Genomic DNA, 277,423 nt, shown 5'->3' with positions numbered 1-277,423 from the left:
GCCAGCCACGTGACAGCTGTCTCTCATGACAGTAGCTCATCAAGACCAGGGGATGCTCGGGTTTATTTTCATTATGAACTCTAATGTCACAAGATCTTAATCATTTCAGACGCAGGCACTACTAAACTTGTACTTAGATAGTTGGTGTATAACTGCAACTTCTCTTTCATTAATCCCATGACAGTACAGACTACTCATAACACTGCATATGGGTAAGCTTAATACAACATTTGAAGTGAAATTAAATGCTCATTGTTTGCTGTTATGTAGTGCTAATACCACAAGTAATGTGAATGCTGGTGAGTCTCATCAGTTACTGCCTCTCTACGTAAGCAAGTGTGATTGATCTGCTGTGCTGGATTAACTGTGAGGGCAGAGGTGAGATGATTTCTATATTTGAGATTTGACTCAGGTGCCGGTAGCTGGGGGAGTACGAAAAAGAGATAGAAAACTTCTGTATTTTTTCAGTAGATTTAATTGAAAAGTTTGCAATAAATTAAACAGAAAATGTACAGAAAAGATGCTACATGTGTTTGTTGAGCACAAACATAATAAAAGTACAGCTTATATAACTTAGAATATATCAATTTTAAGATGAGTCAATACATAATATATTTACATCACACAATATTATCATGGAGCTAACGCTTATTAACACTTCACAGATTTCAAAAAGCCATTGCAAAGTCTCATCTGAGCCTTGTCTTGTTACATACAAAGTTGTCAGTCATCCTTATTCTTCTTCTGAACCTTTATAATCTTTTCCCATCAGCAGTTCTTTGGGTTTCTAACCCTTGGTTCAGCATTCACAGTAGAGTTCAAGTAATAAATAGCATCCATATCCTGTCTCAATTCCATGTTGTAAGTAAGGAGAGGATTTTCACCACATGTTGCCTTCGTGCTTGTAACAGACTTGTTAGCTCTCGTCCTGCATCTTCTTGCCCACAGAGCTGTTTGCATCCCTCTCATACCACGTCCCAAGGCAGGCATTCTCTTTGCTGAGATCCAACCGCCCTGAAGAATGTGCTCACAGAATATTTGACACAGAGTCTACTTGACTCTTTCTTATCTCAAACACATTATTTTGAGTTGTTGGTCTGCAGCTGATTCAGAAGGTTCAGGTAGGTTTTGGATTTCAAGAATCTGGGATATGAATCCCTTTCCATGAGGATGTAGACAGTTCTCTGGGCTTCATCAAAACTTGTGTGAGTTGGGTCTTGAGCCCTTTTGGCTGTTGCTTCCCTCATCTGATGGTCAATATTGATCTGGAAGGGGAAAAACAATCATTGGTTGCACATTAGAAATGTATTCTTTATCTGTAGGTTGGTATTGACAGTAAATAAATTCCTAACTAAACAGTAGAGAAAGTAGTAAAACAACCTTTACTTAAACCTCGAGTTAAAACAATAGGAGAAATCTTGTGTAGGACGAATCTCCAGTTAGGTATGCAATTGATATACACAACTTTTAATTCTCTAGCATGCCTCCATAATTGAAAGAACTGTAACAATCCATAGTATTCCTATTCTCAAAGCTTACTTTCAGGTATCTGACTCTAAGCACCAGCAGTAATTCAAACTGGGCTGACTCAGCATCATGTGCTGAGCCACTGGCGCTGCTGCTGAGCTGTTGCCAGCACTGCCTGCATCGTGTGGCTGTGATTGTGAGGTCTTACAGTATCACAGCTGAAAAACATGTGGCTTGATCTTCTTCGTGTTTAACTGAATGAATGTATGCACATCTCAGAGAGAATGCTACCATCTTCTGATCTTTTCAATATCCCTGCAATGGAACTATACAGGTAACTTTGAACTTACTTGTTTAATAGCATCTGACTGAACAAACTCCTCATAAATCCTCTCTGCTTTGCCATGTAAGTGATCAGCCTTGGTTTTCTTGTAATCTTCACAGGCCAGCCAGAACTCAATGTTCTCCTCACTGAACTCTGACTTCAGGAACTCCCGAAAGACACCTTGACCACCTGCACAACGTAAATACATAGAGCATGATATTTGTGTCTGGCGATGGTGAAGTAAAGAGTTCATAGCAGGAGTTCTGTTGAAATCTTGAGTATAAAATGTTGATGGGAAGCTCTGTACTTTCCTTCTTCTACGTTTTGCAAATATTCCAGTTCCAAGGGTGATAGGAGTTATATAATGACGTCTAGGAGCTTGCAGATCTAGAACCGGGCTACCAAATTGCAGCCCTGGATTCTAGCCTTCCTTAAATGAACTCACTTAGGGTACAGCTAAAAACAAAATTCCAAATTGAATTGGTGTTGTATGCAGGCTGAAAACTGGTCAAAAAACCATTGTTCTGGGCCTGCAAGGGTTTATTTACTCTACTAGGAGTAGGAAATGGGGATGTAGGGGAACACAAAACCTTAGAAGGAAATTAGAACGTAGTAGCTGAGAGCTGAGAATAACTAAAAGGCAACAGTCCGTTCTCTGTCAGCGTTTGCACAACTCTACAGCTTTGCATATTTGGTGAACTTTAGATTAATAATAATAATAATGATTCTTCAGAACAAGAACAATTAATACTGAAGTAATATACTTACTTTGGCTGGCCAGGAGCTTTTCCAAAGACTGGGACCACTGTATTACTTCCTCTGCAGAAAGCCTGATTTGACAAATGAAGGAAAAGGTTTTAGGCAAGAAACCACATGTTTTCTTTTGTGTGTTTAAAGGAGATAGGTTTTATTATTCTATTCCAGAAATGTGTACCGTGTATTTATTAAACTTATGCTTTCTCAGCGCAGATGTGGGAGCCCACACTGAGAAAAATAACCAGAAAAATGGAAACACAGGGGTTTAATGGTTATCCTGATTTCTGTTCCCAGAGAGATGAGTTTTTACTGTGACTATTAGCAAATAATTTTTCTCCTTGCTACTTTTTCCATATCTTTGAAATGAGGCTTGTAATTCCTCTGTTATTTTCTTGTGCGTGGAGCATCCTTCCTTGTAAACTGTTACAGAAGAGTACAATATGTCTCTGAATAAAAGAGATTTAAGCAAGGTGTCCACTCACACACCATTTGATGAAAACATAAAAAAGAGCTCCTAATTCCATGAATAGTTTCTGCTTCCTAACATTCACCTCTTTTAGAAAGTCCGAGGCACTATTGGTATATTAGAAGTAATTTGCTGGTGTATAAGTAGGATAGAAATTATTTAATTAAAAAAAAAAAAAAGTTTGACTATTTAGTAATCTAACTGTAGATATATGTTTAAATTTTTCTTTTTTTTTTTTGTACTTACATGACATTCCTAGAGTTAGAAGACTTGGTTCCAGATTCGAGATGTGGTACCATGCACTTCAAATAGTTCTTGAGATCTGCACCACTGAAAACAATGAATAGACATTTGTAATCCATTGAAGTTGTAGATGCATTTCTATTCTAAGTGAATTTCTTAAAACTTAAAGGCAAACAGCTCCATCCTATGACTGATGTCTGGAAAGTCACATATCCATGTAGTTATTTTTGAAAGACTAAGAGACTCCGGGTGTCTCCAAAATCTCATCCTGCTTACCTAAATGAAAGAGCTGAGTATTAGCTCAAAGTGCTTGTAGCAATGCTATAGTCCTGGCCTTTGGGAGGGCTTTATGGTCCTTTAGCCCAAAAAAGGAGCAAATTCTTTATCTCAAGACTTAGTATTATTTTCATTTTTAATACATTGAGGTTTATACTAAGATATATATACTTACAAAGCCTTTTGCTTCTTTTTACGGATTTTGCCTTCTGCAAGCTTGCAGTCCTCCTTTCCATTTAATTCAGTCATGTTGTTATGTGAGAAAAATAATCCTGGCATTTTACTGAACTTTGAAGAGAAGTGCCTCTTGCAGCGATAATCCTCCAAGCACCAAATGTCAGTTTGCTGCCTGCTGCCACCTTTTATTGACGCAGGCAGCCCCGCTAGTTGGTGTGAACAGATCTGTTTATCATGTAGCCTCACCACAAACTGTGGAAGTTCCCTTTTTTCAGAGCGCGGTGACGTGAGTCTTTTGAGAAAGAAAACAGACAGCAGTGTCTCGTGGTTGGGGTTAAACCGGATGAGACTGATTTACTTTAGGTTTGTTTTGTGCGTCCGTGATACCATAAACCCCAAATATCCCCTCTAGAACTTTGAATTCTTGTATTTTCTTAGTGAATTCAAATCAGCATTTCTTCTTGAGCTCATCTAATGGGCCCCAAATATTGCAGTTTAATCTTGAAAACTCACCCCTTAAGTGTCTGATACACCACGTGTGTATTAGAATTGTTTGCTTTTTGTGAGTCAAACAAGAACTGTGTACTCCAAGATACACCAGTATCAATGTTCTATACGTAACAAAAGTGTGTTATTATCATATTATCACAGGATAGCTTGGGTTGAAAGGGACCTTGAAGATCATCTAGTTCCAATTCCCTTCTGTGGGCAGGGTAGTCAACTACTAGAACTGACTACTAAGGAGCCCATCAAGCTTGGCCTTAATGCTCCTAGGGATGGAGCACCCAAAATTTCTCTGGGCTGTGGTGCCAGCCCCTCATCACCCTCTGAGTGAAGAACTTAATCCTAACATCTAAACTAAACCTCCCCTCATTCAGTTTAAACCCATTCCCCTTTTCCTATCACTATCTACCTGCATAAGAAGTTGCTCTCCCTCCTGCTTGTAAATTCCCTCCAAGTACTGGAACGCTACCATGAACCTTCTCTTCTCCAAGCTAAACAAGCCCAACTCCCTCAGTCTTTCTTCATAGGAGAGATGCTCCAGCCCTCTGAGCATCTTTATGACCTCCTCTGGACCCACTCCAACAACTCTGTACCAGTTGCTCTCCAAAGATTGCTATGTTAAATAGAGGCATGTGATTTGTTTAGCCACACGTGCTGTGGGAATGTTAAACAATTTTGATAGTAAATAGTTTTAAAGGAGAGAAGAGAGAGATTATTTGTAAGCTCAATGATGTATTTCAAGAAAGCTTCTGTAATTTTCGGTGATTCATAATAGTATAAAGATGAATTTAAGGTACAGAACTGTTGTTTCAAAGGCAGACTGATCATTATAATGCATCTGAGGGAGGCATCCATTCTTTCTCCATATATATACTTGGATTCCCTTGTGAAGAACACACCATGAATACAAAGCAAGGTGAATTGTTACCTTGAAAAGAGAGAACTTGCCTTTGTTTATTTGTCTGGACTTTAGAGGTGTAAGTACTTCATCTCATCCCTGGACATCTCAATGTTTTGCTTTTCTGGACAGTTTCAAAGACTTTTTAAAAATAATGCTTATAACGTTGATTCTCCATAAATAGCTCATGGATTATTTGTGTCAGGCTACATATGGTCATGGCAACAGAGAAGTTGCTCACTTATTTACAGTTTCATAATGGACTGCGGTACAGAGGTCTCAGGAAGCCAACACACACACAGGACAGCCTGTCTGCATCAGGCTGGTTTGACCACAGGCAGCCGCTGATCCTCTGAATGCTATTAGTGACATAAATGCATCTGCATAGGCTGTACTGCAGGAAACATTTATCTTCATGCTATCAGGTAAACAGTGACCTTCACACACACAGACTTATTTGCTAACTGCTCTTCCTCTCTCTGAACGGGGCTGAAAAGATGGTATCAGTCTTGTGTTTGTTTTCATGCCTAGTATGAACAATGAGGCTGGGGGAACTGAGTGTCTTCAGGTAGCAGCTGTCTTCAGTGAATTACTGGGAGGGTTATAGGGATGCTAGATCTAGGCTGTACTCAGAAAGGTGACCACTGATTACTTCCTGGGAAAATTTCACAACGAGAATGAAACAGCGGAGCAGGTTTCTGGTAGTTGAACCTGGTTTCAGGTAGTCTGCATACCTGGAAATGCTCAAAGCAGGCAAAGCCATGAGCAACCTGATCCAACTATGAAGCTACTCCTGCTCTCAATAGTTGGACTAGGTAGTTGCTAGAGATCAAGATTCAAAGGAGAAGGGGATAAAGCTTGAACTTTCAGTTACGAGCAGCTATGAGTAAGTCAGCAGCCAGGTTCTGGGTCTAAGAAGAGGGACTACTTAGAGTAGGCTGGTTTGGTTGTTTTTATCTATTAGCAATGCAGGACTGTTGACACTTTATTTGCCAACAAGGAATGCCTACTGCCCATCTGAAATGAAGTTACTATCTTTACTTAGGGGACATGTTAAAAATATCAATGCATGTCACAGGTGTTGTTTCAGACCTCCTAGGAAGGGATGATCATGTGCTACTGCAAGGGCACTGTACATCTTTGTGCAACAAACATTCTCTTGGGCAAATAAGGAGTAATATTCTTTTCATTTGCATCCATCTAACAGTGGTGTTCTGCAGGGTTTGAATTATGTTTACCAGGTACTCTCTTCTTTTTTGGTAGAGAATATCCATCCGCCAGCTGAGCTTTAGCTTAGCAATGAAAACAAGTGATTTCTTTGAAACGTTACTGTCTATGACATGACCTATTGAGATGAAATACTGATAATCCATCTCTTAAGCAGAAGAGACACTTAAAGGAAATAGAAACTAGCTTCTATGTGAAGAGGAAATGGTGTTCATTTTACAAAAGGCGGAGAGTCCACTATTGAGTGGTAGGGGTAATATTGTGGGTTATTAAATTTATTGTCTCCTATAATTAACTGGTCCATAATGGAGTGATAGCATCCCTTATGAATTTTCTTCTAGGTATAATTGGCTACAAGTGAATGCTTTCAAGGATGTAGCCCTGAAGACACACATTAAAATCTTGCACATGCATTTAATGGTCTCAGTGTTGGTTTTGGATTGATGTGACAGAATTATTTGGATTTTTTTGAGATATATCTATTTGGCTTGAACTTCTATGGTATTCCTTGTTAATTTTTACTCCTAATTAATTGAATAGGAATTTTATTTTTGCAATCAGAAAGATGTAACCAGGACTGAAAATACAGGAAGACTTGAATATTTGAAAAACATTTGAAGCACAATACCAATTTGCAGCACGGAATGACACACATTCAAATTCAATTAAATATCTTCCACTAGAAAAAGTTCCATTACATTTATTCTGTGGACAACACAAAGCACATGCTTTGTTTCTGCTGAATTACCAGTGGAATGCTCTTGAGGATTTTTCCAGGGGTCCACTCAGCTTCTGCAGAGAATCTGTTAGATTCTCATCTTGATAGTGAGGGAGTGACCTGTCAGGAGCTCATGAAATCACTCTGGAGGTTAATCACTGTTCATCAGATGGAGGTTAAATACTGTTCATCCATCCACTGCATCCATTCCTGAATGCATTTACATGTGGTGTAAAGAGATTGAGATGCACAAGGGGAAAACCTGTCAACCCCTGAAAGTTCACAGTAGGCTCTGGGCTGCCAGCCTTTGTGACTCCAACAATGTTAGCAGTTTCTCTGGCTACCTCATGTGGCTGCTGTGAGTCACCAGTAATTATTGGAAGCCCTCAAAAAAAAATTTTTTTTAAATGGTGAATATGCATAGAATCATAGAATAGGCTGGGTTGAAAAGGACAACAATGATCATCTAGTTTCAACCCCCCAGCCGTGTGCAGGGTCACCGACCACAGACCAGGCTGCCCAGAGCCACATCCAGCCTGGCCTTGAATGCTCTCAGGATGATGGGGCATCCACAACCTCCTTGGGCACGTTGTTTTTACAAAGTTACTTTTTTTTTTTTCCATGCCATTTCCTCTCTACAGAGAAATATTAAAAATATTTTATGACAGATGTTGTTAGTGTTACCAATTCTGTTTATATAGTAGAGTCAGTGCAAGGGATTATATATGCGTTATTTCTGCATTCTACTGAAGCACATTTCTCATACCGTAGACTGTAATAAGCTCATACAATTTATCAGAAATCAGATCCTTTTCATTCTGGGGCTTTCCATCAGGAATAAATTAACTGTTTTATTTCTTTGAAGTCAGGGGACTTTTGGTTCTCAGCTGTGCTGACTGACACCTGGATTGAAGAAGAAAAAAAAATTGCACAGTGAGTTTTAGCTGCTGGTGGTGATGCTTCCTGTGTCTGCTGCTCAGCAGTGCAGGAAATGTGTTCAGCAAGCACTTATCTGGGAAACGCTCACATTTCTCATTGCCTACCTCGCATTTTTTATGTGCTTGCACATTGGTGTACTGAAGTGCAGTGCTGTGTTTCTTGTGTAAGCTACTAAGCAAAAAATGTGAGAAGAGGGCCTGAGGTGGGGAGGTGTGAGGCAGAATTTGCTGAGTGTTCTCTGGGAACGTGGAAAGGAGATGTGAACACAAGGCCCATTTAGCTTTTGAAATTAGTGGTCTTAAGTTTCACGTCAGTAGTAAGAGAGGAAAATCGGATGCTTTTTTTCTGTTCTAACCGGAGTTAAGGTTTTGGATCTTTCGTTTTTAAAATGGCAGATTTTTTGATTGGATAGAGTTAACAACATAAAACTCTGGCTTAGGTGTTTTGGAACAGGAATAATAACACCAAAGAATTAGGTGGAGTTATGCTGACAAAGAGTTTTTGTAAAATTACAAACACTTTCAGGGGTCTATTTTATAGTTAGTATTATCATTTTTCTAGTTGAACTGATGCATTAACACAAGCTCAACTTTCACACTCTTATAAAAAAAAAAATTCTCATGAGGATGGGTTCCTTCTAAGTTATAGAGCACAGAATGGTGGGCCTTTGTCATTCAAAACCACTATGCAGTTTTTCAAGGATCATCTGAGTGTCTGCTCCTAGAAGGTGTTGGCTGTTCTATCTACCAAATACAATCTTTGCTCAAAGAAGGGTAGTCACACCCTTAAGATGGATTTTCCTAACACGTGATCATTAAATCACAGAGGAGTTGCCATGTCCCACCAGTGGGGAAAACTCATTTCTTCAGCACAGTTTGTGTGATAGTCCATAGAAAGATTAAGAAAACCGTGCTCATTTCTGCATTATGGTCTGTATGTTGGCAGCCTGGAATTCCCCATTTACTGTATGATGTACTTATCAGTGGTGCTGTACTGTAAACCAGGTGAGTTTTAATATGTGTGGCCATTTCCTTTTAATTTTCAGTGAATTTGAAGACAAAAACAGAAGGAAATTCAGTGTGTGAGCAAAAGTAACCCAATGAGCAGGGATGGTTTCATAAGAGCAGCGGAAAATGAAACTCACCAAGTTTCATGACAGTAAAATAGCTTTGCTGCTAACTGCTGGGCATTTTTGTGCTGCTCTGAAAGCAATCGTGAAAGAATAATATGTGATCTCCTTACCTCAGCCTGAGATGTGGCACCTGGAAGCCACAGGATCACAGCTCCCATGTAAAGATGGCTTCCCTATTGGGTTGGCACTGCCTGGACTGTGTAAAAGGAAGGGAAAACCCCTGAATCTTTCTCTTTTCACTGTATTTTCTGCCTTACAAGCGTAAGACGTTTGGATAAATATGTGGATCTGCAAGTGTATATAACTTTATCTCAAATATTCTTTTCTATGTAAGAGTAGAATTGTTCTGTTCTTTACATACACAATATATACCAACATCACACTGTTTCTGACAGGTTTGATGAAAACATAGCTGTTAAGGATCATCTGTAGATCCTTCTATGTGTGTCACCAGGTGTAAATAAAAGCAGCTTTAAGCTTTCAGGTCTTCTCAAACACGGTTTATTCTTGTCTTTCATTTGTGAGTAGGTTGTCATCTTCAACACAAAGTGTTGGAACATGCTGTGCTCAGTGATAGTCAGAAGCACCAAACCCGGAGATGGTGTAGCAGCAAGATGAAAGAGCAATGTAATAGTTGGCATAGAGTGATGTGATTTATGTAGAACCATGTGAGTTGTGATTACATCCTGTAGTTTTCCCATAAACTCTGCTACTACAGGAATATCCCCAATAAGTGAAGGAAATAGAAGGTGATTGTCACCTATGACCTCCTACCTAACATTTCACATTCATTAATACATTTGAAATGCTAATGCATTTTGAAAACTGCAGGATAACCCTCAACCTATTTAATTCAAGAAGAAGTCAGGTCAGGTAATAGCATGCTTTGAATTAAAGTCAATGCAGCTATACAGGTTGCCTTAAAACCTCCGCCTCAATTATGAAGAGAGACTCCCATCAGTGCAGAGATTTTTATTTTCTTTTCTTGCTTTTCCCTTCCTTTCTCTTATTGCTGTTTTCCAGAAGGAGGAACGTAATATGAAATTTACTATGGGGACCTTTTTTTGCTGTTGTGTTTAAAGGCAAAAGCATGTAGAACAAAGGCACCATGGACTTCTTGTAATAAGGGTTGGGACCTAGGGCCAAAATAAGTAAAGGTGACAGTTTAGCACATAAGCAAGTTATTTGCTGAGCTAGTGATAGATAGCAGCTTCCATGTGCAGCAGAATAACATGGATAACTAGCCGAGAATTAGTGATGACATTTTCTCCTAACATAGAAAAAAGGCAGGAACTTTCCTGTGTTATGGTTATGGTCTACTAGTAAAGTGCCATGACATACCACTTATTCTTTCAGACAACTATTGTTGATAACTTTTTTCTTTCATGGATTCTTTCTCATTTGATAATTTTTAATTAACTTAAATAATTAGAATGATTTTGCTTGGTTACATTTTCCTTACGATTGTCAATCTGGCAGATAGTGTGATACTCGGGAAAAAGAGTTTAATTTGAAGCCCATGTCTGCAACAGGAGTGAGTTTCCTGCAGTGGCTGCCATCAGCAGTGGAGCTGTACTTGATGATCCTTATGGGTCCGTTCCAATGTGGAATATTCTATGACTCATCTTGCTATGACATCCCTATCTTTGACCATCGAGGATAGTTTAAGCAGAATATACTGAACAGAAAGCTATGGTGAGGATTGAAGAATGCTTAATACATCCTTACTGTACTCTCGTTTCCTTCAAATCAGCCTTTAACAGAATATCCCTTGCTTGCATCATTTGAAGTCCAGAATATCGTTTGTGTATTATTCTCTTTATTTTTTTAATTGCTTTTGCCTTCTACTGCAGCAACACCTGTGTTTTGTAAGCCAACCTTTTCCTTTTTGATACCTCTTGCACTCCTTGAATAACCAGCACCACTTTCACTTGTCATCTGGCTATCTGGCTTAATCTCAATGTATGTTGCTATGGAACATTCCAAATATTAGGGAGCTGCAGGATGACAGAGCCCAGGACTCCCTGTGGTTTCCAGTCAGAGCAAAACAATAGGAAAAATATGATCTCAGAACCCCGGGGGACTATCACAGACTTCAAAGCATTATGACACGTGGAACATGGAGTTTACAAAGTGTGCTATGACATTACTGAATGAGGATGCTATTTACCTGTCATACCTGTTAATGGGCTCAGTTCAGAAGCAGGCAAATTTTCAGTATATTTTGCTATTTCTGCAAATATCATTTCTGTGAATTTTACTTTCTCGCTTTCACTGGCGCAGACTCGCACCTGTTTCCTTTTTGCTTAACTTCTGTGCTTTATCTTGCATTCATAAAGGAGTGCACTCACAATCTGTAAGAATCTCAATAGGGATTTTTGTTTCCGAAGCCAAACCACAAGACTTTACTCAATGATGTAGTTGCTTCTTGCATTTTAAAGAAATCAAGTGAGAGCTAAGGCTAAGACAAGGAAGCAAATAACATAAATATATATATTTATGAGAGGGGAGAGAGGATCATGAAGGTTGGAAAAGACCTCTAAGATCATCTAGTCCAACTCAGCTCCGCTGTGCCCACTGACCACATCCCTCAGTGCCACATCTCCTCAGCTCTTGAGCACCTCCAGGGATGATGACTCTATCACCTCCTGAGCAGCCTGTGCCAATGTACCACCACTCTTTTGGAGAATAATTTTTACTTAATAGTAATCTGAACCTCCCCTGGTGCAATTTGAAGCCATAGTAAACCCTTGCTTCTCATTCTCTTCTTTCTGTGAAGCGCTTCTGACAGTAGTGCTAAAGAGATCTTTCAGATTAGCCTTTACCTCATGTCATCACTGCTTTAGAACCTCAAGAACATGACAGTGTGCTGAAGGTTTCTGGATGTTAGGTAGTGAGTAGCAGGTGACTGAAACAAGAAAAGGAGCTGGTAAGAAAGAAGAAGAAAAGATAGAATAGAGCGAGAGAACACATCTCTATGTGACTAGCAGCTGTGCTGTGAAATGAGGGTGCAAATCTTGTACTTCTTCAGGTCAGTAGACTTCAGTGAGAGGAAGAACAAAGTGTGTAAGTTCATTTTCTCTCTCAATGTGATCGTGGAGTTTAGACTGTAGAGCCTTCATCTTCGCAAAAAAAATCTCTCCTGTTCACATTCCAGTGAAAATAACAAAAGGTTCAGTACTGTCCTAAATGTAAGATGTGCCAAGAATTCTAAGGATATGTGCAGTGAGGTTTTATAACAAATGACTCATTGTTTTAGACCTCTCAGCAGATGAGGGTGCTGGTGAGATCTGCTTATTATCAAACGGCTCTAGGAGTGATGCAGAAAGCCCAACCTGCATAAACTTATTTGTTCCAGGATTAATCCTAAAACTGTAAGGCCTCTGTCTCTCTCCTTTTTGTTTTGTGGTCTGAGCCATGGTGTTCAACACTCAGAAACACCTGAAGCAGTTGTGGCCACCGGAGCATCTGCACCTGCTATCCCCAGGGGCTGGCAAAAGGAAACCACTTCAGAACAGGTGGTTTTCCGCTGTCTATGCGATGTTTTTCAGCTTTTTTCAAAAGATAAATGACTCCTTATCACCATTGTGCCAGACGACAAGATACGGTAGTGACGGCATTCTTGACTTCTGAGATTAACCTGAGGCCATGATTCTTCGGGATAAACTTGGAAAGCCATCATCTGCTCTGTAGAGAGAACACACATAGAGGTTTCTTGTTGACTCACGTTCTCCTTCTGTACTTCCTTCCTCATGAATGAACCCAATGACCTTTTTGGGATTTCTGATGAATTAGCAGCTTGTTATGAATATTTTGTCCAGGCAAATGAGAAACTCTTACGTAGCTTTTATGAGACTGTAGGATGATAAATACAAATTAACAACTGCGAAGAGCTCATTCCAACACTGATATGCTTAGTACACAAGCATACAAAAGGAAGTCATTGGGCCACAGACCCAGAGAAATCTGTGGCAGTGCTGGAGTAGCGTTAGGAAGCTTGTTCATCATTCTTAGCAGGCAGGTAAGGATTTTTTTTTTATTATAAAATTCTAATGATAACCAAAATATTTTATGGAAACTCATCCATATAAACTGGGACCATTTTTTTTTCATTGAATTTGAAGTTGAGACAAATTTTCTGGCTCGTAGCCTAGGATTCATCTCAGTCAATGGTCTCTCACTTCAAGCCTACCAAATACCTTTTGCAAGGTTTGTCCTCAGGTCCCTGCCCTGCTTGATGCTTTTGATTTCCTACTTGTGCTTCCTGTTTCTTATTCTGGGAAGATCCTCTTGTCGTTATTTAGTTCTACAAACAACTAGAATGTTCATGTTAAAAGCACACATTCCTCCTCCCAAGGGTGTGCTTCACCGATATGTACACACAGTTCCTCTTGGAGATGGGATGTCCCAGTTTTACAGATATCCCTGCCACACCCCCTAGCTGGTAATGCAAATGCTGGTGAGAAAGCTGGCACAGTCCTATGCACACACTTAAGTAAGAATTCTGGTTAGCTGCTGACAACGTTTTATATAGATGTCTGTTTTATAAAGGGAAAAGAGAAATATTTATTTTTTTCTCCCCTAATTCATCAATAGAAATCAAGTGAACCACTAAGGAAGCCATAGCAAAGAAGTTTGGAAATTAAGTTTTGGTGTATATTGATTTTAAGTCTCAAAATATGCCAGTCTACATTTGCAGTGCAAAAAAAAGTAGTTTGTGGATATCTGGAAGAAATGTTGATGTAACTATTTGGTACAGTCCCACCACGGCTGCTCCAGAGGAACTGCTAGATAATACTATTTTGATGGCTCCTTGGACCTGCAAAATGGAGACTTATTTTCTTTTTAGTTGAGTTTCTCCCTAAATTTGCTTCTCCCTAGTAACGTTTATGAAATTTAGCAAGTTTCTAAAGATAAAGATAGAGATTCTTGTGAGTTTTGTCATAGATTATACACCCAGAAGTAGCTTCAAATTAGGCTTTGAGAGGCCCATTGAAGTCCATGTGACTGCAACAGCTTCTCACATTGCATCCTGCTCTCAAACAGCCTGCCGAATGCTTTGCACAGTACAAAATTCTGTTGATTGTTTGGAAATTATTTTAAAATTACAAGCTAACATGAAATACAAAGAGCCTACTAATAGAGTCTACAGATAAGTGCTTGCCAGCCTTTGCAAGGTATCTCTGCATGATATCTACCTTTGCTTAGTTCTAGTTTTGAGTGGAAGTGCTGAATGGCATCACTTGTCTATTACAGAATCAGGTTTCGGTCCTAACTGGCACATTTTAGTATGGAATAGCCTCTATAATCTGGTAGTGTGCTCTCTAACACATAAATTTGATTCCTCTTTATGCTTCTGCTTTTGTTTTCGTTTTGTCACGAAGGGTTTTCTGCTTTTTTTTTTCTCCTTTGACCTGCAGAAGATACCATTAGTGTTCCAAAACCTGCTGAGCTCACTCTCATATCAGTTGACCAGATGCAACCATTCAGCTGACGGAACATCAATTGGCTGGAAATATGTCTTGTGGAGACCTGAAAGAGGAAAACAGATCAGCTGCCAGCTGAAAGCTTCTATGGATCTTATTCTGGATGTTGTTCATGCCTCAGCAACGTTTACTGCTACAGCAGTGAGATCAGTACAACACAGAGAACAAGAGAAGGAAGTAAATTAAATGTTAGAGTTAAAAATAGCTAAGAAGTCATGTTAGAATGATTGGAAGACAGAACACACAAGTTTTTGGTGTTGAAGAATGTATATTAAGAGGGCTGTTTTCCACCACCAAGAGGTTGTTACCTGTTTAAATATGTTTCAGTGCCAGAAATATTAGGGGTCTTGTGGTTATTGGATGACCCTTAAGTGAGTCTAGTCTGATTTCTGGGTCTGCTGTGGACTTCTTGTGTGAGTTAGAGCAAAACTTCACCTTTCTGGGTTCATTCTGATTGCCATCACAGGTATCTGTTCCCATCTGAGATGCAATAGGGCATCTGGAAAGTCTTGACAGTGCTGGCAAGTATGACACAGGACCTGTGGGAGACCTGTGATCTTCTGAGGTGATGGAAGAAGATCAGGTGGCATTTGAGTGGATAGCAAAAGGCATTGCACATCCAACCTTCCTTGCTATCAGTTGAACAAGGGAAGTACTTGTTTCTGCTCCATCCTATTTCTGTTCTCTTTAATGAGATTACAAATAAGGTTCCTATATGCCAAACAGAATACAAAGAGATTGTTACTTTAACATTCAAGCAGTCTTTTCTTGACCATTCACAAAAATAAATTACTTTCTTAAGTAATACAGCAGAGAAAAAATGTATCTTTTATTGAAGCCAACTTCACTATTGTTTTACGGAATAGCAAAGTTTTGTCCTGGAAAAAATTAAATTGTCAGTTGGAAGATGTGAATGTGTGTTGTCACTTTATTCACTTTTTTTTTTTTTTAAGTTCTTTAATAATTTTCAGTTTCAGCATTATCAGTACCATAAAAAGGCATTTTATTTGTTTTTGTTTTGTTTGGTTTGGTTTTTTTTTGCTAACTTAGAGTCTTTATGTGCCACTGACATCAGTGGTCTTGACCTGTTTCTGTTTGCTTTAGATACTGGAGTGCTCCAGTGCTGTGCTTTGCCTTTTGCAGGCATTGAATCTCTTCTACCAGCCATGGAGACACCCCCTTCAGTCAGGGCAAAATGATAAATCAGAGTCACATTCCTGGATCTTGTGCATTGTTGCAAGGAAGGGAGAACTCACCATGATTCTTATCAATGAATGAAAAAGTTGCAAGTTTTTACACCCGTTTTGGCTACTGGTGAGCTAAGTCGCAAGAACAGAAGTCGGTAATGTGGGTTTATCTGGGATTTAGCAAACACGCTATAGGTAGTAAAACAACTTAGGTCTAAGAATAAATGGAGAAAAAGTGAAAGGAGAAAACGTGGAAGGAACTGTGGTGTAGTTTCATATGAGCAAAGACTAATTTTGAGTTTTATTCTCAGACTTTTAGGATACCTGCATATTTGGCGTTTTCAGGGGACCAATGTTCAGTTTGGATATGTCTAGCCTGGGTGAGGAGAGCTGAACTCTGAAGGTTGTTTGTCCAACCTGATGCACAGTTGAAGTGAACTGATGAGTGCAATGAAGCTGTCAAAGGAGCTTGGCCTGGGTTTGACTAGATTTGTTGAAAGTGGTTTGTTCTGAGGATGAGTAATCAAAGCACAGACTTCTGGCAGCTTCAGACAGACTCTCTGCATCACCATTAACAATGGATAAATTCAAATGTTTACTCAAGGAGACCTTTTAAAATGTTTTCTTTTTTTGCTTTGTTGCTACTTAGTTAACTGGAAACAGAAAGCTATTTTTTCTCCCTCTACAGGCTTTAGGTGTATATAGAAGACTACATCTCCTGCCATCCGTACTTGTACTCTCCTGTTTCCTTCACAAGCTGAACACAGGGAGGCGATGCTTCTTTCATACTCTTACAGTGTCCCCTCATTACAACAGGATATCTCGCATGTCTTGAAGGTCTGCTGCCTACACAGCGTTTTCCTCGTCTCACCATGAGATTACAAATGGTGACTGAAATGAGTAACTCGACTCCCAACTGATTAGTCAGTCTTTTAAAACGGAAGCAGAAGACTTCCCCCCCCCCAGAACCACGTTGCACAGGAGACCAAACATGAAAAAGGAAATTGGGGACAAGCAGTCTGAAAAACTGCGTTTGAGACATACGTCCCACATAACCACACGCTTTTGCCAGACAGACTCAAATCTGGTCTTACGCACTGTCGCCTGGTATGAAAAAAAGGCAGCTTATTTAGTGAAGTTCATTACACATTTTGGAACTATATTTTTTCCAATCATCACACCCCATGTCATTTTCTAAAGAGAAAAAGAATATCCCCACACTATTCTTCTAGTGTGATCAGTTGTAGCTCGCGCTAGATCTTAAAGCAAATAGATTGTGCGTTTTCAGTAGATGCTATTCAGGTTTTTATGAAAATAGCACTCCCTGAACTACTTTAACAAATGTAGGTACACTTAAATTGGGGAAAAATATGCTCTACCTTATGTTAAAGATGTGACCAAATGGATTTTTAACTCGGTTACTCAAGCATTTGGATCTAAGGCTTTTATAGAGCTTATTACTGAAAGAAACATTTCCAAGGTATTTAAATGTCATTCTTTAAAATGCATTCGTTATGGTAATGAATTCATTATAAGCCCAAACCTAGCCATATAGTGGTGATTCATGAACTCAAAAGATAGTACATATAAGAATGTGTAAAACTTCTTGAATTGTAATTCAAACTTTTTAAAGTTCTAAAATGAAATTATTCACATGTGACAGTTGGACAGTGAGACATAATGTTTAGAGAATGGGGAGTAAGTATTTACTTATTTTGCCAGATTAAAAGTTGTTGTTGTTTAAAAAAAAAAAAAGAAGAAGAAGAAGAAAGAAAAACACTTCAGTGAAGCTAAAGGGTTTTGGATAAATGAAATGCTCAGATTAAAATATTTAATGGGAAAAAAAGGCAAAGTTTGAAAGCGAAGAGTAAGGGGGAAACAAGGAATAAGGGGGATTATATTCCAATCAGAAAATGAGGCAAACCTCCCATCTACTTTCCTCTGGGGAATACATTCAGGACTGTAAAAGGTGTGGTTTTATGGTGGTAGGTAAGTTCTGAGTCTCAATAAAAATCCAAATTTTCAAGGAAGAGAGAAGCACTTCAGTGTTAGTTCTTGGAGTCTGAAGCCAATGCCATCCTCAATGCCATTTCAAAGCCAATTTCTCAATGCCATTGAGAAATTTAGGAAATTTCTTCTCTCTCCTTTGTCATGAAGTCTTTGGATATTCTGTCTTTTCTCCCTTAGTGTGATGTTTGCCACAGGCAGAATCTGTACTACCTATGGAAGGGTGTAATTCATTGCCTACCTGAACAGTTGCATGTGTCAGTTTGGAGAAATACAATTTAGTGCTTATCTCTGACAACAAAAATGAATAAGAAAAAAAAGAATACTAAATTGGTGTGGGTTTTAATCCTATTCACGTCTATAAATTCCAGTTAAGTTTACCGGCTTTTGCTTTGGGCACAACTACATGCAATCCTAAAGAAAATTTCAAACAGTCATCATTGTCCTCTATTTGTACATAACCTTAAAATTATGTGTGTGCTTTCTCCTATATATTAAGCTAGCATGACATGTTCATCTTGACAGTTTTATATTAAATCCATAGTTCATTTTCTCACCTCAGATCATGAGATAAAGCCTGGGTAATGAAACTTAGCTGTAGCTGGTGAGCCCCCTGACTTCACTTCAATGGGATCTGGAAAAACATAACTCTGGGAGAGCTCCTTAATCAAGCACATTCATCATTGGTCTGATTTTCAAGTTCTTGCAAACGCTGTTGACAGTGAACCAATACAGCTGCCAGAAGCTTAAGACTGTTTCTGGCTGTTAATAGCAACCGGTGCGTGTCATAGAATAACTGTCCAACAACTGGGGTGTGCTGGGTTTTCTCTTTTAGAGAACATTATTTTATTAGTGTTAGTGCACTCAGCTTGCATTAAAAAGGATTTATTGGTGGAAAAAGAGATATCTGGCACAACCATACCATCTTGTGTGCATCACGAATAACAATAAAACGATGAAGGGTTCTGCTGTAGTCCACATGAGTAGTCATGAGATTGAAAAGGTTTACAATGGATCCTACCATAATTTTAGGCCTCAAATCACACATCTCAAACGATGAGATTATAGAGTGTTTGAAAAATAATTGCAATAGAAATTTTCATAATAGATTCAGAGAGTTTTAAAAGCAAAAGAGAGCTTAGTAACCTGGTTTGACCTGCTGCAAAAGAAAGGCTTTAGAATGACGAGCATATAAAACACTTCTGTTTGTTATCCAGTCTTGATTTGAACTCTCAGTATGTCTGACATGTCTCCAAGTGGAGCTGTTTTCACCAAGAAGTGTCTCATCATCATTTGAAGTTGTTTTGCTTTTGTTTTGTCTCCATTAGCAAATCTGTTCCTTGATGAATACATTAAAGGTTATTTTCCTTATTCTTTTCCTAGAAGACAGATTGCTGGAGCTCGGTCTCAGTTCTTTTACAAACCCATTAAATTTGGAAACAGTCTTTGTAAACACAGAAATCAAAATCAGGCATGGGATGGGATTTGTGGCCTTTCTATGTGAGGACAATAATACTTCCTGTGTGGACAATACAAACACAAAAAGAAGTCATATTTGGAAAGCAGAAAATACGCATATATATTTATATAGTGATACATGCATATATTTATATACACATACGTACAGTATAAAGAGATTTGGGGCTTACGGTCTGTGGGTTTGGTGTCCACTCTCCTTTAGTGGGGTATGAGCTGCTCCTTATTTAGAAAGAATGAACTTTTCTACGTAAAGAACTGAAAATTTTCTCCTTTTTTAATTAGACAAACTTCCTTAGAAAGAAGCTTTGGGTTAATTATATGCAGCACATGCATACCCTGGTAGTTGCATATTGTCCCATTTATTTTTCAGTATTTGGAGACTTTACATGGTAATTTACATCTTTTTAAATTGTCAGTAACCCAAAAATGCTTTTCAGATAGCACTAAGGCCATGTAACATCTCATTTCAGTATATATAATAGCACTAAATATGCATATTTAAAAATTCAAATCTCTCTCTGTTTAGTTTGGAAAGTGGAATTGGGTGATATCAGTTGTGTTTTTAATCCAAGATTGAGCCTTAGGATCTGTGCTCTGGGTCTTTGCCATTGTTATCCTGCAGTCCTGAGTGACTTGGAGCATTCAGAACTCCTTCATCTTGGAAGTCTTTGCCCAATGGTATCAGGAGACTGAACATTTTTTATCAGAGCAGGAAAAGCTCGCTGTATGTATAAAGCCTTGCTGTCCCCTGCTGGTAACTGAAGTAAATCTGAAACACCTCTTGGCTGAGCCTATCTTACTGCAAACTACTCTTTTTTTCTTTCCTTTATAACCACAAAGCCACCTTGCACAGTAACTCTTTATGATTTCAACCATTTGAGACCCTGGCAGAGGGGTATGGTCCTTCTGGCCTTATGGGGCTGGATGTCCAGATGCGAAGGCTGAGGTTGATACCCAGCTGATGAAGAGCTGGTGCTGTCTCTAAGCCGTGTGCAACTTCTGCTTTTTCTAGCCTTGCCAAAGGTCTAGAGACCGTGGGAGGGAGAAGGTGGAGATGCAAGGGCTGTGGGTGCAGGAAGCGGAAGCATTGCATAGGGTGTGAGGTAGAAGGTGACAGCAGGGTGCATAGGGTGTGAGGTAGGAGGTGACACCAGGGTGGGACTTGATGCTAATTTCCATGCTGAGAACAGGATTTGCTAATGCCGGTGTTCTCTCCACACCTTGCTAAGAAGATGCAGTTGTAGATGTTGTTGCTAGATTCCTCTTTCTCAGCCTAAAGAGGGGAGTTGCCTGAGTAGAGACAGGGTTACGTACCAGATCTGGCTAGGATAGGCAGTTCTGGAGTGGCATAGAGGAGAACACAGCTTATGACCCCAGTGTACATGAATGGGCATGTTGACAGTGTCCCTCCACGTCACTGCCTTCGGGTGGGCATGTTGGCAGAGTCCCTTCAAGTCCCCACCTTTCTGCTATTGACATAGGCCTTAAAAACATCAGTAGTGGAAATATCACACTTACATGCTAATACTTTTTTATATAGACATAGGGAGACAAATGTGGGCAGAGTGCTATCTCCCACTTCCTCCTATAAGTCAGACAAACCAAAAAAAGCATGTGAGGCCACAGATTCACCCCTGCGTGGGGTAGCATCAGGTCTTCTGTGGGCAGAAGAAGAAGCGAGGATGTTGTCAGGAGCTCAGAAACTGAAACGTACCAAATCAAGATGAAAAAGCAAGTGGAGAATGTGAAGCAGGGACAAAGAGTCTGGGTTAAAAAAGGACTCAGTAGCTCTGTGGTTTAACCTAGCAAGCAGATTAACACCACGCAGCCCTTTGCTCACTGCATCAAGGTAGGCACTATGAAGGAAAAAATAAATCCATTGCAGCTGAAACCAAGTCAAGGCGATGTATCATACTAGGAGATGATCAGAAAGTCAGAATTCTTCCTTAGGAAAAATGCAGTAGATGCAGTGTTTGCTCTTGCTCTTTACTCTGGAAGAACTGAAACTGCTGCTTTCACAGAGATACACCCCCAACAGCCAGCCAGCCAGTCAGCCATCACTTAGTCACAGGATACATGGATTCTGATGTGAGGGAGATCTGAGGCATGTGCTCCATGTGTGCCTCCCTGCACCCCAATTTAGCCTGTAAATCATGGGCTCTCTCAAAGAGAGAGAAAATGTACTCAGCTAGCTTTCTCTCATGGTTGACTTCCTGTGCTCCATTTTGTGTCTGGGCAGTGCATGGCAATGCGTAGCTTCCCTGTTCAGTGCCTCTGCTGGGGATTATTCAGCCTGTGTTGAGCTTAAAAAGCACATAATGAAATGTGCAAGGGCTGTAGCAGTCTGTTGACTCCCACTGAGCCCTCATGGTTTCAGCCTTTATAGAAGTTTCTGCACACAACTTTGCAATAGTATCATTCCACTGATCCTAGGGAGGGTGTGAATGAAGGAAAGACAATTTTCACCCATCTTCTTGCCAATATCAAAACTGATTTCTAAGATTGTTTCTGAAGAAATCTAGATCTCTGTTACACATTGTTCTCCTCATGTTTTTTGTCATGTTCCCTCTCTTCCACTCCTCTTTCTGCCCTCCAGCTGCTAGATGAGCATGTGTTTAAGGGCATTCTGCATTGGCTGACCTTCTTGAGGAGTTGGCATGTGACGCAGTATATCACAAGTATACAGCAGAAAATGATTAACAGGAGCGTAACGGGCTAAGGTTAAAGAAACTGTTTAAGAAACCTTCCTTTAATTAGCTCAATATATCTCCTCTTTCTGCTTCTCCTCTTGTCATGAGTTACAACTATTTAAAATAGCATCAAGGCACGGGCATTTAGTTACCATAAATGATAGATATTTGCGAAGATTATTTGACAGCTTGCAGTCAACATTGCCTTATAGAGTATGTGTGAGAAAGGCTGGAAAACAAACGTCTCAGGTACATAAGAGCCTCCTGAGTGGAAAATGTTTCACCTCAGTAACAGGCTGTGACACCCGCCAGTACCAAAACTGAATGGATATTTAAAGGCTGGCTCTCAAAACCAAAGGAGATGGTAAAATGTCCATCTGGCTATTTTGGCAAGAGTTTTTATTCCTCTAATCACACCATGGGTCATCTTTATTTCATTTTATTTTTTAAACCGAGTCGGAGGTAGAGAGGCAGTGCAGGGTTTTGGTTGGAGAGATCAGGAGGTGCAAAGGGAAGACTGCTAAACAAAGGGTGGTCTTGAGATGCTGTCAGAGCCTTTGTTTAATGTTTTAATCACCTTACATTTTACTATTCTGCCTTCAGCTTGAGCCAAACGCATCATCTATTGGAATCTTCCTATTTCATTGCCAGACTTAATAAATACAATCCCAGTGATTCTCCCTTTGTGATTCAGTTGGAGGCTAGAAAGTGGGATATTAGCAGAGGCGAAGATGTTGGAGAGCCCAAAGTTCTTGCTTTAAATTGGTTTATTTGTGCATAGTTTCTGTACCAGCTTTTAATGTTCTTTTTGCACCAAAATTGATGCTGTTGGTGAACAAAACAGGAGCAGGAGTGAGTTTGAACTGGAATGTGGCAAGCAGCTCCAAAGCCACATTAATGTGAAGACATCCAGAGCTTCCCTGCACACACACTAAGCAGCCTGTTAACTCCCATTTTCAAACAAGTTCTAGCTCCTGCTCTGTGTTTGCAAATCAGTCGAGGCTATAAGAGGGTTGTACCTAAATTTCAATGCCCTAAGATGGACCCACAACAAAGCCCAGAATTTAAACATAATCTTTATTTTCTGCAGTGATGTGGAGAAAAGGATGAAGGTAGCTGTGAGAGGAGTAGGCTAAATGGTGCTTGAAGCAGTGCTGATGTTTAAGTACCAGTCTCTGAAAGATCCAGAAGTGTACAGGAGGGCTCATTAGTAAGGACTAACCCAGCCAGGTCTCCTAAGCTGGATGCTCGAGTCTGATGTCTCCGCTCAGCTTAGCTAACCTTGTTTCAGTGTCTTGTTGCTCCCTAGGTTAGCTAATATTTGTGTACATGAGCAACTGCAGACCAAGAAAGTTCAACAGAGACTTAGTGTGTACATAAAGTGATTTTCTGAAGTGTTGGAATACTGGTGTTCAGCTTCCATGGAAACACACTTAACGTTTATCTCAAATGTTCTATGACTACAAGTCCATGAAGCACATTACTTTCTCTCCGTGTGCGGGTAGTTCAAGTCTCTCATCAAAACAAATGTCAGTTATTTCTGTTCCAGGAATACCCACAGTCTTAGTGCTGTCTGAAGAGCTGCCACTAGGTGGTACCATAGGATTTTGTAGATGTCGAAGAGACCATACCAAAAGCAAATTTGTCTTAATGTTAGTGTAATGTAAAATAGATGCGGATACACGAGCCAAGCCATTCTTTTAAGATAATGCCCTTATTTGAAGATAGCACTCTTCACAGAACGTTGATTTACCCCTACAAAGGCAGGAGCAGTTGGGAGGACAGTTGGTCCTGGTCCTTTTAAAGGCATTTACCTGAAAATTGTGGGATATTTAGGAGTTAATGGAGCAGGAAGCCAGCACAGTTCTGCAATATGAGATCTGAACGCCCACTCTGTGTGCAGTGACTGTTGTAGAGGTAGCAGCAGTGTCAGCTGGAGTGAATTGCAGACACTGAAAGAACTATTTAGTAGTGAGAACCAGACTGCCCAGAGCCACATCCAGCCTGGCCTTGAATGCATCCAGGGACAGGGCATCCACAACCTCCTTGGGCAACCTGTTCCTCTTGAAAAATATCCAGTTGAATAAACAAGCTCTTACACCAAGGTGCGAAATGTTCTCCAACAGTACTGATAGCTCACATCTGTCCAGTCAACTGTATTTTAAGCTCTTTTCCCTTCAATATGTTAATTCACATTTATGAAGCTGTCTTATTATAATTTTTGTCTTCATTCTGCTTTATGCAGTTTCCATGCAATTGCATTTTACTACCCACCTCCTTAAGGCCCCTGGATTACATTTGCATATGAATTTCCCTCACACTGTGAGATCAAAGAACTTAAACATCTTGAGTGAATTTTGTTTCGTTTTGTCATTTCTCTTTTTTCACGTGGGCTGACAGAGAAAGAATAATTTCCCAGGAAAATTTTAATGAATAATTATTACAAAAATAAATAGTAACACAAAAAGGATATCGGAAATTATTACTAAAATACTGTAGTGTGAGATACAGTGACTGTTTCTGTTTTTGTAATTATTAAATTCACAGATACCAAAAATTCCTACTGGAGTCCTCCTCCTATGTCCACCTTTACCATTCTTCCAACTCCCGTATATATACATTACCTTGCTATACATGGTTAGGTAATGTTTTAGTCCTAATAAAAAAAAAACAACTAGATATATTCCTGACAAAGAATTCAGCATCACTGCAGAATGTATTTCGTCAGTGCAGAGAGATCAACATAAGCTGTAGTATGAGAATGACAGAAAAAAGGCACAAATCAGAAAGCACGAAGTGTGACACAAGTACAGTTCATTCTCATAATTCCTGTGGCAGAATGTGGAACTTCTAGTACTTCCTGATAGTACTTCCAATAGTACTATTGATTAACTATCAACCATATGGAATAGTGAAAACCATTTGTGACTGTAAAAGGTGTCTGTCTAGACTAGAATACGCTGCACTTTTTGTTTGACATGAAAAGATAAATATATCATGTCACAGAACCTCTTCTATGCCATTTGGCAAGGTGAGTTTTTTCATTTTATTCTACTAAACGACAAAGCTCTAGAAAGAAATTCAATAGATACAAGGACCTTTCATAACTGCAATGTTAAGTCCGGTTGAAATGACTGAATTTAGGTCAAAATCCAGACCATTTGTTCTAGAATTGAATTCAAGGAATTTTAGGTGCTTAATTTTGCATGTTTGCTGATAGTGCTTCAAGACAAGTGCCAAAGAGTTTTTGTACTGATGAGCCAAGGCAGGAAGGCCAAATGTAGAACTCAGGAACAAGTGCCAGCAATGCAAGCACTGGTCTTAGAGCTTGCTAATGGCATTTTATCTGGCATCCTCCAACTTATGTACCATTGTTTCACTGCAGTGTGCATTTCAGCTCTTCTGGTGTCAGCCCATTCAGCCTGAATTTGCCTATGCACCTTCTCTAGTGAGAAGTGTTTCTGGTGTTTGAAATAAGAAGCCTGTCAAAGGAGCTCATCCTGCTAACTGCATGTATTTTTGAGACTGAGATTTTCTTTCACCATATACTTTTTTAGATTCTTTATCCTTTATCTGTTCAGAAGCAAATGTCAGTTGTGCTATTCATGCAGTCTATTTGCTTCAGATTATCACAGAAGTATCTATATCCAGGTTAGAAGAACTACTAAATAACATTATTTACATGTGCTGGTAGATTAGAGACTATTGCCTGTAGTTAATGTAGTCCAGTTCTGTATTTCAGAGGGAGAAAAAGATAACACATTTTATGTAATGCTTTAATTTTTTTCACACTAATTTGGTGCAAAATTGAAAGGTGTGTACAGGGCAACTCACCAAAGAAGCTTCAGCCTAGGGATTATTGACAAGTGTGGGAAACTGAGTTGGGCAGTTTCTCCTTTCTGTATCTCTGGACTGTGCAGGCATGGCAATGTTGGTGTCAAAACAAATGAAAACAGATGATACTTTATTCAGAATACTACATCATGCAGTTCATGATTTCTCTTCCTATGCTCTTCTCTGTGCTAAAATGTGACATTCTAAAGGCAATGTAATCACGTGAAGCTTTTCAAGAAATAGAAATTAAGAAGTTTTTTCTTTCTCCTTTGTGAGTCTTCAAGCTATAACCACTGTATTAGAAAGAAAAAAAAAAATTGTTTCCCTAGAGTTTTATTGAGTACAAGGTTTTGTTTGTCTTTCCAGGGTGGTTATGTGTAGATAGGAACATATACATAGACCAAAATATAGCTTCGCATGCAAACCTAAATGCAAACTGGTGTAAATGGGGAGACAAATCCAGCTGTAGTCACTTTATATGCAAATATAAATGCAGTACAAAAAACTAAACAAGGCAATGTCCCATCTAAGATAGAGAAATGTTATCATGGCAGTCGGAACCCATGGCAACAAAATAATAATATAAGAGAATTATTTACTCTATAATTGTCTCCTTTTTCTCAATAAAAGATCAGAGCATGCAGGGCTTCCTTTGAAACATCTAGGAATACATTGAGTCCAATTTCTGAGATCAAACTACAGAGGTTGAAGAACTGGAGAAAATGAAAAAAGAAACTTCTAGGAGGTATTTTCTTTCCAAATGAACAGCTTAGGAACATTTAAAGTAAAGCTTTTAGGGATATTTTTAGTGCCACGTTTCTGTCTGTCACTAAATGAATGTTTCAGATGGAGTGATTTTACTTCATAATTACAGTATCGAACAATTACGGTTCCTAAGTACCATAAGGACAGAACATCACGCTCTATTTGAAGGTAAATATGAATGAGGTTCTTATTTTTGTTAAGCAGGTAAGAAAACTGAGGCTCTCAAGCAAACTGAGATCTTTAACCAACGTGGGAAATTCTTCTTTTCATGGCTTTTCCACCCTTGGCTTTTAGTGCACCAAAAGGCAGAAAATGCATTCCATTCTTCAGGCCCATAACGTGCTTCTAAGTCCCACACATAACACAAAGGGCTCCTGTCATTCAGGAGTGAAGGTGTTACATGAGGTTAATGGTGCAAAACTGCTCTCAGGTCATCCTAATGTGATGCTCATCTCATTTAAGCAGCAGAGAATGCTGGAGAGATTCTCTCTTTTGAGCTTTTTGTTCAAACTTCATGTTTGGATCAAGACTGAAATGAGTCTGGGGAGGTTCTTGTGCCAGTCCTGTGATTCAGTGTATCAGTGTTCAAGTCATTTTGTGCACTGTAGCTCAAGCAAGGAATTTCCTGACAAAACAGAAAATGCTGAGTGTTCAGTTCCAACATTTGCAGAGGTGTCATTGAATTTCTCCATGCAGAAAAAATGGCACCCATTGGAATTCATCAACTCTTACTGAATGTTTGTAGGGACCAAAGAGTGGATGTGATCTCAGTGAGGGGTGGGTGGTGCATTTCAGCAGTGGTGACAGTGGGTCACCTCTACTGGTACAGATTGCTACAGATGTGGAGACATTGCTTTCAGAATAACCTCCATATTTTTTTTTAATATGTTTTTATTCATTTCTTTTACGTCTGTTATTACTGCGCCTCTAATTGTAATTCTGGGGCAGTCTAGCCGTGATGTGCACGTGATGGATCTGACAGAATCCAAGTTCCTATGTGCTGTGGGAGATTTAGAAGTGTCACTGTGTGTGGGAATTCAGTTTTTGTTGTGTTTGTTGATTTGGGTTGTTGGTTTTTTTTTCCAGTAACATGATGTTATTAAGAAATAAATTCCACTTGGAGTTTATTCCTACCATTTATATTTAGTAGCTTTTTTTTTTTTTTTTTTTTTTGGTAAATCCACTTGTGCTCTAAAAGAGATTGAGTCCTTTAAAGCACAACAATTCTCAGAACTGAGCTTTTTGCGTGATTGAAAAAAGGAACTATCACTATACTTCAGTGAAAGCAAGCAAGACACTTGCAGTGCAAATGTTCTTTCTAATAGAACTCTCTGCAAGTGCTTTCTATTTAGGTACAACAGTACTTTATGTCCTTATGGAAAAAGCATAAGAAAAAAAATGTCTTTGGCAATGAAGATGTTTCTCTGCCTGATAGTAAGAGGCTTTGGTCAAAAAGATCACCCAGAAGCCTGAACATCTGTAATGCCTTCCTGTAGTGCTGACACGCTCCTTAAATATTAATGGGCACCCCTGTCCTACATGTAGGTGGAAGATGGAGGTAACCTCTCCATTTCACACTTGTGCACAGCAGGTTATAGAAACAGGCCAAGATCACTCTTGGAAATTCTTGGTAAATCTGTGAGATTTGAGCAAAGTTCAGTCTTCGAAATTGTACTTCAGTAGCTGGCTTTTTCCTCTGTCAAATTACCGGGTTTGGGATGCTTGATTATGACTTCTTTAAATGTGAAAGTCATAGACGTAGGGAATGAACAAGAATAAAGATGACTGGGTCACATCTTTCACATCTAGACATTTTCAGATGCTTTGTGAAATGGATCTTTAATAATGCATATTTTGTACTGTGTAACTATTCAAAAATCCAACTGCTCAACTCCAAAACACTGCTGTATGTAGTAAGATGCTTTAATTATTCGAAAAATTGTGAATGCACATCAAATTATCATATACAAATTTCAAGTGATCATGTATATGTATTTAAAGCAATCATGCCAAGTGCTTTCTCAGATTTAAACAGGAGAAAAAAAAGATTAATTTATAAAGATTTGAAAGGTCTGCTCAACAATTTTTTTAATTTACTTTGTTGATGTAGTTTTAATTCGAAGATTATGGCAAACTTAGTATGCTCTATTATACTTGAGTTGTTGATAACCCCTAAAAGTGTAATTACTGTACATTTCTGTTTAAGCATCCTAAATTAACTGAAATAGCATTAAAATCCTCCATGATACTTTATTACAGAATTATTAAAATAATATGCTAAGAACGGTTTATTTTTTCTAATGATAATTAGACTGGTGATCAGAGAATTAGTCAGATACCCACCTCTCTGGATATAGTCTATGTTCGTCTGTGCAGACGTATGTGTTTCCACTGGGGGTTTCCCACTATTTCTTTATAGAGTTACCAGAAAAAGTATAAGGGATTATTTTTATGAAGATGGACTTTTTTTTATGTTTTCGGCCAGGAATTAGAGATCCCTGACAGCCTCCTGCTCTACTGCTCTCTGGTTTTCTTTGTGATAAAGTCAGGAATGTGGAATTCGAAAAAGAGCACTGTCAGGCATCTGTGATTTCATTATCACACATAGAATCATTGAATCATAGGATGGCTTGGGTTGGAAGGGACCTCAAGGATCATCAAGCTCCAAAACCCCTTCCTCAGGCGGGGCTGCCAACCTCCATATCTAACACTAGAACAGGCTATTTCAAGGCACTCTTTTCCTTAGATCACAACCATTGGTGCAGCAGATTTTTTGGGCTTCCTTCTTGGCCCACTGAGAAAGGCGACTTGACCTCACCTCTTCTGAAAACGAGACTTGGATTTGTAAGAGGGAAAAATGGCTTGCTATATATTTGAGTAAATTATGTAATTTCAGCAGTCCTGATTGCTGTCCTCACCGTGACTTCAATCAGCAGAAATTCCCCAGTGCTGAAAGGATTCCGAGACGGCGCCCAGGCGGAAGTTGCGATTTTCCACTGAAGTTTCATTGCAAAATGAATGGTAGCTGCGGGACTGCCGAACAAAACCACATCCTCCTTGTAGCTCAGCCTCGCCTCTCATGTTCATTTCTCTGCTAACCGCTAGTGCTGAGGAAGAAAGAAATGAAAAAGAAATGCAGAAAGCCAGAAGAAAAAGTAGGTGATAGAACAGGCTATGGGTATCGGAGAACAGCAAAAGGATCGAGTTCATATAAAATGAAAGTTACTAGGGTTTTTTTTTTGCTTGATTAATCTTATTGTTACCTCTTGTATTTAGAATTATTTTTGATTGTGACTATTCCTCCTTCTCCATGTGGGTTAGAATATATTTTTCTTCAGGAATATATTACAGCTCATTCTGCAGCTAAAAATACGCTATAAATCTTTGAGGAGCAATGAAGAAGATCACAGTGTGCAACTGGAGACACCCAAAAATCCTCTCATTTCTTGTGACACGATGACAAATTCTAATTAGTATGGTTACTCCACTAAAACTGTTCAGTGCTTTTTAGGCTGGGTACTAGCAGAAACTTCTCCAAAAGAGCAGTGAGGCATCAAAACAGGCTGCCCAGGGAGCTGATGGAGTCACTGTCCCTGGAGGTGTTCAAGAATCATGGAGATGTGGCACTAAGGGACGTGGTCAGTGGGCAGTGTTGGTGGTAGGTGGATGGTTGGACTGGATGATCTTAGAGGTCTTTTCTAACTGCAATGATTCTATGATTCTATGGTTCGGTATTTAATTAGGAAAAAAAAGGAGTCATTATTAACATTACTTCGTCATGAGTGTAAGCATACATTACAACTTGTGCATTTACAGAAGAAAACTAAATTAATCATTACTAGAAAATGTATGAAGAGAAGATTGCTCTGTTTTTTTTCTCCCAAATAGTCAGTTAACAAGTGAGATGTTTTAGTGAAAAGAACTAAGTGAGATAAATACAAAGGAAAATGAAGAGAGTTGTGTTAAAGAGCATGTATTATGAAACATCCCTTTGCTCTGAATGCTAGGAACATTTGTTAGAAAACAGCTTTTTATTAAGTGATGTCCTTAATTCATTGTCATTCACAGTATGGCATCTACCACGTTTCTTCTTCTATTTTAAGTGGTGTAGAACATGTTCAAAAGAGGTTTTTAATTTTTTTTTTCTTTACAAATAAGTAGATGAAAGGGAATAAGTGTATTCAAGTCCCATGAAAGGAATTTATTGAGTCCATACTTCTATCAAAAAACTGATGGTAGACCACAGAACATTTCACTTATAAAATGCAAAATCACTGCAACAAATGAAGAAACTACTGGAAAAAAATATTAATTGCAAGATTTTTACTAAAAAAACTCAACTGTCATAGTATATTCCATTCTGTTTCTAGAATACTTCTCCACCAACTTTAGCAGAAGCAACCACACATACATTAAAAACAAGCCAGTTAAGAGTTCTGTTTTGTACAATCACTTTAATAAAATATTACCTACCCTGAGTTGTAACAGGAGGCACCTACAAATTCATAACTACTCAGGCCTTTAGCTTTTACCTTCTCACAAAAATGGGAGCCACCTTTTGTCATTTCTGTTGTCTTGCTTCTTTGCTAGTTCCTTATACTCTTTTGACCTTAGAAACCTGGGAAAAGAGTCTTTTGCCATGAGACTATAGATTAACCTCTGGGCATCATCAAAACAACTGAGGGTGGGTTCTGAGATGTTCTGAGAGATGTGATTTCTTGTATGAAAGTCAATATTAATCTGTGGGAAGGAAGGAGGAACAAAATCAGTGTCAGTTTGATTGGAATGCTGAGGTCTGTTTGTGTACAGGACACAATCAGCTTCTGAATTTCCTCCCACATACCCAGGCTGATGCCAATTGGCAGGGAGGTCATCCCTTCTTTTTCTAGCATACCATTTTTTTAATACCATTTATTTGGTTCTTAGACAATTGGCATCGCTGGGGCTGTGGAACTAGATTGAGGTGGTGATAAGAACAAAACTGGGTTTTGATTATTTCATCTTTCTGCCAGACCAAATCCTATGAAGTACAGATCACCAAAGGGCAAATTAGGGATTAGAGCAAATCAGGCTGTTTCACACAAAGTTCTCCACCAGGTAAATCGCTGACATAACGGGGAAGGGCAGCCAAGTTGAAATGAGTTTTCCGTCATTGTAGGAGTTTTGGATTTGAACTTTCCACTTGATTCCCATCCTCAGTCGGTACCCAAAGTACATGCAAAAAAATCTTTACCTCCTTTGGAGCATCAGCTTCAATGAAGTCAGCGTAAATCTTTTGGGCTTTGGCTGCGATCTTGGTGGAAGACTTGGTTTTTTTGAAATCTTCACAAGCCAGCCAGAACTCTACATTCTCCTCGCTGAATTCTGACTTCAAAAACTTCCTGAAAGCTGCCAGGCCATCTGGAGAAAAATGCATGAGACTGAGGGGTAGAAGGAAGCTGAAAAATCAATATAGATTCTATAATGTGTGCATTTATTTGCAGGATATATATTGTCACTTATGTTTCTGAAATTGTTTTGCCCACCAGCCAGCAGCTAGCCCCAGGAGGCTGTTTTGGGGAAAATAAGGGCATGACACAACAGCAGTGGTAAGGTGATGAAGGGAGTTCTGCCAGTTATTCACAGAGGAAGGATCCCAAAACCTGCTTTGTGTGAGCCAGTCTCTCCAATGCTTCTTATTCAAAAAGAAATCAGGATCATGGTGGTCTATAAGAGGATTTGGAGCAACTAGACAATCAGGGATGTGAGGCTGACCCCACTCTAAGCAGCGTGCTGAGCATTAATTTGTGCTGTGGCAGTGTGCTGCTCTCAGGGTTGAGAGCCTGGCTAGATAGCTTCTATGCTGCTTTTCAGGTAATGAGTTTCAAGTCGAACAAGGCTTACATGCCACCAGCAGTACTGTGGCTCAGAGTACATGGTTAGGTGGGCAGACAGCAGTGTGCAAACCTGATGGCAATGTCTGTGAGTTGATTTGACATGGTTTTGTTATTTTTAACACTTTTCATCTACTCTTACCTTTATTAGCAAGTAGTGTATCCACAGAGTCAGACCAAGCCAGTGTTTCTTCTGTGTTTGACCTATGGAAACAACATCTATCCTTGAAAATAGCATCATGATCTTTTGCCTGTGCAGGCCATGGTAGCTACTCTATCATTTGGATATCCCACAGAAGGAGCACTTTTTGGGGTGGGGGCATAGAGGACCCAGTCTCATAAAACAGAATGTTATTTGACACTGGAAAATTCATCCATGAAACAACATTAATAATGTTTGCAATTGATTGAACTACAGTAAAAACATATGAGGGATATTAACGTTCTAGAGTACTGAATTCCTTCTCAAGTTCAAATGTATCAACCATCAATATGACACTTACTTCTTGGAATGAGTAGAATTATCTACACAGTTATCATGCTAACACTGGTAACGTTATGGGCTTTTTTCTGCAATTTCTCAACAATATAGAAGTTTGAATACATGTAAATAAGGGTCAAAGTAAAAGCTTTCAGTTCTATTAAACTTGGCTTTGATTGAAATTAACACTTTAAGAGCTTTTAATTTAAACCTCCAGCAGAGAAAAAAGCTCCCTTGACCAGTATTATTGTTACTGCTTACAGTTTTTGTTTGGAAGAAAACAGTTTCATAAAAATGAAGCACTGTGCAGAGATGTGCCTCTTAGCACACAACTTCTGATGGAATCACTGTGTGCCTACCTGCTTTCCTATGCTATTTTCCTATTTAGTTTTCTCAATATCAGGCATCTCCAAATGAACGTTAGTCTCGTAACCACCATTTAGCAATAAGGAAGAATAAATCTGACTTTGGTCATATTCTTGTCTCAGATTGGTGACATTGGTCATATCCTATTTGTTAAGGAGTACATTTCTTCACTAAACCTCAGTTCAATAGTATGCAACTGGAAATTTTTTTGAAATAATTTTTTGTTGAGGAAAAACTAAAAAAATACATAAAATCTGAAAGATATCCTCTAGCAAATCTTGCAGGCAGGTCATTTCAAGAGTCAATCAGTTTTTCATGTTACCTCTAGGCCCTGGAACGTGTTCAAAGGAGGGCAACAAAGCTGGTGAGGGGTCTGGAACACAGGCCATATGAGGGGAGGCTGAAGGAGCTGGGAATGTTCAGCCTGGAGAAGAGGAGGCTCAGGGGAGACCTCATTGCTCTCTATAACTTCCTGAAGGGAGGTTGTAGTGAGCTGGGGGTCAGCCTCTTCTCTCGTGTCATTAGTGATAGGACCAGGGGGAATGGCTTCAAGCTACGGCAGGGGAGATTCAGGCTGGACATGAGGAAGTCTTACTTTTCAGAAAGAGTGGTCAGGCAGTGGAATGGACTGCCCAGGGAGGTGGTGGAGTCACCGAGCCTGGGGGAGTTCAAGGAAAGGCTGGATGTTGTGTTGAGGGACATGGTTTGGTGGGAGCTATTGGGAATAGGTGAACAGTTGGACTGGATGATCTTTTAGGTCTTTTCCAACCTTGGTGATTCTATGATTCTAAGGACATGTAGTGAAAGATAAAGGATTTACTTAAGCCAATATCCTGTAATCTACTCCAAATAGACTGAGTAGGTTTTTTCAAACATCCTTTGAATTCTAGTGAAATTCATGCACATTTAAAATACAATTTTTTAAAAAGTTCAGTGGGAATGAAGAATAGGTTTTGCTGACATTTTGCACTGAACAAAGAACTCGAAATAAAACAAATAGTTCAAAGGGCAAGGCCAGAGCAGACTAAGTGAGTAAGTCATTGATTACTCCCTCCCCTCCAAATTTTAGATGCAGTTTTTCTATACAGTGAAAAGAGGATATGAACACTACAATACCTGGAAAGGTATCCAACAGATCCCTGCCTCATGTTGCTTGTATTGAAACTGTTATATTTTATACAAAGACCTTGACAGGAAACCATGTTTCCCACCCTGTGATTATTTATCTTACACAGTTTACGATGGCATGGGGATTTGAAACTGAATTTACATTCCAGGTGAATGTAATCATCACTTGACTTTCTGGCAGCTCTGGAAATATTTGTATGCCTTTTCCCTCTCATTTGGTAGTAAGGAGGAACTGAACAGTTTGGAAGTGTTTTGTTTCAGTGCAGTCAAAACAAATCATGGAATTTCTTACAGACACCTAAATCATATTTTCTGACTAGCCTCTGTTCCTCAAGAAACCTCACAAATTAATTGTTGTGGAGGCTGAGCATTCTGTGTGTAAGGGCAGGCAGGAAGAACCAGAGGTAATGGAGGGCATTGTTGGGCTGGCAGAGCATCACAAGCCATTGGCAGTGTCTGTGGTCATGATGGGTGAGAAGCTGGGATATGTGAACAACAGAGTGGAAAAGGATCCCATGTACCACTAGTGCTATTTTCTATGTATATTTGTCAAGAGCTTATGTGATTATAAGTAAGAAAAATGCTTTTTTACACTAAGGGCAGTGAGGCATGGCACAGGCTGCCCAGAGAGGTGTGGGTGCCCCATCCCTGCAGATAGCCAAGGTCAGGCTCTGAGCACTGATGGAGCTGTGGGTGTCCCTGCTCACTGCAGGGAGTGAGACCAGATGGACTTTAAGGGTCCTCTTCAACTCGAACTATTCTGTGATTGTATGATCCTATTATGGTGCTACCATGCACTGTAACTGCAGTTATATTTATAATTATTACAGTTGGTTTCTGCACTGACATTTTTAAAAGCAAGTGCTTTTGGAGCTGTTGGTTTACTTCTATCCAACCGCACAAAATGATATTTAAATAAGTAGAAGAAAATGATATATGTATTTATAAATATGTATGCATGCATACAGGAGGGAAACTGGAGAGCAAATACATTCAGTCTGGATTGAAAAACAGAAATGAAAGCTAAACATAGCATCATGCAGTGCTCTGTGAGTTGTTGTGTGCTAATGCAGTTAATCAGCAGAGAATTTCTTTCAGTGACAGTAATAAACTCTAATTAAATATAACAAATTTTGGGCGCTTCAGCAGAACAAAAAGCAAAGATAAGACAATATAAACATAATTCTGCTTCTTTTCCTCATCAGTAATACTATTTGATTTAACATTTATTAGTCAGAGAATGATTTCACTGATTTCATTGGATTTGGATGGGAATGGCAAGCAGAAGTGACAACAAGGAACCAAAATCATCATTGTAGAGTGTAAGGGGGAAGGAAAACAAAAAGTGTCCAGATCATTTAAAAGTTGACCATCTCATAAAGAGCCTAAGATTAAAATAGCCATAAAAAACAACTCACTTCACTGGCATTTTTTGTTCCACTGTCTGACTGTCACGGGTAGGGCAGAATTTCTTTTCCTGACTGATCTTCAAGCTGAAGGTGATATGATAGCAGGAACAATACAATTAGCACGTGCATCCCCACAAAGTACAGTGCAAGCTGACAGACTGCTTTTAACACCTCCTTTACAATTTTCTCTTTCAGAACTATGGCTTATTTTTCAGCAGTGGCCATGCTATCTTACAGTTATGCTCTGAACAACATCTTATTAGAGAAATCATCTTACTGACTGTGGAACAGCAGGATGCAAAATAGGTTCAGTGCACCTAGCTAGAAAAGTCTTCATTGTATTTCTTTGCTCTTACTATTGTATCTGCTCTAAGCGCACCTGCGACTTATCCATTACCTTATACATCTCGAAGGTCTAAGCCCTTGAAGTGTTTGTCTCTCATTTATTCAAACAAGTCTTCTTACACTGATGCTGCTACAAACAATGGGGTCGTGTGGTATCTGAAAACTGTAAAGCAGCAGTTTCTTCTGCTCTTACTGATACTTCATTCGGTGTGATCTCTTCGAAGAGCATCACTCCGTCCCAGAAACATCCTCATATAATTTTTCCTTTTGCTGTGATATCTTTCTTTATTCTTTTCTTCTCAACACTTTTCTTTCTCGGTATATTCCTTGCTCCCTTGCTCTCCTGAACCAGGAGGCTTTTACTTTCAGGCCTCTCTCCTTGTGGTGCAGCCTAATCCTTTACTGCCCTTACCCAGCTTACTTTATTCTCCTTTAATAGAGAAATATATGTGTATATATATATATATATATATATATATATAAGCTTAAGAATAAGATGAATGTTGGTAAAAGAACAAATGGATATAAACAGTAAAAAAGTTTCATTGGAAAAACAGAAGGCTTCAGAAAGTACCATTGATAATTTTCCCCAGTGGGGTTTTTGTCCTCTCTACGTCTCTGTACTTCAAATATAGAGTCTGATACATTCATGAAAGAGATTATTTTACATTGTCGCCTTTGATAATAGGAAACTAGGAACAACGACCCAAGGTACCCCTTCGAGCCCTAATTTCTTAATACTGAGCAAGATTTCTGGCAGCAAAATGAAGCTATTGGGTTTTTTTCCTGCAGATTTCTTATCTTTGAATCCACTTGCTTCTAAAAGTTATAATAGAATGACAGAAATAAGAACTACCATCTTTATTCTCTGCCATTAGTTATTTGGTCTAATTTCCACAGAATATATACCGTGAACTATAAAATAGTGCCAGACAAGACCAATATTTTACAGAAATTTCATAAGGAGAAAAACCGTCTCGGTATTACAACACATCCATCAGCTACTTGTGCAAATGTTTTGGTTATTCATAATACACTACATCAAACAAACAAGCTCTCTATTGACCTGCAATGGATTTACGAGTGCACTGCCTTTGGCGGATGGTAACAGAGCTAGAACTGTAGGAAAGGGAATGTGGAGCTGTTGGTTGCACATTTCATCCTTCACCCCTATTGCTTGATAAGGACCAACATCCTTTATGAAAAGGTATTGGCTGGTTGGAGCAATTAAGCTTATCATTTAGTGTTCTGCTTAACCACACCTGAGCTAGATACCAGTATTTAGCAACTCTTCAGCTTGCACTATTGATGTATTAACCTAAGAAATCACTTGCATTTTTTATATATTCCTAAAAGAGTTGCTTGTACTCACCTTAGTGCAATGTGAGAAAATGTCACACTCTCCCACAAAAGTTTTAGAGTGTTGCTGTCAGGTTCAATATCTTAATGCCCTTCAGCACTTGGCCTTCGTTGAATCCATTCCACAGCCAGGCTAGTTGGATATTACTCCATATAGCATAACCTCAGGAGGAAAATGAAGGTTCTCTTGATCCAAGCAATACAAGTAGATTTACCACCTTTCTTAAGTTGGAAGATGACCTAGGCACTGCTGGCATCCTAGTGAAATGGAACCACCTGTCATAGCAGATGCAAATCCATTTTAGTCACAGCACTATGTAAATCCGCATCTTCCACCTTCCAATAATACGGTGTGGACAGCTTACAAACGCATTTATTTATTTTTTTTCCATGTGAATAACTTTGTGTATCTTCAGTATGCCACAGAGCTATTTTGCATAAAGAAATTAGCTGTTATTTTCCACCCAAGCAATGTGTCCCTTCAGGTGAAAGATTTGATTTCCAGAACAATCTGTCAAAATGTTTTTCATCATGTTGTGCTCCTTATGTACATGATTTCTAAGTGCTAAACAAACACAAATGTTGACTAAAGGGGAATTGGAAGCAATTCTCAGAACAAAACTATGCAAACTTGAAGAGTTTAAGTTAGTACTACTCAGCAGATTGTTTGTCCCAGATCTTGTCCTGGATGAACAAACTACTATTTTTATAGCAGCAGGTTAACAAAAGTTCCTATTTGCACAAGAAGCCTGTATGGTGCAAACTTAAAGGGCAGTATCAGAATCTTGCACTTGGAGATGGATATAAATTGTACCAACACAATAATATATAAAAAATAGGCATGATGTCATAGAGAGCTCCTGAGCCATAATTCCCTGTATCAGTTGTCTTCTGTGTATTGCCTTGCTGGCGGTGTGTCCCAAACCAAGATGGGATGAGTAATGGATCAAAGGGAAAACCAATACACCAGTGTCCTTGATTGTGAAGAAGCAAGTTTCTAAAATACAAGAAAATAGCACACTGAAGAAACAGCTGCTTAGGAATTGTAGTTACGTTCGGTTTCAGCTTAACCTTCTGTTCCGCTTGAAAACAAGGTATTGACTTTCACAGGGTTGTTTTTCACGCTACTTAATTTTAACTAAGTTTTCTAATGAAGCCAAAGATAAAGTCTGATTCATAATAACTCCTCTTGTGAGTTGACATCTGAGATGTTTACGCCAACACATGTTGTTTAGGAAAGTAGGGATAAAAGCTTTAAAGTAAAAACAGGCAGCTTTCACGGCTCAGTTCTCACTGGCCAGTGTTAAAAAAAAAAAAGAAAAAGAAAAAGAAAAAAAGAAAAAGAAAAAGAAAAAGAAAAAGAAAAAGAAAAAGAAAAAGAAAAAAAGAAAGAAAAAGGAAGATGGCAACAAGACAGCAGGAGAAAAGAAGAAATGAAGGCAAGCTGGATGTTGGATAGAGGACTGATGTTTATATCTTTGGCATACAGCCACACAGGAGCTAAATGGTCATTTGATTGAGACTTTTGACTGTAATGCAAAAAAACAGAGGGGGGTCTAACACAGGTATCTGAGCAAGGTGTTCATGCATGAGCATATAAAGCACTGAAGAGAAGATGATTTTATGCTTTTTTTTTTTTTTTCAGTTGGAGCCTTTCAACGTTATGCATGGAAAATAATTTGGAAGGGAGAGGGAACTGTATTCAAAGTTAATTAAGGCAGCTGAGCAGCTGGGGACAAAAAGAAAGGAGAGAAAAAATAACCTGCCATTTGTGAGTCACTTACTTGCCTCTATACACCACAGCTTCTAAGAGCCACATTATCAATTGCCTCCAGTTGCGGTAGAAGGAAACCTTTCTTTTCCTTTGAGATTCATTATGTTAGAACTCAGTCCTCTTGTTTCTTGTCAGAACAAATATTAATTAAGTTGTCATTTGCACAATATCAAATCCCAAAAGCCAAAGAAAAGACGTGAAGATGTGTATTTTGATGTCCCTCAAGCTAACAACAGCAGATAATAATTCAGTTAATTCAATGCATCTAATCAGAGCTAGGTAAAAGAAAATAAAAAGGCAACAAACATCTGTGCTACAGAATTCTGTAGATTTTTTTCCATCATACATTGGAGCTGGAGACTTTACTTATGTAAGGAACAGAGTGAAGTGTTTATTTAGGGTAAAGTGTTGTTAAGAGGTATTTTGAGAGCTCTTACTGAATACTGAACAACACACACAAATCCAAAAAGCTGCTACATAATGTAATTCCCAATAAAAATATATACCCAGCAGGCTTCGTATGTATTATTCACATCAAGCCAGCAAAACAAGAGGATTTATTTAACTGTGGCTTTGATTCTGCCAAACCTAGAGAAGTCCAGCGATGGTTTCTGGCACTGTCCATGCTATAAATACATCCCTGCAGAGCTAGCCTTCAATCTGATCAATCCTGTCTCTCTGAAGCATGGAGAAGTGTCACGGACTTGTACTAAACCTGTTTAGTTCATCTTTCCAGCACTTGTTTTTCTGCCACAAAAAGGAATCTCCTCCAGAAAGCAGATAATTCTGTCCTTTTTGTTTATCTTTGTGTCCTTTGTCTTCCTTTCTCTGAATTTATCTCTACTTTCTTCTTATAGTAGTTCCCATGGCCTCAGTCTGCTGTAAATCATGGTTCATAATTATCTCTGAAAAACATACATGCATGAGTAGCTACCAAGAATAGCTTATTTGTTTGTTGTAATTACAAAACTCATGCAAGGGACTAGCACTGTCAGTACTACAGAATGATGGTTGTGAGGAAGGCCTCCCTGGCGATAAGCAACATTTTCCATGTTCCTGTGAAAGGAAACAAAGGCGCCTGCTGACTTCTATTTATCACTGCAGACAGTTTTGAGTAACTGCTTGGGTTTTTTGCTAAGAAGGAAATGTCTTACTCAAAGCACTGTATTTGTCATTTCTCTGGGTTTTGGAGCAGTAGTAAATGCATTCTTTTACATTTATTTTGTCCACGGCAAGAGCAAATATTAGATTCCGTGAAGGTATGAAGTAACATGATCACCAGTTGAGAATCTGGTGGCAAACATACAGGTTTTACGCCTGTGTTGTAACAGACCCACTGTTATCTCTCAAGTGAACTATCAAGTATGGCATTTGAGAGCTGATGTGACTCTGGGCAGCCTGGTCTAATGGCTGGTAACCCTGCACACAAGTGTGGGGGTTGAAACTAGATGATCATTGTGGTCCTTTTCAACCCAGGCCATTCTATGATTTCAGAGGATGCTATTTATGGAGGGGAGCACACAAGGGAGCATTTATGTGCAGTATTGGATAGTCAGCTTTAGGACACAGAACTGCATACTGAGAACAACAGTTGATTGTGTTGTTTAACTGGCCTCATACCTAGCTTAGCATGGGGGAAAAGCATGCTTCCTTCTAGACAGACATATGCATCCACATGACCAGATGTTGAATGACACATGTTGTGTTAAAAGGGCATTCTTGGCCCTTGACTGCTGCTCATTCAGTTGGAAAGAAAAAAGAAAAAAAGAGAGAGAATACAAAAATTTGATAGCAAAGCTATTTTATACAGCATAGTTTAAATATAAAGAAAAGATGTACAAGAAGACTATATAATATATCCCTATAAAAATTAAATAGGCATTCTTATCATCCTCTTGAAATATGCAATAGCTAAATTTTAATTATGCAGTAGCTGTAGTTAAAATCCATATAATTTTTACATTTCACCTAATGTTCCCATGTGTTCTGCAGTATGAGTAAGTACTACAAATATTCCATGCTTAGTGTAGGAAATACTACAAAAAAAAAAAAAAATCATGTGCAAAGGTTAGCTATACAGATTCAAACTGTGACAAAACTGTCTTATGATACAGGCTCAGAATTCATTATGGGTGTTATCAAATAGCGTTTTAGACAACATTTTTGTCAGAAACTCAGGTTCTTCTTTCTAATATGATAACAGCTCCTGCTTGAGTTACAAAAAAATAATGTACAAAAGCTTCACATGACATCTCTCAGCAATAAGTTGCCTGGTTGTCTACAGTAAATGGGATTACTCACTAGCAACAAAACTATGACCTGGTATGAATGCATGCAACTTTGCTTGCCACTTATTTACACCACCTAAGGATTTGTAATTTATAACACATGTACAATTTGCTTGCAGTGGCTAGAATTCATGAGGGCTGAGTTCCCTATTGCCAGATGGTATAGTCTGGTCGCACACCCTGGAAATCATTGACAGTGAAGGACCGTGATCGTCTCCTAAGAGTGGGACGACCAGGATTTCTCCCCTTAACCAAATTCGAATAAAGATCAGATCTTAGGAAGCGTGGATAGCTGTCTTGCTCCATCAGCCTGTAGACTGTGGTTTGTGCTGCATCAAAGGTGGTAATGACGGGCTGCTCAATATTCTGACTTGTAACTTCTTTGGTTTTAAAGTCCAAATTCACCTGGAGAATGAGGAAAAGTGTACTTATTTAACGTGCATTAACACAATTCTTTCATTGTCCGTAGCAAAGATATTGTACATTGGTGAAAGAGTTTTCTGATAAAAAGGACTTTCAATCCTGTATATTACTCAAGATTAATGCCATAGAATTAGAGTATTCCTTTTCAGTTATGGCTGCCAGAAAGTCTACATAAATGTGTCACTGGTACACTGAAGAACTGATAAAATATCAGTTAAGATACAACCAACACATTTTGATGTGGTAGTATCTGATTAAAAGTAACTCACTATCAGCAATCTTGGAATAGTTGCTGCTGCCGAGTTTTGCATCACCAACCTAAGGCTGAACTCCTTCCTTTTTCATTTAAGAGACACATAGAACTTTGTCTCCTTAGAATGCAGTAGTGTATATTAAAGATTTCTAGATGCTGTATGGGGTTTTGATGGCAGGAGGGTGAGAAAATTCTAAGCATTAAAATATTAAAATAATTTTAGTGAGTTTCTGGAGGCTTTAGAGATGTGGAAAGCACATCAAAATGATCATTTATTCCATGCACTGGTGCATTCTTCCTGGGAAGATCTCACACAGAAATCATAGAATCATAGAGTCATAGAATGGCTTGGGTTGGAAGAGACCTCAAGGATCACCAAGCTCCAACTCCTCTGCTGCAGGCAGGGCGGCCAGCCACCATATCCAATACTAGATCAGGCTGCCCAGGGCTCCATCATTAGGTTACTCTTGGTCAAAGTATGACTTCCATGCTCTGTCCCCTCCCCAGCTTTCTTCCTGCTCCCCCTTTTGTTTGTCATTCTCAGGGCATGACAATATCAGGGCTCAGTGTCCTACCATAATTGCTCACAGATTATTTAGCAATGATAAGTTCCGGCTCAAATAATTAGAGAATCTTAGAATGGCTTGGGTTGGAAGGGAGCTTAAAGATCATCCAGTTCCAACACCCTGCCATGAGCATGGCTGCCAACCACTAGACCAAATTATGGGTTTTTCTTTTTAAGTAAGGTCCACCCACTGAGATGCTGCAGGAGAAGGAGTAAAAAAGACTGTAAGTTTTGAAAGTGGCACTAGTAAGCCAGGCCCCTGTCAAAAGTGGATCTGAATGTTATATAAAGTCTGTGAGAATTATGGGTGGAGATTGCACCATTTTGTAATCCTTCTCTTAAAATAAGAATTACACTTATTTCACCTTTGTTACAGGGAAGTAGCTGTTGGAGTTTAACTTCTGCTCTTCTAGCAAGTTTAAAAAAAAATACAAGGGAAAGGGAGAATTGGCAAGTGCCATATTTCAGCTCAACCTTGACAGAATTAGAGGAAAATGTAAGTCCAGAATACCTACTGAGGAGGCTGAGCTTGATTTCAGTAAGAGCTCATCATCTCCTTCCCAAGTAGGCAAAAAGAAAAAAAAATATAAAGTGTTCTTTTTGCTCATTTACAGTATGATTCCTTCATAACACATTTCAGAAAAATGAAGAATTGCAAATATTAAGACTTTTTGCACTACTATAGTAATAAAAAAAGCCCTTCATGTTAATTAGTATTGACATAGCAACTTGTTTTTATCTGTGTGCTGTCAGTAACATAGCAAGAACGCTCAGCCAGAGCTTAGAGGATGGAGAACATTAATCACGAAAAATCTTTGCTTAGAACATTATCACTATCATTTAAGGAATATGTTTAATTTAGTAAATTCTTCTAGCCTCTTTCAGTCTTTTGGCTTATTTAAAACAAAAGCTTCTGGGTCTGTAATCATTTGACAAATAGTTTAAGAGAATGGGAGAATTATTCTGTTGTTCTGGAAGCAGCATTGACTACAGACAGATAATACTTCTTCAAAAATGCTAGCTGATATGTTTCATGGCAGCATTAACATTTATCATTGCTATTTTTCACTAAATTAACTGTGTGTATATATATATGTGCATATATATCCTGGCTTTGTAGACCAACAGGAATCTTTGATTCCCGTGATCTAATATTCAAACTCAGAGTTGTATACTTAGAAGAGCAATAAGCAGTGGGTTTTGTAAGGAGCCTGGAGATGAATAAACTAAGCAATTACTTCCAGGCTTCCTTCCAAAGCTTTGACATGTAAGACATGTACAGTCTCCTTAAGTCAGTCACAGCACAATTAATGGTTGTTACTGTTTCTGGACACACACTTCTTAAAAGCAGATTTCATCAGATGCAGTTGTGGAAAACACTGTGTACGCTGAAGAATGTTTTTACTGTACCTCTTTTGGAGCATCTTTCCGTATGAATGTTTCATAAATGGTCTTAGCTTTTGGGAAAAGTTCGTTTGTAGTTTTACTCTTCTTGTAATCCTCACAAGCTATCCAGAACTCAATGTTCTCCTCACTGAACTCCGTTTTCAGAAATCTTGTGAAGGCATCCAATCCATCTACAGAAGGGAATATTGAATTGTGTTAAATGAATATATATATATATATCTCCTTATCAGACAGTTAATATCTTCAGGCAGTCTAAGCAAAGTCACAGAACGGGTTGTGCTCCCTTTAAATTACATTGCATCACAGATCATTATTTTAAATTGCATAAAGGCTTTAAAATAAGTGCATGCTGTAACTCCCATGACAGAATTCTCATTATTGATTACCAAGACCTTAAGAATGTATAAATGGAAGCAATCAAATCATCTGTATGTATCTGGAAGTGATGGAATTTGCTAAATATCAGATTGAATTAGGTTAACCCAAATGCAATGAGAATGTCTGCCCACTGCAGCTGGATTATATGTGTGTCCCTCCAGAATGGAAGGACGATGACATATGTGCATTTGATACCTATGTAAGCAATGGGCCATTTCACATAATGGCCATCTTGGATCCTATTACTGTTTTTGGGCCCCTCACTGCAAGAAAGATATTGAGGCCATGGAACGTGTTCAAAGGAGGGCAACAAAGCTGGTGAGGGGTCTGGAACACAGGCCATATGAGGAGAGGCTGAAGGAGCTGGGAATGTTCAGCCTGGAGAAGAGGAGGCTCGGGGGAGACCTCATTGCTCTCTATAACTTCCTGAAGGGAGGTTGTAGTGAGCTGGGGGTCGGCCTCTTCTCTCGTGTCATTAGTGATAGGACCAGGGGGAATGGCTTCAAGCTACGGCAGGGGAGATTCAGGCTGGACATGAGGAAGTATTACTTTTCAGAAAGGGTGGTCAGGCACTGGAATGGATGCCCAGGGAGGTGGGGGAATCACCGAGCCTGGGGGTGTTCAAGGAAAGGCTGGATGTTGTGTTGAGGGACATGGTTTAGTAGGAGCTATTGGTAATAGGTGAACGGTTGGACTGGGTGATCTTTTAGGTCTTTTCCAACCTTGGTGATTCTATGATTCTATGATTCTATGATTTAGGAACAAACTGCACCAAAACTGACAAATTTCTTAGGTCCATTGAACATGTTTTCATTTTTAAGATTTTGGTCTTGCAGTCAGGAATATTTGAACAAAATTCAAATGAAAGTGATGTAAGAAAACTTAGTCATAGCCATCATGAAGAGTCAGTTCTTTGGCCAAATGTTGCCTCCTATAGCTCTTATTATTTGTAAAGCAAATGATTGTTGCCTTGGTACACTTTGTATATTCAGTGCTGACTCAATCATTGATTCTCAAGAGTTTAAAACCACTGAGATTGTGGCTCTGGATGGATTTATCTGTATGAAAGGGAGTACTAAGGATGTGGGCCAGAAATGCTGCTCCTAAGCTAGAGACTTGATATCCCCAAACTTTTTAGATCTTCTGTAGTCCATTTAAATATCTCTTATTTTCCCAGAGTTAACAGAAGACTAAAATAATCTGGCTCCAATGTAACAATCAACATTTAAACCAACATTTAAAGGATGACTTGGCTAAACTTTTTATATGAAAATCAATACATTCCACTAAGAGCAGTGTTTCCAAAATGATCAGTTCACTCAAGTTCTGGTCTTCAAGCAAAGTCCCAATGCCAGTAAGTTGTTGACTAAGTTCAGAATGAAACTTGCAGACAATATACAAAGATACAGTATTATTTTCACGCAAACTCAGACCTTTTTTTGCTATTTTTTTTCTTGGATAAAAAATTTGCTATTTTATCTTGGATTAGAACTGAGAAGCACTTTCTTTCAAGTTCTCCTCTACTATAAGCTTATTTCAATATTATCTCTATGTCACACATGGCTAGTTATCCCTAATAGAAAAATAATGGCTATAAAACGTTTAAGAACAAAGAGGCTGTCACTTCATGAAAGATGAACTAAGAATACTGATGATAATACAAAAAAAAATTAGCCTTTATTATACAAGCTGTATAATAAGACTGGACAGGAACAACGAGATACTGGGCAGAGGCCAAATGATGGATGAGACTGCCAGCAGATTTCTAACCATTTTTTAAGACTGCCATTTGGGATTTCTGTGGTAACACAGCAGTTAGCTCATCTGAACATAGCTCTTCTTTTTGACAATACTAAAAAATGTAGTCTAGAAAAGATAAGATTGCCTTCTGCTAATGTGAGTGAATGATGTTCTAAATAATTGAGATGAGCATGCCACTATTATAATGGATTTTTCCAAGAGTCTGATTAGAATTCATACAGCAGAAAAGCATTTTATTCATTACAGAACAACTTAATTACCTTTGGCTGCCTTTTACTAGTTACTGCAGAAACTCTTCACTTCCTATCACTTTGTCCAATAAAATACCAAGCTTAGAAGTTATTTTCAACTACTTTCAGTAGATGACAGCATGCTGTAGCCTAAGCACATGAGCAGAGCAGGAACACATGCTGCTATAAATGACCCAACGTACCTAATTTAGGTAACTGACAGATCTATTTAAGTGCACAACTGCGTTTTGTAATTTTCCATCAATTTTCCACCAGCACAGTCTTCAGGAAGAGAAGAAACGAGTACTAACCTTTTTGGGAAAGCAGTTTGTCAAAAGATTTGCCCCATTTCATTGCTTCTTCAGGAGACACACTGCTTAAGAAACAAAATATGGTTATGTGGAGCTGTGCATGCTGTGTATTCATCAAGTTATTTTGATATGCTATCAATTGCTATTATTGCTCTGGGCCATTTCACAAAGTGATAAGATTCTGTTGCCTTAGGAGCTCTATTACAGACTTCAGAAACGTAGAGTGTAACTTTTTTTGACTCTTTCTGAAGAGTTGCCTTTTTTTTTTTTTACCTTTAAAAAATAAAAGATCGGAGCAGAGATTTTTTCTTCTAATGTTTATGTTGTGCTTCTGTGAGGAATCTTTGAGGAAATAGAGGTGATGCAGTATGGCAAAACTCACAAGGGAAGCAGGTCAGTCACCTGGTTAGTTAGTAAAAATACTCTTGTAGAGATGTGGTTCTGAGGCTGCATTACCACAGCCTATTTGTGATGAAGTACGGGAAGTTCAATAGGCTGTAGACGAAGCTGCAGTGGTATGGTTTAGCTGATAGTTTTCTGGGGTATAAGCACTTACAGTCTGGTTTGTTCACCACAGACATGTTTAAATGTCACGTTATTCTGAGGTGCTGCACTCAATTCACAAAACTCCACATATTCTTCATCATCTGTGCCAAGTTAGATGTATTTCTCAATTATTTCCAATATTCTGTCTTAGAGAAATATACAGGTAGGAAAAAAATATTCATATTCTTCCAAATAAAAATTTCTTTGTTTTTGTGCTGTATCGGTTATCCCTATACATACACACACAGGAATTGGCACAAGGCTGGCATTAACTTTACCATGCTAGGACTATGCCTTAGTTCTAAGTCTGAAGAATGAGTATTAACGTTTAGAACCATTTTCATTTGGTGACATAGCATTGTACTCTGAGAGTGGGAATGTCCTCATTTAAGCAGCTTGTCCAGGGTTAGTTGATAGTGGAGCTGAGAACCAGAAGAACTTGTTCTGCATTGAACACTTTTGGAAAAGATGCCTCTTTCCTGCCCCAGGCTCACATTTTTCTGCTGCCTGATTTACATAGCTTGGGTTCCCTTGGCAAAATCTGTAGTCACATGAATTTTAGACGAAGGGAAATTCCAATGACTATGAGAGGGAATTTAAGCCAGTAATGCTCTCAGTTTTGTATAAAAAGTAAAAGGAGGATTTTTATTTTATACTTTTACAGGTGTCATGTGTCTCCTAGCTGAAGTCATTGCTTATAGGAATGAAATTCTTAGCTAGGGAGAGACAAACAGTTCTCAAGGCGTACAAATAATGGAGAACTGAAATGTGAAAAATGAATGTAGGCCAATAAAGCAGGGGAATTCTGGATTCAGGGAAAGCGAGACCTCACTCCCTCACAGAGTTTTTAATTATGGGAAGTACAAAGAGTGCAGTTCTCTGAACTGTGTGTGCTTGTACATCTGGGAATAATGGGTTACTGCAGCCACAGAAATGAATTTGGTAATGGTGAAAGATAAACCCTGGCAGCTTCAGAGCACATACACAGTCCAGTAGTGCACAGAATGCTGGAGAAGTTCTTTGCTGGAAGCTCCTAGTGTGATTTCTTCATTTTCTTTCAGAAAGAAGCAGCTTCACAGATCCCTAAGACATTGCCATTCCAGGGAGTGCTGCTGTAACAAAGAGAAACCAGAACCTGGGTGTGAAATACCCAGCAGTACTCAGCCACCTAAATAAGAATGAGCACTGAAAAGGTGTCGTCTGCCTACAGGTGGCATGGAGGCTGTGCTTTCTCCTTTTAGGTACAATCTTAGCACAGTTTTATGTGTCTGGAACTGAGGAACTGAAAAAGGTTGTTTGCAACACTCCTTTATCTTTGTTCATAGCTTCAAGATCTTTCAAGTGAACTGTAGAACCACTGAATTAAGCAGAGCAGCACAACAAGTTGGGGGGAGTAGGAGGGAAGAGAGGTTGAGGGAAGCAATGAAATCCTCCCCTGGGAGTATGGAGAGGAAAGTCTTTCAGATCATGAGTACTGCTATCATTTGGATAGCCACGATATTTATTTACACATATGAGACAGCATTCTGGTCAAAGCAGTAGATGTTGGCCCCTAAAGCAGTAATTGCTTGAACAACATTAACAAGACTTAAAAATGAGATAGGAATATCTGAAGTGTTCTGCAGTGGACAGAAAGGAGCTACTAATTTATTAGGCCTTCGAGTTGCAGTACTTCTGCAGTACTTTTCACTCAAGACCTGTCAGTGTAATTCTTTGTGTATCTCTGAGATTCTGGTGTCCTGGTGAGGTCAAGAACTAAGTCGTCACTGAATTTAACAAAAATAGTATTTCACTCTACATCTTTATGGGAAATAGTGTCATAGGGACAATATTACAGCAGTGTTTAAACATCAGTATTTGAATTTGGGAGACAAGACAGTGTTTTGTCAATACTGCAATTATCAAGGAACTATATATCCAGTATTTGAGATGCATCCAGAATTCTTTGGAAAATCTGTTTTCTCAGGAGCTATATGATTTCCTTCTAAACAGTAATTTTTAACCTCCATTTCTGAGTAAATGCTTGCTAGAGACAACAAGTGGACTAAGAAAAATACTGTTGGCATGAGTAAAGATTTTTATATATATGCACATGTGGGCTATAATCTGCTCTTAGTGGTGTGAAAACACTACTGGTGAGTTCTTTTGTTCTATGCCAGATAATTCTATACTATTTGTATGCTTGAGTTAGATAGCCAACTTTAAATGAAACAGATTTTGAAAGTATTACTCTCTGCCAAGTCTGAATGCACACACGCATACACAGGAAATGTTCTGGGTCACACTGAAACTTCCTAGAAGAAATCCCTATCATCTCTGCCTTTTATAATGCCTACCTTGATGCTTTTGTCAAGTCTGTCGGTTTACCAAGATGTTCAGCTTCGTGTAATTCCGATTTCTGCAGAAGAAGGCTCAGTCTGTTTCTCTTCTGCTTTGCTCTACAACAGAGTTCAAGTAGCTTTTAAATCAACTTTGTTAAAAGGTTTTTTCCAGGCATTTCTTTGACTAATGTCTCTGCCTCTGCACCACAGGTCCACAAAGGTTCACTTACACTAGTATTTCTAACACTTCTCCTGTTTATATTATTCACATTAATGAATTTCTTTTTCAGATATTAACATGAATTGCATATGAAGCACTAGCAAACAGAAGTGGGAATCTTTTCTTTTTCAATGCGTTTTCCATGAATTTTGAAGGAGAAGGGTGAAATTTCATATTAGGAACATGAGCACAGTTCAAGAGCACGTGAAACAGTTGGTTCAGCATCTTCTACTTTTAATGTTCTGCAAAGAAAAAAGGAAGCAGTGCTTCCTCACACTTGCAAAAATACAAAGAATATTTTCCAGATCATATTTAGGGTTTAAAAAGCATTTTTCAGAGCTTTGTGAAGCCTGCCTTTCTTATTTACTTAGTTTATTTATTTGTTTTTTGTACCTAAAAACTATTTCCTTGATGAATGAATATTTCATGTCTACAATTCCCAGGCTTGCAGTTCACCAATTTTCACACACACTGGTCAAAACGAGAAAGATCTGCGCCCTAAATTCACACCCACGAGCTATGTTGGAAGAATCCTCTGAGTAAACAACACTCAAACTGTCAGCATGACCTTAAAACTTACCCGGGCTTGCTTGCTTTATTTGGCTCTTCTTTAACTGTTGATTTCATGACTTTGTAATAGGATTTATCCTTCGAAGCAGAAATGTTCAGTTGAGGGAACAAAAGAAGTGGGTTCTCCATCTTCTAACAAAGTGTCCCAATTTTACAGAACGCTTCTCTAAGTTCCTTACAGCGGTTTCATCTCTATTCGCGGTGCATTCAGCAAGGCGTGTTCTCGGGCTGGGTTCCCCCAATTGGCTGTAGAACAGTTTCCAGAGCAGGTTGTGGGAAGGAGGAGGTTTGCCACCTTAGCTGTCAGTGCAGCTGCAGGCACGCAGGACTTTAAGTAGAGTTCTGCTTTTACAGTCGTCATTTAAGGAAGTGAGATTACAACTTTGCAAAATGGCCGTTGCTCTTACGGACAAACGCAGCTTTTAGCAGAGCGACTCCTGGTTCTGTGCTCGTGGCACTCCACGTCCTGGAATAATTAGGAGATGCCACCATCTTCTCCCAAAAGCGTGTAAAAAGTACGTATAGCTCCTCTAAAATGAACTTCAGTGAGAATCACTTTGTAGTACAAAATGGATAACGTTACCCCTAAGCTCCTAGAAGAACTTCCAGCTGACCTTAAATTGCCTTCTGCAATCTCAGATGCCATATGCTGAACACAGTTAGCTCTACCTACAACATGCTAACTGGAATCTCAGCATTTCTGAGGCTACAAGAGCCTGATGACGCAGTAGTTGATAAAATATTTTTGTAAGCAGAAATTTGGTATTTTGCACCATTTTTCAAAAGTATTGAACACCTACTTCTAGTTTCAACCTTGTCCACTTACAGCTTCTCATTTATCTTTTGTATCTATGGCTTTATTTTCACTTACAGTCCCCCAGCCTGGATAAAAACTCTTTCAATACACACACACACAAAGTGATTTCTTCTCATTTTGATACTGAATAACCAAAAATTTCTTACTCCAATTTGCATAACCTAAATGTGCTAATTTCTTAGGCTAATTGTCACAAATTAGCTCTTAATGTACAAGCTCGTTCTTGGTTAAATTTCTCATTCCAGTAGAATTTGTGTTGGAGATGCCACAGGAATAATAAATTTACCAAAGAAACCACTGTTAGTTGAACAAGAGGTTGGAAAAGAGCAACTGGCATGATGGTCCCAAAGAAAGTCTCCTTGCTATAGCTAAGTGATACCGCAGTTCATTGAGTCTTCCTCTTCTTAACACCAGTGACTCACTCTGATAATTCAGATAAGATACCTGGCCTTGAGGAGAAGGCATGACCTCAACCCCTTCCCACAGTGTTGGCTAGTTCTGTGCACTCACTGACATTCTGCTGAGTTCAGGTCCTACCATGGCCCCTTCCTTGTGGCTGCAGGGCTGAGGAGGAGGGGAAGTACTCAGAGTCCAAGGAATTTAAAAAAATTTTGCTGCTACTCCAAATTCCTGGAATAGAACGTCTCCCTCTCTATATGTATATACTGATTTTTTATTTTATTTTTTTATTTTTTTGAAAAAGGAACAGATAAAAAGTACTCCATATTACCTCTGTGACACACATTTTAAAATCAGACTGAATGGAAAATCTTCAGGGCAAAACTGCTTTTTGTAACCTGAGCACCTTTGAGAAGAAGGGCTATGGTTTTAAACATTTTCAGTTTCAGAGTAGGCTTATGTATCATATCCTGCCTATTGAGATTTCTTTAACCATAGCTTTCTTTAATAATATATTCTGCCTTTTACCAGTAAGTAAAAAATAAACAAAGAACGCATTATTTTATTTTACTGCTCCTTAACAGAGATGGTCATATGAAATCTTTGTTCTCAGCTTTTACAGCTCTGTAATGCTAAGTGCTGATCTGTCAGTGCATGCCTGAAAGCCTTGTCCAGTCCACTCTTACATGCCCCCAAAAGCAAACGATGTTTCTTGAAATAAGACTGTACCATAGTGTGAAAGTGGTATCAGTCCAAATGCAGCATCTCCTGAGAATTCAGTTGGACATTTTGAAAGAAAATACAGAATCACTACAATCAATCTTTCTCTTTTTTTAAAAATTTTTCCATTTAAAGAAAGCTAATATTAAACCCTGTCCCTGAAGTAGCCAAATGACATTAAAGTCAGCCTGCGTTTTGTCAGCGATGGTGCTGGTGCTAATAAGCATCTCTGTTTTGCACTGCAGGCTGCAGTTGTTATAGCAACGGTATTAATGACCCTGTAAATGCTTCTGGGATGGTTTATATACTGCCAGATGATGAGCTAGAAAAGCGAGTACGTTATTTTAAGCCAGAAAAAACAGACCCCGAATATGATGTTGATGACATGACTTCAGCCTAAAAAGCTCTGAAGAAATTCGGGCTGAGAACTGATGTCTTAATTAGCAACCATTTTTCTGACCTCTGAAATATATTTACAAAGCTTTCACAGATAATTGAATAGAATATGCATTTTCAGAAGTACCTTTACTTGACACAAACAGCAAAATAGACTAGATCACAAAGTGCAAGATGGGAAGCACTGATCTCTTTGGGCCTATTCCTCAGCTGATATGTCTCTGCACAGACTGCTGTCAGGGTTTGGTAGGGATCCAGCTCAGCTTGTGATTAAGTCACGCTTGAGTTAGGTAGAACTTAGAACTGCTCTCTGTGAGAGAAATATTGACTGATAGCATTAGCTATAGAGACTTTGTATTATACACTGGATATATAATTATTTTTTTTTTTTGTAAAGGTGAGCTCTGAATAATTCAGATTTTCATGTTAGCTGAAAACAAGTGAAGTCCTAACTGAGCTCAGCTGAGCGCTGGGAGCTAGAGCACAACCAGAAGTGCTTCTTTCTAAGCGACATCTTTCTTCAAACATATTTTATTGCTGGCCTGGCATGTGTAAACCTTGCCACCTTCACATCCACGCTTGTGTTCCAGTATTGCCCAGGCTTCTCCAAAACCAAGTTCTGCCATCATTCTTACTCAACCTTCTTCCACCAGCTGTATGCTCTCTGTGGGGTTAGGTTTATTTTCTGCTGAAGGGAAGTGATACCCATCTCTATGCCAAGAAAAAAAAAAACAACAATGTCCTTACAATCCTGTAAAGAGTAAGCACAACACAGATCTTCTCTGAAGGGCTGTGAAAACGTGCTTCCACATTTCTCCTTATTGCTATGGTATTTAAAGAATGGAAAATGAAAAGTACATGTTTTGGATGAATTACTATTTGAAAAATAATTCTGCGACTCCTCTGAAACACCTCAACTTTTACCACGCATCAATATTTATTGACTACCTGTTATTGGAAACTGTAATTGGAACTACAATTTAATAACATTCTGATCTGATATATTGTTATTTTGAACCAATACCAGAGGGAAAGAACTTCATTGTATGCCTCAAGTAGAGGAGCTTGCAGTTTGCTACTTCTGTGAATGTCTTCATTGGTGTGCCTAAAAGATTCATCACGATGTCGGAATTTGGCATGTGAGATACTTCCGAGTCAGTGGAAGAGAACCATTACATCTACGCATAGTTCACATTGCAAAACCTCTTGCTGCTGCTGTTTAAAAGGAAGGAAACACAATTGCATTGCTGTAGATATGCATCACAAACACAAACACAATGCTTTGCACGTGTGCGAAAGGAGTGTCCAAAGAATTTTGTAAGGCATCTGCGATGAAAAATCAAACTCGATGCTGGCTTGGGAACCTCTGTCATTTCAGCACAACTTCTGCTGTGAAAAATGTTCTCATCTGCACTGTGCTAAATTTATTATTTCGTCTCTTGAAAGGTCAAAATAAGAAAGTGAGTCTGCAAAGTTCTCAGCAGCATTCATTTCCTGCCTGCCCCGTGGCTCTACGGCCTGCATCTCTGATTAGGTCTATTTACATAGTGCATACATCACTGTCACAATTAATCTGCAGGAAGCTGGTTTCCCAGCCGAACCGCTCCGTGTTTACAACTGGCTTTCCACAAGTGTATTGCAGTGACATCAGTGCTCATCAGACAATCGTGTTTTAATTCTGGAAGCGCTCACCTTGGACGCTCTTACACATTTTAAAGTGTTTTCTTCCTGCTGTGTATCCACAGGAAATGTCGAAGGCGGGAATGTACTCTAAATCCTGCCCAAAGTATCTGACCGGAATTAGGTATTACTTACAGAAACCCAGATGGATTCTTGATGTGACAACCTTCTTGTTTTTTAGTGGCCTATACCAGTGGTGCAAGTGATGGCATGTACTGGGCTGAGCATTTTCTGCTCCTTCTGTGCAAGATGCAGGAAAACAGAATGAAGAAACTATGGTTTAGTAACCTTCTGCCACAAAGCAGTGAGCCCTGGTCCACAGAACATAAGTCATGAGATGAAATTCCCTACAGCAGACAAGGGAACAAAATCCTTTTTATCACACTTGAGCCCACTGTCAGTAAACTACTGTGTGGCTTAAGCACAGCCATCAGGTGTTAGAGGTTAGCGTGGAGTCATAGAATGGTTGGAGTTGGAAGGAACCCTTGAAGGCCATCTGGTCCAACCCCTCTGCACTGAGCAGGGACATTCACAGCTTCATCAGTGCTCAGAGACCATCCAGCCTGACCTTGGCTGTCTGCAGGGACGGGGCCCCCACACCTCTCTGAGCAACGTGTGCCAGTGATTTATTGGAAAAACCTTCTTCCTTATAATCAATTTAAATCTCACTGCTTTCCCACTCAGATGATTTGGGGATATCTCCAAGATACCTGCAGCACAGGTGGAACTACTAGGCCAGGCATTGTCCGTAACACAGAACTAATGAGGCTGTGAGGAGCATTTCATATTTAAACAACAGAGAAGAGAGCTGCCGCAGGGCTGGGAGAGCAGTCAAAATGGGTTCTGAAAATCATACCTTAAGTATTCAGAATGGAATGAGAAGGATGTCTAATTGCAAAGCCTCCCTTGATGGTTGCAGAGCTGCATTGTGTGCCCCATTTCTCAATATGAGTCCACACTGATACAGACACACAGACTTTTGCTTATTTAAAGCATGGCTAAGATTTTTGCAATACAAATTGTTTCTTCTTCCTAAAAGTGCGCTGTTCTGATGTCTGATTTAGCTGATGGTGCTAGGGTTTAAAAAGTAATATAGTGAATTGCTCACAGTATGTCGTAGTTATGAACAACCACTCTTCACCTTGTACTCTAGCAGCTGTATGTACTTAATGGATTCCCCATTTCCACCCTTGCTGTTGTGTCCATGGCAAATTACCTTACCACCTGGGCACTGCCTAGCTTCTAGCCCCTGTTATGGTGTGCTTCGTTATTATCATAACTTTTCTGAACGTTAATCACACCATCCCGTTAGTTCAAAATTAATTTCTAAGCCCAACCCCAATCTGGTCCTGCCTGATGGTCCTGTATTTCTGTTGTCTGAATTTCCCTGCCACATCTAGAAAAACTGTAATTGCAAAAGTAAGTTTTGCAAAGATTGCAAAGAATGCTTCCTCAAAATGGAGGACATGTGATACTTTCAGTATGCACAGCAGGAAGCAAGCTATTCCAGCCTCTCAGTTGAGGAAAAACAGGTGATCGTTTCTCAGTTTACCCTGTCAATTTGATAAACGTATTTAATAATTCTGCCATTTCTGGAGCCACCAAATCTAATAGAAATAATGTATCTGTTGCAAATTGGCCCAAATTGCCTGAGGATGAGAATTGTTAAGTCTAGAGCTCGTCTTTGTGGCATTTATGAAATAATTTCCATTCTAGTTCACAGTGGCTAAGCACTATTTTTGTAATTTGTAGCAAAGATCTGCAGACTGTTTTATTGCCTTTCCACGTGTGCCTTTCACATCCTAACTTTATACACTGTCACTGAGGCTAAGTAAGGCTTGAATTTTTAACAACTTTGCCTTCTGATGACCAGATTATCCCCAAAAGAAAGGTGAGAACAGCTGTATGGTCTCAGTGCCCACGATGCCACGCAGGGAAGGGGCAGGCAGTGTAACAGCCACAGCTGTCCCCGTGCTCCCTCTGTTGGAACAACTCTGCCATGTCCTTTCTCCTTCAGAAAATGGACACCAACAACCCTGTGTGGGTAACAGTGGTTTTGTTTGAGTCCAATTGCCCTGTGTGCAGTGTGAACCTCTGCGTGGCAGGCGCTTTCCTTCCTTTTATTTTGGTCTGGTGCTGGGCTTACCTTGTACATCCCATCAGAGGGTTTTTGTTGTGACAGCAGAAATACAGAGCAGTACACAAAAGACCTAAAATACTGCATTATTTAGTCTGGTGAATATTTTGCCAATGCACTCCAATGAGAGGAGCTGCTTTGTTTCCAGGAAAGGCTGTGGGAGAAGGGCAGCAGGCCCAGGGATGGAGAGACCCCAAAGCCACCACATTATTTGATGGGCAGGAGCATGGTGCTGTGCTGCATGCAGCCAAAGTCAAGCAGCCCCTTCTGCTGATTGAAAAGACCATGATAGCTCTGCTGGGCACTCCAGTTCCTAGTGTGCAGGCCCAACATGGCAGCCTGCATGGCTCTGCCCTAGGTGACAGCTCTCTCAAGACTCCATCTCTTGGTATTTCCTCGCTATGCAGTATTCCCATGTTTCCTGATGTTATTGCCATGCTCAGAGCTCAGGAAAAATCATTAGTATTACAGAAACCTTCTGTCCCTGCTGAGAATTGACAGAGTGCTCTTTCCTAACACCTGTCCAGCCTGCACATTTTGCTTCTGATAATGCACCTCATTTGTTTTTTGTTTCTGCTGCTTTCATGGCAGGACTGTGCAGACGTGGCAAAACACACAGATTGCTCCTGATGTTTGTACCTGGGGTCATTTTCTAGAAACTGAGTGCGTGCAGCAACCTGCATAATCTCAGCTGCAAAAAACAGATGGGCTTTGAGCTGGGGTCCTTTTATGGCTGCTGAAGAAACATGTGTCATTGCTTCATCTCTGTGATTGCTGTGCTGTGTTCATTTAGTGATGGTTATCTGAGCAGAGCTGAAAGCAAGGAGCCCTAACCCCATCCCTGGGGCAGAGCCAGGGCAGGCACTTCAAAGTAAAACACCAGGCTTGAGCCTGCAGCAAGTGGAGCAAAGTCTTTTGCACACAGTTGAGCCTCTCTATAGTCTCTCAAGCTCCTGCAAAACACACTTATTTTCAGGTAACTTCTTTGTCTGAACCTCCCGCTTATCATCACTTTGGGGCAGTTAAGATTACGCCAGGTCTTGCTTTTGCTAATCATGAGCTGCTCACATTTTAGCATTGAAGCTGTAAAATGATACAAAACAGTGCAATCAAGGGAAATCTCATGTCTTTGGGACTGGCTGTCCCGAGGTTGTGCTCAGGAAGCTGTAGTTTGCATTAACCACCATCTTCTTAGGTAGGATAGGATACTCCCCCCTTTGCTACAACACTGCATGCTTCAGCAGGCCAGCTGGCGCACTGTAAGACTGCATGTGCTAGATGTGAAATAGTCCTATGGTATGTTTATCTTGACACAGCCTGGCTCACACAGGCCTCTCTTCGATCAAGTTGCTGACAGACATGAGTCATACAAAACAAGTGGTCCTCCAGTGACCAAGGCTCGGAGCTCAGTGTTTAATTGCAGCTGGATGCCACAGAGATAGCAGGAGCGAAGGGACATGGTGTCATTTGATCTGATATTGAAAGAACAAGAAATAATGCTGTGGCTCTGCAAAGCTTTGTGTGGTCTAATTAGTCGGGGAAATGGCACTGCTAATTGGACAAAGCTGGGTGTGGTGCTGTTACAGCTGTCTTGCTGGTATCCATGGAAAGGAATCTTTCCTGACCAAAATTAACAACCTCTCAGGCCTTCCCTAGCATGCTTGGTTGAAATTTCCTTTCACTGGGACTTGACACCATCTGCTCCATAGAAAGGGTGTACAGCAAATGTTGAAGCTATCATTGCTTTGTGTTGGACTAGATGGGCCCTGGCTCCCTTACAGCCTTGGGGACTGTGACTCTGAACTCACTGCAGGGTTTGAGAAACTTCCCCAGCACAAACAAGTCATTGAGTTGTCTTCAGTGAGCCAGAAACTTGCAAAGCAATAAATGGCTCAAATCTCATTGATCTTTGTCTCAATCCAGCATAGCAACTTTGGGAATCATACCCTGGATTTCTCATCAGGCTGCACTGGGAGCTGCAGGTCCTTGGTAAGAGGACTTGGGGGGAAGTACCTGTCTTTGCCAGGGTCAGGTGCTACATCTGCTGCTGTATCTGAGCAATTGGCAGAGGTGCATGTTTCAGGGAGCAGCTACACAGAGACTGTGTTCTGTTCTTCTTGTCAAACAGAGATCGTGGAGAGTCATTTAGCTGAAGATGGGCAGAATCAAAATATGCAACGTTTACCAAAGCAGATGTTTTGAGGCATACCAGCAGTGGGCAGTCTACACCCGTTCTAGTGTCCTCCCAATTTCCAACCAGCAACTGCACCCAGAGAGGGAAAGCATGAGATTTGCCTTGTTCTCCTGATCTCAGGTAGCAGCACGGTGGCCCATTGGTCACCAGCAGCAGAGTGGAGCCTGCTGGCCAGAGAGGAGCTGGCTCTGTTGGAAGGGAAAAGGTGAAAGAGCTTTGATTTATTTCCTGAGGCAGTTGAGACCATTTCTTCCCACTAAGTCACAGTCCTGAGCCCTTGTATTTTTCATGTTTCATTACAAGTATCTGTAATTATATGAGTGGCTTTTGAGGCCAATTAAGCCTTCATTTGGAGGCTGCTCTGGATGCTGGAAGCTCTCCATTAGTCTGGGTTTCTGCCAGGGAAAAACACTACATTGTCTTTAACAACTGCACCAGCTCCTATCTGCTTAATGTTGATTTTCCTACTAAGTTCAGCTAATACCCTTCTAATTGTGTGAGCTGGGCCTGAAGCCAGGCTGGGTGAGTTTTGCAGGCTACTTCCTCGGCTGAATCAGAGATGAGCAAATCTCTCACAAACAGTTCAGTGTGCACATGTTCAGCCCCATCTAAACAGTGGCTGTTTTTCCAAAAACTGACTCAGGCTGCATTGTGCCTCCCGTGTTGACTTCCCAAGACAAGTCATGCACAGTCATGAGCAATGGATGCTGGAGAGCACACTCATTGGAGCACTAGAGGCCTGGCACTGCACACAGCTTACACCATGAGGTACCAGAAAGCATGCAGTGCAAATCAAAGGCCAGCTCACATCTCTGCTTACGGATGAGACGCAGGCCAGGAATTGCTCTGTGGGCCATTGGAAGCAGGTGATACAGCAAAAACTGCCCAGGAGGGGCAATTCCTTCCAGAGAAGGATTGCTAACAGATTCAGTGTGGGATGCCCCCTGCAAAGTGCGGGTCACAAGAGCCTGAAAGCCAAATGGGATTTTGTCTTTTAGGACCAAAGGTAAAGGCAACATCAAAACAAAATCTGTGTCACACTGTACCAGCAGAGGGAACTTTGTCATCAGCTGGTAGTCTTGCTGAGAAATAAGAGCCATTATCAGCAGATGACTGACAGCCATTGCTAAAGGAAACCAAGGTGTACGCATTTAGTGTACGCATTCTGTGTGCACCTCTCAAGCCTTTCCTCTCAGATTCTGGCTCAAAACCACATTTGATTAACCTTAATGAAATTTAAGCAAATGCGTAGATCCATTGCTGAGTAGAGATGAAGGTAAGCACACCCAATGTCCCTTCTGCTTAAAGTGTTTGATACACAGAAAGAAAAATTTTAACAGAAAACTAGACATCGAAACAAGTCATTATTGTAGATGGTTTCCTGGTAGCATGAAGAAACAAGAGAGAGCTAGGGCTCTTTCAGAGCCAAACTGGAAACACTAATTGACTTTTACTCCCTGAGAAAGAAGATGTAGCCATGACAAATAGCTTTGTGGTTTGAATCATTAGACACTGAAGAGAGAGCTGCTAGTTAATGGGACTCTACTGGGCAGAAATGGCTGTATTAGGATTGCTGTGAACAATTTGCAAGATGTGTTTGGAGAGCAGAGGAGAAATCAACAGGTCCCCAGCTGATACCGTGTGGCCAGGCAGAAAGCAAAGAGATAAAGCAATGAAACTGGGAAGGATCAGAGAGGAACTGGCAGCACCTGATGGCTGTCCTCCTCTCTGGGGCAGGCAGCACTGTACAGTTGCACCAGGCAGCCTCACCTGCCCACAGACCAGGAGCTGTGTTTAAACTCGGGCCATGGTCCTCACTCTTCTCCTGTGCTCCCTTGTACTTAGGTCTATCTCTAAGCCCATCTCTTGCTATTTCTAACAGGCCTTTCTGGATGTCCTCTGTCCTAAAGCTGCAGATAGACTGTCAGTAGCTCCCTGGGTTGCCTGCCCTGGGATGGTGCCTCTTAGTTGAGAGCACAACCTGGTCATCCTCATCTCCAGTCCTGCTCCCACACTCCCTGACACAGCATGTTGTGCAGCCGATTTCTCCAAAGAAGATGACTCTCAAAGAGGAAGGATATGTTCTTGTGTCTCATGGCCCCTCTTCTGGAGGAGAGCTGCCTTCCAGCTATAGCAGCTGAATGTGTTTATTTGCTGAAAAAACAAAGTATGGGTCTGATGCTCCTTATTTAACATCGTAAGCATCAGAATTTATTCTAGCTGCTGGAAGAAGTGAGCTCAGAAATAATTCAAGGGTCAGTTTTCTAACATTAGACTGGAATTGTCTTTATTTACTTTTACAAACCTGGCCAAGGCTCAAGGCATTCTAATGTTATGTATTCTTCAGTAAACACAATTAACTGGAAACTTAGAAACACTGATTTCATTCTTTCCCTTGGGATTGGTCACTATGAGCTGTTTTCTCCAGCCAGAGGATCGGACTCTTTTTCCCCATGGGTGCAGCATGCCTGGAAGTATATGCAGCTCTAAAAATAATAATAACAGTAATAAAAAGTGGGGTGGGGGAAAAAGATAGGAAGTAGTAGAGCCCGTGTCCTCTTCATGAATGGAACATCATATCTAGAGTTTCCCCAACATGTCTGGGCCAGCATGGCTTACAGAAAGAGGCTTTGGCACTGCAGAACTTTACAGAGCTATTGGGGAGTGACCTGGCTTTTGGTAGATTTGATGATGCAGGTAACAAGCTGCCTTACTGCAGTGGCAAAGCAGCAACAAAGCTTGGTACAAATGGAACAGCCTGGATTGCAGAGGGCAGCTGCACCTTCCAAGCTGAAGACAGTTTGCCCAGAGCCAGTGAGTTCCTGCTATCCAACAGCAGCCAAGTGTTTGTCTCCACAGCAGCCAGGCAGGATCATTAGGAGCAGGAGATCCTGTGCATACAATGTTTAACCAAAACCTAGATGTGAGTGCTAAAGCTGGACTTTAGACTTCTATTTTATCATCTCCTGATAACTCTTAACTGAGGAAATGCAGAGAGCTTCGTCACCCAGAGCCTCAGCAAGGTGGAAAGAAAGGAAGTGTGCCTGTAGTAGGAGTTTTTCTAGCTGGTTGTTACAAGCTCCAGTTGATACTCCATGAGCTTACAGCTAGAAAATCTTGTCTACTGTCTAATCCTTCCTTGTTCAGGACAAACATTTCTTGTCCTAGCCAGCATGAACATGGTGAACAGCTTATCGTCTTCATCTTTGCAACTGCAGCCTTTTATGGATGTGACATTTAGGTACTTAGTGTATCATTAACCTGTGTGCCTTTGGTTTGCTCACATCTAGATGGAACAAATTCTCATTCTTCCATCTTTCCTTGTAGATCTGTGATCTGGAGTCTCTCCAGTTAGTCTGCAGCCTTCTTGAAGAGCAGTACCCATCTTGCGACTTCCTGCTGAGTGTGTGAGTAAGGCAAAACATATTGATTATCCCACACAAAAATACACATGAGATTTGTGACAGAAATACTAAGGTTGAAGTGAAGTCTGAATGGAAATGTGTGTGTAAACACTGAGAGGAAGAAGCAAATGAATTTTGAAAAAATGGCCAATAGTGATAATGAGGAGCTCCCCTCCCAAGCCCCAGTTCCTGGGATGCCACTCCTGATAAAACTGGAGGATGTGTTTATGGCAGGCCCAAAAGGTCTGTGTCCTGCCTGATAAGATCACAGCTCATCAGCAGAAGATCCTACAATCTGCTGGAGAGGATGCCATTGCTTTTCCTGACAGGCTACCGAAAAAAGAGACAAGTACTAAGCAAAAAAAAAAAAAACCAAAAAAAAAAAAACAGATGGAGGGCTGCAGCCTGGAAGCAGGTTGGTGTGTTTCTGAGGCATAGAACCACTCCTTAACAACCAATGATTTCTGCTTTGCATGTGGCTGATCTCATCCAAGCCCCTTGGACTCTCACAACGTGGTGCTTGTGAGCTTGCAAGGGTCTGGGTGAAAGAAATCTGTAAGAGAGGGATTGTATGTGTGTATAAAAGCAGCTTCTTGTTCAGGGCTTAAAAAAAAAACAACAAACAACTATAAAGCCCCACTGTCATCTTCTCCTCCTAGAAGAACACTTACTGAAATATATTGTGCAAATATTTCCACACCTAGTGAGAAGTGTCTGGTGTTATTAGCAAACATCTGGTATTAACCAGCATGAAGAAACCCCCACTAACATGAATAATACTTCAGATAGAAAAGGAGAGTAAGGGCTCAGAGCAGTTTGGGAATGTTTCCAAATAACTAAGAATTTTTGACTGCAGTTGATTTGTAGGATGGCAATGGGGCTATCTACAGCACCTAGAGGTCTTCCACTCTGCATCTACTGCCCTTCTGGCTACAAATAACATGGGCTAAACACTTCAGATCTGAGAAGTATGCCATGTTATCTATAGCCAGAAGGATGTTACTACAGCTTCAAGATAAAAAGCCTTGGGTTTTGCAGCTCCAAAACCTTTTCCATTCCATTTCTCCAGCAACACTGTGCCACCAAAGTCCTTGCTGTTCTCCTTTCTGTACCTTCAGGTCTTTTTTTCCTTTGCTCTCTTCTGCTCCTCCCATGCAGTCCATTCCCTTTTTCTTGTTGCTCTTGCAAACTTTCACACTGCTGCAACCCAGCTGCCTCTGTTTTTCTCCCCAGTTGCCACTATCTCACAGCTACCTGCTGTCCTGTGGGCTGCTCCCCATTGTCACAGCTTAATGAGGCTTTGGCTCTATTGTCCTACTGAGCTTCTCAGTGCATGGACTGACAGCCTTTTTCCCAGTTTGAGACTGCAGCTTTTGCTGTAGGGCTCTGCTGATCTCAGGCTACGAGTAGTTTACCTTTCCCCTCCCATGAACAACTCCAGACCTATGCAAAAGGGAAACTGAAGAAAAAAAATTGTTCCCCTCTTAGAGCTGTTCCCATTCCCCTTACTTGTGTGACTCATACAGAACAAGGACAAACTGATTTTAGAGCTAAGGTCTTTAAAATTAGAGCTCACTTGGGTCTCTGCTGCTGACAGAATCTAACCTGCCTCTCCTACTGGACTGGTCATTTTTGGACCAGGTGTGCATGGATTAGAGAGTTTAAAGAACAGTCAAATGGCAAGGCAGCACTCAGCCTATATTATCCAAGAGCCATGTATAAAGGCAATAATCCTCAGCTGGATACAGGAAAAATGGAAATAAAACAGGAGAAAACCCTCTCCAGTCAACACCAGTGGAATAAAACAGCTAAGTTTAGTGCTGTCATATTGATGTACCCTGTCTATGAACGTACATGATGTGGGTGTCATCTGTCAGCAGTGCCTGCACCAAGTCCTTTTGACAGAACAACCCTGGGGATGTGTCACTGGCCAGAAGATACCAAATGGAATGTGGTGACCCTAGGGCAGTGAGTTCTTGAGCAAAAGCAGGCTGAGATTTCCTGGAAGATACCTTGCGTGTGCCATGCTTACAAGGGACGTGTCCCTGTTTGAGCAGGGGATGCCCGTGGTTGCAGTCCTTTCTCCATGACTTTTTTTTTTTTTTTTTTTTTTAACTTTTGTTTGATAAGTGTGTAGTTGCCTCTGCCTCCTGGTTAGGTTCACATCTAGTTGGTCAGAGGCAGCTTCAAGATTTGTTCATTAACGTTCAAGGAGAAAAATCCTGTTGGAAGACGTGTTTGCTTGATACAGAAAGCATCAGCAGACAGAAGAGCACTGCAGAGCAGTGAAAGCATGCCTGGGATGCTGCCTGGAGATGACAGCTGCGCTGAGTTTCTGAGCATTACAAGGGTGTGAGCACAGCATTGAGCAGAGAACCGGGCTTGGGGGGCTTGTTTTGATTTCTGCTTTGGCCTTCCAACCCAATACACTTAACGCACATCAGGGAACAGACAAGCAGACACTTTGTTCTCATATCTTGCAAAGTCAATCAGTTGCATAATAGGAATCACAGAGGCAGTGGGAACGTGATGAAGTGCAGGGGAGGGAAACATCAAACGCTTTATTGTGGCTATGGGTGGGTGAACCCTCTCACTACCCAAGTTATTTTTCCCAAACTGCCTGTGAGCCTGTTTTGCATCAGCTGCCTGTCACTCTGGATGCAGCTCACACTGTAAAGTAACTTCCCTGGAGCCCACACCTATTAGAATAGGAGAGATAAGCACCCCCAAAAGCCTCCAGAATTATTTAGAGAGTTTAAATTGGCCAGTTTCCTTTCCATTAGCCTCACAGAGGGTCAGGGATTGCTTAGTGCCTGTGCAGCACAGTGTGCTGAGCAGTACCAATGTGGGTACGAGATCAGTGGGAGCAGCACCAGATTCAGGTATTGCCCTGGTCTCTTGATTCAAAGGGATGACCTCCTAAGGGAAAGTGACCTTTTTGCTAAGCTCGGAACTCCTGCAGCTTGGAAGAGGTCTGTAGGCCACTGGTGTGGTGTGATGCAAGTCTGTTTCTGTGCCCCTCATCTGAAGCTGGGCTGCACCAGGTATCTGGCTAATTTGGTAGCCTGAGCTCTTGGCTGTTTCCTCTCCTGAAGTTCTGCTTTTCATTTATCAAAAAGTGCTTAAAAATATAGCATATTCATAGAGCTTATTTAAAGCTTGATCTGCTAATGAGTCCACAGCAGAGGCGACTAGCCCTCCACACCGGTCAGAAATTACAACTGAGGGTCAGCCTGAAGAGGCTGTGGGTGCTGCTGGCAGTGTCTGGCTCTGACGAGAAAGAAAAGCCTCTTTGTAGGTCGTTGTTGACTTAGAAAATGGCAGATTATTAGCCTGTTCTTTCCCAGTGCAAGGTCTGATGTGGTGCCTTACCAGATGTGCCTGCTGGCAGCTTTGGGAGAAAGGGGCTGAAGAAAGCAGGTTTGCAAGGTGGAGAGTACTGAGGTGTGTTAAAATGAGGAAGGCTAGAAATAAATCACTCCCATACGATGCCTTCCACTGTCTCAGGCAATTTTCTTCTTTCGCTAACAAACTGCAAGAGCATTTGCTGTTGACAAGCACAGCCAAGAGCTGTGGGAGAATATAATGACTGTGAGGGGCTTCTGGGCTTTCTTGCTCTACTTTGCAAACTTCTCTCTCATCCTGCGATATTAGCACTATTTTTAGCTTATCTTAGTCAGAGAGAATATAAGCGATTCTCCATTATGGATCTCAAGCTCAGAGTAATAGAGACAGTTAGGAATGTGCTAGAAGAAGGCTGGTGCTGGAAGCCCATGCACAACGCAGATCCTCCAGTGGTCCCACGTGCTGCCCCAAAACCCTGGGGTGCTGCCTTTAGTTCTAATCAGCCTCCCTTGCAGAGCAGCAAGGCTGCTCAGCACGTGCACAGGCTCCCTCCAGGGACAGCCACATCTCCCAGGGGATGCCTGGCTGTCACTGTTCCCAAGGAGTGGATTGACCAGATGCCATGGGATGCATCCTCCTCCTTCCCACGGCTCATCTCTGGGGGTTCTCCTCACATAACCTCCTGCCCCCTCTGTATGTCACTGACCACTTTTCTTCCTCTTGCTCTCCTCCTTTCCAGCTCTCATGACCCCAGTCTTTCCCCTTTCTGTCTGGCAAAGCTCCACCCTATTCCTCAGTTTGACTTTCCCTCCTTAGACACTCCAACATATTTGATGCTCACACAGCTGGCTTTATTGCTGGAAATTTGGTAGGACACATCTCACAGGGCAGATGTGAATGCAGAGTGTGTCATGACTGGGGTGTGAGACCTTTTCAGTGACAGAGGTGCTCTCTGTAACAAACCTGGGTCTGTATCTGACAATCCTTTCCACCTGGGACTAGCCCTTGGAATTGGACAGCAATCTCATGTGAGAGCTTTGTGGGTGGCCGGGCTGACTGGAACTGCAGTATTGTTTCTGCAAAAAAAATGAGAAACATAATTTCTCAGTGCTACCCTCACTAGAGACTTGCCATTTCCAAACGATGCACAAATAAACACTCGGCATTTAAGGCATATCAGGCACTCTGTAGATGATAGCAATTTATACCATGATAACACTGAACACTACAGCTCCCTACAGAGCCATGCTCGTCTCTACAGCGATCAGAAACAGTGCCTTGGATCTGAACATTCCTGATCTGAGAATGTGTAGATACAAAATGTACCTTCTCATGCCTATCTCAGAGAATAATCAAGGCAACATCTCCTTTGGCTCTTGCACTGCATCCTTGGGACCACAGGTCTTCTATGGTTGCCAGTTTAAGGACTCCTGCTATGTGTCTGTCACATTCCTGTTTTGTACTCCAGAGATGCTGATCCTTGACGGACCCAGCATGACTGGCCAGGCTGGATATGGCTCTGGGCAGCCTGTTCTAGTGGCTGGCAACTTTGCCCATGGCAGGGGGGTTGAAACTAGATGATCTTTGAGGTCCTTTTCAACCCAGGCCATTCTGTGATTCTGTGACCAGTTGCAGTGATCATTATTTTGTCTGCACTACACTTTGCTTTACAGGAAGAGCTTGTGGCATTCCCAGAAGACCTCCTTCCCTGGGCTGCTTCCAGCTTCCAGCAGCTTGAGCATCCCCCTGTGACATGGCAGTGTGACATCCTGCAGCAGGCCCTGTGGTTGGCACAGCATCACCAGGCTGTGCCATGGACTGCTCTTGACCACACATGCCAAGAGTGGAAACTGTGCTTCTGCCTGACATCTCTTCATGTATTTATATTACATTTTAATCGTTTCATTTAGAGGCCTTCCCCTGTGGAAGTTTCCAAGTTATCCTACTTTAGAAGAGCCAGTTATTGGTGCTAGGAGCTTGATACAAACCAGGTTCAAAGCCCCTCTTTTTCTTCCTGCATTGACTTATGCCTCTGTAGAGCAACAAAGCACAAAGATGCCGTGGGATGGCAGGCTGCAGAGCCACACAGATGAGCCTGACTGCAGCCACCAGCATCCAGCCTGCATCCCAGGTAAGCATGACTTCAGAGGAGACAGGAAAAATTCAGCCATAGCCATTCTGCTGAGGAGATCAGAAGGATGAAATACAACAATATGGAGCATTTATTTCTTTTTTCCTTTTCTTTCCTGAAAAAGCAGACGTTTCTAAATGAGAAAGCTTTAACTGCTGTTGCTCTCAGCATGGTGCTGTGAGCATCAGCTGCCTGGCACAGCTGAGCACCGTGTGCCATGAATTCTGCTCACAGCTTTTCCCCATATTTTTTCTGTGGCACAGTGGAGCTCAGATCTGCTGTAAAGTGCAGCTGTAACAAGCATTTTAAACAAGAGGCGCTGGAAAACAGCTCATCAAGCAGTGGCTGTTTTCTAGTAGTCATTGCATGTATGTGACAAACCATGTGCCCTTCTGTGCCACCAGCCTCAGTGCTGCATTTCCACATTTTTGCTACACTGAACGTTTACTATGTGCAGTTTCATCCTGCCTGATTCTCCTCCAAGACACAGGTTGAGGAGCTTCAGGCTGGGATCAGCTTTTGTTCATGCCCTCTCCTTTGACTGCTTGCTCTTTGTGATTCCTCAGCCAGCAGCCTATTGCCCCACTGACAGCTGACACCTTTTAGAGCTGCTCTCCTGGCATCACAGAATGCTTTTGAATAGATGCTTCTCTGGTTCAGGTGCTATCCTTGCTTCTGTGTTCCCTTAGACTGCAAACACTCTGCATCCCCACCCACAGACTTGCCAGGCATCACCTTTTAGATAGCCAGTGTACCCCTGAGGCAGGCACTGACAGATGCTTGCTGCTTTCAAACAGCGCTGTTTGAAAGCACGCTTAGAGAATTAAACATCCAACCTGTGACTGGAGCAGTGAGCAACAAGCTGTGGCTGCGCAGCTGTGACCTCACTACAAAGTATCCCTGGGGCTTTGCACTCCTGAACAAAGCTGTGTCCTCATTCCCTGGCGTGGGCCTCCAAGGTATGGCAGCTCTAATCCTGCTCTGCTGCTGCTGGAAAGATAACAGGAGAGGAAGGAAGGGAGGAAGGAAGATCAAGGCTGCAGATCTCGCCAGATATGCAGCCACAAAAGATGTAGGCTGTAACTTCACATCCTCCAGTGATCACCTCAGCAGAAGATAGCTCAGCCATGTTAAAAAGTCAAGCTTTTCAAAGCTGTAGACAAGAAGTCCCTGCACAGCTGGGTTGCCAAGGCGCAGGAAGAGCAGGGAGTGTTTCAGATGTATGTAAAGGAGCTGGTGCTCACAGTTCCTGATGCAGCCATGCTCTCCCTTCTCACTTTCTGCCTCCTCTGCATCCTCGGTTACGTTCACATGAAGCAGACAGCCCATGAGTGCGAGGTGCCCAAGGGAGCTGCACACAGACCAGTGTCCTCACTGGACATCAGCTTGGACAGGTGGTGGTGCCCAGTCCCTGCAGGCACCCAAAGTCAGGCTAGATGGGCTCTGAACACCTGATGGAGCTGTAGGTGCCCCTGTTCAGTGCAGAAATTGGACCAGATGGCCTTTAAAGGTCCCCTCCAAACCCAACAATCCTATGCTGCTATGATGGGGACAATCAGAGCTGTCCCACCTTCGCATCTCACTGCTGCTGCCTTGGTAGAGCATTTCCCAGTGAGCAGAGGAGCTATGTAGTCACCAAGCTATTAACCTTTTGATCAGTGCAGGAACACTGGTAGCACAGATGATAGCAGACCCGTCTGAAAAGGAGGTGATGTAATTGATACCAGCTGACATGATTTAATGGAAAAAACCAGACCTTTTCTAATGAACCTAATAGTGCTTTTTTTTCTGAGACAGATGTGGTGATAAAACAGATTTATAAATGAGTCTGACTTGCTATCAATATTTGGGTTAAAATACCATGAAATCCATATTAAATGGACTCAAACTGGCTGAGACATTTCAAAGTGTTTTTAGTATTTGGAAAGCATCAGTGAAGAGGCATATGGTAGCTTGGTTTGTGGTCCAGTGTTATTCAAAACTTTCTGAGTGATCAAGAGGAAATGTTTAATGGGCTGTTAATCACAATGGATGATGAGATGGAGATCTGGGAACTGGAAGGCAAATCACTCAAACTGCAGCTTTTTCTGCTGTTTGATGCCCAGAAACAAGAGCAATGGTCAGACAAAAAACTCTTCGTTTCATTGGCAAACCCAAACCAGGAGAAAAAAAGTCTGTTTGGGCAGAACAAAATACTTCATTTGCTACAAGTTTAAGTATTTTTTTCTGATTTTTCTCAGCCCTTTTGATAGCAACAGAAGTAGGCAACCCAGAAACTAAGGATTGAAGAAAAAGCAATACCCCAAAACAACCACCACCCTAAACGAGTAGTACGTAATAGGAAATACCTGGGAGTGTGGGAACATTGAATGAGTTGCTTCTTTGGTTGTATAAAGTCTATGAAGATGGAGCCTGCTTCGTGAATAAGCCAACATCTACAGAGCATCACTTCAGAGAGGTGCAGGCTCAACAGAACAACTCAAAGCTGCATCGCCTTTAAAAGTTCATTTTATCGTAGACAAGAAAAGCAAAGAGGTGACTGGGTCAGCCTGGAGATAAATCCACTCACAGAAATTCTGCGTGTGAGCAGCGAATGAAGCATGTGGCAGCAGGGTGAGTCATGGCTCTCGTCAGGCTAATTGGGGAATGGATGCTTTCCCTGCACAGGCTGCCTTGGGCTGCTTACCAGGGCTGTGACTGCAGTCATGCATGAAGTCAGGCACTGCACTGCAGAGACATGGGACAGTTCTGTTTCTTTGTGTTGTGGAATGCCACTTCTAGGAATCCCTGTGCTGGCTGGGGGACCTGATGGAGACAAATTAGGCTTTTCCATGCGTCTTTGAGAGAAGTCAGATGCCGGCAGAACCCCAGGACAGAAAACATGGCTGCTTGTAGTGTCAGATGTAGGCACACACAGAGTTGACTCAACCAAACTCACACCCAAACAGTCCTTCCAGGGCACCTTCTTCCCAGGTCATTAGTGGTAATTCAATCAAATCATGCATGTGAGTGGAGAAGATCTGGTCCTTGTCAGCAGAACAGTCTTACTCACTGACAACAATACTGGAGAAGGAATCTGTGGTGGGTAGGATTCCATGCAAGAGAGTGCTTGCAGGCAGGGAGCAGGCATACTGCCATGGGGATGCTCAGCACCCAGAGACATGCTAGGGCAGTCCTGAGGAGACTGGCAGACCAGCAGGAACAGCAGAAAGAGATATCCAGCCTGTACGAGCCTCAGCAAGGCACAGCAGGGAAAGAGCCTCGTGCTGCTGGGAGGGCAATGGCCTCTGGTAGCTTGAGTCTGGGCAATGACCACAGGAGCAGTACTGCTATGCTCCCAGCCTCCTCCCACGGCCTGTGCTGTGAGCTAAGGGACACATCCTGCACTGTGAGCTGAGGGATGCATCCCACACACACACTAGTGGGGGAGGTGGATGAGCACGTGCATGGATTGTTCCCTAGCAATAGTGGCAGGAGGGAAAGCTCTGCTCTATCTACCAGGCCACTGTGAGGAATTCCTTGGCATTTACTTAGTTTATTTGAGGCTCTTTTCGCTTCTGACAGCATCACGTTTCAAGGCTGTGGCAGTATTTGTTAGAGATGTTTTGGCAGGGAGCCCCTAGCCTCACACCCCCTGCCCATCCTCACTGCTGACCTCCCCACCCTTCTCTGTCCACAGGCAAGGCAAGCAAAGATTGCATGGCACACACAAGAGCTGCCATGCTTGCACCTGGCAGGGATGAGATCTTGGCATCAAGAACAGCCTTACCTGTGTGCTGGGAGAAAAGAGCTCATACAAGGGTAAGAGGAACAGATAGAAGGAAGTATTTCTCATTGGGGACCATCTGTAGCAGCTAAGATGATACTGAACTTCAACAGCTGAGGAACACAATGGGGAGGAGAAACACAACACAAACCCACGCTCCTGGCAGGAGGAACAGACTGAACAAGCATGTGTTAATGAGCTGGAAAGAGCAAAATTTTGAATGCTGCAAAATTCTGGGAGTCTGCATGCCCAGTCTGGAGAAGGTGGTCTTAATTGCAAATTGCCTAATTCTTAATTGCTGTCTGTTGTGCTGGCAGCGTTAGAAAATGCCTCTTGTTCTCACAGCCTGCTCAAACAGAAATTGTGGTATCCAGAAGGTAAGTGAATGTTGAGAACTGCACAGGAAATGTGCTTACTGTATAAAGAAAGTGTAAGATTCCTAAATTTCTGAATACACCCATTTGCAGAAAAACTGCAGAATTTCTGTGTCCTGGACACAGGTTCCCTCGCTTAGCAAGCATGAGTGTGCTACAGTCTGCTAGCAGCAGTAGAATCTCGCAAGTGTAAGATTAAAATTAATTACATCTTTAAATTGCTCAATTAAGTCAGATTTTTCTCCTTGGCCATATTCTGCTCTTTGACTTCTGAAACAGGATACATCAGAGAGCTTTGGCACCAGCTCTGCAGTGCTCTGTCACCCCCCACAGACCCACCCAAGTGCTGTTGGCTCACCAACACTCAGATGAAGTATGACAGTGCCTTGTGCTACAGTTAAATTTTAGTCCAAACAGTGTGGGAACTGCACAGCTCAGGTCTGGCAGTAGTCACATTAGAACAAAAGCATTTTAAGGTTTATTGGAGCACTTAACGCTTCACTTTGTGAACATCCAGTGCAGGTAACAAACGGAGAGGATGCAGTGTGCCAAGGCAGGTAAGCTAGTCCAGGAGTTGGGTCTTCTGCGCTGCAGGCTGGAGGCTGCAGAGATATGGGAGGGAAGAGTTTACCCTACACCTTTTCCAGGCTGTGGGCAAAGTATTTCAAATGTCCTGGGGAGAGGGAGCCCAGCAGTGGGTAACGTGGGCAGACAACCTGCTGCTGAACTGAAGCTGCTTTGTTTCACAGGAGCAGCATGTGTGCATGATGGTGCATGACACCCTCTTCTAAGATGGTAGACTGTGCTGAGCAGCAACTCAGTAAGTATCAGCCAGCTCTTGCTTCCAGAGGGGTGCTTTCAGCCTGCTTCTGCCTTCTGCACCCTCCTGGCGGTGAGGAGAAGTGGCACAGCTGGAGTCTTCAACTCGGCTTCAGAACTACACTAAAACCAAGCAGTGCAGCCAAGCATCCCCATGCCCAGGTGTGTGGTGCATCCATCCTTTAGCACAGAGCAGCCTCAATGCTGCCAGGAAGTCCCCTCCAAGGAGGCACTGCTATGCCCAGTGTGTTGATGAATCTTCTCCCCTTGGTGCTCAGATACACTGAGTAGCAAGGTCTGGCTTTTGAGTGGGGGCAAATGCAGGTGAAGAAGTGAGGTGTTAGTGATACCCGTATATTTAAGGCAGCCATGTTCTCAATGTCTCATCTTTTTTTTTCCTACACATATGCACGAGCTGTCCTTAAATATAAATGTGCTGGGACTAACTCATTTTGTATTCCAGTGGTGATGTGCTCCTCAGACCTCTTTTTTCAGCCTGATCAAAGGCATATATCCACACGCCTCCAGAACGAAAGTACCCAGTCTCATTTGCCTGGGTAGTTCCCTGGTGAATTCACATTCCTGTTTCCTTACAGCTCCAGCTTCTGCATTTGCTGAGGCTGTGGGAACCTATGGGGTTTTGAATTCTTGCCCCTTATTTTCACTAGGTTCCTCCAAAAAGAATGGGAAAATGAACCAAGGAACTGACAGAACAGATTCCCCTGACCCTTTGCCCCTCTGAAATCTTCCCCCAGCTTTTATCTGCACCATTTCATCTTTTGAGACAGGGGAAAGCCCCTGGAGCTTTTTCCATCCTTTGCAAAGAATCCATCTCTGCAGCCACCCAGCTTCATTTCTGGTAAGATTTTCAGTCCCACTCAGCCATTTGTCTCAGCTTATACGTCACCCTCTTCCTCTTGGGTGGGCAGAAGGGGGACGGTGCAGCTGCTATGCTGGCTGCTGACTGGGTCACTGAGCTCTGCTGGGCTGGCTGGGCTAGGCTATAAAACAGAGCCACGCCAAGCAGCTGGCTCACAGGCAGACCGAATTCTGCAGCCAGCAAAGGATCTGCGCAGCCCCTGCTGCTTCCTGCCTTGTGGTTATTCTTTTTCCTGGAATACAGACCTGACCTTGGGAGCAAGATGTGCAAGGGACTCGCTGCACTGCCAGCCACTTGCTTAAAAAGGTACTGTTTATTTCTGAGCATCTCTCGTGGTCTTGTTAGCCTGGAGATTACGCTGATGCACTTTGTGTCTGAGGCAGAAGTGGCAGATTTGGCTCTGATTCCTTTGTAAGATTAGATACAAATGATGGTTTACGGGCTTTTTACTGTTAGTCAGAAACAGAATTGCCTAAGGGATTTGTACTGAGCTGTGGGAATGCTACAACCGTCCTTCCCATCAGCAAAACAAACAGCTTGCAGCATTGCTCTGCCTTGATATTCCTGTCATCTGCTTCTGCCGCAAGCTTTTACCCCTTTTCTGCTTTCAGCGCTCTATCTCTGGTGAGTTTCCTTTTCTTGATTTCTTTGAGGGGGAAGCAAGGCAGACATGATTTCACAACAACTGGGGCTCATTCCCCAGAACACAGCCCAAGTTAGAAAACAAACTTTGCAGGAGCAGGAGACAGGTGCTGATGTGGGGTGGCTGTGCCCCATGTGTGGCACTGGCCAGGCCACCCCTGTGCTGGCTGAGCTGCCTGTGCACCCCCAGCACCATGACCTGCCCCACAGCCCAGTATGTACGCCTGCTGTCATCTGGGGAAAAAGGCTGCCTGCTCAACATGGCTTTGGAAACAAATAATACTGACATCCTCCTGTAGGAAGGCATTAGTAAGCATAGAATCAGACACTGGTAGCTGGGCAAGTCAGTTCAGGGAGAAGCAGCACATTTAGTGATATTTTTCTATCACAATATTTTAAGTGTAAACAATTAGTAGTAATACAACCGTTTCTCCCCCTTTGCCAGCCCTCCCTGCAGGCTGAGGAGCTCAGCAAGATGATGCTGCTGAGAGTGAGAAATGAACACTTTGACTTTGCTGTATTTTGTCTAGCAAATGAAACAAGGAGTGAAAAGTCAGCACTGGAGTCACTGGCTGTGACCTGCTTTGGTCTAACCAAACAGTGCTGAACAAGCTTACTGCAGTCAAGGTGGCTGCAGAGGGAGTCATAGTGCATTATTCTCATGTCATTCTTGAATTGTTTCTTTCAGTGCCAAGGATATGAAGCATCGTCTGGGTGTCTTGCTGCAGAAGTCAGACTCCTGTGACTATGGCTCTCCACAGGGCAAGAAGGAGAAAGTATCTCCAAGCCAGAGGTAAGAGCCGTGTTGCCATGCAGTTGAGCAAAGGTTGGCTGCAATGTGCTGTTTACTCCTGCAGTGAGATGGAGTCATTAGCATTTCTGCTGCTGCTGCTGCTTCATAGTGCCTCCTGAACTCCTGTGTGCTTGAATCCAGAATTGAATGCCCTCTCAATAAGTTTGCAGACGACACCAAGCTGGGAGGAAGTGTCAGTCTGCCTGAGGGTAGGAAGGCCCTACAGAGAGATCTGGATGGGCTGATCACTGGACTGAGGCCAATGGGACGAAGTTCAACAAGATGAAGTGCCAGGTGCCACACTTTGGTCACAACAGCCCCATGCAGTGGTGCAGGCTTGGGGCAGAGTGGCTGGCAAGCTGTGTGGAGGGAAAGGATCAGGGCTGTTGGTCAATGCTCAGCTGAACATATAAGCCAGCAGTATGCCCAGATGGCCAAGAAGGCCAACAGCATCCTGGCTTGTATCAAAAATAGTGCATCTGGCAGGAGCAGGAGGTGATCATCCCTCTCTATTCAGCTCTAGCGAGGCCACACCACAAGTGCTCTGTTCAGTGTTGGGCCCCTCACTACAAGAGAGACATTGAGACCCTGGAGAGTGTCCAGAGAAAGGCAAGAAAGCTATGAAGAATCTGGAATACAAATCTGATGAGAAGGGACTGAGGGAACTGGGAGTGTTTAGTCTGGAGGAGGCTCAGGGGTGACCTTATTGCTCTCTACACCAACCTGAAAGGAGGCACTGGCACAGGCTGCCCAGGGAAGTGGTGGAGTCACTGTCACTGGAGGTGCTCGAGAACCATGTAGATGAGGCACTGAGATGTGGTTAGTGGGCATGCTGTGAGTGGGCTGATGGTTGGACTAGATCTTCTTAGCGGTTTTTTTCAACTTTAATGATTCTATGATTCTCCCTTTTTCTCCTGACAGGGTTAGCCAAGAGGAAGTCAAAAAGTGGGCAGAGTCATTGGAAAATTTGATCCATCATGACAGTAAGTAAAGAGTTTCCTTCTGCTGATGCTGATGCTGAGGAGGAGATGCTGAGGGTCCTGCCAGCAGCCAACATGCCTAGCAGTCCTAAGAGGCATGGGGTGTTATCTTGTGTCTTTTAACAGCACGATGTAGCTCCTTTGGCCTCTGGGAGGGGTGGTGAAGGGTGCTGTATGTGAGATCCAAGGGGCATCAAGAGCGGCGCTTTGGCTGACTGCTAGGCTGTCCCTTTTGTGAGGGCAACTGTTCCACTCCTGTGCCAGATGATTTCAGGAGCAGCAAGACTGCAGCACGCAGTCTTTAACATTGGGTTAAACAAGAGGCAGAAAGCAGAGAAGCTATTTCCAGCTGAGTCTCCATGGGAGACTTTGTCTTCCTATCAGTTCCAGACCACACTGATGCCCTTGAGGTTTCCTTCACGCCATTCCCATGGCCTGAGACTCTGCAGCATATGCTAGCTGGCTCCTCAGGTCCTTCTGGGATCATACAAGTTGCTTGTGTTCTGGCTGAGCCACTGAGGGTCACAGTGTGGGGGCAGGCAGCTGAAGACCCATGTCTGACATCCCAGTGGGACCTGCCTGAATTCCAGCCTCCTTTGGCCTGCACGAGCTGCTGCTGTGGAGGCTGGAGCTATTGCCAGCGGAAAGGAATTGCTCAGTCAAGGGTAATCCAGAACTGCTGTTTGCTGAGGCATATGGTGTTCATATGTGTTGACCAAACCCAGAAATTAACGCTCTTACCTGCTCTGATTTTCCTCTATAAACCCTATATATTTTCCTCCATGATCTGTAGGAGGTCTGGCTGCTTTCCGTGCTTTTCTCAAATCTGAGTACAGTGAGGAAAACATCGAGTTCTGGGTCAGTTGTGAGGACTACAAGAAAACCAAGTCACCAGCCAAGCTCAGCCCCAAGGCCAGGAAGATATATGATGAATTCATCTCTGTGCAGGCAACAAAAGAGGTATGTGCACAGAATATTTTTGGGGCATAGATTGGCATATATATGAGCACCCTTCACACGACATTATACACGGCATAGACCCCAGGTCCTGAACCAGGCCAGAAATAGGGAAAAGAATTCTGGTAGTTTCACAAGAATTGAAAAGTGCCTCTTCTCTTGTGCTTAGCAAGGAAATAGTGTCATCTTTATTGTGTTAATATTTAACTTGGATAGAGAGAAAGTGGGTCTAGTTATGTGGCCATCCCACATGCACACTCAGGTGGGAAAAGCCCAGGAGGATGCTGATTCCCAGTGTTCCACCTCCTCATGAAGTTGCTTGAGGTTAGTGCCGGGCTGAATCCAAGAGGAGCATGTGTCAGTCTGCCCTGACAATTCATCTAGCAGAAGAGATGCATTGGTGTCCATCTGCATGGATTATTTGAAGGCTACAGGATGTCCAAGGGTCATTTCAGACCACTGCCCACACGGACAGATTAAGTTTACTTGGTGGAGTTAGGAGGCACTTGGATATGCTAACCATTCCTGGGACAGATGCTACTTATGCTGTCCCTTTGGCCCACAGGTCAACCTGGATTCATGCACACGGGAGAAGACGAGCCACAATATGCTGGAGCCTACGCTGTCCTGCTTTGATGAGGCTCAGAGAAAAATATTCACCCTCATGGAGAAGGATTCTTACCGCCGTTTCCTCAAGTCCCCCTACTACCTGGACTTGGTCAGCTCACCCACAGCTGGCTGTGGGCCCGAAAACTGCAAAAGAGCCCAGGCTCATGCCATAGACTGTAACTCTAATATCATCTCCCAGTGTGCCTGAACCTGCAGTGAGGTCAGGAGCAGGCTGGGCTCTCGTAGGAATATATGGCAGCAAAAGCATTCATTGGCATGAAGCAACAGAGCTGTCTTCAGTAGCTGTCTAATGTCCCCATTGTGTCCCGTGTCACGCAGCAGCCAGCATTTGTAACCCAAACCAGGCTCAGTTTGTGTAGCAAACCCTCCGACTCCGACTGTGTAGGAGCCCTGGGGTCTGTCTGATGTGAGAGCGCAGTGAGGTCACTGTGGGTCCATTTCTGACAAGCACTGAGCCCAGGAGGGTGGGAGCAGCAGGGAAGGGGCACACACACTCACACCTAGTGCTGGCCATAAAGGGAACAGTCTCATGGTGTCACGGTGTGACGCGTAGCAAGGAGCAGGGAGGCCACGCAAGGTGGTGAGGACTGATACCTCTCACCCCTTCTAATCAGCAAGAGCTTAGGTGGGAAGGAAGGACTTGGTCTGGTCCTTAGCTGTTTGTATAGCTCCCAGCTATCAGGCACAGGAAGAGCTCCACTCTTTCTTGAAGGGAGATCAACACTTTCAGGCTAGCACACAGTCTCCTATGGTCATTACACAAAATTGCATGAAAGCTCTCTCCAAGCTGCTTTTCCTGTCTGTAGCATCTAGATGAAGTTGGCTGAGGACCTTATCTTTTTTTAAGGCTGCACAGAGCTATTATTTGGGCGGAGGTTCAGTTTTTTGAACATAATTGTACCCTTCACACTCCCAAACTAAATCTATCGTTCTTATACTATAGCAGAGCAGAACTGAAACATGTTCCTTCTCTTCTAGACAGATATTAGTAACTCTTGAACGCAGGTTTGCCTGTCCTGACTTGAATGAAGCAATTTGTAATAGACTAAGACCATTATCACAACAGCTGAGGGAAGGCGCTGCTTGGGAATACTTGAAATATTACAGGCTTTTTTTTTTTTTTTGTTAGTTTGTTTGCTTTTTAAGTTATTAATGTAAGTTATTCATGTCATCCAGTAGTTGCATTACTCACTTTTGTCCTGAAGATGGTGGAAGGGGTGTGCTGGCCTCACTACTGCTCCTGGGCTCTGGTCGTACTCTCCCCAGCTCTCAGTCTTTCCCTAGCTAGAAATTGCTGCTCTGACAGCCATACATTCCTCACACTGCATCCCAGCTCAGACAACTGTCCTCACAGGGGTTCTGACATGGCAGAAGGCTGTGGCTCTCCAGTAGGTGCTTTGAGGCCCACGCAAAAGCGTCTCTTCTCACATTTGCTTTCTTTTGCATTTCTTTGTGTGCTGACACATACCACCCTGCATGTTCAGCTGCAAGATGGAGAGCTTCTAATACTCTGAGCATAGCTGAGCATGTGGCTATGTTTTATTTGCCTCTGGTACTGGGAACTCTTGACAACTCTTGCAAAAAAAAATGTATTGATATTTAAATAATAATGAATACATACTAAATAAAACATATTTGGATTAGTCCCTTCTAAAGTGCTGTTGTGTGAACCAAAGAATGCGCGGTGATGCAATTCACTGACTAAAGTTCCTCTGAAAAGTCATTTCACAAGTGGCTCTGCTGCCATTGTTTTAAATCGGGGAAGGGTGAAGCAGCCATTAAACCCCTACAGGTGTGCTCCCCCGCAGAGGCATCCATCATCTTGGGGCAGGGAGTAGGGGTGGGCTTTTTGGGGTCCATGCTGTTCCTAACAGGGAATGCCCACCCTCGTCACAGGGCTGGGGTGAGCGCAGGGCCACCCATGGATGGGGGAACCTCCTCATTGCAAATCCCTGGTGTCCCATGTGCCTCTGCAGCTGGGATTTCCCCTTCCCCACCTGCACATCAGAGCTCCAGAGGGGAGCACACTGCAGCTCAGGGCTCATCTGACCATGTGCCCAAGCACTGCAGAGGTAGAGCTGCTCACTGGGGGATGCCCAGGCTGTGCTGGCGCCAGGGATTTCCTCTGCTCTAGTCTCTTGGGGTGGTATTTTTATTCCCTTTTCCAGTTTCTTGGGAAACTGACACATCTGGCACAGCTGAAGCTCTCAGAAGACTTTGCTGCTTGCCAGGGCTTTAGGAGTGCCCTCTGGAAGGTAAGGATGCTGCCCCTTCGACACAGAGACAGAATAAATAGTCCATTGAGACAGTAGCAGAAATAAATGTTTATACGTGGATTACTGAGTGGTACAAGAATGTGGGTTAATGCAACCAGTTCCTCAGTGTACATCAACATCCCGCATCTTCAAGCATGGAAACCACATGGAGAACATCAAACTGAGAAGCAGCTCCTTGGACCTGTAAGGAGCCCATCCTGCTCCAACCTTGGATGTTGGCCATGGCCCTCTGCATTCCCACCCAGGGAGCCCAGACCAGTGGCCAGGGGCTGGGCTGAACCCTGGGACACCCACAGCCACCCATGGGCACCAATGGCCATCCCATGCTGGGATGGTGCTGGGGCCCAGGCTGCATCATGGGGTTGCCTTGCCCCATGGCAGAGGAGGGTCCCCAGGCACCCTATGGGCCTTGGGGTGCACAGTGCCAGAGCCATGGCACAGGGTGGCCTCTAAGGGTGTGAGGGAGGATGCATCTCTCTTTTCAGCAGGTGAGGGGCTGAGGTTTCCCTTGGTGGTGTTGGGAACCATGCTAAATCCATTTACTTATCCCTCAGACCCCAGGCACCATATCCTGCACTTTGATTCACAGGCTGACTTGGATCTGGATGCCAATATTAAGAGTATGTATATGTGTGTGTGTATACTTAAGTATGGACGCAACGTTATAGATGTATAATGTCATGTGAAGAGTGCTCATATATATGCCAAACTTGGTAAAAGCAAGAGTGACAAAATACATGAAGCATTTGCTACCAGAGATATGATGGTTGTTACTAACTTAGCAAACACTCCTGGGCCTGCAGAAAGCCTGGCCATGCGGTGCAAGCATCGCTATGTTTCCAGGTAAGCATGCCCAAACGAGCCTTCTACACAAACACAACTTCACAAGAGCTCCAAAACACTTTGGGGGCACAATTCATGGCCGCCCTGTTCCTTGCTGGAACTGTTACATCACCCCTAAAGCAAGTTTCCAACATTTTCAGTAGAGGTCGAGCTGGGGTGGGATTCCCAATGGGTCTGTTTCACCTCCATGGCCTTCAGCTTTCTTTTGGGCATTCACATACCCCAGCCCTGTTTTCCTGCCCCACACAGAGCTGCTGCAGCCAATGACATCCCAGGTTTTCTTTGCACATTCAGCTTCCAGTAGAATCCAAACTTCAAGAGCGTCAACATCAGTGTTCAACTGCGAAACACGTGAGGGTATCTAGAAATAGCTGCCAAAGCATTCGTGGGAATTAAAGGTCTGGGTCTTTCCATGGAGAAGCCTGGTTGGATTTGCATTTCTATGCTGTGAACAGGGAGGTTAAACATGCCAAACTTGGTAATGGTAGCACCTCTTCATGAAGACGTGCGGGTTGTGGTGGGGATATCCTGATGGTGGCACTTTCTGAGCCTCCTGCCCACTCCTGCCATGCACCCATGCTGAGGTTATCCCACACCTTTGGGCAGCTTGAGCCACTCCAGAGGATTTGCCAGCCTCACCTGCTGCTCCAGCTCCGACTTTCCCAGCCACTTGCTTGAGAGGAGAAAAAAAAAGCCACTGCCAACATCATGCTTATGGTCGCCTTCATCTTTCCCCTGTATCCCCTCCCTGCCTGGAAAATGCAGCCCACTTCCTGTGGTATTTTTATTCGTTGCCATAGTGACAGCATGTAAATATTTGGGTTTACTGAGGTTTGATCCGATTCTGTAAATGCTGAAGAGGCTGTGTGGAGCCTCATGGCCTAAAGTTTAGCAGTCTGAGTGCAGGTGGGTGCAGGCAGTGAGTCCCTGCCTGCTGCTCCTTGCACACAGATGCTGCAGGGATCCCCCAGGGATGGGGCTCAGCTCATTCTACATCCAGGGACTCTCTGGTTCGGGGCTGGATGAGGCCCCAGCTACTTTTTGCATGTGCCTTTGCCCCATCGTCAGATGCAATTTCTTCTGGTAGCAGACAGCAGGCTGGATTTGGATTGCTTGAAAAGATGTGGTCTTTTTAGGAGATGGCCTTGTAGAAACACGTGCCCTGGGCAGAGAGAGGGAGACAGAAGAGAGAGGCAGGCTACACAAACTCAACAGAGTTTGTTATCTGTTCAAGAAGATGGGGTTTTATTGTTCATATTTCCAATGACATCTTTGGCTTTGCTGTTTGCTTGCTTTATGTTCCCTGGAATTTGCTCTGACGGGCTTCACCCAGCAGCTCTTTTCTCCCCCAGCATGACAGTCCTCCTTCCTCTCACCTGTGCCCCTGGTTTGGGTTTGTGCAGAAGTATCGCTGTGGCATGCCTGCTGCAGAGAAGCAACCAGAGAGAGAAGCGATCACAGCAGCACCCCCAGAGATGCCACCAGGCTGCATGTGGACAGTAGGGATGCAGCTGCGGACTGGAAACTATGAGCTTGGTACATAGGGTTGCTAAACAATGCCAGTGTTTTGAACTAGTCAGGCCCTGGAGCATCACCTGGTGATCCTGTGAGCTGGTCCTCTATGGGAAAGAAAGGAGACACTGGGACATCTGAGAGTCCAAAGCACTGAGGCAGGTGTTTAGCAGCATTCCTAAGTGCTCTTGTAGGGTGGCATCATGAAAGCAAAGTGGCTATAGGAGTAGGTGCTGAGACAGAAGCAATAGGGCTGCCCGTGGTGAGCTGCCTCATGCAGCCTGGCCGCATTGCTACTTGATTAACTCCTGATAAAACTCCGACCGCACAAATCTGGGCAGGGAATCTTTCTCCATCAGAGCAAAGATCCTCTTCTGAGCCATATCAAAACTGCTCGGCGATGGCTCCACCAGGTTCTTCATGGTCACAGCCTTGGTGAAGTGGTCAATGTTCACCTGCGATGGGAGCGTGAGAAGGATGGAAGCTTCACATTTGTGAGGGGATGGTAGCATCTCCTCACCTGCTCTATCCCACTAAAAGGTCATGGGGACAGACCTGGCAGGTCAGCCAGGCAAGGGCTGAGGGTGGCTGCTAAGTCTGCAAACAAGGCACCAGAGCTGCTGCAAGCCCCGTGGCTGTGGCACAGCCTGCCCTGCAGCCATCAGCTAGAGGAACCCCCACCTCTCCCAGCACCATCCCCACCCTGCAGTCACCAACCTCTTTGGGTGCTTCGGTCTGGATGAACTCCTCATAGATCCTCTTGGCCTTCTCTTCCATCTTCACAGGGGACTTGGTCTTCTTGTAGTCCTCACAGGCCACCCAGAACTCAACATTCTCCTCACTAAACTCGGAGCACAGGAAGGTGCGGAAGCTGGCGAGCCCATCTGCAGGGGTCAGGCACTGCTGAGCACTGGGGCACCCTGAATCCCCACTGCCCACCAGGGGGACACTGGCTGTGGGGGGGACACGGTCACAGAGGGGGACTTACAGGGGTTCTGCAGGAGCTTCTCCAGTGAGTCACGCCACTGCAGGACCTCCTCTGGGGATGGTCTGAAGGGGTAAAGAAAGCCTGGGTAGCTCATGCTGATCGTGCAGCAGGTGGTCATTCCTTAAAAATGGGGAGGGATGGAGTGAAGAGCTCTGGAGAACTGGGGTGATGGGTCGCCAGGATCTCTGAGGCTTAGTTTAGAAACAGCAAGGCGGGGTGCCACAAAATTGGGGCAAAAGGAAAGCACTCCCCATTGAGGGATCCGTGCAAGTCAGACAACTCAAGTCATGATTTTTAAAGTGGAAATGAACATTTGGCCACATGAAGGATGACATGTGATGGTGACAGTGCTGAGGGATAGTAAGAGCACTGGGCCAGCAGCTCGGATGTCCTGACGCTCAGGCTCACAGTGAGGCTGGGCTGGGGGTAATAGTGGGGCTATTGACTGTGTCCAGGACACCATTCTGCTTTTAGATTTAAGTTAACTCTTCTTTTAAAGGCTTATTTTGCCTCCTGACATGATTCTCAATCCACCCACTCCACAAAACTTGTGTTAAATGAACGTGTAATCTCAATGCAAACTGAGTTTTGTGAGAAAGCTGCTTTCCATGGAGCCATGCTGCCCAGCACCCAAACCCATGCTCACTTCACAGCCTTGGCTGGCTTCTCCGGCTTCTCCGGGTAGGGGATGATGAAGTCAATGGCCGAGTCAGGCTTCTGGAGCAGTATGCCCAACTTGGTCTTGATCTCCTTGGCCCTGCAGGGGTGAGCAGAGGCAGGTCGGGCAGGGGGACAAGAGGGACCACAGAGCTGCTGGAGTGGCACAGCCATGTGGTCAGGCACCTGGCCTGGTACAGAGCCATGTTGTTAATTACATGTGAACAAATGGACCCTGATGCTGTAAAGGAGCCTGTGTGAAGCACTTCAAGCCAGATGCTCAGAATTAGCCACAGCTCGTAAGCTTGATCTCTTTGTTTTGTCTCCATCTGTAGCTGGGATAATTGCATCACCTGTCCTGGCTGCCATGCAGATGGACTGGGGATGTCTGTGCAGTTTCTATAGCAATAAGTCCAGAGGAAGTGAGCAGGCAGCCTGCCCGTGCATGGTGCCTGCCCCATGTCAGCCTGCTCCCATGCACCCACTGCATTGCATGGCTCAGCTCTCAGTGGTACCTCAGCCTTGCGCCTGTAGCAGGGAGGGCCCTGCAGACCCTGGGGGCTTTACTGGAGCCTCACCACGGTGTGATGACAGTGGCCACGCTGCATATCTCCAGGGCTCACTGCACTTCTTATTTTCACATGCCCTCTGTGCAAAACCGTTCCCTTGCTATGTCTGCTATTTCACTTCCACTCTTTTTTCTTTTTTTTTTTTTGGTCTGCCTGCAAATCTCTCTCTGTTTTGCTTTTCCACCCTCCACGGGTGTGTGCTGCCTGCTGCAGCCACCAACAGCAACCCTTACATGGAGCCGAAGCGCAGCCAGAAAACTAGCTTTTCTCAGAAAATGAATGCAGTGACAGGGACAGCTTCCATTCCTCGTGCTTCCAAGGCAGGTCAGACCCTGCCTGGATGGAGCAGGACCTGAGTTGAAGGGTGGTAATGTCCCCATACTCACCATGCTGAGGGGACCCTGGGGCTATGCCCCCTTGGCACCACCACCTCTGCCACAGCTTAGCTAGGTGCCAGGACTCAGGTGGGTGGGGGACGTGGGCTGTGCTGGCAGCAGGTCACCAGGACCCACATCTAATCCACAAGCATGACCGCATAACAAAGGGGAGAAGGAGACCGACCATCTGTCCTTGTCTGAGCAGGACATGATGCTTCACCACCCTGCTATGGGTGCTGACCTGTACTGTGGGTATGGAAGCGGTCAACATCACTTCACATAGCAGCAGGTGCTCCTTGGATAGCATTTGGCCCTTGCTCAAAATCTTGCCAGCAATTTCCCATCCTGTAACAGGCTCAGAGCCAACACCTGTGTGGCACAAAGGGCACAAATGAGCACTGATAGCCCTCAGCAGCCCCACCTGAACTCCCTGCCCTATATTTTAGGCTCAGGGGCTGTACTATAGCCTCTTCTCCTGCTGTCCTGTTCTCTGAGCAGCCCTAGCTTTGCTCCATCCCTTGGTCTGGCTGTGATACACCTGGTGCTGCCTTGACACCTGCCCTGACTGGTATGGGGAATGGGAGCAAGGACCTCCCCATCCTGAGTGTGTGTCCTCAGCTGTGGGGCCTCATTGGTGCACGAGGAAGCTCCTGAAATGAGGAGGGTTGCCAAAAGGACAACCAGAAGGGCTGAGCATTCACAGGTATGTGGGTGGGCAGAGTTATTTAAAAGACGCTGTCCTAGAGTGCTCAAGTAGATGTGTCACCAGTCTTCAAGCAAGCCTTCAGGAAGACTAAACAGTGGGACTGAAAAGGCAGCGATAAGCAAACAGGCTTTCTTCACAAGCTCCAGAGTGAGAGGAATGGAGAGACCATGAACAGTGGAATGTTATGTGTGAAAATACGTGGGAGCAAGCCAAGAAAAAGTCTGAGGAACAGCTTCCAAAAGGCATTAAGAGAAAATATGGACTCTGTCAAACACATCAAGATGCAGTCCAGGAGAGCCTCAAAGTTAGAAAACAAAACAAGAAGCTCAAAGACGTTAAAGCTGAAGCTGAAAGGCTGCAGCTCTTGGTTTGCTTCCAGGCAGTAAAGCTTCTGGGGCTGTTTGTATGGGGAAAGCTTTCTCTGGACAGGATCTGCTTGATGTCCTGACAGGTGGGAGAGGCTGAGGAGCGAGCAGCCACCAAGGAGCCTCAGTGGCATCACAGTGCAATATCCCCACGATGTCTGGTGTGGGATGCAACATCCCTTGTGAGGAGACAGACCCTGGGGATTGTTGGGGAGCTGTGTGGCTGCACAGCCGGTGCAGCTTGAAATGTCAGCTGCAGCTGTAGCAGCTGGCTGTGGTGGACACATGGACAAATATGGAGTGTTAGAGAGGAGGCAGTGCAGTGCTGGCTGCAGGAGCAGCCTCCGGACAGGCATCTCAGCTCCCTGCATAGGCCAGCAAGCGTGTGCTAGGGGGAGAGGGTGGGGAGGGACCAGTCCAGCAGGCCTCCAGCAAGACCTCCCCAGACACACTGCAGGAGAAAACATTCCACGGTAGACAGCATGAGAAAGGTAGGAGCTGGTGCATGGGCAGCCTCATGAAGGTGAGGGAATGTGGGCTGAGATCTTACAGGAGGTGAACAGGGTTGGGCTGAGCTGGCTGTGAGCAGGGTGGCTGCCAGGTCGCTGAAGCCCTGAGGAATGCAGGTGGAGCCTCATGCAGCAGCTCCTCTTCCAGCAGCACCTATGGAGAGCCCCTCCAGAAGCCTTTTGTAATGCACCAGAGCCTGAAGCGGAGGAGTCTGCCCCAAAATGCTCCCGTGATATGAAAGCAACCAGCCGGTGCCACGAGCATCATCATGGCCAGGCAGAGGTGGGACAGCAAGAGTGGGTGAACAGCACTGTGTACAAAGCTGAGCCTCGTGAAAGGGCTCAGGGCTGTGGTCATCAGGGGCTGAGAAGAACATAATCAGACAAAAAGGATTTTGAGGCACTTTAAAGTTAAAGGTGGTTTTGGTGCAGAGTGGCAACAGTGTTTCTGCTTTCCCCACCATGCTTTGCAAACATTACTGCTGCAACCCTGAGACCCACAGGAGAGTGCAACTGCCACGTGTGGGTGCTGCAGAGCCCCATAGCTCTGAGCAGTGAAACTTTTCTGTGGGGGCTTGCTGGCAGCCTCCCCAGGCACCTTGATGCATGCTCAGCCTGCTCCTGCACTAACAAAGCTGCCCTAAGGCTTCCTGGGAGTAGCAGCTCCCCATTCTCTGGTATGGCAGGTGGGGAGGCAGGACTAGATACTGGTCCTCTGTTCCACAGGCATGGGCAGAGAGACAGCATGGGGGAACGGTGGGGTCAAAAGGTGGTTTTTGGGGCACTGCAGCCTTGCCAAGCAGAGAGGTTTCCAAACCAGAGTTTGGGGCCACATCACTGCTCACCCTCAAGCTCTAAGCCACCCGCAGCTGGAGCAGCCCCATCCCTTCCCTCCCAGTCCATAAGTGATGCAGAACCAGCTGCTCTCACCTCTCCAGGCATGTATGCGGTAGCGCGGCGAGTCCTTTGCACATCTTGGCACGCTTCTCCTTCCTCAGCTGCAAGAAAAGGGTGCGCGATGGCTGCGACTCGATCTGCAGCCCAGCTCTCCCTCTGACAGCTATATAGTGCAGTCAGCTGGATCCCTGCCAGCCCCCAACGCCGTCCCAACGCAGCTGGCCCAGCCGCCTCACGATTTTGTTTTCCCTTCTTCCAGCTTGCACAGGGAAATGCATGTGCCTAGGGTGAGAGCAGGGAATGGCAGCACCAGGGCCAGGCTGCAGAGCTTGGAGAATCCCGCAAAGCTTCCCCTTGCTTGTGTACCAGGCTCCGGGGCAGTGTTTAGAGGAGGTGCGTAGTAACGCTGCTTGCAAGTGAATGTTTTTCCTACAAAAGTACTACCTGCGTGAAAATCAAGTGCTTAGGAGAAGGATTTGCCTTTGAAATAAACATTGTGATTAATGTCAAAACCTCCAGTTTCAGCAGTGGTTATCAGCAAGTGAGTGATAGGTAGTGTTTGTTCCAGAACAAGTTGTAAGTGTAAAAAGTAAATGTTTTAATGATAACAAATGGTTTGGTTTTATGATGGTGATGCTTTGTTGAGGCTTAGATGGTTTCCTACCTTCGCTTTTATGTGGAGTTTGTTTTCCCACCCCCTTGCAGACAAGCAGAGTAAACACCAGAGCCCGGAGCTGCCTGCAGAGTGGGGAATAGTGCTTGAGCAGGGACCCAGTGCCTGTCCTCTGCAGTGTGACAGCACTTCTCTGGGATTGAGGATGTTTACTTTGTTTGCTCCTCTGAAACTGGGAACTGTGGAGCCAATGCCTGCCTATGGTGTGACTTCTCTCCAGCCTCAGCCAGGCATGGTGAAGAGGCAGCGCTATGGAGTGAGGCTGAGGGGCAAATTCCTGGGGGGTCAGCCTGGCTGCGGGTGGCCCAGCACCAAACCCGTGGTCCAAAACTGCCCCAACACCTGCTGCAGATGTGTCTCATTCTGAACAGAGCAGTGTGTGCCCATCCACACATGGCCCCGGGGATGATCTGCTCTGGTTTCTGACCCACGTTAGTTAGTCATCATATATATGCTGCAAGGAGAGCCAAGCAACTCTTTGTGCTTTAACAATACTTAAAGTGGCAAGGGTGAATGTAACTGCCCTGGATGGATTTAAGCTCACACCAGATGTGTTTTCTGCTCCCCAGCTCTGTCAGAGCTGTGCCCCTCTTTATCCCTGGGGCAGACCTGGGCCCCATTCCAGTCCAACTCCTGCTGGTGTGCAACAAACTGGTGTCCACATTTGAGTGTAGAAATCCAAAGCTGGAAGTCTGCTAGAAACATTCAGGGCCATCTCTGCCTGCATGGAGGGCTGGACTTAGCAATTACTGTTTGCAATGACAGTGGGATAAAAGAAAGGACACCTGGGGTATCTGAGAGGATCAGGTGCTCTATCAGCCTGTTCCTGAGCTGTTATTGGCATAGAGATGATGCACCCCGTGCTGGAGACAGCCCAGAGCCCCATAGCCCCAGGGCTGTGGGGAGTGCCAGGCTCTGCAGCCTGCCTGCAGGTGCTGCTGTCACCCAATGAGGCTGCCAGGAGCGGGATGGGCAGAGGGCACGGCAGTTCTCACAGCTCCCCATCCAGGAGGGCAGCAGGGCCATGAGAGCCGCACGGGAAGCCATGCGCCCGGCTGTGGAGTCATGGGGACTGCAGTTGTTTTTTCCTCATTAATTTCCAGCAACGAAGCCAGGGTCAGCTATCCCGGGGGAGCTGGGATCTGTGGGAGCAGGAGGTCTGCATGGATGCTGTCCAGCAGACGCTGAGCAACCTTGCGTGCTGTCCGTCCAGCTGCAGCACAGCTCCCACTGTGCCAACCTCCTGCTGCTCCGAGGGGATCTCAGTGGCCCAGAGCACACAGGGATGTCCCTGCAGATCTATTCCCTCACCTTGTGCCTGGTCCTCCACCTCTTTCAGCCCTAGCTGGGTGAGGAGGGGCTGGGGAGATGCTGCGCGATGCCTCTCTGCTAAGCAAAAACAAGGGTTGCACAGAAATAGCTGGTGTTTTCCCCAGACCTTTGTCTAGGAATAAATGTTTGTTTTGTCCATTTCAAGGCTTTGGAGTGCTAAGAAAATATTTCCTAAAAGGAATACACAGACCTTCTTCTTCTTCCCACGACAGCTTAATTTCTTTAAGAGCCCTTTAGGGAGAGCATTTTGGAGATCCAATGCCCCCTGAGGACCATGTCCTATGTACACAGCAACTGACATCCTCAAAGAGCAGTATGGGCTCGTGCCTTCAAGCTGCCCACTCAAAAGCCACATGGAATCTCCCATTGCACCGTATTTATTCTGGTTTCTGTTATTTCAGGCCTTTATTTTCCTTTCTAACAACTTGCCTTTTATAGAACGCAGCTTTGCTGCTTTGCAGCTTCCTGGTTCCCACTGGAACTTTCTGAAAATTAGCATCATATTTAGCAACATTGACTTCTTGGTGGATGGATTGCTGCAATTCTCACCCAAGGCACTCTCTGGCAATCCATCTGAGCATTCCTTCTGGCACTGGCCATTTTTTAAAACTATGCATTCTAAAAATGTGGTTAAAAATCACTTTTTCCCTTACACAGCCCAACGCTTTGGGACAATCACGTGTCCCTGAAGGAACGATGCTGGTGTGAGCTTGTTCACAGCAGAGGCTGATATGAGTCAACTCCTTAAGCTTTCCTATGATGGCTCTCTCATAAAACTTGCTCATGTCATGCCCCACCAGGCTCTGTGGGGAGCTTTTTGCTTCTTACACTTTCGTGATTTATGTTTATGCCTTAAGGATGTTTTCCTCAAACCTCCTCAGTTTGCCTTTTACCTGTAACTTCCCAGAGTTTGCATTCTTTATTTTCTTTGTCTTGTATGTATGCCATTTTTGCATCTTCACAGGTCTCGTTTCAAGCATTCACCTGTTCTCCTCTGCTGAACACATCACCTTTGATAACACCTCTGAGCACTGGGATGCATTTACACCAGAGTAACCCAGCACTGCATGTTTGAGCAGCCTTCATGCTGCATAAGCCACAAACCCCTCCAGGTGTGTGTGTGCTATTCCTGAGCAGCCCACCTTGCATGTCCCCTTTTACATTAAGAATTACTCTACAGATCTCCTTTGGCTCTCTCTGGATCAGTCTCCCTGGATTACTGCTTGGTGGCACCACGTCTCTGAGGTACCAGCTTGGTGATGTGAACATTTGTGCGGGAGGACAGAGACCAGGCACCCATCTCCTCTCCCCATCTGAGTCACTGACACAGGGACCAGGGGGAGGTTGAAGAAAAGAAAACCCTGGAAAGCCACTGGGCTTGCAGCCAGATGGGAGCGCAGGAGTCACGTAAAGCTCCCAGCTGCAGAACCACCACGGTCCTTGACCCTGTGAGAGGCCTGAGAATGGCTTTGGTGCAGGGGATGGGATGCAAGAGGCTCCTGGGCAGCCCAACAGCCCTGCCTCCTTTGCCACGCAACAGAGCATGAGGATATGGGTGCTATGCAGCTGCTGGGATCGCAGCCATGTGAAGGGTGCTGGTGCCTGGGGACAGCTGTGCCCCAACCATACGCCCAAATGTGTTCCCTGAGGTGGCACCAGGAGATGCAGCCAGGCTGGCAACATGCAGGTGGAAAGCAGAATTTCAACACAATTAGCACAGGCCAGTCACAGGGTTTTATTCAAGGTCTCAAGTCAAGGAATTGTTTAAATTATAAAATGCTTACCCAGATTTGCACCCCAGCTCCCCATTGTCCATGCAAACACTCCACTCTATTATGTATTATCCCATACATTCATCATCAGCCCAGAACAGAATCCAGAAGGTCAGCCAACCACTTATTACCACTTTTGCTCTATGTGCCTGGCTGCGGCACTGCCTTTCCCAGCTGATGAATGGCTTTGTTCTCCAGCACCTCCACCTTCTCCCCACTTGGCTGCAGCACACTGGCCACCATTGCCCTCGCCACTGTTTCTACAGGCACTGAGTAAGCAGAGGGGAAGAACCGGGCGCTGAATCCCAGAATCCGCTGTGTGATCCATTCCATGGGGCGGAACTCCTGGCGTGCACACAGCAGCACCCTGCGGGCAAGAAGGTGAGGTGGGTCAGGCTGCAGAGCCCAGCCAAGCTGGAAAACTTGCACTGGCCCCAAGTGGCTTCTGCAGGGTCCTGGAATGAGTGGGCTGATCACTGGGAGCTCCTTTTACCCACAGGCTGCCAAAACTAGGATGCTGGTTCTCCCAGGTAGAGTATGGTTGAAAGGATACAGGAGAGCAGCCCCTCCATACAGGCTGACCTCCAGATGAAGTTAAGCTTCAACCAATGTCCCCCAACCTGTGCTTTGAGCCCAAGCCTCAAAAGCATGGCTTCGGGAAGGGCTGTGGAAATGGCTGGGCTTGTTGCTTATAGCAGAGGGGAAGAGGTGCAGGTAGGAGCAGCATTTGCACCTGGAGGCCCTCTTCACTTCCTTCCCAACCCTCCCCTAATGCACCCTGCCCATGGCTCCATCTCCCAGCCCTTTCCTGGCTCCGTGTCCCCTCTGCTACTCACGCTGGCCGAAGAATGGTGCAGCGGTCAAAGCCGACGGCCTCAACCAGTTTCTCCACTTCTCCCTGTCACAGTGGGGACAAAACAAGCTGAGGATCATCACAGGCACCTTGTCTCCCACCCTATGAATCAGGAAGAAGGAAGAGCTGAGCTGTGAGCAGGACACAGTGTCTGGCTGGTGCTGCATCCTGCAGCCTACCCCTGGACCCCCAGTGCACAACACAGCCACAGGACATGACTGTAGTGCTGGGGCTGACCAGCAGGGATTTAGCTCCCAGGCTTCTACAAGGTGGCAAAGGTAAAATGAACAAACAAAGGAAAGCTGCTGAGTTGGTGGTAGGGAAAAATATGGACACAAAAGGGAGAAGCAGAAGACCTGCTCAGAGGTAGGTGGCCAAAAAGCAGCAGTGGCTGACCCTTCCCCACCTGCCCAGCCACAGTCCCACCAGCCTCTGGAGGGCTGTGAGCACATATGCTCAGTCTTGCATCACCTCTGTACCTGCCACCTGCAGGTATTGCCCAACACACAACTGGTGTGTGCTTGTGAGCCGTGAGTAATCCTCCAGATAACTTAGGAGATGAGGGTTGCAGTAGGAAGGGCATCCCAAACTGGCAGGAACCAGATATATTTGGCTATAGGTAAAGGTCACTCCTCTCCCATGCAGGCCACAACCATGTCTGAGGAAAGGGGTTTCTTGGAGTGCAAGGAAGGGAGAACCACCGAGCTGACCCTGCTCAAAATGCAAAGCATTTTGCCAAGATGCCAATCGCCAAAGCAGAGGGCAGGGCAGTGCAGGGACCCAAACGAGGCAAACGGATGGGTCAGCAGAGAGCCCAGAAATTCATTAACAACAAAAACAAAACCCAGCTTTTGAGAGACAGCCCTAGGAAGCTCTCTAGGAAAGGACTGTCAGTGCCAGACAGCCAAACAGCAGTCAGCAGCGCTCCCTTGTAGCTGCAGTGCTAACTGCAGCAACAGCACGCACAGTGGGCAGAGCAACGGGGGGGGGGGGGGGGGGCGGGGGGGCAACGGGTTGCGGCCCAGCCCTGGCAATGCCGGTGTGACACACTGCAGGCAGGAGCGAGTCCTGCAAGAGTGGGTGGTGCTCAGTAATGTAAGGATGCTGAACGCCTGGTGTCTGCCCTTTAGGACGCAGCAGGGCACGCTGCTGTGCTGCCAGCCCATCTCCTGGGCTCTCTGTTCCCCCTCACCAGGAGAGTCCTAGGTCCACTGGACCCCTTGCAGCCTCAGCTCCAGCTTCGTTCCCAAGTGTCCCCACATCTCCATCTCTAGGAGCACACCCAGCTTCCCTCCTCACCTTCACCCGCAGGTACAGAAAGCTGCTGCGCTCGTTCGCTCCCTGGGAGGACTGCAGGACGAAGTGTTTGCAGCCCCCTGCCCGCGCCAGCTCGGCTGCCTGTGCCACGTAGTCCCGGTCCACACGGACAAAGCCATCCTAGGGCAGGGCAAGGAGCAAGGTCAGCGACCTCTGACCGAGCAGGCACCCCAGCGGGAGCTGAGGTACCACGACACATCCCCCAGATCCGAGCATCTCGCTGGGCGAGGCCATGCCCAGTGACCCCCTGGGACCGGCCAGGGCCACTCACCGCACCCGCTTTGCTCCGGGTGGTGCCCAGGCAGCAGAAGCCCACGTCGTGGCCTCGGAAGGCATCGGCGTGCTCGCCCAGCCGCTCGAAGTCCACCACCGCCTGCTTCTGGGGGAGGCACGTGGATCAGGGTGGAACCTCCAGCACGGACCCCGCAACCCCCGGCCCACACCGCACCACGGCCACGCCGCTGCTCTCAGGCAGGCTCAGCTGCCGCCTCCCGATCACCGTCACCCTGCTGAAGGGCCGCTGTGCGCACAGCTCCTGCAGCAGCGCCCGGCCCGTCGCCCCCGAGCCCCCCAGCACGAAGCAGGAACCTCCACTCCTCGGTGCCGCCATGCTTAGGGGAGGTGCCGCGCTGCAGGCTGGGCTGCGCTGCTGCCGCTCCTGGAGCTGCGGCTGCTGCTTTCCCCGCCTGCCCCAGCGCTCCGCCTTGCTGTCATGCCAGCGGGGGTGGCAGCAGAATGTCCACACCCTCAGCCTGTGCTGCCTCTATGCTGGGGTCAGCTCAGTGAGAGCTCTCACAGAGTGTCACAGGAGGCCATCCTGCTCTGTGTCCCCAGAGAAATGTCACTGTAGGGGTACACGCCTTTCGAGCATCAAAGCCCTCAGGGCAGCACAGTTTGAGGCAGCCTTGTCCCAGGGGTAGGCAGTGAGTCACCCCCAGGTGCTGCCTCCTGCTCACGGGGCTCACAGCTCAGCAGTGATGGCAGCCCCAACCAGCTGTGCCTTTCCGGGTGCAGGCAGCTTCCCAGGACCTTGGGGCACCCGGTCCCGTTTATCCTGATTCCTGAGGAGGGAGGTGTGCAGCCTGACCGGCTGCATTCAGGATCAGCCCAGCAATTTTCCATCCTGCTGAGCTCTCCTTGGCTAGGAGTGAGCCTGGATCCCTGAAGCACGTGGGACATGACGTGTATCACAAGCATCACCCAGATAATGGCCAGCATCCCTCTCAGCCTGCCAGTCACTGCCTACACCCCATCCAACAGGCTGCACCCCACCACCACAGGCTGGCCCGGTGCTGGGGTGCCCGTGTTCACTGCAGCATGGATGCACGGGGCCAGCGCAATGCGGCGTTCGACAACACGGCCCAGCCTGCTGCCTGCTGCCCCGACTGGATGGCAGCGCTGCCTGACGCCTTGCCGCTCTCCCGCCTCTCCATCCCTGGCACACACGACTCCCTCAGCCTGTTTGGTGGCCGGCGCCTGCGCTGCCAGAGCTGGGGCCTGGAGGCCCAGCTGGCGGCTGGCGTGCGCTTCCTGGACGTGCGCTGCAAGCTGGAACGGGGTGAGCTGCGTGTCTACCATCTGTGTGCCTTCCAGCGGGTCAGCCTGCGGGGAGTCCTGCGTCGCACCCTGCGCTTCCTCCGCGCCCACCCTGGCGAGGCTGTGTTGATGCGCATCAAGGAGGAGCTCCCCTTCTTCCCGCGGACCCGCTTTGCTGCCCGGCTCCAGCGATGCTTGCTGGAGGAGAGCAGAGGTCGGCTGTGGTGCCGGGAGGAGGTGCCCACGCTGGGCCAGGTGAGGGGCAAGATCGTGGTGCTGGAGGCGCTGGAGCGGGCGGTGCTGGGCATCCCCTACGAGCGGCTGAGCATCAGCGATGCGTGGAACGTGCTCTCACTGGAGAGGAAATGGGCACGAGCACAGCGGCACCTGGACGCAGCAGCCAGTGGGGACCCTGCCACCATGCACCTCACCTTCTGCTCCGGCAATGGGCTCTTCACTTGCCCCGAGGACGTGGCCCGCTTCGTCAACCCTCAGTGCTATCAGCACCTGCAGCGCTGCTCGGGGCAGCCGGTGTGCTGGGGAGTGGTCATTTTGGACTTCCCTGGAGCAGGCCTGCTCCAGCTCATCATTGAGAGTAACGTCCCAGGGACAAATGGAGGTGTGCCAGGTGCCCCCAGCACCCCACAGACACCCCAGCGGCAGCGGGGACGAACGCTGCGGGTGGCACCGCTGGGGCCGGTGTCTCCCTTGCTGAGAGCAACCTCACATGTCAGCCGACAGACATCAGTGCAGAAGGATGCCCGGAGATCCCACACAGCACTGAGACACCTCTATGTGACATCTGTGTGACAGCGGAGGGGCTGGCAGTCAGAGGTTAGTGGCCTGAGCTGCTGCTGTGCATGGCATCCCTCCAGGAGCCAGGTATGGTGTTGGTGAGGTGGGGGCGAGCCCCAGCATGGGTCTAGGCCAGCAAGATCCCCAGTGGAGTTGGGGATAGAATCAATCATAGAACCATTTGAGTTGGAAAGGACTCTTAAAGGCCATCTGGCCTGCAGTGAACAGTGACACCCACAGCTCCATCAGGAGCTCAAAGCTCCATCCAGCCTGACCTTGGCTGTCTCCAGGAATGGGGCACCCACCACCTCTCTGGGCAATCTGTGCCACTGCCTCACCACCCTTATGGAAATAAACTTCTTCCTTATATCCAATCTAATTTCCTCTCTTAGTTTGAAACCATTTCCCCTTGTCCTGTCAAAGCAAAGCCTGCCAACGAGTCTGTCTACTTTTGGGACAGGAGATGGAATGGAGTGGAAAGGTCCTGTTCTTAAATGCATCCAGAGAAGGGCAACAGAGCTGTGAGGGGTCTGAAGCACAAGTATTATTAGGAAACATTTCTTCTCAGAAAGAGTGGTTGGGCACTGACACAGGCTGCCTGGGGAGGTGGTGGGGTCACCATCCCTGGAGGTGTTCAAGAACCATGGCACTGAGTGAGGGACATGTTCAGGGGGCATGGTGGGAATGGGTTGGGGTTGGACTAAATGATTTTGTGATTCTATAATAAACCACAGATGTGGAAAGCTAGAATGTGGAGAAGGAGGAATTAATTTCAAAATGACAGCAAAATATTGGGGACACTCTTGCCCCCATTATTTTAGGTGGAGTTATTTTCTTTGCAGAGTCTCACCCCACAAGTCTGGACTTTGAGAGAGGAACCATTCAACTCTGAGACAAGCAGCAGGACCAGAATGCAGGAGAGGTGTCTCAGTTCTGCACGCAGATGGCAGTGAGGAGAAGGGCGCTTTCCAAGGAGAGAGGACCTCAGAAGCAGAAAAATAACCAAGGTCCCAGGGTTTGAAAGCATCAAAGCACTGCTGGCACTGAACACAAGAGGGCAGGAAGCACAAGGCAGGTCGCTTGCCTGAGGCTGGAAGGAGAGGAAAGCTCAGCCCTGAGCTGCCAAAAGGTGAAGAATGAACATGCTCAAGGATGCTTCTGTGTTCAGGAAAATGGAGCTGGCCTCGCTGCACGACCCGGGCTGCCTCCGGATTTCCTGGCAGGAGTACAGGACATTGTTTGCTCCGGGGGGCTGGCACCAGCCCGAGGCAGGGCTCTGATGGCTGAGAGCATTCATCCGCTCGTTTGCATGGCTCTTTGCAGAGCTGCATGGCTGCAGAGCCAGATCTGCTGGGGAGAGAGCCAGAGTAAGGGGAAGGGAAGAGGCAGAGGGAGGCAAAAACGTGCTGGGGGGACAGGCAGCAGAATCCACCTCTGGGCTTGCCCTCTTGAAATAAGACGACTTCATTAAAGCATTAAACCAGACTGTTGCAGTAGCACTGGTGATGTCTGGGGGACACAAGGCAGTACCATAAGGTCAATGACTAGGGCTGTGTGGGACAGGATGCCCCAGGCTGCACTCACCCTGATAGGCAGTGCCACTTGTTTACTGCACCGGCACTGAGATAAGTTTCCATTATCTCCACCCCCACCATCCTGTTTGGCAAATCTTTACCCATGCCTGGCACGTGCTGCTGCAGCCAGGCAACAGGAGCCAGCCTCAGGGGTGCACAGATGGCAGTGATGCCATGTGGCTCTCTCTCCCTCTGTTGCAGGGTGAAGGCACAAGGCTGAGATCTCCAGGGTCAGAGAAATGGCTCTGATGGGTATCAATAGGGCAAGGGGGACACGGTGTGGTGGGCAGGGTCCCCAAACCCCACTGCACCTCGCAGCCAGGGTTGTTTCACCTTGGGCATGCCAGGGACATTTGGGGACATCCCCATCCTGGTTCAACAAATCAGTACCACCATCTCGCCCTGCCGTGGTTGGGGTGATATTTCAGTAAACATGTCTTCCTGTGGCTAACCTGTTATCACTTTCAGATTCTGAGAAAGATTGTACCGTTGCCACACTGCAGGGGCACCAAGGCGAGATGCACTCAGAGGCACTTCCAAGCTCGGGACCATTTGGGGGACAAAAACCCCCATGGTGGCACTGTGGAAAGGGAGCCATCCCCAGCCCGTGCCCAAAAGGTGCCTCCAAAGCATCCTGGCTCAGTGTAGGGACTGGAAATGGGGTGGCATGGGAGGAAGGAGGGAGCAGAGCTGCACCCGATGACTGCACCCTTTGGGGATGCCCCATGTCTCCATGCCCTGGGGACAGTAGGAGGTGCCCAGGAAGGTGCCTGTGGTATCACCAGAGGCAGCTGCTCCAGGCAGGCTGCGTCAGGGTGAGTCGGTTCCTCTGCGGTTTGCAGGGAATATTGCTCAAGGAGAGGAGAGGGTTGTACCACACAGGGATGGGGCCTCTGCCAAAAACAAGAGCAGTGTGCATGGTGAGGGGCTCCTTCCAAGTGGCAGGGGAGCAACCCACTAGTCTCGTGATGCCAGAGGAGCCTGCAGGATCCCTATGAGGAGCATGTGCCGACGCCTGCCCAGAAGCTGGCCCTGGAACACCAGCAAGTCAAAACAGGATTATCCCCCGGATTATCTAACTCCTGGGAGAGCTGCAGAACTGATTGCAATCCTCCTTCCCCTCTGCCATGTGTATCCTTCTCCTCTACATGCAAAGCATCACCCCTGGGTTCAAGGCTGCGTCCTTCCTCTTGCAGTGGCCACCTCCAGGTCTCAGCCAGTTCACTTCTGCTTTTACAACACCAGGGACTATTTGTAGCAACAAAATGCAATATTTTTTTTCTGTTGTTCTGCCCCACTGTGCCCTGTGCCAGCAGAAGTGAAACCAGCAGGGGCACAGCCCATTTTCCTCTTGCCCTCCCCTGGGGCTGAGCATCCAGCAACATCCCTCTGACTGTCCTAGTGCAGCAGCAGCTTCATCCCTCTCAGGGGACCATGGCTTCCCAAGGTGTCCCCCTGCCCAGCAGCCACCCCTCAGCTTCTCTGCCACTGGGATGTCATTCCCTGTCCCAAGCACGGGAGCTGGTAAAGCAAATGCTGCTGGATTACTGCATGTACAGAAAGAGGGAGAATTGCAGTAGAACATTTTGCAAGGATGATGACGAAGAACGGGAACAGAATTTCATTTACATTGGCCAGGCAGAAAGGCACTGTAATGAGTTATGGATTTTGTAGATGGGTTCCTCCTTTTGTGTTGTATGAGTCCCACTGGAGCATTACTTATTTCTCTGGAACTGGAATGTGCATGTGACCCAAAGGGCTTCTGCCTTGGCTTTAACTGGAAGTGAGCGGAGCAATTCCCGCAGAAAACCTTGCGAAAATGATACTACTTAGAAGTAGAATATGTGTAAAAATAGGTATATGGTGATACACCCGTACTCAGCGTGCACCTTCCTGAAGCATCAGTAGATGTTCATAAAGGACATTTAATGGGGGGAAGATCCCCAGTTCCACTTTTGGACCTTTCTCATAAAGATTTAAAAAAGCAGAAACAGGAAAATACATTGTGTAACTAATTGGTCTTGAGTGGTATCCGGGAGCCACACACCACACTCCTGCTCTGTCCGGTGCAGGTCCACACACCTCATCCTGCTCTGTCCTCTCTTCACTGCTGTCACTGACATGGTGGGTTGGAGGGCTCTGGGTGGCCGCACACCAGGCTGGCCCCTCGTTGGGGTCTCAGTCTCCAGCTGGCAGCAGGTTCCTGGAAGTGGGGAGCGCAGCTGGGCAGGATGCGGGCTGGCAGCAGGGCTGGGTCAGGAGGGGAAGAAACTGAGGGGAGGGAGTGATGCTCTGTGACTTTGCAGGAAGCGTGAGTAGCGCTGCCTGCCCAGGGCAAGGGCCAGGCACAGCAGGCACCCTGCAGCACCGCCGTGGTAGGTCTGCCTGCTCCTTCCTGCGGGGACAGCTGGGGTCTGCTCGGGTAGGGGGCAGGGAAGGTTGTGGGTGGGTACCTTGCAGTTGGCAAGGATGTATGCTCATGCCCTTCTCCCCAGCACACAGGGCACCACTGTGGGACAGCACTGCGCTTGGAGGATGTGGGCTCTCGGCTCTTGTGGCGTCTGCTGCCTGGGCATCGCTGTCTTCACATGTGGTAAGGTGCCACCATGACCCTGAGGGAAGGGGAAACTGGAGAAGGGCAGCAGAGTTATTTTGGGGGCCCAGCAGACACTTGGCTTTGGTGCCTGCAGGATCTTTGCTTTGTATACTGGCACTGCAGGGGGAGAGAAATGTACTCTGTCCTAAAAATCCTGTGTGGTCTGGGTCCATTTACAAAAGACCTTTCGCAAACCAGCAGAAGAGCAGAGGCAAAAGTAGAAGTGTCAGGAGGAGACTGAGATTTAGGTCTGCAAGGAAAACAAAAATACAGATGCACCTTGAGTGCTGCGAGCACTGTGCCATGCTGCACAGGGCAGGAGGCATGGGAGCTGTCTGTGGGCTGCATGAGTTGGAAGAATGAGGCAGGAGTGTGTCTGCATGACAGGTAGGCTGTAGATTTGCTCCCTGGTCTTTCCTGGGATCTGGTCCTTTTTGGGATTCTTAGGAGAGGTGGTAGGGGCCAGGGCAGGCTCCCAGCAGTTGCCCTAAGTTTGTGCCCTGGTAGCCCTAGGAATTGAGAAGCTGGGCTGCTTTTGGAGAGCACGTTTTTCTTGGTTTTGTTTAACGAAACAGGTAGTTGGATCTTCCACAAGGAAAACCAGACAAGCTGTAGGGATTTTGCATAGGAAAATGTATGATAACTGGCCTAGCTAGAGCCCTAGTTATATCTGTGAAGCCCTGCATTTGTATTTAATCTGCAATGCCTAGACCTTTGCCTTCACAATGAAAGTGTAAGATGTGCCCTCCTGTGACAGGGTACCTCAGGCCTGTTTCTTGGAGTGACTTTGCTCCCCACCTTTCTTTTGGGCTGCTTTCTGCAGCTGTGGGCATACCTGCTTTAGGGAGAAGGAAGGTTTATTTTTTTGGTGGCAAAAACTTCTTGATTACATCAAGTTGTGGTGGGAAACAGAAGCAGTATTTCATCAAAGTGCCTTCCACTTCTGGGCGTGGGTTCCAGTTAATCTGGGCTTTGCCTTCCCTGGTGGGCATGGCCAAGACATGAACTGCTTTCTGCAAGGCTGTGTTTTGCAATGCAGTGTTCTGCAGCTTTTTGGGCCACCTCTGGATCGGGGATGCAGTATGGCATGAGGATGCTTTTGGGCATGGGGGCATGCTTGGTCTTCTTTCTTGTGCAAAACTGACCCTCCTGTAGAATTGTAAATTAAATAAAGTAGGGAAAACAACTAAACAACAAAACCACACGTGTGGAGCAATTTTACATTTGTAGAAGGAAATGTGTTTTAAGGAACTCTTTGGGAGACCTTTATGGTGAGGGGAGCCCCAGCTCTTTCCTACCTTCCTCATTTCTCTGCTGCTCCTCTGCCCCACCATGGCTTGTTCTGCCATGCCAGATTCTTACACATCTCTTTGAACTGTTTTCATCCACACTTCCCCTACTTTTTTCCTCTGGTTGCTGGTGGCTCTTGGCTCTGGTACCAGCCTCAGGTCCCCCAACCCTGTTCCCAGACCTGCACTATCTTCCTGCAGCAATCCCAGACCACATCCTCTCCCGCAGGCGTGGTGATGCAGGTGGGGGCCTGGACATACTATTACAGTGAGGAGGACTATGAGTGGGACGATGCCAGGACATACTGCCAGACGTTCTTCACCGACCTGGTGGCCATCCAGAACAAGGAGGAGATTGAGTACCTCAATCGCACCCTGCCCTATCATGGCAAATACTACTGGATTGGCATCCGCAAGCTGAGAGGTATCTGGACCTGGGTGGGCACCAAGAAAGCACTGACAAAGGAAGCGGCCAACTGGGCCACTGGAGAGCCCAACAACCGCAAGTTCAACCAGGACTGCGTGGAGATCTACATCAAGCGGTCATCAGAGGCAGGCAAGTGGAACGATGAGCCTTGTACGAAGAAGAAGAAGAAGGCACTGTGCTACAAGGGTGAGTGTTGAGAACACGGGGAGGGCTGGGAGCAGGACCGGGTACCCCTTGATGATGGTCAATGTGCACAGTCTCCTGCCAGCCCCTGATCTGCGGCCTGCATGGTGACTGTGTGGAGGTCATCCAGAGCTACAAGTGCGAGTGTCACCCCGGCTTTGAAGGGGACAAGTGTGAGAATGGTGAGTACCCAGCAGGCTCTGCTTGGGACTGAGGTGCTTGTCCTGGATGGTGCTTGGGGCTGTATATCCCCCAAATACCCCTCTTTTGTTGGAAAGCTGAAGCCCCAGCAAAGAGCATGGGTCTCTCATGCTCCTGACAGGCTGTGGCTGCATCTCTCCTAGCTGTGCAGTGCCCCATACTCGAACCCAGAGCAGCATACATGAACTGCAGCCATCCGTTTGGAGACTTCAGATATAACTCCACCTGCACCTTCTGGTGCTCGGAAGGGTTTGAACGGCGAGGTGCGGATGAGCTGCAGTGCCTGGCTGATCGGCAGTGGTCGGCGGAGACCCCCACATGCACAGGTAGGCACTGCCATGGTCTGGGGCTCTCGAGTATGGCACTGATGCTCAGCATCACTCCCACAGTGCATTCTGGTGTGTACATGAAGCAAACCCTTGCAATTTCCCACATGAAGATGCTCACTCCCTGTTTGTGTTGGTGTACAGCTGATGTCCTGGTACCTCCATCATGCTAGAGGCACTGACTGCTCCTTGGGAAGGTGCTGGGTGCTTCAGAAGGACTTAAAGAAGAGAAATGGGAGCTGTCACATGGCTGGGGGAGGGGTGCACCCTGCCTGGGTTGGGCAGAAGGGCAAGAGGCGGTGCGTTAGGGTGGAACAGGGCAGGCAGGAAACCACTGTGGGGAGAAAGCCACAAAAGAACTGAGCTGTGGTGTGTTATGCAGAGAAAGTCTTCCTGTTGGTATCTTGAGGGCTTGTAGCTGCTGGTGTCCCAGAGGCATTGAGCTGTTTTGGCTTGGGGTTTATGTGGAGTCTTGCTCCATCTGCTCTGTATAACAGGTCTATGTGTGGTTACAAGGATGTGACAAGACCTGAAGCAGGTACAGGACACAAAGGGGTATCTCCTGTATGGACAGCCCTAGCAGTACACACACTTTTAAAACTGGCAGCGCTAATTGCAAGGCAATCTCCTAGTGAGGCAGTGCTAGGCAGGCCAGTGGCCCAGGGATTTTTGCAGATAAAGGAGCAGGCACCAACAGCTGATGTGATGTCATTTTTGTGGAAGTCCCCCCATGCACCATACAGCAAGTTGCCCTGACCTTTCCTGCCCCTGGCTTTCCAAGTTCCCACATCTTGTTTTCCAGAGCACAGCTGTTTTTTCCTGCTTGATGTATGATGGATTTTTCTTTTCTGCAAATAATCAGCTGACTTGGTTGCCAAAACTGATAACAAAGCTGTGTTAGTGAGCATTGACAATTTGGTTTATTCCAACACCAAGCACAGGCTCTGGCTGCAGCAGGGTTGGACATGCCCTAGGGCACTACAGGGACATGGGATGACATGGCTGTGCTCACCCCATCCTCACCAGCTCTACCTGCATCTGGTTGTAGCTATCACCTGTCCTGCAGTGGTGGATCCTAAAGGACGCTGTGTCAACTGCTCCCACTCACATGGAGCCTCTGCCTTCAACTGCATGTGCATCTTTTCCTGCCAGGAGGGCTTTGAGAGAACAGGATTAGAGAGGCTGTGGTGCATAGCTGAGGGCGCCTGGTCAGGCTCCCTCTCTTATGGCAAAGATAGAGCCAGTGCGCCTGGGTGCTGGGTTGGGAGGTGGGCATCCTGTAGGGAAACAGGCTCTGTGTAAGATGCTCATAGTCTTCTGCCATGGAACTGTGATCCAGAGTGTGCCAGGGATAAACCAGGTCCTGGTACAGCAGCAACTGCTTCTCATGTGGAGCAAAAATCACTGTACCAACAGTGCTACTGCTGTGTCCAAGAAAGTGAGGCTTGCCATCTGGTATTGAAGTAAGAAAGGAAGATCAAAGACTTGCCACCTTAAATTTGGGTTTATTAGGTTGGGATTAAACACTAATCCCTACATTCAGTTCCACCCAAATCCTGCCCTACGACCTGTTCTCTTGCAGCTATCACCTGCCCAGAGCTCAGAGCTCCAGAGCATGCAGAGCTGAACTGCTCCCACCTTCATGGGAACTTCGCTTTTGGCTCCATATGTGACTTCTCCTGCCAGCCAGGGTTTGAGCTCATGGGGTCACAGAGTCATGAGTGCATGGCCACGGGGAACTGGACTGGAGACATTCCACGTTGCAAAGGTAGACATGCTGCTAGGGCTTTGGGATGACATAAGGATTTCTTCAACCTCTTAGTTCCAGCAGTTCAAACCCACAGTAACCCAGCTCCTGCTTGAAGTGTGCCTCTTCCCCCTGCAGCTGTCACCTGCCCAGTACTCAGTGCTCCAGACCATGGAGAGCTACACTGCTCCCACATCCATGGAAACTTCACCTTTGGCTCCACATGTGACTTCTCCTGCCTGCCAGGGTTTGAGCTCATGGGGCCAGTGAGCCATGAGTGCACAGCTATGGGAATCTGGACTGGGGACACCCCACAGTGCAAAGGTAGAGCTGCTGGTAAAGATGTCACTGGCCTAAGATTGGCTCTGGGATGTTCTCAGCTGCATTAGCCTTCTCATCCCAACAGCTGAGCCTTGCAGCTCCCTGGCTCCTGCTTAAGATGTGCTTCTTTTACTTTTCAGCCATCAGCTGCTCAGTGCTCAGTGCTCCAGAATATGGAGAGGTAAACTGCTCCCACATCCATGGAAACTTCACCTTTGGCTCCACGTGTGCCTTCTCCTGCCAGCCAGGGTTTGTGCTGATGGGGCCGCAGAGCCGTGAATGTATGGCTAAAAGAACCTGGACTGGAGACATTCCACGTTGCAAAGGTAGAGCTGCTGCTAGAGCTCATAGTGTCACTGATATTACCACAGGGCTGCCCTGTGCTGTCCTCAGCCTGTCAGTTGTCACTCAGCAGCCCCAACACCACATGCACACACAGGCCCATGATTCTCACCAGTGTCCCCCTCCACAAATGGTGACAGCACTGGTGCCTGCAGCACCACTGCATTGCATCAGCCCTGAGCTTTCGGGGTGAGGGCCATGCCCCCAGCTTGCCCTATGCCTGCATCCAAAAGGCAGCTCCCAACTCTGTTGTGCTGTTCTGTGCACTCCTGATACTCTGACACATGCTGGCACATCACTGAGGTGCTGCCATCGTGTCCCAGTAGTGAAAATCCTCTGTCCATAATGGCCACCTCAAGGAGTTGGCAATGACAGCCCTGCAGAGCAAGGGACTGGGTCTGCCAACACTTCCCTGTCCAGGCATTAACACTCCTTGAGACCAGAACACCATCCCCTGCACCTAGCAGGCACAGTCTGAATTGACCCAGAACTTCTGGGTTCTCCATCTCCAGACATGGAGATGTGCTCCTGCTAGCATGAACAGGATCTGCCCTGAGACCTGCTCTCCTTGCAGCTGTCACCTGCCCAGTGCTGAGTGCTCCAAAGCATGGAGAGCTGAACTGCTCACATCTCCACGGGAACTTCACCTTTGGCTCCATATGTGACTTTTCCTGCCAGTCAGGGTTTGAGCTCATAGGGCCAGAGAGCTGCGAGTGCACAGCTATGGGGACCTGGAGCAAGAGCACTCCACAGTGCAAAGGTAGAGCTGCTGCTAGAGTTTGGGGTGTAACGGGTATGGGGATGGCATTAGGATGTTCTTTATTCTCTTGATCCCGAAAGTTCAATCCCACAATTACTTGGCTCCTGCTTAAGGTGTGCTTCTTTTTCGTGTAGCCATCACCTGCCCAGTGCTTGGCGCTCCAGAGCATGGAGAGCTGAACTGCTCCCACATCCATGGAAACTTCACCTTTGGCTCCACATGTGACTTCTCCTGCCTGCCAGGGTTTGAGCTCATGGGGCCAGTGAGCCATGAGTGCACAGCCATGGGGACCTGGACTGGGGACACCCCACAGTGCAAAGGTAGAGCTGCTGCTAAAAGAGCCGTTCACCTGGAGTTCACCTTGGGATGTTCTTGGGCCTCTCATCCCAAGGATGAAGCCTAGCTGTTCCTTGGCTCCTGCTTGAGATGTGTTTCTTTTTCTTTTCAGCCATCACCTGCTCACTGCTTACTGCTCCAGAGCATGGAGAGCTGAACTGCTCCCATGTCTATGAGAACTTCACCTTTGGCTCCATCTGTGACTTCTCCTGCCAGACAGGATTTGAGCTGATTGGGCCACAGAGCCGTGAGTGCATGGCCACTGGAACCTGGACTGGGGACACCTCGCAATGCCAAGGTAGAACTGTGGTGGTCACATCTGCTCCTGGACTGTGTACCCTGATGAAGAGCTACCCCTTCCCCAGGATATATCCCCAGTCTCTCCTCTGGGAGATAGAGGAGCTGAGCCCTGTGCACTCAAGCGGTGCAAGTGGAATGGAGCTGTGTAAGGATGCAGTGATGGTGCCCCCATTGCTGCCTTTATCCTGACACTTTCTGTGACCCCAGTAGGGCTACACACAGTGAATACATAGCATCATGAGGAGGCAGACTCTCTGAAATCTCCAGTTCTTCTGAGAACTGCCAGGACACTGCCCACTGCTCTGTGCTAGCAGATTGCTTTCCCCAGAATCCCTTTTCCCTGAGCACCCCAGCTCATCCCCTGCTCGTCCCCTGGCTCTCTAGCCCCTGTGCCCTCATTCCATTGCCAACAATTCTGTCTCATCAGTGTTGCTGCTGTGCTCTACCTGCAGCGATCAGCTGTCCAGTGCTGGATGCCCCCAGCCATGGCTACCTCAACTGCTCTCATCCACATGGGAACTTCACATTCAACTCCACTTGCAGCTTTTCCTGCAAAGAAGGATTTATCCAGATGGGAGCAGAGATGCTCAGGTGTTCAGCCACAGGGAACTGGACCAGGCATCCCCCAGTCTGTGAAGGTATGGTGTGGCTGTACTTCCCAGCCTCCTGCAGTACATCTTGAGGCTGGAGGAGGCACCCGGCATCTTTGTCCCTGTGGAATTCCTTTGATAACAACCTGAGTGTTTGTGGGCCTTTTTCAGAGGATTCTGCTGCTTTTTTGAAACAAGTTCTGGTTTACACCAGCACCAGTGCCCTGGCAGCAATTGGCCTTGTGCTTTCCGGAACGCTCATCGCCTTGCTTGCCAAGCAGCTCAGCGACAGAGGTACTGAAACACCTGTAGCCAGGGGGTGCTTTGGCTAGGGACTCTCAGACCAGGTGGTTACAGAGCCCCAAGGGAAGAGTGTTGATCAAAAGAATTTATAGATGTGACTGTCTCATTCCACATGCTATGTGCTGTGGATTGGCCCAATCCAGCAGCATCTCCCTGGCCCTGGGTCCTGCTGAGAGCATCAGCCACAACTTGGGGGCAGAAACAGAAAAATGCCATCATTGTTGAAGGGGCAAAAGGCAATTATTCCAGGATAAGATGGAATGGGGTTGCACGACAAATTTGTTTTGGTTTGCCAAATCCTACTGCTGCTTCTCAAACCTTCACTAAAAAGATCTGACTCTTTCTTTTGTATCTGCACTCCCCATGGACACTTCAACACCGCTTTCAGAGGAGAAGAAGAAGCTCCTGAACCCCACCAGGTAAGATTTGTACTTGGCAGGAGTGTCTCTAACTGCAGACAGGTGGATATTATTGTGGACCCCTCCCTACTACCATCACCTCTACCTGCATGCGTGAAGCTGCCTGTACAGCAGTAGGAGCATAGCTAGGGGCTGATGAGGCTGTGCCAACTGGTGTGCTTCAGAATACAAGGATTCTTCAAGGAGTCTCTGCAGAGTGCAGCCCCTGGGGGGAAACGGCTAAGACATGAGTGCTTTTCTCATGCAAGTATGATGTTTCCTATCTTTTTTTCCCCCCCAGCTGACACTCTTCATGTTTTTTTCCCAGTGACCTGGGGGCACCAGGCATCTTCACCAATGCAGCCTATGACTCCACCTTGTAAGGTGAATGCCAGCACAGTGCTTGCAGCACATTGGAAGGTGTGCATGAAAAATCCACTGCTTCTGGGCAGCACATGGGCTTATCTGGATGGAAAACTCAGGGAGCATAAGCCCAGCCACCTCACTTGTGTCACTTCTCCTATCTCACTGCAGGCAAAGCGGAGCCAGAAGCACTGTCCCCACCAGCACCGAGCCCTGACTGTACTTCGCTTTGCCCTGCAGACCCTCGCTGCCTGCTGGCCTGAAGCTGCACTCGGGGGCTGGGAGGGCAGAGCTGTGTACCTGCCCTAGTCTACACCCACGCGTGGGCAAGGCCGCTAAAGAGCAGCAGGGACGTGGAAAAGCGGACTGTAGCTCCCCTCCCGTCCCCGGCCTGCTGCTGGGGCCGGGTCCGTGCCAACGGGCTCTCAATAAACGCCTTTGCCCTCGACCGAGGTCCGCGTGTGCTCCATGGGAGGTGGTCACAGCGTGGGGGCGGAGCGCGTTGGGGCGGGCCTAGTATGTCCTTCTGCGGCCGCCGTAGGGGGCGGGGCTTCTGCCGGAAGTATACGTGTGCGGGAGTAGGAAGCCGGAAGCGATGGCGGCGGCGAAGGCCGAGTGGGAGCCCATGGGGCTGCTCCCCGCGGCGGGGGGCGGCCTCGACTGGGGTGAGAGCGACCGGGAGGGGTTGGTGACCGGGGATCCGGGATGGGCGCGTGGCCGGGCGGAGCTCGGCTCCCTGCTCGGCACCCGGTGCCGGCACCCGGTGCTGAGGCCGCTATCTCCCCGCAGAGACGGTGCTGGGCGAGGAGCTGGGCGAGCTGCTCGGTGCTGCGGAGTCGCGGCGCGCCTCGAGGGACGAGCCCGACGTGAGTACCGGCGGGCCGGGGCGCTGGGGCGAGGGGAGAGCGGCGCTGCGGGGCCGTGTGGCCACGGCTGGAGGGCGTCACGGGCACCTGCGGGCCGGGCGGGGCTGCCCGTCCCTTCGTGAACTGTCAGTGGCGTCTAAAGGCACGCGTTTGTCTGTTTGAGGGTTTTCTCTTCAACCTTGACTCCAACGCATTAAATTAAACCCTGTGCTTTTCGCTGTATGGTCACACCTCCTTCTGGCTCTGTCCCGGGGCGTTTGCCTCGTGGATTTCCCACTCTCTGTGCCTCTTTCTGCCTTTCTTCTGTCTGCTGTGGCCTAACACACAGCCTGTGTGCTATCTCACATTAGTCCCGGGTAGTATGAGCATTCCTACAGGAGTTGTAGGACAGGCACTAGGGAAAACTTGGGAACTGCTGGATTGTTTGAGGCCAAGCCATCGCTTTTCAGCATATTAGCATCAGTTACACGTGGGAGACTCTTACTGCACAGCTTGAGCGGTGGCTTCTGCTCATTCCTTTTCCTGGTGTGCTCTGATGAGCTTTTTCTTCACCCTTGCCTGCAAATATCCATTTTTGTGCGATCTGTGGACTTTCTGAACTACCCTTTATGAGGCAAGCTGAGAATTTAAAGGAAGATATGTTTTCAGGAAAGGTTTTAGCAAGTAAATCCTACCTGTGTATTTATATAAACTGTATGTACAGCGTTAGAGAGCACTCTGTTTTTTGTGCTAGTACTGATAGGAATGTTACATTTTGATAGAGAGCTGAGGTTTAGCAACAGAAAAATGTGAAGCAAAAAGATGGCTGTTGTTTCAAGGGCTGTACAGTAACTGATGTGTAGGAGGTGACTTTATTTTCCTTTTTTTTTTTTTCCTGTTGGATTGTGGAGCCAGTGTCTCTGGTTTTAGAACGTGGTGATGTCAGTTTATTCAAGTGTAGAGAGGCCTGATTCATCTCTGAGATGGTCAGTATATTCCTGAGCAAATCACTCCTTGTGTCTCTCATTCTCTCGTTAAACTGATGCTGACACTATTTTTGTTTACAAGGTGCTTTGAGATCTGATGATGAAAGAGCATTAATCTTCCAATGAAGGTGAAGGAGAGTGATGGCAACGAGTCACCTATCCTGTAATTTATTCAAGGTGGTTCAGTGACTTCACTTAGAACTTTTGCTTTACAAATGACTGACAACACAATGGTAATCAATGGTATTCTTGAACAGAAATGCTCTTATCCTACAGCTCCAGGCTTTAAAAGAAGCCTCATCTCATGTATTCCAGTTGAGAATGTCCCTCTTAAGGCAACTGAAGTGATAGTCCCTTTGCTTGTCCAGAAACATAAGAATGAGAACGTAACAGCTGATGGTCTCATTGTATATTGCCTTCTTCTCTTGTTTCTCTTTCTGAACAGTCATTTCAGGAAAATGATCTGTGTAACTTTCATTTTGACTTGGATTTGATGTCCTGGGACTCAGACCTTTGGAATATTACAAGCCACTCTTATTCAGGTAACTTACTAGCTAAATTTTGCGGGTATGACAATTCCATCCTGCTCCACAAGGGTGAGCTGTTACAGCTTTGTGGTACTGGTAATTTTTGTGACTCTATTTGATCTAGTCCTGTGGTGAGAAGTTACGCTGTGTTTCTGTAGCATGGGTACAGCTGGTAGGAGCTGCCCTACAATCTAAATATCTTTAATCTCACAATTTTCTGCTGTGTCTTGCTTTGGGAATTAAATAGCTGGTATAGAGTGATGTCCTTCACTGATTTCCCCTTGTAAAGAACTTGTACAGAGAAAAATTCTTTATCTTTTGCAGATGCAAATGTGAAGACGGAGCCCTTATCACCAGCCCCTTCAACTTGTTCAGTCCCTTCTCCATCATCTGCGGACTCTCCAGTGCAGAATGTGCCTGTATGCAGAAACCTCCATGTAACATAGATAGCAAGATTAATTCAGGCCCAGCTGAGAGAAGCAAAAAAAACCTATTGATTTATCTATCTGGTTAACTTCATAGCATAAAAAGAAACTAATTTTTTTATTTTTTTTTCAACCCTTGCAAAAACAACTTTCCTTCAATTATGTTTTCCTTCTTCTAGTCCTGTAATCCATTCCTAAAAAAGCATGTTCAGTTCTGTTTCCTCAGTTGTGTTTATTGGCCTGTTTGCCAAACAAAATACCTTCTAAAGGTGTCTGAGTCTAGCAGTTGCTGGTCTCTCCACCCTTTTGTTCTGCTGATATAGAGTGGTGCTGCTTTGGTTGTCAGTGGTACTTGGCACTGAATAAGATAGCAGAGGAAAGCGTTTCTCCTGTTTCCTTCAGTAGCAACACCTGTGATGAAAGACAGTTGTACTCTGAATTTCTTGTAGTCACTTTTATCTATTTCTGAAGTAGTAGTCTCATCTACTTTCTGTTTGCAGGATGATATGGATTTCAGCTGCAGTTCCCAGCTGTCTCCTATCTCCCTCTACTGCAAGAGCTCCAGAAGCCCTGCGTCCTCTGAAGGAGATGCAGAGAAGAAACCGATTGTTGGCGTCACTTCTCGGTCCGGTACGAGAGATTGAGTTACTTAGATTCCACACCTATAGATGCATCAGTTTTAACAGATATAGATGGACAGTGAAACATACCAAAGGCCACGTTATCACTACTGAAATTTTTCACTTCAGAATTTCTGATCCAACTCAGTCTCTTTCTTTTCCTAGTGAATAATTCTGTGAAGGCTCTGAAGAAATGTGGTCAGACAGCGTCTAGGCCATCAATACAACCAAAGCCTCTTTTGCCTGCTGTACCTGAGGCTCAGGCTAACATTGGCATCCCAGCTAAAACAATCATTATTCAGACACTTCCAACACTTGTGCCACTGCCAAAGCATCAGCCAGTTGTTAACATCCAGCCAGCACCTCCCAAAGGTAGGTGAATTGTCATCACGGAGCCAAATCCTGGGGATAAACACTATGTCTGTTTGGGATAGTCTCTAGATTGAAGTTACGTGTGGCAGGTGAAACAGGAAGGGTAGGAAAAAAGAAACAGGAGGGGTAGGATTAAGAGGAGAGTGATGCATGCTTTGCTGAAAAAGCTTCATGCTAAGAAAACAACCTAAATTCTCTCTTACGTAACTGTGTGAAAAACATCAGGTACCTGAACATTGTGTGGAATAGAAGACAAAAGAGGTTATCCTCAGCGTTAGGAGTCATGGAGATAAAGCTGCTGATCTGGATGGATCTCTAGGAATCTTTTGCTCTGTTCTACTTGTGATTGCCAAGTGATGCATAAGGTTAATCCAGTTGTACTCTGTTTTATCCAAAGGAAGATCAACAGAGTCAGTAAGGATGGCTGAATGAAACTTGAAAACATAGGAAGGAGGAGTAAGCCATTTTCACCCATGTGAAACATGAGTTTATGGCTTTTTATATAACTAAATAATATTAAATAAGCTGTTACAAAATCTGCTGAAAGTTATGAGGGTGGTGTTAGGAGTTAGAGTACTTCCTTAAAACTATAAGCTGATGATAACAAGATCAGATTTCCTGTCCATCTGTATGTTTTCATTCGTCCTGTTACTCTGTAACTGGTTTATTTAAGCCTGGGTCTTCATTTCAGAATCCTGAGCATTATTTATTCTTCTGCCAAGAGAGCAGGAACATTACTTGCATTGCAGAAATAGTCAGATGCAGTTGCTTGTTTTCACCACCTGATGGCTGCAGATTCTTGCAATTGACTACACAGCTGATGGCTGGGAGGGAAAGGAGATAAATACATTCAGTGAAAGTATCTAGAAATTATTTTAGTAGTGAAAAATTTCTTTCTTACTAATTGCTCAGCCATCAAAGGAACTAAGCCGTGGCTGGACAGGCTGACATTTGTTGCAACATGCTTAAGGCTGATGGTCTACTCAAAACAGGTCAGCGCAGTCAGCGTGACCTAATTCTTACTGTCTGATGTTCCAGCTGATAAAATACCATCTGGAATGAGGGATGTTGGAGGTACAAATTTTTTTTGTTATAAATACAGTGGTACAGCTTCTTTTCCCTGAGAGCAGCTTCTATGAGGCAGTAGGGGTAAAGAACATATTTGCTTTGACGGTGCACTTTAGAATTCTTTAGTGCTATTTCTATCACAAAAACCATAGGGATTTTTTTCATTATTAAAAATTCTCTGCACGTGGCAGGAGCTGCCAGATTAAAACGTGCCATTAGTTTCAAGGAGTGTGAAGAGCAATACCTTTATAGGCCTTTCCATGAAAGCTTAGAAGAAGAAAGCACAATGTTAGACCATCACATGTTCTACGTATAAAAAAATTGTTGGAAGTATCTCAAATTTACCATTTGAAGTTGTTGAGTAGGATAGTGCAAGCTTACTGTGCCTTTTAAGATCGTCTGTGCAATAAGGAAACCTAATCCTACACCTCAAACATAAGACCTTGGATTGCTAGGTAAATGACTTCATCTTCCAGAAAGTTGGCTAAGTGTTGTAGTACAGAGTCGTGCATATTGATTGGAATGTCAGCTGGAATGTGCTGCTTCTAAAAGGCAGCCAGGTCATCTTGTTACAAAGGATTAAAGAGATGTTCATGTGCTTTCATGCAAGAAAATATTACTCGAGCACCTGCTTGAGTTAAATGTAGTTCTTGGACTGAAATTTCTTGGATGTGAGTGTTCTTAATTCCATTTCAAAGCTCTTTTGGAAATTACCTCATTTTTTCTGCTTGTTTTTCTTTATGCTCTGTTCAGTCTGTGCATAATGTTTCTAATATATGGCAGTACTTTTTTTTTTTTCCAACAACTTGGTCTTGTCTTAGTGTGAGTTGAGACATTAGCTTGTGTTTTGAAACTGTAACTTTGTTCTTTCCTGTTCGTCTTTTTTTTTTTTTAAATATGAGTCACTTCTGTGTAGTAACATTTCCTCTGAACAGAGCAGTAAAATAGAGATGGACAAAAGGGAGAAGAAGGATTAAGATGAACTAGTTAGGTTCCTTGATAAAGTTGCTTTGTGTGTTTCAAGCATTAGCAGTACTGAAACGAGTAATGCTTCTAAAAAGAGTTGATTTCTTTTAATTTTTTTTTTTTTTTCAATTAAATTTGAAAAGCCATTAGGTTTTGGGGGGAGAGATTGATTTTAATGGATTTCTTTAGTAGGTGTAGTTTTGGTTTGCAGGATAGGGTAAGGTTAAGAGCCACGCAGACTAATTTTGAGACTTTTTTTCTTTTCCCCTGTGGAGTGTACTAATGCTGAAGATGAGTAGCATGGATCAGGGGAGCAAGACTTCCTACCAGCTGTAACACTGTTGCCCTATAAACGGATCATATACAAATCCATGTCACGTCATACGCTGAGCACTCATGTTTGTTCTTGTGTTCTAGGTCAATCAGTGGTGCTTCCCCAGCCTGCAGTGGTACAGCTGCAGGCTTCTGGGGTGCTGCCTGCCTCCCAGCCAGTCATTGCTGTCACAGGAGGGACCACGCAGCTGCACAATCACACCGTGAGCGCGCTGCCTGCGACTGCTGCGAATGGCTCAGCAAATGGCAAAATCACAGTGGCTAAACCCTTGCTCCAGAGCACCACACCGGCAGTGGGGCTGGATGTAAGTACTGGTTGTGTGATGATAGCCAATAATCAAAGTTTGGCATTAACCAGCTTTCAGTTACCTGCGTACCGAATGTTGTACGACCCCCAGGGCACTTCATGGTTTTTTGTTGAAGGAAGGTGCGTTTGGGTGAGGATACTGAAGCTTCTTATTTAGACTCTCAGGGTGGTGTTCTTTGCTGTAGTGTCCCAGGCACAATTACTGTGAGCTATGCCCTATAGCATCTCAGTGTGGGGGTGAAAGCAGTGTCCATCCGCAGGGAATTTTGCAGTATTGTGACCCACTTACCTGGCAAGGATCATAAGTTTCACAGTGCTGTTCAGCTGGCAGCAGTTCAGTGTGGCTTCTGGCAGAGGTGCTCAGTCATTAGTATTTCCTAAGGACACTCACTCACCATCTGTTCTGCCTCTCTTTCTGAAATAACTTTTGTGAGAGCTGTTATTAAGGCAATTAATTTTTTGCCTCTAAAGTGAAGAAATCAACAAATGTGAATGTTGAGGAAGTTGTTCTTTACGAAATTCCGAAGGACATGGGACAAATAAAACTGGAGCGACCTTAAATAGCTGAAACTTAATAAGGTGTGATATGGAATACTTAATGTTTGAAGTCTTTAACCCCTGTTCTCAACAGGCACAAATTAGCATTGCTGTACTAAGGTAAGGTAAGTTAGCCGTGCTGACTATTAGCTGTGTGTTCATTTGGCATTAATGCAGAACAGAGTGGAAGTGTCAAACTGGTTGGATAACTTTCCAATGCATTAATTATTTAGTAGCTCAGACTTATTCTTCTACCCTTTCTTCAGCAGTGTCACGCTTTGCAAAAGAATTTCCATCCCAAATGGCCTATTTCTGCTATCAAGAACTGTTCTCATGCACAGAAACAAGCATTGTTCCCAGTTTTAATGCAAATAGGGCACAGGTTCTTCAGGTGTTTTCTTTTCTGCCTAAGGCTGTTCTCTTCTAAATTTGGAACTTCAGTTAGACCTTGGATCCAAATCTTCTGGAAAAGGAGTTCCATCTTTGCTTATGAAGCAGAACTTCTTCTAGGGGTTTATTCTTGAACAGTCGAACCCTTACATAGTTTTCTTGCTGGAAAGCATACCTGTCTAGGTGAAAAGATACTGTGCAGTAACAGGCACATTGGCTGTGCTGGACCAAAACAATTAGATTTGTGTAATTGTGCAAGAGAACTGCATTAGTATTTTCAGATTGTCTTACAGGTTTAATTTAAACTTGCAGGATTGTTTTTCAGACACTCTTACATATTTTTGAGCACTGATATCTTCTCTCCTTTAACTGAGAGAGCTCTGCTATGTTTGTCATCTTTGTATTAGTGTTTCAGATATTTGCTGTTGAGAGTCCTGTTCTTCATGTCAGTGAGCCTCTGTAGTGGACTCAGACTCATCAAAGGACTTGGCATAAATTTGAGCAAAGCCATTGTTACAGCTTAACTTGACAAAGTGGTGATATGGGTTGCAGCACCTTCTCATCATGCAGTTTGTTTGAGTTTCCTCTTGCACACTTGCCTCATTTTCTTCTACATAACTGTGTACCATTTGTTCTGCCTGACGTGCCACCTTGGCCACCGGAAGTTTCAGTGCAGGACACTGATTCTCACTGAGGCATGTGCCTTCTTTGAAAGGGAATTTTTGTACAATTTCCTACCAGCTCAGAATTGTTGGTCACACTTGATGGTAAATTTTTTCCATTTGTTATGTTTGTGTCTGAGCTGCATTTTTTTAATTAAGAAAAAATTACTTAAGTCAGAAGCCACACTGCAGTGGAAACTTAATTGTTAATTTTCAAAAGGCAGCAGAAGGTCAGTTAGAGGACATTATTAAATAATAATAGCTAGATATAAAAAGCCAAGCTGAAGAACTCTGTCAGCACTCATTAGATTTGTGGCTCCCTGTAACCACAATGAGTATGGCATCTTGCCACTGTGTTAAAAATGAGGTTTAATTGACAAAAGCTCCTAATTGTCATTACACTTCATATCTATGTCTGTGACAGTCCATAGTCAAGTGTATAGCCTGGGTAATGGTTGGCTGTGTTTTATATGATGGTTGTGTGGGTATTTCCACCTAAAGAAGTTCTAAGGAGGCAATTTTAAGACTTGGTGTCAGCCTAAATACTGGTCTTACCTACATTTACCAAAGCATAAAAAAAACAGCTGCAGCTGCTCTTTGATACATATTGTGAAACAACACTTTGAAGAAGAACAAATGTTCCCGGATACAGGCAGCATCAATGGAGTTAAAACATCTTGCAACTGCTGTAGACACCATATGTGGTGTTCAGAGCTGCACAGATGTAGCTGTCATATGAGCTCTCTAACACATGTTCTTGTTTGCTAATCTAAGCAGATGTTGCAGGATAAAAAGAAACACTGCAGAACTTTCTTTTGGGTTTAAGAGGGATAAGTTATGAACTTAACACTCAACCCTTCAAATGGATCAAGCTAAGATTGGTTGGTGCTAATATATGCTTGTGAGGGCCCTGAGTGGTGCTCATCCTGGTGGGCACATCTAGGCAGCTTGCCAGCAGCAGAGGAGTGGAAGGCTTTCATTGCAGTCATTCTTCACTAGGAAACTGGTGAAGAGCTTTTCACTACAAAATTGGACAAAAGACATGCTGCCTCTGCAGGCCACTCTGCCAGCTGGAGGAAAGAAGCTGTTAAATGAAAAAATGGGTTGCTGTTCCCTTTGTAGTTAAATGGTATGAGATACAGGCAGTAGGCATGCAAGGGAGTCCGGCTCAGTTGTGTGCTTATAGACCCTTCTCATGTTTCCACTCTAGTGAGAAAGGGTTCAATTCTAATTCCTCATTTTGTTGCTAATAAAAGATATGATTGTGTGAAATTCCTCAGTGTAAGTATGTATTTCTGTTAAAGAATCCCATTTTCTGTGCTGTGCATTGGGTAACTTCAATATGAGGTAGACTCTTCAGTTGTGTTCTGTTGAGTAGGAGACAAAATGTCCAGATCATTCAACAGAATAGAGAAATGCTTTTATAGGTTTCATGTTTCTTGCATTTATGACGTATTTTCAAAGGCAGCAGCTTTTATAAGTTGAGGTAAGAAGCCAACAAGTGTAAAGCCGAGGTGGTTTGGGCTTTCAGCTCTGTGTTAATATTCCCAGTGTGTGTGTACCCAAAACTCTGGGGAGGGCTGTTAATTTTTGTCATTAAATTAACTTTTACCCAGTGACATGTGTGCTGTCTTCTAGCAGGAATATGTAATCGTGTGCCACACAGCTTGCATCCAAGTGGAGGTTACATCTTGCTCAAACTTTGCAATCCTATTTTGAGGTGACAGAGTTTATTTGTAGAAGTGCATGAGTTTTGCAACAGGCCTTTCCCTTCTCTTTACAACATCTGTTGTTTGGTTTTTTTGTTTTTTTTTTTATGTGATGGTGTAATTTTTAGAGCTGGGAAGTAAGAATTTCATCACTGATTAGTGTTTCGTTTTAATGCTGTTGTTTTCCATTTACAGTCTGTGTCCCCTGAGAACCAGAAATTGTTAAGTTAGCAGAGGTGTTCGGTGCCTTGAAGTAGAGCTGAACACAGAAGAGCTGAACACAGCTGAAAAGTAATATTGTTTAAGCTGTCTGTCATTATGAACTGGTTCCCCCTCTTTCTTTTGATTATCAAAATGCTCAGCAATCACAGTGTTTGTATTGGTGCCAAGCCAGCTGTGTAGTGCCTGGTGCTGTACTGCTTCCAAGTTTAAGCACTGCTGTTATTTCACTCACACAGCTCTTTCCACTTCCTGCATCAGAGTTAGGTAGGAACAAATATGCAGATAGGGTTTGCTCCCTGTGAAAAGCCAGGCAAGTACTGGAGGGTTGGCCAAGGAGCCTGAAGTATTTTAGGGATTGTTTGCTAAAATAAAATGAATCGGGGACAGAAATAGTTGTTTATCTGTGGAAGCTTGAGTGTAAGTGAGATTAATATGTCATTGACTGACAATCAGTTATTGCACATGGACCTTGGATTGTACAGGACAGAGCTGCTGTTCATGATGGTGTTTGGAGAACACTGATTGAAGGAGGGCAGTTGAGATAAAAACCACCTGTAATGTAGCAGGTAGGGATGGAAACAGCAATAGAGGTACCTTTTAACATACCTCCAGTGTACGAACACTGTGCTACTACCTTAACTCCAACATTTCTCCAGGGGTTGGGTAGATTTACCAGAGGTTCCAAATACTAAAAATAAAAGTCTGTGTAGTAGTGAGTAATTTTAAGCAAGTATGCAAGCAAGAATTGGTCATCTTTGTTAAACTTCAGGATGTAAAACCTCTTTAAAAGAGAGAGGAAAGTAACAGTATTTGCTCGAAGTATCACACAACTCAGAAAAGCCAAAGCTGCTACATGAACTCATGCCTTGTTTTTTCATCTCTGGGTAGCTGAAGTGATCCTGGCTCCAGACTGGTATGTGTTATGTATTCCAGTCCTCAGTTAGCCCAAATCTTGTTTTTATTTTTTTTCTCCAAAAAAAAGCTTTTCTATGTCTCCAGACGTTTGCTTACGTTAAGTATTGTAGCATTACAAGATTCATTGCAAAGCTAAGGGTTATTGAGAACATGCTGAAATCCATTCCTTTTCCACTCTCTTCTACAAGCTAGAATAAGTACAAGCAGCTTCACTTTCACAGGCTTTTGATGGCACCAAACGAGACGTGTAATAAACGACCTTTTACAGAAAGCAATTAGATCAGCATGGAGACAGCCCGAAATTTTAATGCACTGTAACATGTATTCTTAGTCTCTGTCAACAGACCCCAGTATCATGAAGAAGGATGACACTCTGTAGCCGATTTTCCTTGTAGACATCAATGCTCTACAGCAATATATTGTCCATATACCAGTATACACAGTTCGAAAGCTGTGGTTTAAGGTTCTTTAGGCAGCTAAACCTTAACAGTCTCATCTTTTTAATGCTACTGTTCTATGACTAATTTCTTTAGTTTCCCTACACTTTTAAAGTAGATCTCATCTGTTTTCTTCAGCTTTCATGCTCTAACATAAATGTTACTCCAGGGTATGTGCTGGAGGCTACTAGAGGATAATCCGGTCTATGTAAGATACACCATTGGGTTGTCTCTTAGAGTAAATATAATTAAATCCCATCCTGTTGTGGCTTAATGCTGTGATGGAATTCTTCTGGTTTTAATAAAACAAAAAATACAGTTGCCATTGCTGATCTGTGTGGAAAAGGAAACTTGCAGAGTAGCCTTTGAGCTTGGAGTTTCAAGTTGTTTTGTGTTGCTCTGCCATATCAATCATCGTTGTCTTTGTCAGCAGCGAGATGCCTTCAGTCTGGGTCGTCCCACTCTGTGCAAACCACAAAATGACTAAGAGGTAAATGAAGATAGATTGTTCTGCTTCAGAAAGGCAGCAGAGTCACCAAGGCTGCTGGGAGATAGGGAGGAGTGCCTTTGAACTGTCCCTGTCTGATCTCACAGTCTGAATGTCTGCTAGTAGCTGGAGTGCATTCTGTGCTCTCCTGGAGTGTATTTGCTGATTTGGCATCATCCAGAAGGAATTCAGTTTGTGTGCTGTTGAACGCTGCTGAGTGAAATCAAGCACATTAAGTGGAGTGATTAGGAAATTTGAATCAAAAACACTCTTGTTATATAAATTAAAATGTTAATGTAAGATGCTCCCCAGTATATGCCATCTAATATGTATATGCTTGATGCACATAGCTGATCTCAGACTGCATATTCTATAGTATTAAAAACTGTATGACAGAGCTGGAAAAAGTGCAGAAGCAAGTGTAGTCATTACAGAAATGGCTTCCATTCAGGAGAAACCAAAAAACTAGGACTTGGGAAAACAGCTGATTGTAGCTCTTATATATTACATGTTGAAATGAAGACGTTCTTGCTGCCTTGCAGACCTACAGATATGTATTTACTTTGTTTTGGTTGATTAAATCAGACTGCTGTTTGAATGTACTTGGTGTGTCCCCTGCAAAGGCTGAGAATGCAGCAGAGAACAGAGATGATGCAGGACTTGTTTAGTTTAATTATCTGCGAGCTGCAACTCTTGGAGATGTACCATAACTTCTGTGCTAAACACGTTGGCTGATTTGAGGCAGAATGAGAGATGCAAAACTTTTGACAAAGTGGAGGAGTGGTAATTATGTATGAAGTAGAGGCACTTGTAATTGCATGCCATTAACAGGACTCTGAATTGCCTCTCTAGATCAATGTGTTGAGAAGACAGCAGCGCATGATCAAAAACCGCGAGTCAGCCTTTCAGTCACGAAAGAAGAAGAAAGAATACATGCTAGGGCTAGAGGCCAGGCTGGAGGCAGCCTTACTGGAGAATGAAAAGCTCAAGAAAGAAAATAGCACACTGAAGAGGCAGCTGGATGAAGTGGTGTTAGAGGTAAGTGGCTGCAAGGAAGGTCTGACTGTAATGAAGTAAGCATAATTTGGTTTGTTTCACTTCTGACGTATCTTTGTGTCGCTTCTCTCTTGTTTTTTCCTTTCTAGAACCAGAAGCTCAAAGTATCATCTCCCAAGAGAAGAACCTTATGTGTGATGGTGATACTGGCTTTTATAATGTTGAATTACGGCCCGCTCAGGTAAGCTGCCTAGGAATTCCTCTTAGCCATATTCCTGATATAGTTGCTTGTCGTTATAGTTAGGAGTGAGTTTACTGTGATTTTTGTTTGAACTTTTAGTGTAGGCAGTGTTGTGTTTTAAAGCCTTGAGCTGGTAGACTGTCTTCTGTCCTTTATGCTTCTCATGCCAGTGGCAGCTCCATCTGTATAATGGGACTTTTTTTGGAATCTTCCTCAGCAATAAGACCTGAATCTTGTGCTTCTCATTTCTCTTGAGCTTGGCGTTTTGTTAACTAGTGCAGTGCACAGCATTTTGCTTCGTTTATACCTGAACAGATTAAAGACCTGTATTGAGAATCCTTTTAGAGTTGAGAGCTTTGGGAGCTCATTTGTTTATTTGTACCCATGCTAATTTCAATACTACTAATTCAAGCTGCTGCTAGCACCCAGTGCAGGAAATCCCACTGTTCATTCCAGTGCTTTGCAGTTCTATCCATTAGGTGTGAAAAGCTATGATTTTCCCTTTATTCTTGTGCTATGGATCTGGTAATGATGTTCTTCTCTTTTCTTTCCCTCCAACATCTTTTAATAGTCTTGAAGGCTATTTCTTTTCTCCTTATAATCCTTTTTGTATTTGTTTTGTCTTAGGTATTTTGTTGTGAAATTTCAAACCATGCAGATTTATTTCCTCTTATTTATGCATACCTGCCACTAGAGAACAGCTAGACTCATGAATATATGAGTCTGTATATGCATATATATAATATACATAAATCACATTTTGAGCTTTTCTAGCTCCAATATCTCTGAATTGAGATGCTACCAAGCTGTTACTGCCTTGTCTCCAGGTCGGCCAAGGTTCTGACAAACGTATTTTTTTAACAAGTTAACAGTTATTTTTAAGCTAGGAAAGTATGTTGGGCTAGTTGACTGACTCTCCTTTGAAATGTATCACTGTGGCAGAGAGGAACTAGAGCAGCAAAAAAAAATGCTGTGTTGTTTCTCACCTGTTTTACCATCCCGTGGAAGAGAGAAGATTAAAAGGAGATGTTTGTTGCTTGTCACTGTATTTGACCTGACTGACTTTAGAACATAAGGATCTTTTATATGAAGTTGATCACTTTTTCAAAAGAGGAGGGGAAGGATATTTCAGTAGATTCCTAGTAGTCAGTAATGCCTCCATTTGTCCTTAAAGCCCGTGTCAAACTAAAGGAATGAGATGGGCTAAGTCTGGAGGAAGGGTTTGTTTCTGTCCCGGATAAACTTCTGAAATGTTGGTGTTTTGTATTTTAATAACGTTAGTAAATTTGGTAAAGATGTAATTACTTTTCAAGTGTTTGTACTTCTTGCAAAGACAGTTTCCTTTCAGGCAATGAAATATGCTGATAATTTTACTTTGATAGGGATGAGGTTAAAGAAGGCTGTTTCTTAGTGCATTTAGCGTTTGTTTGGGGATTTTTTTCACTATTAAGCAGAAAAATCAGCTTCCTGATACTACATGATTGCTTTTGATATCCCACCTGCATTTGTAAGCATTACTACTCACTCAATAAATGCTATTCTTATTGAGACATAGAAGAGACAGAGATCTTCCTGAAGCCAGCAATTCTAGTTGTATCTCCATTACAATGACAAGATGGAGCACTTGAAGCTTTTTTTATTTGTGAGAGACTTGGAAACAGAGCAGAAGATGAGAACAGGAAGTCTTACTGCAATGCTCTGAAGTTCATGTGTCAGCTTCTCTGCTCCAAGGAGTGAGAGTTGAGATTGATAGCAAGGAACTGCTGTCAGGGCAGATTGAAAGGTCGGTTTGTGCTCATTATCTTTGTAATGACTGGTAACTTCAGAAATGAGACAAGGTTAATTTTTTGACCTATTGTATATTTTATGAATTAGATAGAGCAAGAAGAAATTCTTGAATGTCTGGTTGCTCCTGGCCAGTGTTACAGCTGTGTGTGCCAGTGTAATTGCTGAGGCTGAATGTGTGGTCTGAATCAGAATTGGATTTAGACAGTGAAGAGAAATGTAACTGCATATTAACAAGGAGCTACTCTTATCTTTATTTTCTTTTTTATTCCCTAGCAGTGTGATTAAGCAATCACACTGCTTTTAAAATACTGGCCGTACCAAGGTGATGGGAACATGGATTGTGCAGCATCCTTTGGAAGGCTCAGAATGTGGGATGTACAAATGCCAACTTCAGATCTCACTCCTCCCATGTACATTTCCTTACCTTTATAGAGGTGTCACCGACTTGTAGCACCGTAAGTGGGTAATTGTGATTGCTGTTGTGCTTAGTCTGTAACAACGAGGGAGTTTCCAATACACATGATGTTTTTTATCTTAATATCTGTGCTAGCTTATAGTTCAGCAAAATAAGTCAGTTTCCCTGAGTTACTGACTGCAGAGAATGTAATTTCTATGCGGAAGTCAACTGGAGATGAATCTGATGTGAAGCTTTGTGAGATGGTTACCACTTCCTCTGTGTAGGAAATCGTCTGCAAACCTGTATGGAGGCACAACAGCATTCAGGCACAAGATGTTTTGGTTCAAACATATTAGCAGTGAATATTGTTTTATTTAAAACCAACGAACCATTGCAAAGAGAGAGTGACATCTGAACAAAGCAGAAATGTGGGAATTTCACCCCCTAAACTCTGCAGCAGATTTTGCGGTTGTCTTAGTTGGCTTTATTGTGAGATACTTCTCAATTTTGTAATCGGAAGTGATGGGATTCTTTGAAGGCTGGAGGTAAAACAAAGGAACAGATATAGGTTTTCTACTTAGCTGTCTATTTCTGTCAAATCAGAGAAGCCAGGGAAGTGCTCCGGTCAGCCCTGCAGGCCATTCTTGGCTTCCAGAAGGGCAGCAGAGGAGCCCCAGGTAGTCCTTCCTTCCTGCAGGGAGCACAGCCACTTGTTGGCTGTTTGTTAATGGTGAGATGTGTGGGATGCTCCACGGAGGACTCTGAAGCTGATTATGGGAAGTGGTCTGGGATGTGGCAGCCCTTGGCAAGTGAATTTAGCACGTAAGATTGATAGCTGAAACAGAATGCTGCCTGCTGACAAGTGTGATATGTGTGTAGGTGATCTGTAGCACTGAAGTGGTAAATAAGGGAGTGGTGCAGGAAGTGTGGCAGGGAAACCAGCACATCAGCCCCAAAATACTGCTTGAGAATATTGGAAGGAAAGTCTAGTCCTGTTCACATAGCCAGTGACAAGAAGCATTCTTCACTCTTAGAATTGGCACCATGTTATCTCTGGTGAAGAATGTAATCTAAATTCAGTGAGAATGAGAAATTAATACTTTCTGGTTATGAAAGTGGGTCTTACAGAGTTTACTGTTACTAAACTACTCTAAGATTGTTTATTTTAAATATTAGTGTAGAATCTGAAATTTTGAATTATTACAAGTAATTTAGTGGGAATTCTATTAGTTAAAGCCAACATTTGCTTTATACAAGATGAAAGGTGCACAGGAGTGTTTCGTCTGTGTGTCAATGAACTGTTCTCTAATCTTTGCATATTATTTAGAATTGGATATAGCATATATAAAAATTTCCTTTTATTATTACTTAAGAATGATTGGTGAGGTGCATGAAGGGAGAAGGGTGCACTTTGACCTCTCTAAGGAGTGAAATCACCCTTTTGCCTCAGCCTTACATACCATGAGGTGCAAGGCAGGAATTGGCAGCATGCAGTGTTTGCACAAAAGGCAGTGAGAGCACAGGCTTTGGCATGCAGCTGGAGCAGGAAGCACAGCATCTGGAGGCAGGTATCTGCCCTTCTGCTTGCCTTCTGTGAGAGCGTGCGTGGGTCAGTGCTGTCAGGTTCTCAGCTGGCTTCATACCCTGAAAGACTGCTGACTTCTGGCATTAAGCAGCCTCTGATTAGCTGTGCTTTTTTTTATCACTCACCATAGGAAATCTGATAATTTTCCAGACTGGTGATTTCCATATTTCTGTTAGAGCATGCCAGGGTACTAACCAGATCTGAGAATGTGTTAAAACAATGCTGAAACAAATAGAAACCAAACACATGTGCTAGTCTAAAGAATCCATGTATTTATTTTAGGAACTGTTTTATTTTTCTTCTCTGTTCCCGTTTGAATATAAATTATTTTGTGCATTCTTTTTAATCCTTAATTTAATCCTTAAAATTCTTTTAAGTTGTAGCCCTACTGGTAGAGACAGCAAACTGCTGGCCTTTTTTTGTAGTAGGAACAAAAAAGTAGGGAAGGGAGAATGGTCACAGAAGATGCAAAAGATGGATTCTCTGCATTTCTGCTTCTTGAGGCAGCGATGCCTGTAAGCCTTGCTTGCTTGTGGCCCTAGCACTGCTTTTTTTTGGCTATGAAGAACATTCAGCGAGATAGTCTTATTTTCATGCTAATCAGTCTGCTCAAATTTACATGTTGATCATCTAACAGCAGTTTTAGAACATTTATAAGGATAGCCAGCCAGCCAGAATGTCTTAACCACTGTTTCAGATATGTAGTGGACAGAAAACAAAAAGACAAAGTTGGAAAGAGGAAGGGCAGATCTATGAAGAGGCTGGAACCAGGGTGGGAGGGGTTGAGAAAGTGATGTGGGTTTATTTTATTTTTTTGCTTACAAGTCAGCCATCTCTGCATGGCTGGAATCCCTTTCAAACGGGAAAACAAACTTGGTGATGCAACCAAAATTCTTAAGCTGTGTTTGGGATGGAAGATGACTGAGGTGGTGATTGATGCAGCTAAGTAAGCTTCTGCTGCTTAATCTCTCGTGTCCTGTTGACCTATAGCAGCTGCACTAGAATTGCTGGCCTTTCATAGAGGTTTTGTTGCAGCTCCTCCCTGGAGTAGGAGTCCTGATGGGTTTTCCTCTACTTTCCAGAACTATCCTGGAAACAGAATAATCTATTTATAGTTGAGAACCACTGAGCAACCTGCAAATAAAGGCACCCGCCTGGGTGGCTGAGAAATAGGATTTGTCTGCTGCTGCTTCTGCAGTCTGCAGCTTGGAGAATCAGTAATTTTCAATTCTTAAAGACTTAAGGGTGTGTCTCATTCTTGTTCTGGCAGCACAAGCATTGGGGAGAAAAGAGAAGTAAGGTTAATCATCTTCTACCAACAATGAGGAAACCACCCAAGGGTAGTTGAGCTGCATGCTACCATGTCCTGCTCTTTGTAAGCGTGAGGCAAGCAAAGCATAAATCTTTGCCCATTGGGATGGTGTCCTGCCTAGCCTGCAGGGTTTTTGTTGGTAGTGGTGTAGCCTCTGAGCTTTCAAAGCAGGCACTGTCTGGGGGCTGCTGGAAGTACCATCCATCAAACATACTTGTATTGGTGTCTGCGTGGCTTGGAGCCTTTACTTAAGCTGAGCAATCTCAAGTTAATGCGTGGGAGAGCAGGATTACTCAGAGGTTTCATGCATTCAGTGGTGGTTTTGTGCACAGTTGCTATTGTTTGAGCCTTACCACTGGGCTCCCTGATTAAAGAAACAGACTTTTCTTGCAGCGAGCAGGAGCCTGGGGAGCTGCTGCATACCTCAGTGATGGGATAGTGGAAAGTCAGAGAAGGCTTTTGGTAGTTCCCTTATACCGTGAGCTGCGTGGGCAAAGAAGTTAGCCTTGTTACTGTTATATCATGTGCAGCCAGTGCTGCATTCCTGCAGAGGTGTTGGAACTGCATGTTTCAGGTTTGGCCGTTCACGTTCTTCCCACAGAAGCCAGTCCTGGGCCAAGGTCTTGGTGTGGTCTGCTTCACACCCCGATAGTGCTCATCATGGCAGGCTTTGTAACATCCCAAATGTGTGCTCAGAGCAGACTAAAGCCTAGTGTCTGTCATCTGCCATAAATGAAAGGCAATATCTAGTAACTGCAAGAGAGCGTTTGCTTCTGTTGTCCTAACAGTTCTCCCTGATGCTGTGTGCTCATTCCTTACTCCATCCCAGCACTGAGCTGAGCAGGTTGCTTGAAAGCATCACTTTAAGAGTAGTGGAGGGGCATTCCAGCCAGGTGTCCTGTTTGGTGAGTGCTGTCTTCCCACTGTGCTGGTGGTGCCTGGTCAGCAAGTGGAGCTGGGCAGGGAGCATTAAGTCTTGTAGCCGTGCCCCGTGATTTCTGTCAGCTTCAGGCTGAGCAGTGGTCTCTGAACTTGTGCTGGCCACTGAAGCATCTAAGAGATGACTAAGAGCAGGAAACCACAAGTCACGGTCTGTACAACAGATTGCATTTCTCGTTCCTTGTTCATATACTCCTGGGCTTCTTTATACACATGAAGAAAGCTTGTAAAGGAATATGGAGCTCCTCAAGTGTTTTAGGAGACACAGCAGAAGTCCAGGAAGATGTTTATGGTTTTAAGACCCCTAAGCAGGGAAATCATCTTTGCTATTTGTGGCAATGGAAGTGTAAGTTTCAGTTCTGAGCTGGGTGTTCATTTGAGTTGGAGGTGGTCCAAAACTCAAAAAGTCCTCTGGTACATCTTTGCTCTGGTGTTGAAATTTCTCCTTCAGGAGTGAGAAAAATAGAAAGGAAAAGGACAAACTGGGTAATTTGGACATAAGGGTTTTGTTCCAGACCTCTTAGAGTCTCTCTGTGTTGGTAGCTTGAGTAAAATTGAACACTCTGAATTTTCTTACTGACTACAACTGCAGGAAGTGATTCCTTTCTCCTCCTTCTGCTGATCACAGCCACATGTTTGTCCTGGCAGAGCAGTGCCTCGGGCCGGCTGTGCTCTCCTGTTTACCTTGTCCTGCTGGTGCATTCACAAAGCCTGCACACAATGCCAGACACTCACTGAGGCTTTCCTCTTTTCTCCAGCAGTTCATCCGCTGGGGCCGGAAGTGAAATTTGCAAAGGTTTCACCCTTAATAAACGTTGAATTGCTTTTTAAAGAAAGCAAAACTCAAAAGCTCCCAGACACTGTCCCTCCAGTTTCAGTGGCGTTCCTCATCCTTCTCTGCACGAGAGAGAGCCACCCTCCCTTCACCAGCCCAGCACTCGCAGAGAGGAGCTCTGGAGCAGAGCGTAGTGCCTTGCTGTTTTATTGTAGCACCCAGGCAGATACGTGGTGCCCTTGCTGACAGTGAGAAGTGGGAAAGCTCCCCAGAGAGCATTTGGTGTTGTCACAGCCTTGTCTGGAACCACTTAAGGAGAGGACATCGTCTTCAGTTGGTGTCTTCTAGCATTGTCAACTTCACCCTGTTGGAAAAATCCCAGCTCGTATTCAGAGATAGTTCTGTCCCCAGAAAACTCTTTGTTATGATATCACTGTTGGCTTTCGTCTAGAAATTCCTGTAGAACTTAAATGTCAGTATTCAAAACTTGAAGTGCATAGGGTTTGTTCAGCCAGAATTAGAAATGAAATTTAGTTCAGGCTCTTGGCAAGGCTTGCTTTTACATTTATCAAACTGACATTCAAACCAAAGAAGTAAAAATACTGCTAAAATATCAGGTGCTATTGGCTTCTTGGAGAAACTGTGACAGGAGGGTTGCTTTTCTTTCCCTCCTGTGATCAAATTTATCTACACTTTTGAGCACACATCTGCATGAGGTAGTTAGTGGTTCATTCTTTTTTTATACCTTGGATCTGATTTTGCATTTTAAATGAAACAATAGCTCAGCCAGCTTGGACAGAACATTTGTAGCTGTGTGAAAACCCTTTAATGCCCACAATATCTGGAATATTCATATGCAGGCTGCAAAGATTTGATAAGCGCTCGGGGTGCGTAAGCTTGACCAAACAGAAAAAGACCCAGTTTCCAGCCTCTAGCTGGTCATCTCAAACAAAGCTACTTCTCTGCCTTAAAGCTTTCTTGACTTCTAAGCTGGGGCAGCAACTCATTTCCTCCAAGTAGCAAAACTTTCTCACAGCAGATATGCCAACACGCTCTTCTGTTTCCAGATTTTCATCTTGAGGGCCAACAGAATGAAAAAATTTTTCCTTGCTTCTACTATGTAATACTAAAATATTTTTAGCTGAAAATGCTATTTTTTTTTTTTTTTTTTAGAAGATTTTTTTTTTCTGTTCTAAAGGGGGGGATTATCTACCTTCACTGTTTGTTCTTTCTCTCCTCTTCTGCATATTCATAGATACTTTACACTGACTTCATCTTCACTCGTGGTTGGGATGTGGGCTGCAGAGCCTTTGTTTTCCAGCTTGTTTTGATGCTGTTCTATGTAGCATATGCAAAGCTCAGTGTGCAGAAGGTGGGCAGGTATTTCCAGGTGTACCATACAAGAGAGATCCATTTTTATCCTAGCTGCTGAAGTGGTCTTTGGTCGTAAATTATGCTTTTCTCACCCTAAGTAAAGGAAGACTATTTCTGATATCATACCCTCATGTACCTACTTGGCAAGTCTTTGGGAGTGAAGAGTCAGAGGATGATATGGGCTGTTACCTGCGTGTCCACTCCTATCTGTTACCTGAAGATGGAGCCCTGTTTACAGGCAAACTCTGCAAGTGAACCTTTATGGGAGGAAGGAAGGAGGAGACACTGTATGCTAGACAACAAAATCTTCTATTCTGATGGGAAAATCTAACAAAACTCCCTAGATAAGTAAAAAATGGAAGACAGGCAGTATTTCAAGTTATGTTGGGAGATTCTTATCAAAAATAATGTTTCTTTTAGTATTGGGTCATTACCACAGTCTAAAGGAGCAAGGAAAGGATGTTTTTTGAGATTTTGGGAAAGGTGCTTTTGGTCCTCATCCTACAAAAAATGAATGGGACAAGGGAGGCAAGTGTAGTCCGTGTAGCTTAAAGCTTTGCTTCAAAAGAAAAAAAGAAAGGCCATTGCAATTAATACAATAAACAACGTCATATTTTCTCCTCAAGTTGGGTGTGTATGTTCTTAGAATTGGGAGCCATGCTTTTTGCCTGTAAGAACAGTAAAAGATTTTCTGTTCTTCTCCTTTGTTTCTTGCTGCTGAAGAAATCTTCTTTCATGTTGATACATCCTATCCCATAAGTGATGCCAAAAGTGAAATTTAAATTTTAACAAAAAGCTTACAGTGTAGTTCCCTAAATTAAAGCTTGAGATAAGGGAATTAGAGGTATGTGTGGTTTTGAGTGGCTGTTAAAACAGCTAAATTAGGAGCTACCTAAATGAAGATTACCTGTGATTGCAGAAGTGCACATCTTTTTCCTCAATGGACTTGGTTTGAATTTCTCTAATTCTTTTCAGCATTTGGAATGCATGTTACATGTGACACTTCACCTCAGACTTGTCACCTCTGCTAGCTGAAACCTGAAACAATAAGAATTATCCTTGCAGAACTGTCTTGCAAGGAAGAAGAAAGAACCATCATGGAAAAAAAATGCAGAATTGTTACAGTCTTGTGATTTGGTTGTTAACAAGCTTGAACTAAAGAATTACATAGCAACTTTTTCTGGTTTGAAGTGTCATTTTGAACAGGAAGGAGAAGAAGTAGGACAGAATGAAATGCCATACCCAGCAGGTTCACCAACACTAGTCATCTCATTCATTTGAGCTGCAGAGAAACAGGTTGCAGGAGACTGCTAAAACTTTCAGAGCTTCTGTGATAGGTGTTTTTGGTTTCATTACTAACTTTCTGTAAACCTGTGGCTGTGAGGGCTTGAAATTAGAGTAAGGACCCAAAACCGCTTTGCAGATAAAAGATTTTCAGCAGGAATGCATGGCATCCCTTTGGGTATCAGCCTTAATTTTGAGATTTGATTCTGTCTCTAGTTGCTGCCAGCTGAACCAGTGCTTCATTGAAAGAGAAGGAACACAATCTCATAAAATCGAGTAGGTCATGGAGATTGGTTCTGTGAAATTGGATAGCCTGATGCTGGCTAATACACGAAGCTACGAACAAGCCATCCAGCTTGCCATTCTACACATGAGAAGCAATGAGACTTCTGGATGTTAGCATTCAAATGCATTAAGGAAGCTGTCTATAAATACTCTTCTGCCCACTGTCCTTGTAGTGAAAACAAGCTCAGAGGTTTCTGCTGCCTGGGTTCTGTGCTGCTGCCTGGAAACCTGAAGGACACAAGGCAGTCCAAGTGACATCAGCCTGTATCTGGATTGTCCTGGCTTCACAGCTCTGCTGAACGTGACACAAATACTCGTGAGCAGACTTGGGTTGCTGTTAACAAGAGCATAAGTATGTTGGCAAAAGAGAGGGAGTGCTAGGCAGCTAGATCTGCCATCCTTCTCCTTAGCTGGGGACTACTTAACCTCCTGTCCTTGGTAGCTTTTGTCTTTCTTTGTTATAGCCGTTTGCATTTATTGCCTGTTGCAATGTGATGCCACGTAACAAATAGGAAAATGAGACCTTCCCCTGCAGGGTTTATGTTCTGCTACACAGGAGAGATGGGGCATGAATCAGAATGTAGTCTGTAAGCAGTGATCAACATGCATGGCAAAGTCCTCGTCGGCATAGTGGGGTCCTCATGCATTTTTGCTGTGTTGCTGCTGGCAGTGTTCTGCTGTTGTCAGCCAAGAGGGTTAGGGCTTCATTTTGATGTGTATTTCAGGAAGCAACCATGTTTATAGAAGAATAAAGCTAGCCTCTGGGAAGGACAAATTGAAGTAGTGCTTCTGTGCTTTCGGGATTTCTCACTCATAAGTAGCCCTTCTGAACTAGGATGTCATCAGTCTCGTGAGGCAGTTGTCTCATTTTTTCAGCTCACGTTTGAAGTTCTATTCTGCTTTGCCTCTAGGGCAACACAGGCATTCTTAATGCTGTGTGGCTGCCTGAGCAGGCTCCAGGGGAAGATGCTGCAATCAGTGCAAACACAGATCAGGAAGGCAGGGTACATTGTACCATGCCCCACTGCCACTGCATTGTCAATCCTGCTGTTGTCTGTAAATCCACATAGAGTTGAACTTCATGTACAGTTCTGTTGAACATCTGGCATAATATTCCAAGCCAGCAGCTGCACAGGATTTGGGAGCTACATTTTCTTTACATATTGTACTAGTATAAACTATGTAAATTGACTTTGAGGCTGATGAAAGTGGAAATGTGTTTTATTTGTGTGTAGGTCACTTACGTATGCCTACAGATCGAGGTTACAGATTCATTTCAATTTCGTTAGATAAAGCTTAAGATAACAAGAGAACCAGAGCTTATGGCAGGGGGGTTGGAACTTGATGGTCCTTGAGGTCCTTTCCAACTCAAGCGATTCTATGATCAAAATCCTTCAAAAAAGTAAAGCTGAAAAAGGGAACAGAATTGTTTTTGTCTACTCGTGCTCAGAGTGATAGTCTTGCAGATCCCTTGTATATAAGCAAAATGTCTGTTGTGTTTTCCAGTGTATTTGAAAAAGATCCCAATGGAGTTGATTCCACCGTGAGTTCCAGCCACCGGACCAGAAATCTCCTGGAGTTCTCAGCTACCAAGGAGCCCAGCCCAGCTCAGAAAGTACCCATTGACATAATTTCCCAGAAGATTAATAGGTGAGATGAAGGCTTTTCACGTGTTTTAGGTGGCAGAGTTTAATGGTGCTTCTTCAGCTCTTCATCTGTTTGATTATTTTTTTTTCTGTGTTCTTTATTTTGGCTTGTGTGGTTAAGATATGTCTTACTATCTTTTCTTCATTTTCAAGCTGTAGTATTTATTATCTGAGTTACTCGAGAGAAAATTGGAGAAGTTAATGGCTGAGAGTTCTCTGAAATTAACTAGTACTGCACTTCTTAAAAAATCTGAGTCCAACCTTATGCTTACCATTATTTAATTATATAGTTGCTTTAAAGTTCCTCAATCTCTAGCACTCAATGCATAAGTGAACATATAATTGTCTCCAGACTGAAGTCTGGCTAATCCAGCTCATGTTTTCCACTTATAGGATCTATCCTATCAGATTGTCCCTTTCCAGTAGAGTATTTTGGCTGGTTGAACAAAGCCAGGCACAGATGTGCAGAAAGCTCTAATACATTTTACCATGCAGAAAAACGACAATAAATCACAAACACTTTAATGCTGTAGCCATGGTGAGGGCTTTGTGTCCTGTGTGGCATGTTTCAGACCATGACTTATGTGACATGGTTGTAAGTAATTCCCCTAGGAGGCTGTGCTAGTGTGTGTACCTCCTCCTCTTCTTTCACCCTGTTTTTTTTGCAAGCACTGAGCTCTTTGCTGCATATTCTCCTTTATCAGTATTAGATACAGTAAACAGCAGAAGCAGATGGGGAGGAAAAGGTGGAGAAACAGGATGTGAATAAGTTTTTTCATTAGGTCTTGTAACTGATTTTTTTTTCAGCTTGGAGGAGCTACAAGTCTGTCAAAATCATGACGACTAAGGCTGTTATATTTATACCCTCTCAAGGGAGGATGTTATTGTGGCTGTTTGGTGATAAATAGTTAAATCACTCATGTAATACAGATAACAAGGAGGAAGGAATGTTATTCTTTGTTTTGTTACTGAAAGTTCTAAGGATTTTTGCATTGAAATCCATGCTCTCTTTCACATTTTCTCAAAGCTAATCCAGCTGCTGGAGGCTGTTGGAGATGTTTGGGAAAACAGTCCTCTCTGCTTGGCTTTAATATAGTTTCTGGCTGCTATGTTGTCATATAGTTTGTATTCTTTCTTTCTGCATAGTTTGAATGGCTAATATTCCATATTCCTGTGGCAAATCCTTCATAGCTCTGGAATGAAAGAGAAAGTTGCCTCTGCTGAGATCTCACAGTTTGCATTTTATGATGAATATTTTAAGAGCTGCATTTCTTTTCAATATCTGGCCTGTAAGGGAAGAGATTTTGGAACTGTTAATGCTGATCTCTACCCTGTGTCGAAAGCTACCAGACTATTCTGGGGAGTTGACTAAGACCACTGGATGTTTGCTGGAAATTGTTGTTCACCTTCTTTAAAGGTTTCATTGGAACATCCATAACCTTTGTGGGTTTACCAGTGGTCATTTTTTTTCCTCTGAGTTTGGTCAGAGTTTAATGGAAAACTTCTAAAGATTTCCCGGTGTCTTTTTTCCTCAGGTATGATAATTCTGTGTCTGATAACAAAGCGTTGATGATAGTATCAGAAGAACCACTGTTGTATATTTCACCTCCACCACCTCCCTGTCAGCCCCTGATCAACCGGACGGAGTCACAAAGGTGAGCAGATCTTTTCTGAGCACTTAAGCTACCAAGTTAGGTGAGTGGACAAATGGCCTTGGGTGATGCTGTGATTCATTCACAGTATTCATCCAGTTTGTGAACAATGGCTCTGCAAGTGTCTGCACTGTCCAGTGTCTACTGCCATGGAGACAGGAGATCCACTCCAATCTTTTTAATCTTCTGATGCTTTTAGCAATGATTTTCACTCAGTATACACAATGGTCACTTAGCAATAACTGAACAACAATTTGCTGGTTGCCTGGAGGTTTTTAATGACTTAAGAAGAGATTTCTCTTATGTGGAAGTATTTACAGTATGGAAATCAGAGCCAACTAAAAAGCACATCTGTCAGATATATGTAAAATATGGTCTTCTGCCCTTCAGCTTCTGATACAAGCAGACTTGTCATTGCAGATCTGCTTTATTCATTATTAGGAGATCCTTAGCTCCATTTTTTTCCAAAGAGTAAATTTAATTTCTCTAATTTAATTCCATTGTACTTTGTCCATACTTCCTTAAATTTGTTTGTGATATTTCAGCTTCCTTAACCAGTATTTAATCTTGATCTGATAGTCTTTTGATTTTAAATTTCAGTAGTCTTTCTCTAGTAATTTCAGAATTACTGTTCATTGGGCAAAAGAAAATACCGTATGTGCTTTATTGAAACATCCATAATTCCAATACTTTATACATATTTGGCAATTGATAATCGTTGTTGGTTCACTCCATCTGAATCACTGTATTCTACTGTCTATAAATTCTCTCATAAATTGAGTCTTGTAGTAAAATTTGCATATTCTGATGTTAAAAATTAGGCAGAAGAGTACTAAATTGCCATGTCTTTAAAGTGTTCTCTATAATTAAGAAGTTCTGCCACTGTTGTTTGGAACATCTATTCATACTGTTGGTTTGTGGTGTTTGTTTTTTTTGTTGTTTGCTTCATTTTTAGGCTGAATCATGAACTTCGAGGATGGGTTCACAGACATGAAGTGGAAAGAACAAGGTCTAGAAGGAAGTCCAATAACCGACATCAGAAAGCACGGGTTATGCAGGTAAGCAGGATTTTACTAGTGAGTCAGTATCACAACAGGAGAAATAAACACCTCTCTGCAAAACCAGTAGATTCTTCTCACCAGTGTCTAAAGGAAAATGACAGAAAGTTTAAGTAGGGCAAGTTTGGGCATTTCTGGTGTCTCTTAACACCAGAAGCACAATGTGGGTAGTATATTTTGGCAGAGATACAAAGTGGATGTGACTTCAAAAGAATTCTATGAATCTAGCATTCAGATTCAATTGTAGCAAAATTTGTTCTTGGATAACCTAGTATATGTACCTACTGTGTACAATATCAACATCTATTATTCATTTCTGATCAAATTGGCTGTGTTAAAACACTTGCCTTTTTCTTTGTCTCAGGCTCGATTGCTGCTTGCCATTTCAGTTATTCTCTTGTCACCAGTGAAAAAGCGTCCATGTGTTGTTCGAGGTCACTCTGCTTCTTTGCATATTCCTTCTGCTACAGCTGTGCATCGTGTTTTATGTAGTGCCAAACCAAGAAAATATTTACTGTTTCCCATTGGTGTCATTCTTTTTTCCCTTGTTTCAGAGCTCCGTTAGTGAGAAGGTACATTCCCAGCTAATGACCATGCCTTACACAGACACAAGCCTCAGGTAAGGCAGAACAACTTGTTTGTTGTTGCTTTCTAATTAATAACTTTATTTTTCACTAGCAGCTGGTAAAATTGTCTGTTTATACTGTGTTGTCAGGTTTCAGGAGTGAGATGCTAGCTACATTTATTGGCCTAATTTCTGTACCTCAGTAGTTAGCTGCTGCTTGTGATTCAGACTACACTTAAAGGAGCCTGGTATCAGAGCTTTGCTTTTCCTGGGTCTTTCTACCAATGAATCTTAATAAAATCTTTACTTACAGGGTCTCTTTCTAGACAGATCTGAATCTTTAAGGAAAGAAAAGAAAGTGGGGGAAAGAAATATTTTATATGAAAGTTTCTAAGTGTCAGAAGTCTAGTAAGACAACGGTTTCTCTGTCTTCAAGAGTAAAAGCACTATAGTTAGCACCAAATATATTATTTAGATGAAGTGTCATTACATCTTATATGTATAGTTTCTTTTCATCTCCCGATTTTCCTTGCTGTTAATTAGAACATCCTCATTTGGAATTTCTTGACTCCTCACCCTCACCTGCATATATTCTGTCCTTTTCCTGGAGGATGGGAAAAAATGGAGAGAAAAGCTTAAGGAAACTAAAAATTCTCTCTTCTGTATTCTCTGTGGCAGTGTTTAAAAGGATCTCTGCTTTGAAGTGGCAAGGGGGAGTAAGGAAAACGGAGTATGAAGAGGACTTTTTATTGAGAGAAACAAGTAAAATATTGCCACTGAAATTAAGACTGCTGTGGCCCTTCCATTTGCATTGCAGCTTTGAGAGCAGAATCATCCTAGGAGAAAGCAGTGAGCTGTAGGGAAGTGCTGTGGAAACCATGCTGCCAAACTCTGATTTGTCTTGACTAGTCAAGTCAACAAACAAGTAAAAAAGCCATTTTTATAGTTCTATAGGCAGATGAAGGATGTCCATTTTAACTGAAAACTGAACCAACAAGGTTGTTCTTATAGCGTAGGGTAGTTTGATATATATACCTGCATTACTCTTGAAACAAAAAAAAAATACCAATATAACAAAAAAACGGTCTGACATCATGCAGCTCTGCATGGAATATTTACTGTGCTCAGAATTAAATGAGGTGCTTTTTGTGTTGTCTTTTTTTCTGGAGGATTGATGTTTAAACGAAGGAGACCATTGAGTGAGTCACAGCAGTTACATGCTGTGACCGTCCTGGAACACATGAGAGCACAGAAAAGACTTCCAGTTTCTCCCAAAGACATCAGTTACTAGATGCTGTGTGAAATCACAGAGTAGCAGAATAATTTAAGTTATTAAGGGATCTCTGGAGAGGTCCAGTTCAACCTCCTACTCCAAGTGAATTTAACTTCAAAGTCAAATCGATTGGTTCAGAGTAGTGTCCAGCTGAGCTTTGAATATCTCCTGAAACAGTGATGCCACCAGCTGTCTAGGCACTTGTCCCAGGGCTAAACCACTGCCATTGTGAAATATTTTTCCTTTGTAGCCAATTGGAATATCTCCTGTAGTAATTTGTAGCTATTGACTCTTATCCCTTCACTGTGCATCTCTGTCAGAAGAGACTGTCTCTATCTCCCTTTTCAGTTTCCTGATATATGATATATGATAGATATATAGATAGATATATCCTCATATATAGATATATTCCTGATGTATGTAACTTAAGTACATGTAGACAGCTCTGAAACTCTTATTAATGAACTAAATGCTTTTATTTATATTACACTCTCTAGACTTTTATTCAATACTTGTTTTGTGATTAGAAATCTAGTGACCACTACCTTTTAGATCATCCTTGCTGGTGACCTGTTGGTCATGGGTGAATCCATGCATAGGAAGATACTAACAGCATGTGGATTCATCTTTGTGTGTAGTACTGGCAATTCCAACATTGCTATCTTGTGTCCTCAGTTCCTAAAAAAAAATTTATCAATTGTAAGGCGTTGCAATAAAATCAAAGAAGAGGAAGATCAAAATCAAGTTGACTTAAAAACAAATATACATGAAAAATTCTCAACTCTCTTCAGACTTCTTAGCCTTCTTCAGAGGTGATTTTGATAAGAATTTCCGTAAATGTGCATTTAGGACTCAGATATCAAGCTCTAAAGAGTACAATTTTTTTTCCTGTTTCTTACTTTTGCACTATAAAAACTGTGGTTCTTGATGCTTAAAGCACGGTGCCCACAGCCTTGCTCCTTAAGACAAGCACTCTTGCCACATACTTGTGCTCTGTAATGCATTACAGAGTGTCCTTCTAACTTTGAAAATGACCCTTTTTTTTTTATCTTGGAATAAATAGCCAGATTGAGCACCACTGTTTGGAGACACAGTCTAATACACAATATTACCAAAAAACTAGAAGCTTTGAACCTGTTTTGAGTCCTCCATTTCTCCCATCCTTTCATGAAGCAATCTGTGGTGGGTACCCTTAAATGCACAGAGGTCAGCATGAGATAAATCAACTGGTATTATCTAGAATTCTGGACTACTGATAGACATGGAACTCCTCTACCCTGCTGAAGGCCCACTGGTTCCCATGTACTTTGTTGTTCCATCCCATGGCTGGATTTCAAGTGACAAAAGGCTGTTTTCCAGATCTAGCTGGATCTTCTGTAGCGTGGGTGAGAAAACGGAACTGTGGGACCTATTTCAGTTTTCAGGATGTGTTTTACTGAGCAATATGTGGGTGTTCTGTCTTTTATCACAGTACAACTTCAATGCTGAATCTCAGGGGTGTTCCCATGGGCCTCTGTGTTTTTATGAATGAGCAATCAAGCTCGGATTAGCTTGGATCTTTGTTTCCTGTGTTGTGAAGGATGTGATCTTAGTCTCCATTTGCATTGTTTTGCTAATGAGGGTATACAGAACAGAACTGTCTACTCTTGATCCCCAGGATTTTCACCTCCCATTCTTGCTAAGGGAAGCCAGGTTTGGCAGCTGCACTCCTATCTCTGTAGGGCCAGATGAGCAGTAGGAGCGGAGAGAATGATGGCCTGCTATTACTGCTACTCAAGAAAATCACTTGATGATAGATTTGAGCCTTGTTTGAGAGGCGTAGTTATGTATATTTTAGAAACATACCAAAATAATCTAAATCAGCCACCATAGTTTAGAATCTGGGTCAGCACCAGGCAGCTTGGGAGGAATAGTCTCATCAGTGTTTTTGCCACAAATATTGCAAACAGATAGTATGCTATTAAAGTGGGAAAGAATTAAAATGACTGGTTGGAGTTCCAGCTAATGGTTTGTCTAAGTACAGCTTTGCAATTTGATTAAATGTGGTATTTTTGAACGGGAGCAGGATGATAACAAAATGTGCTGGGAATTTCTCACCTTTCCAAGATAAACAGTGGATTGCATGACTTGCTAGTGTTTTCACACAGAATATTTTTGACAGTGTATTTTCCATATGTCTGGGATATTTAAGATGATAATTGTGAAAAAGATAAGCCAGGATTACATGAATGCTGTGAATGTCTTCTTTTTACTCCACTATCTAATCTGAAAGTGAAGAGCAAATCTTTGAGCTGACCAGAGATGCAAAAAAAGAAGGTGAATGAAAGAGACGGTGTTATTGTTGCATGAAAAGCTCTGTTTGTGTTTAACTTCACACTCCACTTCAGTAGATCTTGTTGTCTTCACCTGTAATTTAATGTTCTTCATGCTCCTTCAATGGATACAGAACTGCTGTTTTTTGAAAAGCACGTGTTTTAAAGCCATTTTCTCATTAAAGTTAACTTTCTTGTGTCTAAAATAATTACTTTCTTCCCTTCTTAATTTCAGCAGGAACTCAGGGAATGAGCTCCAAGTGTATTACGCCTCTCCAAGGAGCTATCAAGACTTCTTTGAAGCTATTCACAGAAAGGAAGATACATTTTACGTGGTGTCATTTCGCAGGGTAAGTGTAGCAGTTGTTCGGTGCTGGTCTTTTGTATGAATCCCTCAGTCTGTTACACTGTGTGTCTTGTGACAAGAGATGTTGTAGTCAAACTTGAAGCTAAACTTGCTTCTTCGTAAGTGATGGTTCAGTATAACCTTCACAGTAAAATGGCTGGATTGTGATCTTCTCAGATATGCTTGTCACAGTTAAGATTGGAAGGAGTTTTGCAGAAAGCGTTGTAATGCAAGGGCAATACAGCATGGGATCACTTGAAAATCCCAGGGACAGGGGAAGCAGGATTGAAGTAGGAGCATCTGGAGGTGAGAGACCATCTGCAAAGAAATGGTATTTCTCTTTGCACAGTTTTTAAGGTAAAACGCTGATGCAATTTTATCGGGTAAGCAGTAGGTAAACTCCATGTATTGTATGAGTTTCTAATGGGACTAATTGTTAGACACCTTCATTGAAAGGTTAATATTGACTGGCAGAGTTATACCTTAGGCAAGCGAGTTGTTCGCCCTCATCATAGTTACAGCAGGAGTACCGAGCCTTGAGGTTGAATAATTTTTTTCAACGTAGCCATAAAATCCTTCAAGGCCAGTATGTGATTCCTGCTGCTCTGCAAGAATTCCAGTGAAGGATTTCATCGCTCTTCCTGTGCCTGCTCGTTTTTCCAGATGTGCAATGTTTCTATTATGGATTATGCAGGCAGGGAGGGGATTGAGAAACACAGTGACAATTTGGAGAGAGAGCCTGTACATGGCCATGCTCAGGAAGCTCTAAAGAGGCGGAACCTTTTTGTGTGTGTTGTAAATGTGTTAAGAGCTCTTTTAGTGTGTATGTCAGTACAGAGGCACGGAGCTGTGCTTAAATGCATTCAGTTGTGCACATGTATGTCATTGTATTGTGGCAGTCAATCCTGACAAGCGCTTCAGAATGCTGTGAACAGGTATCTTACTACAGCATTTAAGGAGTTGCTTCTGCAGGGTGCAAAGTACCCTCAGCCCAACACACCCCAAGTGGAAGTTTCAACCCTCCGTTCTATGGAGTGTTCAGAAAGTATCACCATCTGTTTTGTGTCTGCAAGGAAATTGTAAATAAAGGAAAGATGTTCAGGCAAAGGGGGTTCTGTGGGGCTTTTTGCTATTGCCAAACTGGCAAATCTGCCTTGCCAATTTCTACCTCTCAGGCACCCTTCTCCCAGCCCTGATTTGACATTTATGAAGTAACAAATAGACCAAACCAATTTTTTTTTTTTTAACATGATCAGGATGACTGAAAGAGCATTTGTTGAAACTGAAAGGCAACAGCTTGAAAAATAAGTGTTTGTGTTGCTCTGTACAGCTCCTTAGCACTGCAGTATTACAGCCAGATGCTTGGTGGAAATGAAGGGTATCTTCAGAGTTTTGTAAGAATAACTCCCCTTTGGCAAACTTATGCCTGCTTGGAGAACAGGGCATAGAGTTCTGGGTTTGTGCAATACTTGCTGGGGTCTCAGTGTAGTACTCACTCAGGTCCAACCTGTGGTTAAACACTTGCATGTGGTAGCAGGCCAATAGTCAGAGTAGTTAACTGGATATTTGTTTAATAGGTGTAATAAATTTTTTATGCTTCAGGGTATAGGAATAAATGTACTCTGTGCACAAATTATTTCTGCTCAACATAATGTTATTTCTATCTTCCCCTAAAATACTCCCATTTGAGATTTTCTATGTCCTGTGTTGAGCAGGACTTCGTTCAGTGGTACAGTTTTCTGTTGTTTTGTGATTTTCAGTTTGAGACAGGTGAGCCCTTGTGCTAGTGTACAGGACAGGCTTGTGCTACAGCTTTGGTAGGCATATTCTCACATGTGCAGCACACTTAGCAACAGTAAAAGCTATTTTAAAACTGGAATTCCGAGTGGTTGATGACACTTTCTTTGCTGGAAGCCTGAGTGGTCTTGATTGTTGCAAGAGTGAGAAGCTGCTTGGGATCTGGTGATGGAAATCATTAAAGCAAACGGTGGTTCAGGCAGCAGCTGGTGGGTGGGAGAGTCTACTTCCTTTGTTTAGTAAAGGTCTTGCTGAGTCCTGAGACTTGCCTGTAATGCACATTTGGCCCAGATGTGAATCTGGGGTCTTACCTTGCTAAGCCTCCTGCCTCGCTGTTTTGTGGCTGTATCATTAAAAGAGAATTGTTATATACATGCTTATTCACAACTAATGTTTTCCTAGGACCCTGCAACACCTTGTTTGTCTCCTCATCATGAAAGTGTCCTGGGTGATAGGAGGCAGGAAACTGGTAGCTGTAGCTACAGCAGCTCATCCACATACAAGCAGTCCTTGCCTGAGGTCCGTGGAATCCCGCAGCAAAGACAGCAGCTGGTATTGCTCAGCTGCCCTCTTTCCTGATGGTTTCAGACAGGGTGGCATGCGTATGTGTGTGCTTATGCAAGGCCAGGAGCTTGAGCATTGCCAAGTCTCTGGTGTCTATTTAAGAGCACTGAATGATATGCACACAAGAAACAGAGTTGTGTGGTGGGATGGCTGCAGGAAGCAGTTCTGTGGCAGTAGAAGAGTGCCTGTGGCCACTATTTAGCCAACAATACTAGGCTGTGCATCTTCAACTCTTTGCAAAGCTGGTTTGCACCCTGAGTTAGAGAGCTGTGTTCCAAAGCTGAGAATGGAAATGTCTTCTCTTGCTCCAGCTGAAGACATCTCCCCACATCTTCAGAAATCAGAATGCATGACTTTGGTTTCAAGACAGTGATAACAGTGTTTGCCATACAGAATTTTGTTGTTTTTGCACAGATATTTTATAAACTGTATGACAAACATGATCATTTAGAAGAAAATTACTGTTTCTGGATCTGAGATGCTGTTTCTTCCTCGCTCAATCTTCTGTCAGTCTGCCCTGTGTAAATCAGTACATGTACATGTAAAAGCTTGTGTAACACATCTTTCTTTGGTCTAGTCTGCAGTAACTTTCTTTTTATGTGAGATATATGTGTTTAGAAAAGGTTCAGGCAGAAGAAAAAAATATAGCGGTACTTTTGTTAGGATTAGGGTTTTATTAAGGGTTGAGTAGAAATATGAGATTAGTTTCCAGTATTGGGATTACTAGGTTGTGTCACAAGGCTGGAATTTTGTTATTAAATGCTTGGCATGTTCTGCTGTTCTTTCAGCTAACAACACAAATACAGCCAGCACCAGGCTCTGCATATCCTGAGGATGAGTAGAAGGGAGTGGAGAATTGATAATAGAAGATTTTACAGGAAACTCAAAATAAAAAGCAGAACAATGTTTGTCTAATTCCTCATTTTCTGTCATGGCTGTAGTGCACCTGAATGCGTGTGCTGGTACACAGGTTCTGTTTACCCTGTATAACCCATTGGATTAATGACCTGCAAGCTGTCAGCTTTCGTTTGGACTTAAAGCTGTCCTTGGAAATGAAGTGAGCCTTGTGCTGCAGAATTGCCATCGCTTGACTCTGCTCTCTTGCAGGGAGAGGTTTGGGGACTTTTAAAAACCATATATGAAGTTTATTTGGTAGCGAAGCTGCGGGTAGTTTTGTTTTATATAAGAAATGTTGTCAAATCAAAAGCAGTTTTATATACCACCTCATTTGTTACTTTATGGGGCGAACCTGATCTCATGACAAGTTCTGCCCGGAGGCACTTGCAGATGGCTGGCCTGGATTGTTTGTGATTGCAGGCAAAAGGAGCCCTGCAGGGCTGAGGCAGCCACCAGCTGGGCCTCAGCTGGGGATGCCCTTCACCTCAGCACTGCTGCCACCTTTTTCTCTGGACCCTGTTCCCTTTTTTGCTGATGGCTAGGAGCTGAGAGGGGACGGATTTTCTCTTCATGTTGAAGGACGGTTTCCTTATGTTTACTTGCTCATTTGCCAAGGAAGAAGCAATGCCTGGAGGTGATGGGTTTTGTTCTCCTGTCTGGCTGTTTGCCACACACGCTCTCCCAAGCATTTAGTAGGTTGTTATCAGTTAGCAGAAATACACAAAAGGACAAGAATCATGCAGTTAGGAGAACCAGGGATTGGGTCATTTTGGTATTGGTGATGTGAGCTTTGGTGCTCCAGAGGTCCCTTCCATTTCATGTCTCTGGCATCCCCATTCTTTGTGCTCTGTGTGTAGTACCACGTAACCCAGTGTTTGTCCCTGATCTGAGTGCTGAAATGTAATAATTTTTTTGGTGACTTTTCCAAATACTCAGACTTGCAGTGGAGGAGCTGTGCCTTCACTTCCCTGGATCTTTGAGAAAATGGCACTTGCTAGGACTGCCCATGCATGTCTTACATGGCAAGACTCAGCTTTCTGAAGATGTAAGGTTGGGCACAGTCATTCCTGAGTGGTGCTTGGTGGTTCCTGTAAGACTGAATTTCTCATGATCTCTTCAGCTTTTTCTCTCTGTGCTTTGGAAGGCTTGCATGTGCACATACCACAGTTGGAGTTGGCTTTCTTTCCTTTTTGTAAGGAGGTCAAAGGAAGATAAAGTAGTACTTGGACCAACTAAGACCATACGCGAAGAAGGACTTTCACTAAAAGTCTACAAAATTTATTTTCTGCTATTGCCAGGAGACTCTTAGTATCTTTTTTTTTTTTTTTTTTAACCACAAGAAATATGTAGCTGACAGCAAGCAAAGAATTCTTGAACGAGGTCAGTGTTGTCTCCCAGCTCTGCCAGGCTTCAGCAGCCAACGTCCTTCACAGGCAGGCCTTGTCACAGTTTATTTCTTGAGATGTTGACTTGTTAATTTCATTATTTATCCAACTTCTAGGAAATTGTGTGCAGCTTTCCCTCAACATTGCAGAAACTGACACTTAGCAGTGTAACAAAAGAATGTGTTTCCTGGTATTCACACCTGCTGTCCCCGAATGCTCCAGTGCTCAGAAGTCGTGTATTTACACCATGGATCTAAACTGTGTTGCCTTGGCTTGGCTTTTATAGAGCATGTTCAGAGCCGAGAAGTCTGTGCAGTGAATAATAAAAGCAAATTGCCATGTATCACTGGAAAGAGTGCCACAAATGGAGCTCTGCTGTAGCCATGGAGATGGATGCCTTAATCTGATACAGTGATTTGTAGAAATGTTTGGAAATACTGCTGTTAGCAGAAAAGAAAGCTTTTGGGGGTGAAAAACAGGCCTTCTGACTTGAGTTTTAATTAGCTTCCCCTTGCTGTCACTAGATGGAGGCCAAGTGGAAATCTGCCGCTGTCGTCTCCCTGAAGCATTTTGGAGTCTCCAGTTGGTGTTGAACCCGTGTTCATTTCTCCCATGTCTAAGAGACAGAATGCAATGTCTGTAGCTTTGCCAACACCTTTGCTTTCTGCCCTTTGGCATCTCTTATACCAAGTCTGCTTGATCTGTTCTAAAATTCCAGCGGAACATGGCTGTGAAATTCAAATTTGTTGAGGCAAACATGCTCTGTCAACTGGGAGGAGAGGCACCTGGCTGCCACTGCAGTCATCCTGTAAGCCTGGCACTGCCTGTTGTAAAAACTGTTCTCTTTCCAGAGCTCACATCTGTTTTTCCAGAGCATTCAGACCTTGCCATTGTTTCTAGAATTACTTTGTTAGCTTACATATGTAGGAATGAATTTCTGCTGGTGATGGCTCCAAGTGAGTCACAGATAACTGCACAAAGATAATTGTGAAAGTGGTAGGAGGTTTTGGTACTATCATGCTCAGAGAGAGTGAACATTCCTGCTGGTTGAGCACAAAAGGTAAGAAAAGAGCATGGGATTCTTCTGAGGAAAATATTGCCTTTCCTGGCTAACCTTAACTGCTTTTTAGAACATGAATAGCTAACAATTTGAAGGGCAATTAAGTAGATCACAGAAGAAAACAGCCCTTCAATTTACTTTGAACTGTAAATGGTGCTCCAAATCCCCCCACTTCTCTTGTGTGGTTAGAGGCAGAATCCCCCCAGCTCCCATGGCTAAGCAGTAGATTTCACTCTTGTCAGGGGGCTGTCAGAGATGCTTGGCTGACATCATTATAGGCTTATTAAGGACAATGGTGTTTGTAGCATAAGTGTGTAATTACTGATATTAATGGAATCGTGGCTTAAAGTCTGATCCATTTGGGGAATTTAAAAGGCCACTAACATTCCCTCTCTGTAATATCTCTATTTATTTCAAAGTGCAGATGTCTCTTGGTATTAAAGCTTGCCAACTACATTTAATGGCAGTGCACATGCAATATCTTGCAGTATATTGCAGTAAAAAATGGATATTAAAATTTAATTCTGGTTATTACATGTTAGAGCAAGAGTAATGCTGGCCCTATGGAAATCAATGGCAAAGCCATTACCAAGTTCAATAGAACCATTTCACTTTGCAAATCTGCTTCAGTTCTGTGGTACATGAACCATAGAGCTTCAGATAAATATTTTATTTGAAGATGTGAATTTCTGCTCCTAAAAGCCAACATCTGGAATGGACATTTAAGGATTTCTCAAGTTCTGCAAACAAGCTTTTACGGAAGTGATTGAACCAAATTGAAATGAGGGCTTTTTTTCTTTCTTCGTCAGTGTCTTTCTCACACACGCAATGTGTTAGAAATAAAATACCTAATTTGTGTCTTGCTTTTGTTAGTAAGAAGCCCGTGTCATGTTAATTGTATTTTGGGTGATACATTATTCACAGGCAGCAAAAGATTATGGTGTGTTGAAAAGGAGAGGAGACCCTGCATTTCCAGTGGCTCAGAGACGCATACGCAGCAGCCACGGTCTCAGAGCAGTTCTGTGCTGTATCCACTTAGAAAAGCAGACGAAGCTCAGGTAGTAGCAGTGATGTTTCCAGTGTTAAAACAGGTATATGCACAGAAAAGCAAAGCAATGACAGTCATTTCAGGTGTCAGATGACACCTGCTCTTCTTACCAGTTAGGAATCATTTCTCTGCTCTGTCATCAGATAGGCTGCTGTGAAGGACCAAATCATTGCTGTTGCGTGGTGTTGCTTGGCAGCAATGCTTGTGGCAGTACTTTGCTGTGCTACAAACATAGTTTTGGAAATAGTTTGAACTTATTCAGGGAATGTAAACAAGACAGGTTCCAGTTCTTTGCAGATTTGATGCCCCGTGTGTCTTGCAGGCAAAGATGAATTGTAATGAGTTGGCTTCAGATGACGTTTTATATCTAGAAGTTCAGTTCTAGCATATTTTTCTACTATTTTGTTACATTTATCAATGGGTGTTTTGTCACTGAACTTGTAGTTTTCTTCTCTGGACTTTGTCTGGGGATTTCTGTGGATAAGGTTGTATCATTTAGTCTCCCATTAGATAAAATGCAAGGATGAGACTTTTGAGCATTGCTGCTTCTAAAGACAAAGTATCTTATTTGTATATTTGTGTCTTGTGAGTTTGCAGCTGTTTGCAAGTTAAAATGCAGGTTTTTGAAAGATTTTTAAAACTCCCATTTATCCTATGAAACCTGACCTAAGCTATTGAGAGGAAAATGGCTTTACCATAAGAAGTTAAGATCTTGTCCTGTGTAGTGTATGGACAATGAGAATTACATGTACCGAAAGACCCGAAGCTAGGGGCGTAGTATCCATAATAAAACTGTTAGGCACTTTCAAAACAAAGGTCACCCTTTAGCCTGCCTTCTCTATGGAGCTGACCCTTGCCTCTGGAAAAAAATGAGAGAAGGAAAGCAGTGCGTGTCGTTGTGCTTCATTCATGCCCCAAGTCTCACGAGCAAGACATTGTCAAATCAGAGCTGCAGTTGACTTTTGAATTTGAAAATCTTTTAGGAAAACCTCCTGTTTCCATTTAAATATCACTAATGAAAATGAATCCTGCCTGCTGTGTGATTTGCTACCAATTCTCTTGACTAAACTGTGTATTCTCTCCATGTCAGAGAGAATGTTCTCCTCCCAAAGCTCTAGTATCCATCTGAAAATGCAAAATGAGCTTTGCTTTTGGCCTTTCTTGCTGTCATCCTCCCCAGCATGGAATATTTCTGGTAGGATGGTGTAAGGGCGAGCTGACTGTCAAATGTGATGGGAAGAAGAAGGTTCTCTGTAGTCTTCTGAGTACTCAGCTGGGCAGTGTTGCTTTTCGTAGCAGCTTAGGGCTGTTGCTTAATCTAAAAGTCTTCAGAATGAAATGCAATAATCTGAAATTAATGGTACTGTATAGTGTACAAATGGCCCTCCTGTAATCCTGGGATTATGGAAATGCATGCTTAAGAAAGCAACTCCAATTTTTAAGTAACAGTTCAGAATGGCATTTTTTTCTATGTTTGTAGATAAAGACCAGTGATTCCTTAGAAAGCATTTCTTTCAGAGCCTTGTGGGGTTTTCCAACAGAGCCTCCAGTGGTTCCTTATTTCTCACTGCTGTTACTCTGCAATGTCTGGGAGTTTTGTCCTGCCTTGAGAGCATGATCTCAATGGTACAGAAGCAAGAGCCATGCTTTGTAGGGCTAGCATCCAGGAAAGCCAGGCGAGGCAAACAGAAGAGCAGGAGCCAGGCAGTGAGGCACCTTGGATTTACAGAGCAGACAGCAAAGAGGAACAGCCAGCAAGTACCAGCTGCACTGTAGCGTCTTCCGGGCAGCAGCTGTTTGGCTCAGCCCGATGCAAACAGTGGTTAGGAGGACCAGAACAAGAACGCAAAAGCGTTCCCGAAGAGGGAGGTAATGCCTGTCGCATCAAGTGTGGTTTTGTTTCATTTGGAAGTGCCTGTTGTTGTTGTTAGCTCTCCAAGACGTTTTGGATGCAAAGTCTTCGTCACTCTGATTTTTATCTCCTCGGAGTCCCTTTGAGTCCTGCTGTCCTCCAAATAAAACTGAGAATAAATGTGGTGTTGAGGACATATGTGTAAGCACAAACAGAAAGTCACTTGAATATGTCTGGCGTGGACCAAGAGGCACTCTTGACTTTTGTGTGCATAGTCTTGAGTCGTTTGTCTTCTGTATGGTTGCTGGAACTTCATGAAACATATTAATGCTGTCACTGAACTTCTTTCAGCCTTATATGTCCCGGGCCTAACTAATACTTTGTTATTTTTAAACTAGTGCTTGGAAGGACAACATACACTGTGGATAATTACAGTGAAAATAGAACGTACTGCAGAAATCGTCTCCAAAACCCAAACTGGTTGCAGACAGATGTGACCAGTAATAGCATACATTTATTTAAAATCTGCTGTATGCTTGACAGACAAAGAGTTGTGGGCAAGAAATAGAGGAAGATTGTTGGTTTTGGAAAGCCCCTGTAAAATACCCACTGCTTGTGAAATAGATGTGGAGATAGAGTAGAGAAATAGAGCTGGGAAGTATGGGAGGAAGAGTGGTTATAAACTGGGAATTGTCTGAGTGCAGGAACGTGACAGCGGTGTCTCACTGAGGAGGAGTGGAGAACAGGCACTTGCCAACAGTAAAGCGTGCAGGAGAGTGAGATTGTCTACAAACAAGTAAAGGGCTTTGAAGTATAGCACGCAGTGGAAATGCAGCTCTGAAGCAGCCTCTCTTCAGGAGAGAGCCCAAATGTAGTAATATTTTAATAATGCCAGATAGTAATACTTTTTTTCTTCAATGGTAGCACTGTATTCTTTGAAACAAATTCAGCTGAGATTATTCAGAGCAGCTCCCAGAAGGGAATGATGGACTCCAGTTATGATCTGTAGCAATATTTAATTATGGACTGAGTCCTAACTACATGGAGACATAAATATTATCTTCAACTCCATAGCTGCAGTAACCAGTAAGGCTTTAACTTAATGTACAGTAGGAATGAGTTCTTGGATGAAAAAATGAGCTTTCACACAACTTCATTGACAGTATATGCAGAGAGCACCTTGAAATACACCTGCTTATTTTCTTACTTGAACTTCATGCTTTCACAGCTTCAGAGTAGTAAATTTTTTTTCTGGTTGTTTTCAGGTTTTGTCTGGCAGCCCTACTCGGAGTCTTTATAAAAATACAGTGTGCACCATTCAGGTGTTCTTGGTTTCCCTAAGTCGTGTATGTGTACACAGCACAAATCCTACCTTCTAGCAAATGTTAATCGTGATTATAGTCTTACATCTGAAATCATTATTTAAAGTCTTACAAACACGTTTTGAGTTAATTCTGGTCAGATGGAGTTATTTGCTCCCAGTTGCGGTTAATCCTTTTGCCAGATTTTTAGCTGGACAACACACAAAGCTTATTTTCTGAATTAAGAGCCCAGGTGCTATTATGAGCGTGCACAGATTATCACCAGCTCCCACCGGACCGAACAGAACTCCTGAGGCTTCCAGGTTTTATGTTTAAATCAGTTACTCCTAAGGTAGGAGTTCTACCTCATGATAAAATGAGCAGTATGTTTTTATTTAAACTGTTTTAAAACTTAATAACTGTCTTTAAAACTGAGGCTGAAACTTAGAAGTTGTTCTGTGCTTCTGAGGCTCTTGGTTGCTTGTAGCCTACCTACTGGGATGGAAAGATAGGCTGCAGAAGTCTGCTTTGTTCTCATAAAGGGATAAGAAAAGGGATTAGAGAACTCTATGGCACCTCAATCTCCTTTCTGACTCCTAGAAAGCAGTAGGCCCTATTCTCTGAATGCAGTTTTTTTTCTTCACTGTGTTTTTATCCAGGCATCAGGATAGGCCTGTTCCAAAAGTATATCCACTGTAGCTAGAAGTTCTTTCAGAGAATCCTGTATGGATATGCTCTGTCTTCATAGCAAGAGGGGCTCATGAGCAACTCAGTGTCTGCACCATGAGAGCCCTAGGTGGAAATGGCTTGTGTTAAATCACGTGGGAGTTTGCTTAGCAAAGCTCTACTGAACAAAGCTCCACTATCCACAGTAAAGTCAGGAGTGTCAGTTATCAGAGAGGGGTGTCTGATAAAACTGAAAAAGACCTCAAGCTGTACGCAGACAAAAAGCTCCCTGTGTACAAGGAAGGTGCAGTGTCCATCTTCTCGAGTCCAGCCAGGCTTCTGTATGTTAAACAGTACTCTTCTGTGAGACTCTAGAAATGGACATTCCCAAGCTGTGCCTCATTGATGGTTCCTTCCCTGAAGCTTTGGCCAGTGCTGAGTTTCCTGGGCTGAGTCACTTGTTAGCATCTGTGAGGCACTGTTTAAACTTGCCAGGGAATCCATGCGTAGCTTTTCTTCTTTCCAAGAACAGTCCTGAGTGCTTGGACCTGGAGATTTTGATCAGGATCAGGAGATCAGGAACTAATCCCTGGGCAGGTGATTGCTGAAAACAGGATTGGAAAAGAGGCATTTTGCTGTTTCTGGCAGTCTGGGGCCAACATCTCTAGAAGAGTATCTCCTTAACATTAGGAAAATACATCATGGGCTTCTCTTTGCTTTTGCTAAACCATGTGTTTGGTATGTGCTTACCAGCTGTAACTCTCCGACAGGCAACCAAGGCACTGCATATAGTGTAGGTAAGAATTTTCCTCAATTCTCAAGCCAACATAGAGAAATGTGGATAAAAAATGAAAAGGGACATGAAGGTGCTGTTGTTTGTGGAAAAGTGGGCGGATGTAACACTTTTCTTTGTGTAAAATTCTAAGGTAGTTAATTGTGGCTCTAGGAGAATAATAATAAAAAGAAATTGTAAAGAATTATATTTGCAGATGCAGAAAGGAACCATTTACGTTCAGGCAGAACACAGAGGTAATACTGCAAGTGCTGAAAATGGAGCATTAACCCAGTTAGAAAGTCTCTGGTAGCCTTGTGACAAGGCACGTCTGTTTAAGTGTCACATTGGTTTATGTCTGTTGTTGTGACAATCCAGGACAGGAGTTACCCACAGCATGTCATTTGTCAGGAGGTTAAAACAAACATGTAAAAAGTATATATGCAATTCATTCTTGTTATCTTGCATGTGCAAGTCTGTAAGAAGGAAAGTAAGCATGCAGACTTTTTCATGGAGAGCAGTCTAATGTCCCATATGTTGTCAAATAATCAGTATTTGACTCCCTCCAGCAGCCTTGTCCCTTCTCTTGGCAGGTGTAATAACCATTACTGCCCATCATCCTCCTGCAAATTCAGGACCTCTTCACACGTCTCAAAACTAACAGCCATTATGACTTACAAGTCTCTCCAGGTCTGAGTAGTTGATGTAAAAACTTGCCTGTTGGCTTATGAAAGTCAGTTCCTGTAACTAACTTAATTCTCTTAGGAAATAGGAACCTGAGAATAAGATGGGTCTGGGTTAAAAGGAAAGAAAAACCAGCTCTGAATCTTAGCTGTGGCACTTCAACTTTTGTCTGATTTTGTCACCTTTACTTGCTTGTAGCACTTGCTCTGTTTGAAAGCATACTGCCAAAGCCTTGATGCACCTACTCTGTCTTGTATGAAATCACACTACTGAATTCAACCCATTGGCAGTAAGTTAACATGTACCTTGTCTGTGTTTCCATCCCAGCAGTGGCATGTGCAGTTTTTCTAGGGCTGTGTGCACTGTAGGTATGCTTGTAAACACATTTCTGTGTGATCATAGATGTGGAGGGAAATGATCTGCAGCTCGGGGACTGCCTGAAGTTCACACTGCCTTTGTGCAGGTTCAGGGGTAGCTCTGCAGAGCCAGAAGTGGTTCAAAGGGCAAGGAGGAATGTAAGCAAAAGTGTGTGTGTCCACCAGAATGAAGCAGCATGAAGCTTTTATTGTTCTCTCTATCCCCTCGCATTGAAGGCCTGTTTAGTTAAATGTGAAACATTTATCACTGATAGAAATTGTGTGGGTATGGGTTGTGAAACACAGCCAAAGGCGACTTAGAACCTCCAGAAGCCCTAGAAATCGCCAGGAAATTCAGAAGCCTGCTGGGGTGTACATCAGATGATGCTAGTCATGTTTAAGATGTTTTACATTCTCCATGCTCTTCCTGTTTTCTTCTAAGCTGGTGGTGTGGGTCAGGAAAAAACTGAGTAGATGATATATCTTCTGGCAGCAGTGCTGGTGGTATCTTGAACAGGGGGAGGGCATGGTGATGTGGTTGAAAACACACTGAGATGTCAAATTAACAAAATCTACATGCAACAGAGAAGTTCGGTTGCATTATGTGAAACTAGAAGTATTTATTGCATAAGGCTCTGCAAACTTCTTTGTGTCCTGTGCTGTCTGGTATTTTCATTGGTGAGTTGGGGTGATAGAATAGAGACTGTGTGTATTAAATCGGTTCATGACAAGCTGAATGGGTCTCCAGCTATGCTTGAGGAGAGGATTGGAATGTATTGCCTTCAGGGTGCTCAGTACTTCTCTGATACTTTGCAGGCGCTGTGGTGAGTCCATGATGTTCAGTCTTTTTGTATAGAGTTAAAACTACTGCAGTAGCAAAAACAAAAAGAGGGTAGGATTCACACAGGAGCGTGGTTCAGAGGTCTGTAGCTTTAGACATGCCTATGCAATTAATGTTACCCACATAGTCAGATCAGTTGTTTTGCCTGAGCACTCATCAACTCAGTGCCTAGGAGTTCACAGGTGTACCTACTGATTCAGGCATCATTTCTTGAATCTTCATTCTGTGATCAGAATTCCAGTAGAGCCTTTCTTTGACCTGAAAGAAAAGCCCCCCCCAGTTTCTCCCACCTCTCCCAGACGCCTACTGCTACGTGGACTGAACTTCCTTCTGGGGGTGACTCTCCTCCAGATTCTGAAGGGAGCCTAGACTGCTCTGTCAGGCAGCTAAAGCTGGAAAAAATTAATCTCACCCTAAGTGGGGAGATGAAAGGCTCCTATTTGCTTGAGCCATTATGTTTTAAATGTGGTTAAGAGTTGGCAAGTACTGATAGAAGAAAACATATTGCTCTCCAGGAAGAGCAGTACCCCGGAGACTGTCAGGCCCAGACTGCTACAGCTTGTGTCTTTTGAGTAGCGTGCGAGGAACTATCTCCCTACATATTTATCTTCCAAAAGCTGACCTTTCACTCTCTTTAATCTGATGCCCATGATGTGGCTCAGCCAATTGCTGCAGCAGACAGTGCGTGGTCACAAACACTGTCACGAGATGTGCAAGGAGTGCAGTGTTCCTGCACTACTTTACACCCTCCCGCATCAGCCCCTGCTTATCCTTTTATCAGTTAGGCTTCCCACACAATCCAAGTGAACTGTTGTCACAGGAGAGAGCTTTTTGCATAACAGCTGTCTTGGCTGTGAAAGTTTTGGCCCTCACAGTGCTGTATGAGGCTTGTATGAATTCCCACCGCTGCTCAAAAGTGGAGGATGCCTTTCCTTCCCTGGCTAGGTGAGCTGCTTCCAGTAATACCAGTGAGAACGTGTGTCACTGCCAGAAGGGAGAATTGCTGTTGTTTCCGTAGTTGTGCGTGCTGGTGTGCATCCTTTTCTGAGCCATTTAATGTTCTCAGAAAAATAGCTCATGGAGAAGCTGAGCTGCTTTTCTGCTATTTATGGAAGTCAGGGGACTTGTAGTTGTCTGACAGCTGCCAGAGGGTGGCAGAGGGAAGGCATGAGGGCTGAGGAAGGAAGAAGGAAGCCTTCCTCTTTGGTGCCCATGAGAGGCTGGGCTGCTCAGCTCCCTGTTGGCTGTGCTGAGCTGCTCTGAAGTGCACTAATCAGGGGTGTCTGTAGGTAGATTGAGGGTGATTAAGGAAGAATGTCCAATGTCAGGCATCCAAATCCTTCTTGCCACCAAGTGTGAGTTAATTACATAACTTATTTATGCCTGTAAGGACTCCTTTCCATTGGATTATTTTCTTGTTTTGGTGTCAGGTTTTGTTTTTGGGGGAAAAGCGAATGTTTACAGACATTTTTCCCCTTATAAAATGAAATCTTTTTCTAGAACTGATTTACGTCTTCCTCAGCAACACTAGAAATCCAAACAGAGCAGGCATTTGGCAACAACTCTGGACTCAGAACTGAGATTTAAAAGTGGAATTCGGCTACAGACTTGAAGAGGAAGGAGCTCGTCAGGCTGGGGTAAATGCAGGTCGAGCAAACTAACAGCCAAAAAAAATGGAAAGAAACTTCATCCTCACACTCCTGATTTAACTGAAGTAACTAGTAATAGAGGTGACAACTTCTTTGACAATATTATAGTGAATACCTCTTTAATTAGAAGAAACTATGAATAGTTGATGAATCCACAGCCATACAGATGTCCTGGGATCTGCAGAATGAGAAACATCTTTCCAACAAGCATCGATAATGCGATCCACATTGCAGTTTAAAACACTGCCATCAAATTTCAATTCAGCCCAGTGCATCTTGATATTAAAACCTCCTCGTCTCTGAACTGACATTTTAAGAAAAACAAAAGGCAGCTTGAATTTGGAGCACCAGCCCTGGCCCCTGTGCCAGACCACCGTCCAGCCATCACGGCGTAGGAGCTTCGCCTGTCCCTGCTGCCAAGACGTACAGAGACCCACCCAAGTCTGAGTTGAAGTCATTGCAGAGCTCTGGGTAAATCTAGGGGATTCAAGGAAAAATGCAGCCTTGCTGCTCGCTGGGAGGAGCGTTTGTTTCCTCATTATCTAGTTGTTTCCTCTTGTATCTTGTCTACCGTCTATTTTTTGTGGTTTTGAAAGTGGTGTCCCCGTTGTTGGGAGTTATTTAAAGGCTCGCTTTTATTCAGCTATGCCAGAAGGTAGAAGGAGTGGGAGATCTGTAGAAATAGATCTACGTAAATATATCACATCTGTGCACGTGACTGTAGGTATATCACATCTTCCTACCTGTGATATAATCCTCATTTCTTGTCACTGCTGGGAGATGCTTCCTCCATCTCAGTGAAAAAGAATTATACTTCGGAGGGTAAGAGGTACCTCGGGATAGAAGGATTGTGATTAGGAGGAGATCTGCAGAGAGTTAACAGTGAGAGTTGCTCTTTCCAGAAAGGGATTTTTCAGTCTCTCTGATATATGTCTGTGTAGCCAATTTGCTTTGCCATTAGGAAAGATTTGTTGCTGCTAATTTCCTGTAGATATGTTGGTCTCTCAGAAGCAGCATCTTCTTGATGATAGGTTAGAATCAGCCTGCCTCTGTCTGCTGCTGGACAGTCACAGGCAAACGGTAGCGAAGTGTGCCTTTCCAACAGGGAGAACAGAGAGGAGCACCCTGTGTTAATGAGGTCTGGGTTTTTGCTGTTGGCTGGAACCTTCACAGAGCAGAAGTTTGATTTGTAGAACTGGAATGCTTTTATGCAACTTTAATTGCATCTATTTAATAACAATTTTGACCTAAAGTTAAATTTGATTACTTCATTCTGTCTTCTCATTAGTCTTGAAAGCCATTCCTTATTCTTACTATTCATTGTTATTCTCAGCTTTTCTTTCCATCTCCATGTGCATCATCAGTGACTGAGATGTTAAGTTGCTGTTGGCCAAATGTTATTTTATCCTCTCAAATTGTATGAGAATCCATTACCTGACTGTGAAAGACACACAAAAACATGGAAGGTAAATCCCATGCTAAGTTTTCAGCTCAATAACGCAACTGCTGACATTCAGTATTTGGGCTGAAGAAGTGTTTAATCCCTTTGTGGAAGATGATGGACTGAGCACGTGCTTTTTAGAAAAATCATTGCTGTTCATACAGGATGAAAGAAGACAGTAATTCCAACCCAGGGGTAGATTTTGCGCTACGTGTTCTAGGATAGAACACAACATAATCAAATGAATTGTCTTCATTTAAATAAGGTTAAGGTTGTAACACAACCAGTCACTTGTTCCTGCTTGGGAAAACTAAAAGTTATTATTTAAAGTTCACTTGCTTTCCTGAGTACCCGTGTGTGTGGGCACATCTGCTGTGTAAGAAAGCAATGTGACTTCTGCTTTCCAGGGGAATTCCTGCATGAAGAAGGGCTGTCACCAGCATGCAGCGAAGTTGGCTGTGGCATATTGAGTGGGCTCCAAAGACCTCTAAGGATGGAGATCTCACCGCATCTCTGGACAAAGTGTTCTGGTGCTTTTTTGCTGTCTTTTGTACTCGTTAAAATGAGAAAGCAGAGTGCAGCTGCACTAGCAAATGGATTTTGAGCCCCAGTGTCACGTTGATCCAGCGTTTGGAGAAAGCCTCACATAAATTTCCTTTCACTCATCCAAATTTTGTTTCATGGGAAATCTGGTCTAGAGAGAAATAAGTTGTTGTGGGTTTTTTTGTTGTTTTTTAACAGTCTAGACCATCTCATGATACTGGATCCAAGGAGCATGTCCATAAAACCCACATTGTTTGTGAGCTTTGATTGGCTCTCTGCTTTATGTGGCAGAGCTGCAGAAAGCAGAACAGCAGAAATAAGGTGTTTGTTGGTAGTAACCCTGCCCACTCCAGTTTGTATCACTTGAGGCTCGGTCTCCAGTTGAGCTATAATTCTGGGAATCCAGAATTTGCCTTCAGTAAAAGACCTGAGGTCTTGCAAACAAATATAGAAACTTTGGGTTAACATTTTGTTAGAGAAGCAAAGAATCTGGATTATATCCTCTTTGGTTTTCCTGGACCCTATTCACACGCCCTACCTAAATTACATGTTTTTGCAATTACAGATTGCAGTTGCAAAACTAATAGCCTGCAGATGTTATGCAAAAGCAGAGCTCTGATGCAGTGAATTAGAAAAGGAGGGGAATATGTTTTATTGGTAGTAGTAATAAAGCAGTTAATTCTTTTTGGGTCTTACAACTTGTGAAATCTAGAAAAATAATTGACAGATTCACCTGGAAGTTATGGATGAACTACATTTTTCTGCTTATACAGCCAATGAGAAGGACACAAAATAGTGGAGAAATGTCATTTTTAGTAACTTAGAGGGGGAAAAAAAATGTTATTAAGGTGCTAGTTTGTGAGAGAGCCTTAGGAAGAAAATCTGATGCTTATCAAACATAACAGGAAGAACTGTTCAACCAGTATAATCTAGGATATTTTCTTTGTCTTCATATACACATATCCTTTCCAGTTTATCTTGAACTTCAGTTTTCACAAATAACACACAAATTATCAAAGCAATTTAATTCCTTAGAAATCTTCCTATATGATTTTAACCCAAACAGTTTACTTGAACGTAGAATTCTGTTCTTCACATCCTCTTACTTGGCGTTTAGGAATTTTTTTTTAATCAGCTGCCAAACCAAAATTACATCATAGCAAATGCATGCATTGTTCTTTACTTTTGGGTCTTGCAAAGGAGTTCTGCAGAGAAGTGTAATTGGCTGCATTTCTGTCCAGTCTGTCCTGTGTCCTCCTTGTTTACAGGGGGTTTGGTTTTTCTCTCCTATGGCTCTTCTAAGGGGTGGGGGGGTGAAGGGGAGACAAACCTTAGGAGTACATTTACAGTAGAAACAGAGTCCAAATGAGGTGCCAGCTCCTCCTTTTCCTTCATTACCATATGACTGGCATTACTGTGCCTATTTGTGTGCCTGACTACTTTACATACACACAAGGTGTACACACAAGCTTCTTCTGTGATTTCCCATAGTATTTCCTGTTCATGAAAGAGTGCTGTTTGTATCTAGTGCCTTTTATTTAGGATGTGTTGCAAGTCAGAAGTGAGATTCAAAAAGCTCAGCTAGGAATGAGGCAGGTATGCCTGGAGTAATTACGGTATGAGAGCTTTGCAGAGGAATGGGAGGACTGAGGTCATTTGGCAGCTGGTGTCACTTTGTTAACAGGATTAAGATAGACGTTTCAGTAGGACATAAGGTCAGCTGGCCTGGCTTCTGGAACTGTGCTTGTATTCTGATTCCTGAAGAGAGACAGGAGCTCTTGCTCAGAGGCTGCGAGATAGATTCTGCTATTTGACTAATAAATACTGAGAATTATCAGCATATTTCACTATTATCTTAGTCTCTATAGCTCCTCCTACTTGGCCTTGGAAGGTGAATAACGAGATCATAAATCATGACAATAAATTAGGTCATTTTAATTTGACATCTGCTTTTTAGGTTCCTTACGGTCTTTAAAGTAACATAGCATAAATTTAATGCAACAGGTGAAGGGACAAAATGAAGTAGTAGTTCCTGCACTAGTGATGTTTGCTGTCTTTGTAGAGAGGACTCATAGTAGGTTTCCATATCCTTGTTAGTCTCAATAATTTTTTTAGTTCTTAATCCAGAAGACGTCCTTGGCCCCTGGTTCTCCTTTAGACTGTGCACATGCTTAGCACTGCCCTTCATCGACCTGCAGCAGTGCTGCTGTTGGAAGAGAGTGGAAGAAACTCCTCAAAAAAGAGCTTTGTGGTAGGGTGAATTTTCCATTCCTCTGAGGTCTCTGGGATTTTCACAAGGCTCTGGTTCACACTGAGATGCTTCCCAGTTGGTTTAGTTTTGCAGCCCAGGCCATATCACATCTGGCAGTAGCACAGTTGATAATAAAAGGCAGTGAGGACCTCTCCATTAAAGAGTTTCTCATGTGGGAACTGAGCTGGATGGCCATTCTATCTTCTACAGCGATAATGTCCAGAAGGAGCACAGTTAGGTGTTATTTATAAAAGTTAGACTGGGAACGTCAGAAAAAGTGTAATCTTACACTACAGGACTTTTTATGGACTGTGGGATTGAGTTATTTCTGTTAAAACGCTTAAATAAAAAGCATATCTCATCACTTCATTGCTGTGTGCAATGTATTGGCTGTAAAAACCACCTGTGCATAGAAACACTAGGTTTGGAACAGCATTGGTGTGAATAGGAACACTTCTGGCCAAAATAAAAGCAGAAAAAGCAGTTCTTTCTCGCTCCTTCTGAGAGCTTTTCTGTTATGGGACAGTTTCCCTTCTCCCCAGTCTCAAAATAGCGTTGAAACTTAGAAATAGTAATAGAATTTTGTGACTGGGAGGTGGGGGCTGAATTTTCAGTTACGAACTCTTCGTTAACATGCAGCAAAATCAAACAGATAATATGTGGAGCCAATATCATTCGGTATGTACTGAACTGACACTTGATCAAATTAAGCTAAATTGTTATAATTAAACTGAAAACTTCAGAGCTACTGCTCTGAAAATGGCCTTTCAAGGTGAATTGTCAAGAGATTGTGCAAAGAGGCTCAGACCTTGTGAATTCTTAGTGCAGATTTCCTGCAGCTTCCTTACAGTAGTTGGCCCATCTTCTGCTCACTTCCATTCACATCTTTGCTTGTCATGTATTTGCTGCGAGGATCCTTGATGGGGTGGGCGAATGCACTTGGTCTTATAAAGCCTAGTGTTGAAATAATAATAATAGCAAGCAATGCTCCTACTCTGAAAACAGTGCAGCTTTTGCAGTTTGTGATATAATGGGTAAATGCTGTGGCTGAGAATCAGTTCATATAGAGCCTTTAGCAGTTTTCCTCTTTCATTCCCTTCTCTTAAACCCATCCCCTTACTTTTCTCATGCAAGGGTCACACTGCACTGGTAGGACAGAAGTAGCTTTGGAAACACCCTCCGTTCTACAATGACTGCCCTGTTTTCATGTCCTCTGGTAGCACAAGCAATATTGCAGAACCAGTGGCATTTTCAAATGGCCATTGGTGAATCGGTGAATCCATCCTCAGGACACCATCTGGTTGCCATCACCCAACCCAACAATGGTGGCATTATACAGCCGTTTCCTGTACAAATTTGTAAACTGCCATACACGTCCTTTGCAGTTATTCTTCGTACTGACAGAGGAAACCAGAAACAGATATGCCAAGACGTGATTCTCATTTACACCGTGGTCCTTGTTGTGTGCTTGGCAGTGTTAGGAGCTGCTATGGAAAATGAGGGTAAGCCTTTAGGCCGTGGGTATGCTGCAGTAAGATCTCTTCCCTGGGGAATAGCTTCCTTTTGCGTCCAGAGTAGTGTGCCGAAGAGCAACTGAGGTTCAGGTGCCACTGTATTGAGAACCAGGTTCCATCCAAAGGCCATAATGCAGCTCAGGTTCCTTGGCCTGCTTAGGAGATCGGAATGGAAATGTCATGTCTCTGGCAGCAGTCAGGCAGCCCAAAACAGTTACTCTGAAATTATCAGAAGGTGTGAACTCTGTGGTAGAAGAAAAAAGCTGGCTCATTGGGCCTCCCAGTAGCCCTCCTGTCAGCTCTGGGTTTTAAAAAGCTTATCTTCTCAATGATTTTCCCAGGGCAGCCTCTGGAGTTGATGCAACTTTTTGGGACTCTGGAAGTACACTTTAGTTTCACATGCCAAAAGCATAGCTCTAAAGAAGTTCCAGTCTCTTCTCATTGATCTAAAATTCCTGCAGATGTTCAGAAAAGCTAACTTTAAAAGATGGTGCGTAGATTTTGTGCACAACTTTTGTATATTTGCTTTGTATCCCCTTCATCCTGAGGTTGTTAGGCATGGTTGGGTAGTTGATAGATAAGCTTTTAGCTGTCAGGACTTGCTGGACACTACCAGGGGTAGCACAATTAAATAAAAACAGTGCCTCCAGCAGCTTTGGGGAGGTGCCAGCATGAAAGCTGGATGTGGGAAGTTCCTCAGCCGTCATGGGCAGAAGTTGTAACAGGCTCCAAGAATCACAGTTGTGAAGATTTGAGCTGGAAGAGGTCAAGGCATGATTCCCCAGGAGACCTGTTAGTCATAAACGGATGAACAAAGTGCCCAGTTACAGTATTTGTTTATTACAAGAAAATTTCTAAAGCTGCCTCGACAGAGCTGGCATGCTGAGGTGCCTGGCTCTGCTTGCCCTCTTTGCTTTGCCTGTGTCTTTGTTAGCTGCAGTGTTCTAGCACGTTGCTTGATTCCAAGGCAATAGTAAAGATCAAATCTCCTCATCGGGGCAGATGGCAAGAGCTGCACTCTAAGATTTTCCTTTGGTATTTTAATCCAGTCTCTGTGGAGCTTTTGTTCCCGTAAAGTAACAAATGTCCCTTGTTTTTGAAAACATTGTCCTTAGTTTGTCAGAGATGAGCCTCTGATGTAGGGCTGGGCTCATCCCAACATCTTGGATCAGTCTTTGTGAGAAGAGATGCAGCGATAGGGCCTGCAGCTTCCACACTGTAACAAAGCACGCTTGGATCAACTCATGTTCATTCTTCTCAGGTACGTAGGGGTATTGAATAATACTTATCCATTCTTAAGCAGATCAGCTAAGAAGGTAAGAAAAATCTCAAGAAGTCAATTTGAGAGAAATGTAAGATCAGGGTAGGAGAAAAGACAGCTCCTGCTGAGCCTGGAGTGTTCCTTTGTGTCCCATGTCACTCGGATATTCTGCAAATGTGTGTACCTCTCCTCTAAACATTTCCCATGGCACTGATACTGTTTTCTTACATCACAGCCATGCTGTGAGGTGGAGGAGCTCCATTGGTGTCCATAGCTATGTGGCACACTGGTCCCAAGGGAAGAGTTGTTCCTGGGTGAAGTGTTGCTGAGGGACCACATGCTGCAAAACCCAAATTGTCAGAACTGCCAGTTCTTACCATATGAAAGGCAAGTGCCAGCTAGGAAAAAAAAAAGAACAACAACTTTGGAGCAGCATGTTTTTTCTGCATCTAATGAAAATGATATGCAGGGATGTTTACTCTGTTCTAAGAGAGTTAGAAAAGGTCTCTTTTTATTGAAGGCTGATTGCCTGCAGGTTGTCATGCATCTAGTGGTAGGTGCTTTAAAAAACAAGCCACATGTCATATGACTCAGGCTGAAACTGTTGGAACTTCCAGCCTTGGAATATTCTAGCACAGTGGAATAGGGTTTCCATTGCCATCTGACTGTGGGGGTTACAGATACGTGAGTCTCCAACCCTTAATCCCTGTGAGAGTCTTGACATTGATCTTATGGAAGAAGCCTTAAAATCTCTGTTGTGGTTCCATGTGCTGCTGTGTCCAGGAGCAGATCAGCAGAGACTGAAGTAGCTAGGGAAGAACAAACGTTCAATGAGAACGTTCATTCTATAGCACTACCTAATTTCTAAAAGCTTTAATTTAACTTTTGTAATTAACTGCAGTTGATTCATCCTAATTATCTAGTGCTCTGAATGTTTTGTGGTGGCTAGGATTGATAAATGTGATCGTTATCAGATGTTTAACAAATAACTTCAGACTTTATCCCCAAGAATAAATGTGTTTCTATATCCCAACTTAATAAAAAAGGTAATACATTTGTGGCTGGATTTTTAGTATCCATGTCTATATTTATCTATCTGTCCATCTCAACTGACTTCAATAACACCAAACTGTAGTGATGATCAAAAGCAAAATGAGAGTGCTGAAGCTTGGGACTCATTTGAAATATTGTCTTTCCAGGCCAATATTTTTTCCAGTCATTATGCCAGCACTTTCAGGTCTGCATCGTCTATTTAAATTGTCATCCCATCTAAGTGCAAATCTTGGCCCAAGCCAGAGCCATCTGTTGTTGGGTAATAGTTGTGATTTATTTTGCCTCTGGTTGACGGTCATGCTCGTGAGCCAGATGCTGACTTGTAGGATTTGCATTTGTTCATTTCAGTTTTATGCCATGTATTAATATCTCAAACAGTATTTTAATTTTAGATATTTTTGTCTAGTATTTAAAATCAGGGATGAATAATGCCGTCACATTCCCCTCAGGGTAGCAATTCAGCATACTTCTGAACAAGATAGGAAAGGACAAAATGTTTTACACATGTTAATAATGCATTCACATTGTGTTCCTAAATGTTTAAATTCTTCCTAATCACTAATATTGCATTCATTTGTGTTGCATACGAATAATTAAGTATTACTTTGAAAAAAACTTTAGGACTGTTTGAAGCTTTCTAGGCTGCTGAGAATGCTGCAGGTAGCCAAACTTGTTGAAATATTTATGACACTTTGCATCACTGATGCAAGTTAGGACCAAGTATCAGAGGGACTTTCCTGCAAATTGAAGATGACAAGGAGATGGATGCACTTCTTTAACTCCAGGTTAAACAATAACTCATAACAGTCCTTTGTAGTGAAGATGGGCTGCATCCAGGTCCCAGATAGTCTGCTCCTCTCGAAGGTCGGCTCCTGCCAGCACTTGGAGCTTACAGATGACTGCCTGTTGTGTGTGTTTTCTCCAGAAGAGTTGTGCCACAGCTCCAGCGCGTACTTGGATGCACAGGCATGAGTGGAAATGACTTCAGTGTCTCACTGTCTGCTGTGGGAGCAGCAATCCTTCCCACGCTGTTCCATCTGCACCAGGAAAACAAAGGAGCAGCAGGTGAATTGCTGCTTGGATGTACTCTTTCCTGTGCAGTTTTAGGAGGTGTGTCAGAATCTGGAAATTAAGGGAAAGTTAATTTTAATGTCTTGGCTAGCAGAGCAGCATCACTGAAGATGATTCCCTATGCAACTTTCTTCAGACCCAGTGGTTGTTTGGAGGATTTGCTAATTACAGTGCACAGATGAGAGGTATCAAAGCCCCATTCCCTCCTCCTCTCCATGTAGGTTTGTGCTCTGGGCACCAGACCTCTGACCAGCCTGGATGCTGCATCCTCTCAATTTCTCTACCTTTGCTTTCCGTTTGCCACTTCACACTGACCTTTCAGAAGTCAGCCAAGAAGGTAATTAGACAGAATGGTCCTGAATTAGATAAAACGTCCTGACATTGCTGTTGATTTCTGTAGAGGTTACTCCAATTATAAAGCTCTTGTGATTGTTCTGAATACATTTGATGCATACAGTAAGTAAAGGTGCCATTAGAAACAAAACTAAGCCGGTCTCATAAAGATATCATAGGAGTTTTGCAAATGGAAAAGCGTGGAAACGAGGGATCAAACTTACTGCTGCTGTTTGCCCATGTGAGATACGTGTCTGGATCTTGAAAAATAAAAGGCAGATGTTGGGTCTGGTTTTAGGGAGGTTGCAAAAACTTTTTAAGGAGCTGGTTGGCGTATGTTGGACATGATGGTACCTGTTGGTTTGGTTCTTCCCAGTGACTCAGGCTGAATGTGGGAAAACTGGCATTAAGAGAGCAGTAAATGCATGGACTGGGAAAATAAAGCTTTGGATTAATTTTTGGGGGGCTGGAAAAGATGCTTAGTGATCGGCAGGATTTTTTTTCACTTAGAGCTTGAGTTAGGAATTTACACTGCATTTGTGAACTCTGTAAACATGATCCTTTGCTCTTAATTACTAAGAGGGAAAATATGCTTCCCTCCCAGCACCCACTGCATATTGAGGTGTTATGGTGAAGCAACCTGCAGGCAGAGGAGCTAATCTTTGAAAAGCTTGGGAAGTTTTCCATGTTCTTTGTGGTCTTTCTGTGGTCTAGGTCAGCACAGCGCAACACAATCTGAATGATAAGGAATGAACCAGATTTTCCCACACATCAGCCTGAGCAGTTTGAATTCAGCTATAGTTAGGAAAAATAAAATTAAAAAAAAAAAAAGAAGAAAGGCTGCATTTTTCCCAGGTCTGCATCTGGAGCTTCTGTAGATGCAGCTTCTGCTATTACAGCCAAGGGTTGTCTGAACGCTTCTGTTTTACAGCAGCACCCAGCCACCTCACTGTGAAATAAATTGCTAAGCACAGCTTTGCCGTCAGACTTCCTCAGTAAGTTTTTGTCAGCAGAGCTCATAGTTTGCTGCCCATTGCAGCCCTCACTGATACGGCCCTGCTGCAAGAGGCACGTGGCATGAGTTGACATAGATAGAGCAAGAAGATATTTATATAGAAAGCAGACAGCACTGCCAGTAAAGGCTCCAGTTCAGCAAAGCCCTTAACCACATGTTTAAATATCATTGAAGTCAAGCTCAATTACTTTAATCATATACATAAGTACTCTGTTGAATGCGGGTCTAATAGCAGTTTCCATCTCTTTCCACATGATCAAGGCTTTTTCATATTGTGCTGCATGAGATAGGGATTTCTTCTTGGTTACACAGCATGAGCAGCTGCTGTGACTTTTGGAAGACTCCCTCTACAACTTGAAATTGCTAAGCTGTTGTAAATAGTTTTACACTGAATGCCTGTAGCACAGAATGGAAAGGAATTTTCCCAGCTCTGTGCTTCTAGGGTGGATTTAACAGATCTTTTCCCTTGTTTTTCAGGACCACCTGTTACTGCCAGCCACCACACATAACAAGACTAGAAGGCCAAAGATGTCTATAGTGTTGCCAGCTGTAAACATCAATGGTAAGTGCAAAACATGAAAGAGAGATTGTTATGAGAATAATTTCAAAGAGATGCATCTGACTTGTGTGTGGAAACCAAACTTGGATCACACGTTGGTTGTTACAGCTTTGAAAATGAAGTGAGATTGGTCACCTCTAAGCTGTGGTTGCCAGGGTGCCCACTGGAGCTGGGGTGCTGGCATCTCATCTGTGCCTTCCATCCACACTGCCACGAGTGTCACCCAGACACCTCTGACTGCCTTGGCCAACAGTCTGCAGTCTCTCTCTGTAGCTCCCTCAGGACTCGATGGCAATGCCTTCCGGTCATGGTGATTTATACATAGCTGATCAGAGTTGCCAGAACGTGATCTAGCTTCTCTGATGTGGCATCTGTGTAGTAGAAGTGCTGAGTGACGGCCTGAAGCAGTGATTGAGCACCTGGTGGGAAGGAGGGCCAACCCAGGGGTGCTCAGGTGCATGCAAAGAACCTGAGCAATGGAAGGGCTGGAGCCAGGATCCACCCCTTCCCAGACTTCATCTAAGGGTTGGCAGTGGAGGTGGGGTTTTTTCTCTGGAGATGCTACCTGAAGCCTTTCAAAGATAAGCAGCTATTTTCATTCATTTCTGCACCACAGCTTCTGCATTTGGGCTTGTCCTCATTTGCCGCAGTCAGAGACTTTTCCACTCCACTGTTATTGCTATATTTTCCATCACATTATAGCGTTAACGTACACATTACATAACACGTACAAAGATTGAGTGTGGAGACTGTCCTTGCCGTCCCATTTGGGCTGCCTAGCAGGGCAAATTCCTTGGCCTTTCTGATGTGTTGGGATGCTGACTGCCTTCCATCAGCTTCTCAGCTGTTTACCACTGTGTTATACAACGCTCAGTGTGAGAGGGACCTCTCAGCACTGCACCGTCAGTATTAATAACAATCATATTCAAGGGCTGCAGAACAGCAGAGAAAACAGCTTTTCACTAAGGGCACGGGCTTGTTAGTGAAAGGAAGTGTTCTTGATCTCCATTTTAGTCCCACATGAGAGATAGGACAAGAACTGAATAAATATATCATTAATTCAGATGCCCCAAGGTTAAGGCATGTTTGGGAAAATGTCACTGTCACAGTCATCAGACGCATTGTGAACCCTGCGACAGCACAGACTTTGCTTACTGAATATCTGTACGCTGTGACGCCTTTTTAAAGCTTACATGTTTTACAGTACAAACGAATCACAAACCCAAATGTTTTTGTGAATTCAGGCGTGCTGAAAGCATTGTCTGATGATGTGAATTTCCATAAACAAACAAACAATCCGTTCAGGCTTCCAGCATTTTAATAATTGCGCTTTCCTAAGCACTATGGTAAGTCGAGTGTGGTGGTATACAACCAATTATCTGAGGGGAATTTTTGTGAGATGTGTCAGAATTATTTTTGGCATTTGTCAGTCAGAAACTCCCTTTTCATGTTCCTTACAAAAATCCTTTCTTGGCTGAGCTGAATTAGCAAATAGGCAGTTTATCACTTGGAGAGCAAGCTCTTATTTCTAACTTACAGCCTATTTATTCTTAAATGTTATTGAGTCTTAAGTATCTTTCCAGTTACTGGAGTAAATATGATTTGGAAAATACACATCAGAGCCCTGTGATGAATCTTATCCTTCATCATTAGTAAAACATTGTGAAATTGTTGTTACTGGAGTTCTTTGGGATTGTTCTTCAGAACATCGGTATAATCCAGGAAATAAAAAATATCCAGGGATTTGGTCAGGGATGTTGAAATGGAGCAGACACAAGGATAGTGGCTAAATAAACAATGCCATCAAACATTTGTTCCCCTGTGGCACTCAATCAGGTGCTAGGAAGAAATTCCAAGATAAATAAGAGGTGGTGGATAACTTGGCTTCATTTTTAAGTTGTTTATTAGTAGATTACTAATAGGAGGCTGTTAGCTAAGAAGTTGTGCCTGGAGAAGAACCATTTCTCTGCTTTGAGAACATTGCTTCTCCATCCTATCCTTCCTCTACGAGGGCTCGTACATCCTAAACAAGCATCTGGCAGTTTGCTGACAGCAAAGCTTTTCTCTCAGGTGTTTGCGGGGAGAAAGCCCACCTTAAGCCCACCTTAGCTCTTCATCCACCTGCAGAGAAGTGGCTGCTGGAAGAGGCTGGGTCTCCCTGGGAGGATCTGGCAATACTTTCAGTGAAAGAACTTGTCCCCTCCTGCCTTTTCTCATGACTCAGCCAGTTCTTTGAGGGAGAAGGGGAGCCTTTTCCACTTGCGCTTATTTGCTGTTCCTTTTCTCTGCCACAACCCTGGCAGTGGAGGCGAGGAGAGTGGAAGTGGAATGGCCTCTGCTTTGAAACTTTTTTCTTCATTTGCTTTCTTCTACAGGATCTTCATTTTATCTTTGTACCAGAGTTTACCCATTGCTCTTTTCAGATATGAAACAGTGTACAGTTCATTCAGAAAAGAACATTTTGAACTACTCGGACAGTCTCTTTCCAGCAGGACTGTCATCCTTTTCTGATTATGCTTTGAATGCTGGAGTGCCCTCTGAGCTCTGTTACAGACTCTTCCCATGGCTGATTTGAGCAGTTCCCATTGACAGCAGCAGGAAGAGAGAGCAAATATGGACAGAGGCTGGGAAATAACATGAGTTGTCGGTCACTGTCTTCTGTGACTGTGCATGAAGGTTAGTGACATAGTTCTGCAAGGTTTGTCTGGCTCTTTTCACCAGTGTACAAACAGAGTCTACTTTACAGTCTGAAAAACATTTCAGAATTCTTCTTGGAGGGAAAACGAGATATAAAGCTGGCAGCACTAATGCTTTTCAGCTAATGGCAAGTATCAACAGAAACCTTTGTAGTAGGAGCGTGTGTATGTGTGGGTTCAATACGATAGAAGTTTAAGTTGGAGTATTTAAGAGAATACTGTGCAAAGCAAGAACAGTAAGACATTTCTCTTAGAGACAAGAAGTTGATAAAAGCTATTCAGTAATTGCATGTTAAAAGAGTAAAAATGGCCATTACCTTTTATGCCTCTCCTATGTGGTCTGTCTCTTGTTCAGCCCAGATTGTCCCATGCATGAGGACAGCTGGCAAAGTCTCCACCGAGGGCTTCTGTGCAGGTGCCTGAAATTGTGTGAACTCTTAAGTATTAAGGTGTTAAAAAAAAAAAAAAAAAAAAAAAAAAAAATTAAACAAAACAAAAATCAGTGTTGGTACATGTTAATCCCACCCCTCTTTACTTCCTCCCCACCCTGTTCCAGCCCCCTTTCCAAGCTTGCTGGGCCACTCCTGCAGTTTGCAGCCAGTACACACCATCAGCTCCTCCATTTCAGCCTCCCCAGACGCACGCTGCCTCTCACCCTGGTCCCACTCCCCTCTTGGCTGCTGTCACTCAGTACTACTCTCCCTTAGGCTCCTGCAGCCAACTGTGTCCACAACTTAACCTGCCCCTGCCCAACTACAAAGCCCCAGCATTTGTGGACGCAACCAGCACTGGATTGATCTGTCTAGTGGGACATAGGAACCCCACGGCTGGTAAGCCTGGAAGGGAAAAAAAGCAGAGTTGCATAGTCCTAGTCTTGCTGTACGTGGTTCTGGGGACACCACTGGTATGCCCGTGATGAGAAGTTATTCCAAGAAATGTCTCGCACTTTCTCATGGGAATGAAAGCCAATGGCAATTTACAGTTAAACTTAAGCTTTTGTTTTTGAGCAAGTCATGTTTGTTGTGCTGGATTGCAACTATTATTTTAGAAATCTAACTATGCACTTGAGACCAGTTAAGTCTCTAGTAGATTTCATTCCTAAATTTGCTTTTATTGTAACTCAGAGTCTTGTTGGCTCATTACACCGGTTCCAAATTGACATATAGGCGGTGCCTTTCATTTCAGTTTAAATGAAAACATCTGCCATTAGCCCTGTATTTACTTAACTGCTGTAAAAAATGCAGCGGGTTATAACATCAATCTTTGGATCAAAATAATCTATAGAGTACAGCACAGCTAAGCCACTCTTCCTACCCCAAGCAGGGGCCTTTAGTCTCTACTAAATCCCATCTCTGTGGGATGTCTGCAGCTCTGCAGTGCAGCACACACCACCAGTAGTCCTCTCTGTGCGGTGTACAAAAGTGAGAACATATGTACAGCCGTCTGTTGTAGGAGATAGCATGCGAAGTTTAGCCAAAGAAGATGCTCTCTTTACTGCATTTCTTCTTAGGATAGTGCCAGTGCTCCATGTCTTGGAAGAAGCACAGTTGTAGAGTCCTTGGCCTTTGTGCCAGTTACAGATGCGGTGGTGTTAGTGCTATTACCAGGCCCTCGCCCATGGGGAAACCAACCAGCTGGGTACTAAGCTTCAGATTTCCTGTTTATTTCATAAGGACTAGTGTACAGTCTTCAGATAGACATGATTTGACATTCTTCTGATATGGAGGTGAAGGGCTGTACATCCTCTTGGAACCCCCAGGCATCCTGTATACCAAACTAATTTCTTTGTGCATTAATCTCTCTCTTTTCCTTTGCTCATAGTATGTAAATGTGTAAGTCAGGACCAGAGGCTGTTTACAGGGAAGCTGATTCATGCAGGTCAGTTCATCTGCCAGTATGTGGAATAAGTCACTGGAAAAGGTTACTGAGTTCTGAGCTGCCACTGATCCCAGAGAGAGCCGCTGCAAGGAGAATGTAGACAGTAAGGATGCCGAACAGCAGGGATTTCAGTTGCATAGCAAGAAGCAAGTGCACGTCCAGTCAGCAGCAAAGTCTGAAGTTCCTTGTTTTCTTGAGAATTGACAGCTGTGACAGAGTTTTGAATTTTCTACAAGTGTTCTGGATAGGTCCTTAGTCTAACGTCACTCACAATGGGTCTTGTTTTCAGTCTGCCTTTGAGATACTTGTGCTTGCCCTCTATAATTTATGTATTCCTGGATAGACTTCTCTTAGGAGTTGCTTTTTGTGTTGAAACACAGCACCCAAAGAGTGCTGAGTGGGATGGAGAGTTTTGCAAAGTCCATGTGCTCTGTTGTGTTGGGCATCTTCTGATCACAGCCACTTCCTCAGCCTTCCTTTGTCGAAATTCTCATCCTGCCAATGTGACAGACTTCATAAGTCTTTTCATGCTCTAAAATAATGCACGTTTCAATTCAAATGATGAACAGCTAATCTAATGGTAAGGCTTTTTGATCAAAACTGGAGGGATTTTGCCATCAAGCAGCACGAGTATTTGCATGCAGCAGATGTCCAAGGCTGGTAGCAAACTCTGAGAAGTCTGTAAAGCAAACAGAAGCCACCCAGGCTGAGAAGGAGGATAAAAAGAAAATCTCTTTGGGAAGTGATGATGTGCTATAAGTTCCCATGTCTTGGGGTTAAATAAATACAGTCTTTAACATCCTCTGCCTTGGGGTCAAGTGAACAAAAGATGCCATTTCCGTCTTTCAGAGTAAGAGGCAGAATTCCTTGTCACTCATCAGATGAAGGTCTAAAACCATACACTGGTGAACAGCTGACTTTTCTGAAGGTTACTGCTCAGCAAATGCTCTGTGTCCAGGTGTTGTTGGTTCACTCTTGATGCTTAGAAGCCAGATCTCGGAGCTTAGAAGCCAGATCTTTGTTCCTGTAGCTTCCTCTCTAAGCTGCTGTGCTTGGCCTCAGGCTGAGAATCTCTCATAGGATTGTTGGCTAGTATCACAGATGTCCTTCACCCCTCATGCTTGTATTGAGTTCTACTCTAGAGGTTGGGACTGAAACCTTGCCGAGGAATTTTAACTACAGATTTTAGTCATATTGTAAGATGTTACTGTTCTCTTTTCAGAGTGATGTACGCTAATCTTTCCTCTCTGCAAAATTGATCGTTGCTGAATTGACAACCTTTGAGAGATGCTGTGCTTCCCACCAGTTTTCTCTTAATATATGTTGTCCCTGACAGGAAAAATATGATTAAATTATTCATAGAATTATGACAGAAATGGTTCAAGTATTCCGCACACAAAAGCAGTGGAATCTGTGTCACTTGAGTTCATGTTTGTTTAGTTAGACAGGAAGCGATCAAGAAATGAAATCATAAAGACTTACTCCCCAGTGACTTTTCATAATGGTCTGTTTACCTAAATTGCTAAATAAGTAACCTATTTTTATGTGTTCATAAGAACAGGAAGACGATTTCAGTAGATCTTCTGTGTCTTTTTGCCGTTTCGTTATTATGAAAATCTTTTGGGTTTTGTGTGATGTAGCAGACCAAAGCCCCAGCACGACTGGTCTTCTCTGTATAGACAGGATAAATGCTGCAGATGGCATTTTCTTGGGAACACGCTGTCCGAGAGGGATAGAGAATGAGTCATAAATTAATTGGACTTCACATCTAGTATGTCAAATGCCTGTGTAGAGTTATTTCACCAGATTGTTTTTCCATATGAAAGACAAGCTATATAAAATCCCCAATGTAGAAGAAAAAGGAAACCCATGATGCTAGCTGCCAGTGTGGATGCTGCGTGCCAGAACCCAGTGCGTGTGTCTCACTGCACAGAGCCTGCCCTCTCGATGTCCATCGCTCCTGGAGCTGACACTGCCATGTGGGTATGCTCTCCCACCAGGCTGCAGAGCAGACTGCAAAGCAAAGAGAACGTTTCAGTCCTGAGGTGAGGTGGTGTTCGCCATCTCAGCTGCGCCAAACTGTGTTTGTGCAGCACGTCGTAATTCTAGCCTTCAGTCCAGCTGATCTGCTTTGATACGTTTTCAAGTGTTGTAAATTTAAGATTACATAATTCCTCTTAGTGTTAAATTAGACGTGGCAAATACACTTTTATGTTTGTGATACGTAGGCCAGCTTTGATTACTGGTAGCTCTTTATTTCTGCTGTGATCTGAATCATAATTATCCATAATGAGCTCACCCTGTAAAAACATCAAGAAAAAAAATTGCAAAGAACTGGTAGAGGAGGTTCACATTTATGAGTTCTGTCTTGAGGACATCATTGGAGCAAACCTAGAGATTAGGAAAAGCTCAGCAGTCCAAGACGGTCTTTTTCTGTGTTTGGATTGCAGTCTCTAAGGAGACTGCAGCCAGCGGGGCTGGCATGATGCTGCCCTGCTCTCCACTCCCAAGCCCAGCTTTCCATGCAGGGACTCTTCCTCACCCACTCCATAGAACACACCTTACCTGTGCCTTCTCCCAGCTGAGTCTCTGTAGCAGTCGGACAGCAGGGTTGCTGTGGGAAAGCATTTGAAAAATACATCCTGAGATTTTCAATTTCAGTCATCCCCCGGCACGTGGTTCCACCATCTGCCTCTGTCCTGTCCCTTGTTCCGCAGCAGTCCGTGTGAAGAGGTGGTGGCATGTGCCTGCACGGCAAGCAGTACGCTCTGGGTGGCTGTGGATGGAGGAATGATCAGCAGTCTGAGCTGCCCCTTGCTGTGCAAAAGAGGCATCTCTGGTTCAAGGCAGCGTTCCTATCTTGAAGCCGTAAATCTCCTCTTGCTGTAGCTGGGAGGCAGAGGCCTTTGAAAGTGACTTGTTTTTATTAGCGTGCCTCATTCACATAGGCATTCTGCAGCGTATGTGAGTGATTTATTTGTTTTAATTAACTGGCAAATGTATTGCATCAGGGAAGCTCACATGGAGGAAAGCAGTTGCCCCATGCAGACAAAAACTTGCACGGAGGTTGCGTGAAAAATGTTCTTCTTCGAGCAAGGGCTGATCACAGTTTCTAAATAAATGAGGTAATTTTATGTATCCAAGTGAGACAGGTGGAAATTTCAGCTCACTATCTGGATACCATCCAACCTATAAAGGCATTTGAACTGTAAGTGAGTACAGGTTCTCACCAGCCTTCACTCTTAAATCAGTGAGACACTTCAACATTAGGCTACAAGTGATAGTGGGTGATAGGGAAAGTCCACGCCAGTAAAAAAGTGATGGCTGCCTATTGAAGAGTAAGAAGTCAAATAATTCAGTTAATTTTATCAGTAACTGCCTACAAGTCGAAATGCTGAAGTACATACTGCAAGTCAACTTCAAAGGTTAAGGGCTGCGTAAGGATGGGAAAACATGCAAAGCAAACACCATAGGATAAAGTACTGGCAAATGGTATGGAGATTGATTAAGAGTAAAGCCTCCATGCCAAAGGACCGTTAAAAGGACCTTAGAAAATCCGGCAAGCTTAAATAATACATTAAAGTAGGTTCTTAGAAATAAGAGCTCTCTTAAAACAATGAGAAGGAATTAGAAATAGCCAAATGAGGGAATTAGAAATGGAGCACCATTTCTGGGAGGCTTAATATCAAAGCATAAGAAGTCAAGCCAAAAGTGATACTGAGGAACAACTTGTTTAAGGCATGAAAAGTAATAAAAACATTTTTTTCAGAGGAAGCCTGCCAGGGAATCTGTGGTGCTTGTAGAGGACCAAGGTGTAAAAGAGCACTTAAAGTTGAAGTCAGTGCTGTTGAAGGAAACCTTGAAGTGTTCTTGTGTTGGTGTTAACCACAGAGGATATATAAATATCAGAAGAAAGAAAAGTGACAAATGGGGTCAGGAGCTGTAAAAAGTCAAGTCTCACTTCAGCACACATTGGCTGAAACTGTTGAGAGTTGAGCACGCCTGGATGGACCAAGAGAGCAGAGCTGCTGCAGTGGCAAGTTGTACCCAAGTGCTCCTGCTAGCTCCTCGTTGGGCACAGAAGGGAAGGTGCCCATTCCTCTTAGTCCTGTGCTGCCTCACTCAGAGGAAGAAATCCTCCAGCTCTGGCTCTTGAAGTAAGCTTCCAGTAGAATGAATGCCTTTTTAGGCTGGTCTCCTGTGCACAGCTATTTGTCTTGTAAGTGGGTATGTCTCGTCTTGCAGACCGTGTGGGGAGTTTGTTTACAAGTTCTGTGCTTCCCAAGAAGCCATGGGTGGTTCTGCCTGACGGAGTTGCTCTCTCTCCAGCCTCTTTCCTTTCTTTCATTCCCAAGAGAACTTTCTGTGTAGCAAAACTGTGCCTTGCCTTTGTTTTCTCCTTTTTATTTCAATTCTTCATGTAAACGTTGCCTCAGCTGGTTAGATTTCAAATATGGCCATAGCTCTGACAGCAAGCATGTGCACAGCCAGTGCAAATGCCTTGGTGTTTGCAAGAGATACTCTACCTGCAGGAGCTTTAAATTATGTGCCTGCAAGGATCAGTGCTGCTGATCTGCTCCTCTAGAGAGGGCCGTTGGCTTTTTCTTCAAACCAGCAAGAGCAATTAGTCAACCCAGACTGGGCCCTCTCCGTTGGCTACTGATCTCTTGATCTGCAGGCCCTGGCCTTTTCCATGGTATGGGCTGAGGGCACGTTGTTCTCCTCAGCCACAGCCAGTGACTCCGTTATTTACTTAGGAGGCCACAGAACTTGTTTCCTCCCGTTTTCTTACTTTCTCCTCGTGCTGTGTATATCCCCCTATGATAGCCCCTGGCACCAGTGTTGCAACAATTTGGGCATGGCAAAAGGCCCTGTCTCCTTGCTGACAGCCTGTGGCTTATCCACATGTCCTTGTGTGGTCTGCAATGTGCCTGGCACTGGTGCAGGACCTGCCCTGAGAAATGGAGACCAGGCACTGTGTTGGTGCCTCCAACCTGGCTCCCTCTGTAATAGCTCTATAGATGAGTGTGTGCTCACTGCATCCCTCATACACCCCCACCAGTTGCTGAGGGACAGGGAGTAAAAAGCTGGTGGAGAGGAAAACGGGAACATCCAGATCTTCCCTGACATGTGCCGGGGACTGAAGGCAGCTGAGTCCACAAGGTTGCAACTGGTTTGCTTAGAAACAGTTGCAAGCAGCAGCCTGCTTTTAAAAAGAAGTTAGCTGGAGTGTCTTTACTACTTTCTCCCTTGCCTCCAGAAACCCTACCTAACAAGTAAATCTGTGAATCTTTTAGAAGCCCTGCTGCCTGCTTGCAGTGAGTGTATTTTTAGTCTTTGTAACTGTTAGAGCAACACTGCTTCATTTATCTACTTATTTGGTAGTGTGTAGCAACCCTTCAGCCGGAAACGTTGTCCAGATGCGGCGGCTGGGCTGGTCGGGGCTGCTCAGTGGAGATGGAGAGGATCACAGCGCAGATAGGGCAGGGAAGCCCCAGCTTGTGTCTGGGGACAGAGCTGTGCAGAGCAGCTGGTGTCCTCATCTTCTGTGAAGTTTATGTTTCCTGAACACTGTGCTGCCCAAAATCCATGTTTTGGGCCAGGACAGGCTGCAGTATAAATTGTTTTGGTAGGTTGGTGCTAAATCTTTAAATCAAACTTCAGCATTGTGAGCTAGCATGAAGCAAGTGTGCCTCTGATGGCTCTTTGAAAACTGCTGAGGTTCCTGCTGGTGTGATAACAGGGCTGCAGAAGAGCTGGAAGTGTAAATTAATGCCAACACAGACTCTGTTGGGAGTCTGATGTGGCACAACAGACCTTGCTTGTTAGAAGAACGGTGGAAAATACAAAGGGGGGTGTTTTGTTCTGCACAGATGCTTTTAAAAGAGGCAGCGGTTTTGTGTCATCTTGTGCATACATGATTCCCTGGCATTTGACATCAATTAAACTAATTCAGTGGATCCTGCACTATCATCTACACAAGGAGAGGTGATCTTCTGCTCTTATGTGTATTTCTGACCAAGACAGGTAGGTAAAATGCAGGTGGGACAACTGATTTCCCTCCTTGTGTCCTACCAAAAGTACTGAGGACATGTAGTCCATATCTGACAATGCACTTGTTTGTAAGAGTGACTTCCCCAGAGAGCAGTGCTGGGGAATTGGACATGTGTTCCCAAGGCCAGGCTCGCATGCTGGGAGTTTGGTAGGGCTCAAGCCAGTGAGCTCTGAGAAGATGCAGTCTGGGAACAGCAGTGCTTGGCTCAGCTACCTCACTGTTATTTTGAAGTAATCTGTGCAAAACGCAGCCTTTAAATCTGGTAACAAACAGTAACTGCAGCACATACGTTTGGCCTGGAAAGGATAGTTTCTTACTAAGGCAGGGAAACACTGCTTCATTGTCAGAGTGCAGAGCCCTGGAGCAGGCTGCCCATAGAGGGTGTGGAGTGCCCTTCTCTGGAGATATTAAAGAGCCATCGGGATGACTACCTGTGTCAGCTGCTGTAGGGAACCTGCTTTAGTTTAGGATTGGACTAGGTGGCCTCCTACAATTCTGAGATTAAGCCTGTCTGGGAGTTTTATTCTGTTGTCGTGTGGTGTGAAAGGCTGTATGTTCTGAATGCTGGAGAGGAGCAGTAAATCTGTTTATAAATCCAGATGCTTCTGCAGGACATCCTGCAGCTTATTCAGCTTATGCCCAGCTCAGGGCCTTCCTGCACAGGTGTCTGCCTCTTCTCTCGTTTGGAAGCTCATCTGCTGGCACACCATCAGCAAGACCGCCAGCTTTATCCCTCCTCCTCCCTGAGAAAGAAGGCTGGTCTGTATCAGCCCAGGCCCCCTCCCATCCTGCAGCCTGTGGGGAGCACAAGCAGCATTGGGCTCAGCTCCTGCCATGCAGACATTGCAGGGCTTGGTGGAACTGCACTGTATTCTCTTGGCTTGTCCACAAAACTGATGGTGGTGTGGTCACGAGACCACCTAGTTTTAAAAGATCTGATGCAGGAATCACCAGGCATTAGCATTAAAAACTTGGTAAGGGTAAGACTGTTTTTCTTGAAGTTGAGCTGATTATTTCTGGGCCTGTTGTGATGCTGGCTTATACACTTTGTTCTTTTGCAGCCCTCAAGCTGCTTCTTCCTGGCCCCATTTGTACTCGTGCCTTTCAATTCTCCTGAGCACCGTACTTCGCTCTTGCCTTTGCTGAAGTGCATCCTGATCTTGGACAGCTTCTCTCTTTTATCGAAGCTGTACTCCAATACTCCAAGGTGGTTGAAATCTTTCCAGCTTCCCATCTTCCAGAAACCTTATAAGTATGCTCTCTATTCATCATCCAGATCGTGAAACAATTTAATGGAATCGAGCTGAGGCTGGAGCCATGTGGAATCATTTCTGAAATGCCTGCCCATTTGACAGTGAGCTGGTCTTTCCACACATTGTGCTACGCTGACTGCATCCAGGTCACACTTGCTCATTGCTCCTCTGAGCATCACGTGCAGAGCATCAGCCCTGTGCTGCTGGGCTGCAATGGCCAGGGCATGACCCAGCCGTGGTGGTGGCAAGGTGTCAGGGGCTGGCACGGCTTTCAGCCTGCTCCTCCGTACAAGATGCTTTGAACAGGGCAGGCACTGCACCTCTTGAACAGAATAGCTGCATCACAGTATTTCAGAGCCTTGGCTTACTTAATCGTGGTCCAGTTTTGTCGTGGGGGGAGTTGAGGGAAGCAGGAGGCTGGGCGAGAGGCGGCTGAGCTCGTTCCCATGCTCTCGCTGCCACCCACACAGAGCACGGTTCCTTTGCTCACATCACTGCTCTCTGGGGGTATTATTATTCTGTGTTGTGCAATGCCAAGGAACCGACTAGTAACCCACTGTGCTGGCCGCTGCAGGCAAATGCAGGGTAGTCTTACTGCCTGGGGAGCTGACAGAGGGGTTTCTTGGCTCTGGCTGTCGGCCCATCCCACTTCACCCACTTGTGGCTTTGGTGCACATTTTCTCACATAGCCAGGCTCCTGGTAAGCTGAGAGATGTATTTCCAGCTTGTTGTGCCACAGGCAGCCATCTGTTCCCATGTTCTCTCTCCAGCCCAAAGGCTAGGCAACCAACAGACAAGAGAAAAGGTGATGCACAAAGCTCCCCTGGATGGGTGTCCCCAGCGTGGCCCTGCTTGAGGACACAGCACTGGGACGAGATGCTGCTCAGGGTCCTGGGGTCAGCTCATGGCGCCAGGCACAGCTGCTCCTGGATGCAGTTGCTTGGTGGCACGTTCAGAGCTTTTTCCATTTCATTTCTGCAGGTGGGAGCTTTGATTTCCCCTCCAGGCTCCCAGCCCCCTTAGAAAAAGTTTGCTCCTGCTTTTCATTACTATCCCAGACATATTTGATCTAATTGCTTCTACAGGTGGTGTAGGGTGCAAGAGGGTCCAGCCATAGTTGTCAGCTGTCATCCAGAATCAGAGTTAATCCAGGAAAGCAGTAAGAATTAGTAATGTATATTGAATTCCTCCAGTCCATACGCTTTCCATTAGGTGCTCTTCCATCCTCCTTAGAACAGAAAGAAAACCCTGCCGATGGCAGTCAGCATTTCCCACTCTAAAAAGCAAGTGTTGGTCGTGCCTGGAAATCTGATCTGGGCTCTTGCATTCCTGGACACACTGTCTATGCAGGATAGTCTGCCACCTTTCAGAGCAGGCAGCAGATGCTGGCCATGTGCACGGCTTGTTTGGCTGCCCAGCAGCTCCTGTACTAACGGACATGCCCAGCCTGGGGCCGTGCACTGCAGGGCTGGAAGCTTTGGTAGCTGAACTCCCTCCATCTCCTGGAGACATCTCTGAGCCTTTTTCAGGGAGAACTTGAGTCTCAGAGAACTCAGCAGGCTCTCGGGATCATAGTCAGCAGATGGGAAGCTGTCACTGTCTCCTTCTTAGGTCTTTCTCTTTCCAAAGGCAAGTCTTTTGGTTGTGCCCATCGATCGTGGTCAGCTTGGTCAGCAAGTCCACCATGTCCTGCAGGTACAGCAGCCAGATCAGCCTGCTAATGAGGCACAGTTAATTCCTTAAGAATTTGCATTTTAACTTGTTTTTTAAATAGTAATCTGGTGAATAAATTCCTCTAGATCCTCAGTGTCATCAGGGTTACGCTATTCTTAAACCAATAAGAAAAAGTGAAAACATTCCTCTTTCTTAAATAAGCCCTATCTTTAATCAGCCCTGTGCTTTAGTGGCTCAAGAACAACATTTCAGCAATAGATGTTATACAATGCAAAACCCATTGGTAATGATGTGTAGATGAAGAAGTGAAAAAGAAGGCTGGTGTTAGTTTTTAGGCGTGAGTGCACATGTTGAGCTTGGTCTAGAGCCTTTTGGGTGCCAGTGGCAGGATGAGACTCTGTGCATAGACCTACAGAAACAAAAGGTCTGCCCACAGCTCAGCTTGCCTTCAGCTGAAGCTCCTAGCCCAGCATGATGACACGCCAAGAAAGCACTGCTTTTTGATTCCATTGGGTCGCTAGGTTGCAAGGCTAACGCTGGCCTTTGTGTATCTGCAGAGAACGTGATCAATGGGAAGGACTATGAGGTGATGATGCAAATCGACTGCGAAGTGATGGACACCAGGATCCTCCACATCAAAAGTTCATCTGTTCCTCCATACCTCCGTGAGCAGCGCAGAAATGACACTAACACCTTCTACAGCTCATCCTCCTCTGTCTCAGAGACACCCCACGCCCTGAGGGCCATTGTCAAGTCCCTGCAGTAACTCCTGCACAGCAGCACAGCCCGTGCACCCAGCATGCAGCAGGTCCTGCTGCCAGACTGAGCTTTGCCATTTGCCAAGTCCATGGGGCTCTGGACACAGCAAGGGCAGCTAAGCCTGTCCCAGTGCATGATGCTGCCAAATAGCCACACGTCTAGCCCAGGGATTGCAGAGCTCTGTGGCCCCTCACTGGGGACAGGCCTGGGGGACCCACGCAGTGTGGTGCCCAATGCCAGCGGTGCAAGCAATGCACACCGCCTCAGTCCTGTTGTCCAGCATCAGCTGATGCTCAGCACTGGCACAGGGGGAGCACGGGCTGTCCTTGCTACTTATGCACTGTCCATACTTTGGGTTTGTTTTGGTTTTTTTTCTCCCTGTTAAACAGTCTCCTGAGGTCTGGTGCTGAGCACTGGGGTCCTACTCAGAGACACTGCTGCGGAGACTGTGCCTGAGGCCAGGCATTCCCCCAGTGCCCAGATCCAAGCTGCAGGCGGTCCTGCCAGCCCTCATCCTGGCCTTTCACCCCACAGCATCCACACCTGCCACGGTGGCTAGCCCCACTCCTTGTCACCCCATGCACCTTCCTCAAACCCTTCCCCGTGCAGCCTCCCCTGTGGGGGTGCTGCAGGCTGGTGATGGTGCCATGGGGCAGCCCAGCCACACAGTGAGGAGTGTTAGCCCTGCACCACAGGGTGCTCATAGCCAAGGCACTACAAGCAGAACAACCTGCACTGCCTCCAGGTGAGACCTGGGCCACAGGGACCGATGCACAGGGGCTCTGTGTACGCCTCCATATGGGATGCTGCTATCAGGGAGTTGGAGCCCTGTGGTGTGACCCAGCAAGGCTAAGTGGTTTAGGCTGTGGTGGTTTAGCTAAGCACGTGCATTGCTAAAGATTATACTGCCTTTCTTTTGGGTTTGTTTTTGGGTTTGTTTTTTTTTCTCCCCTTTTTTTTATTTTGTTTTGTTTTCATGTTGGGTAATATTTAATGTTTTTCACTGCTCACAGCCTGCAGAGTGTTTGCAGGCCTATGGGGTGGGCAGCACCCTACTGGGCAGCAGCTGAGGGGCTGCGGTGCTGGGCTGGGAGCAGCAGCCATGCGTAATGACTTCAGCATGTTGTTACGTTATTTCCCCCCTCGCACTTAGCACAGAAGATGATCAGCTTCAGTTTGCCAGACCGTTGGCTTTCCCTCATCGTCTGAACCACTTACTGAACTGATGTGTTTGTTTTTTTAATTATTATTATTATTATTTGTGTGTGTGTGGCTGTTAGGAAAGAAAGGTTGACCCAGCAGAAAGACAAACAGCTCGGGGGGAGGTGAGGAGGAGGGCGAGGAGCAATCCACCCCAGTAAAATATGTGCCTTGCAACACTGTGGAAAAGCTTTGCCCTTTGCCACGTAGGCAGCACCGCACGGCCCCGTCCCCCCGGCGCGAGCTGCTGGGAAGCAGCCGGGCTCGGCGAGGGGCCTGGCCGCGCTCCGTGCACCAGTCCTGTTTTCCTGGCCCAGGCCCCACCTGACGGCAGGCCAGTTCACACAGCCCAGAACCTCCCCGGCTGTGCCCCAGCTGGAGGCACGCAGCCCCCCGGACGTGGGGCTCTAAGGGGGCCCTTTGCTGCTGGAGATTGGCAGCACCCCTGGGTGGGTGGCAGGGCAGCATCTTCAGCCTGGGGCTGGCACAGGGGGCTTGGGGACACGCTGCAGCCCGCGGCAGTGGCAGAGAGCACCTCTCTTCCCTTGTATCCTGTTGTGTGTCCCTAGCACTGAAGGCAATAAAGTGGTTCTCTTATTTATTACTGTTATTCGTTATTATTTTGCTTAATACAGGATTAGTTATACAAAAGAGTGGAAGGCAAAGTGCTGTCTTTTGGGCTGCTGGGTACAGCGCTGGCACTGTCAGGCACCGCTGGCGACAAGGAGGCCAAGCACCCTTCCCAGCCATCCATTTTTTGTGAGTGACCCAGGCCCAAAGAAAGCCCCACAAGCACTGCAGAGGTACTTGATCTTTTATTATTAACAGCGGGTAAATACAAAGGTGGTGCCAGGCTGGAGGGGTGGAGGTTGGGACCTCCGCGAGGCAAATACCAAGTGGGGACTATTTTGGTTACAAAACGCACAAACAGAAGTCATCTACACATATTTACAATGCCCCCCTCCCACTGCCAGCTCCCAGCCCGGCACCCACAGCCCCCCCCCAGGCCAGATGGAGCCCCCAGGGTAGGCTGCAAAGGGCAGAGTCAGGGGGAGAGGGGACAGTCTTCAGCTAAGTGCCAGCACCAGGGCTGTGTGTGTTGTACAGCAGGATCTCCCGAGCACCCACTGACTGTTGGGTGGGAGGGTGGCCCCCAGGGGGGACAGTGCACCCCTCCACTGGGACGGGTGGACACCACTGTCCTGCCAGGAGCTGGTGCCTGCAGCAGAAAGGCCAGCTTTGCACTGGGCCTGGGGTTAAGCGCTGATGGCTTTCATCTAAAAAACATCAGCAGGGTTATGTCAGGGCCACCTCCTCCTCAGCGTCCCCCCAAAGGAGCAGCCCTGCTGCCACGGGCCCCGCCACGCTGCCCTCGAGCACAGAGGCAAGGTCACACCAGGGACAAAGGGGTGGTCCTGGCCTGGGGATCGATCTACAATCCGCCATCTAAACAGCCTGAGACAAAAACCCATCACGTACTCTTTGATTTGTACAAAATAATAATAATAATAATAAAAATAACAACAATAAAAGGTGCTGGTGGCCCCTCGCTCGCAGTGCCCCATCACGGGGCTGTCAGTAGGCAAAGATGACGTGGTAGGTGACCTGGTGGCCATTGTCCCAAGCGTAGAGCAGGCGGTCCTTGGGGTTATAGTCTATCTGCGTGGTGTAGGCATACTCATTCTCAAAGAGCAGCCGAGGGATGATCTGAGTGTTGGTGTGCGTGTCAAAGGCATAGGAGATGTTGGCGTTCCTCTTGTTGTAGCTGTCGACCGCGTACAGGACCCCGCAGATGACAAAGCAGTTCCCATAGAAGTTCTTTCGCAGCCCCGTCCGCCACGTCGTCTCTTTCTGGGTGCTGAGGTCAGCTGCGTTCAGCTTGCTTAGCACGATCACCTCCTGGTTGAAGCCCTCGTAGCTGATGGCCGGGTAAATGACCCACAGGCCGTTCTCATCCACGGCAAAGTCCACATCTGAATGGCCACGCCATCGCCACGGTGTGGACTCCTCATAGGCCACGTCGTGCAGCATGGCCCAGGCAGCCACGTACCGCTGCTTCAGGTCGTATTTGATGATGTTACGGGTGAAGGCCCGGTTGTAGTAGAAGGACCCGTTGTAGACGACGTGCCCCGTCCCGATCCAGCTGTAGGGCAGCTTGTAGGAGTTGCTCCAGCGCCCTGAGGGACAGAGACGCCACATCGGTGAAATCCTCCCTTTTGGGGCCCGGCCCTCAGCCCTGCCTTTGGCTGCCTCCCGGCCCCCCAATGGTGACAAGCATGCTCACAGCCACCATGGGCAGTTGGGCTTGCCCCATGCTCGGAGCCCCACACAGACCCACACACTGGGTACCACCACCCAAGAGGGTCCTTCCCATTACTGTGGCAGGGAACAAGGGTGGTTTTGGGAGCAGCTGACACAGCCATGGCAACATGGTGAGGACAGTGCAACCTCACCTTGCTTGAAGTTGTCGAGGTTCCTGAACTCCACCAGCGTGTTTCCATAGTAGTAGTTGGTGACATAGATCCGCTCCTCCCTGGCCAGAGGGTCCTTCATCCAGGCCCCCTCGTTGCGCCCGTAGGTGTTCTGAGTGGTGGGTCCCGAGATGGTGGACAGCGTGTCCTTACAGCGCCCTGCGTGGGCAGAGGGGATGGCGAGGCTGGAGGCAGGGCAGCCACACACTTCCCTCTGCCCCTCCATCCCCCTGCCCACCACTTGCGCAAGAAGGAGACTGCAATAGGTTCCAGAGTTAACAAGTGACACTTGATGCCCTGGTAAAGCACTGCCCAGTGTCTCATTCCACATCCCTCCTATGGCCAAATCTACAGCACGGGCACAAGCCAGCAGGAGGGGACAGGACCTGCAGCCACACGCATGCACTCACCGATGATGTTCCTGATGTCCTCCTCCTCCAGGGCCTGCTTTGGGGTGGCGGGGATGGTGGTGCTTAGTGGCGGGGGGGTGCTGGCCTGCTCCGAGGGTCCCGGGCTGCTCTCCATGCCGGGCTCAGGGCTCATCCCCACATCCCATGAGGTCTGGCTGGTGGTAGCCACGGCAGGGCTGGGGACAGAGCTGTTGGCCACAGGCGGGCTCTCGGTGGCCACGGGTGCCGCCACGCTGGCTGATGCTGTCGGCAGCTGCGGGGTCTCCTCCTCAGGCACCACCAAGGGTGTGGTTGCAGTCTCCATGGCAGGGGGGGGCAGGCTGGCAGTGGTGGGCTCTGGTGTCGGCCCCACGGAGGCAGCAGTGGACAGGGGCAGGGTGGTTGGTGCGGTGCTGGGGTCAATGCTGGGGGTGGGCGGCCATCCCACTGGGGATGGTTTCCTCACAGCCTCACCCACCCGCCCGCTGGGCCGCAGCAGCTGGTCCTCTATCAGCAGATCCACGGTGCTGTCCCCACTGAACAGCTCGTCCTCTGCCAGGCACAGATATGGATCAGCAGAGCTACAGCCACCTGCCCTGCCCTCCCCTCGCTCTTTCTTCTCAATCCATCTGCCTTTTTTTTCCTAATTCCCAGCCAGAGAAAGGGATCTGAGATCTCCTGGGTCCTTGCAGGGCTGCCCTGACCTGACCTAGCTGCTGAGCCAGCCTTGCACCCAAAGGCTGTGTGCTGCTTTGTGCATCTAGTTTATTGGGACCCTGCCTCGTTGTGCCCTGGGACACCCTGCATGGAGGGAGGGATCCTGGCTCCCCTCTGAGCCCTGCAGCACATGTTCCTGCAGTGAGTCAGGCACATTTGCAGGACTTGCATGCATCAACTCATGTTTCGTTTCTGGAGAGGTGCTGATTCTGTATATAAGGACTTCCTTAGCTACCATATATTTTCCATGCAATAACACCACCACACTGCTTTCCGTGCACAGATCAGAGGCCAAATGCTCATACAGCTCTTTTCAGCAGTGATTTACCAATTGGTTCTGCCACCAATAGATCAATGTAGATCAATACACCCTGCATCAGCCACACAGCATGCCGGCAGGGAGCGGGACTTGATAGTACAGCACCTTTCCCCTCTACTCCATGTCTCCACCTCCTGCAGCTCCAGTTTTGCTGCTCCCTCTCATAAACCACATCCCAGGATTAGCAGCTCATCCATCTCTGCTCCTTACTGCTCAGTTCTCTCACTCCACCACTCACCGGCAGCCTTACCATAACCTTGTGCATCCCTGCCTGCTCCTCTTTCACCCATGGATCTTCCAGCACACATCTCCATCCCCCTGCTCCCATCCCAATCTCCTGGAGCCAAAATCACCATGACAGCACTGCTGGACACCCCACGCCCCTGCATTTCCCCTCTCTGCAGCAGCCCTGCACATTTTGCTCAGGATGCAGGTGGCAGCCATTGGCCTGACTCACGTTGCTCCTCGATGTCGTTGTCGGACTCAGAGGACTGAGCCTTGTAGTAGGTGACCCCCCGCACAATGGTGGGCTTGGAGGGAGGGCGGCCCCGTGGGCTCAGCTTCCTCTGCAGGAGCTGCTTGGGCTTCCCCTCCTCAGGAGTGAGATCCAACTCTGTGAGGGACTCGACAGAATTGATCTGCTGAGAGATGGTTTCATCCTTCAGGAACCTTTCTTCGTACTTGCCCTGTAAGAAACAAGAGAAGTTGCTTTGGGATGGGCCCAAATAGCCAAATATGGACCTGCAAGGACCCACTCAGCCCCTGGGCCACCAGTGGCAGCGGACAGCTGTACAGAGGGTGAGCTGGGGCCAGGAGCTCAGCACCGCGGCAGCTGCAGCTCATGGCTGCGGGATTTCAGCTCATTAAAGCAAAATGGAAAGCCAGCCTGAGCATTGAAGCGGTGCCCATTTGGCTGAGGGCGGGCCCAGGATTCCTTTGGAGCCCGGCTGCAATTAACAATGAGAGGGAATATTGGGAAATGAGGTCGCTCAGGGTGACAGCAGCCCCGCGCTTTGCTCCGCTGGGCAAGGCAAGCTCAGCCCCAGCAAGGAGCAGTGCTATGGGTATCACAGGGTTTGGGTGTGCCAGGAGCCACTCCATCCGACTGCTCGGGATGGAGAGCAGAGAGCAGCAGGCTGTGTGCCCCAAACCCTGCTAATCCACGGCGTCCCAGGCTCCCAGCTGGCCGCGATGACATCAGCCTTTCCGAGCGCTTGGCCCCTCCGACCTGGAGGAACAGGAGGGGAGGCTAGAGCAGCTAAGCCAGAGCAGCCTGGCTGTACTGGGGGACATGGGCTGTGCTGAGCAGGGAGAGCAGCCCGCTGCCAGCGCTGGGGCACTGGGGCACCCCACCAGGATGCCAAACTGTGCCGTGTGGCTGATGGGTGCCGTGCAGCCCTACCTCGGGGTGCACATATGCAGCCTCCGCATCCCGCTGCAACGAGCTCTCGATGTCGGCCAGGCTGTTGGAGATGAGGCCAGAGCAGTTCTCCCCAACACGGTGCTGGGGCTCTGACAGGGGCTCCTCCACGCTGACTCCTGCCCGCGTGGCATTCCTGGACATGCCCTGGGAAATGAGAGTGGGGACATGAGCCCGGAGCCCTGCAGCCAGGGGAATGACAAGCCCTGAGCTCCTGGCTCTGTCTCCACAGGGCTGGGTGTAAGATACCCCCCAACCGCCCCCAGTCCTTTGTTGTGAATCTGTCCTGCCATTAATTTCTCCTAAAATCCACCGTGACCTCCATCTGTGATCCCAGAATTGCCAGCTGAGGCAGCAGCTGCGAGCTGAACACAAACCAGAGGCACTCACTCTGCAGACTGCATCCGGGAGTTCATTGCTCCGCTGACACCATTTGGATGCAGTTGCTTGTTACACTGGAAACAACTTGCATCCTATCTGCACAAACTCTGACCCAAGCCCCATTAACTGGCCACTCTCAAAAGCATCAGAGTGCCTTTGCTCTGGGTTTGTGGGCCACAGTGTTAGTGTTGCACTTTCAGGCTGAACGCAATAACTGTGGGACTTCCCAGCAAGATTTTTGCTGAGCTGAAGATGCTCTCCCACTGAGCAGCACTGACACCCTTCTCCCTTGGGGATGGAAGCTGCTTCCAATAGCCTTGTGCCCTTATCACCTATTCTGTGCTATTCTTGGCCTATTAAGCAAAACCCAACTCCTTCAGCTGAGAGCTACCCCAAAGCAGCACCCTGTGATGCTCCCTGGCGCTGCCCAGCTGCTGTGCCTGGGCCCAGCTGCTCAAATTGCACTCTCTGACCCCCTGACACAGCGCCAGGCTCTCCTGCAGTGCCTCAGCTGTCTTGCACCGGATCCTGGGCCGGCGCAGGCAGAAATCTGGGTGCTGAGCCAGCAACAGGGGGCTGCTCACAGCTGCTCACAATCTGCCTGCAGCCCCGCCGGCTCTCTCCTGCTCTGTCACCCAGTGCTCTGCCCTCCTGCAGTGGCAGAGCAGTAAGAAGAGGCACAGCAGAGGCAGTACCTCCCTTGGTGTTTCCAAGCCCGCAGGCACTTCCAGCTAGCCAGCCTCAGGCTCAGACAAACCTTCTCCCCTTCCCTGACAGCACGGAGCTCAGCGGCAAACCCAAGCGGCGTCTGGAGAGCACGCCAAGCCACAGGAAGAGGGTGGGATCACAAACAGAAGCATCTTTGCTTTATTAATTTTAGACCTCAAAGCCCCTTTCCCCTTTTTGAGTCAATTCCCTGCTTGGAAATCCAGGTCCTGCAGCCCTGTGCTCCTCCCAGCTGCCTCCTCCCTGACCTCAGGCAGAGCGCACCGTGCCTTCCCGAAACGCACTGCAAGTGGAATTTTGGCTTTCTAAACCATTGCTGCTTGGCTGCAGTCTGCGGGACTGTGCTGCTACAGAGAGAGCACTCAGCACTCTGTCTGGGAGCCTGGGACCCCACGGCTCAACACTGCACCCCATGCATCGCACCAGCCAAGGGAACACTCAGCTATGGATTCTGTACTTCTATCATTCAAGCAGCACTGAGGGCTCAGCTCTTCTTGAGGCAAGCCAAGATGCAGCTTGGTCATTGTGTGGCAGCTGTCGAATCACAGCCTGAACCACTGATTGAGTACCTGGGGAAGGACCCAGTCAGTCCTAGAAGCACAGGTGAAGGCAATTCAGCTGTGTCAATGCAAGGGGTGGAGCCTGGCTGCACCTCTCTTAAACCTCATTTAAGAGCTGACTGCCAGTGCAGAAGGATCTCCTTCTGGAGATCCCTCTGTGGAGAAGTTTTCCCTTGTGAGCCTTGGTCTTCAGAGATAAGTAAGCAGTCCTTTTCCCTTCCCTTGTAACACCTTTCTGTGGTGTTAGTCCTCCTGTCGTTACACCTGTTATATCACCTTTCCATTGTGTTGCTCTTTCTGATTGTTACAATGCTGCAGAATGCAGCCAACCTCCTTGGCTACCATCAGGTCAGCTGTGTGCAGCCCAACCTATGACCCTGATGCCTCACCCCAGGCACGGAGCTCTGACACCACCTGCAGCCCCCAAGGACCCTCTTACCTCCTCCAGCCTCTCCACCCGACCCACCAGCTTCGTTGTGACCGAATGCAGCTTCAGCAGGTCCAGGCCATAGAAGGCACTTTCTAGCATCTCAACAATGGAGGACAGCTGTAAGACAAAGGGAGTGTTCCATCAGGCTCAGGACTTTGCTTTGAGGCACCCACTATGGTTTTCTATAGCCAAAATAATGCACTCATGGGAGCACAAGAAGTTCACTAAGAAGCGAGTTTTCCACTGTACAGACAGCCCTGAGCCCCAGGTATGGTGTGAGGTATGAGAAATGCTGCCCATGGCTCTGCCCAGCCCCAGGCTGCCCTGAGTGGCAGCAGATGAGCCAAGAGGAGAACCGCAGCACTAATAAAAGGGAGCCTGAGATCACGCTCTGAGTTCCTGCCATCCCAGGCTTGTTTTTCCTGGAACAAGAAGAAACTTGTTAAAAGATATAAAAATACTCTCAAATGCAACAGCATGCAGGGATCTCAGTCAGCGCCAGCCTCGTAAGAAGTGGCTTCCCTGGAGAGTAACTTCACCTGAGGGATGCTGCATCCTGCCTTCCCCTGACAGCCCTGTTTTGGAGATGTCCAGGCTTTCCTGGGTGAGGACAGGTGACCTCAGGGAACCCTGGAGACAGTGATACCCTCAGCACTGTGCTCCTGCTCTGACCACAGCCTCTCCTGCTGCCCTCAGCCATGAGCGCACACAGCATGGCACCATGCAGCCACTGAGCATCATTGGTGCATGGGAACCACTGCAAGAAGGTGGCATTTTCTCCCAGCAAGTCAAACCATTCAGCACAGCTCCATAAACACGGGAGCAATGCAGGCAGCACTGCTGGCGGCACTCGCAGTTTCCACCCCAGCCCCTGCAGTCTCCCTGCGGAGCTGACAGCGAAGGAAAGTTTCCTTTTGTGCCAAGTAAAATGGCAGCAGCAGAGACAAGGCTGTTTTATGGCTGTGCATCCACTTTTCTGCTGAGAACTGGACTGCGACGGCTGACACAATGCATGTGGGCTGCCAGACAGACACTAGAGAAAAGCACTTCCACCCGGGCTGGATGGCTTCCACCAAGGTACAGGGGTTGTAGGCCTCATTAGCAGCTCCTCCTGAGCATGCACTTGTTGTGGGCTGTACACCCAAGACCCCCAGAATGCAAGCTACACCCACAGGCAGAGGGGCAGCAAGTCACAATTTCACTGGGATGCATTGCACGTGCAGTGGGGTGCTCCTGGCACTGTCTGCCTCTTATTCTGGGGACCTTCTCAAAGTCGTGCTTGGTGACAAAGCCATCTGCTTTCACAGCTCCCAAGACTCACACAGCAAAGGAAAGTCCTGGATGTGGATGCTTGCCAGGCGGGCTGTGAGTGAGGCCAGTTCCTAGAGGAGTGCTCACACCATGGCTGGGAAGCAGACAAAGCCAAGCTGTGCTGCACCATGCCAGCTGCATCCTGACAGCATCTAACAAGGCTACGCTGGTCACAGGGCTTTGCCTCAGCCCAGCTGAGCTTCCTGGAGAGCGAGGGACCACTGGAGAGCTGCAAAGCAGTCCCTCCTTCCCCAGCATGCTGGGTTATCTGCCCGTGCTTGTCATCTCCCCCTGCTGTGGGGAACTCGGACAGCGGGCTGCTCACTGACTGCGGTCTGACATGATGAGACACATCCCCAGCTCCAAACCAATGGGAATGAGCTATTGTGCAGGGCTGACCTCAGCCAGGATGCAGCCTCACTGAGGTGCAGCCCAGAACCAGCAGGAAGTGTCACCAGCACTTGGTTCTCTGCCCTGGGACAGCAAATGATACAGAAGTGCCAACAAATGCTGCCACCACCTCCTTGAACAGGGCAACAGCTCTCAGAAGGAGTGAGGCAGTGGGGATGGACAGCATCTGATCACTGCAGCCACACAACTCCATCCTTCTGCCCCAGCTTCTCTTCTCCATAAAATGTGCAGATATGAGAGTAGCAGATAAATGCTTTCAAAGCAGAGGAAGAAAGAGATCAAAAGATCTCTTTAAAGGGACAAAGAGTAGGGAAAGATTATTTTCAGAATCCCCTATGAATATTATATATTGGCCATGTTTCAGGGCCGTACCCTCAAGCTGTTCTCTGGCTGCAGCAGGCAGCATCTGTCCAAAGCACTCTGGGCCACTCTTCTCCAAGGCAGGAACCTTAACGTGGTGATGGAAGGAGACAGCGCTATCTGTCTTCCTGTCCACCCATTCATCTATCCAGCCGTCCCATCCATGTATCCAGCCATCCCATCTCTCCATCAGTTCCTCCCTCTATCTAACCACCCCATCTTTCCATCAATCCATCCATCTATCCAACCATCCCATCTATACACCCATCCACAAAGGCTCCGACGCTTGCCAGCTGGCAGCAGCAATCCCCAGAGGCTTTCTGAGCACTTTCAAGCAACACCACCTCAGCCTCCAGCCCTCCTCCTACCTTCAGGTCTCCGCTGTCCGCCTCCCGCAGCTTCTGCAGCCTGAAGTCCCCCTCGCAGGGGTTCAGAGCCGAGGGGGGGGCCACGCAGGCGCACTTGCAGCCGGGCCCCGAGGTGATGGTCTCCACGGTGTAGAAGTCCTCGGCGTGGAAGGAGCCCTGGTTGATGCGCTGGCAGGCGCCGCGGCCCAGGGGTCTCACCACGCACTTGCAGCGGCAGTCGGCGCCCTCGGACACCGCCTTCACCTTGTCGTAGTCACCTAGCAGCTGAGCACAGCGCCATCACGACCCTGCCGGGATGCCCGACCTCCCCGCTGACTTTTGGCATCCTGAACCTTGTGGAATCCTAACCGAACAACCCTACAAGCAGCGTAACCTGGTGGTGGGACTGTGCTGCTGATTAGCCCCATACAATGCCAGGAATTTCCTTTACGGAGATTTGCAGACAGAGCTTCTGAAAGCCCGAGCACAAAAATAACTTTGACGGTATGTTTCCAATAGGCTCCGCGTTAGCCATTTCCGAGGGCAGATAATAGCACACGGTCGGATCGGCCAAAGCCAACAGAGCCCTCCACCGCATCCCGGGCGAGGAGAGCTCGCACACAAAGAGGCTGCGGCAGATCCCCACCCACGGATCCCCCCCTCCCCTTCCACGAGCCCCCCAGGGAAGTCCCCGGGTCGGTGTTTCAAAGCAGGAACAAAGCGGAGCGATAAACCCCTCTACAGATGCACCCACCCCTATCCTGCATGGCACCTCCCAGCGCAGGGCAAGACATGCACGTCGCGGCACCCCGGGTGCGCTCAGCACCCCAAGGAGCATCACCCCATAAAAACAACGTTCCCCCGAGCAGCACCGCCCCCAAACAGCATCCCTCCAAAAGCAGCATCCATCCAAAAAGCATCGCCCCCCAAAGCAGCCCCGTACCTGCGAGAGGATGTTCTCCTGGTTGTCCGCCTCGTCCTGCAGCGGCTCGGCGGAGGGCCCGGCGGTACCGGTGGGGGCCGGCCCTGCCCGGCAGCCGGCGCCCAGCGCGGCCAGGCAGAGCAGCAGCGGTAGCGGCCGAGCCATGGGACGACGGGGCCGGAGCCGGAGCCGGGGCCGGGGCGGGCGCGGAGCCGCCGCTGCTCGCTCAGGTGCGGCGCGGCGGGCGCGGGCGGGGCCGGGTCGGGCCCCCGCCTCCTTCCCCGCCTCCTTCCCTCCCTACTTCCCTGCCCCCCTTCCCCCCGCGGCAGGACGAGGCGGAGCCGAAGCGGGGCCGGCCGGCCGACCCCCGGGGGACAGGTGGACCCAGAAGATGCCGCGAGCTGTGATAGATCCGCGAGGCTCCTGGAATGCATCGAGGGTAACATCGTGAGCTTGTAATAGCCCCACCAGGGGGGTGCAAGCCAGACCTGCTGCTCGCCAGAGCTGGGGAACCGATGTCAGGACTGGAGTCTGCCCGGGCTGTAGCGGCCGTGCAGCAGTGGACAAGGGAAGAGCCTGCGATGTCGTCTATCTGGACTTCAGCAAGGTCTTTGACACAGTTCCCTGTAACATCCTTCTCTCCAGATTGGAAAGATACAGATTTAACAAGTGGATTGTTCGATGGATGAGGAACCAGTAGTGAGATCATGCCTGCAGAGCAGTGGTCAATGGCTCAGTGTCTGGGTGGAGATCGGTGACGAGCAGTGTCCTGCAGGGGTCAGTACTGGTCAGCCCTGGTAGTACCAGGGCTCCTTAACATCTTCATCACTGCTTGACGGTGGGGTCGAGTCCACCCTTAGCAAGACTGCTGATGAGGAGGGCCACAAGTGTGAACCAAGGGGTGGAACACCTCCCTGTGAGGACAGGCTGAGAGCTGGGGCTGTTCAGCATGGAGAGAAGGCTCTGAGGAGACCTGAGAGAGACCTGACAGTGTACACAGGGGCTGTAAGAAGGAAGGGGACAGACTCTCCAGCATGGTCTACTGTGACAGGACAAGGGGAAATAGTTTCAGACTAAAAGCCTCAGAGCAGCCTGGTTGCTATCAGGAGGCAGAGTGGCTCTTGTCCCTGGCACACCATGGGCACACGGGGCAGGCAGCCCAAGGATGCATGAGAAAGGAAGGATCTCACATGTTATCAGCATCCTTTGTTGCTTTCTTTTCTGTACTTGGGGAAGAAAGTGGTTCTGGTGGTGTTTAGTTTGGGCTGAAGACAATTTTAAGCCTGTCCTTTGGGGGCAGGAGGAGACAGTGGTGAGAAATGCAGACTCACTGCGGTCATCTCTAAGTTCTGAATAATCCCCCTCCAAGAAACAACCCAACAGGGCAAACCGACAGAAAGAGGACAGCAGAGTGTGTCAGTGTGCTTCAGGGGCTGCTGAACTCTGGGGGAGGCTGCAAGCCCACCTGTGCACCACTGCTTCTTCCTTCCTGCACAGGCTCTGCCACAAGGCTGGGGCTGTGCCATGCCAAGCTGAGCCAGCAGGGTGTCCCTGCTGCAAAAGAATAATAATAATAATAAAAAAAAGACAAGTGGTGTTGGGCTGCATCAGGCTGAGTATTGCTAGCAGCTCAACACAGTGATCCTGCCCTTCTGTTTGGTGCTGCTGAGGCCACACCAGGAGCGCAGTGCTCAGCCTCACAGTACAGGAGGGACATGGAGCTGCTTGGAAGAGAGTGCTGTGAAGGGCCAAGAACATGGGGAGACGCTGAGAGCTGCCTGGAGAAGGCTCAGGGGAAGCTCACTGATGTGTTCAGACACCTGAAGGGAGGGGGCAAAGAGGACAGCATGGTCTAGTCGTAGGCCAGAAGCTTGCAGTGTACCCTGGAGGCCAGAGGTCAGCGCTGTTAAACCTCCGCATGGACGATCTGGATGATGCGACACAACTGCAGACAACAAACCTTGGAGCAGCGGCTGCTGATCCATCAAAGGGCGGTGCTGCCATCCAGAGGGACTGGAGAGGTGGGCTGATGGAACCTCCTGGGCTGAGCGAGGAGAAGTGCAGAGTCCTGGCCCTGAGAGGAACAAGCCCAGGCACTGGAAGGGCTCACAGGGCTCGGCGCAGCTTGGCACTGCACAGCACGGCTCGGCACGGCTGAGCACAAGCCAGCAGGTCATCCCCGCTGCAAAAAAGTTTGGCCGTGCCATCCCGATGCTGTGCCGCGTTGTGCAGAGCCAAACCGTGCCGAGCCCAGCAGATCCAAGGGAGCCTTCCGGCTGCTGCTGCTGCCCCGGGGCCGCGCTGAGAGGCACCGCAGCACCATCCCGCGGTACGGCCGCCCCTGCCGAGCTGCTGCTGCCGCTGCACGACTTAGGATGCTCGCTGATGAAATTCGCTGCGCAGAGCGTCCCGGAGCTAATGCCGGGCTGTCCACCAGGTGTCCCCCAGGACCATCAGCTCCGCCTCCACAACGCCGCTCTCCAGGACGTCGGGATGCCTGGGCTTGTTCCTCCTTAGGGCCAGAACTCTGCCCTTCTCCTCGCTCAGCCCCAGGAGGTTCCCACCAGCCCACCTCTCCAGTCCCTCTGGATGGCAGCACTGCCCTTTGGTGGATCAGCAGCCGCTGCTCCCAGGCTTGTCATCTGCAGCTGTGCTGAGAGTGCTCCATCACCCAGATGGTCCAAGGAGAGATTAACCAGCACCACGCTCAGCACTGAGCCATGGTTTCACAGCCAGTTACTTCCTCAGCTGAGAGGTACCCACCCTTCCCGGTGGGACACACCGCCTGCACATGCCTGGTGCATTGCCAGAGCTGCCAGCACCTTCCCATGGCCTCACCTCCTGCATTCTCTGGTCCCACGACCTACAGTGGCAGACCACATCCTCATGGAAGAGACCAAAGCTGCTGGAGGCAGGTGCCGTTACCAGCACCCCTAGTGCACCACGTCACCCAGCTGTGCCTTCTAGGGATCACATGGAGAAACAAGCCCAAGGTGCATGCTGTCACATCCTTGAGCTCTGCAGCCCAAGGGGTTTCATTGAAAGCAATGCTTCTGCCACTCCCAAGGGCCAGCTGAGCATTTAGAGGCAGCCCCAGCAGAAGCCTCTCACCTGGGTCATGGTTAGAGGGCAGGAGGGTGATAGACAGACCCTTGTGCATTGGCTTCTGTGCCAGGACAGGGAGAGCTCGCTGTCATCTTCATCTGCTGGAGGAGGAAATCCACCAGAGGAGCTGGGTGACTATGCAGGAAAGCTCATGACGCAAATCTGAATTGCCCAGCAATTTGAGTGGCTCCCAGCTGACCTCAGCAATGACAATTCCATTTCTGTCTATGAGTCAAATGGTGCTCAGTAAATGCACACCTGCCCTGGAAGGTAGCTGGTTCTGAAGCTGCCCAACATGTTGCCTGCAGGAGGCACGCCTGTACCAGCATTCTTCTGCAGGGTGCCCTGGCCAGGCAAGGAGCTTTGTCCAAGCCAGGAATGCTTACCTGTACCAGCAGGCTGCAACATGCCCTCAGCTTCCTGAGCTGCTCTATTCCACGTGGTAAATGCACCTTGAAGCTGGATTTTGGAGAACCTACACCAAGCTGAGCTGCACAGCAGCTGAGTACAGAGTTTGCGCCAGACCATGTGTTCTGCTTTGTAGCCATATTACTCTGAAATCCAGGCCCTCCAGCTGCTCCTGCCAGAGGGCAATGGAGGGGAGAGTCCAACATCCATCTGCATTTCATCCCTCTGTTCTCCTCCCATAGTGCGTGCACTCTACACATCTCTACACATCCTGCCTCCCTCCAGCTGACTTGCACTGTCCCCACTGCACGCTGTAATTAAACCTCTCAAGCCCCTGTGATCAATGGGAGGTTCCACCTCATTGGGTTTCAAAACACATTCACCTTGTGCCCACACTGCAGAGCAGAACAACATGCTCAGTCTGCTGGGCAAAACTATCCAACACCTACGCCCAGACCAAGAGCCCAGGTCCCTGTTTTGGTGGGAGACAGCCCATAGTGGACACAGGGACTGAGGAAATCCTAGGTGACAGCTTCTAGCACTACTCATGGCTGGGTGAAGCATGGAAGCAAAACCCGTTCTGATCTCCCAGGCAAAACCCCACTCAAATGTCCTGGGGATACTTCAAGCTCAGAGAGAAGTTAGTTTCCAGGAGCTGCAGGGAAATGCAGGCAGAGCTCCACACAAGCAGGCAGACTCTGCAGGAGCTGCTGGTGCTCAGCACTCCGCAGAACCATGAAGCAAGCACAGGAAATGGCTGGAGCTGCCTGTCCTACTTCAACAAGCTCTCACGAAGCTCAGGACACTGCAGCTCAGCCCACAGCTCCCACGTGGACAAGGAACTGACCCACCACGTGCCTGCACCCCATGTTCTAGCCTGGAGCTCCACAGTCACTGCACAGCCAAGCGGAAAAGGTGGGGAGCAAAGGCAGATGAGCAAGGGCTGATAAAGAGGTGATTGATATGGCTCCCTGGGTCATGCGGGGTGCCGGCAGGACCTGCTGTGGCTGATGACACAGCACAGCTTGGCACCAGTGGGCAGCGAGCACAGGGCGGGTGTCACAGAGACACGTTCACCACGTGCCACCAGCACCACGAGGTACCCCCAGCAACATATCCGGGACCTAATAACCCCCAGTGTCACCCTGCCTGGCCCTGTGTGTCATGGGACAGCAATGACAGCCACACCAAGGCACCCATGGCCCAGCTGCAGGGCTGTGGGGGGGCACAGGGAAACAGCATGGTGGATCCCATCTCTACTTTGGTCCTTAATGGCAGGCAAGGAACCTGCCTGCAGCCGAAGCCAGCAGCAAATCCACCCAGCCCCGTGCCCTGCTGGTTCTTCTCCCCAGAGCTGTTGTCCTCCTGCAAGGATCCCTAGAGAGGCTTTATCTCCCCATGAGCAGCCCAGCCCTTCAGCACATGATTGTCTGCCCCTAGCCTGGGCAGCTCCTGCAAAGCACTGCCAACAGCAAAGCTGCCACTGGAAGATTAATATTGGATGTTTTGAAACACGATGGCTGCATTGCACCTGTTTATAGGGACCGATCTGCTTACTGGTGATTCCGTGCTAGAGGAGCAGAGCTCATCATGCCCAGAGGATCTCAGCCCTGCCACTCCCACTCCTACAGTGCCCTACATAGGTAAAGGCCACTGAGCTGTAAGTAGTGATAGACCTGAGCTGCATCTGGAGCAATGCAACCCCTTTGCCTCTACAGCTAAGAAATCAGTGGCCGCAGACCAGTCATAATGGCTGGCAAAGGAGGAACACACAGCCCTGCCATGCAGGATGTTGTGAAACAACCACGGCAAGCTTTCGCGCTTAGCACCCACCTCAGAGATCTCTGGAAGCCCCCAAACCAGCAGAAGATTCCTGCTTCAGCAGTGACTCACTGTTGCCATTCCAGACTTGTCACTTGTCATATGTCCCTGCATTTTTCACCCGTCTTTGTCACAGCTGGCTGTGTGCTCAGGGCAAGAGCTGGTTTTGCTGCATGAAGGGCTTGCCAGTTCCACGTGCATAACCCAAGCAATGCCCTTGACTCACACCTTGGCATTGGTTGGGTCTTCTTTGCCATAGCACGCAAGATGAGGAGACAGAAGAGCTGGGAAGAGTCTTATGGATGTGTGCAGTACTTGCCTGCTCTCCTTGACCCAGTTGTCATTTCTCCATTACCAGTTTCATGACTGGATGCGCCTCAAGCTAGAGGGATTAGCTGGGGATAAAGCTCCACACACACACACTCTTGTTAGCCAAGAGCAGCACACAAGGAGCCATCAACCCCAAAGATGAGCAGCTCAGAGCACAGCCTGGCTCTGCTCAGGCACCTGGGGCAGAAGCCTGAACCAGGACATGCAGCTGGACATGGGCCAGGGTCACCAAGAAGGGAAAAGACCACCTTTAGACGGCCTCGGTGCAAAACCTTGAGATTCTGGACACTGTCTCGTTCTGGGTGCAGCTGAGCAAGGTGGGCGATGCACCCAAACCGCTCAGTAGCTCAGTGTTCCTGGGCACACCTTGAGCCTAGAACAGCCCCAAACACCTCTTTACCTGCCACTCCTGCACCGAAGGCACAGGTGCAGGACAGAACAAGGCACAGAACAACACAGAACCAGGGCAGGAAGAAGGGGTAGGGAATTAGGGCAGCCCAGCCCTCGCTTCTCCAGCAACACACGTTGACCCGCTCTCTCCAGGGAGCCAAACAAGGAGAGTAAGCAGCTGGGCCGCACCCAGGCATGGGGCAGCTTCCCTTCCAAGGCACCAGGTTCTGCCCATGGTTCCCAGCTGAAGGCCAAGCAAGAAACAGAGCCGGAGCCCCTGCGCAGGCATAAAGCACGTGTCCCATCTCACCAGGCTCACCTTCTCCAAGAAATGTGCGACTCAAGCGCATACGAGAAAAATCATCCAGGATCCCATTTACTGTCATCCATCTGTGCCCATCCTGCCAACCAAACTGCTTACTTCATTCCAGGCTTAAAAGGTTGCACACCAGAAAACATTTGTTTTCTCCACATATATCAGTTCATAGAATGGCCTGGGTTGAAAAGGACCATAACGATAATCAAATTTCAATCCCCCTCTCATGTGTGGGGTTGTCAACCACCAGACCAGGCTGTCCAAAGCCACATCCAGCCTTGCCTTGAATGCCTCCAGCGCATCCACAACCTCCTTGGGCAACCTGTTCTAGTGCATCACTACCCTCTGGGTGAAAACCTTCCTCCTAATATCCCTAATATCTAACCTAAACCTCCCCTGTCACAGTTTAAGACCATTCTGCCTTGTAGCTGACTTCCAGCTGATGGAAAGCTGACTTCTCCAGATCCCACTGCACTCAAGTCCTCACACCATCACAGCTATGGTGTCAGGACTGCACACATTCCTTACTCTATACCAAGCCATGCAGCTGGCTCTGAGAGAAGGCACAAACAACACCTGTGATTACCTTGGCATAAGAACACTCTGCTTCCCACCTCCCACAAGCTGCACTCATTTCATGATGCATTGTGTCAGACTGTTGTGAGCAGTATCTGCTGCTCCATACATTACACCCCAAAGAAGGTAAGAAAGAGCTGTCAGAGCAGGGCACAGCATCCATAATATGAGGAATGATGGAGTATCTCTGGCTATGAGAATCTGAAAGCTGTAGTGGATAGCAAATCCCAGGGCAGAAGCACTGCAGCGTTCAAGAAACACGTCTAAAGCCAATTAAGGGAAAGGTTTAATTACTCTCTAGAACAAGAAGCCAAATAGTGTTGTAAGACAAGGTACGCAGCTCAAGGGGAGGCAGGCAGCCAGCCACTGGCTTGCTATCATTACCTCCTTTCCTGCTCAGAAAAGCGGGATTACAGCCCTGAGAGGTTCTGTTGAACAAAGCTAGAGGCCAGGTCTGCCCAGGACAGCCTTTCCTGTGCTTAACTGAAGGCTCACACAAGCACATGCTCCATCTGCTTTACAGAAGTCAGAGCCTTTACATGCTGAGCCTTCCTGCCAGCTCCTGCCTACCCCAGGGCAGTGCCTGGGCACAGCCAGTGTTCCCAGTAGCACAGTAATTAATCACTAGTTATGTGACAAGGTAGGTGAGTAAGTGCTGGAGACATCCACTTGTCTCAAGTACTTGAAGCGAGGAAATTGTCTCAGACAAATGTTCAATGTACAAAACCACACCGAAGTCCTCAGAACTTACTAATGCCTGCCATTAATTAGAAGGCACATGAGCAGGCTGCTCACAGCTGTCCTGGGGACCCCTCACTTCCCTGCTGCACACAGGTATGCCCTCCCTCCCAGCATCCCGTATCGCAGCAAAAACTCCATCATAGCAAGGACAAGTGAGTGCTGATTATTTATTCGTTGCAGCATTGAAAGTACACCAGGTACTCGCAAGATAGGTAACAGAAAGAATACTTATTAAATATAAAAAGACAGTTAAATAGATATAAATAACAGGGTGACCTCATTCTCGCAACAGACAGAGCAGTCAGGCCCTGAAACCCAGCTAACTTCAACAGCCTCAACCTTCCCAGTCAGTCATGGCTAGAACATAGGGCCCCAAATCCAAGGGATGGCTCATGTTTTCCGGCTATCCAAAAAGCATCTAACTTCACAGCGGAGGCAAGAGGTGCCATTCCCTCTTTTTTCAGGAGCTTTGCCTCAGGGCCATACACAGCCTGAGCTTCAGCAAAGCTCAATCTTGCCAGCCCCTCGGAATGCTGGCCCAAGCTCTGGGGTGCAAACAGAAGCAGCTCAGCTGAAGTTGGGCCTTCAAGTATGTCAGGATTAGCCACAGGTCATGAGTTCAAACCATCTCGAAGGACTGGTGGAGCCACAACTCACAGCAGCACCCCAGGCTGTTGCCTTCCCCACACCAAGCCACATTCAAACCATGTTTTGAGGCTCCTCTTGAGCTGTACACAGTTCAGTCATGTTTTTAGAAGACAACGCCTCACAGCTGTGTTAGGACAGTTTCCACCTACGCTAGGTCTCCAGTTTTACGCCAGAAAAATCCCATACCAGAAAGACTAAATATTCTTCTTCAGTTCTCACATTCCCATTTTCAGGAACTGTTCACCTTCTTTAGAGACGGAAGATCAGTGCTGAAGCCATATGCCCACAGAAGAGCAGGCACCCCAAGTAGCACCAGAATGAAGGAAGCCCATGTTACTGATAGAAGCCTTAACTCACTGAGAACGAGTTTTATTTAATCTAGGAGATCGCCATATTTCTCTAGAGTTTGCTCCTCCAGTTCCAACAGCTTCTGGTAAAATTTCTCAGCAGTTTCTTCATCCACATCAAGCTGGAAAAGAATAAGAAGGGCACTGAGACATGTCATTGTTGACGGTCTGTACAGATACTGAGGGCAGCTCTGGATTCTCTAGTGTGGCACCCAGAGGCATCCATCTCCAGAGCACAGAGCACATTGTGGGGAAGCATCATAACACACTGATCCTGTTCTGAGCAAGACCTTCATTGCCAAGAGACCAGGTCATACACAGAGCCTGTTCAAGTCGAGCTTGTGGTGAAGCAGTCTCAACCATGACACACTGTCAGAGACCAAAGTACCTCCAGCTCCCACATTCCCCTGCTACCACCTGAACATCAGCTGACATCAGAAGTACTTACTGCTGCCTTTGTTCCCACCTTCCCACCAGCCCAACAGAGGGGAGATTGCCCAATTAAGGAACAGATAGAACAGAAACCAACACAAACCCTCCTGGCTGGTCCTAAGAGCTTACAGACTCCAGTATGAGGATGGCAGATGTGCTACTCCAGGAAAACCTCATAGATAGTTCCACATCTCTCTCTGCTGCTCAGCACACAGCTAGCTTCCTCTCCAGCCCCAGGACCTCCAACACCAACCCTTCTGCTCTGTACCAGGTAGCACACAGCAGGACCCCAGCCAAGCCAAGTCCCCACAGCAGGAAGCTGTTGCTCTGTTCACCTTTCTAGGCTCCACAAAGTTCTTCCCCAGTCCAGAGGTACAGCTGTGGTACTTGACAAGTGGATCCAGGTATTCTGGCTTCTGCTTGAACAGCCACACCTAGGAAGAACAGCACAGAGTCATGCAGGCAGTCCCAACCAAACCTATAGGTAAGGACACTGCTTCTGGATGACATGAGTGAAAAAACCATGAGTGCTTTCATTAAGCTTGGGGAGACTAGATACCTGGAGAAGAAATTCCAAACTGGCTGCCCTCAGCTTCAACCTACTTCAACCTGCATTGCCCTCTGGCTATGCGCCTGTGGTTTGACAGCAAAAAGGCAGGGCAACACCCTCCCCATTAGGGAAAGAAGGGGCAGAGTTTAGTTTGCCTAAATCCTCCATTCTCTGGACACCTGACAAAGAGATCTGTGGGATCAGCCCTGGTCACTTCTGGTCTCCCAGCACTTCCTGCTGTAAGGGATTCAGAGAATAAATCCAGCACACAGACCCCAGCCCTGTAGAGGGCATCTTAGTTAGAGTCTGCAGGTGCTGGGAAGAGCTACCCTAGAGAGAGAGCTGTTAAATTAAATAGTGAAGCACTTACATGAGCTTCTGCTCCATTATACGGTGTCAGAGTGTAAGTCTTGGCAAAGAAACGTATCTGATGGAGGAAAAAAAATATACAAGAAAGAATCAGTATTTTGACCCAAGGTTTCTTTGACAAGCCCAACAACAAGACCATCTACCAAGGGTAGAAATGCTTTCAAGGCTGCCTCCAGTCAATGCTGCACACTTGGAACTGAAGCATCCCTCTGTCCCCACAAGCTTGGTTCCCTGGGCCACCCACCAGACCAGCAAGCCTCACTCCATAGGCAGAAGGAGGCAGGCAACAAGGCAAGCACACACCCCACAGACACTTTGCCTCCTGCCCTGTGTGGTTGTGATATGGCTGGAGACCAAATGGGTCCACAACACCATCAGCGCTGAGGACAAGTGAGAAGGCACTGCCTTCTCCATTGACAGGAGAAAGGTGATCTGCCAGGATCAGCCACTGCCTGCTCAGACAGCTGGGGCAGGCATCCTGCAGCAGGGCCAGAACTGCACTGAGTCTAGAAAGCTGAAGCTACAGGAACAAATGGCAAAAGCAGCTTTTGGGGAGCGGGAGAAGGGACACAGAGCAAACAACTTGGCATTTTTTGGGTGTTCTTTCTGTGCCTCTAAGAAAGTCAAAGACTGTTGCAAAAACAAACACCACGTCAAGGAATGAGGGACAAGTTTCGTCCAGAACTCCACTACTGCTGAAAAGCATGTTCTTTTGCAAGCCCACACCAACCTGGTACTGAGAGTCTTGCTGATGCTGCTGCAACTGAAAGGCTGAGCTCTACCTGTGTGCAGTACTTCCCAGCAGCAGAGCTGCTTTGAGGAGCTCTGCTGGAAAAACCAGGACCCACAGTACCCAAAGGCAGGTTGGCAAGATCTGAATACACCTTATGTTTCTCCTTCCCACAAGGAACCTACAGCAGAATAAAGACACCAGCAGTGCCTTCCTCCCAGTGCCAAGCAGATGCAGCAAGGCCTTTCCCTTCCATTCTCCAAGCCGTGCTTTGCACCTTCACTGGAAGAGCAGCCCACAAGAAGCAGACACTCAAGAGTAAGCCCTGAAAGCCACTCCAGACAACAGGCTGTGTCAGAGCACATAACAAGAGCAGCAGCACCTATCTGGTGTAGGTTAAAGGGGTGCCATTAACTCTCCCCTCTGCACCCCATACTTCAAGAAGCTCCTAGAGAAGGAGACTGCCATCTCTCTCCTCCCAGGAAACCTGCTGCTCCAGAAGGTTGTTTTGAGGAACCACCAGTGCCTTGAACAAGTCAGCAAGTTGCCCACACAGGGCATGGCTGCCCAATTCAACTGAAGAGCTACAGAGCCATAATAGTGGTGAGAAGCCACAAGCAGGCTGCTCCAAAGAGCTCCTTCAAACCAGCGAAGAGCCTCTTACCAAAAACATGATGGGCATCAGCAGCACCCACAGAAAAACTGGCAAAATTCGGAAGGTCATGTTGGACATAACAAGGCCAGGACAAACAACACTGGAATACAGACCCTGCAGAGAAGAAACAGTCAGTTTGTAACTACACAACAGTAAAGAAGGGCTCCTACCCCCTCCCTCTGGCAGAATCTGTGCCTCAAGTGGGCACACGCACCTGAGAAGAGTGGCCAGCACTTCAGCTCTTTGCTCTTTCAGACCAATTCTCTGGTTTCAATAGAAAACTAAAGCTTGCAACGTAGGAACCTCTCCAAAAAGCTTCTGCTATCAGAAATACTCTGTAGTGGATGGCTCAAGCAGGAAGACCTGTGGCTGGCAGCCTGCATGCCCCACCAGTGCAGCCACAGCCAGTTCCTACGCATGCATTAAGGCACATATCTGATTGCTGCAAACTAATGCAGCAAGGCAACAACAATGTAACAATAATTACAAATAGTAGCTGCTCATTAAGTCCTTCAGACACACAAATCCCATTGTCACCTGCTTATTAAATTTCCTGTTCAGAACCACACTTGTCAGGTCAGTGGCATATTTGGAGGAACTGTATGATTCCTGCCCCTTGGCATGCTGATAGTCAGACAGGCTGAAGGCAGATTCCCTTGCATTGCTGGAGGAGGTCCAGATGAGTCGTGATGGCTTTTCATTACCGCAGAGCAGAGATTCGAGCTGACGAATCTGAAAAAGAATTGCCACCACAACTGTAAAGCTTCATGGCATCGTTTCACCATACTGAAAAGCTGCCAGCTCAGCTTTCCTAGTAATGGGTAACCTTCGTAGATGGGCCACACACGAGCCACACTGAGCTGTGAAGGGAGCGCTGAAAAAGCAGCCACAGCTCCGGTGCAGCTTCAGCCCATGTTTTCCCAGGAAGCTGTACAAGCAGTGGCAGTGTTCTGCACAGCTCAGAGGAACACCTCAGAAGTCCACAGAGCCAAGCCTTGGTGGCCTCCTTGGAAAGAGCTGTGCCTGGCTTACCTCTACCCACTGACTACGGTAAGCTTTAGATTGCATTAATCCTTACAACAACTCTGTGACCACTTAGAGCTATTTCAACACGGCAGGAGACCTTTCTCCTATCATTATCTGTCAGGCCTGAGCTTGCAGCAGGATCAGAACCTGAAAGGCAGAACCCACATCAGCACCCACTGTGCTGTGCTACCCAGACCTACAGACCGACTTTCGCACAGCCTCACCAGGATGAAGTGCCCAAAGAGGTTGGTGGTAAACACCTCCTGCAAACCGTCCCCATTCAGTCTGTCTGTCTGTGTCATGATGCCTTCTGCAGTGGTCAGCATATGGAGCACCTTCCTGGAAACCAAGGGTAGAAAACAGAGCATTCAGATATGAAGACCAATCTCAGGCATGGAACAAAGACCTATCAGCAGATGAGAAAAGCAGCCTTGCGTCTACATTCAGCACCCAGCTGTATCAGAATCCATCCCATAACTTTGATCCCCAGCTCAGCTCTCTCATTAGCAGCCAGCTATCACAGCATCACAAAACAGTGTGACCTACAGCTGGGAAAAAGGCACAGAAACAAGACCCAGTGAGAGCACACTTCATCCCCCAAGAATACACAAGTATTTCTCACTCCTCCCCAGGCCTAAGCTGAGCACCAACCTCCCCTCCAGCCCACAGCTGGCCCTACAGCAGGGCTCAGACAGCACACAGGGCTCCCTAAGGAAAGCCACACCTCCTGGTGCTCCAGGGCAAAGGTTTTAAACTGAACAAGTGTGGATTTCAGTCAAACATAAGGATCTTCTTTATGGTGGCAAAGCCATGGCATAGACCACCCAGAGGAGCTGGGGATGTCCCATCTGTGGAAGCATTCAAGGCCAGGTTGCATGGGATCCTGGGCAGCCTGACCTGATGGGCACCTGCAGATCCCTTCCAACCTGAGCTGTGCTGTGATGCTGAGTTAGGGTCCATCAGTTTGGACTCTCGCTCACCAACCCCTCGAGTCATGGCCAGCTCACAGCAGCACCCACATCCTTACCCGGTCAGGAGCCCCTTCCACAGGGCCTTGAAGTTCACATGAGGGTTGGGCATGATGCCGGCATTGAGGTAGACAAAGTCCAGGCGCTGGAACCTGTAGGGAGAGCAGGACAGCGGGGTGAACAGCACAGAGGGACACGGGGGGTCAGATGGGGACAGCAGGGGGGAGAGAAGGCCAGGTGGGGGGGATCAGGTGGGGATAACAGGGTTACCCACTCACCTGCAGCGCAGCTCCTGCGCAGCACGCAGCACGGAGGCCAGGTTGCCCAGGTCTACCTCCACGGTGGAGACCTGCGCGGCGGGGTACTCCTGCAGCACCAAGTCCCGCGTGGCCTCTGCCTTCTGGGTGTTGCGACAGGCGAGGCACAGGTGGATGCGTCCATCCTCCCCCAGCAGCCGCCGGCACAACGCCAGCCCCACGCCGCTGCAACGGCACGATGCTCAGCATCAAGCGTAGGCAATGCCCTCCCCACACCCCGAGACCTCCGGCCCCGCGCGCTCACCCGCTGGCTCCCGTCACCAGCACCACACGCTCCATCTCGGTCCGGTTCGCGCTCCCGACTCGCCCGCTACCGCTGCCCTATATCCGCTACCCGCCCTCTCCTCCTGCCTACGTCATCGCCCCGCCTCCCTCCTCGACCAATGGGTGCAGGCGGAGGGGGCGTGACCACACGGCCGGTGGCGTGATGGTGGGGCGAGAGGCGGGGCGGAGCGAGAGGGAGAGTGTGGGCGTGGTCTGTTAGACCCCGCCCACTTCCGCGCTCTCTCGCCCCGCCCATCGGGCGCCGCGTACCCACGTGTCACCCGGGAGCCCCAAGGAAACCAGGACACGGAGCATCTCTTCAGCGGGTTCTCCCGTATATACAGGTGCTTCTACTGAATATATACATGCCTCAGCAATAGGGTACTGCAAATGGTGCCGCGATGAAGTAAGGGCGTAAAAAAAAGTCAGAGGGGTCCGTGCACCCTGAAATCCACAGTTCCTCCTGCCCACGTGCAGGGGTCTGATGGTGCACGGTGAGGAACCGTATGGCTTCCCTTAAGGCACGTGGTCCTGGGCCCACAAAGTCACTGTCCCCAATAAATAACCTCTGTCCAACCCGCAGCGCTCCCAGCTCGGAGCCCCGGGGCCGTGCTGCCCTGTGCTCCCCTGCCGCACTGGGGCTCTCCTCCTGGGAAGTGGTGCCCACTGAGCACAGGGTCACTCCTCGGTGGCCGCCTCCTGCAGCTGGCGGTGCAGGTCCTGGAAGGACGGACGGTCTTTAGTGTCCCGTCTCCAGCAGCTCAGCATTAGCTTATAAACAGAATCAGGGCACAATGCAGGCTTGGGAAGGTACGTCTTCAAAATAAAAGGAAAAAGAGAGACTTAGCACCATGTATTACCAACGGACAACAGCAAAATCATAAAATCACGGAATCGTTTGAGTTAGTAGGCCATCTGGTCCCACTCCCCTGAACAGGGGACACCCACGGCTCCACCAGATGCTCAGAGCCCCATCCTGCCTGACCTTTGGTGTCTCCAGGGACGGGGCACCCACCAATTCTCTAGGCAACCTGTGCCACTGCCTCACCATACTGGCCCTAGGGTGCCCAATTCCCCCATGCACCAGGACTTTGTGTTCATGGCAAAGAGCCGCCAAACTCCCCATCCATCCCCTTAGCGTCCTGATGGTTTGATGGTTGGACAACGTGATCTTAGCGATCTTTTCCAACCTTGATGACTCTATGGTTCTATTATTCTCCCCAGACCTGCAGCTCCCACCCAGCACTGCCTGTTCCATTCCTACCTGCCGGCCCTGGTCCCGGAAGAACTCTCCGGTGTTCTCGATGACCTGCTCATCAGACAGCTGTGAGTAAGGTTGCTCCCGGCACAGCGTGAAGGTCTCCCACAGTGTCACGCCAAATGCCCACACATCACTGGCCGTGGTGAATTTGCCCTGGCAGGGGTAAGCAGAGCAGGATTGGGATGTGCAACACCCTACAGCTCCACAGCTCCTAATGCCTGGAGATCAAAGCCTCCTGAACCTCCCAGCTCCATGCCCAGCATGGGAACAGCGCATGACTGCAATGCTCTCATTCCATCTCCCAAAGGAATCTCTTTCCCCTTGTGTCTCCCAAGGCCACCCACCAGACACAGGGTGTGACCCATCCAAGATGAAGACCCCACAGGCTGACCCATGACACTTGGCCGTACCAGCAGGATGCTCTCCCAGGACATCCAGCGGATGGGCAGCACGGCGCGGCCCTGGATGCGGTAGTAGTCCCCGCTGTAGAGGTTCCGGCTCATGCCGAAGTCGGCGATCTTGATGGTGTACCTCTTGCCCACCAGGCAGTTGCGCGTTGCCAGGTCACGGTGCACGAAGTTGAGGGAGGACAGGTACTTCATGCCAGAGGCGATCTGGGTGGCCATGAAGCGCAGGTCGCTGTAGCTGGGGACACCGTGCAGGGCTGAGGGGCTGGGCGACACCAGGTCCCCCACCGTCCCTGTGCCCCCACTCACAGCACTACCTGATGGTGGGCACCTGGGCGTCAGGAGGGCTCTGTGCCTCATGGCGGGACAGAAACTGGTTGAGGTCACCGTTCTCCATGTACTCAGTGATCATGCACAGCGGGTCGTCCGTGATGCACACTGCCAGCAGTCGGATGATGTTGGGGTCCTTGAGCCGTGACATGATCTTGATTTCCTTCAGGAAATCATTCCTTTCCCAAACAAAAACCACAGGAATCAGACACCCCAGCACGGTGGGGTGAAGTGCCGGATAATCAAAGGACGTGGCAGGGGGACCCTCCCCTTGGCCTGGGGGCGGTGTGGGAGGAGCTCTGTGGGCAGGGGATGGGAAGGACCCGTGGCACATAAGTGCGCTGGAAGCTGGGGACACTGCCCAGAGGGTACAGTTGTCCCACTAGGGGCTGTGCTATGAGAGCAGTACCTGGCATTCTTGTTGGCATCGGCCCGCAGCATCTTCACAGCCACTAGAACGGGGCAGTTGGGGCTGGCATCCAAGCCCTCCAGGGTGAATTCCTTGTCTGCAAACTTCTCCATCCCCTCCACCTCACAGAGATGAACCTGGGAAAGGGGCCACAAATAGGCATCACCTCCAGCACTGGTCTCCTTTGGTCACCACAAGGACCAGCTCCATCTATCCCAGCCCACGGAGGCTTTGTGCCTGCCAGCTCCAGCTCACCTCCCCAAACTGGCCCTCTCCTAGTTTCTCCTTGAAGGTCAGCAGCTTCCTGGGGAACTCCTCGACAGCCACATCCTTGCCAGACAGCAGGTCCATGGTGAGGGCTGGCACCGAGTAAGTGTTGCCACCCGTGACGCCCTGCAGGTTCACAATCTCAGCCTCGGCGTAATGCGGGACACCCTCGGGGCCACTGGCTGGGGACGGCTTCACAAGGCCACTGCAGCCTGGGGAGACAGTGGGGACGATCCTGCCATGGGCGTGCAGCCCACAGGACATTGGGCAGATCCCACCCAGCACTATGCCCATCACACTGCAGCACTGCAGTGAGTCCAGGAGGATCTCCCATTCCTTACCTGTATCCTCCTCACCCGCCGTGAACTCAGGCAGCTTCCGAATCAGGCGTGAGGGCTCCTGGTAATCCGGACCCAAGGGAAATATGCGGTCATAGGTGGAATTGGACTCGTGCTCGCTGGAGGAGGAGGAGCGATTGTGGTTGAACATGCTGGATTCACTGGGCAGGGAGAGGCTGACGGTCATCTCATCATCCAGCATCCTCCGTGATGCCTGTGGGAGTGGGTGAAGGAGGAAAGAGCTGGGATAGGATCCCGGTGCATGCTATCCCCTGGGGTCCCCTGGGCTCTGTACACTCTGTCCCAACAACAGATCCCGTCACCACAGCCATGGCTAACCCTGAGCCCATGCTCAGAGCCCCTCTCTTGTGTCCTGTCCCATAATGGTGGAACTGGGGAGGGTGCGTGTGCTTGCATACCCCCTCAGCATGTCCCCCTCTGTCATCTGGCCCAATGGAGAAGCATTTGGAATGGTCACCTCAACTAGCTGGGGGTGGCATAGAGGCCCTGCAGCTGTCCCATGTGCACTCACCTTCTCCAGCATCTTCTGCCAGAACTGCCGCCACAGAATGATGACTATGATGGCCACCAGGATGAAGATGATTGCCACCAGGCACCCGATCAGGATGCGTGTGTTGCTGTCATCCATCTTGAGTGTGGGGTCTGGCAGGAGGGGACAATACACGCTTGGTCACACTGGGGTGAGGGGACAAACCCTCCACCTTTTTCTCCATCGGATGAGGCAGATCTTCCCCTTTTGGAGCCTCTGTGCATCTTCCCAAGAGAAGGTGACCCCTGCCTCCACCAGGTTTGGTGCAAGTTGCTTTTTGGTGCCTTACCGTATGTGGTGGGGGCCATGGGCATCTCCGGGGGAACTGCTGAGTTGTTGTACATGGCTGCATCTGGCAAGAGAGAAGAGAAGATTGTCAAGGATGGGTTGGATATTAGGAAAAATTCCTTCTCTGAAATAGTGGTGAGGCATTGGCACAGGCTGCTCGGGGTGGAGGTGTTCAAGAACCACCTGCATCTGAGATGTGGCACTGAAGGACATGGTTTAGTTGGCACACTTGGGTGGTTGGACTAGCTGATCTTAGAGGTCTTTTCCAACCGTTCTAAGGACAGGAACAACAAGCACCCCGCAGCCCTGCTTTCCCCATGAGCCCCAGGAGGACCCTGCGAGGCAGTGGTACCCGACTGGAAGGTGATCTCGCTGAACATCATCCAGGTATCAGCAAAGTAGTACTGGCACTTGATGGCACTGGCCATGCGGTGCAGCAGGGGCACGGTGACGAAGCGGGCACTGGGGTTGACATCGTCCAGTACCAGCACCGAGGAGATGGCGTTGGGCTCCCACTCGCTGGCGTCGGATCGGAAATAGCACTGCACCTCCTTGAAGATCTTCACCCCTTTGGCGAACATGTTGTTGCAGTGCACCTGTGGAGCAACCCGTCAGCGTGGCACACGGAGGGGACAGGGACAGGGAGCGCGGGGCATGCGGACCTTCATTGTGGTGAAGTTCCTGATGCGGTCGAACTCGAAGGTGATCTCCACGTAGCCGCCGGCAGTGCTCTCATTGCGCCAGCCCACATAGTCATAGCCTGGCCACACGTGGTACTCGTGGGTCTGTGTGAAGTCATCCAGCCCCGACACGCCATCTGTCAGCTGGCCCAGGCCCTCCGTCATGCTGGCGTGGGACAGGGGCACTCTGTGAGCCATACCTTTACTCCCACCAGGTGAGCTCTACCATGAGACCCTCTGATTCCTGCCCAAGACTCTGGTCCTCACCTGTACCCGAAGGCCCCATCATACACAGAGTCGTTCAGGTAAATGATGGTACCGCTGGGTAGGACGAGCTGCTGCCCGGCCGGAGCGCTGTAGGACACCAGCCCGTCTGTGGGGAAGAGACAGTAAGCCCAGCCCCAGTAGGTGGATGGACAGACAGACAGACAGGCACCCACCAAGCCATGCACAGCCGTACAGCTCCACGCGCAGGCACACGTTCATGGAGTGGTCGGTGACAGGGATGAAACGGACGAAGCGCGCAATGAGCGGTGGCTCCAGGTCCTTGAGGACGATGTCGTAGGGGTTGGAGTTCCCATCCAGGACCTAGGGGACAGAACCCAGTGGGCAAAACGAGGTGCTGAGGCATGGGGTGGGCCATGCCCTGCAGCCTCCTCACCTGCTTCCCATGCCGGTTCCGCCAAGAGATCCAGCGGGTGCCATCCCGGCTGTAGTTGATCTTGTACATAGGGGCAAACTCGTTGCCGTGCCCCCCAGCGTGACGGCCCTGGGTGCCCACCAGGGTGATGAAGTGCAGGGCACGCAGGTCGATCTGCAGGAACTCCTTCAAGTCGTCAGGCTCTACTGGGATCTCGGGGCACCAGGCACCATCACCCTCCTCCGAGTCCAGCCTGAGATGGCATGGGGAGGGCTCAGAGGTGGCCACTGTCAACCTCATGCCCCAGCAGATCCTGCCGTTCTCAGCCCTCCCTGCCCATGACCACACTCACCGTCCATACTTGGCAGCCGTGGACTCAGACCATTGGCTGGAGGCTGAGATGTCCTCATCGGGGATGTGCCCACCTGACATTCCCAGGGGGTACCGGCACACAGCTGCCAAAAAGCACATAAGCACTGGTGGGAGAGGCCTCCATCCAGACTCTACTCACCCCAAATTCCACTTGCAGCCCCCTGCTCTTGGCCATGCTGCTCCCTGGCCTACATATCGGTCAAAGACAGGTGCTCACCCACCCGCCTGCCTCGAAGGGAGTGGAAAAGTACCAGGATGGGCGGGTGGGCTGCATCCCCTGTGCAGCACTACATCCACACCACTCCCAAGGGGTTGTTATTTCACACCTGGCTGCCAGGAGTGCTGCTGAAAGGCCACTTGTCTGGCCCTGTTTACCATCTCTCTGCCAGCTCCAGCCCGCAGCGCCCCCCCCGCAACCAGAGGGCATGGAGCAGTGCAGAGCTGGGCAATGCCAAGCCCCAGTGGAGCACACTGTGGTCTCATGTGGAGGGGTGGGCACAGAGTGGTGTGTGCCTCCCTGCACAACTTGGCACGCACTGCAAGGCAGCCCACTGAATTCCCAAACTGTAAACCTGGCTGAGGGGGCCAGGCATACCCCGTGGCCCTACCAGAGGCTGTGCCCCAGCCCCGTAGCCTCTGGCTGCTGCCCAGCTTCCACTTACCGGGGTTGACCTGGGCTCTGGCTGCCAGCAGGCTGCACAGCAGCAGCAGCAGTAGCAGCAGCAGCAGGGCAGCTCTGGGCAGGGCCGGCATGGCGAGAGTCCTGCAGAGACACGACCAGAGGGTCACAGCACTGCTGCTGGGATGGACTGAACATCCCCTGCAATCAGAGGCACCCCGATGCCATAACCCCAATGCCAATAGGGCCATGAGAGCCACATGAAGCCTCCAGCAGCCCAGTTCAGGACTGGCACAGTCCTGAACCCAAAGGCAGAAGCACCAGGAATGGCCATAAAAGCAAGGCATTGCACAACCTGATCTTGTATGGCAGCAGTATCACATTGCAGAGCATAGTTTCCTTGCCTTCTGGCTCCGAGAGATAATAACAGGTAATTGCCTGAGATTTATAGGGTATTTACTGAGATGGTTCTCGTGGTAGAGCCGAGCTTGGCACTGCTGGAACAGAGGCAGGATGCAGCGAGCACAGCCCGTGTGCTAAGGGAGAGTTCCACAGCAGCATAAACACAACCCCTGACTTACAGCAATCCTTTCTTTCCCTTTTCTTCTCTCCCTTTTGGAAAAGCACGTATGTTGTTGCCCTTTTTCCTGCTGACGGCTCGGAAAATGCAGGGAGCGGGCTGAGCTGCCAGCCTGGAGCTTTGACCACACGGCTCCAGGCGAGTGCAAGGCTCCCGGTGGTGATGGCCAACTCCTCCAACGCTAAAATCTCAATTTCCTTCTGCATTCCAAGGGACATCTGCAGACATTTTTCCCACTATTCTTTCAGGCTGAGTAAACCCTGTCAGCATCAGGGGACCAGATGCTGCTGTCTCTGAAGGCGCTGGGTTTCTATTTGGGCAGACACAGAAAGTGCTGGCGGTCCCACCAGGGGCAGCAGCAGGACGGTGGCACAGGCAGAGGTACCGAGCAGCTGGAAATGGGTTTTGTTCCACCACTCTGACAAAAGTGACCACTCTGTCTGAACAGCTTTGCTGAAGTTTTCTGACCGTTGGAAATTTTTACTGCACAGCGTATTTGGAGTTCCTCCCTGGCACCTTCTGCTGCTTCTGAGCTTCCCTCTTCCGCTTCAGTTTTATTTATTTATTTTTCCTTTTTTTTTTTTTTTTCTTCCCCTCTTCTTCTACTGAAATTAGCAGCAAAAAAAAGTAAATGAAAGCAAGTGAAGCTTGGTGATGACCCTGTGGGCTTTCTGAGCGCACTGCTCCAGGGGAAGGAGGCACAGAGGCTGTGCCAGGAGCTGGATCCCATCTCCCCCAGAATGGCCATGACGCGCCGAGCGCAGGGCTGGTGGTGTTTGGGTGGGGGTCTGGAGCTGACACTACAGCCCCCAGCATGCTGCACCGCCAGCACAGCCTATGCAGAACAGCACAGCATGCCGGGACCCTTTCCTCACAGAAAATGTCGCTTTGGACCTTGGTTGGGCCAGGGGCAGCCCTGTCTTCTGGATCCACAATGTCTCCCCAACCACAGGCTCAGCAGGGACATCCCAGCGGCACAATGTGAGTATCAGCCGCATCCCCGTGGCTGCCCAGAGGGACTCCAACGGCACAGCTCTGGGGCAGTGGGTGCAGACGTGGCCCTTGGCGCTGCACCCCAAACGGGCCCCCAGCAGCTGAAAGCTGTAGCTCTCCTCCCGCTCCGTGCCACGGCACACAGCCACGCGGCATCATCTCGCCATGGCGCATGGCATCGCCCCGCCACTGCGCATGGCATCACCCTTCCATGGCACACAGCCACACAGCCCTGGCATGGGGAGCCACGAGCGGGTCCCCAGCGCTGGGATTGGGAAAGGGTGCTTGGGGGCACCCAAGCGGCATCCCTGTGTCCCTCACAGCCATGGGGACACGTGTGCCTGGATGGGGACCACAGAGACAGCGGGGCACCACGGCCGTTCAGCACCGCCACCAGACACACGCTCCGCGCCCAGCCCCAACACACAGCGTCCAAACAGAGCACAGACCCCTCTTCCTCCTGAAGCCCCCAGACTGAGGCTGGACACCTCCCATTCACCCCAAGGGACTCACCGGAGCAGGATAGGGATGGTGGGAGGCGGGCTGCTCGCCCCTCGCCCGGGCGGCGGGAGCCAGGCGAGGAGCGAACTTCCCCGGGCTGATGCAAGATGCCTCTGCGAGCCCGCTCACATTCTGCGGATTCCTGGGAGCCGGCCAGAAATCCCACAATCCTACATCTCGCACATTTGGTTTCAATTAGGGAGCGGAGAGGGGGAGCCGCTCACCAATCCGGGCTGGCTTTTCGGCGGAGGTTATTTTCCTCGACCCGAGGGAATGTGTGCAAAGCTATAATTTACAGCAAAACCCATTCATAGAGCGGGAGAAAAAATAAAAAAATACCCGTGGTTGGGGAGGGAGCTTAAAGCAATAGGCAGAGCTCTCCTTTCCGGCACTCACCCCACAGCAGTGGGATGTGTGCGGGGCCTTGCTGCGACCCTCCTGCGCCCTATGGGGACCCATGGGGCTCCCCAGAGTGGGTGGTGGAGCAGTTCCCTGAGACCCCACTCTAGTTATATGTAGGTGCCACCTCACTACAGGCCCTGGGCAGCGCATGGCTCAGGGGTCCCGTGGCACCCATACCCTGCACAGGGCACAGCAGGAGCTGGCAGCTCTGCAGGCTGCGTGCTGAAGTAGGGCTCTGACATCATTTCCAGGCAGCTGCTTGGCACTGTGGTTGGCTGACAATGCAACACAGCATGGAGAAAATAATAATATTGGGTTTTAATCATGCTTTGTGCAATAGTGTCAGGCTGTGGCAACATGCTGGAGCCCCTTGTCTCCCATTGCCAGACCCAGTGCTGCAACCCCCTGGGGGCAGTGCTACCCTTGTGCCCACCACCCCTACGTGCCCGCCAGCACAGCCACCCCACACCTTCTGCTACCCAGAGTCAGCGCTCACATAACTTGGCAGCGGACAGCACTGCTCCATCCCAGGACCCGATGCAGAAGTGTTGGTGTGCAAACAGCCCAGCAGCCAAGGCAAACACCAGCAGCCCCCACCTCCCTGCAGTACCCCAGCACACCCTGAAAACTCTCTTTTGGGACACGGGCATCCCCAGGACTACCCTGCAGCCACCCCAGCCTGGTGCCCAGAGGGACTGCAACAACAGTGGCACACAGTCACCGCCGCACAACACCAGGTGGCAGCCAGGAAGGACACAGAGGTTTAATGGGGCAATTCCAGTTGTGCAATGTACAAAGTATGAGCAAAAAGGGGGTGGGCCACAACAAGGATCCTATAAAAAAAATAGCCACGTTGCTTCAAGAAAAATAAAAATCCAGGGTTAACCCCAGCCCTGTACCATAAAACCCCTCTGCAGGTACACTGAGCACTGGTATGTACAGGTCTACAGATACACACCCACAGTGCAAAGAGCAGCACCGCCTCTGTGCTTCACAGCAGGGGCATCCACCAAGTGTTTGGTTTTTAAATTAAAACATAAATAGAAGCAGACAACACGTCGGAGCCAGGCACAGCTGCAGCATGTCCAAGCACGGCTGGGTCCCAGCGCTGCCTACATGCCGTTGTGCACCAGCTCGTGGGTCCCGTCCTCATCGATGACCAAAGGTGCACGGAACTCCCTCTCCTTCACCAGCTCCTCCAGACCCTAGTGGAGCAGAAAGCAACCTGTTAGGCGGGGGGAGGAGGGTGGGCACTGCCCCACGGCAGAGCCATACTTACCTCTCCACCATAGGAGACAAGGGGGGAGATCTCACACTGGATGGGCACGTCGCTGGCGTCCTTCAGACTGCAGAGAGAACCCATTATCAGCCCCCCACAGGCAACTGGGGGCTGGGGGCTGGTGCTGGCAGGCTGCTGGCACATGGCCCCCCGGTTAGCAAAGCACTGTGTGCTCCCCAAGTAGGCGTGAGCTGTGGTTTAGATAGGGGCAGCAGCTAGAAGAGAACTCAAGGCACAGTTTAAAGAAGAATCTCTGTGTGCACTACAGCAGCACCATGCCCCCAGCCCTCTGCCCCACTGCATCTGACGCTCCCTTTTCCTGCACCCTGCTGCCATGGGGATTGCCCCAGCCACTGCAAGAACACCCCTGGATGCCCCTTCCTGGACACTGATGGCACAGCAGCGCATGGGGTCCTGGTGCCTGTGTCCTCCTTTAGGTCTGACTGCTTTAATCAATAAGTAGCATTAAAAAACATTCAGTATTGAAGAAAAAAAAGCGGAACTGCCGCTATCTGCAGCTGTTATCCTACATTCTAACTGCACGATGGCATCTATAAGCCTGGCAGCACCCAGAGTTCTGAATTAGAAACCAAGTACACGAGTGCATCCATCAAAAGGCAGCAGTGCAGTGTCTATGAAGGGGATGGAACGCAAGCAGTGGGAGTGCCCTCCAACCCTATGCATCCTTCTGAGATAAGCCCAGTGCCTGGAGCACAGATATCTCCGTGCCTGCAGAGCATGCTGCTATTAGAGCAATAATTTTAACACCTCTCTATGCTTCCCATGCTTGTAAATCATAGAATGGTCTGAGTTGAAAAGGACCACAATGATCATCTAGTTTCAACGCTACTGCTACATGCAGGGTTGCCAACCACTAGACCAGGCTGCCCAGAGCCACATCCAGCCTGGCCATGAATGCCTCCAGGGATGGGGCACCTACATGTCCCTTTCGCTATCGGCTCTGCTGATGTCAGCTTGAATCCTGAGCCCAACAGCTGGAGTTCCCGAGCACAGCTGGCCATCCCCACTATGGCCAACACGTACTACATCAAAGCCTGCTCAGGGTGTGCAATGCCTTTCATCCCATTCCAGCAAGCGACTGCTGGGTGTCGGGCAGATCTTGGGAAACATCAGTCACCTCCCATGTCCTGGGGCTGCTCCCCACCACCATGGCAGGGACCAGCTCACCACAGCAGCACAGAACCCTTCACCTTTTCCCAAAGCCTCTGCGGAAAGGAGCACCAGGAAGGAAGTGCGCCACCACTCTCCTACAGCAAGACATGCCTGCAGGCAGCATGCGCCCGAGCCCCTGTTAGTACCTGGTCACCTCGCTCCGCCTGCAGCCCGTTAGTACCTACACCCAGCCCCGCCACCATGCAGCCCGGTGGCATGTATAGTTACTTGTCATTGACATCAGCTGGAGTGGCATCTGACCTTCCGTTTGTGATGCTACGTGGGAACAAAGAAGGGTTAAGAAGGATGGGAAAGCCGGACACCCGACTCGCTCTGCTCAGTGCCATCTCCAACCAGCGGCAGCAGTCTCTTGGCCAAGGGGTGCTGCAGTCTGCTGGCAGCAGCGCTGAGTGCAGGAGAACCGGCACCAGGAAGGTTGGGGGCTGCCCGATGTCCTACAGCCAGCCCAGGGGGATGGAGGAGGCTCTGCTCTTCCAGGGAAGCAGAAGCTCACCGGGGGATGGCAGGGAGGCGTGTGCCATTCTCGTCCACGAAGTGTCCCCCTGCGTTGAGCACCCAGCGGTGGTGCAGGGACATCAGGGCGTGCCGTGCCGTGGTGGGGTTGTCCTTGCCGTTCTGGCTGTCTGCATTCTTCAGAGGAGAGAACTCATCCTCACGCAGAACCTCGTACACCACAAACTTCCTGGGGAGAAGAATAGGACATGGAGGGTCGGGTCTGCTCTTGGGGCATCCCAAGGACACATCCCTACCCGTGGCCCAGGGACAGACAGCCATACTTTGAGAACTGGAAGATGTCAAAGACAAACTTCTCCATCTTGATCCCATTGGGCTTCTCAGGCTGGATCAGCTGCCCCGTTTCAATATCCACATGTGGGATCTTCTTCTCAGCAACATGGTGCTGCAGCTGCGGCTCGTAGGTGCTGCAAGGGGCCAAGAGAGCGAGCCTAAGGCAGGCACGGGGACACCACGCCAGCCACGGCTCATCTCATCTGGAGGACCGGGTCCAAAATATGAAGCTGAGCCCGTACTTGACAACATCTTTCAGGAAGGAGGTGGTGAAGTAGTGGTTGGCGATGTTGCCAGCATTGAAAAGCAGCCGCCCATCTGGGCCCCGCTTCTGCGCGGTGTCCAGGGAGATTTCACTGTACTCCACCACCTGGTAGACACCATCCACACGGCACACCACGCCGACTGGCTCCGTGGGGTTGGTCTTCTCCACCACCTGCCCGGAGAAGGGCATCCGGGTTTACTTTCTCCTCCTGCCAGCCAGAGGGAGGGACCGCTTTCCCTTCCCAGCTCCAACAGCACCAAGGTCAGTGAGATCTACTGTCTGTTTGCCAGAGCCGAGCCCAAAGCAAACACAAATGCTCAGCACCTTTTGCTGTTAATCCAGCCTTTGAGCAAAGCTTTGGGTGTGCAACATCCCGCAGCTGACACGTGGAGCTGTGCTCAGTGTTAGCTGCACCCACTGCATGTGTGTCCAGGATGTCATAGCTGGAACGGGGCTGGGGAAGCCAGGGTAGGGGCAGCCTGAGAACCATACCTTAGCCCCGCAGTCCGCTCCCTTCTCCAGGCAGAACCCGATGAACCTGGGATCAGCCACCTTCACCAGTATGTTGTCCACACAGTAGACATGGACGCTCTGCACACCCCTCCGCTCCATGTCATCCACGATGCCGTGCACCCCCAGTGCCCGGTACAGACCCCCATTGCCATCTGGGGTGGGGAAGGAGCATTGGGCACAGCCATTTTGGGCCCTCCTCCTCGGCATGACCAAGAAGCGGGCTCGGAGGCTTCCCAGCCCCGTTACACCCCACCCCAGCCCTCCTGCCAAGCCGGCACCTCCCAGCCTGTGTCATTCACACACGTCACGGCACAGCCACTGCCTGCTCCCACGGGAGGGGCTGGGCTGGCTGACGGTGGGGAGCCCGGCTAGGGGAGTGGGGGACAGGCCGGGGTGCAGCACTGAACCCCTTGCACCTGCTCCCAGCCACGGACCTGGCGCCATGGCGACCTTGCCCTTCTCCTCCAGCAGGATCTTCCCATCGAAGCCCAGGGCGGGCAGCATGCCCTGCTGGAAGAAGATGACGTTCTCCTTCTTCAGGCCAAAGTAGCGATGCTTCTGGAAGAACTCCTTGGTGGACTCCATGGTCCGCCCGCTCGTCATGATGTACCTGTGGGGGAACATGGGGTCTGGCATCCTCACTCCACGAGGGACTTACAGAGCCAAGCCAATACAGCGGGCATCACCCACAATACGTCAGCCTGCAGGGAAGCGTCAGCCCAGGGAACGCACCGACCCACACGGGAGCACACCGGCCCACGGCAGCCCCGGATCGCTCACCAGGGGATGCTGCACGCCGTGCCGTGCCGCTCCTCCGCGAGCTGCTGCAGCCGCCGCAGGCGCTGGGCCTGCAGGTGGAAGAGGCTCTTTCGGGAGGGCAGCCCCACGTCGCACATGCCCTTGGGGTAGGGGACGCCCAGACGGGTGCCCTGCCCTCCGGCCAGCAGCAGCGCGCCCACTCGCCCCGCCGCGATCTCCGCCAGCCCTGCGCACGGGAGGGATGGGATATGCGTGGAGCTCCGCACGCCGGCCCCGCTCCGCGCCCCGTCGCTCCCCGCACCTACCGCGGCTCTCCCAGCCCGGCAGCAGGCGGCGGTCGCGGGAGGCGCTGCCCAGCACGTCCCGCGGTACCGGCTCCAGCCGCGCGTCCGGCCCCGCCGCCACCGTTCCGCCGGCGCCGCCGCCCCGCGCCCGGCGGAAGAAGCGGTTGATCTCGGCCACGTCCATGGCGCTCAGCTCGGCCGCCAGCGCCCGGCGCTCCGCCGCGCCCAGCTCCGGCCAGAAGCGCAGCACGTGGTCCTGCCCGCCCGCCGCCAGCCGCCGCCGCAGCCCCGCCACGTCCCCCTCGCCCGCCGCCTCCATCCCTCCGCACGGCGCCGCCGCCGCCGGCCGCCCCTTTTATAGCCTCCGCCGCCGCGCAGCCAATGGCGGGCGGAGGCGGAACCGCCCCGCGCGTCCTCACTGGCCCGCCCGCCTCGTGATGCCGCCAATCGGAGCCGGGGTCACGCGCAGCCCCCCGAACCTCGGCCAATGAGAGCAGCGATAGAGGGGTGGGGGGCGGGAGCGACGGGCCGCCATGGCAACGGGCGCCACGTCGGCGGAGCGTGCGGGCCCAGCGGGAAGAAAGCCGCGCGGCCCCGGGAGGGCGGCCCGCTCCGAGCGCACGGAGACCCAGTGCGGACCCAGCGGAAAGCGGGGCCGTCCCGCAGGCAGCCGGCCTCACCGGCCGCGCTCACAGCAGCTCGTGGCGCCACGCGCGTCATTTCGCAGGGGCCGCGCCCCCTCGCCGAGGAGCCGCCGTGAGGACGGGGCGGTTGCGCAACGCGGCCTGGCCCTCAGCCCCCGCTTACGGGCAGCCGTGAGGCACCGCTCCCGCAGGGAGCCGCAAATCCGGCGCGGTCCCGCCGCCTCCCGGCCCCGTCATGTGGATGACGCGCGAATGAAGCTGGCTGCACGCTGCCGTGTCTCCAAGCGTCATTTATTGATCATCGGGGAGGGAACGAGCGCACGGCCGCTCAGCGTGACGGGGTACAACGGCTCACACCTAACCCGGATGGAGAGCGAGGTCACGGATCCGGAGAGGGGGAGGAGGGGCTGCGCCGAGTGCTCGAGGAGGACGAGCCAAGGTGTGCCGTGCCGGCACCGTGCTGAGAGCAGCGGGGATGGAGCTGGAAATGAAGATGGGATCTGGCCGTGCCTCAAGCAGTGACCCAGAGTTACTCTCCCTGGATGTAATAAAGAGCTGGAAGCGCAAAGAACTTTATCTCTCACCCTGCTCGCACACATGCACGCACACAGCAGCTGAAACTGGCTGCTGGATTTCATTCCACCTTCGGCCCTCAGCTTTAAGAGCCAGGAAAAGCCCTGCACAGGGACACCGCTCACAGCTTTGCTGTCTCCAGAGACTTCACCTTTCATCCTTTTCCCTGAAGCAGGTTTCTCCCCAGATGATACCTTCTCCCAGCCACAATTTCCTCTCCAGACACTGCAAGAGCTCCACAGCTTGCACTGGGAACATGACCCCAGTGACAGCTGCAGCACCAGGGAAAGACCCAGCACTGTTGTGGAGAAGGACAGCTCATAGGAGGAAGCTCTACCTGCAGCACAGACCAAGAAACCTGCAAGCATCTGCGGGAAAACCTCATCACCTCACCCCTTCAGCAAGTAGTACTGTGAGACAAGGAGAGCCATGCCCATCCACAGCCAAACAGTCACTTTAGATCAAACCATCACGCACACTCAGGTACAATCTAGAGTTAAGGAACACAGGCTTTAGCAGGGCTGCAACTTATGCCAAACCACCAAGAGCTCACTGAGACACCAGGGTGAGTTTCAGAGCGTTCTTCTATCAAGCTACAGGCAGATGGTGACAGATAATGCTAAAATACTTCTGTTCTGAGGAATTTCTACACCTCCCTGCAGCCTGCAGGGAAAAGTCAGGGACTGGACCCAGTGACAGAGATCAGCATCTGCAGAGAAAAGTCAGGGACTGGATCCAGTGACAGCATCTTCAACTCCAGCCAGCAGGGAACAAAAAAAACCAACAGCCTTAGGTTTTTTGCTCGAATCAGCACTCAAGCCTGGTCTCATTGAGTGAGAAAATGTGTCGGCAGGAGTTTGCATCTTCAGATGTATGTAGTTCCTGGCACAGCTCTCACCTTTAACCAAAAATTCAAAGCCAACTGCCTGAAAAGGAGATAAGCTTGAAAGAGAGCAGAGCAGCTCCCAGCACTGGAGAGATGCACAGGTCCCACCATCGCTGAGAGCCTTCCATGCTACCATGGCTGACACTTAGCTGGGCAGATCCCTCAGCCCTGCCTCTGCCAGCTGAGGCACAACGCAGCCAGCTCTGTGCTGCTGACATAATGGCACTGAACCTGGGAATTCCTGGGCCAAAGTGCCGGTACCAATGGCCAAGCCTGCCAGAGACAGCAAAAACTCAGATCTGAGGAGGTCAGTTACTACCTAGCAACATTTGGAGCACTTGATACAAATTAAACACTGCTCTTCACATAGGAAAAAACCCTAATCCAACCATCATCTGGATCCTCCCAGACAATAAAGCTGCTTCACTGCAAGGACAGCTGAATTAAAAGCAATGAATCACACACCCCATCTAAGCAAAGCTGCTTTACAGCTACGTACACCAAAGTAGTATAATTCTGGGTACAGTCTGATCAGCAAATCATACCTTAAAACACACCGTGGGATTTTTATTCCTGGAAAATCTACCACCTCAAAGGCTACAGAAAATTCAGAGATTGGTCCTTTCTGGGTAAGTTTGGCAAGGGCTGTAGTAGACAGGCCTCCACGCCAGCACAGAGACTAGGGAAACGCTACAGATGTTGGTTCTTCCAACACACTGCACACATGCACACACAGGGCAAAAATCAGGAGGACCATTTAAGTGCAGGATTCCAGCAAGTCCAGCATCAGCAAGATGCAAGAAGTAAACTGCAAGGAAGTAAACTGCAAGGTAATTCAGGTATTATTAACTGCCAGAGACAGTTTTGGGCAGCTGCCTTCAAGTATTCCAGCTGGAGAAAAGAATTCAGGAGGGTTTGTGATAGGAGGGCTCTCCTCATCACTAACCTGGTACCAGGGCTGCACGCTGGAATATGCTATTCCCCTCTGTGCAGGGCTGTCTGTCCCTGCACACAGACATGGGTCTGTGTGCCCCTGAGAAGCAACCATCTGGCTGCTCCATGCTAGCAGCTGCTCTAGGGATCTTTTGCCTGTGCATTAAAGCCACATGAGCAGAGAGGGGAGTGGTGATGCTGCTCACCCAGGTTCTTTCTCCAGAAGCCTGTGGCTGTTGTCCCTGACACTGGGAAAGACATCAATCTGGCCAGTTAAGAGTCATTACTGACCAAGCCCTTTCCAAACAGGATCTCAGATTGCCTCAGGCCCTTTGTGCAACCTATTAAGGACCAAAAGTGTCAGTGCTTCTAATCTACAACAAGTCTAGTGGGTTAACGCAAAAACAAAATGCACAACACAGAAAAGCCAAGCGTGGAACCTACAACAGACAAATACATTATTTCTTGTAAGACTCTCAGGCAGAAGTCCTGCAGACACACAAAGAATACTGCACACCCCTTTCCAAAAACATCACCTGAAGACACTTGCATATTACAGATGATTTGGCATCAGAGCTCAGAGCGTCAGTGCCAGCACAGGGTGCAGGCTAGAAGGATGACTCCATGTGACAGTTTTCACATCACCTCAGGCTACAAAGTGCTTACAGGTTGTGTTGGGACTGAGGCTGGCACTGCTCTGACGACATTTAACCACACCCAGTCAGTCCCTGCCTATCCCACACACACAAGTTCAGCTCAGCCATCCCTCGCTCCCCGAGCCCAGCATGCCATCTGTGCCAGGTGAGACATGCGGCTCTTCTCAGATCACCAGTCAGTGACAGGGTAGCACTGCAGGCTCAGCAGGTACCATTTTCCTGCTTCCTTCCTTTTGCTCTAAGGGAAGTGGAGACTCAAAGTCTTCCCAATACAATCTTGAGAGGATAAGAATGGTGCTTCTGCTCGATTCACCACAAACAGCAAGGCAGGGAAGCCTTCTTCCTCCCCATTAGAGGAGAGCACAGGTATCATAGGAAAGCTTAATAAAGAAATCCTCTCTGCAGAGCAAAACCAGGCTAAGGCCAGGACATTCAGTGGTCTCACTTCCATCATTTGAAAGTGCTTGCTGAGACCTGCTCTGCCTGCAAGGCTCCCGCAGCCACCTTCCAGTCACCGCAGTGCCCGCAGGGGCAGGCAAAGCCAAACATCCAATGTAAACAAGCAAGCACTACACACACATACACACACACAAGCACACGCTTAAAGCCATCCAGGCCTCCTCTGCACATCACAAAGCAGCAGTAAAGGTTTCAAAGCCCGTTTCAGTCCTTTGCATCTCTCCTTTACAGATGACTCAGAAGCAGGGCTAGGAAGCTCTTTTGTACATTCAACTGTAAAATACGTGAGGAAGAGGAGTGAGACAACTCTCCTGATTGTTGCTACTGCCTACAGCAAGTTTTGGTACAGATATCCTCTCTTATAGGCACTCAGTGGGTAAAACGTAGCCACAACAAACTTGCCATCAAAAATCTTTCCAGTCAGCATTTTTTGGGCAGCTTTGGAATCACCAGCATTTGCATATTCAACAAAGACCTGAAAAAGAGAGAGGAAAAGTAATGCCCCTGGGGCACCATGCCACCTGCCCCCCTCCCAACTCTGCAACTGAGAAAACAGTCTCTAAGCAAATTTTTCCCCCTCCATCTGTGGAGGAATCCAAGGCAGTGGAGCTAAAAAGGAAGAAGATGCACCTCTGAGCTGCAATTTCAATTCTCACTCCTCATTTCTGCAGACAGTGTGTTTTGTAAGGTGGGAGAAATTATGGTAATGCTCTGCATCCTCAACACTTCCTCTCCTACGCATTGGTTTCTTTCATTCTCTCCCATATTCCAGACCCTCTCCTAAAGCTGTTTTTGGGGTCCTCTCAGGTTAGGGAACTCTGCATATCTGGGAAGGAACGTGTGCTGTCCTTCAAGACAACCAGTTATTTTTAGCACTGTTGCCAGTCAGGAGCTGAGAAAGCAGTCCTGCAGCACACAGAGTGACCATGAGAATGAATGCACAGCTTCTTCCCTCCATTGACTTACTTGGCCTTTACCAGGATTTTCCTTTGGAATAAGCAAGGAAACCACTGGTCCATATTTCTGACACTCCTCCCTTATGTCTTCCAGGATATCTGAAAAGGAAAGAGCTGGCTGTCTTTCACTTTGCAAACTAGAATGTGCTAAGAAACAACCAAAGGCTAAATGAACACATCCAGAACTTCCAGTCAACACAATCTTTTCCTCTCCAATTTAAAATCAATGATCAAGAATTCCCACCACAGAAATTGATATTGCTCAACAGCCACATATAACAAGAGAGTGTCTGAACTGAGCCCCAGTCACAGACGTGCAGGCAGGGAATCCTTGAGAACAGACAGTACTTCTCCTTGCACGTGAAGCCTGGCCTTCCAGTAGCTAAATCGTTCAGAATTTGTGACTTATTTTTGGTTATGGCACTTGGAGGAAGGGATCTAAAGTAGCTGCTACAAAGCAGTCTTTATGTGAGCGGAACACAGCCTTTTAAACTTCTATCCCCTGAGATCTCTAGCTTGTGCCCACTCACTGGGATTGGAAAGCAAGCAGAAAAGTAAATTCCACAAGCATGCCTTGTTACCTATCAAGTATAGCTTTGTTACAGTTTAAGAACTCAATTTATTTCAGTTCTCTTATGAGATCTTGGGTAAGTCAACCAGTAAACTATTGAGGATCCTGCTCCTGGGCTCCACAGCATCCTGTGCACGTTCTGCAGAAGCTCAGAGCCACAAACACATTACAGGTTCTGTAAGCACTTCAACAGATAGGAAATTTTTTTTATACCTGGGATTCTTTAAGAATTCCTATAAGCTCTGCATTCTGGCTCAATCTTTCAGTCTTAGCCTACTTTTTGTTGGCACAGCTGACCCTTTTGGTATCAGAGCTCAGCTGAGAAGCTCATTATTCTTGCGCCTGTTAATTGCTCCTCTGGTTGCTCTCTCATCACCAAATCCAAACAAAACAGTTAAGAGGACATTGCTACGTGGGAAATGCAGAGCACACATACCAACCTTCATATTCTTCTTCACTCTGCAGAGAAGCATCGCTTAGAACATTCAGCAGCCTCAGCACAGGTGTGGGGAGCATCACCAAATCTTCAATATGGGGAGCTGTTTGACACCCACAGAGTTAGAGAAAACAAAAGAAATCAAAGGAGCACAAAGACAAAGCTGATTCAACATGCACTCCTGTCATACACAAGAACTGGCTGCTCTTTGCAATACAGCGTTGCTTCCATCTATTATTACCTGCACTTACACAGACAATGTATTTTCCCCGTTTCCAACATATCTGCCTGTGCACAGATAGATTCTCCCAAAGGATTCAGTACAGTCTGCAATTATACTGAGGCCAGCACTTGAAACTGCTTTTGAAATTACCAAGCTAACAGCAATTAAGACTAGCATTGTGCCTGCTTAGCTCAGATTTAGAACTTGATGAGACCTCAAGGGCTATGATAGTTGAGCAAACTACCCCTTATATACAGCAATGAGAGAAGATGAAAGAACTATTCTGCAACCTGCTCCTCCTGTTACTGGTACCAGACAAGCTAGAAACAAGCCAGACAGCTTGTATAACTTCAGTTCTTAAGCTATGCTAAGGCACAAGGCTCAGCTGATTCTACACTATATTCAAGTTCTTCCCTTAACATCTTCAAAATCCAAATGCAACATGTTGAAGACCTGCACACGATCTTGCAGCAGAAAAAGGGAAAATGATGAATTACATCAAGCAGTGCTAACAAGTTCAGGCCACATAATGAAGGTGAGATCCTGTGAACAACTTTACAGGAGCAGAAATCAAGAGAAGGGAGACAAACAAACACCTACAACTCAGAGCCTGACAAATGCATTTCTTGCAATACTTTTCTGTCCTAGGGTGTACTTTTTGCCTAGCAGCAATGCTCCTATTCAGTTTCAGATGATACCAACCACACTGACAACACAGCATGCTGCGGTCTACAAGCAATTCAGGAAAGGAGCTGAGGGATTGGGAAGTAAAGACTTGGCTGTAAATGACAAGGAAAGCCATTCTCAGCTGTCTTTGCTCTAAACAGAACAGCTGTGTCCAAGTGAAAGGTAACAACGGATCATATTCTGCCTTCGTAGGAAAGCAACTGTAAATGCTTCTTTGTGCAGACATGCTTACGTATAACCTGGGCAAAGACAACCAACAACTAAGAAAAATTGAAGCTGTTGTATAATCTTGTAGCACTAACCACAGAAGCACCTTCCCAGTACAAACAGGTACAGTTTAAGGCCTGTGTGTTCAAAATGAGACCAGAAAGCAATGCCAATATACTATTCCCTCTGCTCTAAAGCAAGTCTGGCAGAAAGGTTCAACTCCTTTTATGGAAGGTGGCTTTGATTACAACAGTCACGGTTTCCGAAATGCGAGAGAAGTTTTAAAACAGGAATGAGTTTGTTACTTCTGCTCAATATGCAGAGACCCCACCATCTAAACGCAACCTCAGAAGATGCAATATTTAACAGCTTTCACTGCAAGCTACAGCAAGTAGCTTAGGAAAAGTAGGGCTCCGATTTAAGGGAAAATGCTAGCCCATCAAGAAGCTGGATGCATTGATTTATGCTGCAGAAAAGATGGACGTGGAGCTTTTCACCAGTGCTCCTGAGAGCAGGGAAGCTCTGAACAGTGCTACCGTATTGCTTTTGGAACATGAAATGCAGAGGGGTATGAGCCTGAACAGGACTGTCCCAGCCCATCTTTTGCTGACAGCCTGCAACCCACACAGGGAGGGTCCTGGGGATACACCACCTTTTTTCTCTATTGAAGAGAAATCTTCAGATCAAAGAGAGGTGGCATCTGTCTGACCTGCCACATGGACACCACAAAAGGCAGGCCCTGACTTGCTCCCTGCTTTCCAGGGCCAAGATGGGCTCCAGCACTGTGAGAACACATTGGGACTGCTCAGCCTGCAAAGAGGAGGCAGCAGCAGATGCGACCACCAGCTATTGCTCATATTCCTGGCTTCTGACCTGGGAATCTGTTAGCATAGTAAAATCCATCCACCTACCATAAATAGCATTGCACGCTTCAAAAGCACCTTAATGGTCATAATTCCAGTTAAGTACCTTGGTTATTTCTGTCCCCTTAGTTGAATAAGGCTGTCAGTGCATTCTCAGTCAGTTAAACCTGAGCAGAATCTACTGGGAAGGAAAAGTGACAGCCCACACATCCACTGGGACAGAGCAGTGCTGAGAGCAAGGACAGCACTTGACCTGCCTGCTGCAGTACCAGAGGTCTGACAAGTGCCACAAAACCAGCAGCAATGAGGACAAGACAGGAAACAAATGCACAACCATGTGAGCAAAGACAACGTGCACAGCTTACCAAAGGGAATGCTGAAGAATGGGCTGCACAAAGCCTTTTCAGCAGAGGCTCGCTTGCCTTGGTCACAATGAAGCATGCTGGAAGAGAAAAGACATCCTTATGCTCTTGCATTCAACATTCTTTCATCAACAAATTCAATTTGGGCTAGAAGGCAGTACTGAGGAATATCCTATCTTTAGGGCACTTATGGTACAAAAAGAACAGTCAAGAGCACGTCTTCCAATTCACAGCTTAATCACACCAGAAGGATTCCTTGAGAGCATCTGCAAAGCATAATACAAGAGGTGTTGCTCTGAGATGCATTTCAACACCAAGTTAAGGAAGTTTCTCACTTACAGGTTTACAATGAACACTATATGTTCCAGCTTCACCTCTCCAAGCTATTCCACCCTTGTCTCAGACATACATACATCTACAGTCACACAAAAATGACTGCATTCCAAGGAGCTCCCACATCTTGTCACAAATGGGATTCAAAGCAGCTAATAACCCAGGGCTTGCCTGAGAGCATCCCCAACTGAACTTGAGAAGTGGCTCTCTGCCAAGATGTGGCTTCATACACTCTGCAGCTTCAAAGAACTGTAACAAGTCAGGAAGATCTCTTCTGCAGACCTCTCAGCACAGAGTTGCACAAATACATTTGAATCCTGTCTGCCCCTTTTTTGTTTCTCACAGTAGTCCGCCTAAAGCAGCAAAGTTTTCACTGCACTGTTACTTTTCCAGTTTTATCCAAATACAGACTCACTGGTGTGAAGTGTGAAGTGCTGACACAGATAATGCTTGCACTTGTTACTAGCACAGTGACAAGGGCATTTAATAATAAAGAAAAAGTGGTGGGAGTAGGCTTTAAGTTGCCAAGAGCGAGGCACAAGACTTCACAGGACACATCTTTAAGCAACATTTCATAAAATGCAGTAAAGGTACCTTTTAATAAGGTCTCTGAGGTGATAAGCTGGAATGGCTGAATTAACCACCCCTTCACTGGCAAAAATGCGATCAATGATGGCAGAACTGTTTGTCTGAAAAGAAGCAGCAGCAGTCATTAGGGATGAAAGCAAATAACAGTGCAAAGCTTGCAATAACCTAGGTTCTGGGAGAGCTGGGTTAAGCATCGTTTTCTGAACTGGATGCAGAGGGCTCCGACACTCTGGTGTTACACTAGAGATCCCTGATGCTGCAGGCTCACCTCAGATTGAGTCATTTGCCCACGTGAAAGCTGGAAAGCGTCATGTGTACACAGATTTGTTCTCACTGAGAACCTTATGATGTTGAAAGGATACTGTTACTGGGAAGGGAAGCAGGAAACAAAGTTATTCACAGAAAGGAGAGGACAGAATCCGGCTCAAGGCTCATAATACAGAGCCTTCCTCTTGTTTTCTCAGGATAAAGACGTAGGAGAAAAAAATCCCACATTAGAGCTAACACAGAATCACAGAAACACACAGGCTGGAAGGGACCTCTGGAGATTGCCTAGTCCAACCCTCCTGCACAAGTGGGCTCCCTACAGCAGGTTAGGCTAGAAAGGGTCCAGAGTTAGACTTTATGGTAGAAACAGCAAATAATTGTTGAGCAGCATGGTGCTGCTAAACTAGTCACCACCTAGCTATTTCATTCTTCCATCTGTGCAACACTACAGTCAGAAAAATTCACCTCACAGCTCGTGAGGAGAGACAGGCTCTAGAAACAGAGTCCTGGAGCTGTGCAATTTCAGTAGGCTGAGCACAGACAGTGTTCAGACAGTCCTACAGAGCCCAGAGGTCTTTAAGGCTTTGAAATCTTAATTCCCAGGTCAATAGGATTATAGAAACATCAAGGAAATACTTTCTAGTTGCCAGGTGCTACCTTACAAATCCAAGGTACAAATAAGCAGGAGGAGAACTCGTTTGGTGTAAGCCAGCAGCAGTTCTTGCTCACCTTCCATTCCTGAGATTGGACTGTATGTTTCAGTTTCATTCCTGAGAACATTTCCAGTAAAACGATTCCCAGACTCCACAGATCCACAGCAGAGGTACACTCCGTCTCACTCTGGAGCCCTGCCTGTGCTAGGCAGTTCTGCAGTTCTGCCTCTGGAGCCCGATACCCGTCTGTTTGAATATATTTCACATCCTACAAAAGACCAAGCAAACACATGAAGTTAATTCCACAGATACAAGTGCTCTACTCTCAAATGAGTTTACAGATGGGTCACCAAAATACTGTTGCTAAATTTACTGAAAGCATAGTACAGTCAGTACTGTGTGGTCAGAAGGCAGCTCAACCTGATGCACTGCTGTGTTGATGATGGGAAAAAGAACACAAAACAGTAAGACTACCTGGAAGAGAAAACACCCCCCAGCAACACAGCAGTCATCCCACTAACACCTGAGCTCTCTGAATTACAGCACTGCTAGGAGAAAGAAGCTGGATGTCACATTGCATGTACAGAGGACATTGGAAGTTTCAGAATAAGGGTGGATGGAACATACAAAATGTGCTCCATGTACCAGAGCACAAGCAGCTCAGTCTGAACAGTGAGGATCAGTAACAGCCTTCATTATTTAAGCAACGATGATCCCCAGAACAAAATATTAGAAGGATGAAGCAGGCATTCAACACCCAGATGAGGAATTATCAAAGCTGCTTCCCACGCACCTCTTCCTTCTCTCCCCTTGCAGTCAGAAGTGCTGCAGCAATCAATACTTGCTCAGCTGCTGTGGCTGGCAAAGGAAAATACCCACCCACTGCCTAGTTAAAACAAGACAATGACAGAATCACACGAGGGCTGTTGTGAGGGTTGGGGGGCAGCTCTGAAAGTTTCCCATCCAAGCTCCTACCCACAGCCAACACTACACCAGACAGACATGGCTTTGTCTAGTCATCCTCTGTCCAGTATCTGTTCAATAATACACTGATGTAACTCAAGGAACAACAGAAGAATATGAGACTACTTCCTGGACAAGGCACAAGACTGAGAATTCTCACATAGGGGATATATTAAAACCAAAACAACCTGCTTCTCCAATTGAAAATAAAGTCTACGAAGAGCATTTATAAGCAACAGAGCTCAGCAGCATTTCATGAACCAAAAAAGATAAACTGCACAGTAGGGTACCCCTCTCTGATCAACAAAGAACAGAACCTCTAGCAAGGTGAAAGCAGCAGTTCAGCAGCCCCACTAAAGGACGTTTCAAGATGCAGAAAACACAGTGGTCATTGCCACTGGCAAAAATAGAGAGATGGAATTTCACTCCTACCATGTGAAATATGTTGAGAGATTTACGTGGTTGAGACCTTGCTCTGTGTACAGCCATTCCCTGTTAAACAGTAACTGTAGAAAAATTACGTAAGGATAACGCTGGCAGAGCTGTCAGAAGTGTGAGGAACATGGTCTTGACTAAGATAAGAAATTCACACATATATTCTGCTGAGCAGGGGCGGAGAATAGAGGCTGACATCCAGTACATATTCAAAGCAGGGTCAGATGGTTCATCCCAACAGCCAGAGTAATTACAAGAATCAGAGAAAGAAAATCAGCCCAAAGAGAGCAGATTGGAAGGAATGGTGGAAGCAAATAAAACACGGTCAACTATTAAGATGCAACTCACTGAGCAAGCAGCAAAACACAGACCTGAAGGAAAAAAATATATCTGCATCAGACACAGGACACCAGAAGAGTGGTTTCTGCTGATAGCGACAGATTACCAGCATGAAATGGTGTACAGCCAAGAATGTGGGAAAACCAAACACAACAAGGAGAAGCTGCTAAGCACACACATTCAAATCAGCCGTACCAAAGAATTCAGACAGGTCGCCCACGCAGTTCTCAGATATTCACAGATCAGTGAGCCTAACTGTCAATACCGGGTAGACCAGTCAAAGAAATATGTGAATGTATGATCTCTGACATGCTCTGAGGGTGAGGAAAGGGACAAGGCAGGATGCGTGTAAAGAAGAGTCACAGCTCACTCACCACCTACCACCCTGTGACTAAAGGCTCATTTATTAAGAGGCTATCTGATGAGAATTCAGATCAGATCAGATTCCTGATACCCCTCAGAGAAGGTTACCAGGAGAGATGAAAGACAGTTCCATCGAGCCAACTGCAGAACCTCCTGAGGCTATCGGCAGAAAGTCAAGCAGTCCATGCTTTCAACGGAGGCCACAGAAGAGAATAAAAGGGGCAAAAACAAATTTACAAAAACAAATTTACAAAAACAGCCTGTCACCAAAACAAACAAGTGACAGTGAGGGAAGGAAAGTAGCACAAAGCAGGCACAGACCTGACCATGTTGGAAAGAACAAACGCCACCTAGCCACGGCCAGGGCTTTGGTCAGCACAATGACGTGGGAAAGAAGCATCCAGGATAATAGAAAGGGAAGCTGCTGAAGATAAGATGAAAGTAAAGACAAGAGCAAGGACGCTGCTAGGGATGATGCAACTGGCTGACAGCAAAGCCTGGATTACTACTACATGCGATACGAGATGATAAAAGGAGATCTGACAGAGCTAGCTGCTCCCACCAGTCTGACCACGTAAAAAACAGCAAACTTTCCAGGAAGTTGTATCATTAACTCTGGAATCCACAACTGTGCATAGACACTGACGCTAACCAGAGACATGCACAGGGAATGGGATCACAGCTTCTGTTTCCTGACCCAGCTAACAGTTCAGCCTTCCAGGAAACCCTCAGCACCAGTCCATTCTGACCATGCTACCTCCCCTCCTACACCCAGCAGCTGAAAGCAGCACAGAGCTGCACAGCTCAAGACAGAGCAACTGCCTTTGAGAGCAGAGCATTCCAAACCTGATTCCCCTCTTTGAAGCTAAGTCCAAAGTCGATGAGCTTAAAGCACTCCTCCTCCGCGCTCCACAGGATGTTGCGTGGCTTGAGGTCTGCGTGCACGTAGCCTTTGTGGTGCAAGAAGGCCAGGGCTTCCAGGACATCGCGGGCGCAGTGCTGGATCATCCACATGGAGCAGCCCTGGTTGCTGGAGTGCAGCAGCAGCTCGGACACGCTGATATCCAGCAGCTCCAGCAGCAGGCAGCGGGACGGGCCGTTGGCCGAGTAGTGGTTGGTGAACACGCCGTACAGAGTCACTGCAGCGAGACAGGTCGTAAACCTCGGTCAGAAGCAACCACACAGCGATGGCGCTCCTCCCTATCGCTGCCCACCGAGCCGCGGCAGGCAGCGCCGTACGACACCTAGAGAACGGAGCCCAGGAGAAACCCACCCACAGCCCCCCCCGCGTGTGGCGCAGCCGACAGGGGCAGCCCTGCCAGCGAGGGCGATACCTCCTGCCCCGGCGGCCTAGGGAGCCTCCAGGAAGAAGGCCGCCGTCAGGGGATCCCATCCCAGGCCGCCCCCCGTGCCCACCCTGCAGCCACAGCCCCCGTGGGGCCGAGGCCTCGTATCCCCAGAGCGCCCTAGGAGAGGGGGGGGAGGAGGGAAGGGCGGCCGTTACCGATGTTGCGGTGCCCGCGGAGTTGCTCGAGCGCGGCGCGCTCCTTGCGGAAGCCGTACTCGGCGCAGTCGGCGGCGGGCGGGCGGGCGCCGGGGCGGCGCGCGGGGCCGGGCCGGGCCGGGGGCGGCACGAACTCCTTAACGGCGCCGGGAGGGGCCCGCGGGTCCCCGCAGCAGCGCACCCGGTACACGGAGGCCGAGGAGCCGCTGCCCAGCGGCGCCTGCACTTCCCACAGCCGGCCCAGCGCCTCCAGCAGCAGCGGCGGCGCCGCGCCCCACACGCACCCCGACATGGCGCCGCCCGCTCACATCGCCCCGCCGCTACCGCTGTTACCGCCGCCTCGCCGCGCCGACGCCCGCCCCGCGCCCGCACCCCGGCCCGGCCGACGCCGCTCTGCGGCCGCCATGACACCGGAAGTGAGGCGGGGAGAGGCGGGGCACCGCACCCCCAGGCCACGCCCACTCACCCCGCCCCGCTTTCCTGGCCCCGCCCCGCCCAATTTGCGCGGGCGCTCCGCGCGTCGGTGGGTTACAAAAAAAAACCTTTATTGTGCAATTCGCATCTTTTATCCCAAACTACGTACACACCCCAGACAACATAAATAGAGGGTGCCGCCGGCACCGCTGGCCTCAGGGCCGGGGGTGGGACGCAGCTGTGCGGCTGGGGTGGGTGACACAGTGATCGCTTTCCCCCCGGACGCACCCTCCCCATGACCCCCGTCATAACCCCATCACAACCCCCATCATAACCCCCACCATAATCCCCATCACAATCCCCACCGTAACCTTCACCGTAACCCCCTCGAAGCCACCGCTGTGCTCCGGGTCAGAAGTGCTGCCCACAGCCGCTGGTTTGCCAGTTCCCGTGTGGATAACCCCTGCTGTGCATAGGGGCACCTCCGGGCTATGAGAGCCTGCGGGCACAGGCGGTGGTGGGACAGAGGTGTGGGCAGGGAGCCGGTGCTCCTGCGGCTGCCCGAGTCAGGCTCTGCTCCTCCGGGGTGCCTGGGGAGAAGAGATGAGGTGGGGGGTGGAGGATCCCTGCACCGCAGGCCGTTTCAGAGATGCCTCCTGCTGCCCTGGGGCTCTACTCTCCCCAAAATAACGACCCCAAGAACAGCATGTGGCAGAGAGAGAGGTGTTTGGGAGAGCCAGCCCCCTCAGTGCCCTTTGCCCGCTGCTATTCGAAAGACAGCAGGTCAGGATGGGGACCCTCTGCTTCCCGGCTGGGGGTACATGGCTCTGCATGCCCTGCACTCCCTGACAACTCCTGCTCCAGGCCCACTTCCCGGAGGGGCTTCTCCGTGCAAGGTGGGGTCTCCAGGCCACCCTTATGGATGAGGTCAGGCACAGGGAGGACAGCGGTGGGCTGGTCCCCACTCGGCCCTGGGATGCCGGTCGTACTGAGCACCCCGGGGTGCTCCGCAGGGGAAATGTCCCTCACTCCTGGCCACTCCTCCACGAGGTTGGCGTGTGCTGCAGGTGGCTCATGGGGCTCCTCTGTGCTGCTGCCCTCTGGCTGAGGTGCAATGAGCATGTCCTGCGGGGTCTTCAGGGCACGTGGTGTCCGCTTCTTGGTGATGGGAGGTGGGGGGTCCAGCCGGGGAAAAGCATCCAGCCCCATGCTCCTGCAAGCAGAGAGAGGCAGTGATGCTTTCCAACCCAAAGGACTCTACCGTGGGTTGTGCAGGGCAGGGACACTCACCCATCCTCGCTTGCTGACTGCCCCATGCCCAGTGCGGCACCGGCGCTGGTGTTCACCTCCATCACTCCCACGTCAGGGGGTCCAGCCGGCTCCTTGCGGCGCAGGAAGTCGTTCATCTTGGCCCCCACGGCCTTGCCCAGGTTACGAAGGTGCTGGCTGCCAGCGGGGCGGGAGGGCTGTGGCAAGGCACCAGTGGGAACGTGCTGCAGGCGTGGGGTGGGTGCCGTGGCAGCACTGGTGTTCTCAAACATACTATGGTCCACTGGAAAAGAAAGGAAGCAGAGAGTGGCTATGAGGCAGGATGCGGGGACTTGATCATCCCAGGGCTGCCTCCCAGCAGCATGGGGAGGACACCATATGGGGACAGAAAGACCGTTTCTGTAGCCCCACAGCTGTGTTGTGCATGCCGTGAGGACATAGTAGGGGAGCAACAATCTCAGGGCACCACATTGCTGCCACCAGCACACTGACGACATCTCTTACCTGACACCAAGCAGCTTGGGAAGCAGATTGTGGAAAGAAAGAGAGAGAAGGTTTGTCAAGGGATATAGCAAGGGGACCCCCCCAGGATCCCTCATTTGCTGGGGTACCCACCGCCTGGGCTCTGAACTGTACATCCTCAAGTGGCACTTTCTACTGCTCACTCACCTTGCTATGGCCAAGTCGCTGGAGCCATGTGTGTGCAAAATCTCACATTACCACACCACCCCATGCTCAACTGGCCTCAGCTTGAATAGACTGAGTCCCTACACCTTGCCCCTTGCTCCCCACCAGCCCTGAGGACGGAGCCAGCAAGCATCACCTCAGTCATCAGGTTCCCAGAACCCTGAGGTGGGCAGAACCTTGCGTTCCAAAAATATTCTGCTGTGTGACATCAGCCATTAGCAATGCCAGCTGGTGGATTCTGGGGCCTCAACAAAGAACATCACAGGGGTAATGGATGGATTTTTCATGCCAGCTATTTTGATTGAGGCCATGCCCCATGCTCCCAGAAGAGGCAACCTGGAGGCAACTCTCTCCTGGGATCAGTGCAGCCTGCCTGGTGAGCACCGAGGATGCATCCAGGCAGGGGAGCAAGGAGGGGTCTGGCTGGATGTACCTGCCTGCGTGGGCAGGAGAGGGGTAACTGCCCTTATGGCAGAAGGTGCATTCTAGGAATGGGAAGGGGAATCCTGCTGTTGCAGTCCACCTCTGCACAATGGTGCTTTTCACCCTTACGTCTTCCCAGCAGGAACCTTGAAAGCTGGGGATGCTGCCTCCAACTGCTCCAGCTCACAGCCCCCAGCTCTGCCCCTATGTCAGGACAGCACTTCATGGGACAGCTCCAGCTGGCTGCTGGGTGAGCTCTCAGTGCTGGGGGGATGTCTGGTGACAGAGGCAGTCACCTCCACAACGCACAGAGTGAGACAGACCAACCCATCAGCCAGAGCCCTGGGCAGAGAAGGGCTCTACTGAACACTATGCCAAGGGTGGGACTCCTTGTGGGTCTCCAGCACCACTCCCATCCCCATGGGTGCCCGTGCTCACGCAGTGACCCTGACTCACTCTTGCCCCTTCCCTCTGCAGACCGCAGCTCCACAGCCTCAGCAGGCAGCGAGCTCCCTGCCCGCACCATCTACAGACCTTGGTGCTCACCGTACAGCTACCTCATCTGCACCAAAGCAGCCTCTCAGCAGCACCTCTCCTCCTGTCCACTCAGTAGCACCTGGGAGTCTGAGGATCCCAAAAACCTCTTGGAGGCCCTCGCCTCTTTGTCCTGCTCTTCAGAGGAGCTCCAGACCCCGGAGAGTGCCAGCAACAGGGTCAGTATCACCACCGGAGACATCCTTCCAGCTTCCTTGGAGCAGCATGCACCAAAGCACGGCTACAAGTGCATGTCATGCTGCCGCATCTTCCCCACGCTGTGCTCAGTCAAGAACCATGTCCAGTGCAGCTCCCAGGAGGGCTATAGCTGCAAGGTGTATTACCACAAGCTCAAGGCCCTGTTGGAGAAGGAGCACAATGTACAGGAGACCAAAACCCCTTTGGTGCCCGAGTAGCTCCAGCAGCTGGGCCACTGCCGCAGGAGGGCACTGCTCCATTGCTCCACTGCTGCACAATAAACACCATGCAGATCACAGCCTGCCTGCTACTCTCTTCGGAGGCACAGCTCTGCTGCAGCCCCTCGTTGAAAAAATGCTTCTCACATCCTTTCAGAAGCTGTTTTCCTCCCCCAGTGGCCAAAAATTCCCAATGCCTGGAAAGCTCTGTGTAGCATCTCTGCGGAGAGGTGTGCAAGCCCCAGCAGCCCACAAGCACCCTCAAGCTGTCAAACAGCCCTGAGATGACCCCAACACCATTTGGGGCACCCCTCTCTCACAGTCAGCTGGCAGTCAGCACAGCTCAGAGCTGCGGGGTCCCGCAGGGGAGGATGCTCAGTTCCAAGAGAATCTGTGCAATGCTGGGGGTGCCACCCCTGGTGCTGGCTGCCAGCCCAGGCTGGCAGAGTGTGGAGGGCAGGAGGAGTATGGAAAGAGAGAGAGTCAGCAAGAAGGAAGAGACAACAGAAAGCCTTGAGAAATAGAAAGATTTATTTAGCAAAAGCCAATCAACTAATGACAACACCCAAGGGTTAAGTGCACTTACATTGACAGATTGGTTTCTCAGATAGACCGAGTCAACAGTTAGTAACACGACAGTTGTAGGAAAAGAAAGGACAAAAAAATATAGCTATAAAACCCCAGTCAAGGTCCATAACAAAAGTGAGAAGCTAGAGAGGCATTTTGTAGGCAGTGCTGGGCTAGGAGGACCACTCACACATACACATGGTGCTGCAGTGCAGCATGGCACTGGGTGGCTCCCAGCTGGCCCTGGCAAGGCACAGGGGGCTGCAGCACCCCTGTCAGCCCTGGGACACAGCTCACCGTTCCCTGTGGTTGTGCTGACCGTGAACCCAAGGCTCAGCCCTGCCTGCAGGAAATACCCAGGACGTGCACTCCTGCTCTATCCCCTCTGGAGCTGGTGTGGGGGCTTCCCTGGGCACCAGGCCACTGGTGAGCACATTGAAACAATCACAAAATGATTAGAAGGTCCACCTGGACCAACTCCTGTTCCAGCAAAGCCACTCAGCACAGGGTGCCCAGGCCTACGTCCAGACAGCTTTTGAAACTTCCCAAAAAAGAGACCCCCCAGTCTCTCTGGGCACCCCGTGCCAGAGCTCAGCCACCCTCGCAGCACAGAAGTGCTTCCCAGTGTTCACACTGCACTTCGTGTTCCAGTTGTCTCCATTGCCTCTCGGGCAGCCTTGAAAAATACCTGGCTCCATCCTCTTTGCACCTCTCTCTTCAGGTATCCAAACACATCAACAAATTCCCCTGAGCCTTCTTCAGGAGGAACAGTCCCAGCTCCCTCAGCCTCTCAGCAGAGGTGCTCCAGTCCCTTCTCCACTTCCACAACCTCTCACTGGTCTCTCCTCCAGGAGCTCTGTATACCTCTTGCACTGCACCAGTGCCGAGCAGAAGGGCAGGATCACTGCCTCGACCTGCTGCCTCAGCTCAGCTTGGTGTCCTCCAGGACCATCAGCTCCACCTCTGTCAAGCTGCTTTTGGAATACCCCAGTGCCTGGGCTTGTTCCTACGAGAGCCAAACTGCACTTCTCCTCGCTCAACCCCGGGAGGTTCCCACCAGCCCACCTCTCCAGTCCCTCTGGATGGCAGCACCGCCCTTTGGTGGATCAGCAGCCGCTGCTCCCAGGTTTGCTGTCTGCAGTCGTGCTGAGAGAGCCGCGTCACCCAGATCGTCCATGTGGAGGTTCAACAGCGCTGTACCACCCCTGACCTCCAGGGTACACTGCAAGCTGCTGGCCTCCAAATAGTCTGCACAGATGATTACCATCTGGGCCTGGCTGTTCAGCCAGTTTCTAACCCATCCCACTGTCTGCCCATCCGTCCCGTACATCAAGAACTTGTCTATGAGGATCTTTTGGAGACAGCATCAAAGGCTGGAACTAGCTCAGAGATAACCTGCACTCTTCCTTCTGTCACCAACATACTTACAGAAGCCTTTCTTGTCTTTGACATTTCTGGCCATATCTAATTCCATCTGGTCTTTAGCTTTCCTAACTTCATCCTGAGATGCTCAGACAATGTTTCTATTCCTTCCAGGTTGTCTGTACTTGCTTCCACCCTCTGTATGCCTCTTTTTTGGGGTCTGAATTTGACCAGCAGCTCCTTGCTCATCCATTTTTTGCCTGACTTTCTCTTTGATGGGATGGACCACTCGAGCTTGGAGGAGGTGATCTTTGAGTATCAGTCAGCTTTATTGGCCGCTCTTCACTCAAAGGCCACAATCCACAGAGTTCTTCCAGCAGATCCACAAAGAATGCTTTTCACTCCCCTCCCTGACCTAAGAATCTTAAGAATTCCTCAGGGTCACTGCAGCCAAGGCTGCCTTTGACCTCCACATTCCCCACATGCCCCTTGGTTCTGACACGAGATCCATCAGAGGACATATCCTTCCTTCCCACTAGGACTCTCTAGCTCCTGACAGCTCTGCTACCTGCAGTGCCCACCTCCTCATGGGGTGGACAGTGCACAGCACAGCCCTTGCTCCCCCTGGGGTCTCACCTGCACCCTGCTCCTCCACCCCGAGGGGACTGGAGCAGGAGAAAACCATGGACCTTCCTCACAGCAGAGTCAAACACTGGAGCAGAGCAAGAGCTTGAGTCTGGGAGATAGGCAGCCAGGGGTTAGATGCAGGCAGATCAAGCAGAGACAGCTGGCAAAAGGAAAAGCAGCAGGCAAGCAGCAAAGCAAAGCAGAAGCAGGACAGGAGGGTGGAAGATGTGGAAGACAATCTTGTCAATCCTGTCTCCCCATGTTTCTGTAAGGAGCAGAAGGGTCATCTGGTTTGCATCCCTTCAGTTGTGTTCTCAGAGGCTGCAACAGTGGGCAACTAGTAAGTGTGCTGCAGAGCAGGGAGAAGCTCTGGCTCCTTTGGAGGCCCCCAAGAACATCTATCAGCCTCTTAGGGGCTGGTGAAGGCCCTGAAATCCTGGATTAACTCTTCTGAAGATGAAAACCAGACACATGAAGGTGCCCACGTGCCCAGTTATTTGTCACTGTGCCACCCACGAGCTCCCCGCGTAGGGTGCCTACCTCTCCCATTCCAGCTCAGTACAGGCACTGAGCACTGCACCAGGCAATTCCCAGCAGTTCCTCATGACTGGTGTCGCCTTCCAGAGGGGTCCAGAGCCCCCCTTCTCCATCCTGGGGTCAGCATGCACCCTGAAGAAACCACCATGAATCCAGACCCTGCCTGGGAGCGGGGTTACCCCAGCCACGTGATGGGCTACACAGCCACCAAGTCACCCTGCAGAATAACCCCTTCTGGGGAATGTGAGCGTACACTGTGCCCACAGCAGCTAGGGAAGGAGGAGATCTTGCTTCCATGGAGAGGCTGTGCATGTCTGTCTGCATGCACACACAGCCATTGCCAGCAGTGTTCTGGTGGCAAGCAACCGCATAGAAATGGAATGGTTTGTCTGTAAAGCCAAGCAGGGAACTGGCAGTAGCAGTGGTGCAGGGAATTGCTTGAAAATACGACTTGAGAGCACCAGAAAGGCTTTGATACCTGGTAGCAGTACCAAAGAGCTCCGGAACTAGGCAATGAGGTAAGGAGAATTCATCCTCCCTGTGCTGTGCTCCCCAGCTCTCACTGCATGCACATTTGTGCCTCCCTATACACTTCACAGCCCAGGAGAGGAGCAGGCAATGCCCAGCACCCTCTGTCTGCCCAGGCAAGGACAAACTCTGCCCCACAGTGCCACAAACCACAGTGCCTGCAAGGAGCTGCCTGTGCCTGGCTGTACTGTGCAACTTCCTCTTATCCCTCACTTTTCCAATCTCCTTCCCAGCATTCCTCCCCCCTCACACACCCACATCGATGGGGCACCATCTCTCATCCCAGTAGCATAGCTCCAGCCTCATCTCTCACCATCTCTATCATGCAGGAAACCAATTCATGCTGGCTCTTTTGTCCCTCCTGTCCCTGCCCCGTACCTGTTTTCTCATTCCTCCAGCAAAAACATTCTCCAGTTTCATTGCTCCACCCAATAGTAACACTGCTAGCAGTGGCTCCTAACCCATGACGGTTGCTGAGCAGCAATGCCAGCAGCACAAGGAGCCCTGCAGGGACTGCTGCTGAGAGCACTTTGCTTCCCTTGCTTCTGATCTCAAGATGCAGCTTGGGAGTACATGGGGACCAGGGAGCAACACAAGCCTGGCATGAAGCTGAGGGTGCTGAGGGCCGGCTGAGCTCAGGACAAGATGACTGGCAGCAGGGAAGGAAGATCTGCCCCCTGCTCCAACAGAGATACTGCAGTACCACCACATCTACCTCCCTAAAGCTGCTGTGGACTGCACACATCAGGGTCCTGGGCACAGCACAAGCCAGGGAGGGAGCTGCCAGCACGGCAGCATCACGCACCATGCCCAGCTCTGGCCCCTGCTGCCAACCAGCACCACGCTCCCTCCACCATCCCTGGGGGTCCCGGCTGCTCTGTGCCACCTCTTGACATCCCCTACACCGCAATCTCATCCTCCAGACTGTCACCCAGGTCCTGCCGGGGCTGGACGTTGAGCAGGCGTGGCGGTTCCTCCTGGGACCAGGAGTCGCGCTCCTCGCTCTCGTCCGTGTTGGACTCATACTCAGAGGCGATGCCCGACTCACGGAACTTGAGGAGCTCCAGGCTGCCCAGAGCCGGCTCTGGGGCGTGCGACCCCGAGCTCGGCAGGAAGTGGTAGCACTCCAGCTTCACCAGACAGTCGTTCCTACCTATGGGGCTGCCCAGGGCGCTGGGGAAGCCCGAGCCAGGGCCCAGCTGCGGCAGGTGGGTGTCCTCAGGCTGCGGGGTGGTCGGGTCGCAGAGCACGGGGAGGACGCTGGAGCGGAAGGTGATCTCCAGCAGGCTGTCCTGGGAGCCTGCTGCAAGAGAAGGGCATGGCTGAGAGGCAGGCAGTGCCACCCTGTCCCTCCCGGGCATCCCAAGGCCACCATGGCTGGCTGCAGACCCACAGCCTCAAATGCATGGATGACAGTGGCACGTGTGCCAGGAGCTGCTGGCCTGCAGAGAGCCAGGATGGAAAGCTAGCTGCCTTTCCCTGGCTCCTGCAGGCAACTGATGGCCACATCTACTGGAAAAGAAGGTCAAGGAGGGTCTCTGTGGCAAGGAGGGAGCTGGCATAGACGTGCAGCTGCTGGGGAGAGCAGACATACAGCTAATGGACATGTGTGATGGCCACCCCACACCTCCCTCCATCCTGCATGCAGGTGTCCTACTGCACATGCACAAGCCAGGCCAGAATGGCACTAATATTGCGCCTCCCCAGAAAACATCAGAAATGCACCAAAAAGTGGGGTATAACACCCACGCGTTCCCCATGGACTCTACCCCTAGCCCCTCTCACACAGGGGCACTGGTGCTGTGCTGTGCCATGTCTCCAAATTCAATGTCTCTCCGGAGCCAGGGTGCACAGCAAGGTCCCCCGCCACACACCCCCTTGTGCCATGGGTTCCCAGCTAGCTGTGAGGTGAGAGGTTGGGGCAGGAGTGCTTACTGGTGTTGTTCCCCGCCAGCTTCAATTCCAGCTCCTGCACCTGTTTGACCAGGAGCGAGATGTGCTGCAGCAAGTCCTTGTTCTGGAGCAGGAGCTGGTGCACACGTGCCTGCGCCTCCAGGCGTGCCGCTGCCTCTGCAGCCAGCTGGTCCTTCAGCAGGTGGACCTGAGGGGCAGAAGGCACACCGTCACATCGGAATACACTCAATGACCGTGGGGAATGCAAGGGAGCCCTTTGCACAGCTCTGCTGGGTGAGGCAGCAGCTGGCGGTAGTGGAATTGCAATTAAATGCTAAGCAGGTGCGCAGTCTCTGTGCTGACAGCATCAGCCTGGAAAAAATCTTTCCCCTCTGCATCACAGAAGCCTGCAGCAGGGCTTGGGGTGGTGCTCAGGTGCTGCAGAGAAGCAGCCAGCAGAGCCCACGTGTTGCAGCTGGCAGAGGGGCAGTGCCTTGTGCCACCAGTCCCAAGGGACAGCACTCAGATGGACAGGTATCTGGAAACACCTTAAAAAAAAAGTCTCTCTGGTCAGCGAGGGAGCTAAATGATATTTCATCTCCAGCTAATTACAGGCAACGATAATTACAGAATGGTCCCTGCAGCTACAGACCCATCAGTTTGACACAGATCCTGGTTGACACAGCACAGCTACTGGTTTGTTTGTAAAGAATTAAGCCTGTGCCAGTCACCATGTTCAGAGACAAACTGGCTTGGTATTTCTTGAGAGAAGATAACAAGTACCATCAACAGAGATGTTGATGTAATGTGCTCAGTCATCTAACAGGCATTTGACACAGCAGAACATAACTTTTTCATTAATAAATTAGTGTGACACCGAATCACCACGGCTCACGCTGAATGGATTGGAGAGGAGCTAAGTGACAGCTCTGGGACGAGAACCACGCCGAGGCGGGCAGAGCTCCAGTGCAGGGTGTCAGCCCCTGGAGAAAGCAGGATGAGCCACTGGCTGCCATCCCACAAGCCAGCCAAGAGATAGCTACACACTACTTCAGATTTTTTTAAATCTGGAAGTAGGAAGAAAAAGAAATCAGCAGTGTAAAGGTCTGCAGATCCACAAAGATTGGGAACTACCAAAGGTGACGAGTCTCTGTCCCACAGGGATGTGGTTTCCTGTATGAACAACATCCTGCTGCTTGGGCAGGAATGGAGGACCCCCAAAAATGCAGGTTCCTCTTTCAAAGGGTGAGCCATTTCCCAAGGCCACGACCCTTGTAGAAGGATCAGTGCTGATTTTTGATGCCTGGGGAGAAAAGCCAAAGCAAAGCAGAAAAAGTCTTCTGGAGCTGCTTGCTCAGGCCAGTTGAATGGCCTTCAGCTGCACCAGGGGAGGCTCAGGTTGGATGTTAGGAAAAATTCTTCTCTGAAATAGTGGTGATGCATTGGCACAGGCTGCCCAGGGTGGTGGTGGGGTCACTGTCCCTGGAGGTGTTCAAGAGTTGAGGAGATGTGGCAGTGGAGGACATGGTCAGTGAGCATGGTGCGTATGGGCAGATGGTTGCTATTGATTCTGTGAAAGATAAACAGTTGGAGAGAGCTCTGGAAGTGTCAGGGGACAAGCAAAGCTATGGTCATTGGTCAAATGGAGGAGCCAGAGCTGCTGAAATGAGGAAAACTCAGGCAGAGTGAGCTGCTGGCTGTGGTTGGCCAGGATTAGTGGCACGGTTTGGCATTTTGCCACATGCCTCATGATGGGTCTCCCCAGGCTTCAATGTTGCGCCCCCAGAAAACAGTGTTGGGACAAACCTGTGCCACAGCCACTTGTGTCTGCTGCTGCTGCTGCTGCAGGAGCTGCTGCAGGAGCTGCATTTGGTGGTGTGCAGACAGAGGAGTGCCCAGGTCGGGCAGCGGGGTGGATGATGGCAGCAGCATCTTGGGCGAAGCGGTCAGGATGTCCTCAGGGTGGAGGCAGCCCTGCAACACACCAATGTCAGTACGGGCAACCCTGTGCCTCCACAGCCATGAGAGCTGCCAGGCACAGAGCAGTCTCCAAAATTTCCAGGAATAAGGCTGCTGCATTCCAAGCAAATCACGCTTTGCTGAGGCAGGAGAGGCCTGCTGAAAAGCTCTGAGAACAATTTTTGCCTGAGGCCGGCTGACGGGCTCGCTGACCTCCCCATGTTCCCCCAGGCTCGTGACAAAAGCACAAATATTATTGCAGTAAGTTTTGGAAAAGGCTGCCGTTTCCCATGGAAATTTCCACTGTCTCAAAAATAACCCTTTTTTGAGGTGTGCAAGAAAAACAATTATCCCTATCAGCTCTGCCCCAACTCTTTCCATGTGGCTGAGCTTTGGTACGGTGCTCTGCAGATGCAGCTCAGCCCCGAGCCAAAGTGCAGCGGCAGACAGCTTTGATCTAGGAATGCTGCAAAATCCCTCCTGACCCCCGGGCTCCCAGAGGGACCCACACACCTTGGTGTCACCGCTCGCCTCCTTGCCCACAGCATCCAGGTCCGTGACGCCGCGGCTGAAGTCGAGGATGTCAGCCCCGGGCAGCGGCAGCTCCACAGCATCGATGTCGGTCTCCTCAGCTGAGGTGGCTGCCCGCTCTGCAGCAGTGAGGCGGCAGGCTGTGGGACAGCAGGGCACGGCTGGGGGTGAGCACTGGGACCCTGCATTCCCCCCTTCATTCCCTGTACCCCCATCCTCGGCTGCCCCATCTGTTTGATCTCTGCTCGCTTGCATTTCCCCCAGCAGGAGCTACCCAAGCACATTAATGTCCTGTTTAAGCCAAAGTCCCTTGCAATGCTCCTTAGGGCTTCCCAGACGCTGTGTCCCAGAGCAGTGCATGTCTTATATGCAGGCTGGGGAATCGCACATCATGTTTCCATGGCTGTGCTTCTGTGGCTGCCAAGGGCAGGGCTCATAAATACCTCCAGGGACCAGCAGCCAAAAGCCCTGGATTTGGGGCTGGCTATTGAGAACAGGAGACACAGAAAGCTGAAGGTAAACAAGAGGTTATGGGAAAACAAAAAGGACGGATGCTCAGAAATCCCCAGGGAGCTGCAAACCAAGGCCAGGACATTGTGCAGAGGAAAAACAAACAATGAGCCACTCAGGCCAGCAGCAGCCCCTCAGGACAGCAGTGCTGCAGGGTCAGGCAGCTCCAGAGGACCCTGCACCCTATGGGGGACAGGGAATCTGAATGCAGACAGGCAGCAGGACCTTCAGACATCCCAAAGGGCCCCTAAAATGGGCTTGAAGAAGGCTGCAGGTGTGCAAGCCATCTCTTGCAGAACAGCCACCCACTCCCCTCTCTTACAATTCCGAGCATCAGATACAAGCTTGGGGATGTAGGGACAGTCCCTGCTTTGGCCCCTTTCCTGGCAACAGCGAGGAAATGTTTGTAGCATGTGAAGTGGAGAGCACTTGGGCACCCAGCCGAGCCCAGAGCGCTGCTAATGGGCTCCCAGCACGGGGGATGTCTGTGAGGATGAAGGTTAACACCTAGTGAAGGCTCCTTGCTGGGCAAGATCCCGCTGCACTGCAGGGCAGACTGCCGTGCAAATCCGTTCCCTGCAGGTGTCAGCCGGCAGCAAGCTTCACAGAGAGACAGAGGCTCTGCAGATGGTGCCTGCCAGCCACCTCAGCAATGATCTGTGGCCTCTTCACCCCAGCACGGTACCTGGGACATCCAGATCGTCCCCGTTCCTCTCGCTGTCCCCGTCCTCCTGCCCGTCTGCATTTTGCTGGGTGTGCTGCAGGCTCAGCTTGTGGCAGACCTCAAACGCCTGTCCCACCGTCCGCACGATGCGCATGGCTTGGCTCTGCAGCAGGAGGGAGAACAGCAGAGGCATCAGCCCATAGTGAGCAGCTGCCCAGCTTTCTGTGCATCGCCACTGCGACCGCAGCTCAGAATGCAAAACATCGTGATTCCAGGTCCTGGCCCAGCCACCCCGCTGGGACGTGTTCCCAGCATCCTCACCTTCTTTTTGGATTTGAAGACATTGCACCTGAACACGTTGCTAGACCCATCCCGGGCAATGTAGCTGAAGATCTTTAGGTCCTGCGAGTCATGGGACACATAGAATATCCTGCAAGGACAGAAAGGAAGGGGAGGGCATTGCATCCAACACACACTACCCACTTGCTGCCCGGGATGCCAGCAAGGCCACAGCCGGAGTCTCACAGGCCACACTCTGGGTGCTGGCAGCTGCCCAGCCTCTGCAGCACAGCCCTGCTAAAGCCCAGCAGAAATTCTTTTTTGGCAGTGGTTCCACCTGGGGTGAAAAAAAAATCCTCTGCTGACTCAGCAGCAGCAAACCCTTCACAAAGATAGCGCAGGGATTTCGCTGCTCAGCCCCCATGGCAGCGCTGGAGGTCCCAGGTTGCAGGAGACCCACAGGAACAAAACCTCTGTGCCTTTTTGATGTCTGGTCTCCTCCACCCCAGCCAGCCCGCTGGGTGGATGCTGGGAGTGCACAGCAAGCCAGAGCAGCTGCCCTGTGCCCTCTGAAATCACCACAGGACAGTCCTATCGGCTACTGCGCCCCAGCCCGGCTCCAGCCCATGGAGCCACCCCGCCATCAGGTCTCTCCCTTCCCCAGCAGGGTGCAGCTTTATTGCTCTAATTGGGATCATTAAAAGGAGCTTAGTGGCACCTCGCCCAGCTGTCCTGCAGAACTCAGCAGAGGTTTTCCTACAGGAGTGTGCCTGCTCCCAGCTGAGCACGGACCCAGAAGCCATCACTGCACAGCTCAGAGCTCAGTTCAGGCTTCAGGGTGCTGGTGTGGCACATCAGAGCCTTTTTGCCATCCCCAAGTGATCTTACCTGTAAATGGGATCATGCATGACAAGCATTTTGTTCTCATCCCAGGCCCATTCTTTTTTCTGCAAGGAAAAAAGCTGAAAATCAGTACGTCAGATGCTGCCCTCATGATCGAAAACAGGGCAGAGGCAGTGCTGGGGCAGTGCTTGCTGTAGTCCTGCTGCTGCCCTACAGCCCCAGCAGATGACCTGCCCAGTGTGCAGCCAAAAAGCCCTGTGCAGCCAGAGTGCTTCCTGCCCAAAGCACAGCCAGGGACCTCCTGATTCCTGGGAATCCATGGATTTCATCTCACTGCACACCCTGCAGGTCCCCAGCACTGCCACCTTGGTCTGGGGCTGCCTACCTTCTTCTTCTTCTTCAGAATGACCTTCACGCCGTCCACTGACACGACGAGGTTCACCTTCTTCTTCTTGATGTTCTTGGCTTTGAACTCATACTGCAGAGAGAGGCCAAGTTAGTCCTCCTGGGGAGCTCTGAAGGGCAATTCCCCAACCCCTCCCCCAGCTTGAACTCTGGGAGGAGAAACACTATGCCAAGCACAGTTCTGGGGGGCTCAGTGTAAAATCAGAGATGACTGCTAAGGACTCAGTGAACCTTGCCAGGGGAGACAGCATAATGCGATTACCCACTTCAATTAGAAATCACTGGATGGGAAATAAAACCCAGGAACTTCCAAAGATCAGTGGCTAAACACAAAACTCCAGCCCAGCTACAGGGAGAGAACACGATTCCCCCAAACCCAACCACTCCTGCATACAGAGCCCTACAATCACTGAGGGCTTGGGCAGGGTGAACAGGTCAGGTGTTAATTCAGGCTGAGCAAAGTCCCACACAGCACTAGTGAGGGTTGCCTTTTGCTAAAGCTATGGCTGGAAGTATTTGGGGGTAAAACCACAGCATTTTGTGGCTCAGTAGGACCACACACACTCTTGTGGCCCTGCAGGGTGCCAGGGGACAGGGGATGCTTGGCCAGTAATTGTGCTCATGGAGCACCCATCTGCTCCCATCACTGCAGAGTTTTGCAGAGTCACAGAACCTCCCCACCACTGACATTGGTACCCAGCGCCCCTGTGGCACAGCATCCCTGTATCCTGCACTCAAGAAAGAGGGATTTAATGAACTTGTTCATTAGCTAGCCTTGCTGCAAAGGGAGCAGCAGCCGGGCCCTGCCTTAGGTCCTTGCTGAGGCTCTGGGTGACATTTCCAGCACTGCATGATGCATCAGCTCTGGCAGCCAGAAGCCAGCAGGCAGCAAACGCTTCTGGCCCCAACCTGTGATCCAATGATAAAAGACCTGAAAATACAATTCCTCAAAGCCATTTGGAAGTGGCTGAGAGAGATGAGGGAGGCAGATGACTCAGAAAAGCACCTGACAGGGTGATGCAGCTCTGCCTGTCCCAGCGCACGGAGCAGGCAGGCTGGGCGAGCCCATACGCTCCAAAGCCACAGTTGTTGGCTGCAGAAATCAAAGCTCAGGCTACAGACAGATTCCACATCCCCTGCCTGCCTGCCAGCTGCTTGCAGGGCTGTGCCCTGCTTCCATGGTGCAGCAGCAGATCTCCAGAGCCGCTCAGCAAGGAGCCCGTTGGAGCCAGTTTCCAAGGGTCACCCCTCACAAGCAGAGGAGTTGCAGAATTGAGCACAGCCCTCACCACCTCAGTCTGACTTGCAGGTCCTGCTGCTCATTGATCAGCAGCACCAGGCCATGCCGCCAAGCTGCTGGAGCCAAAGTTTGCTGTTCTGAGTGACCCTAAGTGCTAATTAATCTGTGCTCAGAAGAGACTCCAACCCTGAAAAACAGCTCAGGGTTAGAGAGAGTATTTTTAGCCTGGGCTTTGGGTGAGTAACAGCCCCAGGAAAGCAAAGCAGACAGAGCAGGATTCAGCAAAGGTGTTACCAAACCCTGGCACGGGCTGTATGGGGCAGAATGGGTATGGAACTGCTGGGGAAGGGTCCCCTTTGCCTCATCCTACTGGGGCTGCTGGTGAGGGCAGTGCCTGGGCTCATCCCTTGCCCGCCTGCTTCGAGGCAAGCATCCTGCCCAGGCCGTGCTGCAGCCAAATCCCTTTGTGGCAAAGCTCCAGCATGAACTGGAAGCAGCTAAGAAAGCAAATTCTCCAAAAGGCTGAGCACTCAGATCTGCTCCCATAAATCTGGCCCTTGATCCTGATGCCGAGGCGAGTGCAAAGCTCCCCTGCAAACCTGAGCCTTCAGAACTATGCCACATCCACTCCAGCTCAGGTTCATTAGTGCAGCACTCTGACGAGCACAGACACTCTTTGGGATACGTTTCCCACGTAATGAAGCACAGCTCTAACCAATAAAACACTAATGAACTCATGCCCATTGGGGCTCTCTAATGAGATGCTAACCATAATTTAATAATGAATCGGTGACAAAGAGAATTCAATAAAACAGCAACTCAGCTTCCCCTCCTCTCTGATGCACACTTGTCAGTCCAAGGTACAGAGGTCCAGGGGAGGAGGGAGTGGGTCAGGAGGGCAGAGCTGACATCACCACCCAAAGCTGCCCCAGTGCAGTGCTGGCAAGTCTGAATGATTCAGTGCATGCTGCAATTGCAACAGGTGCCCAGCTGGACCTGACCTCAGCCCACATGAACTTGTCCATGTGCACAAAGGCTGTAGGTGATGCTGGGGAAGAGACCCACAGTTGGTAGAAATAGAGCTGGGAAGGAGGGAGTGCACCAGTGGGAATGAGCAGCAGAGCAAGAAGAGCCTAAATGCTAAATGATCTGAAAAGCAAGTAGGAGCACCAGCACCATTTGGGAGCCACTGTGTCCTGCTCATAACCACAGTATGCAATTTGTTCTGTCCTTCTCACAAGGCTTTGATTCCTCAAACCAAACAGATTTCACCCCAAGCAGTAGCTACATGTAGGGTCGAAGAAAGCACCAGCTTGTGCAGATTGTCTGAGCGAGATGTGAGTCACAGAAACTGCAAGGGGTGAAATCAGAACCGAGCAGGGTTTGCCCAGTACTCCTGGCTCATGGTGCAACAGTTCAAATGAGCAGGGTTTTGTTTTATCCCAACCCGCACAGGGATCAGCCTGCGCTGACCCAGAAGATAATTTGCACCCTGCTCAGGGATGGGACACAACCTTATCGCCTCCTCTCCCTGCCCTCTGGCAGAGCCTGGGCTGCTAACAAGTAGGGTTATTTTTGCATGCAGCGAGCTGGAGAGCACCACCAGGACAGGCAGCGGGCATGCAGCACATTGACATCCATGCTTGCACCAGTGCCAGCTACCTCATATCACCACAAGCTGTAGGATCCTACATGGGGAAAGCAGTGCTCATGGTACCCAGCTTCCTTTCCTGCAGAAGGAAAACCACATTTCCCACTGCTGAGTAAACAAGGAGTATAAGCTCTGCTACAGCCCAGCCTACTGTTTCATAAAGAAAAGATACAGGACTCCTCATGAAGCAGGGAAGGATGAAAGAGGGTTTTTGCTGCTTCCCCACCACCCCCTTAGCTGGCTGCTTCCTTACAGAGAAGATGTAATGGTTTTTGCACCTTCAGCATGGCTGCCTTACCCCTCTTGGGTACAACTCCAGATTTTGAAACGCCCATAATATTACAAGTTGTGTTTAGCTATCTGAATTCTGGGCACATTCAAGACAAAATGCAAGAATGTCTCACTCATGAATATACTGTATTAGACATCTTGTAAGCTCTAAGCAGCTATGAAACAAGTGAATAACCAACAAAACCAACATGTTTATCTTCTCATTTCGAAAAGAAACATGTTTTTCTGAATATCAGAACACAAGAGCCTGAGCTCTGACCTCAGGTTGGTGGGAGTCTATTTTCAACATCTGTCCTTCATGCAGAGTTTGCTGTTTAAATATCTTCAAAGACATGCTCTTAGAAGGAAAATAATGCCAGCTGGTGTATGCATCGTTGCACAACACGTTTCTGCTGGCAGAGTATTACAAGTGCCCTTTCTTGAGAACAGGCTGATGTATGTTACTTAATAGAGAGCGCATGTAACCTTGTCAGTTTGGAGTAAAATTATGTACATGGCTTGAGTGAGAGGGGTATGTGTGAAAAGCATGAAAATCTCAGCCCCCTTAGAAATAAATGTGTTGTATGTCCTCATCTCGCTGCTCCTACACAGCAAAAGTGCAAGGAAACTTCTACCAATGCGCTATGTTGGGCAGATTGGATGCTAAAGAAGGGAGATGGGGCCTCACTAGGTTCAGCATCACCCCATGCTCTGAAAAAGATTAACCCGCATAAAAGTGCTCTCATTTCAGTCCAACCCATCTAACTGCAGCAGGTATGGATTTAAATCTGCCTACTGGCATCCTCAATCAGAAGGGGAAGGATTACTGGGAACTCTCTGCAGTCAGACTGCACTAGCAGGGTACAGCCAGATGGAAAATTCTTTGATGGAAGAGCACCTAAACATAGCGAGCTGTCGCTGTCCCAGCCAGCAGAACACAAGCTAGGCTTCAGCCCAATGCCAGCTCAGGGCAACGAAGAGAGCAGCAGCAGCTTTGTGAAGCTTTCCCCAGTCTGGTAACAACTTCCTACGAACAATTAACTCATTACCAAACAACATCTGAGGGTAAGTTTAAGGCTCCGAAGCTCCAGAAGCCCAAGAATTCCTGCTGCACACCCAACCCAACAAGCCCTATCTCTCTGCACACAGCAGTGCTCTCCCAGCAGAGCCCGGCAGTGCAACGCCGCGCAGATCAGGTTAGCAGGGGCACGTCCCTGCATGCAGCACTGCAGAGCGCTCAGGGACGAACGCCGTGTGTCCCCCCACGCACACAGACACATGTCTGGGTGTGCCAGGAAGCCTGCCTGCACAAAAACATCCTGCACGGCTCTCCTGCAGAGGGGACACTCGGCAGGGCTCCCACCGGTGCAGAGCAGGGGTTGGGTTTCACCAGTGGCCGCACTTCATTCAAAGGTAACATGGAAGGAGGAGTAACAAGGCATGGGGTGCTGGTTCTTGGGTTGGTGCTGCTTGGCAAAGCTCCTCCACAGATCAGCAGATCTGCACATATGGAAAAATGCAGCTCCACAGTGCACGTGTGCATCTGAAGCGAGCTGTGATCGTGGTGTGTGCTGACAAGGTCAGTGCCTATATTCCCATCCAACTTCAGGTTTAATTTCAGTAACGTCTGTGAGGGCCGTGTGTACTGACGGGTATAAATGGGAATCAGTCTAAAAATACCCGTGTTGCGACAGCAGCAGAGCAGAGTTAGGGCGGCTGCTTTGCAACAAGCCTGGATCGCAGCATACCATTTATCACACAAAATAGGTGCCCCAGTAACACTGACTATTTCACAATAAAATTCTGTCTGCTCAGTTTGCTGTTCCCCACCACACAGCTGCCTCCATCAGCTCCCTCTGCCTTCCCTTCTGCTCCCGAGTTCCATTAGTCAAGCTAACACCCTGAGGTACCCCTTCAACCTGAGAAGTTTCATGGGAAGCTCAGGAAAATCAGAGCTGATAGAAGTTAAGCCAGCAGCCAAGGCCAGGAGTGAGCATCCCACCACCAATGCGGGATACTGGTTTGACTGGTTGCAAATTACCAGGCTGCATGGTCACAGGCACTGCATCCACTGCTTTGGGTGCAGGGAAAGGAGGAGAAAGCACACTGCATCTGTAGGGGGATACACAGTGGAGGTGCAGTGTGGAAGGCAGCGGGATGCCTCAGTACATGCTGTTCTTGTAGCAGAGCTCAGTCCAGCCCTGCAGACACAACTCCAACAATGAGCCATACCCATTTTAGTGTTTATCATCTCTTGCTAAAATAAGCAGCAGCAGCACATTCTTTGGAAACCCCATATCTGACTGGAATTTGTGGCATTTTTAATTAGCTGCTCATTAGCTCTTCCAAACTGCAGGAACACGTCGAAGACAGACAACGTGCCCAGTTGGGATGGAGCTGTGCTGAGGCCTGGGTTAAAACTGACGGGCTGGCAGCACAGCCTGCAAGGAGGAGGCCATAAGGAGGCCACGAGGAGGAGGCAGCCATGCGGGCGCCATCTTGGTGCAGACATGCAGTGAGATGCTGGAGATAGCTGACACTGGGCAGTCCTCGGATCAAAGGGACCACAGGCACGGTGTGGTTTCTACAGAGCAGGGCTGTGCTGGTTGGCATGTTTCAGAGCACCGGGCTGCCCTGAGCAGCTCTGCAGAAACAGCCTCATCCGGCTTGCCATGGGGAGAGTCAGGAAACGCCTGGCGAGCACCTTTCAAAGAGATCAGCACTCTGTGCTTCCTTCCCAACATGCTTTCCAAGGCAGAGCCCAAGGCAACTGCTGGGCAGCATCTCTGGCACCACTGGAGTGTGCCGATCCCACCTCCACCTCGGCACTGGTGAAAAATGGGGCAGAACAAGAGGAACGTGCCCAGTGCTGCAGGGAGGTGTCAATGCAGGGAGCAGTCTGAGCACAGCAAGGTTTGCAGCCCAGGTTGTGGCACAGGATTCATTCATTTGCCTGTTTTACTGCACCAAATTGCATAAAAAGCTTGAGCAACTCCAGCGTGGTAAGCAGATGGGAACGGCCAAGCAGAAAAGCAATGACAAACCAAAAGGAAGCAGGCTGGTAATAATGTAACTAAATCAGCAATTACGAAATTCAGACAATTAATAAAGACTGAATAAGCAATAGCATTAAATGCTTAGCGCATCAGAAGCAAGCCAGCCCTGTGGGTCTCATTAAATGGTAACGGTGCTCAACAACATTTCTGGTTTGCAACTGGACAAAAAAGGCAATTATTCATATCACACATTTGTTTCCTGGCTCCTATTCAGCAATAACTCATGCAGGTACTAAAAACCATTCACTAAACTCTACATTTAAAATCAGCAAGCCTGAATACCATCCTTCAGAGAGTTTTATAAAGAGTTATAGACTCAGATCCTTGAAAAAACTCTGAGTTAACAAAGGTTTCAAGCTTTTGGGATGTTAGAACGCAGTCAATGTGGGACTGAATGCCAACCCAAAGGATGGCAGCACAACTCGACACAGCAATAATAGTACCATGCAAAATGAGATCCTAAGCTATCCCAATAAAATTAGTGGTGTATCACACAGAGGCATCAGGCTGGCTGAGAAACTTAAAGAATATCTTTCAATTTCCATCTCTGCAAACAATTTGACGAATGTTATCTAAAACAACAGTACAGCCCAGCCCGAGGGTGTGCAATCCACTAACCACTGGATTCCAAAGTCAAAGAACAATAGACAGAAAACTGACAGAAAGCCACTGTTACCCAGTAAACCCCACAACAGGGAGAGCACAACACTTATTTTTATGTGGGTCTGGAAGAAAACAGCATATTTGATATCCGGGTCAAGTGAACTTGGTGTGTATTTATTTCAGCTTGATTTCATATGGCAATGTCCAAGCCGCTTCCCAAAGGAAAAGGAACAGAAACTGAATACATAAGATGCAGAAATCTATAAAAAAAATATAGCTATCAGACATCAGTAAGTGTCATCCAGCAGAAAGGACAGCGAGCTGAGCTTCCACTGCCATGCTGCTGCTGCAGTAAGGACAACGGGGTCCTAGGTGTGTGAAAAAGAATGTGCAGCCACACAGAAAGGTGAAATTATCTCACAGCATAGTGCTGTGGGAATCCTTACTGATACAACTGATGAAATATCACCTGTTTTATAGCGCACTTGGATGAAGCATTAGGAAAGAGGTTAGAAGGAAGCAAAAAGAATATGCATCAGGCTCCCAGACTCAAGTAAGAGGGGCTGAACCACACTCAGTTCGTTCAGCTTGTCCAACAGCCCTGCTCTGCCTGGTACTGCACAGAGCAGGTGTCTGCAGGGTTGCAGCTCTGTGCAGCAATACATAGGTGACACAGCAAGGAATGTGCCAGCAGATTAAACGGAGCTGATCTTGGCCTTTGAGGACCAGCAGAGAAGCACAAGAGCAGAAAGGATCATGCACAACAACAGCATTGAAACATTGATTTTAGCTCGGATAAGCCTGACAAATCCCTTCTTCTTCCTAAGTCATAGTTTCTCATCCGTCAAACAGATATAACGTAGTGGTTGATCCTGACCTCCTCCTCATGAGATTTTTTTGCTCTTTGCTCTGCTTTGCACAACCTCTCTCTCCCCAGAGCCCTCACTTGCACAGCAGGAGCCAGGTAAAGCATCTCTGCCATGCAGACACCTGCCCAGAGGTGGGGGCTGCCCACATCTGCTCTGCCCAGCTCCATGCTGTGCAGGCTTGAGCAGTCAGCACAAGGGAGCAGCCAGACCTAGCGCCCTCCCAGGGGCACAGAGCTGTCACGGTGGCAGTAAGCTGAAAGCCTGGTTTATTCCGAAACCCACAGGAAAATTCCATGCTGCAGGAAACCAGAAGTAAATTTCAAAAGCAATGCCATGGGTGCTATGAGTCATAGAAACTCCTGGGGATTGGAGCGATGAGACAAGCCCAGCTCTGCGCTGCGCCTGCTGGGAGATGCCAGGACAAGCTGAAGCCCCAAATCAACCCCACCTCGGCACATCCTTCTCAACCTTATTTTCTGCAGCGCCCCTGCATCAGTTTTAGAATCTCTGAGATGCAGAAGGCAGAATGATCTCACATAGAAAATGATGCAGTTCCAAGAAGTCTAACATTAGGACCTTTTCTAATGCACAGGAAAGGTGTGTAAGAGTGAGCCTGGCCCCCCTGCGTCACAGCGAGCAGCCAGGGTTGTTATATTATGTGACACAGAGCACAGCCTTTCCCCTCAGTGACTGCATATCAGTAGCAACAGGATCAGCCAAAGCAGGTAGGGAGGGACAGACTAATGAAGCACCTCCAGCAAGTTCTCCAGCACCTCACCAAGGTCCTACCAAGAGAGCATGGTGCTGCTCCTTACCCAATACATGCAGTTGCATCCTCACGAGTCATTCCACAAGCATGTGCCCAGCGATGCCACCGGGGCAGGGTCTGAAGTAAGTGGGAGATTGTTTCAGTGTAAAGCTAAGCCGTGCCAGGGAAAAATCAATAAGCTCACCTTTACCCTCTTTAATCCGATAAATGGCAATTGCTACAGATATCTCACCCATTCCTCCCAGATCTAATAGAACACAATCTTCTACATCTGGGATAATGATGGGAAGCTATTAGCTCTAATAGCACACCCTGCTCCCAGTGCTGTGCTTTTCTCCCAGCCCCCACTGAGCCCAAGCCCATCACACATCCCCCCACAGGATCTGTAGCCCACCCCCAGACGGCTCCCTGTTACCGCACAGACTGCAGTGCTTGTGCTGCTTGCATTCTTTCCTCCCTTTTGTCAAGCAAGACACGATGAGTCGCCTAACACTTAAAAACTCGCTGCGGTGCTAACAGGTATATCTCAGAAAGACGCTAATTAAATGAGCTGCAAATTACACTGTGGGCTCTGTGCAAATGAGTGGCCACACGCAGCAATTTTCTCACCAGTCCAACTGTGCATGTAGCTTTCAAAGGATGAAAAATTCTGCTTTCAGCAAGCTTGTTGAAATTCAGAAACTTTGCCAGTTTGCTAAAATAAAGCTCGGCTATGCAAAGCAGAAATCACACAAAATCAGATGTACCTGGCAGAGCAGGATGTCTGGAGGAGTTAGGCTCTAAAATGCCTGAAATGCCTCCACTTTTTGAACCTGCTGGACACTTCCCAGCAACAGGCTTGCAGGAGACCTCCACAGGAGCAATTTTTACAGTGCCCATATAAGATTTCATCCTTTCTGGAACCAGAGAAAACCTGGATTAAAGCCACACTCAGCAATCCATGCAGCAAAGAAGAGGAGCGGAAATTGTCTGGAATGACTGTGCCAGGTATCATGGCTGCACTGGAAACACGCCAGGAGCACCGGGCGGAAGGCATTTGTGTATGCATACATCATGGCTGCATTAAAAACCTATACAGTTCTGGTTGTGCTCAACCATCCCGGGGAAAAGGAAAAAGAAGTGTGTTTGTAGCTTGTTTGTCTACTTTCAACTCCAATCTTCTGCAACTCTGAGCCTACGTAGTTAGGACGGAGTTGTGATTGCTTCGAGTGCACAGGCCACCCTGTTTGGAGATGGGGAGGAAGAAGGTCTCAGCAGCACATACATAAACCCAGCTGCTTGTCAGGAAAACAAGCCCTGGCCTCCTGTATTTATTGCATTTATTGCTGCACATGTGGCCAAAGATCATAGAATCTTGGGTTGGAAGGGACCTCAAAGATCACCCAGTTCCAACCCACTGCCATGGACAGGGTTGCCACCCACTAGATCAGTCTGCCCACTCTCAAGAAATGCAGTTTCCCATATAAAGCCCCTCTCAATCCAGCTCCACAAAACAGACAGAGCCGAGCTCTCGGCGTGCATCTGGCTCCGGTGCACGGCTGCCTCTGCGGGGGAGCAGGGAGCACACAGGCAGCAGGAATGCCAGCAATGCCTGCTATGCGCGTCCGGCGTGCCCCCCAGGTCGGGGGACATCCCACCAGGATGCTGCAGCCCAGCCAGCCCCAGCAGTGCTCCCATGTCCTTTGGCAGCACGTGGGGGCTCCCAGGGTGTCCTCCCCAGGGCCCCCGCTGCTGCATAGGGTGCCCATGCACTTCTGCACGAGTCTCTCTGGTGCATCACATCTGCAAGTTCATGTCTTTCTGACAACTTGCATCTGTCCCATGTTATGCTGCACCGAGGCAGCTCAAGTACACGTTTCAAACACATCATTCATCACAAGAAGTCATTATTTTATCTTAATCGGCATTCCTTCCATCATCCAGAGCTTCATCTGCACATTATCTAGGCTATGCTTAAGTTTGTCCATATAGGTCAACAAGGGATGTTTTGTTTTGTTTTGATCTGTTCTTAAACATGGGGGGTTACTGAAGTTCTCAAAGCCGTTCTCTCTGTGCCTGTCCTCTCACGCTGATGTAGAGCTGTGAAACCTTGAGGCTGAGCTGCTGATTTCAGAAGCTGGATCCCAGGTGTCTTTTCCCAGGACAACGTTGGTTCCAGGGAACTTGAAGGAAGGAAGAGAAAACAGCTGCCCATGAGCCTTGCAGAGCTCCCGATGGTGTAACATATCCTCAACCCAGCTCAGAACGAAGGTGAGCAAACCTAACGCTAACAAAACACCTCCCAGCCACTGGGCAGGCAGGGCAGCGTGCAGAAGTGTATGCAGGAAAAGCCCACAGGCTATTTACGTACCAAAATTTGAAACTAAAAATCTGTGCCACAATGCCAGACCCCTCTAAGAGAGGCTGGAGGCTTCCCAGCCACACGTTCTGCAGGAGGGGAGCAGAGGAAGAGCCGCTCCGGTGGCTGCTGGCCAGGCATTATGTGACCGGAGAGCCCAGCATCCTGGTTGTCCCTATTTTGGAAACACTGATGATTTCAGAGCCAGATGACATCCCCTGATCTGCTCGCCACCAAGTGAGCCTGCTGCTGGCTGGCCTGCAGCTCACCCATGTGCTGCTGGTTACTTGAACTCAGAGCTTCCATTTGCACATAGCCATTTACAGGCCACGGACCTGCTGGCATCCAGCATCCAAAACGTCACACAGCAATGCTCTTAGGCCAGCAGAAGAAAACAAATGTACCTCTCCTACAAGCCATATGCTGCACCCCTCTGATTGTAGTGGTGCCAGCGATCCTGCACCCTGCACCAGGCACTCATCTCAGTGCGGGAGCAGGGGAAGATTGCAGCTGTGGGAAGGGGAGGGCTGTGACCCTCACCCCAAGGGGAAGGAAGGAAGGAGCTCAGTCGTAGCACTCACCCGGATCCGCCGCATGGCTGTCACGATCTCCACCCTGCTGTTTGGCCGTGGTACATCCAAGCTGCCTATGTACTGCATGGAGAGAAATAGCGGGTTAGCCCTGTTTGCATGTCACTGACAGCTCCGGAACCTCACAGCCTCGCATTGCCCTGCTGCACCCACGCACAGCCCAGCATTTTGCCCACCATACCCAAAGTGCTGCAAGCAACAACATCTCCTCCCACCCTCCCAGCCCTCTCCCTCCCCACAAAGAGCAGTTGCCCTAAATTTCCCAGCCTCACTTTCTGCCTGCTCCTGCCTTGTAGCATGGCTTGCAGACAGCGGTCACATTTCCCCTCCTGTGTCACCTTTTGCTTCTTTAGCCGGTCCTCATGCGAGCATCCTTTCTGTTTGACAGAGTAAGAGGCTTTCTTATAGGAAAACCCTATAATAGCTTGAATGACTAAAATGGGGCAGTCCTTTGTATGCTGCACATGGCTCAGAAGCCTGTTGGATGCTGCACAGCTCAAGTTTCCTACCATAGAAAGGGAAACAAGGATCTATACCCATTGTCTCATTCTTCATAGCATTCCCGCTTGCAAGAAAGAGCCAGATTAATCTCGTTAACAAATCAAGATGAAGAAGTGTGAACTGTACAAAACCCTCAGTGCCCCCAACCAGCGGCAGCAGGCTTTGCCCCTACCACTGCTGCACAGAGCCCATCTGGGTGCAGACCACGAGCTCCCCTCAGCACGTGCTGAGCCCACCTTCAGCCCCGCAGGGATCCCATGGGCAGGCAGATGGTGACAGTGCAGGACCTGGCAGCTGATGCCATGAGGACACGCAAAGAGAGGGGATATAAAAATAAACATCAAACAGCTGGCTTGCTCATCATGTGCCGTGGCAGTGCAGGACAGCCTTACGCAACCAGGAATTAAGCCCCACGATGCAGCCACAGGCAGAGGCAGCACTCACTTTCTAAACCCCAGCAGCTAAAGCCTGACTGCAAAAGTAGCAATTACAGCCCCTAAACAGATTCTTCCCGTCCAGAATCAAGGGTTTATGTTTTATTATGAGAGGTATCTTTGCCATGAATTTACTTCCCTTTTTTTATGTCAAGCCTGGAGAGCATCAGTAGGAACTCTTGGCCACCAAACAACCCCACAGGGTGCACTTTGCTCAAAACCAGAGCATCCTGCCCACATCCCACACCCTGCTGCTGGCAGCAAGGACCTTAAGCCCACAGCACCTCAGCACATGGCTCACAGCCTTGAAACCGTCCACCTCTCCTTCACTCTGGAAACAGACAAAGCCTCGCAGTGTGATGAGTATCTCCCCAAAAATGCAGCCGGTGAGGTCAGCCTTACAGGGTGAAGGAGTGAGGATGGCGTGAGAAAGCACTGTGCTTATCAGCACCCCCAGCCCTCCCACCCATAGCTCTGAGCTTTGCTTGAGGAAGAGGTGTGGGAACATCCAGAGCTGCTGCTGGGAGCAGGGCCGCCCTGTGTAGCTTCCCCATCCCTTGGGAGGACAGGCAGCATGCCCAGAGGCCCTTGCCAGCTCAGAGAAATACCAGCTCTCCCTGGGCAGGAGGAAAATAAACACGAGAAATCTGGGAAATACATTTTGCAATGTTTGCACAAATTATTTAGCTTCTGTGTTCTCTTGGTGTTTTTTCATTTCCTTGAGGTTGTTCAACGCTCTCCTGCCCCCTCAAAAGCAAATTCCCTTGAGAAGGTGATCTGCCTGAAAAAAAAACACAGGGATGCCTCCCAAGCGGTGTCCGTGGGATCAGGAAAGCCTTCATGAAGAGCAAGCATGTCAGCACCCCGCAGCCCTGCATCGTGCAAAGGTCAGGGCTGAATCATCCCACTGGGAAAGCCCAAAGCAGCCGCCTGGAGCCTCGCCAGCCCCAAGAGCTGCCCTGAGATAAGGAGCCAGCAGCGGGGGCAGAGCTGCTGGTGTGGGAGCTGGAGGCAACACCAGTCCCAAATTCTGCCTGGATTCCCAAGCTACTCTGCTAGCTCCCATAAGAAGCAGCACAGCATTCTTCTGCTGTGCCACTGTCATAGACACTGTAGCATGGGAGTGAAAAGTCAAGGCAGAGATTGCACTGGGGGGTCAGGGCAGGCGAGGGGAAGCACACCCCAAAGCTTGGGGCAGCATAATGGGGAAACCCATAGCTGTGATTCCATCATTGCTGCCTGTACATATGTCTGCAGGAGCCTTGTCCTGCTGGAACTGCTTTCCCAGAGCAGCCCAGGGGGATACATCCCACCCCCTGTTCTGCCCTGTGAGGGGAGAGGCTGGCTCATAACCAGCAGGGCAGAACTGAGCTGACAGGAATGGAAAAGTTGATGTGCCAGCTGACTTCAATGGAAAAGCCTCCTCTTCCTGGCCCTGACCAGTCATGTGCCCAGGAGCCTGCAGCCTGCCAGTCCGCATCAACTGGGGGTAGGGCTGGTGGGACAGCATCATGCCAGAGGGTGATGAACACACTGTACTGTCTCCTTCAAAAAGACCCAGAGGAGAGGTTTGGGAACTCCTTTATCACAATGATACACTGGCAGAGAGGAAGCAGTGCCAGGCTCTGGGAGGATGAACTCCCAACAGGATGGGAAACCACTGCCTGTGCTCCATCCTTGTGCACACACTGTGCTCCAAGTTCTGCTGCACAGCCACAGAGCTGCCCCAGGGCCCCTCTCTGCAGTTCTGCCAAGTCCCAGCAGAGAGCTTTGCTGGGAGCTCCAGTGAGCAGCCTCCAAACTGACTTAACAAGTATGGCAAAAATATGCCACTGCTGCAGAGGAGAACTTCTGTGGTGCTCGGCAAGGTTATTTATAGCCTGCAGCGAGCAATCCCGCGCTGCAGCTTTGCTGCTGGTGAGCAGACCTTGCTGAGCGCCGTGTTCAAGAGCTGCCAGCACCAACACCCCCAAGCACTGCTGCCAAACCCCTCCCAGACACCTGGAGGTATGAGCTTCAAGCAACCTGTTTCCAACTCCCAGCACTGCCCGGCTGCCAACAAGCCCAAGCAGGGGATGGAGAAATGCCTACAAAGGCAGCCTGCAGCAAGGCACAGAGATGGATGGCCCAAGTTGGAGGTGCCTGTATCTCTCCTGCTTCAAACTCTGACATTTGCTTGCACTGGCACAGCCCTGTGAGGGGCAGGCAGGCAAGTCAGCTGGATCTGGCAGGATCCGCAGGAAGGAACACGCTGGATCCGAGCAAAGTCTCTTCCATGTCCTGTCTCCAAACATAGACAGCGGCAGATGCTCGGTTCATTCTCAGTTTCCCACGCACGAAAGTGGAGAAAAGTACTGACAAACATGACAGAAAATGCATGGTTGCCAAGAACCTCTAAGGGGAGTACAGAATTAAAAAAAAGCCCACCCAAACCAACCTGCAGGCAACAGCAGCAGCAATCCTCCAACCCACTCTCATTTATCTGCTCACAGGCCTGCTGGCAGGGCACGTCCTGGTGGCTCTGCATGGGCACCCCAGGCATCTCCTTCTCCAACACCTGAGCTGCTCTTGGATTTCATCCTCCAGTTTTCCCTTTGGGAAAACAAAGCAGGCTCGTGTGCCCTTCAGCCTGCCCCAACTGGAGGAGCCGTGATGGGAGGAGGTGGACAGAAGGTGTCTTTATTCTCTAAATACTTATTTATTTAAACAGGAAACCATTGCACAAGTGGGGATTCATGCCAGCTCCCCTGCGACACGCTGCAGCTCGCAGCTCTTTCATCCAAGCGCTTCAGCACACCCAAGAGGCCCAGCTCTTGATTTAATCCAACAGTTCTGACCACAATGGGCAGAAAGTGAAGCCAGCTCCTCCAATTCCCACCAGCTTGATCGAGGCACTTCAAAGATGCGGAGACTTGCAGTGCCAAGAAAGGTGGCCAGCAAAAACAGATCTAAAAGTGCGAACTGCATTACTACTCCCTGAGAAGATGGAGCGTAATTCTCCAGTTATTGGGTTTATCTCCATAAAATGGATTACTGTAAGGCTTGGAGAGTGCCCTGCTTGGAGAGCATCCCTATGCCAGAGTATGTGACTGCAAACAGCTCTGGTGGCGGCACCCTCAGCCACACCACATACTCTCATCACCCCGTGCTTGGAAAGGGCCAAATCTGCACATCCCATCTGCAACAAGAACAAAGGTGGTGGGCATGGGACCAACACTGGATATCAGGGAGAAGAGGAGGAGGAGCAAGGCGCAGCTCAAGGCAGAGGCCAGGCTGCTCACAATGCCCCATAGCCCCCAGGGCTGCCCCACCCACAAAAACACATAATCCTGCCCAGGGCTTGCAGGGATGGATTTCTCCTTTTGGTGTTGCTCTGCTCCAAACCCTAGCCTCCCGTTTCCCCACCCAACAGTGGGATGTGTGCTCTGCACCTCTCTCCAATGAGAGCTGTGTGAGTTTCAGTGCCCAGGATTCATGGGGATAAAAGGAACTAAAAGAGTGTAAGCATTTAATTAATCTCCACCAATCTAATAAAAGGATGGAGTAATTGCCTAAGCCATCTGCATTCTGCATCTGGCATTGGGAGCTGCTGGAGAAATACACAAATTCAAGAGTAAGGCTTCATCCAGCTCGTGCTTGCCATGAATGTGTGCCACAGGATACAAAATAAGAGAAAGGAGCTAACAAAGACTCATATGCACCGCCCCAGAACCCCACAGAGAAGAGACGAGCAGTGAGCAGACCACAGGCGATAAAGCCACATCCTCCTCTTCACCCAAAACCTCTGCTCCCACCCTAAGCCAGACAGGGAAGAGGCAGAGCAGCCAAGAAGCTGTAAAGTGATTGAGAAGGGAGCTGCTGTGCAGCAGGTGCTGGCAATAACACTGCAACCAGCTGCAATAACCCAGGAGAAAAGGATGAAAAACCCAGTCGTTCCCAGGAGCAGTTCCAAAGCAGGTTGTAACTCTGTTCCATAGACAACTGCACCGTGCTGCTCTCTGCAGACCTTGCCAGCCGTGAGCAGAGAGAACATGCAGCCCCTGTGCCCAGCAGCAGGACAGGGAGTTGTCCTCAAGGCACCATGCAGAACTGGATGCCATGGCTCCGATCTGTCTCCTGCCAGCACCTCTGGGCAATGGGATACAAGGGACGGGTGCTGCTCAGAAACTCTTCTAGACTGTTTTTTTTTTTCCAATCCAGACTCACTGGAATAGCTCACTGATGTGACAACTGTAACTCCATGAATAGCAATGGAGACAGGGATTTAATGGCTTTGCTTTCCAAATTCCACTGCTATCTCCCCCCAGCTACCTGCCCGCGGATGGGCAAGGCAGACAAATGCTCAGCACTCTTGGGCTGCAAGCACCAGAGCCGTGGGACACCACAATGCAGTACGAGCCTGAGGTCCCAGCAGGAAAAAAAAAAAAAACACCACCACCAGAGCTTCCTGCCAAACACACTAGCGAGAATGATTTATATTTGCAAGGGGAAACAGCAAGTGTTTGCTTGGGACCAGCACTGACCTCTCCCAGAGCTCAACACATGACACGCAGTCCCTCCACCCATTCACCCCAAGTTGGGGAGAGCCGGGGTAAGGGGCTCCCGACCTCACCTGTGCCCCAGGACTGATGCTCCTATGTGATGCTAAGGAAGGGTGAAGGAGCAGGTCACCGCCTGACCCACCCGGCCACCCTGTGGGATAGTCGGAAAGACTCACTCAACTCTCGGCAGCCGAGTCTGGGGGAAAGGGCTCCCAGGGGCAAGCGGAGAAAAGAAAGAAAATCACGGGAGAACGGGGGAGCGGGGAGCACCGGGAGACGCGCGCTAGCTGCCCACCTTGGCCTCGAAGCAGATGCCGTGCTGGAAGGCGTCCTCGTTGTGCAGGGGGATGCGGAGGTCGTGCCGGTCGTCCACCAGGTTGTACTTGGACTTGGCGGGCATGGCGGCCCCGCGGTGGCCGGGCAGCCCCGCAGCGCGCCCGGCGCCGCCGCGCAACCTCCGCCCCGCACCGCCGGCCGCCCCCGGGGCGGGATTGCGCCGCCGCGCAGCGCCGAGGAAGGGAGGAGCGGGGGGCGCGGAGCGAGGCGCAGCCCCGCTGCCCCAGGGAGGGAGGGGCCGGGAGGATTTCAAAGAAATAAATAATTGAATCAAAATAAAAAAGCACCCGAAAGGGGAGCTGACGGAGGCACCGCTGACATCTAGTGCGCGGCCCCGGCTCTGCACCCCAGCGCTGCGGAGGGATTTTTATAAGGGTGGAGAGCACGGGAGTTCTCCAGGTAGGGAGCTGAGCCCTGGGATGCTGGGTGCTTGGAGCTACCCTGAACGCTCCGGCCCTGGAGATTAGTGGCCATGTGGAACCCTACCCCTTGCAAATACCAAAAGTCATGGAAACCAGGTAACTAGAAGTGGTATGATCTTGTCTTAGGCTTTGCAACCTGGCCACACCAAACCTTGTAAAAGCCCTCAAACACTACACATCAGTCCCACCTAGCTGAAGACACCCCAGTGCTGCTTTCTCCTCACACAGGAGCTCACCTGCGTGGCACTGAGCACGAGCCGGGGCCCTAACCTCAGCCATCAAGGCATGAGGCTCTGTCCCCAATCCAGCCTTGCATAGCAGATCCAGGGCTGTTCTCAGTGCAAATCAGCACGGTAAAACTTTCCTTGTTTAGAGCTGCGCTGTTTCAGCCACATTTGAAAGTGTTTTGCTTCCTTCCATTGGAGCGGACTTTCCGGAACCAGCAGCAGCCAGAGGCAGGGCCAGGCACCAGGGAGATAAGAGCTGCCTGTGCTCGGCAGTGCCACGAGGTGTGTGGGAATGCTTGTTTTGTCTCCAGCATTTTGACCTCTTGCTCCTGTTAGGGGGACAGCCACACAGCCGAAAGTCTAAAGCTAGAATCTGGGGCAAGCAGAAGGCAGTATTGGGTAGACAGCACTGAGGCTGGGTCTGTGCCTCAGCCTTCGGTGCTCTGGGCTCTGGCTGAAGCTGTTCCACCTCTCAGGAAGGTTCAGCTGACAGCACTGCAATCCCAGGTGCTGGGAATCACCCAGTCACTTAAGAGGCCTCCTGAGGATTCCAGCCCTGTGCAGGCCCAGCACAGCTGCGTTAGCTGCAGCAGTGCCCAGAACAAGCCTGCAGCTGAAGGATGCACTTCTCAGCCTTTGGGCTTCCCGTGCCAGTAAGCCACAACGTGTAACAAAGCTGCTCTTCTGCAGCCCAAATGCCTGCCTGCAGCACTCTGCAGAGACTTGTGTGACATTTCACTGAGCTCCGCTTTCCTCGTAAGCTTATATCATAACAGTGACACCTGGAAGAGACAATGTCCAACCCTGGACCCGCCACCAGCCCACACTGGGAGCACCTGGCCAGGCCCCGCTCCAACACACCAGACTCGGTGCCCCTCCAGATCCCCCCAGTGAGCATGGAGGGCACCAAACCCTCACACTGTGTTTGTTCTGCACACCCAGAGCCCATTCCCTCCCTTCCCAAAGCAGCAATTACACCCCACAGCCACACACACAAGCGGTGCAACCGGTTGTTCGCTTGTTGTTTCAGCCCTGTATGCTTCCGCCCCGTCGAGGCCGGGCACTTTGCCCGCACTTGCACAATGGGTGGCAGGGACAAAGGTCCCCAGTGCCACACGGGAGGGCGGCAGTAGGCTGGCGTCACACAGGGCAGGGACACAAACGCACCAACGGCACGGTGGGAAGGAATCCGCCATCCAAACAAATAGGGTTGCTTAAACGAGCTCAGGCGCTTGGGGTTGGCCGGGACAGAGCGCTGCGGGCTGCTCAGAGTCCCTACGTGGGCACCGGGGTGGCACCGGGGTCCCGTCCCGGGCACAGGCAGCACCTGCCCGCTAGGATGGCGATTCCTGGCCCTGCCCTGCCACCTCCCGGCTGCGAAGAGCAACGCCAGAGCGTGCACCGACCCCGAGTCCCAGCCCGCAGCTCTGCCTTTGCGCTTCGAACGGAGCATCCCTGCGGTCGCACTGTGTCTCTGCCACCTGCACGGCGCAGCGGGGAGAAGCGCTGAGCAGGGCGGCACTGAGAGCAGCCCGTTTTCTGTCTAATAAAACCGGGTGATTAACATCTAAATTACAACGATTGGAAAGGAAGCCAAAAGTTCAGGAAGGGAGGAAGGCAAGTATGCTAGAATTAAGGCCAGGAACTTGCTGGCGTTTGGTGACATTTTGTTCTGGGAAGCTGGCAGCGCTCTCTCACATCAGCCAAACATGCACGTGTGTATTTATTTTAGAGGTGTAACCAGGAACAGCTTCAGGGGTGTTTTTAAAGCCACAGATCCGCCGTTGATATCCACCAGAGTGGGAGCAAACTGTTAACAGAACAGCCTTTCAATTCACAGTTATCCCTGGTTTCTGGAACCCCCACAAACCACATCCTCAGCACAACCAGTTACAATGACTACTGGCAGATGTATCAATGTGTGTATTAACAGCTATGCACCTGCAAATCAGTGCTTACCCCTCAACACACAGCACTTCTTATCTCACAGCAGGCATAGCAACAGCCCCACATTGGACTAGATGGTCTCCGGAGGTCCCTTCTAAGCCCTACCCCACAATTCTGAGCCAGCCCTTTCCCAGCTCCCAGACAGGGCTGGAAGCACCTGCAGCAAGGCAGCATGGGCTGGGCACAGCCATCTGACACCACTTACCCCCCTGCACCCAACCACCACACTTAAGTTCCCATCTCCTTACATCACCACCTCTGCAGGTGCACTGAGGGAGTGGGACGAGCTGCACCTGTCACAGCAGGGAGCAAGGAGGAGCCATCACTGTGGGTGCTCTCCCCCATGAGTGGCTAATTGGATCTACTTTTAATATGGCTATAATTTGCCAAGGCTTATTTGCTGTATAATCAGACACATGGCTCCTTTCTTTAATTGCCTTGTAAATTACCAGAATGATTAATTTCAACACGAGCCTGTATACGAGTCCCTGACATATAGGGACTGGGGAGGATGGCTCACTGAGGACTGGGACAGCCTCACCCCACCTACCAGTGAAGCCTGAAGGGCAGGGTGTGAGCTCGTGTCCCCCCATAAGGGAACATATGGCTCTTGGATCCCACCCTGGTTTTCCCTTCCTACTCCTCCTTGGCCCAACCTGCTCAGCCCAGCTACAGTGTTGAGCGAGGAATTAAAGAGGACTTTGTTTCCAAACAATTGCAAATGCATAGCTTGAGAATCTGTAATTGAAACTCAGATCCTACTCCTGTTGCCGATGATGGATGACTTTTCCCTACTGCTCTGAGAGCCCTCGCAGAGCGCACGGCAGTTGCCGGCCTGACTCATGGCTCACTTCTCTATGTGATGGAAGTGAGCAGCCCGGCACTCATTACTGAGCTCTCATTAGGAACTTCTCCCGTTTTACCTCTGCCTTATTACTGGGGCTCTTGGCTCTACCTTCCAACTAAAAATCTTCTCCAGATGTCAGCAGCCTGCAGGGATATGGAGGGATGGGGCATGCGAGGGGCTAAAAATACACGTTCTCCCAAGAGAGAATCTTGCTGATTCAACTCTTTCCCATTCTCTTCCCATTCTCCTCGGGAGCCCATTCACTGAGCAGATGTTGCTTTTCTTTGTGTGATCAGCTTGAAAGCAACAGAAAACCATCCCATCCTCTAACAACTATTTGAGCACTGGACTGTACTGCTACAAGGTGCCCCAGCAGCCAGAACAGATGCTGAAATCACCTCCCTAAGCAAAGCACACACAGTGCTACTTATGTTTTTGTATAGTAAAGGAGCTGGGGCAGGGCCCCTTTTCTGGTTGTCCTGTTCATTCCTTTCTCTTACATAACTGCAGCTTCCTCCTTCTTTGGGAATGCTTATTTCTGGCCACACTTTTGTGTGCCATTGGTGCAGGGACAGCGGTGCCACCGTGCCATGCAGAGCTGTCCCAAGGCCGCCAGTCATGTTCTCCTCCTGGCCCTTTTACTTTCACCACCAGGAAAACACTTCATTCCCTTTATTTCAAATAAGATGCAGTCAACATGCTTTTGTACCTCCAATTTACCCCCCGTGTGCCTGCTGAGGACAGCAAGGTCAGGGCAGAGCCCAATGTCCCTTCAGCTCTGTGTCACAGAAATAGGATTTTGCACAGTCAGCATCTCCTCAGCTCTTGCTGAAACCACTCTGCCATTGCAAAGCTGGTTAACAGAGTGCGTCCACAGTATATAATTAATTTAATAAACCCTGATGATAAAATTAGAGGCTGCTTAATTCCTCATCCCCCACCGTGGCATGTAGGTGAAGCAGTTCACGTAGCCGCCACGACACAGCCCTGTACCCAGCAGCACACAGCAGCTATCACACAAGGGCCGAATTTCCAACAGAAAAACTTGGGTTTGGGCTGAAAAACGTAGGTGAGGAGGCAAGAACAGCTGGAACCCCGTGGTTGTGTAGCTCCCATGCTCCCCGTGCCTTGGCTGCAGGGACATGCGGAGCCGGCATGCAGTCCTGCTGCGGCTATCCTGCCATAGATGGCAGCAGCCGGCCGGGTTCGTGCTGGCTATGAGCTGCAAATCTCTCCAATTGCTCCAGATGCTGAGAGGGAAGGAAACGAGTGATGCTGAGAGCTTTTCCCTGGTGTCAGTAGGGCTCTCAGCATCAGAGGGCTGGGAGCTGCAGCTGGTCGATGCAGAGATGGCCCAAGCATGAAAAAGATGCTGTCCCCCTGCTTGCCAAGCAAGCATCTGACCCAGAGGGGTTATTTACCATGGGGTCAGCATGTGGGCATGGGTCTGCCACAGGGACAGGCCATGGGCACAGGGCACCCCAGCTCATGATGCTCTCTAATGACAGCTGGGCTGCTCTCTGCACACAGATGGGTGGTCGGTCAGCCAGGATCTCAGGGCTTGAGGGAGGAATCAGGTGAGTTTCTTCAGCCACTAACCCACAATCCCTTCTGTCCCTAAAATGTAAAAGAAATCTCCAGAGAAAAACAAATGCCAGAGAGCATCAATTCTGCCACTTGCACAAGGCTTTTGGTAGTGGAAAAGTAGTTTTTATGAGGAGGAAAGGACCTTCTGGGTGCCCAGCAGCCCCAGATTGCACCCCTCGCCTGTGCTTTAACAGTTCACCTGTTACAGCTGTTTACAATTGTTAGATGTGAGCACAAAAATAAAATACAATAAATGAGAGAACGGCTGAGACTTTTTGCAGTTCTGAAGTTGTAATAATCCGTGGTGCTGCATGGCCAGGAGATAATCCCATGACATATTCCAAACCCACCCAGATGGAGTTATTTAGTGTGCCTTCACCGGGGATGGAGATGGAAATGAAGTTTAATAAGTCTCCTGAACTCATTCTTTACTACCCGAGGAGACAACCGAAAGGCATTTAATTTCCTGCAACCCAAGAGCATAAACTGTGCTCAGACACTTTATAAAACCCGTCAGGCATCTTTCTGAAAGATTAAATAAGTAGGGCAGCATCTTCAACAAGCAAACAGAGGCTTCACCAGCAGTGTGTGCCCCATGCCCTGCCCCTGCCCATCCCTGGGGGTGCAAAATCAGGGTTCCTGGGGTCGGATGGGGAGGAATTATGGAGAAAACAGCACTGTGAAAGGATTCATCCATCCCCCATTCCCCCCTGCTATATAACAGTGCTCCAGAGATGCTCTTCAAAGCGCTCTGTCTCAAGGAGCTCCCGTTCATCTTGCTTTCTTTGGCACTCTGCTGCACATACCGCCTATTGCTATTATTAATGCTGTCATTATTATTACATATCACTTTGTTAATTGCCTGCTAAATTTGGGGTAGCTTGGAAAAAGGACACAAAGAGAGACATGTAATTTGAAATGCTAAGGAGAGCAAAAGTAAAGACAAAGAAAACACAGCACATCTAGCAGAATTATTGAAGAGGTGATGAGGACATTCTTAACTTTAATTATTTCGAATCAACTCATTTTGTAGAGTGTGTAGGTTTATGAATCAGATGAAACGTAAATTGATTCATAATCTCCCTTAATTTTCTGCTCTTTGGAGAATTTAAATCCATATTAACATAACCTGGATCAGGCAGTTACTAAGTAACAGGAGAAAAGTAGCATGGGTGAAGCTGGCAGACAGGCAATGTGATGCACTCAGCCTGTGCTTGGACTCACCACTGCAGCCCCAGCATGTCCCCAATCCTTGGATGCTGCAAGCTGGGGGCTGTGAGCTGGGGGCAGAGGGCAGGGCTGAGCTGATGCTGCTTCAGGGAATGCATGCAATTCTAGGGCTGGTTTTCCTCCCCTGTGCTCCAAGGCGGGGAGGTGAGGAGTGCCCCTGGCTTGTCACTTGGAGAAATCCTTTTTCTTCTTTTCTCTTCAGGATAATGCTTCCCTCAGGCTTGCATTATTGGGTTTCTCTCCACGGCTGCTTTTTGCAAGTACTTTTCCTTCCAGCGTTTTTTACTTTTTGACATTCTCCTCATTATTTGCTCTCTTGAAATCGTCCTCTGGTACTTGTTTTCTGCTGCCCAGAATTTCTCATTAAGGGAAATGTGTGAGTCAATCACACGCAGTGCGGGGAAGAACCAAGGGCTTTGCTGTCAGCCCAGCACTTAAGGGCTGCATAAGAGTCTGAAGGCTTCTCAGAACACACTCCTTGCTGTCAGGTTCTGCACAGTATGGATGGAAGGCAAGATGGGAAGCCCTGGGCACCCCCAGCCTTAAGGTACAACCTTCGTGCCCAGGCTCAGCCCAGTTTCTGCCTTCCCCCAGTGTTGTTGGGCTGCCACTCACTAAATCCCAGTGCTAGGAGTAAGCCTGCTTTCACCTGAGGGGTGTTCAAAGAAGCTTTGGGTGAATTGCTCAAGAAACATGCAGCTGTAGTACATAGGGACGTGGTCATGGAGCAATATTGGTGGTAGGTGGATGGTTGGACTGGATGATCATAGAAGTCTTTTCCAGTCTGAATTATTCTATGGATCTACAATATTGCCAGCACGGGGAGACTGTCATTCCCCTGCAAGAGCAAAGGGCAGCAGAGGTGCCCATGGGAGTTCCAGATAATATATTAACCATCACAAAGGATCTATGTGAATTCCTTGTTGTAAACCAAAGGGCATGAATGGACCTTCTGTACTGATAGCCTTGGAGGGAGCAAATCCTTGAGATCACACCTGCTATGAGCGGAACTCCACAGCAGCACCAGGAGTTCCCCTTATCACTCTGTGTGGCAGAGGTAGGGCTTAGCCATGAGACAGGAGTCTAGCCCTTTTTGCCACCATATTCCGTACCTTGATTAGGTCAGCAGATCACAATGATATTAATCCAATAAAAGAAAACCAGCCATGGGATTCAGTTCAGGAGATGAGGCTTCAATGGCTTATTTCCATGTCCTTGAGCTGAAGTGCAAAGACAATGCCAGTTTTGTCTGTTTAACATCTTAATTTTAAAAAAGTATCTTTTTAATTGCTTTTCTCCACGTGCGATTCCTTTATCGTGTTTGCAGAGATAAGCTAAAACTGACACGGAAGGGAGCTGAAAGGTTTGCAGTGCTGGTGATGGGAGAGCTCGGCGTGTGCCTGTACCCATGGAGGTGATGGGGACAAGCAATTTAAGCTCTGCACATCTTCAGGGATCATACCTGCACCAGAGGCATGAAGCAGACAGACCTCCTTCCCTGCTTTTGTGAAGGGCTTCTGCGCAGTTTCTTCTTCTGTCTTTGGTTCTTCATCCCTACCTTGGCTCCAAGGATTTGCCCATCCATCCATTTGCCCATTTTGGACACCCTGCTCACATGTTGCTGGGCATATTGAGGGCTTAGGAGGATGACACAAGATTTCATAGAGTTTGAAAGAGACCTCTCAGAACCCCAAGTGCAATCCCAACCCAGCCCCCCCCATGCCAACTGGCCACGTCCCTCAGTGCCACACCTGCACACCTCCAAGGACAGTGACCCCACCACCTCCCTGAGCATTCATGCTGTACACAGTAAATGTGTGTGTGCTGCAGCCCTGGGAGCTCCTCACACATCTCAGCACCTCCTGGATAGCCAACAGCACTTACACACAAAGTGCTCACTGCATTTCCAGGAAATTTGCTGAATTGTCAGTGCTGGACGTTGTGATGTCTTTATCGGCCACTGCAAAGAGCTCTTTAATGGAGCACATCATCACCTCCCCGCATAGGTACTTAAAGTCTGCGATCAAGTTTCTCTCAGCCGGCTCTATAATAAGCTAAACGGGCTGAGCTCCCTAAACCACCGCTGCTGTAAGGATGGTGAAAGAGCTTATTGTCACAGAGATAGGGATCAGAGAGCAGGGCTGAGCAGAAGTGATGCTAGCCTGGCTGCTTACACAAAGTGGCACTCGGCACTGGGCTGCCCGCTGCTCCCATCCCATTCTCTCCTCCTTTGCCTTAATGTTTCGTTCCATTCTATTCTCAGGGTTACACAGTTTTTTCTACAATCAGGGGCCTGGGACAGTCATTAGCGTGTGAAATGAGGAATGCATGCATCAGTAACTATGGCAACGCCGGGAGAACACCAGCCTCCTTCAAACACCAGGAATTAAGCTACATGGAAATGTTGAAGTCGGAGAGATCCTGTCAGCTGATAGCTTAACACGCATTAAAAAAATAAAAGTAAGGTCTGATTTGGCACACGGGGTGCCTCTGCCAGCTCTCTGAGCCTGGGGACCAACAAGACAAGTGCAGGATGCCCCTGCTCTCCTCCCCCTGCTTTTGACTTCCATAGAGATCAGGCTTTTCTAGGAACAGGATGATGCTGTATTGCAGCTCACAGCACAGCGATGCTCTGCAGCATGGGGTTCAGACAAGGGATGCCTGGAGCAGCATCCATAATTAATGCTGGAGGAACAACACTGCCAGCTTGGGCTGCCTCCCTGCTAAACACTCTGCTGTTATCGGCTGCAGCTGTGCTTCCAGCTGTGGGCCCGTGCATGCACAGGTAGGGTCTGCATGGTGGGCATGAGGAGAGCAAGAATATGGCTTGTAAGAATGGCCTGGAGTTCCAAGCAATCCAGCTGTAACTCATGTATTTCAGCTGAAAAATAATTGGGAAATTGCTTTGGGATGAAAACAAAGATTAATTTTGAACCCTTGAGATGCAGTGCCCATGGCCTCTTCATTCTGCACATCAGAAGGATGGCACTGTGCACACGGAGTGTGATTGAAAAGGCACTTAGCATGAGCCTGAAACCTTGACCCAAATCCAAATTAAATGCTTTTCTGGCAAAAGAGGCTTATTTTAGATGGGTTCTTACCCTCACCAAGAGTACCTTGTCCCCTGCAAATTATCTGCAAGCTGGAGGCCTGTACATTTATTATGCAGATAGTAAAAGCAGCTTTTCCAAATGGCATGGAAATACTTTCCCTATTTTGTGCTCTTAGAGAGACAAAATGCATTTCCTTTCCACAAACATCCTGCAAGGATAAGCTGATATTCTTCAGCATTCACAAATGAAAGGGCCATAAATACTGAAACAGCAAACTGGCTTGAAACATTTGCGGTCCCACTGCAGACACGTTCCATGCCATTCATCCCGTTTGTTGAGGATGTTGCATGGGTCAGCTTGGGAGACTCTCAAGTCCTACCCTGGATGTCTTCAAGTTGGATATTAGGAAATATTACTTCTCTATAAGAGCAGTCAGGCACTGGAACAGGCTGCCCATGAGTCACTGTGCCTGGAGGTGTTAAAGAAGTGTGGAGAAGTGGTACTAAGGGACATGGCTTAGTGTGGAATTATTTTTGGTGGGGAGTTGGACAGTTGGACTAGATGGTCTTAGAGATCTTTTCCAGTCTTGGTGATTCTATGATTCATCCTCTCTTCCCAGGCTCTCTAAGGCTCAGGCAACTTGTGTCTTACAGCCACTGCTGGTGCCAAAGAGCACCTCTCCTCTACCAACACCATCCTTCACTCTCCTGCATCCCTTCCATCCCACATCCCCTCCATCCCACATCCCTCCATCCCACATCCCTCCATCCCATCCCTCCATCCCTCTCACCCAGGCCACACTGCACACCTGAGCTGCCCCCATCTCTTCCCGCAGCAGGCTGGAGAGGTAAGTGTGGCTGGCAGGATTCTCTCCCTTTCAGGAGAAAATGATAAAAGATAAATTCTCCTTGGCCTGGCACCGGCTGCCTTTGAAGGCAGCTCTTTCCTGTTTCACAGTCTCCTTTGATGCTGCTGCTTTGATTTGTGCTGCAGAGGCTTTATGGAGCCCTGGCACTCCCTTGGACAGGAGAGATGGGTGTTTCAGTGCCTGTGGTACCCAGCCCTGCATCCCCGAAGGATCAGCTCTGGATTCAGGCCAGTGCTTAATGCTGTGCTTTGCTCATCTGAAGCCTTCCCCATGGGAAAGCAGAGCAGAGCTGCAATGGGGCCAGGACAGATTCTAGTTCTGGTGCGGTGCCACCAGAATTACATCCATCAGTGATGCCATCCTATTTCCAAGTACTCTGAGATCTCTCTGTGAGCTTATTTTCAGTCTGTGCACTGCACACATCTGTGCTGCGTGTGTATTAATCAGACTGATGGGTGACACCGAGGCAGGCGCCTGTGTGTGAGTGTATTATGCCAACACATTTACTTGTATCAATCAAGCCTTTAAGTAGATGGGAACACACCAGCACCAATTTGATGGCACTGAGTTCCCATTAAGATGAGCAGACTGGGATTCACGCTGCTTTGCATCCCCAGCAGCTTCCTCCACAAGACATGGGCTGCACAGCAGCTCTGTGAGGCTGTGCCATGCCAGGGCTGTCTGCCTGCATTTTCCTCACTGCTGTGCCACAAACCCCCAAACGCTTTCCATCACCTCCCTCACCCTGGCAATTACCGCCTGCCAAAGGAGCAGTGCTTCCACACAGGGCACCTCGGGGCAGAGCAGCTGTGAGCACACAGGCTGTGAGCTCTGCAGCACCAGCACCTCTGCCTGCCCATCGGGGTGGGCTGCGCTCTGTGTTTCCCTGTAGCAGAGCTCCCAGTGCCCCCGTAACACTCAGGAGAGCAAAGCGTAATGAAGGGAGGGACGTGCTGCAGATGGCACTGTTGGGAGCCGGGCTTCCCTCCCTGCCATGCTCTCATTGCTGGGGGCACAGTCACGTTGGTCTGGTGACGGATGGAATTAGCTCCAGTGTGAAAGGGGAAATACAAAGCCGTTCACCAACGAGACAGCTGCAGAGGCGCGGGGCCCGGGGCAACGATGCTCTGCACCTTGTTCTGCTCTTGCGCTTTTCACGAGCAGCTCCATTTTAATTAGCTGGGACGCGGTTCTAAGTCAACTCTAAATGATACTATCAAACTAATAGCGTGCGATCACACGGCAGCCTCAGCTGGGCTGGGATCTGCCGCTGGCTGCCATGGGAACTGTGAATTTCGCAGCGCCGCTTCGTATATCCCCACGGGAAAGAAGGAAATGTGGCAAATCCCAACATTCCCCATGCTTTGTGGAGCTCCGAGGACATGCTTTCTCCTAAGAGCCATCCAATGGGGCTGAATCAGGCAGTGTGTGCCATGCTGGTTCTGTTCCCAGAACAAAGCCCCTCTGTTCCCAGCACAGGAAACGGTGCCATTGGATATGGCCATGCCATAGCTTCTGCCCCACCACAATGCACCTCTGTGCAACCTGGGGCAGGAGAGCCCTGTGCCAGCCGTGGCACTGGGGGCTGCCCCCTCCTGCCCATGCTCTGCAGGCAAAGGATCGAGCATGAAATCCCAAACCCCCATTGAGATCTCCTCCAATCAGCCCCCGCTGCTCTGAGTTTTTTTACACGGGACTAATTTTTTAATCAGCGCAATGTAGGACATGATCAGAGGCAATCAAAGGCTGGCAGGCTAATTAGTGTCAATCAGCGTGGTTTATGGGTATTGGCCCTATCAATCAAACCCCACATTGTGTGTCAATGAGATCGCTTTCGCTTCTCAAAGCTAACACTGTACAGAGCTTTCCCTTCCCGCGATGCTCACCAAAATAGCACAAGCCCTTCAGGAGGCAGATAAAGGACATATTGCAAAGTTCCATCGGCTCTGACAATTAAAGAGCAAGGCTGTGCTGGTCCCACTTGGCACTGCAGCAGATTAAGCACCGAGCTGCATGCTGTGCTCTGAGTGCCTGCCTGGAGCATCCCGGTCCCTGGGTGCTGTGCTGCTGGGAATGTGCTTTGCAAGCACCCAGCAGGGCTCACCCCAAATCCCAATGCTTTCCTGTGGCTCGTGGGTTCATTGCTGCATTTGGCTTTCCCTGAGCTTTTTGCATTAAATGGCCCAAATCCAGCTACCGTAATGCCTCAAGCAAGTCAAGGCTTTCAGCTAGCTGCCTTTAAGGTAATTACTGTAGAACTTCATTATTTTTGCCATACACTTGGCTTTGATTTGTGGGCATCGTAAAAGGGAATGTGAGATAGAAGCATGCTCCATCAGGCAGAGACCCCGGGAAGAGGTGCAGGGGGAAAAGAGGCTCTTGCAAGGCACAGCCAGCTGCTGGCTTATCCCATCAGAGCCAAGCAGAGGTGGCACAGGCACCAGGGTACCCCTGCACTGTGCTCCTGGCAGAAAAT

At 47.5% G+C, this 277,423-nt stretch overlaps 15 protein-coding genes and 2 long non-coding RNA genes across 38 annotated transcripts; 5 read left to right on the top strand and 12 right to left on the bottom strand.

Moving 5' to 3' along the window:
* Nucleotides 1-457: 457 nt before the first annotated feature.
* Nucleotides 458-3,939, bottom strand: RGS1 (regulator of G protein signaling 1). The gene is made up of 5 exons (XM_042820183.1): nt 3,709-3,939; nt 3,261-3,344; nt 2,561-2,622; nt 1,818-1,981; nt 458-1,265 (listed from the first exon to the last, which is right to left on the bottom strand). Exons 1-5 carry the CDS (start codon nt 3,810-3,812, stop codon nt 1,080-1,082), a joined length of 600 nt encoding a protein of 199 aa, XP_042676117.1. The 5' UTR covers nt 3,813-3,939; the 3' UTR covers nt 458-1,079.
* Nucleotides 3,940-15,704: 11,765 nt separating this feature from the next.
* Nucleotides 15,705-19,197, top strand: LOC122161077. The gene is made up of 2 exons (XR_006169073.1): nt 15,705-15,928; nt 16,490-19,197. It is a non-coding gene; the product is annotated as an uncharacterized LOC122161077 (long non-coding RNA).
* Nucleotides 19,198-28,592: 9,395 nt separating this feature from the next.
* On the bottom strand, nt 28,593-38,900 carry RGS21 (regulator of G protein signaling 21). 3 transcript variants are annotated; one of them, XM_042820187.1, is made up of 6 exons: nt 37,551-38,900; nt 35,843-35,917; nt 32,592-32,653; nt 31,810-31,976; nt 31,109-31,316; nt 28,593-29,683 (listed from the first exon to the last, which is right to left on the bottom strand). In XM_042820187.1, the coding sequence occupies exons 2-5, from the start codon at nt 35,851-35,853 to the stop codon at nt 31,113-31,115; spliced, it is 444 nt and encodes a 147-aa protein (XP_042676121.1). In that variant the 5' UTR covers nt 35,854-35,917; nt 37,551-38,900; the 3' UTR covers nt 28,593-29,683; nt 31,109-31,112. The 3 variants fall into 3 exon arrangements, 2 of the variants coding, with proteins under 2 accessions (XP_042676121.1, XP_042676120.1); XR_006169072.1 differs by having other exon boundaries at nt 29,665-29,683; nt 31,050-31,316; XM_042820186.1 differs by lacking the exon at nt 28,593-29,683 and having other exon boundaries at nt 30,290-31,316.
* Nucleotides 38,901-39,677: 777 nt separating this feature from the next.
* On the bottom strand, nt 39,678-50,930 carry RGS18 (regulator of G protein signaling 18). Of its 2 annotated transcripts, none has more exons than XM_042820180.1 (5): nt 50,595-50,930; nt 49,810-49,911; nt 46,928-46,992; nt 44,251-44,417; nt 39,678-42,004 (listed from the first exon to the last, which is right to left on the bottom strand). In XM_042820180.1, exons 1-5 carry the CDS (start codon nt 50,711-50,713, stop codon nt 41,747-41,749), a joined length of 711 nt encoding a protein of 236 aa, XP_042676114.1. In that variant the 5' UTR covers nt 50,714-50,930; the 3' UTR covers nt 39,678-41,746. The 2 variants fall into 2 exon arrangements, with proteins under 2 accessions (XP_042676114.1, XP_042676115.1); XM_042820181.1 differs by having other exon boundaries at nt 46,928-46,989; nt 50,595-50,928.
* A 22,824-nt stretch (nt 50,931-73,754) lies between these two features.
* Nucleotides 73,755-79,293, top strand: RGS4 (regulator of G protein signaling 4). The gene is made up of 5 exons (XM_042820182.1): nt 73,755-73,952; nt 74,977-75,081; nt 76,003-76,064; nt 76,855-77,021; nt 77,584-79,293. The coding sequence occupies exons 1-5, from the start codon at nt 73,909-73,911 to the stop codon at nt 77,833-77,835; spliced, it is 630 nt and encodes a 209-aa protein (XP_042676116.1). The 5' UTR covers nt 73,755-73,908; the 3' UTR covers nt 77,836-79,293.
* A 659-nt stretch (nt 79,294-79,952) lies between these two features.
* Nucleotides 79,953-87,503, bottom strand: RGS5 (regulator of G protein signaling 5). The gene is made up of 5 exons (XM_042819837.1): nt 87,381-87,503; nt 83,914-84,024; nt 83,268-83,329; nt 82,997-83,163; nt 79,953-82,734 (listed from the first exon to the last, which is right to left on the bottom strand). The coding sequence occupies exons 1-5, from the start codon at nt 87,422-87,424 to the stop codon at nt 82,573-82,575; spliced, it is 546 nt and encodes a 181-aa protein (XP_042675771.1). The 5' UTR covers nt 87,425-87,503; the 3' UTR covers nt 79,953-82,572.
* A 3,560-nt stretch (nt 87,504-91,063) lies between these two features.
* On the bottom strand, nt 91,064-93,926 carry HTATIP2 (HIV-1 Tat interactive protein 2). Its single transcript, XM_042819835.1, has 5 exons — nt 93,743-93,926; nt 93,566-93,673; nt 93,277-93,414; nt 91,961-92,022; nt 91,064-91,491 (listed from the first exon to the last, which is right to left on the bottom strand). The coding sequence occupies exons 1-5, from the start codon at nt 93,902-93,904 to the stop codon at nt 91,266-91,268; spliced, it is 696 nt and encodes a 231-aa protein (XP_042675769.1). The 5' UTR covers nt 93,905-93,926; the 3' UTR covers nt 91,064-91,265.
* A 685-nt stretch (nt 93,927-94,611) lies between these two features.
* On the top strand, nt 94,612-95,648 carry LOC122160492 (1-phosphatidylinositol phosphodiesterase-like). Its single transcript, XM_042819023.1, has one exon. The coding sequence runs from the start codon at nt 94,612-94,614 to the stop codon at nt 95,638-95,640; it is 1,029 nt and encodes a 342-aa protein (XP_042674957.1). The 3' UTR covers nt 95,641-95,648.
* A 3,666-nt stretch (nt 95,649-99,314) lies between these two features.
* LOC122160794 (P-selectin-like) lies at nt 99,315-108,122 on the top strand. 4 transcript variants are annotated; one of them, XM_042819682.1, is made up of 16 exons: nt 99,315-99,323; nt 99,695-99,792; nt 101,314-101,697; nt 101,769-101,876; nt 102,039-102,221; nt 103,804-103,989; nt 104,107-104,292; nt 104,430-104,615; nt 105,206-105,391; nt 105,526-105,711; nt 105,840-106,025; nt 106,480-106,665; nt 106,789-106,911; nt 107,309-107,339; nt 107,647-107,738; nt 107,853-108,122. In XM_042819682.1, the coding sequence occupies exons 2-15, from the start codon at nt 99,735-99,737 to the stop codon at nt 107,699-107,701; spliced, it is 2,244 nt and encodes a 747-aa protein (XP_042675616.1). In that variant the 5' UTR covers nt 99,315-99,323; nt 99,695-99,734; the 3' UTR covers nt 107,702-107,738; nt 107,853-108,122. The 4 variants fall into 4 exon arrangements, with proteins under 4 accessions (XP_042675616.1, XP_042675615.1, XP_042675618.1 ...); XM_042819681.1 differs by lacking the exon at nt 99,315-99,323 and adding an exon at nt 99,505-99,574; XM_042819683.1 differs by lacking the exon at nt 99,315-99,323 and adding an exon at nt 99,541-99,621.
* A 133-nt stretch (nt 108,123-108,255) lies between these two features.
* On the top strand, nt 108,256-181,346 carry ATF6 (activating transcription factor 6). Of its 2 annotated transcripts, none has more exons than XM_042819048.1 (16): nt 108,256-108,346; nt 108,471-108,547; nt 109,958-110,054; nt 110,364-110,458; nt 110,965-111,094; nt 111,250-111,456; nt 113,908-114,128; nt 120,342-120,527; nt 120,635-120,726; nt 131,972-132,115; nt 133,647-133,766; nt 134,719-134,821; nt 135,376-135,440; nt 139,210-139,321; nt 165,149-165,233; nt 179,344-181,346. In XM_042819048.1, the coding sequence occupies exons 1-16, from the start codon at nt 108,277-108,279 to the stop codon at nt 179,550-179,552; spliced, it is 2,013 nt and encodes a 670-aa protein (XP_042674982.1). In that variant the 5' UTR covers nt 108,256-108,276; the 3' UTR covers nt 179,553-181,346. The 2 variants fall into 2 exon arrangements, with proteins under 2 accessions (XP_042674982.1, XP_042674981.1); XM_042819047.1 differs by having other exon boundaries at nt 139,207-139,321.
* LOC122160506 lies at nt 158,108-168,623 on the bottom strand. The gene is made up of 3 exons (XR_006168846.1): nt 168,535-168,623; nt 168,244-168,345; nt 158,108-163,374 (listed from the first exon to the last, which is right to left on the bottom strand). It is a non-coding gene; the product is annotated as an uncharacterized LOC122160506 (long non-coding RNA).
* Nucleotides 181,347-181,541: 195 nt separating the features above from the next.
* On the bottom strand, nt 181,542-191,674 carry OLFML2B (olfactomedin like 2B). The gene is made up of 8 exons (XM_042819046.1): nt 191,531-191,674; nt 190,609-190,872; nt 188,168-188,275; nt 186,044-186,208; nt 185,099-185,327; nt 183,627-184,157; nt 183,199-183,375; nt 181,542-182,922 (listed from the first exon to the last, which is right to left on the bottom strand). The coding sequence occupies exons 1-8, from the start codon at nt 191,672-191,674 to the stop codon at nt 182,321-182,323; spliced, it is 2,220 nt and encodes a 739-aa protein (XP_042674980.1). The 3' UTR covers nt 181,542-182,320.
* An 8,523-nt stretch (nt 191,675-200,197) lies between these two features.
* HSD17B7 (hydroxysteroid 17-beta dehydrogenase 7) lies at nt 200,198-205,568 on the bottom strand. The gene is made up of 9 exons (XM_042820124.1): nt 205,483-205,568; nt 205,200-205,403; nt 204,981-205,073; nt 204,178-204,292; nt 203,465-203,659; nt 202,937-203,041; nt 201,544-201,600; nt 200,959-201,057; nt 200,198-200,313 (listed from the first exon to the last, which is right to left on the bottom strand). The coding sequence occupies exons 1-9, from the start codon at nt 205,515-205,517 to the stop codon at nt 200,218-200,220; spliced, it is 999 nt and encodes a 332-aa protein (XP_042676058.1). The 5' UTR covers nt 205,518-205,568; the 3' UTR covers nt 200,198-200,217.
* A 252-nt stretch (nt 205,569-205,820) lies between these two features.
* DDR2 (discoidin domain receptor tyrosine kinase 2) lies at nt 205,821-213,825 on the bottom strand. 4 transcript variants are annotated; one of them, XM_042819558.1, is made up of 17 exons: nt 213,750-213,825; nt 211,707-211,807; nt 211,025-211,127; nt 210,694-210,925; nt 210,473-210,620; nt 210,300-210,405; nt 210,015-210,198; nt 209,705-209,948; nt 209,354-209,416; nt 209,047-209,177; nt 208,518-208,728; nt 208,165-208,388; nt 207,910-208,046; nt 207,488-207,679; nt 207,174-207,408; nt 206,767-206,916; nt 205,821-206,318 (listed from the first exon to the last, which is right to left on the bottom strand). In XM_042819558.1, the coding sequence occupies exons 2-17, from the start codon at nt 211,795-211,797 to the stop codon at nt 206,181-206,183; spliced, it is 2,589 nt and encodes an 862-aa protein (XP_042675492.1). In that variant the 5' UTR covers nt 211,798-211,807; nt 213,750-213,825; the 3' UTR covers nt 205,821-206,180. The 4 variants fall into 4 exon arrangements, with proteins under 4 accessions (XP_042675492.1, XP_042675490.1, XP_042675491.1 ...); XM_042819556.1 differs by lacking the exon at nt 213,750-213,825 and having other exon boundaries at nt 211,707-212,800; XM_042819557.1 differs by lacking the exon at nt 213,750-213,825 and having other exon boundaries at nt 207,174-207,402; nt 211,707-212,800.
* A 610-nt stretch (nt 213,826-214,435) lies between these two features.
* Nucleotides 214,436-219,538, bottom strand: UAP1 (UDP-N-acetylglucosamine pyrophosphorylase 1). The gene is made up of 10 exons (XM_042819504.1): nt 219,241-219,538; nt 218,957-219,161; nt 218,611-218,786; nt 218,156-218,328; nt 217,641-217,834; nt 217,389-217,532; nt 217,106-217,294; nt 216,820-216,867; nt 215,419-215,485; nt 214,436-215,344 (listed from the first exon to the last, which is right to left on the bottom strand). The coding sequence occupies exons 1-10, from the start codon at nt 219,536-219,538 to the stop codon at nt 215,252-215,254; spliced, it is 1,587 nt and encodes a 528-aa protein (XP_042675438.1). The 3' UTR covers nt 214,436-215,251.
* A 600-nt stretch (nt 219,539-220,138) lies between these two features.
* UHMK1 (U2AF homology motif kinase 1) lies at nt 220,139-233,412 on the bottom strand. Its single transcript, XM_042819799.1, has 8 exons — nt 233,121-233,412; nt 232,463-232,755; nt 229,593-229,784; nt 228,603-228,697; nt 227,679-227,755; nt 225,338-225,436; nt 224,337-224,425; nt 220,139-223,845 (listed from the first exon to the last, which is right to left on the bottom strand). Exons 1-8 carry the CDS (start codon nt 233,410-233,412, stop codon nt 223,699-223,701), a joined length of 1,284 nt encoding a protein of 427 aa, XP_042675733.1. The 3' UTR covers nt 220,139-223,698.
* An 831-nt stretch (nt 233,413-234,243) lies between these two features.
* Nucleotides 234,244-264,866, bottom strand: LOC122160726 (nitric oxide synthase 1 adaptor protein). 12 transcript variants are annotated; one of them, XM_042819548.1, is made up of 14 exons: nt 264,726-264,745; nt 258,946-259,017; nt 256,773-258,188; nt 256,073-256,143; nt 247,549-247,641; nt 247,209-247,282; nt 246,363-246,471; nt 246,063-246,204; nt 244,850-245,007; nt 244,184-244,351; nt 242,420-242,585; nt 241,638-241,787; nt 234,825-235,086; nt 234,244-234,747 (listed from the first exon to the last, which is right to left on the bottom strand). In XM_042819548.1, the coding sequence occupies exons 4-14, from the start codon at nt 256,079-256,081 to the stop codon at nt 234,300-234,302; spliced, it is 1,779 nt and encodes a 592-aa protein (XP_042675482.1). In that variant the 5' UTR covers nt 256,082-256,143; nt 256,773-258,188; nt 258,946-259,017; nt 264,726-264,745; the 3' UTR covers nt 234,244-234,299. The 12 variants fall into 12 exon arrangements, 10 of the variants coding, with proteins under 10 accessions (XP_042675482.1, XP_042675478.1, XP_042675479.1 ...); XM_042819544.1 differs by lacking the exons at nt 256,073-256,143; nt 256,773-258,188 and having other exon boundaries at nt 264,726-264,866; XM_042819545.1 differs by lacking the exons at nt 256,073-256,143; nt 256,773-258,188 and having other exon boundaries at nt 241,638-241,784; nt 264,726-264,866.
* Nucleotides 264,867-277,423: the final 12,557 nt, after the last annotated feature.

Source organism: Centrocercus urophasianus, unplaced genomic scaffold (genome assembly GCF_019232065.1).
Source record: "Centrocercus urophasianus isolate 14NV4802_14NV808 unplaced genomic scaffold, USGS_Curo_1.0 seq_18, whole genome shotgun sequence".
Classification (NCBI taxonomy): domain Eukaryota; kingdom Metazoa; phylum Chordata; class Aves; order Galliformes; family Phasianidae; genus Centrocercus; species Centrocercus urophasianus.
Note: the sequence above shows the minus strand (reverse complement) of the source record. Positions and strands in the feature narration are given on the sequence as shown.

What these genes read in the sequence shown, in the direction of transcription:
- RGS1 (XM_042820183.1), bottom strand. Translation starts at nt 3,812, where the DNA reads ATGCCAGGATTATTTTTCTCACATAACAACATGACTGAATTAAATGGA. An exon ending in AAAGCTCCTGGCCAGCCAAA is followed by an intron (nt 1,982 to 2,560) that starts GTAAGTATATTA and finishes TACGTTGTGCAG; the next exon opens with GTGGTCAAGGTGTCTTTCGG. An exon ending in AGTCAGATGCTATTAAACAA is followed by an intron (nt 1,266 to 1,817) that starts GTAAGTTCAAAG and finishes TTCCCCTTCCAG; the next exon opens with ATCAATATTGACCATCAGAT.
- RGS21 (XM_042820187.1), bottom strand. An exon ending in TACACTACTTGCTAATAAAG is followed by an intron (nt 31,977 to 32,591) that starts GTAAGAGTAGAT and finishes ATTTTTCTCCAG; the next exon opens with ATGGCCTGGCAGCTTTCAGG. An exon ending in AAGCTGATGCTCCAAAGGAG is followed by an intron (nt 31,317 to 31,809) that starts GTAAAGATTTTT and finishes TCCTTCCCACAG; the next exon opens with ATTAATATTGACTTTCATAC.
- RGS18 (XM_042820180.1), bottom strand. Translation starts at nt 50,713, where the DNA reads ATGGAGAACCCACTTCTTTTGTTCCCTCAACTGAACATTTCTGCTTCG. An exon ending in CAAACTGCTTTCCCAAAAAG is followed by an intron (nt 44,418 to 46,927) that starts GTTAGTACTCGT and finishes TCCCTTCTGTAG; the next exon opens with ATGGATTGGATGCCTTCACA. An exon ending in GGAAAGATGCTCCAAAAGAG is followed by an intron (nt 42,005 to 44,250) that starts GTACAGTAAAAA and finishes CTCATTCTCCAG; the next exon opens with GTGAATTTGGACTTTAAAAC.
- RGS4 (XM_042820182.1), top strand. Translation starts at nt 73,909, where the DNA reads ATGTGCAAGGGACTCGCTGCACTGCCAGCCACTTGCTTAAAAAG. An exon ending in AAATTTGATCCATCATGACA is followed by an intron (nt 76,065 to 76,854) that starts GTAAGTAAAGAG and finishes CATGATCTGTAG; the next exon opens with GAGGTCTGGCTGCTTTCCGT. An exon ending in CTGTGCAGGCAACAAAAGAG is followed by an intron (nt 77,022 to 77,583) that starts GTATGTGCACAG and finishes TTTGGCCCACAG; the next exon opens with GTCAACCTGGATTCATGCAC.
- RGS5 (XM_042819837.1), bottom strand. Translation starts at nt 87,424, where the DNA reads ATGTGCAAAGGACTCGCCGCGCTACCGCATACATGCCTGGAGAG. An exon ending in CCGCATACATGCCTGGAGAG is followed by an intron (nt 84,025 to 87,380) that starts GTGAGAGCAGCT and finishes TCACCCCTGCAG; the next exon opens with GGCCAAGGAGATCAAGACCA. An exon ending in AGACCGAAGCACCCAAAGAG is followed by an intron (nt 82,735 to 82,996) that starts GTTGGTGACTGC and finishes CTCCCATCGCAG; the next exon opens with GTGAACATTGACCACTTCAC.
- HTATIP2 (XM_042819835.1), bottom strand. Translation starts at nt 93,904, where the DNA reads ATGGCGGCACCGAGGAGTGGAGGTTCCTGCTTCGTGCTGGGGGGCTCG. An exon ending in AGAGCAGCGGCGTGGCCGTG is followed by an intron (nt 93,674 to 93,742) that starts GTGCGGTGTGGG and finishes TGCCTCCCCCAG; the next exon opens with AAGCAGGCGGTGGTGGACTT. An exon ending in CCCGGAGCAAAGCGGGTGCG is followed by an intron (nt 93,415 to 93,565) that starts GTGAGTGGCCCT and finishes GCCCTGCCCTAG; the next exon opens with GATGGCTTTGTCCGTGTGGA.
- LOC122160492 (XM_042819023.1), top strand. Translation starts at nt 94,612, where the DNA reads ATGGATGCACGGGGCCAGCGCAATGCGGCGTTCGACAACACGGCCCAG.
- LOC122160794 (XM_042819682.1), top strand. Translation starts at nt 99,735, where the DNA reads ATGTGGGCTCTCGGCTCTTGTGGCGTCTGCTGCCTGGGCATCGCTGTC. An exon ending in AGACATTCCACGTTGCAAAG is followed by an intron (nt 103,990 to 104,106) that starts GTAGACATGCTG and finishes TTCCCCCTGCAG; the next exon opens with CTGTCACCTGCCCAGTACTC. An exon ending in GGACACCTCGCAATGCCAAG is followed by an intron (nt 106,026 to 106,479) that starts GTAGAACTGTGG and finishes CTCTACCTGCAG; the next exon opens with CGATCAGCTGTCCAGTGCTG.
- ATF6 (XM_042819047.1), top strand. Translation starts at nt 108,277, where the DNA reads ATGGCGGCGGCGAAGGCCGAGTGGGAGCCCATGGGGCTGCTCCCCGCG. An exon ending in ATTTCCCAGAAGATTAATAG is followed by an intron (nt 132,116 to 133,646) that starts GTGAGATGAAGG and finishes TTTTTTCCTCAG; the next exon opens with GTATGATAATTCTGTGTCTG. An exon ending in GCCAGCTGTAAACATCAATG is followed by an intron (nt 165,234 to 179,343) that starts GTAAGTGCAAAA and finishes GTGTATCTGCAG; the next exon opens with AGAACGTGATCAATGGGAAG.
- OLFML2B (XM_042819046.1), bottom strand. Translation starts at nt 191,674, where the DNA reads ATGGCTCGGCCGCTACCGCTGCTGCTCTGCCTGGCCGCGCTGGGCGCC. An exon ending in GGACATCAGGAACATCATCG is followed by an intron (nt 183,376 to 183,626) that starts GTGAGTGCATGC and finishes CTGCCCACGCAG; the next exon opens with GGCGCTGTAAGGACACGCTG. An exon ending in CCTCGACAACTTCAAGCAAG is followed by an intron (nt 182,923 to 183,198) that starts GTGAGGTTGCAC and finishes TCTGTCCCTCAG; the next exon opens with GGCGCTGGAGCAACTCCTAC.
- HSD17B7 (XM_042820124.1), bottom strand. Translation starts at nt 205,517, where the DNA reads ATGGAGCGTGTGGTGCTGGTGACGGGAGCCAGCGG. An exon ending in TGGAAGGGGCTCCTGACCGG is followed by an intron (nt 204,293 to 204,980) that starts GTAAGGATGTGG and finishes CTTGGTTTCCAG; the next exon opens with GAAGGTGCTCCATATGCTGA. An exon ending in TGATGCCCATCATGTTTTTG is followed by an intron (nt 201,601 to 202,936) that starts GTAAGAGGCTCT and finishes TTCCTCCATCAG; the next exon opens with ATACGTTTCTTTGCCAAGAC.
- DDR2 (XM_042819556.1), bottom strand. Translation starts at nt 212,010, where the DNA reads ATGCCTTGCTTTTATGGCCATTCCTGGTGCTTCTGCCTTTGGGTTCAG. An exon ending in GGCGGGTGAGGAGGATACAG is followed by an intron (nt 208,389 to 208,517) that starts GTAAGGAATGGG and finishes CTGTCTCCCCAG; the next exon opens with GCTGCAGTGGCCTTGTGAAG. An exon ending in GAGAGGGCCAGTTTGGGGAG is followed by an intron (nt 208,047 to 208,164) that starts GTGAGCTGGAGC and finishes CCCCTTTCCCAG; the next exon opens with GTTCATCTCTGTGAGGTGGA.
- UAP1 (XM_042819504.1), bottom strand. Translation starts at nt 219,538, where the DNA reads ATGGAGGCGGCGGGCGAGGGGGACGTGGCGGGGCTGCGGCGGCGGCTG. An exon ending in CGCCTCCCTGCCATCCCCCG is followed by an intron (nt 216,868 to 217,105) that starts GTGAGCTTCTGC and finishes GTTCCCACGTAG; the next exon opens with CATCACAAACGGAAGGTCAG. An exon ending in TTGTCTCCTATGGTGGAGAG is followed by an intron (nt 215,345 to 215,418) that starts GTAAGTATGGCT and finishes CTGCTCCACTAG; the next exon opens with GGTCTGGAGGAGCTGGTGAA.
- UHMK1 (XM_042819799.1), bottom strand. Translation starts at nt 233,412, where the DNA reads ATGTCGGGGTGCGTGTGGGGCGCGGCGCCGCCGCTGCTGCTGGAGGCG. An exon ending in TCCAATCTCAGGAATGGAAG is followed by an intron (nt 228,698 to 229,592) that starts GTGAGCAAGAAC and finishes GCTTCTTTTCAG; the next exon opens with ACAAACAGTTCTGCCATCAT. An exon ending in GAGTGAAGAAGAATATGAAG is followed by an intron (nt 224,426 to 225,337) that starts GTTGGTATGTGT and finishes TTTCCTTTTCAG; the next exon opens with ATATCCTGGAAGACATAAGG.
- LOC122160726 (XM_042819544.1), bottom strand. Translation starts at nt 264,830, where the DNA reads ATGCCCGCCAAGTCCAAGTACAACCTGGTGGACGACCGGCACGACCTC. An exon ending in TTCTGAAGAAGAAGAAGAAG is followed by an intron (nt 247,283 to 247,548) that starts GTAGGCAGCCCC and finishes ACTGATTTTCAG; the next exon opens with CTTTTTTCCTTGCAGAAAAA. An exon ending in CAGTCAGCAAGCGAGGATGG is followed by an intron (nt 234,748 to 234,824) that starts GTGAGTGTCCCT and finishes CTCTGCTTGCAG; the next exon opens with GAGCATGGGGCTGGATGCTT.